This window comes from Castor canadensis, chromosome 5 (assembly GCF_047511655.1).
Source record: "Castor canadensis chromosome 5, mCasCan1.hap1v2, whole genome shotgun sequence".
Lineage (NCBI taxonomy): Eukaryota > Metazoa > Chordata > Mammalia > Rodentia > Castoridae > Castor > Castor canadensis.
In genome coordinates, this window is record NC_133390.1 from 42,512,519 (window position 1) to 42,754,989 (window position 242,471).

General features: G+C 35.2%; 3 protein-coding genes, 2 non-coding genes and 1 pseudogene across 7 annotated transcripts; 2 read left to right on the forward strand and 4 right to left on the reverse strand.

Annotated features, from left to right (window-relative positions):
* Positions 1–24,132: 24,132 nt before the first annotated feature.
* On the reverse strand, positions 24,133–24,322 carry LOC141423511 (U2 spliceosomal RNA). The gene has a single exon (XR_012448374.1). It is a non-coding gene; the product is annotated as a U2 spliceosomal RNA (small nuclear RNA).
* A 61,722-nt stretch (positions 24,323–86,044) lies between these two features.
* On the reverse strand, positions 86,045–166,649 carry Pros1 (protein S). Its single transcript, XM_020183693.2, has 15 exons — positions 166,439–166,649; positions 142,448–142,605; positions 139,779–139,803; positions 127,815–127,901; positions 123,577–123,699; positions 123,347–123,478; positions 120,475–120,600; positions 117,796–117,917; positions 115,354–115,469; positions 112,007–112,196; positions 104,263–104,430; positions 102,828–102,996; positions 92,364–92,512; positions 90,925–91,150; positions 86,045–88,064 (listed from the first exon to the last, which is right to left on the reverse strand). Exons 1-15 carry the CDS (start codon positions 166,512–166,514, stop codon positions 87,904–87,906), a joined length of 2,028 nt encoding a protein of 675 aa, XP_020039282.2. The 5' UTR covers positions 166,515–166,649; the 3' UTR covers positions 86,045–87,903.
* On the forward strand, positions 94,036–94,142 carry LOC141423580 (U6 spliceosomal RNA). Its single transcript, XR_012448425.1, has one exon. It is a non-coding gene; the product is annotated as a U6 spliceosomal RNA (small nuclear RNA).
* On the reverse strand, positions 104,451–109,977 carry LOC141423225 (proline-rich nuclear receptor coactivator 2-like; annotated as a pseudogene).
* A 5,571-nt stretch (positions 166,650–172,220) lies between the features above and the next one.
* Positions 172,221–239,547, forward strand: Arl13b (ARF like GTPase 13B). Of its 3 annotated transcripts, none has more exons than XM_020183691.2 (10): positions 172,223–172,604; positions 186,498–186,568; positions 192,260–192,509; positions 211,738–211,843; positions 213,010–213,212; positions 226,218–226,332; positions 228,123–228,348; positions 230,869–230,982; positions 231,904–231,972; positions 237,440–239,547. In XM_020183691.2, exons 1-10 carry the CDS (start codon positions 172,546–172,548, stop codon positions 237,514–237,516), a joined length of 1,290 nt encoding a protein of 429 aa, XP_020039280.2. In that variant the 5' UTR covers positions 172,223–172,545; the 3' UTR covers positions 237,517–239,547. The 3 variants fall into 3 exon arrangements, with proteins under 3 accessions (XP_073929046.1, XP_020039280.2, XP_073929045.1); XM_074072944.1 differs by having other exon boundaries at positions 186,502–186,568; XM_074072945.1 differs by lacking the exons at positions 186,498–186,568; positions 192,260–192,509 and having other exon boundaries at positions 172,221–172,604.
* Positions 199,915–207,690, reverse strand: Stx19 (syntaxin 19). Its single transcript, XM_020183692.2, has 2 exons — positions 207,421–207,690; positions 199,915–200,988 (listed from the first exon to the last, which is right to left on the reverse strand). Exon 2 carries the CDS (start codon positions 200,973–200,975, stop codon positions 200,091–200,093), a length of 885 nt encoding a protein of 294 aa, XP_020039281.1. The 5' UTR covers positions 200,976–200,988; positions 207,421–207,690; the 3' UTR covers positions 199,915–200,090.
* Positions 239,548–242,471: the final 2,924 nt, after the last annotated feature.

Genomic DNA, 242,471 nt, shown 5'->3' on the forward strand with positions numbered 1-242,471 from the left:
CATCAATAGCTATAGCAAGGTAGCAGGATATAAAATCAACATAGAAAAATCATTAGCATTTCTATACACTAACAATGAGCAAACGGAAAAAGAATGTATGAAAACAATTCCATTTACAATAGCCTCAAAAAAAATCAAATACCTAGGTGTAAACCTAACAAAAGATGTGAAAGACCTCTACAAGGAAAACTATACACTTCTGAAGAAAGAGATTGAGGAAGACTATAGAAAGTGGAGAGATCTCCCATGCTCATGGATTGGTAGAATCAACATAGTAAAAATGTCTATACTCCCAAAAGTAATCTACATGTTTAATGCAATTCCCATCAAAATTCCAATGACATTCATCAAAGAGATTGAAAAATCTACTGTTAAATTTATATGGAAACACAAGAGGCCACGAATAGCCAAGACAATACTCAGTCAAAAGAACAATGCAGGAGGTATCACAATACCTGACTTCAAACTATATTACAAAGCAATAATAATAAAAACAGCATGGTACTGGCACAAAAACAGACATGAAGACCAGTGGAACAGAATAGAGGATCCAGATATAAAGCCACACAACTATAAGCAACTTATCTTTGACAAAGGAGCTAAAAATATACGATGGAGAAATAGCAGCCTCTTCAACAAAAACTGCTGGGAAAACTGGCTAGCAGTCTGCAAAAAACTGAAACTAGATCCATGTATATCACCCTATACCAAGATTAACTCAAAATGGATCAAGGATCTTAATATCAGACCCCAAACTCTTAAGTTGATACAAGAAAGAGTAGGAAATACTCTGGAGTTAGTAGGTATAGGTAAGAACTTTCTCAATGAAACCCCAGCAGCACAGCAACTAAGAGATAGCATAGATAAATGGGACCTCATAAAACTAAAAAGCTTCTGTTCATCAAAAGAAATGGTCTCTAAACTGAAGAGAACACCCACAGAGTGGGAGAAAATATTTGCCAACTATACATCAGACAAAGGACCGATAACCAGAATATACAGGGAACTTAAAAAACTAAATTCTCCCAAAACTAATGAACCAATAAAGAAATGGGCAGGTGAACTAAACAGAACTTTCTCAAAAGAAGAAATTCAAATGGCCAGAAAACACACGAAAAAATGCTCACCATCTCTAGCAATAAAGGAAATGCAAATTAAAACCACGCTAAGATTCCACCTCACCCCTGTTAGAATAGCCATCATCAGCAACACCACCAACAACAGGTGTTGGCGAGGATGCGGGGAAAAAGGAACCCTCTTACACTGTTGGTGGGAATGTAGACTAGTACAACCACTCTGGAAAAAAATTTGGAGGCTACTTAAAAAGCTGGACATCGATCTACCATTTGATCCAGCAATACCACTCTTGGGGATATACCCAAAAGACTGTTACTCCAGAGGCACCTGCACATCCATGTTTATTGTGGCACTATTCACAATAGCCAAGTCATGGAAACAGCCAAGATGCCCCAGCACTGACGAATGGATTAAGAAAATGTGGTATCTATACACAATGGAATTTTATGCAGCCATGAAGAAGAACGAAATGTTATCATTCGCTGGTAAATGGATGGAATTGGAGAACATCATTCTGAGTGAGGTTAGCCTGGCTCAAAAGACCAAAAATCATATGTTCTCCCTCATATGTGGACATTAGATCAAGGGCAAACACAACAAGGGGATTGGACTATGAGCACATGATAAAAGCGAGAGCACACAAGGGAGGGGTGAGGATAGGTAAGACACCTAAAAAACTAGCTAGCATTTGTTGCCCTTAATGCAGAGAAACTAAAGCAGATACCTTAAAGCAACTGAGGCCAATAGGAAAAGGGGACCAGGAACTAGAGAAAAGGTTAGATTAAAAAGAATTAACCTAGAAGGTAACACCCACGCACAGGAAATCAATGTGAGTCAATGCCCTGTATAGCTATCCTTATCTCAACCAGCAAAACCCCTTGTTCCTTCCTATTATTGCTTATACTCTCTCTACAACAAAATTAGAGATAAGGGCAAAATAGTTTCTGCTGGGTATTGAGGGGGGGAGCGGGAGGGGGTGGAGTGGGTGGTAAGGGAGGGGGTGGGGGCAGGGGGGAGAAATAAACCAAGCCTTGTATGCACATATGAATAATAAAAGAAAAATGAAAAAAAAAAAAAAAGAAGAAAAGGAAAAGAAAGGAAGAAAGAGAAGAGAAAAGAAATACATTATTGGAAGAACAGGCCAGATACCACAGGCCAGAGAAGCGACAAGAGCATACAAATGCATTTGTCATGGATAAGCTGAGACACACAGAGCTGGCAGGTGCAAGGGCTGCCTGTGGTAGGGGTGGGAGGTATTGGTTATGCTAATCCAAATATTAAACTAATTGATCAAATAAGGAAATACAGGGATGGGGGTGACACACACACACACAGAAGATAAAACGTAGCTCTCACTGTCAGAGAAGGGATTTACAGACATTGATAGAAGGACAAAAAGAATCCTTAGTGGAATTTAAATAAGAGATATCAGTATGAACTCTTTTTATGCAAATTCTCATACAGATAGAAATATATTTACTTGTATATACATAGATATATGAATATATACATATACATGTATTTTCTAACTCTGTTCTATGAGAGGTACTTGAAGCAATACCATTCCAATAGCAACATACTCCATATGTTCATTGGCTTTGAATAATATCCTCCATCTATAGGAAATAGAACCTCTTAGGCAAATGGGTGATTCAGAGTTGGGATGAGGCAAAACAAGATAAGCCTGGGACAACTTGTTGTTGATTATAGGAAAATGCAAAAGAAGACATTGGAGTCAGCTTAAAGGGCCAAATTCTACATTAATTTGCATCAAAATAAATCAGAGTAATAGATTACAAACCCATTTAATAAAATAGGTGTTCATAGGTACACACTAATACAAACAAGTAAATAATAACTAAGACAGAAAAGCTCTCTCTTACAAAAGGATGACAATTAATACATGAAACCTGAATGACAGAAGTTGAAAATCACCCATTTGACAAGCATTACAGACTGATGGCTGATTCAGATAGAAGGCATCAATGGGTAGTATGGCTGGATGGAGGTTTGAAAAGTAAGAGGAGAGTAGTGAATATCAGAATTACTCCCCATGAAAGCTAATTAACTACAAAAGGGAAAATGGAAACACTTGGTATATACCAACTCCACCCAGTGATCAAAGCCCAGCAGTAGGACTGCACAACATGTGTGCCTCTAATATGATGAACTGAAGAGGTCATAACTTCATCTTGTGCTATTTCTACCAAGAATACAAGCCCTGAGCAGGGTTAAAAGAAAAACATCATTTGAACTCATGTTGTGGACTATATTATCTAGATGATTTAAGACAGGGAAAAACTAAGGAACCCTTGCATAATAGAGAACTAGTAACCTCCTAGACCACAAAGTAAAAGGCAACATTGTTGGTGAAATTTAAAGAGTATCTGAGGTAGTATCTTATTAGCACTAGTTTCCTGATTTAAAAGCTAGAGTGAAGATATACAGGGGAGTTTCCTTGTTTTGAAGAAAACACAAGAATATTTATAGGTGATGGGGCATCACAGTTTGCTTTCAAACAGAGGACAAATGGGTATAAACATAACAAGAAAGACTACTTAAAACACTAAAACGGTAGATTAAGTTCAGTAAAACTTAGAATAAAAGCTAAAACAAGCATACAGGCTGATGGTAACTAACAAAGAGCAAGCCTATATCAACGAATTTGATGTTTATCAAAGTTTGACATATATGTATAAAAATTTGGAAATGAAAATAATTAGTAAATTTCTTTATTTAAGGAAAAAACAAGAAAGGCTAATAGAATCCATATAAAATCTGGTTTTAAAAGATGGGAGAGTTGTTTGTACTATTTTTGCAACTTATCTATAGGTCTGAAATGATTTTGAAATAACATTAAAAAAAACATGAGTTTATATTTGTTGCTCAATTTTATTTTTTTGTTGAGTCATATTTTATTAAATTTCCACAAAATTAATCACAGTAAATTCTATGTTTTCTTTTCTCCAGGGACATGTGTAAGCTGATGAGGGTGGATAAGAAGAATGACATTTTGTCACGGCATAGAGAGGCTTAGCCTACTGTCCTTGAGTCACCTCACCAAGATGTCTGTGCAGAAGAATCTGGCATCTCACCTGGCTCTCTTCTGCTCCCGCGGTGAGAGCTTCTGGATGTTCCTTTTACCTGTCTACATATGCCATTCAGTTCCTGTGTTCCTGTGGTTTCTTTCTTCCCCCCAATCCCCTTCACTGAGCTTTGTGGACAGGAATCTCTTATCTATTTTCAAGCTGTGTTCATTCAAAAATTTAAAAATTAGTTAATTAAAAATTTTATAACATTATGATGTGCCTCAGTGTCTCAGTTAAGTTCTCCAGAGAAGCAGAATCAACGGGAGAAAGTTTAGGGGTAGAGACAGGAGAGGGAGAGAGAGGAAAGAGGAGGAAAATGAGACTGATTTAAGACATGTATTCACATGGTTGTGAGGGATAAATTCAAAATCCTCTGTAGAGTAGGTAGGTGGAAAACTCATGTAAGAAGTAAGAGTTAATGTTGCAATGCTCAGGTTAAAAGTTATAGGACAGGCTAACAGGCTGGAAACTCAGTCAGGATTTCTAGTCTGAGCCTTAAAACAGTAAGCTTTATCCCTGAGAAATCTGTACAAATAATGACTCAGCTAAATTTGAAAAAAATTGAACTGGAATAGTGTAGCTAATTAGAGTTAATTTTGCATACATCATTACAGACAATTGGAGTTTATCCAGAATGACATAGCTTAAAAAAAGGAACAAAAACTTCATTAACATTCACAGAAATAGACTTCATGAAAAACAATCTCAGGGCATGGAACAAAAATAAATTATCCTACATGTAGAAAAATAAGTGGCTTAAACATAACCTGGTATAAATCCAGGTGACTTCCTAAGCTGAACACAAATTCTTTGTATGTAAGGCACATACACACACAAATCTTTTCACCTTGCACAGCTATCTCTTCTCCCCTAGCCCATGCTCTTCTTTGGTTTATCTCCACCAAACTTTAAAAGTGAATGAGGGTAGGAAGAAATTATACAGTGAGCATTCAAAGGAAAATGTGGGAAGGTTCAGATTAATTCACCAACAAGCTCAGAACATCAGTCTACAGCCTTAGCACCTTTTGTTCTTACATACAGAAAAATATCTTTTGTATATTTTCACAAATCAATTGGGTTGGCTTAATCCTGGCATAGCACTTGTTCCTTTTTGTAGGTTCTAGTACTTGAAATTTTAAGCTTATAGAATAATTAAAATTTTTCACTTGTAGAAATGGCTCTTCTACTGGGTTTATATGATTATACTTTACTAGTGCAAATATAAAAATTATGTGATTTGATCTTATTCTTCAGAATTTAAAAGTCAAGAAAATGTTCCTTACAAATTAGTGATCATTCAAAGAAAAATTACAAGGAGAAAAATAAGATATGGAGCATAAATAGAAGTATAACTCAAGATCTACATGATTTGTATCCCTGTTTTGGTGGTTCTAGAAATGAGTATACACTTAATCCAGTCCTGCAAAGATTAAAATAGTGCATAGATAACTGCTTAGTAAATGACTTTTGTATATTGAAAATAATTACGATATCATACTAGATACACTCATCATTTGATTTATAACATCTCATTTACTTTTACCCTATAAAATAGGCTGAACAGATAGGTAACATTAGCCTAATCTTATAAATAAAAAAGAATGATATAACAAAGTCAAACACTTTAACTTAGAAGTGTAGCAAGTATGAAGAGATGAGGTGGCCCCTGACTCTCCTGCCACAGCAATACTGGTTCTCTGACCATCAGCTCTCTGGCTCAGGATCCTTCAACTGTACCACCAGCCTTCCTGAGTCTCTACAGATAACAGAACTTCTCAGATTCCATAACTGCATGAGCCTATACCTTATAAAAACCTTTTTCTGTTTATATAGGTGATATATATTCACATATATATTGGCAAACATATATTCACAGAGATAGATAATAGAGAGATAATAGATATGTTGATCTTTAGGTAAATACTTACTATTGGTTTTCTTTCTCTAGAAAACCTTAACATAGCCACTAAAAGTATTGTATTGCATTGTCTGTATCATATTGTATCACATTGCATTGCTTTGTGTTGTATTTAATCATAACTTCTGTCAGCTAAGTACTACTACATGTTACAAGTAGGAAAATAGGCACAGAGTTGTTAAATAATTTGCCTGCTATACCAGAGCTAGTATTAAAATCAGCTAAATCTGACCTTAAATTTATAGCATTTTTACTATAGCACTTATGCCTAACAAATATATTTAACACATTTGAATATATGTAGATAAAATGCTATCTGGCAATTCCTACACTATACCCAAGTCCCAGTAAGTGCTTGGCCATTGCAGCAAATTTAAGGTAGGTCTTGAGGCTCTTCATTACTTTTTTCCTCATCTGATCCATGACATTAATGCATGGTTTTGCTCAGTGTCTCTTAATAACTCTTATCCAAAAGTTATTTCTTCTCAGTGTTATGATGTATCATCTCATAGGTCTTATGCATATGAATTTGCACTTTCTGTTTTTTAACCTATGACCTCTTTTGGGTCCTGAAATTCCTCCAGCTCTAATAGTAAGTGGAAGCATTTTATAAAGATTACTGGTTAAGCAGGAATAAATAGCCCTCAGCAGTGACCTCTCAACAGCTCATTGGTCATAGTCTGTGTAAAGGTTATGGGTCACCTGGTAGGTAAGATTCTAATAAAGTAGCCTACTATTTCTCACTTAGAATCTCCTCTACCTAGTAGGACACTTTTGCATAATAGTAGTATAATTATATAGCATTCACCTTTGATGCTAGTATCTTTCACTGAACACCTATTCAAGGAACATAAATTGGATGAATGTAAAGTAATCCTAAAATGCCAAAATACTATAACAATACCTATACAAGATTATTGATTCTTCTTGATAAATATATATTGATTCTTCATGTAAAATCCATACTTACCATTAAGCTACTAGGATGCATGTGAGAAATAGGTTTTCAATTATTGCACAAAGCAATTAAAGATCCAAACCTGTGACAAATCAGGCCTAAGACTGACTTAGTATGTAAAACAATAGTATTTCTTGACTGCTAGAGGACAACATCTCCACTGGGAGTCCTCCGTCTTCTCTGTTACACACAGAGAAGTCTTTTATATGGTGCCCATGTATTATGTATCAAGGATGTCATTTTTCACAAGAACTATTCCATTTATAAGCTTGGGCTACATTCAGTTGTTCAACAGAATTTCTCAACAGAAAACTTCAATGTCTACTCTCAACTAAAATTTTAATAGATCACTCCAATGACTAAATAAGATGATGTATTGAATGCAAGAAAAAAAGTAAAACCTATTTTAAGAAAAATGTAGTTCTGTAAGACCTACATGTTTTCCTTTGCTGCATCTTACATCTCCTTCCATTGGCATAAATAATATAATAGTCAACTATAGGGAAATAGATCTCCTAAAATTATTAGTTTCAATCACTTAGTAATGAAAACAATTTTCTAACTCTAATCAACAAGTGGGGAGTTAAGGCAAATCCTCAATCTGTGTTATGGCTTGAATGTGTACCCCTTCCAAAATTCATGTTGATGATTAGTTGCATTAAGAGATAGGACCAAGCCAAGCATGGTGGTATATACCTGTAATCCCAGCAATTGAGAGAAAGAAGTAGGAAAATCTTAAGTTCCAGGTTAGCCTGGCATGCATAGTGAGATTGTGCCTTAAAAAGAGAGAGAGAGAGAAGTAGGACCTTATCAGGAAATGATTAAGTCCTTACTCATCTGCCATCATGAGAGGCTAAAGGAAAGTAGCACAGGCCTCTTTTTGCTCTTCCACTCTTCTACCTTAAGAGGACATAGAACTCATATCCTTTTTGTCCTTTGCCACTTTCTGCTATATAAAGACATATAGATGACATCATCCATGATGAACAGATCTTCACCAGACACTGAACTCACCAGTACTTTGATCTTGGACTTTCAAGCCTCTAGATCTGTGAGAAAATGAAGTTCTGTTCTTTATAAATTATCCAGTCTGTGGTATTTTATTATAGTAGCATAGGCAGACTAAAACAATCTGCTTCTGATCCAGGCCTGAAGCCAGCTTAATGTAAACTAATGCATATGCTAATTCCATATGTAATACAATAATAAGCATGGCTTGCCAAGTTTAAAGACTTGAACTTTTAACTAAAGAAATTACTGTAAGATGATTTCATTTTTTAAACATTTTTTCAGAAAATTGGTCTGTGATGCAGAAAACCACAAAGAGGATAAATGAAAGCATTTAATGAGAATAAAGGGGGAGCTTGGGTTTATAACAGTTTTTTAAAAAGTTCTAAGTTGTTCAGAGGTAGCAATTTTATAGTGGTCAAAAAAATATGAGTAAGAATGAGCCATGCATTTTTAAAAAGTATGAAAATATGTCCATTAGCAACAATTCTTGAGCCCCAATGTCCTTAAAAGCAATTTGCTTATAGAGAAAAAAATTACATTACAGATTGGGTTATCTGAGCTTAAAGGAGATGAGAAGCACAATGAGGAGGTGAAAGGAATAGCAAAAAGATAATGTTTAATGGGTCTACAGTGTGATAAACACCCTGTTTCAGAACAGTGAGCCTCTGCCACCTTCAGAACAACAGAGTTTAAATCAACTGAGCTACTTTCTCCCCTTTTTTTCTATAGATAAAGACCCTTAGCCAAATGGAAAAAAATAAATCTCCAATGTGGCAAAGCACTTTTGTGTTTAATGACTGAATTAAAACTAAAGTCTAGTTTCCCACCATAATGCTTCAGGGGAAATTTGCCTCACATTCTTAGACAAATTGTTGTGAAAATAAGTATTTCAATTTTCTACTGCTAAGTAGCTTTTAATTGCTGGTGTGTTTCCTTTAGCCATTGCATTCAACTGAGCAGCAATAAAGGAAACAGCAAAAAAACCCAAAACACCAGGAAAATGAACATAATGAAAAATGTAACAATTTAACATGTATATAATCCCAGCACTCAGCAGACTGAGGCAGGAAGATCACAAGTTCAAGGCCAACTTGTGCTACATAGTGAGATTGTATCTCAAAACAACCATAACAAAAATTATCTCCTCTAGGCAATGTTTATTAACTGAAAGTAGCATTCTTTACTGTAAAATTGCATCATACTTTTATGGTTAAATTTAGGAAAATAATGAACAAAAGTCTTTTCCAGATATGAAAGATTTTCTCCTGGATAAGACTTTCTTGTGATCTTTTTATTATATATCACCCATTTCCAACAATTTAGAAATAGGGCTTTTGCTATCTCATGTATTTATAAAACCAGATTTTCACTAATATGGTAGCATATGATCTGGGTATTAGTGATTAAGAGCTTTCTGGGGAAATAAGGGAAAGAGGAAGGCAGTATTCCATGGAGAAGAAAAACCCAAACAAAGTACCAAGCTAAGCAAGTAGTACACAGGAATTAGAAAGAAGCATAGAAGAGATGTGAAGGCTCTTTCAGTAGTGCAAGTGAAAGACGTGCAGCAGTGAACAGTAAGAGTCGGGTAGAGTAGATGCTTTCAAGAAAACTGTAGTCAAAGCATTTATCTTACTCAGGAATGAACTGGATGTGGGCAGTGAGAGAAAATAAAGAACAGATGAGCATGACATCAAGTTTGAAGCATAAGAAGCTTCCCACTGATGCCTTTAAAGGAAATTATACAAATACAAGAAAAGAAGTTTAGGGTTGTGGTTTTTTGAAATGGCCCCCAATCACTGTAACTTACATTCTTCTGCAATCCTTTCCTCTTGAAGGTGAGCTAGACCCAGTGATTTGCTCCTGACCAATAATATGTAACAAAAATGATGGGATATCACCCATAATAAGGTGTCTTAGTCTTTTCAGGCTGCTATTACAACTCACTAAACACTGGCTGGCTTATAAACATTTATTTCTCTTGTTTCTTGGAGTTCAAGATCAGGCAACAATAGGTTCAGTGTCTGAATCTGAAGTGTGATCTCTGAGAAGTGTGATCTCTGCTTTCTTAACATGGAAAAGGTAAGGGGTCTCTCAGGCCTCTTTTATAAGGCATAGATCCCATTCATGAGAGCTCTGTGCACCAAACCTAATCACTACCCAAAGGCCCCACATCCTACTACCTGGGAGGTGAATATCCCAACTTATGAATTAGGGGAACAGAAACATTCAAGCCACCACATTGGGTTCAAAATTTGGTGACTTCCTTCTTGCTGGCAGATTCCCTCTCTTTATGGATTTGATGAAGCAAGGTGTCAGATGGAAAAAAATATAAGACAACCTCTAGCCAACAGTCAGAAAGGAAATGATGCTCTCTAAGGACCTTTAAAGTGCAGAATCCCTCCTAGAACAATATGTGCTGTCTTTGAAGTAGATCCTTCCCCGTCAAGCTTTCAAGTGAGATCCTAACCCTAGTCAAAACCTTGATTACAGTCTTAGGAGAGACCAAGCTAAACTCTCTCCAGATTCTTGACCCTCAAAAATTGAGGTAGTAAATAGGTGATAATGTAAGCCATTTTAACTTCTAGCATAATTTGTTACACAACAATAGATAGCTAATAGAATAATGGTTAAAATCAGGACAAAATGAGATTTTAAAAATGTTTATTACCCATACAAATCTTTAAAGGATACCAAGAATATCTTCGGAGATCTTTGGGTTTCTACCATCACTTTCATGAATATTTCTGAGTTCCCAAATCCTCAGCTCTTTTATCTGTCACAGCCCCCCTATCAAAAAAGAAAGCAACTTGATAAATTTCTTACTGAAAATGTATTTGATCATAATGTGCTCATGTGGAGAGAAAGAATTTTTAAATTTGAATAGAGAAAACAAGGAGAAATACTCTAATGCTGATATTTATGTATAAGAAATTTCTCTTACCCACAAATTCTCTTAAGTTACTCTACATGGGTGACTGCCTGTTGTTCCTGACTTTAAAAATGAACTATTTTGGCACAGACAGCAAGATGGTGGTTAGGGTAGGGGATAAGAAATCATAAGTTCCATGACTCCAGAAACCACCTTGAGACATCAGAGCTACACTTGGGTAATTCTGATTGCATCTAGCCAAAATAACAACTCACCAACACATTAGGTACATGCAAAATTCAAGGACTGACCCTTAAAACAGCTTTTAGTTGTACCTAACAGCCAGGAAAATCCCTTGCCGCACAGCCAGCAAGGTACCTCCCACTGTGTGAAAAAAGCCCCCTGGCTGCTTCTTTTATTATCATTTTTTTCTCTCAACAAGCAGAAGATATGGCATCACTCAGAATTAAATTCTGCAACATCCTTGGTCCCTAACCTACGGAAAGCCTCCCTATGCCATTCCATACTGAAAAAGCAGCATTCCATTTATCCCTGCCCGCCAGCTTTAAAGCTGCTTGCATGAATGAATCTACAGAATGAACAGCTGAGCATCATGCATCACATGCAACTCCCCTATCCACCCCTCAGGGACATAATCCAGCACAGAACCTGGGCAGATTGAATATCTTCCCAACAAAACTGAAGAGCATAAACAGTAAATTGTAATCTAACACTGACAGTGGAGGTGGGAACGGAATGCTGAACCTGTCCTGAGAACAGGGGTGGGGCAAGGAGCCGAACTCTCAGTAAATAAACATAGGAAAAGAAAAAAGGCAAGAGCAGGTGTGAGGTAAAAAGCCAACCTCCCAAAATGGGTCAGGTGGTGATACAGGAGCTGGACTCAAGGGACACAGGGCAGTACTAAAAACTGATTTACCCCACCTTGCTGGGGGAGGAGCCGACCAAACTGATTTGCAGCTACAGGGCAACACAGCTGCCACCTAGTGAAATAAACAACAGCTCTGACCACCCTGCATGAACTGGCAGTGAGTTACCTCAGCTTCCAATTGCAGCTTGCCCTGTGGACAGAAGAAACCAAATACTACTCACAAACCATTCACCTGGCAAGACCACATCAGGGCACCCTCTTATACACCAATACCAGGATTGGATGCCAAAGGAATAACTCTAGAACTTTTACCAAACAGACTGTACATTTAGTTTTTGCAGTACCTGGTGATTTTTTTCTGTATTATTAACTTTACCATCACTATTTTTCTTATCCCTGTTTTTACCCCCTTCAATTTCCCTCCTTTTCCTATGCTACAATCCAATAGTCTCCCTCCCAACTATTCTTTCTTTACATTCTCATCCACTCTCTGTCCTGTCTTCACCTCACCCTCCTAACCTTCCCCAACCTGTCACCACACTACCCCTCTCTCCTATACACTCACCACATGCTGACTAGCCTACTGTACCAACTGTACACAATCTTATCCCCCTGCAATCCCTGACACCAGCACCCTCCACTACAAAACAGAAATACACCCAAACACACACAAGGGCCACAAAATCCAGCAGCCCCCATACCATTTTCCCCAACCTTATCATTCCCCCTTTAGTGCCACATTTACCACTTACCAAGTTTTTGTATCTAGCCTAACAACCATTACAATTTAACCTGTGCATTTGTTATTGCTAAATTATAACTTCAGGCCAGGGAGAGAAAGAGCACACAAACCTAGCTAAGAACCAAGTCAGTCACAACACAAAATTAAATCAAGATAAAGAAAACAGGCAATTAAAACCACCTAGTAGCCTATCAAGAACATAGTTGCACAGCACCAACTGTAGTGATGGGAAGAAGAAGAAGGGATGGAAACCACACTCCTCACAAATATAATTCAATAGAGGATTCAGTGGTAAATAAAGAAAATGGATACCCAGTTCCTGACTCCAACAAAACAATGATAAATGTCACAAAGGGTGCCAGTGATACCCACAAAAAAATCCCTGAAAGAGGAAATCTTGGACAAAATCACAGGGAAACTCATGGAGAAAATACTAGTCACGGTTAGCCAGAATGTACAAGATGCACTCAAGAAATTTCAAGACACCAAAACAAAGAACATGAGAAGACATGGAAACAAATAAATCAACTCAGAGAGGACGTCAACAAACACCAAAGTAAAACAAAGGACACTATAAAAAAGAGATGTATGAATTAAAGAAGACAATACAAAAATATAAAAGAGGAGTTGAGCAAAGATATGGAAAACCTCAGAAAAAAGAATCAAACAGAAACCCTGGAAATAAAAAATTCCTTTAGTCAAACAAAAAACACAGTAGAAGGCCACTCCAGCAGACTAAAACAAGTGAAAAACAGACTCTCAGAGCTCAAAGTTAAAATAGAAATTAAAGAAAAGATCAAGAGCTGTGAAAGTAATATGTAAGAATTCAGTGACTGTATCAAAAGACAAACCTGCAAATCATGGGCATTGAAGAAGGAGAAGAGGTGCAAGCCAAAGGAATATGTAATATATTCAATAAAATAATAACAGAAATTTCCCCAATTCTCAAGAAAGTTTTGCTTATTCAGGTACAGGAAGCCTCCAGGACACCAAACAGACTTGACTAAAATAGAACCTTTCCACAGCATATTATCATTAAGACAAGTACAAAGAACAGAGAAAGAATACTGAAAGCTGGAGAAAAAAAAAAAAGATATAAAGGTAAACCCATCAAAATAACGGTAAGTTTTTCAACATAAACCTTAAAAGTAAAAAGAACATGGAATAAGGTATTTCAGGCACTGAATGAAAATAATTTCAAACCTAGGATACTCTATCCAGCAAAACTATCATTCAAAATTAATGGAGCAATAAAAATATTCCACGATAAACTGAAACTAAAACAATATATGACCTTCAAGCCACGACTACAGAAAATTCTATGAGGAATTCAGTACACAGAAGATGAAAGCAAACAAAACCATGAAAGGACAGGCAGTATCAAACCACAGGAGAAGAAAAGACAAGGAATCAGAGAGTAGCAGTAATTTGGCTGCACACAATCAAATTCTTAAACAACAAAAACAACTAAATGGCAGGAATCATTACATATCTATGAATATTAACACTGAATGTCAATAGACTCAACTCCCCAGTCAAAACACAACATTTGGCAAACTGAATTAAAAAGGAAGATCCAGGAGTCTTTGCTCCCATTTCCTGCATGAGGGCAGGAAATGTTTCTCTCTCTTTTTCTACCCACTCCCACCCCTTGTCTATACTTTATCCTGTTATACTAAAATAAAAAAAAAAAGGAAGATCCAACAACCTGTTGTTTACAAGAGACCCAACTTATGGGCAGAAATAAACACTGGCTTAGGGTGAAAGGCTGGAAGAAGATTTAACACAATGGCCCCTGAAAACAGGCGTGAGTAGCAATACTTATATCAGACCAAACAGACTTCAAACTTACATTGATCAAATGAGACAAAGAAGGATACTTCATACTAATAAAAGGTACAATATATCAAAAGGAAATAACAATTATCAACCTACATGCACCCAGTGTCAGTGCAACCAACTCCATTAAACATACACTAAAGGACTTAAAAGCACATATAGACTCCAACACAGTGTTAGTGGGAGACTTTAATACCCCTCTGTCATGAATGGATAGGTCATCCAAACAAAAAATCAACAAAGAAATCCTAGACTAAATGACACCATAGAACAAATGGACCTAACTGATGGCTACAGAATATTTCATCTGGCAACAGCACAATATCCATTATTCTCAGCAGCCCATGGGACTTTCTCCAAAATTGATCATATCTTAGGGAACAAAGCAAGACTTGGGAAATCTAAGAAGATAGAAATAACCCCCTGCACACTATCTGATAACAATGCAATAAAACTAGAACTCAACAACAGAAGCAACAGCAGAAAATATGCAAATAATTGGTGTCTGAATAACATATTACTCAATGATCAGTGGGTCATAAAAGAATTAAGAGTAAATCAAATGGTTCCTGGAAGTTAATGAAAATAAAAACACCACCATCCAGAACCTACAGGACTCAGCAAAAACAGTCTTAACAGGAAAGTTTGTAGTCATGAGTGCATACATTAAAAGGACAGATGATCTCCAATAAATGACCTAATGCTACATCTCAAACTCCTAGAAAAACAAGAACAAGCTAAACCCAAAACAAGCAGAAGGAAAGAAATAATAAAAATAAGGGTCAAACTTAATAAAATAGAGAACAACAACAACAACAAAACATACAAAGAATCAATGAAACAAAAAGCTTATTGTTTGAAAAAATATACAAGATTGACAGACCCCTGACAAATTTGACTAAAATGAGGAAGGAAAACACTCAAATTAGTAAAATCAGAAATGAAAAAGGGGAGATAACAACATACACCAAGGAAATCCAGGGAATCATCAGAGACTACTTTGAGAACCTATATTCCAATAAAAAAAAATCTTGAAAAATCTTGAAATCTTTAGAAAATCTTGAAGAAAAGGACAAATTTCTAGATATCTATGACCATCCAAAACTGAACCAAGGAATATTAACCACCTAAACAGATCTGTAACACATAATAAAATTGAAGCAGCAATAAAGAGTCTCCCAAAAAAGAAAAGTCCAGGACCTGATGGATTCTGTGCTGAATTCTACTAGACCTTTAAAGAAAAGCTAATACCAACACGCCCTAAACTTTTCCAAAAAAATAGAAAGGGAAGGAACATTGCTTAACTCATTCTATGAATCAAGTATTACATTCATTCCAAAACTGGACAAGGGCACATCCAAGAAGGAAAACTACAGGCCAGTCTCCTAAATGAACATCAGTGCAAAAATCCTCAATAAAATAATGACAAACTGAATCCAACAACATAGCAGAAAGATCATTCACCCTGACCAATCAGCTTCATCCCAGGGATGCAGGGATGGTTCAAGGTATGCAAATCAATAAATGTAATACAGCACATTATTAGTAGCAAAGAAAAAAACCACTTGATCATCTCAATAGATGCAGAAAAAGCCCTTGATAAGATCTAACACCACTTCATGATAATAGCTATAAGAAAACTAGGAATAGAAGAAATATACTTCAACATTAGTACTGGAATTCCTAGCCAGAGCAATAAGGCAAGAAGAAGAAATAAAAGGAATACAAATAGGTAAAGAAATAGTCAAAGTATCTCTATTTGCAGATAATATGATCCTGTACCTCAAAGACCCAAAAAAATCACCCAAAAACCCCTAGACACCATAAACAACTTCACCAGTGTAGCAGGATACAAAATCATCTTATTATCTCTTATGTTTTTTCTTCAACAAAATTGGAGAGCAAGAGGGCAGAACAGGTCCTGTCCAGAAGCAGTAGGGTGGTGGGGAGACGTAGTCCAAATAATGTATATACATGTAAGTAAATGTAAAAATGATAAATTAAAATTTTTTTAAATGAACTATCATATGGCCATAGAAACATTTAAATATAATTGTTGTTTGATTCCAGAGTTAATATTATGGTTTAAGATTCCCAAGAGTAAGCAAAGTTTAAATTCATATCAAAACAGAGCTACGAATAAAACACCTGTGTGAAGTATCTTTCACTTCCCCCAATTGATTTGGTAGTTAAATGTTGTCATTGCCCAAATCTCATTAGTAATATCCTGTGACTTTTGCATGCTATTCCAAGGCATAATGGAAAGTAAAAGCTTTAATTTTATACATATGAGGGTAGATTTTCTGTAATTTTTTATTCGTTTGAAAACAAGTCAAATGTACTACAATACTGTTGCTTTGTTTAGAGAAATACAAATCCCACGAAAGGATCTGAATTGAACACGTGAGTGAAGGTATGGTTTCTACCACTAACACTACCAATGAGAAATACCAAGAAATCATGGATGTATGTGATGCATATTTATTGGTTAAATGACTCTGGTGAGAGAAATTAAAAAGAAAATCCAAGTCATCTACAGGTATAAAACTTAACAGATTAATAACTTCTCTACCAACACATTGTTAAGAATTTACTACATTTTTATAAATAAAAATACAATTTCAGCCACGTGTGATGGCACATGCTTATAATCCCAGTGCTCAGGAAGGTTGAGGTAGGAGAATTTTGAGTTCAAGGCCAGCCTGGTCTATCTGAGCAAGACCTTATCTCAAAAAAGCAGAACAAAACAAAACAAAAGACAGGATAAAGCTGTTTATAAGTTATTGATAAAAAAATCACAATATCTAACACATGAGCCTCATATTCTTTATGACCTTCCAAATGTGACTATTGATGAAAGAAAATGCTGTCTTTAGAAATAGCTCTTGCACTTTCAGAAATTTGAATTTCTACCTTCATGACCACAGTCTGTAATTCATAAACTTGGAAGAGGTCTAGACATGTGTGTTCTAGGCTTTTTGTGTGATTTTGTGTACAGCCACTGCTGAGAGCCATAGGTTATCAGGATTTTTGTATACAACCTTTCTACTTCAGCAGCTTAGGTGTCAGTACTGAAGAAAGTAGATACCAGAATTAGGAATATACTTACACAGATTTAAAAAAAAAAAAAAAACTTCCCTATGAACTCAGTCTATGTTAAATCTTCTCAGCAAATCATGGACCAATAAAAGGGTCAGAGTGTACAGAAAGAGATGTCATGATGACCTCTGTTTTAGTCAGACATTTGACACTGTGACAATATACTTGTAATAAAAAATTAAGGTAAGGGATGGTTTATTTTGGCTCAAGGTTCTAGAGATTTCAGTCCTGAGTTTGTTTATGGGGTAGTGATGAGGTAGAATATCATGGTAGCATCAGTATATGGTAGAAGAGGCTACTACCTAATGGCAACCAGGAAGGGGGGGGGGTGCGAAGAAAGAGACAGAGAGAGAGAGAGAGAGAAACAGAGAAAGAGAGAAATGAGAGGAAGGGAAGAAGATTAAATCTTCAAAAGCATGTCCCCAGTCACCTATTCATATAATCAGGCCCTGCCTCCTAATGTTTCCATCACCTCCTAATAAAATCATCAGATTAGAAATACATCAATGAATTAATATATTCATGGAGTCTTAGCTTTCATGATACAATCTCTTCCTCAAAGTCTCACCTCTGAAGACTACTTGCATCAGGGACCAAACCATCAATACATGATCCTTTTCAGGGGGACATTTCCTATTTGAATCATAATACCCTCACTTTCTTTTCCCTTTCTTCCTCCCTTTAATTCTGCAGTAGAAGAAATGGCAGCTAGAAAGTGGACTGGCCAAAAGTGGTGAAACCAAGATGGTATGGTGGCTCAGGGTTTGGTAGAGCTAAGAAGGAAAAACCCAGTATGGCCCCTCCCCACTGCAGGCTTCCATGTCTTAGACTGGTTGATGCGAGGGATGGAGAACAAATTGTAACAGTAAATCAAGTTCATAATTTTTGTTAGTATAGGATCAGACACCTTATTTACCAAACAGACTATTTTTGAGACATAAAGTGAATGGAATTCTCATTAGGAAAGAATGGCATAGAAGTCATGCTACACTCAGCTTCTTGGAAACTAATGAAATGCTGGAAGCATTCAGTTATATAATCTCTATTATCAAGAGAGATAAGAGAGGTTATCAGACCATAACCTCATGAGCACAAAATTTCCCTAGGATTATTCTCTAAAAAATTATCATTATGTATGAGATCTACAGAAAGAGATACCAAATAGAAGTAACATAGCAGTCTAGCTGTTCACCAAATCTCTGGCACCCAAATTTACATAATCCATGTCCTTTCATAGTAAAAATGAAAAGACATGGTGACATATGTATTATTTTCCCATGGTTGCTGTATCAAATCACCATGCTCTTGGTGACCTAAAATAATAGAAATGAAGTCTCACACAGAGAATTCTTTTGGAGGTCAGAAATCCAAAATTAGTAGCACTGATCTGAAGTCATGTCTATCAGAGTTGCATTCCTTCTTACTGACCTAGAAGAGAATCCATCCCTTTCCTCTTCCAGCTCCTGGCGACATCCCCATTCTTTGATTATGATTGTGTAACCCAATCTCTGTGTCCACATTCACATTGCTTTATTCTCTTTTGGCTTGTGTAATGTCTGTGTCTGCCTCCTCTTATAATGATACATGCAATTGCATTTTGGATAATCTAGATAAAATCTCATATCAAGAACTTTAGCTCAATCATATCTGCAAAGACCCTTTTTTCCATTATGAGGTAACACTCACACGTTCCAGTTGCTATCTTTTAAGGGGAAATCATTTTCAGCCTACGACATCTTGTGGCCATTATATATGTTACATAACATGAGAATAAGATTTTTACCAATCCCATATCTGTTAGATAATAAGCTGACATTCTAAATTCATACGTCATGGTGAATGTCAATAATGCCTTCATTAATGTAATAAATTCACACATTGTATTTACAAGTAAGTTATTTAGTTCTCAGTAGTAAGAATATAATATATTTCTGAAAGCCAACAGGTGTAGGTAAAATAGTCTATGTAAAAGATGGGGGTAGATTATTATAAAATTCCATTACCCAAAAATGCCTCTACCAAGAGTACTACATAAAGAAAGTAAATTTATTGTTGTCCCTTCAGGATAGTAAAATCTAAAATAGCTGTGTAGAACCTTAGCTCATCATAGAATTTTAATGTTAAGACAGGAACTCAGTTTTATTTTTGAGTAAGAAAATTGTGGCTCAAATGATTGCTTTTAGGTCCCACATCTCATATTTGCAGAAAGGACCAGAAATAGCACTTGCTCATTCCTGGTCTATGCACTTTCCTTTTATGCAACGTATTTATTTTACTTATTTAGTCATGTAGTGAAATAAAAGCTAGTTTTACTCATTCTCCTGTCAAAGTATCTTCCATACTTAGAATTAAAAGGCATTAATTAAGATTTGTCTTTATTTCTTATTCTTACTAAACCCTGACATATGAAAGTTCAATCTGTAGAAGAGAAAAGTCAAGGAAGATAGCGACCAATGCTCAGCTGTTCTGAGGTTAATTTAAAGGAGCTGGTTCAGTTAAGATTTAATGTGAACACAAGGAACAAAACCTGCAACTGTATTCAGTACAGATATATCTACTAGAAATAGAAAGCAATGCTTAATTTGTAACAGCTGGGAGGTTTCCAGCTACAAATTAAATTAAAGAAACAGAAATTTGCTCTCTTACATCAAAAAAGTTGGTTTGTGACACTGTAAAAACTCACTGGCTATTTCTCTATTTTTTCTCATGAAGAGAAGCATGATAAAAGGGCACAGCGCCAGTCTGTTATTCTGTGTCAGTCATTTACTTTCATGGTATCTACTCAAGTTGAGATAGGAGATAGTTGATTATAACATATGCTACCCCTATATCTTAAACTGAAGCCAGGATTCTGTCTGATGAATCCAACTTTAAAAACCTGAGTGAGTAAGTGATTTTGAAATGATTTGGTTCTTATAGTTGGTCATCACATAAAATATAGGGGACATTACAACATGTTCCAATTTCTCTCAGAGTATTATATATTGTGTTTGAACAGTTAGAAATCCCTGCTATTATTTATGCATTCCAACATAAATTATTCTCTTCAAATGAACACAAGTCACATAAACTCTGGCTTCCAGGAACCAGAGCATGCTCTCTTTTGGAGAGATGTGAATTTCACCTTATTCCTTAGAAACTGAAAAAAATCAAATAGCAAACAGCCCCAGTGTTTGCAATCAATACCTACTTCAGTAACACCTTGAGATTGTTTGACTCCAGTGTAAGTTGCAGTATTGGTAGAATGAAAGACTTAAAATCTTTTTTTTTTTTTTGCTATACCTCCCAAACCAAGATACCTTTATTATGTGAGTCTGAAAGAGATTGGTTTGTTTTATTTATTTTCAAGTCAAAAGCCAATTCAAGGATGATGAATAGTTTCAGTTTGACAGCACCAAAGACTGAAATTCTTGATGGCTTCCAAGGTTTAGCAGGGCAATGACTGCAATTTCTTTTACAGTTTGCCCTGTGAAGTGCCTTAACTCTTACCTGAATAAGTTGGCTCCAAAAATGTGCTATCAGGATCATGATCTACTCTGACAGTTCCTTTTCCCCTGATAGCCCCAATAAGTGTGAGGGTAGATGTAATAAAAGAGATTTTTTACTTTTATTTAAGAGATTTTTCTTTCATTTGGGCCTGAATAAAGCCTTTTGATTGAATTTATTCAGGTCAGCACACTTATTGAAGGATAAAGCTGGTAGGGATTTGGCCCCAACAATGACTGTTCTGTGGTCCCAATCTCAAATGTGGGTCATATTGACCTAAATTTGGCTAGATTGAAGGAAAGTCTTTGGGAAAGCTTATACTTTCATAGCCCAGATTTCTACTTTAACAGAAAATTTGCTCTTTGGTACTACTTGTCATGGGAGAATGAGAAATAGACATCCCTCAGTTGTCACTGAGGGACAACTGTGAATTAAAAGAAAAAGTTGTGGCCAGCTAGATATTACCATCCAGGTTTTAGATAATTTAGACTTCCTGTTGCTAATATCCAATCAGGTTTCAAATAAGAATCATGTCCTCCGAAGTAATTTGTTTTTCATTTATCCTCTCTCATAAATAACAATTTGCAACATTTAAGTATTTTCTTTGAAGGGATATAGAAATTCAACAAAAGGATAGAACACATTATTTCTTTCTTATGCATACTGCTCTTCAACTTTTTAAACATTCTGTGTACTTTTTAAAAGAAGATAATGCAGTCTGAAACTAAGTCTGTATTAATAGTAGTAGAAAAGGTTGAAGAACCAGAACAATAATAAAATTTTGCTAAAATAATGATGTTAATTGAAATTGCAAAGCAACCACAATGTCACAATTGTGTTACTTACACCTTTTGAGCTAACAATGAAAAAAAAAATAACTTGTCTCAAGGTATTTATAATGTAATTGGAAATAGAATTATAACACATTGGCGAAAAAAACAGGTAGCAAGGTGAAACAACACTTGAGTGTTATCACCAAATATTAAATGTTCTTATGAAAATGAATCTCTTTACTTTAATAGGTACCTTTTTGTATGCATATATAAAATTGTTAATGTGACATGGGACTATCAATAGTGATTAAATTTAGAAAAGTAGCAATTAAATGAAATATCAAGTATATATATTTTGAACAGATTTCAGAATAAAAGTCAGTATATTTTTTAATAGCGTTGGAGTACATTGCCTGTGAGAAAAAAATACTATCAAACACATGGTGCCACCACAAATTATGTTGGAAGAGTGAAGCTTTCTCAGTTTTCTAGGAGATGAACCATGCTTTGATGTTGTCTTAATGAGTATTTTTTTCTTTTCATATAAACTTTTAGTAAGTAAAAAGCTGAATGATTGTGCAGGTAAGTTCTACCTTTGTGAAAAAACATAAAGCAAATTACAGCAAACTGAATGGGGGAAAGAAGAGCTAGTTTCTCCTCTGAGAAGACTTAATTTTTATGTTAAGATTCACTGCCCACAGCTTGCTAAGAAATGTTTTAAAATCTTTTTTTGTGATTTAAAGCACCAAAAACATAATGAGAAGTTACATTGAATTCAGACACTTGTTTAGCACACCACAGTTTACAAGTATAATCACATAAGTTATTTATTTTATCCTAGCTGGGAAAGTAGCTGGTTCCAGCTTTGTATCACTTTCAAGCTTTCTAAACTTGATCCTTCCACTTTCTATTCCTTTTGAGGTTTAGTTTTCTGTTATATGAAAACAATACTTTACCTCATAGGGACATTATAAATATTTATTAAAAAGTACCTGACACAAAGTTGGAACTCAAGCACCAGTTCCCTACACAGACTGGGGTGGGCATTGCTACTATTTGAAAGAAGAGGAAACCCAGAAAAAATCATGTAATTTGCCAAAGGTTTCATAAATTGAAGGGCAAGACATGACAGAAGTGTCCAAATTCTACTACCTGGTGATTTTTCTGCTCAAATATAATTTTACTTATGATCATATTGGTAGGTATGAGTCTTTATGAGAATGAATCTACAAATACATTTTATTTATGTTTGACAAAGCCAACATCATTTACGTACCAATGTATCATATGTATAAATGATTCACTACAATAATTCTTAAGCTATGTAGCCATAGAGTATGTGGATTTGTGCTTTTGCCACCCAAAATCATAGATTAAACATGGAACACTTTATAGATGAGCTGTGTCAATATGTTATTTTAAAATAAGTAACTAAATAAAATGACATAGATATTCTATGTATCAATATAAACCAAAAAAAGTTCTTTCAGAAGTTTGTTTTAAATCATAGACTAGTCTACACGACCATGTTTTCAGCTGTGCTTGATACTTTGAAAGGAAGGTTTGATTAAAAATGAAAACGTGCCAAAGATGAAAGTATTTGTATTCACCAGAATTAGAAATCTGCTTCTTTTGTTTATAATATGATTTCTAGATATTCTTTTTAACGTTTTTATTAGCATTATAATATTTGGACAGGGTGTTTCATTGAGATATTTTCATATATGTGTACAATGCACCTGTGTTTGGTTCATCCCCTCCATTTCCCCCCTCTTTCCCATGCCTCTTTGCCTCCATTTTGAGGGAAGGAGTAGTAAATGCAGAATGGGCAAAAAGAAACCTAAGGAGAGAACATAGAAGGAAATAAGTCCAATGCTTTATTACACATATAGTTGTTTAAAAATCCTATTGGGAAAAATTTAAACTCTCGTGTGTGTGTGTGTGTGTGTGGTGTGTGTGTGTGTATGTGTGTGGTGTGTGTGTGTGTGTGATGTGTGTGTGTGTGTGTGTGTGCTGTGTGGTGTGTGGTGTGTGTGTGTGTGTGTGTGTGGTGTGTGTGTGTGTGTGTGTGGTGTGTGTGGTGTGTGTGTGGTGTGTGTGTGTGGTATGTGTGGTGTGTGGTGTGTGGTGTGTGTGTGTGTGGTGTGTATGTGTGTGGTGTGTGTGTGTGTATGTGTGTGTGGTGTGTGGTGTGTGGTGTGTGTGTGTGTGTGTATGTGTGTGGTGTGAGTGTGTATGTGTGTGTGTGGTGTGTGTGTGTGGTGTGTGTGTGTGTGTGTGTGGTGTGTGGTGTGTGGTGTGTGTGTGTGTGTGTATGTGTGTGGTGTGTGTGTGTATGTGTGTGTGTGGTGTGTGGTGTGTGTGGTGTGTGTGGTGTGTGTGTGTGTGTGTACCATTCCTGGAGGTACTGCAATGTCAGCTCAATGCGTGGAGTGGACAGAGCATGTTCCTATTCCATCTCCTGGCTCCAAAAATCCATTTAATTACTGTCGTCAGTTAGAGGACATATCAGATATTAAACTGATAAGAAGAGATACTACACTTGATCGTAGTCAAAAGGCCAAGAAGCAATAAAATTTAAATTCTTAATCATATCAAGTGGTCTATTGTCAGTGACAAGTGTGCTGCAGAGTAAACTTCAAATTCAACCTTCTACACTGTTCTTTGCAATGCTGAGTCTAGAAGTTTGTAAACCACATTGAATGTTTGCTATGCTGGCTCCTTGTTAGACTTTGTTAATAACGGGTGCTGGAAGATCCCGGAAGACTTAGAGGAGGTAAAAGGACTCGCTCGCTGCTCACTGTCAGCTTCCTATTCTTGTCCCAGTGGCTCCAGAAAGACATTTTCATGTCACCAGTGACACTTCTTCAGTGACCACAGTTAATTCCAATTTTCAGGTTTTCCCAACAAATCACTGATTCAGGCATTATTTCTTTCAGGATGATTTACTTACCTCAGTTATTATCACAAGCAATTCTACCAAGAGCTTTTTGCTTTTTTTTTTTTTTTCTCTAACTTGAGTCTGTGAGAAATCTCAAGAGAAGCATACTATCTCATAGCTCTCTCCCAAGAATTCTAAATAGGTTAGATAATCTTTCGTGATTACTGGAAAGAGAGTACCCAAATAATTAAAGTAAAATTTGTCTCAACACTGCAAGCCATGAGACCATGAGATCTTGAGGTATTATCTCAATACCTGTTTAAATGTGTCCATATAAAATATTATTAAATGATGTAATTAATTCAAAGTTGCATTAAGAAAAAGTCTCTTGAGACTTTCTGTGGGATTGGAAATTTTCCTTCACAGATGCAGCATAGAATACAGCAAAAACGTAAACCACTGAACTTGCATCTGCTTCTCCTGCTTTCAATATCAAAATCTTCACTTTTTTCATTCTTTCTTCCTGTTCTCTGTGTAATACTATAGATCTGTGTAAGTGTCCTTGACTAGGGATGATAGTGAGTAAAGGTAATAGCAACTTTACTCTCTTCAGAATGTGTTTTAATTTTTCATACAACTAGTGAAACAAATATTTTCAGCTTGTTATCATTTCATATCATTTCATAGGATATAGATACCCACAAATGTATACACGTGAGTAAATGTAAAAACAATAAAATTAAAAAACTAGATCCAGCAGAAGATATATAGAATGGCTTGAAGACCATGTTGATGAATTATTATAATCATATATTAATAACAGTAAAAATTTATGATAGCAAAAAAGATAAGTATTCAAACATTTTGAAACTTTTATTTTAAATATTTTAATCTTCTTGAAAAGTAGAAAAATTTAATAAATTCTGATAAGTCAATTTGACTGGGCCAAATTATTCTGGATATTTCGGCGAGGGTGTTGCAAGATTTGAAATGTGAATGATTGAGTAAAACAGATCATCCTCCATAATGTTGGTAGACCTCATGAAATTAGTTGAGGTCCTGAACAGAACAAAACACTGTCCTGCCCTAAGCAAGAGTGACTCCTATAGCACACAGACTTCAGATTTTTCTGACTTCAGCTATAACATTGGCCTTTCCCTGGTGCACCAGCCTGCATATTTTGGACTTTCCTGCCTCCATAATCATGAGGAGTCAATTCTATAAGCTCAATCTCTCTTTTTCTTCTTTCTCTCTCTCTGTCTCCCTCTCTTAAATACATAAATATGTACATATACACATCATAATATCAATAACTGGCAATTACTGTATTATTTATTTTACATTTAATAACCTTGAATAAATGTAAATGTTTTTATTCAGCTACTCTCCATAATCCATAAAGTAATATTTTCCTACATAAGAAAACACCATTGTTGCACATCACAATAACTCTTTGTATTATTTTGTACTTACTCCATATTGAAATACTCCAAAAAATGTCATGTTTGAACAAAATGCCAACAAAGAATTGTGTGTTGTGTAAAGATATGATGACACATAACGTTATATAGGTGATGCCACAAACCTTACACTGCATCACAATAAAAAATCCACAAAGTCTGGTGACTGCTCTAGTAGTCATGCTAACATTGAGCTCTTTTAAGAGAGTGGCAGACAGATCCCTCCTTTGTAAAGTTGTATCTCACTATCACCATTGTGATATTTTGGCATCCTGTGACTATCATAGGAATTTTTCATTTCATTATTTTTATCATCTATTAATGATTACTGTGTGAGTCAGGTATTTTATTCACGTACAAAAAGTTAAAGAATAGCCAATGATAATTCATTGTAATATTACAAAAGAGCCCATTCTATTCTCCATTTCTCTCTAATTTTGTTCAATTCTAAACACAGTAGCATGGAATTCAGGGTTGTCGAGGCTAGATAATTAATTATTCTGGAATGGAAGACAAACTCATTTAAGATTTGGCTTGTGTAGGATGAGGAGAGTCTAAAAGATTAGTAAAAGGATTATCAATGTTCTAAAGTCCCGAACCTCATATCATTTTATAGTTATTTTCAAATAATTTAAAAATAATTAGTTATTGGAAATACAATATATGGAATTTTCTGATAAAATGAGGAACCAATAATGAATAGATTTTGCTTTGCAATGCAAACCAAAGAGCTAATGGCTTTTATTTCTGTAAAAAAACCTAACGAATTGACATCAAGTGCATATAACCAGCTAAATTAATACTGTTTTTACTTATTGCCATGCATTTTTGTAAAGTGTTAGAAATCTTAACCTACTTTTCCTTCAATTTATTTCTCACATTCACTTAGAATGGAGGTTCTAAAAGAGTAAGTTTTGCATCATTGACATTAGACTTTTACTATTTTCTTATCACTGCTTATCTTTTGTATATGCAAATTTACTTTCAACTTTACCAAGTCTGTGAAGAAGGAACACCCACTGAGCAAGAGTGGAAGTGATATTCCAGTTCAGGGACATAGGGAACTTAGAAATTAACATCCTGATAGGGACAGAAGATGCTGAAGCAATACTGGACAGAAGCCAGGTCTCAGTCTTTGGTCTGTACTAAGAGAGTGTGGAGATTTAACGAAGATCCCAGTAGACTTTTGAACTCAGAATACTTACTCAAACTCGTGAACCCTTTGAGGTTGACTCATTGCTAATATTTTTCCATTTTAGAGTAAGATTTCCCGCTGACACTCACCGACACAACCTCAATGTGGATAAGAGGAAAAGGAAATTCAAGATCACTGAGCTCTCATAAAATGACTTATTTATTGTTTTTACTAAATTCCTCAGACATGCTTTGTGGGTTTATTATTATTATTGTTATTAGATTTTTAAGTTCTATTTTCCATCTTGTGGCCCAAATCTTCCTAGAAAAATCCTGAACAACAGGGACAGCTGTTAAAAGAATGAGCTCACTAATTAGTTTCATATTGAGAAAATAAATAGTGTAAAAAGTAACTTACCTTACTGTTTATTTCTTAAGGGATGGTGTGGAAAGTGTCCACTCATGACTTAATTGCAATAAAATAAACAAGATTCAATTTATGTGCTTTGGTTGACAAATGTTCTAAGAGAAGAACTGTTCCCAATTAAAATAAGAACCTGTCTTTGTAAGCTTGGTTATTATCTATTTTCCTATCTATTTATTTGTCTTTGTAGTCTGAGAGAAGTTCAGTGGTGAATCAATTAGCCTCTAAAATCCAGGTGGTATGCAACAATCTGCCCCTTCAAATATACCAGGATTTAGTCCACATGTTATTCCTTCATGGGAAACAATATATAACACAGCCTCTACCAAGTAAAGATAATCTCAATAAGCGTCTCATGCACTAATGTTATCACACTTTCTTTCTAATAATGCGGTTTATTCATTTCACTTGTTCTAAAAATGTCATGTTGCCTTCTTTTAAAAATGTACCCATTTTTTTCTTTTGTTTCAGTTTTTTTTCTCACTAAAAACTTACTTGGGACCCATTCACCATCTTCTTTTCTCTGATTTGCCCTTTTGTGAATGGAAATGTCTGTCTTATGCCTATCCCACCATTATATTTTGGAAGCACATAATTTGTCTAGTTTCCCATGTTGATACGTGGAGAAAAAACTTGCCTACAGGTGACTCATACCTTGAATTTATGCTAGAATGATCTAATATCCTAGGAGGCTATTGAGATCCACTGTATATTAATCAGGGTTATCCAGAGAAACAAAACCAATAGGATATATAGAACTCTATTGAAAAGAGATTCATTGTAAGAATTGACTCACGTGATTATCCATGTCAAGCAATCTCCTGATGTGCCAACTACAAGCAGAGAACCAAGAAAGTTGGTAGCATAATCTGTCCAAGTCCAAAGCTCTGACAACCAAGAGAGCAAATGGTATAACTCCCACCATGAAGTTAAGGTCTCAGAGACTAGGGGAGTGCTCAATAAACACCACAGACTGAGGGCCAATCCATTGTTCAGATATCCAAGCACAGAAGATGGATGTCCCATCTCAAGAAGACAGAAAATTCACCTTCTTCCGCATTTTTATTCTGTTTGGGCCCTAAAATAATTGGTTGATACCTACCTATTTTGATGAGGATAGATTTTGGTTTTTGGTGGTACTGGGGTTTGAACTGAGGGCCTCCTACTTACTAGACAGGTACTCAGTCACTTGAGTCATTCTTCCAGCCATTTTTTGCTTTACTCATTTTTCAGGTAAGGTCTGGTGTTTTTGCTCAGGGCAGTCTCAGAGTGGGATCCTCCTACGTACAGTCTCCTGTATAGCTAGGATCACAAGTATGTGCCACCATACCCAACTTACTGATTGAGATGGAGTCTCCCTAACTTTTTGCCTGGGCTGGCTACCTCCCTATTAGCTGGAATTATAGGCATGAGCCACTGTGCCTGGTATGAGAGTGGATCATCTTTATTCATTTTACTACTTCAAATGCTAAATCTCTAGCCAGGTGCTGGGTGGCTCATGCCTGTAATCCTAGCTACTCAGAAAGTAAAGATCACAGGAGGATCACAGCCCCAGGCAAATAGTTCATGAAACCCTATCTTGAAAAAACTCATCACAAAAAAAGGCTGGCAAAATGGTTCAAACAATAAGAGTGCCTGCCTAGCAAGTGTGAGGCCATGGGTTCAAACACTAGTGCTACCAACCAAAAATAATTCCTAATCTCTTTCAAAGTGCCCTCACAGACACACCCAGAAATAATGTTTTACCAGCTATCTATGCATTTCTTAGCCTGGTTAACAAGCTGCCATGTTAGCTCTAAGCAAGCCAAGCACATTTTAGGGGCAAACTCCTGTATTAACATACCTTCAAAGTGTCCTTTCCTTTAATTCCAGCAAAAACTTTATGATGCAAGCTGAGCCTCCTCAGATCATTCCTGTCTGATAGTTATGGGCTCTCTCAATAAAATTCCCATACTTCCTTTGATCAGGAAAGACATTGCTTTGGAAATAATTCCTTTCCTCTCCTTCCCTGCTGCAGATAAATATTTGCCCAATCTTATTTCTTGGCCATACTTGTTTTGGATTTATCCTCCTGAAAATGCTAATCCATTCTGCTCCATTACAGACACACAAAATTAACCATAACAGGGTAGATGCATTGCACTGGAGACAAACATGAATATTAGCAGTTAGAAGGCCGGAATGTCAAGGACTGAATTGTATCACTCTAATATTTGTAAGTTGAAATCCTAAACTCCAAAGTGACTATATTTAGAAATAGAACATGTAAGGAGATATTAGGGTCAGTGAGGTCATAAATGTGGGGGCCTGTGATGGTTAATCTTGATTATCAGTCTGATGAAAATAAAAAGGACATTAGGGAGGCACACTTTTGGGTGTGTCTGTGAGGGTGTTGCCCTAATTGTGGGTAGCACCATCCAATAGGCTAGGGGCTGTAATGGAACAAAATGGGAAAGAAGGAAGAAGCCACCAATGCAGGCACACTATTTCTCTGCTTCCTTGCCACCATGAGGTCAGCAACTTTATACACCAGGCCTTCCTTCCATAATGATGTTCTGCCTCACCAAGGCCCAGAACCAACAGAGCCAGTCAACCATGAGCTGAGACCATGAACCAAATAAACCTTGCCACCTTTAAATTATTTCTCTCAGGTGTTTGTCACAGCGACTAACACAGTCCCTAATTGAACAGGACTGGTGTCCTTTAAGTGAAGGGAAAACACACCAGGCATATGTGCAGAAAGCCCTTGCAAGGGCCCTGGAAGAAGCCGAGGGTTGAGATCCTCAGTTGTAACTATAAATCTGTATGTTCTTCCTTTCAATTCTGCTAGTTTATCTAATGCGCAGTCTACTGACCAAACTGGTTTCTTCTGTTCATCCTAAGTAAATTGTATGTGTGTAAGGAATAACAAACTGGCAGCTTTTTACATGACTGGAACAGTTCATATCTGAAGATGAATGCCATTGTTACAATTTAAACCAAGGTGATTTTATTGCATGACAATCTATAACATTCAGTTGAATTGACCCTGACAAATGAGAACAGTAAGTTTTTAATTCACTTATTCTGTAACTGAAATGTTTCTTGTTTCATAAGCTATTTCCTTTGTTCATTTGGCCCAGGATGATATTCAATCACTTATTTTTATAAAATTCTTAAATTTGTATAGTTGTGTCTTGTCCTAGTATACTTATCAGGAGGGTATGAAATGATCTTTGAAAAGTATGCTAATTTACTTCAATGGCTGAAAGTGTTGTAAAACTAAAACACTATTTCATAAATTCTTGACTAGTGTGCTTTCCTAGGCATTTTCTTCTAAATTTTTATTATATAAAAAAGTTGATGATAATATCTTGAGAGAAAAGAAAGTTGAAATTATAATCAGTGCTAAAATTATAATCAGTGGGAATTAGAGTATAAGGAAATGAAAATGAGATGCTGTTTGGAAAGAAGACAGAATTTGATGACACACGAACCCATTATCTTAACATTTGGAGATTGCTACCAAAGACAATATACAGAAAACAAAAAAAAGGTACATTATCAAATAGTACAATATTAATTTATTTATGTTTATAAGGAGCAATAAATTGTATCCAACTGTGTCAAAAAATTAGATAGATTTGCAAATAAATTCAGGTTTGTGTTTGTAAACATAAGATGTGGATATAAAGAAGGTTCCCTCTATATGATTCATACTCTTACGTGTCCTTATCTCCTCTTCATATCAAAATTGTGATTTTTTTTTAAGATCCTATAGTTTACAGGATAAACAGAATAATCTCTAATCTAAGGTATAGTTTATTTTCCTTCCTTTATTGGAAAAACATAATGATTCCCATGGCTTGCTGAGCCTTATCTATAGTTTCATTATCTTTGTTTATTTCGATATTCAATTGTCAACTTGAGGATGACTGTAAGATACAAGCTAGAAAGAGTTTTTCATTTTGATACCAAGAACTCATTAGGATTAACAAGCTAATGTTTATCACATTATGCTGAACACCCAAGTGTGTAGTTCTGCTTTAATACAAAGGATTATCTGGTAAGCCAAATTTTCAGAAGTGAACAGCATGGTAAACCAAAATTCATCTACTTTTAGGAATTAGGTAATTATATAAAATTAATGGAAAGAAATTATAATTAGTGAATGCATAGTACTTACACAATAATCAGTTAACACTTGAAAAATAATTAACTTTCCTAATGACCATTTTCAACAAAATTAATGTAGTTTGCATGAGTAGGTGGTGACAACTAAAATACTAATAGCTCCTCATTACAGCACTGCCACAGGGGGTAGAAAGAATATGTTGAGAGCAAATCTTCATGCTTTTCATTAGTATACTCCTCATGATTGCTTTGCTGAGGAAGAATAAGTCGCCTCCAAGAAATTTAGCTTGGTCAAATTTAAGTAATAAAAATTATTCATCTATGTATCATATACATGTATATAACATATACATATATAAACACTGCATTTAAATGTTATTCATCTCAAAGAACTAATTTTTAAACTATCTCAGTACAACTGACACTTGCTCTTTCCTTCTTATATCTAGTCACCATTTTGAATATATTTTTCCTTTGACCTATTTCAATCTTTCCATTTCACAAGCTCCCATCACTACATATCTGACTTTTCTAGATATCTTGCTTCCATTATTAATTTCTAAGTTTAATCTTATACAAAGTTAAAAAGCTTTCTTTTTTTGTAACACATGGTTCACAACCAGGTCCAACCCTATTCAAAAAATTTCACTGGGTCACATTACCTATATGTTGAAACCCAAACAATTCAGGACAACCATCTGATCAGAATACAACCCAGCGTCCTTCTCAAATCTCATTTCACTTTTCTGTCCCTGCATTTTAAATCTCCCTTGAATGAATAAGTGGATATTTTATTTTCTTAAATTTAATAATTCAGATATCCAATGATGACCATATTCAAAATATTCAAGTTGTCAGCTATTAATTATAATAATCTTTCGAGCTATCCTAAGCTTTCTCATTAAAAAAGACTTTATATGCTGGATCTTTCTCTAGAAGTCAGATAAATAACTAGTTACTCACTAACATCAGAAGAACAGAGTCCTGGTCAAGGAAGCTATAAGCTAAAACTCTCCCTGTTGTGAGTGAGTCCACCTGCTTCTAAGTGCTCTGCAATTGTTGCCAACTCTTTCTAAGATAGTTGAGTATGTGCAGTGGGAATGTTTCTTCTTTCTTTCATCTTTGACTTCTAGACATTTTTTTCAGGATCTTACCAATTGCATGTCCCTGGACTTAGCTGTTATAGACTCACATAGACTGTTTTTGGCTGAGTATCTATCAGGAGTCTTTTGGTAAAAGAAATGTTGCTAGACTATAAGGGGAAAAACAACATAGGCAAAATAAGCTCATCTAACAGTATTGTCGTAAAGTCTATTGGAAAGCAGCACTGAGAAAAGAGGGAAATCATATTAAGAAGAGATGAATTTCCTGACAAGGTGAAAAGGACAAAGACAAGGAATTCACTTTCATGTAATATTAGATCCAGGGGTCATTTAGTTCAAAAACCTTGTCTTGAAAGGAACTCCAAAAACATAGACCAACTGTCATAATATTCTGCAGTGAGTGCTACAACTGAAAATAATGAATGTTCTTGTTACTGGTTGGCCCACCATTTTTTTCCACTAATCCACACTCTAGATCAGGGATTTCCAAAGTGGAACGCATGCACCCCAGGATGTAAGTAAACCAAATCAACACACCAAGTGTTAACATTTCTAATTATTTGTACTTTCATATTTAAAAAGAGAAAAAGAAATAAGTAATTATGCTTTACTAGATTTTAATATACAAGTTGAGTCTTCATTAGAGCAATGAAAATAGCACATGTTCATATCTGTACAATATTCAGGATGTCTTGAAGAAAGAGCAGGACAAGTACAATTAATAAAAATGCTACAGAAACAACATCAATGAACATCTGTCCACAGCTAGTCACAAAACTCTAACATCCTAAATGTACATTGTGCCTTATAATGCTGGTTAACAATGATGGTGCTTGCATACATTATAAGTGAATTAATGAATTCTGGTTAAAAACAAAAATATTTGGAGAACTCTGATTATATCAAGGAGTTGGATATCAAATAACAAAAGGCAGAAAATACTGGTGACAACTCAACTATCCATAAGCTGGAAGTGGATAAGCAACTTGTTGTCTATGTTTACATATGAATACTGACATAGAATTTTAAATGATGGAATTATGGATAGAATAAACAACATAAATAAATCTCCAAAATGCTGAGAGAAAGAACCTAGATCAAAAAAATAAGTTAAGCAAATTATTTCATTTGCTTGAAATTTAGGCTGAAATTTTATTGCCATTGTTGAGACAAAGTCTTGCTATATAGTCCAGACTGGCCTTGAACTTGTGATCCTCCTGCCTCAGCCTCCTAAGTGCTGGGATTTATAGGTGTGCACCACCAGGCCTACTGTTTAGGTCTAAACTCTAACATGATGGGAATTATGATAATGTTAGTAAAGGCTGAGAAACAATTGAAAAGAGGAGTAAGAAGACTTTTTTAGGATTATGAAAATGTTCTATGTCTTGTTTTGGATATTGGTGACAAAGGTACCTACATTTTTCAAAATTCACTAAATGGTACATTTGACATTTACACATTTCACTGTGCATAAAATTTGCTGCAGTTGAAAATGCTAAAAATACATTTAAATAAATAGCATCAGGTGGAATTTGTTCCACATTTATCTGAAGCTATCTTGTTCCAGCTCCTTTTATATATCATCATTTTCATTCTTATGTCTACCTTTCCTCCTAAGCAGTAAACTTAATGGCAGTAAATATTCTGTCTTATTTATTATTCTTTTATTTTGCCTTATATAGCATATCCATGGGAATGATTCAGGGTAGGTGTTGTTGAATAAATGAAAAAGGTACTAAATTTTTATTTACTTGTTGTTTAATATCCTTTTAATTAGTGAGCAGTTCTCCACAACAGCTCCAGAAGGAAACTTTTCATTGTTCCTAGAATAATAGCAAATAAATTTCTCCAGGTCCCTGAAAACATCTTGGGTTTAAGTCAGTCAATTTTCAATAAGTCCAGATGGATAGGCTTCTTACTTCCTGTGGGATCTTAAGTAAATCACCAAACCTCTCTGGACTCATTTTCTCAGCTATGTAAATGGAGATAATAAGACTCAACACCAAAGTTGTTTAGGATTAAGTGAAGTGAGAAGACAGTGTCACACAGTATGACACATATAATAAGCATGCCATAAATGTTAGCTTTATTTCTCCATCCTATAAAAATGTGCGCCTTGCTCCTCTAGTCATCAAAATAATACAGCCTACTGTTTTTCTCAAACTTTAAACATGTGTACAGATGGCCAAAGAAATTGAATAATTAAGCTCTTATTCTGAATAATTTAAGATTGCCAAGCGACCTCCCCCAGTACTCTGTTTTTAATTTGGTGCCACTGGGTAAGTGGAAGTGTTAAGACCCACACCTTTTGCGGCTTGTGTGTCAAAACTCTCTTTTAAACCCGCTAGGAACTTCCTCCCAGATCATGCCATGACTCTTTCAGGCTGTGACAATTTACTCAGACAGCTCCTTGTAGAATTCAATTTTATGAGACTGCTGAAATTCCTAAGGAGCTTCTCTCCCTCCACTTTACTGCCTGCCTTACCCAAGAATGTAGTGTCAGTTGTTTTCTGCTAAGGCCCTCACGACACATTCCATTAAAAGGCGGGGGGGAGGGGGGGAGGACTTAAACCCGTGGGGTGAAAGCCAGTAGTTTATATTTGTTCTGTTCCCTACAAATATCTTGTTAAACATAAAATAGGCAGTGTTTTTACTTATAAGTAATAAAACTGAATTCTAACTGAGAAAAGTTATTCTAGACACAACCCATGAGCCATCATCTGAAATTAACAAGTCTCTGACAAGTCCTTTCTGATACTTCAGGCATCTCACAGCTAAGCCTACAGATTGCACATATAATGAACCCTGAAATTTTAGCTCTTATCAAGTGATACTACCAACTCCTTAATATATATAATACACACAAACAATGTGTGTGATTTTAAGAAAGGTATGAAATTGGAAATGTCCCTTAACAAGAAAATAGATTTCAGTAATTTAATATAGACCATTTCCCCTGAATCCTTTTGTATCTACTCTGTTTTCTAATTTAAATAAGAAAATAACTAATTTAATTCAATTGACTTCAATAGAAAGATGGTATTTACTTAAGACAAAAGGATATTTTTGCTGGCCACACTGGTAGTAGATCCACACAACCTCACATGAATGCCAAGCTGCAGTGTCTAGTGAAATTAAATGGCCAGAACTGTTCCTCTCCCATATATAATGCTTTCAAATGGGTATTGAATGAAATTAACTTCAATCCTTTAGCCACAATGGATATCTGTAATAATCAGTGCAATAGCCAAGACAAGCATTGGAACAGTATAAAACTGAGGTCAAACACTTGTAGAGGAGTTCAGCTTGAAAATCTACCCAGTAAAGATGCTATTATTGGTCACATATAAGAGGAGGGTAAAAGAAGGAAGTTAAGAAGGTGAATATGGTTGATGTACTTTCTATAGAAGAATGAATACTGAATTTTAAAACCAGTTGAAACCACCATAAGAAAGGGACTAAGGTAGAAAGAAGAAAAATAGAGGAGATGAATCAAATCAGGCTATAATGCACATAAGCTTGGAAGTCCCACAAGGAAAGTCCCTGTGTAGCTATTTTAAACAAGCAAAATGTCATTTTTTTTTTTTGTCTTATAAAATTGGAAAACAGGAAGGTGGAACAGGTCCTGTCCTGGGAGGTTGGTACCAGTGGGATGGAGGAAGAGGTGGGAAAATGGTGAAGGAGGGTAAATATGTTGCAGATACTGTATAGACATGTATATAAATGGAAAAATGAGACCTGTTGAAACTGTTCCAGGAATGGGGGAGGAGGGTGCTGACAAGAATGGTAGAGGGTCTAAATTTAAGTACAAAATTTTTGATATATTGTAAAAATTTTGTAAATACCACAATATACCCTCTACACAGCACAATTTTAAAAAGCAAAAAAAAAAAAAAGAAACTTCTCTTCAATTTAGGCCACAGACCAATCCTAATCATTACTCTGTTCCACCAACAAAAGCAGAAACAAGAAAAATACAAATGTAACCCTAACAAAAATATGAAAAATACAAAATTATAGCCAAATTTCCTAAATAGACTCTTAGAAGACTATAGAGAAGATCTTATCAAGATGAAAGTTGGTACTAATTAAATATATAAGGCTTTTTATCTTAGCATGACTAGTCATAATTTTGCTTTCTCAGCAATGTAAACCCTGATGCAGTTTGCAAGAATGTCTTACACTTTTCCATAATATATGGTATCCCATTCATAATTCAAATCTAATTATATCCAGTCATAAAAAGATTCATGATATTGTAAGTATTACAATATCATGCTATCACTCTATTTCTGTTAAAGGTACGTGATTTCCTATATTTCACTAATATTTGAAACTAAATATATTCTGATTTTTTTAGTATTGATTTTCTGATTTTAGCCTTCATTCTTTTGCAGTAATTTGAAAACAGGGCTGTGTTACACTGTTTCATGCATTGTTTTCATCTTTGTTATAGCTTGGATTTGGAATGTTCACCAAAGACTCATATATTGAAGACTTGGTCCGCAGTGCAGCAATGTTCAGAAGTAGGTCTTTGGGGATGTGATTAGATTATGAACCCATTGATAGGTTCATAATTGGATGTGCTATCAGATGAAAAATTAGGAAATGGGACCTGAAGGGAATGGCCCTTAGGGCACACCCTTTTATACTCTCTCTCTCTCTCTCTGTTTCTCTCTCTCTCTCTCTTTCTCTCTCTCTCTTTCTCAACCACCATGAGATGAGCAACTTTGCTTTACCACGTGCTCCCCACCATGACAGCCCAGAAACATCCATTGGAGTTAGGTGACTATGGACTCTGAAACTGTGAGCCAAATAAGTCATTTCTCCTTTAAGATGTTTATCACAGGCATTTGAGAGAAAAAAATCTGTCAGGGCAGGGGAGGAAATGGAGAGATATAGGTCACAGACTGTAAGTAGCAGAGATGTAAGATAAACAAGTATAGATAACTAATAATCATACTTGGAATGAGTAAGTTTAGCTATGTTTGCCACAAAAATAACAAAAAGGAAGGATATGATGAATATATTAATTAACTTCACTGCAATAACCATTTTACTATCTATATGTATCCCATAACACCTTATTGTATACCTAAAATAAAAATAATAAAATTTATCATTCTTAAAATGGTAAATCTTCTTTATGCTTGATAGTTCTGTCTCCCTTTTATTTTTTGTTCCCTAAACCCTTCCATACATTGACACTGCTCTCCATAAAATTTTAAGTTCTATGGAGGTACAATTTTTCAACACTTTGTGCTATAATTACTATTTGTCTAAGCACAAAAATAATTTTAATTCACCACTTTGGGGCTGGCATCTCATAATAAAATGCAGAATTTCCACCTTGAAGTTCATCTTTCAAAGAATAAATATTTTTATTTGAAGTAAAATTACATTTCTTTTTAAAAATTTTTTTCATGCCTTTATTGTCTGAGCCATAGAATGTAGATATTAGTGTTGAAAACATAGGATAAAATGAGTCTAATCCATACAGAGGCTTAGAGTAATCTCTGGAACATAATAAGCACTCAATATATGAAATAGTGAGAGTTATTAGTAGCCTATAAGGACATTCTCTAGGACAGATGAAGATTGAGGCTCCAGACTGGGAATGTTGGTTACTTCCTAGATACAAATGAAGATACAAGTTGTTTGCAACCAGCCATCAGAGTTCTAAGCCAGACACCAAACACAGTCTACAGCTGTACTACCCTGAATGCACAATCTTGTCTACTCCCAGCACCACACTCAGTTACTTGGTGTCCTTAGGAAGGTTCCTAACCTCTCTGTGAAATTTCCTCACCTGAAGAAAATTCTGAATCGCATAGAATGTGATTTTTTAGTAATCCCATTATTATCATTAATTCCATACCATATTAATATTTTAAAGGAATTATTTATCTTGGGAAAGCATACCATTCAATGAGTTTTTCTGTAGCTGACAAAAAAAATAGGGCAAATTGTATTTGGTAACAGACTTGTTAGTGAAGGCTCCTTTTTTTGGTTTATTTTTGGCAGTACTGGGGTTTGAATTCAGGGTCTCATGCTTGCTAGGTAGGTGCTCTACCACTTGAACCACTCCAACAGCAGCTAAGGCATCTTCTAACTGCTAGACTGCCTTCCTGTGTTTCTTTGCCTTAATGTTGGAGAGTACTTTTCCCCAGAACACATAGTTTTCCCAGTCTCCCTCAATCAAAGCAGTCCCTCAAGGAGATCTTTCCTTTTTCTCACAACCTAGTGTTTATGAGAATAAGTTCATGCAGATCTTTTTATCCTTAGCTTCTCTGTGAGATTTATGGATTTATGCAGTGGTAGAACAGCTGCTTCACAAGCATGAGGCCCTGAGTTCAAACCCTGGTACCATCAAAATAAAATTATATTTCTTAAGAGTGTTCCAAATTATTGTTCCAAAATGTGATAGTAACTCAAAATGCAAGGCAGCCAACAGAAAATACATATTTTTTTCTGAAGGAGTCCTTATCTAAAGAACAAAAGACCACCAGCTTAATAACTTTTATATAACCCTATCCTAAATACTTTAAAAAATATACTCTTATTTTGAAGTGGAATACATAGTTCTCCTTAATAAAGTAAGGAGAACTTTTACATAGTGTCAAGAAAATAATGTATCTAAAATACTGAATGTGTATTTCAACCACCAGGAATAACTCACTAAAGTAGAACTGAGCAAAAAAACAAAAACAAAAACAAAAAACCCACAGAGAGCCAACACAGAATATAGAAAGGCAATAGAACAATAAAATCTAAGATTTATATAAGACTTTTACTTCCATATAGAAGAAAAAAGTGAATACAGACTTCAGGAGCTCCAAATTATGGAACAAAGTAAATTTGACTAGAGCATGAGAGATAGACATACAAAAATTCATGAAAGAAAGAGATGCCAGAAAAATAAATGTATTTTTTTGTATAAGATTCTTATTTTTCTCTTTGATAAATACCTCAACACTCCATTGTGTTTGATTTTGTCATTTCTATCTAGGAGTAAGAAATTTTTAAAAAGAGGAAAAGCATGCACCAAGAAATTTCTCCTTAGCTAAATTTTAAGGAGGAAATTTACAGAATCTGGGAATTGAGGGGAGGAATGTGTTTATGAAGTAGTAGCTGGATTCAAAGAGGTTCAGTCAGCCTGTTTGATCATTTCCAGTAATGAATGACATATCACTCACTGCTAGACCTGCAAAGCCTGCAGCCCTCCTGGGTAACCATCTGAGTATTGAACTCAATGACCCTCCATGATTCTCAAATACTACAGTAGATCAATTGCATTTTAGCATTTGCACAGCTGGTTATTTGGTTAAATGTGGGCAATTCCCCAAGTCCTCATTTGATTTGGAATGTATCTGTTCACTTAAAGCATGCTGCAATGTATTGCTTCAGATAGTGTATTTGTAATAAGGGAATTAGTTCAGCCACCCCGTGCTCCCGCAAATAAGATAGCTCTCCTGGAGGCATGGGTTCTTTGGTCAAATTTTAAGTGCTATCTGAAAATGTTATGTTTAAACAAAGAAGCTATGTAGATTAGTAAGAGAATAATTAATGTTGCCTGAATTTTAGTGCAAGTAAAAATCAACTCCCTGGAAGAACTGGGTCATCAAATAGTAGAAAAATTGCTCATACAATCTACAACGATTAGTAAAACAGATTACGAGACTTGTTACCAATTAAGAGTTGATTTATGGCATTTTAAGTTTATCAAAGACCTTTAAATTCTATTATCTTAAAAAAAAATATATATATATATATATACACACACACACACACACACACACACACACACACACACACATGTTTTAATCCTTTTAGGTGAGGATTATCTCCAACCAATCAAGGAGGAAATCAAAAGCAAACTGTTCTGTTTCCCTTAGAAAGGAAAAGTGATGAGATTATTGAATCTTTTTAATCTCACCAACCCTCCACAGCTGAACCAATCAGTCAGCCACAAGACTTTGATGCTGCTGCTGCAGCAACTTAACAACTTGCTCCCTGACCCCAGTCTATGCTTTTTCAAACAGTGGTAGCAATATCTTCTTTCTCATTTGCTTTAATGTCAGAGCCTTTCTTTGGAGAAAAATTGTTAGATAATTCATTTATTTAATTTTTCTTAGAATGCACTATCTAGATGTTTATCAGCAATCTCTCCAGGCCTCAGTATCTCCCTCTCTAAAAAGGAATGATCTAAAATCTGAGTCCAAACTCTGCAAGAAATAAGACTTACTGCATATAAATACAGGGCACATCACCGGCAGTAAGAACATATTCCAAGGATGTTAGCTTATTATCAATTGTCCTCCTAAAAGACAAAGAGGTAGGCTAAAAATCCCCCAAAGGAACTGTCAGCTTAATAGTTAAAGGCAGGACAAAAGAAGAACAAAAGAGAAGATATAAGAACATCAAAGGCCAATAATACTTTAATTCTTTTTAATTCATGGCAATCTATCTGCTTGGTGCTCTTCCTAGTTTTACTAAAAGAATAAAAGTCAAGTTGATTCTCTTTCCATCCCTTTTATCTTGTAGAGAACTTTCTATGTATTTCAAGCAGAGGTTACAGAAATAGTCCATTTCTGTACATAGTGGGAATTGGCTAATCTTATGATATTTTTATTCTGTTATGTCTTCAGCATCTGAAATAATTAGCAAGGACAAAGGAGTGGGAGGTGGTAGCCAGGAGTGGTCTTCGAGTAATGAAAAGCCTTACATATTTGAAAAGCCTTACAGAATTGACAAAACTATACCTAAAATAACTCTAAAAAATCTGAAGTGCATAAAGATATATGCATGGATGAATCTTTTTGTATTTTTAGATGCTTCAGAATCCATTCTTTAAAAATGAATAAAAATAAACAGGCATATAGTTGCACGACTATGAACTTAAGAAGAATATAAGTTGAAGAAGCTCTCTCTAGAATCATGTAATTGTTTTTGTTTTTCCATTTCTAGAAAAGTCTAGAAATTAGTTTTGTTTCCTTTGCAAAATAAGTGAAAAAGAAACAGACAGCAGAGAAGCTGGAAATCACCTCAAGGAGTTAATGAGGGTGTAAGAGATGGAAGGGAGGCAGGGCTGGGTAACTGCTACAGCTGGGGATCGTTAATAGCAATCAAGGGCCACTATAAACAAATCAGCAGGAAATAGAGAGGCTCTACATTTTCCTGGCTTAGTAGCAGGAGCCATCTGGACAGGGAATTTGGCTTAAAATCCTCATAAGGGAACTTGGTTGTTTTTCTCCTTTTTTTTAACCAACACAGCATAGTAGATCACTGAAGTAAATAAATTAAACCTGCTTATGCTATCACACATCAAACTAATATCACAAAACATAAAAATCCACAATGGATTATAACTAACTTAACAACATTAAATGAAGAATTTTACAGCTAGGGAAAAGAGAGTATAGTTTTAAGAGAAGCCAGAGAAAGTTAAACAAAGAAAAGAGAGGAAAGTTATTGGCTTACAATAAATGTATGTTGTATTCTCCAGAGTTTCAAAAGAAATCATTGGGTGTTTAATAGCATTCGAGTCAGCACAACTGGCCACCATGATCAAATCTATTTGAAAACATCTTGTAGGCAGTAATGGGCGGCGGGGTGGGGGAGGGGGGCTTCTAATGAGGATGGAAGTAAAGGGCAATGTTAGAGAACAGTTATTGAGCAGTTGGAGCCTTTCCCTCCAACAAAAGGAATAGCCAATCATTTTAAAAATACAGCAACCAAATGGTGCCTTTCACCAAAACCCTTAAACCTGCTTCTATAGTCACAGACCTCCATCATCTCTTCTCTACTTCCAAATGCTTTTACACCCAGACCAGAACCCAAGTTTTTTTTTTCTTTTTCTTTTTAAATTTTTAGCTTGGCATTTGCTTTACTTCTCTATGGCTCCCTACATTTTAATTTAAGAGGATGGAACATCTCACTGTCAAGGGGATAAATAAGCTGATCTCCTGAGGCAAAGGGGATTCTCCATCTGTGAATCAAAAGGGTTAATTAGTTGTCTCTCTTGACTGTCTGTTTTCAACTGTGGACTCTGTAATGGTGATTCTTGCAAACTTTGAATCTAATAAAATTTTTACTTCAGTTGAGTAATTTGATCCAAAGGGCTACTTCAAAGATGGGAAAGCCCATGGAATTGAGGTTAAAGAGCCAAAAATGGCAACTTAGATTTTGCATCCAAGTTATGCCCTCCATGGACAGCAATATATTTTATAGTTAAGAGCTAGGCTGAGGCAGGATGAAATCTTGGTCCTACCCATTAGTAGCCAAATAACTAGGCAAGATGTATGACCTCTCTGAGAATTTTATCATCTGAAAAGTGGAGAAAGTAGCATTCATTTCACAATTTTGCTGGAATATGTGAATGTGTGCCAAGTCCTTACCATAGTGCAAGGCATAAAGCACATGCTCAGAAAAGACAGCAGCTCTTATTATTTCTTAGAACTGCTCTTGCAAAACCTTGTGGCTTCCCTTCATTTTAGGCAGACTCTTGTTTGACTAGTATTCAATTGTAAGTTATAAATATTTTGCTGTGATCACTCTTCTCCCACTTTTTCATTTTTTTTTTTTTGTCAAGTGCATTACATGCACACATTTCCCACCAAATAAAGACGGAAATAATTTCTTGGGTTTTTGCTTTACTCTCCTGGGCAGCAATTATAATTTGCTTGGAACATAGTTTATTGGAACTCATCAAATACATTTCCCTATGGTGTCATTTCATACCACCTATCTAAATATTTTTCTGCTGATTCATTTATTTATTCCTCAGGAAAAAAAATAAAGAAATCCATAAGACAAGAAATATCATGACTTATCCAAAGGTCTTTTAAGAAAATACATGTACATCTTTAATACACTAACATTCTATTTATAGTGTTTATTTTAAATGCTATAGATATTTTAAACTAGTTCTATGACTTCCAAAACTCCTTAGCCTAGACTTATACATAAAAGGAGAAATTTACATTTGGCATTGACACTCCCAAAGAAGGAAAACTTCCAAATATCATAGAATCATTGTTTTTTTCAATCATTAAATTAACAAACATGTATAAAATACCTACAAGTGCAAACACACTGCAAGGCACTGCAGACATGATGCTATACAAAATACTTTGTTCTCATCTGGAGCATAAGCTCTGGGGTAGAAGACAGAAAATCAGTTAATAATACAAGTGATGAGTTAGATTGTAATCAGTGCAAATGTGAAAAAGATAAAGTAGTAAGAGAGTATGAGGTATGGAAATAGATAGGTAACATATTAAGTGCTAACTGGGGTGGCTTACTGTGATGGTGAATTTTTATGCACAAAAAACTAACTCTACAGATATATGAAGGGATAGAATTTAAAGGAGAAAGAACAGCAAGTGCAAAGTCCCTGAGTCAGAAGGAAGCTTGAATATTTGAAGACAGGGAGAATTATGGCTGGCATGGAGAGAACAGAGGGAGAAGTAGAAGATGAAAGAGAAATGGGATACAGAGCATGTAAAGCCTTACCATTGTACATTATTTCAATCAGAAATATTGTTTAGGAAATAATAAAAAATTTTTATTTTCCTATAAAATATGGATTCCTTATTAAGATAATATAAGCAGGTTATTTTGAAGAAGAAAATAGTCTTTTAACAAGGCACACCAAAACTCTGCATGTATATTCCCAATAATAAGTTTTCTATATACACTGTTCTTGATTCAACCTAAAGTTGAAGAACTAAAATCTGATCATTGAATTTTCTTACCTTTTAAGATAGATTGCAGGATTCAACATTTGAAATTTTACCTCTAGTTTAAACTTATGATAGATATCAAGTGAATCCATTAAAAAGGATTGGCTTCAAGCTCCACCCCATTAAAAAAACATTTACATTCCATGATTAAGGGGTATAAGTCCAGAATGTTTGCTGAAGAATATTTCTTCAGGAACTACCTAAATTCACTGTAGGTGGAAATCACCATCAGTAGAGCACTGGCAGGTATATGAAGCTATCCAATTCCTTTATAAAACCTTAAGACAAAAAAACGCTCAAGCTAAAGCATGAGAACTTCTAATGAACAAGAAAGTTTAAGTACTGAACCATTCACTGTTAATGAAAGAAGAACTAAGATACAATTCAGCTCACATAAGTCAGGCAAAGTGAAGAGAACTGTGCTAGATACACTCAGAGGAAATGACTTACCATCTAAGGGGAAAAACAGGAATTCTTAACAACAACAATTTTTTAAAAAATAAGTTTCCTAGCCAAAAAGAAAACAAAGGATTTAATGATCACTTTAAAAAGTTTAACTATAAATCTACTGAAATAAAACAGAAATCTTCTGCTAGGGTCTGTGAAAGATAAACAACTTCTGTATTTGAGTGATTCTATCCTTATTTACCATTTAGGAAAAACATGTTATCTTTGAATTTTTTATATTGTTTAGCCAATTCTCTATTTTGTACCCATATCTGATTGTGTTATATATCAAAAATTGGTAGCAGAAGAAATATAATTATTTTATTTTGTGAATAATAATAATACTGACTTCTGAAAAGGAAAAAATGTATTAAAATATGTAAAAAATTTTCTCTTCCTCTATGAAAACAAATCTTTCAAAGATGGAACCAGGGGGCTGAAGGTATAGCTCAAGAGGTAAAGAACTTCCTTTGCAAGTATGAAGCCCTAGTTCAAACCCCAGTCCCACCCCCCTCCTCAAAAAAAAAATGGATATAGGACACAATTTGGCTTTTGTAGTTCTAATCCTTGCATGTCATGTGGATAGAAGGCCTACTCAGTTCATAAAAGATGGCTTGATACCCATCACTTCTAATCACCATTACCACTGCTTCCTTCTTCTTGATCAGTCCCTATTAAGATTAATATCTACCTGAGCTATCCAACATTGATTAGCTTAAGATTTACTGAAAGACAAACTCAATGGAAATTTATCATTTTGTTCAATGTTGGCAAACAAAATCTACAGATAGTCAAGCATTTCTATGCATTCCTTGCCCTATGCTTTACTTCCAGGATCACACAGCAGCAGCCTTCTTCTCTCTTTTCCATCACAATCAGCAGTGTTACTAATGTTTTCTTGTATCTCAATATCCCAGAATTTCTTGCCAGAATTCAGGGATAGATGAGAAGGAGAAAGGAAGAGGATTAACTGGATGGCATCCTTAGTCTTAGAAAAACTCCAATCCAGGGTTCCTCATTGCTGCCAATCTTATCTTCACATGAGGATGAATCATCTATTGCTTTTACTAAGACTCACTTTGCATAGTTATGCTTCTCAAAATCAAGTATAACTTGGTCACAGTTCTATTTGAAAGTCGCTTTTTACTGCCAGCCATTCCCAGGTTAGCTAAAGTTCTCTAATTCTTTTTTTTTTTTTTTTGCTTATTTCCTCCCCTCCACTACACACAATGCAGAGGCAGCCCCAAAAAGTACTGTGGTTAAGATTTGATGTAATGGTAGCTATGAAGCAATCCTTCCCCAAAGTACAAACTTTCCTCCTCATAATGAGCATAGTATTGTTTCCCACCTTTAAAGTTCTTTGTCCAAGTAGGGAAGGCTCTCCTATGTATTCATCCTAGGCAATTTATTTAGAATAAAAATAAAATTCTATTTCACTTGCACTTGCCTATGAACTTCTGAAACTAGCATACAATATCAACTAAATGGAGAAGCCAGGAGTATAGTAGTATCTATTTATCAGTCTTAAAAAGCAGTCACAAATTTATGAACTTGTTAATTTTTAACACTTACATGGTCTTGCCATATAAGTGGCATCTGGTATAAAATAAATTATGATTCAATTATTTCAATTATTTAGTAATGCAATTCTTGAAATATATTTCAAGAAACAAATATACTTCAAAATATAAATACAGATATTTTATAACATCAAATTATGCTACAATTATTATGATATAACTTCTTTTTAGGTATCTTCACTCAATAATTGCAACAAAAAAACAAATAAAGGCCACAAAATTTTTTTTATCTAGGACTGTCTGCACCATGGAATGTGAGTCTCCCTATAGTCAACTCATGTCTAAACTTAATTCAGGTTTTTTTTTTCTCCTCTGAAGTTTAAGAAATGAGTTATCAAAAGAAACTTCCGAATAAATTGACCTTAAAGTGTGATGAATAATTGTCTGTATATATCTCTATTATGTATATGTTATATATACATATACAATATATGTAATCCATTGGCAAATTCTATTATTTCTACATATATGCTCTTTCCCAGTAACTACAATATAAAAAACTTCTCACTACTAACATCACACTTAATCCTCTGTTCATTGCAGCACAACTGACCTCACTCTAACTCAAAATGTCTTCCCAGAATATTTCTGGTTACAACTAAAACATATATCCTCATATGTAACATTTGCATTAATGCTGATATCTTCCTAGTTTTCAATGCCTACTCTCTTTTTTTCTCTCTATTCATAATTTTTCCTCTGGAGCCCACAAATTGACCTCCCTAGTTTTCTTCCTCCTTGAATCTTTCCACAATTAATATAAAAATCTGCATTGTCCCCTCCCCCTAACAGCAACATGAAATCTCCATGTCTTTCCACAGCCCTTGTCTCAGATTATGTACTAACTCCAGCCTTTTGCATATATTATCAACTTTAAGTGCTGGCCCAATTCATCTTTTTACATAGAGCTAAAATTTGCATATTTTACATATATATACATTTATTTAATCATCACAAGCACTCTATGAGGCAGGTACATTATTACTTCCATTTTACAGGAGAGAAAAGTGAGGCACCTAGAAGTTACTTGCCAAAGGTCACACATTAGTGAGTGGGAAATCTGGAAGGCATTGTGATTCCAGAGCTCATGTCTTAAGCAGTACATTTGCCTGCTCCTTTCGTGTTCAATACCATCCTTGTATTTATTATTTGTAAAGTTCATACATCTTCATTGTCTGTGATAGCATACTAAAAACTCTATTGTCATAAGGACAATGCCTGCTTAACTCAAACAGCATTTAAAATTTTAACTTTTGTTAGTCATCAAAAGCTGATACATTCATGGGTCTGACTAATTTGGACAGCACCATACAAAATGCTAATACATGAGAAAAAAGATAAAGAAGAGAAGAGAGAAATATGAAGCTGTATAAATAATATATTTGCTAGAATTTCTTTAGAAAGTTAATCATCTCCTTTCAAAATTGTCTACTGCCTCCAACCATTGCTGAAAGATTAATAGTCAACTTCCTCCAGTAGATGATTTGCTTTTTCAGAGGTAATTCTGGGGTTGGATTTTTTTTTAAATGCAAAAACAGTTCTCCAAATTTAAAATAGTATATTGCTGTTTACACTGTATGTTTACACACCTTATTTCATTGAACTATATCAGCAATGACCTCTTCTTCTTTCCTGACATGAAGTAAAAGTGAAATACATAGGAAAATCAGATTTTTAGGAAAACCTTTATTTTTATCCAGTGAAAGCAGTTCCTTCTGATACAAATATGTCTTCCCTTTCCCAAGAACTGAAAATCTGCCTTAACCTGTAAGGCTAATAAAAGCGTGTAGGAACATCATGTTTATGCTAGTTTCCACAAAATAGCAAGACAGTGTCCATCCCTATGTAATTCTTTTTTTTTTTTTTTGAGACAGGGTCTTCTACTATGAAGCCCAGACAAACTTGAGATCCTTCTGTCTCAGCCTCCTGAGTAGTGGGATTTACAGATGTATGCCACCACACCCAGCCTGTAATTCTATTTTAACCATGATATTACTTCTTACAAAAAGACTTCTGTGCCTAAATTACCCCCAAATTAAGAACTAATCCCCCTTTCTCTATCTCTCTCTTTCTCTGTCCTGACATACATGCACACAGAAAACAAATGCAAAAATATATTTAATTAATTTTTATTCTATGAATTTATTTATAAATTAATAACCAATAAAATATGTAGGTATTGCTCTAGTTGATATTATTTACTCTTATTTCAGAGAAAACACACTAAGTTTAACAAAATGAGTAGAGGAAAATTAATTATAAGAATGAATTTGTCTATATTTCTATTATTTTGGTGGCAATTATATATTTTTTCTGGTTTTTATATTTGCTTCTTTAAAAGCACTCTTCCAGACATAATGATATGTGCTGAAAATTGTTGAATAATGGGGGGGTTGGGAGGGCAGAGGTAAGGGAAAGTAACAGAGCAGGTTATTGACCAAAGTAAAGCGTATTCATAGTAGGGCTACATTGAGAAATCCCTTTAACAGTGACTTTGGAATTAATAATTGAAATATTGGACTTTAAAGTAGATACAGTGGAGGGGGTACTCGTGAAAGGGTGAGAGGGTGAACGGAGGAGATGAAGGTGAAAGAATATGGTTTATGGGCTTCATATACATATAGGAAATAGAATGCTGAAACCTCCTATAATTGTTTTAAGTGGGATGGGGAGGGGGTTGGGGGAGATGGAGAGGGCAATCTAACAAATGTTCAACATAATGCTATTCAGAATTGTCACAAAAAATCCCCCCATACAATGAATATATGCTAATAAAAATGGGGGGTGGGGAGCACTCTTCCACTGAGATTAAAACAAAAGCAATAACTCAGCTTTTCACTGGTCCACAAATAACCAGTAGATGAAGTTAAGAATTTGATTAAGGAAAAGATAGCCAGTGCTATTCTTCATTCTGCAACCAACAACTTTACCATTAGCAGGAAATAGGCCAGCTGTTTCTCCAGTATAGATGTTTTTGAAGGAATTCTTGTGATGTGATTGCCAAGAATGGATTTCTACATCTGCTTAATGTGCATTGAAGAAATGATACATTTCAAATTAAAGCAATTGACTTCTTCAGAAGCTCTTTTACCTTAATCAGAACAAAATAAAACATTTAAGGAAGGATTCTAAAGCACTTAAAGAATGTTTAAAACTATAAGCTACACCTATCACTTATTAAATAAGCACCAAGTGCCATCTCTAAAATGAAGGCAAAGTTCTCTCTGAATTCGAGACTAAATCATTCAAACTTCATGTCTGGAGTTTGCCTTTCACAGGAAGGGAATTAGCAAATTTTTACCACCAAGTAACTCTTAGAGACTGCAATTATGTTAAAGACAAACACCTATTGTGAAAACAAAGACAAACAGATTAATATTTTTTTCCCTTTTTTATCATTGTTGTGCTGGGGGCACACTGTGACATTTACAAAAGTTCCTGCAGTATATCATAGTTGAAATCACCCCCTCCATCATTCTCTTTTATTCCTCTCTACCCCCAATCCTGGAATAGTTTCGACACAGATAGATGTTTGAAGTCCATAAAGAAGTTACTGTAGCTGTTCCTTGATTGTGCCTTTGTTTTATTTTATTTTTGCTTTTCCTTGACACTTTTGATTCAAGCAAGTTAAATTAAAAACCTGTCTGGAAGACATCTGCAAATGATACTGTCACCGTGATCATGGCCAGGCTCCCAAATTTAAATTAAGGGGCTGGGGATGCAGCTCAGTGGTTAAGTGTTTGCTTAGCATGCACGAGGCTCTGGGTTCCATCCTTAGGACTGTGGGGTAAAAAAAAAAAAAAAAAAAACCACCAAATTTAATTTAAATAAAACAGGAAAAATTCCAAACTTAATTAACAATGGTGAACATTAAAAGGATCCAGTGGATATTATATTTTAAAAGTCTTACAATTTAACAGATATATAATGCGAAATGAAATATTTTCCTTCACCATATACACAACATGAGCAAGTGTGCAGCAATTGATTGAAGATCTCTCTAATTCTTTGGGTGTGTTTTTCTCCACACAAATGATTGGTGATAATACACAATTCATTAATGAGGAAGCTAGACCAATACCAGATTAATAACATGACATGAGTAGGGAGATCTTTGGCACAAATCAGAGCCTACTCAATTTCTGTTTCTCTGGGCTTAACACACACACACACACACACACACACACACACACACACACACACACAACTTTTCAGAATTTTCCTAGCTTGAGAAACTTTCCAGGAGTCTATTTTTGTTCAAATGTTTGAGGAATGGTGACTTTTGTCTTTGCCTTTTGGTTAGTAATGTCTTTTAATGCCTGCATAGATCACTGATAGCAAGTTAGGAAGGGTTGCAAATCCCAGTACTTAAATGGTGACCAGCTGTAGCAAAAGCACATAGTCAACAACATCAACTAATGTTTGCAAGGGAGCATCCAAAGAGCACAAGCTCTGTAGCACAGTGCCTGAGTTCAAATCATTCATTCCTGTTTTACCATTGTACTTTTGGCCACATGACGTAATTTTCTATTCCTCAATTGTCTCAGTTGCAAAAGGAGAATCATTATAAGGTAATTAGGAAGATTAGGTGATTTAATACATATATGTAAAACTCTTAAAATATATACTAGCTATCATTATCACATATACATATTATTTATATCTATATCTATAGATAGATAGATAGATTACTATAACTTTGTTCTTAATTCCGAGTAGAAAACATACCTTGTTAATCTGTGGTTCTCAAAACTTGAGTGCATTTTAGCACCAGCTGGGAAAATTTTATGTCTCACAATAGATGTAGGTGACAGCAGAGACATTAGAATCTTTTAAAGCTTCCGTGGTTAATCTAATGTACAGGCAAGTTGAAAAACTATTTGTCTATTATCCTTCTGATCTAGATGGATCAACTCTAGCAAATACAGTCAGCAAGTTGCAGTATTATAGTGTTGAATTCAATGTGAAGAAGAAATAACCTTTGATGTTAGTCATTTTTTCATCACTGTGACAAATACCTGAAAGGAATAATTTAAAAGAGAAAAGACTTATTTTGGCTTGTGATTTCAGAGGTTTACATCCATGGTCTGCTGGCCCCATTGCTTTTAGCAGAAGACAAGGCAGAACAGCATGGTGAGAGGGCATATAGTGTAGCAGAGCTGCTTACCTCATGGCAACTGGGAAGTGGAGAGAGACAGGAAGGTTTCCCCAGGGAACAACTTCTTTTAAATGGCCCCATATTTCAATAATGCCACACTATTATGAATCCATCAGGGGATTAACCGTTGATTAGGTCAGAGCCCTCAGGATCCAATCACTTCACAAAGACCCCATCAGCTGGCAACCAAAAACATTATCCATTTGGGGAGACACTTTATATCCAAACCATAACAACTTTCTTTTCCAAATCTCTTTGTTACTACAATTTACTACTGAAAAAGTTCAGATTAATCAGACATTGGTAGAAACAATATCAAAAATCAAGTAATCAAGAATGATTGAGTTTGATCCTAATCGGTGACAAAGGTGTCAGTGTATTTAGTGACCCAACAGGAGCAGCTGTTTATGGAGAAATACATGCAGGATTCATTCTTGGTACACTTGTGGAGCTGATTCCTCCTCCACTTTCCAGGAGTACTCCCACATAGGGCTTCAGTTCTGTATTAAGCCTTAGATTTTCATATTTTCTTCAGCAAAACGTATCTGCCCTGTGTTCTGATCCCAAAGGTTCCTAATCTCAGCCATACGTCTTCTACAAATCAAATTGCAGCAGTAATTCATCATGAAGTGAAGGGATAATATGTTGGCATTGACTTGATTTTTGTGTGGCTTTTAATAAACCGAACATTGGCCTACATTATTTTTCCAAAAACATGCAAATGGACAGAACAGCTATGCCAGGGCTTCTCCCTAATCCAATTAAGAAACCTTCTGATAAGAACGAAATGTTATCATTCGCTGGTAAATGGATGGAACTGGAGAACATCATTCTGAGTGAGGTTAGCCTGGCCCAAAAGACCAAAAATCGTATGTTCTCCCTCATATGTGGACATTAGATCAAGGGCAAACACAACAAGTGGATTGGACTATGAGCACATGATAAACACGAGAGCACACAAGGGAGGGGTGAGGATAGGTAAGACACCTAAAAAACTAGCTAGCATTTGTTGCCCTTAATGCAGAGAAACTAAAGCAGATACCTTAAAAGCAACTGAGGCCAATAGGAAAAGGGGAACAGGTACTAGAGAAAAGGTTAGATCAAAAAGAATTAACCTAGAAGGTAACACCCACGCACAGGAAATCAATGTGAGTCAATGCCCTGTATAGCTATCCTTATCTCAACCAGCAAAACCCCTTGTTCCTTCCTATTAATGCTTATACTGTCTCTACAACAAAATTAGAGATAAGGGGAAAATAGTTTCTGCTGGGTATTGAGGGCGGGGGAGCGGGAGGGGGTGGAGTGGGTGGTAAGGGAGGGGGTGGGGGCAGGGGGGAGAAATGAACCAAGCCTTGTATGCACATATGAATAATAAAAGAAAAAAAAAATAAAAAAAGAAACCTTCTGATAGCTGGGGAATCAAGTGTGTTTTAACAATCCCTAAGTGGTTTTAATGTGCACCCAAAAGTTGAGAACTACTGCCTTACATTGAGAAGAAACCATAAACTATGAGGTCAGTGAGTTTATGACACAAATGGGCTACACTTTACTATAAAATTAATGAAAACTTTGGAGCATTAGTTTTATAATATATAGTCAAACACTTTACACTTATAGCCAACTGAAGTTAAAAAGAGCCTAATATAGGAGGAAGCTTTGAGAAAAAAATAGGTTGAGCACATTAAACTTATCCTCTTTGCTTTATAATTGTTACTCACTGAAGTAAGAAGGTTTATTTCAGTGGTACTGAGTATGCAATAGACAGTAAGCTCACATTTACCCATGGATTTATTCCATGTTTTGATGTAGTGCGATCAAAATAATATTCCTTCATGGTCCAGATGTAGCTCAGTGGATGTGGAGAAGATCTTAGTCAGGCTAGCAGAAGGTGGGCAATATTAGGAGAAAAATGAATCAAGCATCCGCAGAACAGCACTGAACTCTGTGCATCCTGGCATGTTTTTTTACTTCAAGGGCATCTCTCCTTGGAACCATAAACGCAGATACTAAGGGTCTACTGTACAGGATTCTTAGACATAGTAGTAACTTTTAAACATAAAATAATGCTTAAAATAGTTTTCTCTTCTTCATTTTGGCTTTTTGTCTATTATTCTGAAGATCTTGAACAATAAATGCTTGTAGCCCCTGTGAAGTTTTCTTGGAGCATTTGCTCAAGGGACACTGGGGCTGTGTCCTCAATCAATTGAGGTACAGCTACAATTCTAGACAGGAGCTCAATTAAGTATTTGTTGATTGGATGATGGATAATGAATTGTTTTAACCTAAGTGTTTAGTTTTTATTTCCAAGGTATTTTAAATAACTGTACTTAACACATACATTTAAATAAGTCATATATTTAAACACTATGCTTTTTAAAAAGTAATGTAAATCTTTGGAAACATTTATAGTACAAAAGTTTTTATCGGTCTTTTTTTTTTTTTTAAATGCTGAGGATCAAACCCAGAGCCTCACACATGCTAGGCAAACACTTTACCACTAAACCACATCCCAGTTCATTTTGTCAGTCTTAAAGAAATAATTTTTATAGGTCAAAAAACTAATGCATGCAAAACATGAAAATTTTTAAAAAAGAAATTTTAAAAGAAAAATAAACAGCAGGTGCAGTGGCTCACAGCTGTAATCTAAGCTACTTGGGAATCTGAAATAGAAGGACTGCAGTTCAAGGTTAACCTAGACTAAAAATAAAGTGAGACCTATCTCAACAACCTGGTCATATGGAACATGCCTGTAATCTTGCTATATGAGAGGAAGAGGTTGGAGGATCACAGTCTGAGGCTAGCCCAGGCAAAAGTGTGAGACTCTATCTGAAAAATAACAAAAGCAAATAGGTCTGGGGGCATAGCTCAAGTGGTAGAGTAACTGTCTAGTAAGCATGAAACCCTGAGTTAAAACCCAGGAATGCCAAAAAAAACGAAGGAGAAGAAATATTATAGGACTGTTATCCCCCAAATACTTCAGATTTTAAATTTAAGACACTTTTATGTATCTGGAAAAAAATATAGCAATTACAAATCCTTTTTCAAAGAAGGGAATCTACAAATAAACAAAGTAATGCAAGTTTGAAATTGTAGTTAGACAGTTATGGACATGGTTAGATTATAGAGACAACTACCGTATTACAGTCTGCCATCCCATCAGTTACGATCAATTGATGTTACCTTCGTGTTAAGCACAGCTCTGAACACTGATTACTTGCAGCAAATGAGAAAGTCCATGGTCCTAGTGAATTAAAGTAATTTTAACAAGCTGTGGCCTGAAAGCACTTGGTATGAAGAGTGAGACTAAGTGCTTGGTGGTAGAATCAAAGTCCACATTGGTCCACTTTGCAGAATTTGAAATTATAAGGCATATTTGTACTGTCTCAGAATCAGTCTCTCCATCCAAGCAGATGCAAATAATATTGGAAATATTGAAACCACTTACAAGTATGTATTTGAACATATTTGGTAGATGAAAATTGGAAATCTTATATATTTTTGTATAACTTTAAATGTAAGAAGAGAAGAGACTTTACAAGACCAATATAATCAATAGAATTTGAGAGAAGATATTGTTGTATTTAACCTGTTAATAAGAAGAGAAAATTTTTTTTAATTTGCAAGAATACCAGGCTAGTCTACTATAAATATTATAATCACATTTGCATTATTTGAATACATTTTAAGAGAACAGATCATTATTGTGTTAACGTGTGGCTCTTAAGTGGGCAAAAACAGTGACATGGGTTTTTTTTTTTTTTATGGCACTGGGCTTCATGCTTGCTAGACAGCCACTCTACCATTTGAGTGACACCCCAGCCCTTTTGGTCTGTTTGGTTATTTTCCAGATAGGGTTTTAAAATTTTGCTGGTGTTGGTCTCATTATCCTCCTGCTTATGGCCTGCCATGTAGCTGGAATCACAGGTGACCACAAGTGCTAATGTGACTTTTCTCCAAGACTGCCCTTGGACTTCCATCCCTGACTCCTAAGTAGCTGCCTTTATAGGCATGGGCCACCACTCATTTAACTTTCCATTAATGTTACTTGCCCTTGTGCCATAACTAAACTAATGTGCAACCCAGACTCATAAATAGAAAAATGAGGGTGATATGGTAGACATAACATTAAAATAAATTATCTATAATATTGATAATATTATGCAGAATTAAAATGTAAAATATGAAATGTTAAAATACACAAAATTAAGCATTTTTATGATGATATGTTCATGTTACTTATAGCAAATTTTGAGGTTAATAGTCTATTCTAAACTTGCAATGTAAGTTTTTTCACCTCAAAAATGAGTATACTCCAATGTTGAGTTCATGTAAATCTCTTTAGAAGCAAAATTATATTCTGAATAGAAGACCTGATTTTATTTTGATTTTGTATTTTAGGGCTATGTACTAAAATGCTAATCATAGAACATGTAAATTTATCTGAGCACATAGTAAATAAATGAGTTGAAGATTACTAGTTTTAAATCTCTGCTACTATACCCTCAATCTTAGTAAATATAGATAACAGCTTTCCTTTTAGAAAGTATTACAGAACTCCTCCCTGCTGTTACTTAACAGTCTTTAATAGGCTGCTCATTTTCTGCATAGTACTAGCCTTGTGATCAACAAATTTCTAAAACATCAAACTAAACTGTCTTTGTAAGGATGTGAAACTATAATCAGGAAATCTCCTTGGAACATCAATTTCACTGCAACATTTGAGAGGCACAGAGTGAGAAGAGAAGTTGTTAAACTAGTATGTAACTTTAAAACACTGTTTTTATATTAAAACAAATATTGAAACCATGGAGATAAAATAATTTCCCCAAATTCTTAGGATTAAAGAAGAGACATTAAGCATATTTTAAACAGCTGCATCCAGCTACACTAGTTATTTAGGACACACAGCCACTTTCCTCTGCTTCAAGATCTGCTTCAGAGGAAACATTTGGGAACCTATCATTGGCAATAATCATGGTCTGAGAAATACCATAAAGGAAGAAGCTATCAATCATGCAGCACTGGACAAGAGTGAAGATGAAATAAAAGATTATTTCTAAGATACAAGTCTAGGAAAACAATGCCAAGAAAAGTCAGCAGGGAAATCTCAGGAGGAAAAACATGGGTTTAAGTATGTTGAATTTTCAATCATTTTTGGCATCCAAAAGAAAACAAAGAGTAGTGTTAAAGTTTGAACAACATGAGAATGAGCAGGGCAGATCTCTGCCACCATTTCTGCTACTGGGAAAAGCACAATAGCTACAAGTTTTAATTATTGTGACCACAGTCTCTCTTCTTTCAATATGAAGCACAGAGCAAAAGAAAGTATTACTGTAGATTTCAATGAGATCTCAAGGACTCAACTTTCAGCATCTCCAGGGACTGAAGTTCAACTCAGGGACCTGGAGCTGAGCCTCCTTCTAAGGCTTTGTTATATGGTCACTTTCCCACATTCACCAGCAGTTTTCCTTAGTCTTCCAAGAGTTTTCTAAGTCATGAAAATTAACATTACTCCAGGGATGTCTATCATGTCAAGATGAAAAATTACATTGTCACATTTCTATCCTTGAACTTGCCTGGAAAAATGGCATGGTGCTAGCTGCCCATCAAGAGACAAGCAAAATGACTACAAGTATTTCCTACGTTCAGAAACATGGAGAATGGAAGCAACAACCATGCCGTTGTGATCCAGGTTTCTCTCAGATTTATGGTCAAGAAATGCAATATGATAACTAGAAGTAATTACAAGACATTCAAATCACTTGAAGATGTCCTTTTCAAAATGACAACAGGTTGGAAATACACTTTTAAACACACAGATCACCTTACACATCCATCTCTCCATCCCTGTACTCCTATTCCTCACATGAATGACAGCAGCTCCTAAAATCCTCCTGTCTGATATGCTCATCTACCAACCAAGTGTTCTTCTCAGTCCAACCATCCCAGGAGGGCTTCAGTCTTTCCATCCTTTCTCACATTCCTTCTATCCATGTTTTTTTTTTCTTCAAGATTTTTGTTTTTGTTTTAATTTATTTACTCAAAGCAGAAACTGTTCAGAAGACAAAATTCTTAGGAGGTCTCCAAATCTTTCTCTTTTAGGATCCCTTGAGATTTTGGAATTAGAGAATGGAAATCTCCATAGTTACTTCAAAACACAGAGACTTCAAGAGTAACCTAATCTTGGAGATGCCCAATTCCTCAATGCTTTTCTGGTCCATAAGAGGAAACACGGGGACCCAGGGGCACAGGGACTTGTGCTTTCCTGCATTGCCACTCCCCAAAAGCCACATATGGGATTTCTGTTGCTTCAAGAAGTTGACATTGCCATGCTGCTTCTTTTCTCATGCAGATGTTATTTTTGTCTTATTTTGCTTTAAATTAGTAAAGAGAAGTTTGATTTCATGCTTAATCAAGCTTTTTAAAGTTTTTAAGTGTTTCAGCACTACCAGAAAAGAATAACCCTGTAAAAATTCTGAACACGTTCTCTTTTTTTGAAATACCCAAAGAAGCCTAGATTATCAGTAATTCAACATCTAGTTAACTAGAAACTTTTTTAAATTATTTACTAGTTTTAATTATGTAAAGTATAACAGTGTGTTAAAGTAATTCCAAGGTATCTATTGGCATATATTGACACTTAATGAATATTCATAAGTGAATCATTCAAGAGACTAAAATACTGAAAGTGATTAGAGACAACTTCTGTACTGGGGAGCTAAAACAGTATTTATTTCTGAAAAACAAAGATTTTTTTAAGTGAAACCTCTAAAAAAGAGTACAATTTCACATAGTTTATCTGAATTGTGGTCTCTCTGATAATAGTTGCATTCATTTTAATAAATGAATTATTATAAATGTCTCTGAGAGTGATGTATTCTTCAACTCGACTTACAGAACAAGAAAACACAATTAACTGAGTTCAGAGGAATGGGATTTGTAACTCTGGTAGAATGCATACTTCCTGTTCACCCTGTCCTGCACTATTCCAATTATGTGATGTGTAACTATCCATTATACCTACTCAACTGTTTATTCAGCTGAGTAGAGAGATATCACACTAAGTAACATGAAGTGGCTTGAGATTTTACCTGAGTGCTGGATTGCTTTAAAGACATTATTGAATTATAACTACACAGTAGATAACAATTACATGAAATAAATGACATTCAAAATGAATGAATTCTTATTTAAAGCACACTTATGAGAAATGCTGAATGTTCAACTGGTATGAAAAAAATTGAAATAAGTTTCCTTAGTTCTGGATAGCTGTTCTACAAATGCATATGTTTAATGGCATTATAAATATCACTTCCAATGCACCATTATATTTGCAGACAGCATATTCTTAGGTCACAAAGTTATGATTCATATATATCAAGTCACTTAGCACTGCTGGCAAGTGTTGCCAGCCTGAAATATAAAACAGAGAGGATAATAAAACTTTAACAAGCGGCAATAAAACTAATGAAATATAATCTCAAATATACTGCTCTAATTCATCCAGAGAGGAAATACAATCACCCAATCCTAAGGATGAGGAAATGAGGCTAGCTCCATAAAAACACATATTCATCATAGTAACATGAATCATTTTAGAATTAGAGCTAAAAGAAAATTCAAGCTAGTTACAGAGAGTAATTATCATGGCCAACAGATGAGGATGACAGGATGAAGCAACAGTTCACATATGCTTATTTTGGCTCCATATTTAAAGCAATTGAAATGAAAATATTGATGTTATTTTTAATAGGGATAATCTTTCATGCTGAGGATAGAGACATTCAGAATAGTTAGATTGAGCAGTATTTAAGAAGTTAGTTATGACTTCCAAGATCAATATGTAAGTGGGTCACAAGTTTATTTACATACGGTTTGCATGTGCCTATAATAACCACGCAATCTAGTCCAAAATAACTTCAGATTAATGCTCATTACTGTGTCCCTTGTGGCTGTAATTTGACAATTGTGCATTTCTGTACTTATTTTTGTCATTCTCATTTGTTTTTTGAGAACTTAAAATTCCAAATTTAAAAGAAAGGGTAAAAGGAGAATGGGAGAGAAAGAGAAGGAAGAGTGAGGAGGAGGAGAATATCATTAGTAAAAGAAGTGAAATGAAAAGAACAATTTGTTTTGAGCCCTATCTCTATAGCTTTGATATTCTGTGCAAAAAAGTACTGTAAGGGAGCAAACCAAACAATCTTATCCAAAGACAAAATCAGAATAGACAAGATTTCTTTTTCTTTAGAGAGATGACCTCTGTGATTGTACATATGGTAGAGTTTATGCATCCAAGTAAATTAGTAAAGGGAAATAGAGCAATAATAGTCCATTCTCAGAAGCATTCATAAGACAACTAGAAATTTGCTGGTTAGTTTTTCATTGCTGGAAGATATGTTTTAAAAGATCAGAAGAATCGTCAATGAAGCTTAGGAAACACATAATGTCAAGTGGGGTCAATCAGTGAATAAGTCAGGATATAGACTCTGTTCAGATATTTTTAAGATAAAAGAAAATAATTAGGAAGAAAAATGTATTGCATGCACATGGATTATACAGAAACTTGAAATTTCTGTTATGCAAAGGATACTCTAAATGAACGAACAGAAATATTTTCCCAATTGAATGAACTCACAAGATTACCTACTATAGGCTGAGTAAACGGAAGCATTTTTTAAAAGTGAACTTATAAGATTCTTGAAATATAACAATGGAAAGAAATAAAGCATTATAAATAATATATTAATAACAGGAATGATTAATATATTATTATTATTATAATATATATAAATATAATATAAATTCTTTTTTATATCTCTACATTTTAAGAGTAAATATAATGATATTTGACTCCAATATGAATTATCAAATAGATCTTATTTGCTTTGTTTCCCCATTTATCTTTAAAAATAATTATAGTCCTATATATTGATTTTGTTTCCAGTTTGGCTGATAAAAGTACAAACATAAAATGTAATTCTCCCTATTTTCCACCTGTCCAGAAATAATACTGTATTGCCAACATTTTACATCATTAAGATGATAGTCATTTAGTATGTTAATTTTAAGGGATGTCCTGAGAATTAATCGTATAAAGATGCTTTATTGAAATAATGAGTTTGGGAAGAGTTATATAAAGAGTACATGTGAGTATTTTTCTATTGCATATAAATGCCTGATTATTATTCCACTAAAAATAAAACCAATACAATGTCTTTAATATAACTGCTTTCACTGAATTTTATCAGTCTAAGATGATTAAAAAATCTGAATATAATGAGCATACATTGATAATATTTTTAATATAAAGAATACTCTATGGAATAGGAGAACTGAATTTGGCCACATTCATGTTTTAAGTGGATAATTCTGGTCATTACACAGGCCAAAATATTTTTGTGTGCTTTCAGTTATAGGGCATTCATGTACCGCCACCGTGTGGTAAAGCAAGCATACATCAGCTTATTTGAAATTATTCCAAAAGTCACTGAAAGATGAAATGTGCTATTAGATTTGGTTCTTGCCAGTAACTGTCAAAAAGAGCTAAGTTTAAATAATAATAATAATTATTAATAATATATAAATTTAAAAGACAGACTGGAGGAACCAGGGGGAGAGAGAAAGGAGACAGTGATGATGAAGGAGTGGATATGCTTAAAGTAATTTGTGTGCATAAAGATAGCACAATGAATCATATTTAAAAATATAAGGAAAAGAAAGGACAGAAGGGGTATGAGAGAGGAGTGAATTTGATCAAAGTGTATTATATGCACATATGGAAATAGCACAAGGAAACTGCTTTGTACAATTAATACACTCTAATTTAAAAAAAAAAACTTTATGCCAGGGCAAAATTCTCTTAGACTATCAACATACATTTTAAAAAATGAGGGACAGCAAGGTAAAACAGGTACTTTCCGAGGTGGATAAGAATGAGAAGAGGAGGGCACAAAGAAAGGAGGAAGGAGGGTGAATATGGCAGATGTATTTTATATTCTTGTGTGAAAACAGAATAATGAAACCTGATAAAATTGTTCTAAGAAGGAAGGAGGGAGATGAGGAACAACAATGGAGAGGGTGAATCTACTTAAGATATATTATAAGCATATGTGTAAATATCACATTGTACCTTCATTGTACAATTACATGCTAATTGTTTCTTAAAAGAAAATTTAAATAAGAAAGATTCTAGCAAAAGAGTTAGCTGTAGTAACTTCATGCCATGGATCTCATACTAAGCACTTACCAGCTAGTGGGCTCAGATTGTGTGTTTGAAGTCAAACCCAAGGCAATCTAGCTAATAAAATCACAGGAAGCTAAAAGGTCTATGATACATTCAAAGTTGTGTTCATTATAAAATTATTTTCAAAACCAGAAGCTAAGAGTTAAAATGATATTCTATAATTGTAGAGCCTTTATTATTTAATGAAAAATCTTAATATATGAAAGGACAAGTGTAAGTTCATATTGGGGTGAATCAGAGCAATGTAAATTGGAAGTGTTAAATATATAGCATTGTATTTCTCACCTAGATCATTTGCATCAATTTTCAAGAGTACAAAATCAATCTTAGGCCCAACCCTCTTCTACTTACTTTTTGATATCACCTTAATACTGAGGGAGATATTAGGCAAATCATGATCATACTAAGATTATTTTAATGAGTTTATATCTTATGAGACAAAATCTTTCTTGCAATGTCAAAACATGGAAGCCAAAAACTCAGTTTGAAAAGAGAATTATTCTGAATTTAAATATAGAAATTATTATCTTATAAAACCTTTAATTTTTCTTAGAAATAAAACATTTTGGAAATTTAAACATAGAAAAACAATAGACAAGTGCAATTCTATTACTGATTTCTTTCACCTTAGAAAAAAATTAAATGAGCTGATGAAAATTTTGATCTTAAAGACATAAAGAGAAAATGTGGTCATTTCAACTTTATCTTTACATATTATCTCAAAAAATGCCAAATGCTTTCCAACACATTACTTCTGAATGTACAGTCCATACAAATCAATCAACTTCATATAACAAAATCTTAATTTGCATTCTTCTTTTCCCTTCTCTATCAAACATGATCACAAATTGTTTACTAGATTAAAAAGATATATATCTCATCTTTAAGTTTCTCCTCTTTCATATCACTTTTGGAAGCAATTTTGAAGTAGAAATGTGAATTTATTTTAAAAGATATAAAATTATCAGATATAAAATCAGCATGAGCATAAATATAAATCTAAATTTTTGCTTAAATTGTTGCTAATTCTACAACTTCCACTTGTGATTTTCTTCAACATGTTTGTGAGTATATAACAGTTTTTATAAAAATAACTTTGTTCTGATTGCCTTTAGTAAAAATTAATATGCATGAGAAAAAGAAAAAAAAAGAAAACATAGTCTAGTAATATATACATCCATTAAATGAAGACTGGAAAAAAAATCTATTGAGTAGAGCTGGAGACTGTCTAGTCTAAAAATTAGATAACCGCTATTATTATAGTCATTAGTGTCAACACAACTCAGTAAATAGACAAATCCTAACCAACCTGGGCACTCATACAGGGCTTAATAATCAAGGCAAGTGGGACCACAGTTAAACAAGTCCACAAATTATTTAGCTGTTTAGTAATGACAGAAAATTTTAATTTAGTCACCATGGATTTGGTTCAGAAGTACTGTCAGTGGTAGGGCTACAAAATTAAAATTTCCTGAATCTTCACCATCCTAAAACTGATCATACTTATTCAGAAAATCTGAGTCTGGGGTATTGCCAAGGAAAAAGCACTGGTCAGCTTCATAGATACAAATCTGTTGTCTTAAGAAAGGAAGAATGGAGGCAATCAGCCAACTTTCTTTTGGCTTCAAGTACAAAAAAATCATTTGAGATGCTTTAAGCAAAGAAAAGACATATGTTGTATGGATATAAGTACACTGTGCTACTTACAGAGGGATCAAAAGATGATGATGGGATTACATATCAAACTTGAAATGAAGCATTTAGAAAGTGTCAGCAAAATTAAAGAGAACTTTTTTGTCTGCTATCTCTTTAATGAAAATATGTGGGGTTTTGTATTCATTTCCTATGACCACTATAACAAATTACCACAAATTTGGTAGCTTAGAATAACAGAAATTTATTCTCTCTCTCTTCTGAAAGCCATTCCAGCTATCATCTTTGAAGGAACTCCTAGAGCTAGAGAAATGTCTGTCAGCATAGGCAAAGACCAGGAAGTGCTTAAAAGTTTATAACTGACATGCCTTCCAAGATGGCCACAAGCTAATGACTGACTGGAACATGCTACGGTATGAATGTGTTCCTTCCCCAAATTAATTTGTTGAAACTTAATCATCAGTAAGATATTATTAAGAGAAGGGGCATTTATGATCTGGTTAGATCACGCAAGTGAAACTTCATTAATTGTAAAGAATGTGAGAGAATTGCTTCCCTCCCTTTGGCCATTTTTGCCTGTCCCTTCTGCCAGGAAAGGACACAATGTAAAAGGTGCCATGTTGGTATCAGAAGTTCTGGGTCCTTGCCAAACACTGAACCTGCTGGTGCCTTGATCATGGGCTCACCAGTCCACAGGACTGTGAGAAATAAATTATTAATATACATAAATTATTTAATTTTAAGTATCTTGTTACAGTAGCATAACTCAATTGAGGCACAGTGAGAATGTGGAAGCCCAAATTCTTTCCCTTAAGTCAGGACAAACAGTGAATTATAACTTACATTCCAAAATTCCCTGCTGTGCTGGTGGAGTTTATCAAGTGATAGAGTGCCTGCCTAGCAAGTGTGAGGCCCTGAGTTCAAACCCCAATACTACCAAAAAACAAAAATAGCCAAAATTCTCTGCTGAATCAGGCTGTCACCAGTCTTTCTTGAAATAGCACTCTTGTCTTTTACTTTCCCATGCTTTCTCCCCTCACTTCCTTAGCAATCCAACTAGAAGCACTTTCTTAGTGAATTGCCTATGTGAAAATCTCATTTTGCTTTAAGGAGACTTGCTAAGTCTCCTTATTTTGAAGAAACTGACCAAATGCAGATATCTTGCTTAATGTCCCCTTAGATTGGGGCTATCTACCTAAGACAACGACTAATGCATATATATAAAGCACAATATGAGCATTCTAACCTTATGGAAGAATTATAACCAGATTATTCATCTCTCTTTCTGGGCCTCCAGAGCCTCATGAACTGTTTTCCCTGCTGTTCTCTGCATATCTCTATGCATATCCATCTCTGAGTTACCGTTCATCTTAGTCCATTTATGTGCTATACTACAATATGTAAGACTGAGAATTTATAAGCAGAAGAAATTTATTGCTCACAGTTGTGCAGGCTGAGGAGCCAAGACTGAGGTTCCAGAACTGGTGCCAGATAAGGCTGCTCTCTGCATCCAGAATGGGAGAGTAAGAGAATCTTGTCTTCAGCCTCACACCCTTTTATAGACTGAATGAGGAAGTAACCTGCTCAAGGGCTGTGAATAGCCATTTGAGAAACTGCATGACCACAGGACTAGAGAGCAATAAAGGGGGAGGGGAGAATACAAAATTAGGCTGTTAGTATAGGCTAGCCTTCTGGAAAATAGGGTGCTAAGTTAAGAATCATGATCTTCGTATAAAAGCCACGGAGAGTTTATAACCGTGACACTACAGACAGTAGTGACTAATTCTGGCTACAGAGAGGAGAATGGATGGAGGGGAACAAATGTGTATAAAAAAGCAACCAGATAGAAAACAATTTTAACTGTACAGGTGAAAGGGGTTAGTGGCTTTGGCAAGCATCATGGTGTTGAAGATGTACAGAAATAGACTTTTCAGAAATATGTAGGAGTTACTTATCAACACAAAATACATAAAAGCACAAAAATGCCTGGGCAGAATTGAGACAGAATAATTTATTCTTTCTAGAGTGAAAAGGAAAGACTTTGTAGAAGCCTCATTAAATATAGGCTTAAACACTGGATTGAAGTTTGCTAAGGTGAAAGAGAGGAATTGATATTCTATGCAGAGAAAATGGCCGTAACAGAACAGTGAAGTCTCAAAACTGAAGTTCTTGAGAATGGAAACTTGCCATTTTTCTCTATTCTCAGCACATATCACAATGTTTGGCATACAGTAGCTATTCTGTGGATGAATGTGCTCTGCTATCCAGAGCAGCTGACTTGTAGAATGCACAGATGAAAACTATAGACAAAATGAAAAGGAAACTCATCCAGAAAAAGATGAGTTTGGAATTCTTCCTCTCCTCAGTGATCACCCAAAGACTTTTTTTTTTTCAGTGGTATTGGGATTTGAATTCAGGGTCTCATGCTTGCTAGGTAGGTACCCTACTATCTGACCCATGTCCCACCCCCCCCCAAGACAGTTTTAAGGTACAAGAATAATGACAAATCTTTGTTTTCAAAAAAATACTCAGATGTGGTAGTACACATTTCTAATCCCAACTACAAAAGAGGCATAGGTAGGAAGATGGAGGTCTGAAGCCAGTCCCAGGCAAAAATGATAAACCTTATGTGAAAAAAATAACTAAAGCAAAAAAAGAGGGGGGGGGATAATGGAAAGTCTGCCTAATGAACATGAGGCCCTGAGTTCAAAAAAGCAGTTCTGTCAAAAAGAAATATAACTGGGCCAGTGCCAGTTGCACATGTCTGTAATCCTAGTTACTCAGCAGGCAGAGAACAGGACAATCAAAGTTCAAAGCCATCCCTGAGCAAATAGTTCTCAAGACCATATCTCAAAAAAACCCATCACAAAAAAGGGCTGTTGGAGTGGCTCAAGGTGTAGGACCTGAGTTCAAAACCAGTGCCACAAAAAAAGGAAAAATAACTAAATAATAGCAATAAAGGGGGATAGATGCAAAGAAATTAGAAAGTTGAGGCAGAGAGACAGTTAAGGGACAAGAACAATGCCGCAGGTGGGGCAAAAGGGAACAGCAGGTAGCAGCAATTGCCATGGTCATTCCGAAGACATAAAGAAAATCCTCCAGATAATGAAGTGGTAAAATTGATCAGACTTAGTAGCCAAATACATACTAGGAAGGAAAGGGAGAAGGAAGCATCAGGTTATACATGAATGAAGTTTTTAGAGAAAGTACCCAAGTGAACAAAGATCCTTTCATTTAACACAGAGAACACAACTGGAAAGATAAACTTGCAGGAAATAATTTTAAAAATGAAATTCCAGGTACACATTGAGGATATTCTAGAGATACGGATGAAAAGCTTAACAGAAATCAGGACCTGAGATAAATCTCTGGAATCTGAAATCCTCAAATGGGAGAATACACACAAAATGTGTGGACCTAGCAATGCAGCAAGTTTGGACTAAGTAGCAGTAGATAATGAGAAAGGTAATTAAGATATCTGATCAGGTAGTCTATCTTCAAAGGTTTGGGAGTTGCCGTTGTTTAACTTTCTTGTACTGTGCTCATCTTTCCTGGCCCTACATGTTCTTTTTAAATTAAGCAATAATAGACGTATTGATTAGGACATAAAACCTACCTGAATTTAAAAAAACCTCAGAATTTCAAGGTAATTTTCTGCTTAGAGTGAACAACTTCATGTTCTACTTGAAGATCCCCAAATGACATAGGTTCTCTCTCTGATAGTGTCAGTGCTGCGTCTCAGTTTCCAAAATAACTAAAATAGAAGACAGAAGATTCAGTGAGAGATTATGAACACAGATAATGTGAATAGAAAGCTAAGGATGATGGGGAAATTCACATTTAAAGAATGACTTTCCCAGAGTTGGTTACATTTTTTTTTCACAGTTTGGGAAAGAATCCTGAAAGTTTTAGAATCACATAAGAGGCCATAGTCAACAAGTGTCGATGAGAACTATAACGTAGGCTTCAGTTTGGCAAATAGGAAGTCAATGCTGACTTTTACAGGAAAAATTTTGGTGGAATAGATGAATTAAATGGTAGGTTAGCTTGTAAATAGAATTTTTTTAATGAAACAGACAATGTATATTACTGTCTTGAAAATTTTAGCAGTGAAGAAAAAAAAGAAAAGTGGACACAGAGAGAAAAGAAGAACTGACCAAAGATAATTTTCAGAATGGCAAATTCGTTAGATAAGTTTGTAGACCAGGGAAAATAGGAAGAAGAAAGGACTGAAGGAGAATCAAGGAGGACAGAACATGTGGTACAAGTATCATAGGTGCTACCAAAATGAAGGAAATGGAGTAGAGTGGTCCAGGACAAAGAAATGCATTCAGAAAGAAAACTAGGCACATGGGGACAGACTGTGAAGTCTCCATCTTCGTAAGATGAGAACTGAAGGCACGGGTTCAATGCAGTCATGAAGAATAATATAAGCTGGTTATATTTATAAGAAGCGTGATTGTTAATTTTATGTGTTGATTTGACTAGGTTAAGGGGTACTCAGAGAGTTGGTAATATATTATTTTTCTGTGTCTGTGAGGGTATTTCTGGAGGAGGTCAGCATTTGAATCAGTTGCAGAAATAAAGATGGTCCACCTTTGCCAATTGGGTGATACTATTCAATCCATTCAGGGTTCTAAGAGAACAAGGTGAATTGGCCCTTTCATGTTCACCTGTAACACCCATTTTCTGTTTTTGACGTCAGAGTTCCAGGTTCTCTAGTCTCTAGGACTTACACCAATGATCCTCCAGGTTCTCAGGCCTTTGGCCTCAAACTACAAATTACTCTATCCACTCCTCTGATTCTTAAGCTTTCAGACTGATTTGAATTACCCCCTCAGACTCCTATTTCTTCAATTTGCCAAAAGCACATCATAGAATGTTTTGGCCCCCATCATTGAATAAACTGATGACCATAATAAATCCCTACTTCTGAAGAGAGTGGATGGAGCAACAAGGAATAAAAAATGTAGGTGTGGTATTACAAAGTACTTTAACTATAGAAAACAGTCATATATGGTACAATTCAGAAAGCTAGAAGAAAGGATCTTGAACATTTTCACTATAACAAAGAATATTTAAGGAGATAAATATATTTAAACTTATTTAAATATTACAAATATTATAATGTGTACACATAACAGTAACTTACCCAATTAATATTTACAGTTTAATGTTTTAACATATCAGTAAAAGTAAATTCAATTTAAAAAATAATGAAATTAGTGCTAAAAATGAATAAATGTGCAAATAAATCAATTCTTCACATTTCTATATATTTTATATTAGATTTGCTTCTCTGGAGAACACTAATACATGGGCTCAACCCCATGTATTAAGGTGAATTTTCTCCTCTCCATGGAGAAGAAAATGAATTAGCAAGCATATTATGAATATACTAAATGACCCTGAAAACTTTAACATAACAACAGTTTATGCTGTGTGAATTTGAGTGAAAATGTAAGTCATGAGCAAAAGTGAGAAACTAAAAAGGATACAACCAAGGTTAGGGTGAAACAACAGGAATGAAGAAAAGCAAGAATATTCTGAGACTATGAGCATGTGTTTGGTTATGTTTTGACTTTCCTGGGATGAAACAAAATTACAAATGAAATATGAGTTTTTCTTCAAAAGCAGACAGAGAAAAAACAGTATTGCAGGCAAAAAATTTAAAATGTTCAAAAGACAGAAATAGTTGGATAGGAGGCTTTTTTAAGTCAAAGGGGAAAAAAACTAGGTCTGTTAAGCGTAAATAATTGTGTTTTTTTCCCTTTGTGACCAAGAAGAATTCATTTCAGTTATTCTCAAGAATGCCAAAGTAATGATGAAACACTCCTTTTGTAAGGCTATTTGAAAATAATGACATGTCCAAGCTGATATAAAAGTTGGGGATTTCCTTTGAGATAGTTCTAGCATGATTTGTGGATGTGGGATGGTCTATAGTAATATGAGTCATCTGTTTTGCCTGGGACATGAAATTCCAGAAATGAGAAGAAAAACAGTATGCATCTTTACATGTCAATATCTTTCTTCCGGGGTAATATCTCTTTAGACTGCAATATCTTTTTTCCTAAATCATCTGTGGTCTTAAGTAGGTCTCACAGCCTGCGTGAGCTCATCCTAGAAACCTAACTGGGAGAGACAGGAGATTAAGAAAGGACGAAAGACTGAAGACAGACATGCAGAAAGCTGGGGTCAGGTGGGCTAGGGGCTCTGATGGAGACACAGCAGTCTCATCCACCTCCAGCAAGTTTATTATGTAAGTGGCAAACACGGAAGTAGAGCAGCAGTTCTGAGGGTGGGGGCATAGCATTGTACTATCAGGAAACAGGGACCTGCCATCGCTGCTCTCTGGATGTAAGCATCTTAGGAAAAGCCGCTGTGCTGCATTCTGCGCTCACCCCCTTCTGTGGCTGGGGGCTGTGCCCATCCCAGCCTGCAGATTATTGGGCACAGCTGTGCTTTATGTCAGGTTCTCATAGGCTTCTCATAATCTGCTCTCCACAAGTAGGGATGGCTCATTCTTCCTTCTTTATAGACAGAACACAAACACAGAAGTCTTCAGTGCTGCACTGTATCTACTGCGAATGCTCTGCTAAGGCAGTCCCCAAAAATTTCATCACCAAAACATTCTTTCTTCTAGAAGAAAGGAAAATGCAGCATATTAGAGTCATCTCAGCATGCTTAAAAAGTGCTTACTAAAACTCACATGCCTCATTCTTTTTTACTTTATTCTTTGTTCTTCCTTTGACCTTCACTTGTACCTCAGGATTTTAATAAACCAAAATTTTTCAAGTATCCATGAAGTTACTAGCATTTCAGAAGGCAGAGAGATGTTCCAGAAACAGATATAGGTTCCAAAAGAGTAGTAGGTATTTTTTCCTTTTCTTAAATGTTTACAACCACAAATAATAGAAGTCATTTTTATCCCACGAATATGTGTTGACCACTAAATGCCATGCGTTGGGAGCCAGACAATGCCTATTCTTTCATAAAAATTTTAATCTATGAAGAGATAAAATATAAATAAACAGCATCCATTAAATTACATACAAATGTAGTTAAGTGTTAAAAAGGAGAATGAATAGATTGACTTGGGAAAATCTGAATAATGGTGGAGAAGGCTAACTTGGTAGCAGTATCTTCCATTTGTAATAATTATGGGTTCTTTTATGTACTAAACTGAAAGCATATGTGGCAAGAAGATGGATGTAGTTTAAAATCTAAGTCATCATAGTAGTCAGGATTCTCCAGAGAAATATAAACAATAAGTGATAGATAAATAGATGACAGCGAGAGAGAGAGAGATTCTGATTTATTCTGTGAATGACACATGAGACAGTCCAAGTCCAATGGACTCAGAACCAAGGAAGCCAGTGATCCAACTCTCAGTCTGAGAACAAAAGGTTGAGAACCTTGGGGTGGGGGTGGTCATAAAAGTCCCAGGGAAGGAAGGCCACACAAGTTCCAGTGTCCAAGGACAGGAGAAGTGTGTCCCTGCTATAGAAGAACGGTAGCAAATTTACCTTTCTTCTGTCTTTTAATTCTATCCAGGCTCTCATATGATTGGATGGTACCTGTCCTCATTGGGTTAGGGTGGTTTTCCTTACACAGTCCATTGATTCAAATGCCTGTCTCTTCCGGAAATCCCATCAGGGACATACTCAGCAATGCCTTACCAGCTATCTACATATCCTTTCATTCTTTCAATTTGATGCCTAAGAACAGTCTTTAAGAACAAAAATAGAAACATTTACTTAAATTAGTAAATACATATAAGTATTTTGAGCTTCTATCCTCAGGCTTAAAGAAGATATAATTATATATAGATATATTTTATTATGCAATTGGAAAATCTAGATATGTCTTAACCTTGAAGTATCTCTGAGTAGTCCCTTGAAAACAGAATAACAGAAAATCCTTAGAAAAATTATGAAACACAAATCATTTTCCTGACTTTACTTGGCATGATTATGAAACTATTTTTCTAGGTCTAATGGCCTGACAGCTTACAGTTTCTAGTCAATCCAATTAAATATAACTTAATTTAAATAACTTAAATATAAAGAATGTTAAAGCTGCTTTCAAAAACACCACTTAATTAAAGTTAATTTTTCTTTTAATACTTGAGTCATTTAATATCTACCATTCTTCCCACTGCAAAGAGACCTTACTTTTGTTTTGAAATTTTTTAAAGACAGAATAAAGCATTGCATATAATATCTGATCATAATTGAGTAGATCATGGAGTAGAATTTTTATTTCAATAAATCTAAAAATAAATGCCAAGTTGAATATGAAACTATATAAAAGAAACACAAAGGATCAATATTTTAAAGTAATTCTTTCAGGAAGCAACAAACATATTTTAATGTTCTTAAAGGAAATATACCTAAATGAGTTATGTTAGTTAATTATTCTAGGTTTCTGGTTTCTTACCTTCCTCCTCACATAATTTATAAGCAAGTCAGAATCTATTTCTTTTGTTAAATGACCTATTAAAAAAGCTGGTTAAGCATAGGCACCTTCTGATTTCTCCTTCTGTAGATATCATATGTGTGTGTGTATGCCTATATATATATGCATACACATCATATACTGTGTGTGTATGTATATCATTCCCTCCTCTCTTCCTTAACAGTTCTTACTCAGTTCTTCTGGGTTTTATACTTAAAGGATTTATATGTATTCTTCAAACTACTGTAACCTAAACTGCACAGTTAGAAATAATTATTCATATGTATATATCAAACACTTTAAAGTTTGATTTTTGAGCTCCTGATGAGTGAAAAAGAATCACAGTCTTTCTTTTTTAAAGTGAAGAACATTTTTATTCACAAAAAAGACACTTTTTTTATTGTTGTGCTAGGTGGGGGTACATTGTGTCATTTACAAACGTTCTCACAATATATCAAATATATCATAGCTGAATTCACCCCCTCCACCATTGTTCTTTATCTCCCCTCTCTTCATTCCCAGAATAGTTTCAACAGATCTCATTTTTCCATTTACATACATGTGTACACAGTATTTGCACCACATTCACCCTTCCACACCCTTGCCCCAACTCCTGTCCCTTCCCATAGGTAACAACCCCTCCAGGCAGAACCTGTTCCACTCTCCTGTTCTCTGATTTTGTAAAAGAAAGAAAAAAAATGATATTTTTGCTTGTTTAAGATAGCTACACAGGGAGTTTCCTTATGGCACCCTCATGTTTATATGTATTATAACCCAATTTGGTTCATCTCCTCTATTTTTCTTCTTTCTACATTAGTCCTTTTCTTTTGGTGGTTTCAACAGGTTTAAAAATTTATTCATTCATGATACAGAGTACATCAACCGCATTCACCTTCTTAACTTCTTTCTTTTACCCTCCCCTTTCATATCCGATCTCCCCTTAGCATAACAACATAATATTGCTGTTTTTGTATTAGGTGTACATTCCACATATGAGAGAAAACATGTCACTTTTGGCCTTATGAACCTGGCTAACTTCACTTAAGATGATTTCAGCCACTTACCTGCAAACTACAAAATTTCATTCTGTGTGGCTGAATAAAATCCCATTGTATATAAATACCACACTTTCTTAATCCATTCATCAGTAGTGGGGCATCTTGGTTGTTTCCATTGCTTAGCTATTGTGACTAGGGATGCAATAAACATGGATGTACAGGTGCCTTTGTTGTAATTTGATTTACCTTCCATCAGGTACATTCCTTAGTGTGGCATTGCTCAATCATATGCCAGTTCTATTTGTAGTTTTCTGACGAGTCTCCATTCTGTTTTCCACAGTGGTCATACTAATTTACATTCCCACCAACAGTGTGTGAGGGTTCCTTTTCCCCACATCCTCATCAGTATTTGCTGTTGTTTGTGTTCTTGATGGTAGCCATTCTAACAGTAGTGAGGTGGAATCTTAATGTGGTTTTGATTTGTATTTTCTTTAGGGCCAGGGATGTTGAACATTTCTTCATGTGTTTTTAGCCATTCATACTTCTTTGAAAAAGCTCTATTCAGTTCTTTTGCCTATTTCTTCATTGGGTCATTGATTTTTTGAGAGCTTAGTCTTTTGAGCTCCCAGTACATTCTGTTATCAATCCCTGGTCAGGTGTATAGCTGGCAAAGATTTTCTCCCATTCTGTAGGCAGTCTCTTCAATTTGGAGATGATTTGTTTTGTTGTGCAGCTTTGTAATTCTATGTAGTCCCATTTGTCAATCCTTTCTCTTAGTTGCTGAGCCATTTGAGTACTATTTAAGAAGTCATTGCCTATTAATTCCAGTGTATTTCCTGCTCTTCACTGCACTAGCTTCATAGTTTCAGGTCTTCTATTAAGGTACTTGATCCACTTTGAGTTGGTACTTTTATAGGGTAACAAACATGGATCTAGTTTCAGTTTTCTTCATGCAGCTATCCAGTTTTCCCAGCAACATTTGTTGAAAAGGCTCTCTTTTCTCCAAAAATTAGGTGGGCATAGCTATGTGGACTCATATCTGGGTCTTAATGTTCTGCTGGTTTTCATATATGTTTTTGTGCCAGTTCCATGCTGTTTTTATTGCTATGGCTCTGTAGTATAGTATAAAGTCAGGTACTGTGATACCTCCTCCACCATTGCTCTTTTTGCTCAGTATTGCATTACCTATTCATGGTCTTTTATGCTTCCAAATGAACTTCAGGGTTAATTTTTAAAACTCTGTAATGAATGTCATTGGGATTTTGATAGAAAGTGCATTGAACATGTAGATTGCTTTAGTAATATAGCCACTTTCACTATTTTGACTCTACCAATTCCTGAATATGGGAGATCTTTCTATCTTCTGTAGTCTTCTTCAATTTCTTTCTTCAGTGGTTTATAGTTTTCCCTGTAGAGGTCTTTCATATTGTCTGTTAAGTTTATTCATAGGTATTTTACTTAATGCTCTTTTAAATGGAATTATTTTCCTATATTCTTTCTCAATCTGTTCATTTTTGGAGTATAGAAAGATTACTGATTTTTGTAAATTGATTTTGTATCTTGCTACTTTATTGAAGCCGTTTATGGTGTCTAGGAGTTTTCTGGTCTTTTTTCAGGTCTCTTAGGTCAAGATTAGGTCTCTTAGATTACAAAATCATGTATTCTGCAAATAGGGATAGTCATACTATCCTATCCAGTTATCTTATCCTATCCTATCCTATTCCAGTTAGGATTCTTTTATTTCTTCTTCCTGTCTTATTGCTCTGGCTAGGAATTCAAATACTATGTGGAAAAAGAATGGAGAGTGGACACTTTTGTCCTGTTCCTGACTTTAGAGGAAATGGTTTCAATTTTTCCCCATTAAGTATTAAGTTGCCTATAGGCCTTGTTATACCTAACCTTTAGTATGTTGAGGTACATTCCATCTATACATAGTTTCCTCAGAGCTTTTATCATGAAATTGTGTTGAATCTTATCAAAGGCTTTTTCTGAATCTATTGAGATGATGAAGTGGTTTTTGTCTTTGCTTCTGTTAATGTGCTGTTTACATTTAATGATTTGCCTATGTTAAACCATCTCTAAGTCATGAAGATGACTTGGTCATAGTGTAGGATCTCTTGTGTATATTGTTGGATTTTGTTTGCCATTATTCTATTGAGGATTTTTGCATCAATGTTCATTAAGGAGATTGGTCTACAGTTCTCCTTTATGGATGTGTCCTTATCCAGTTTTGGGATGAGTGTAATACTGTCTTCATAAAATGAGTTAGGCAGTGTTCCCTCCCTTTCTATTTCATGGAAAAGTTTAAGGACTGTTGGTATTAGTTCTTTTTAAAGGTTTGGTAGAATTCAGCAAAGAATCCATTGGGTTCTGGACTTTTCTTCTTTGGGAGACTCTTTATTCCTGCTTCAATTTCATTTTGTGTTATACGTTTGTTTGGGTGATTAATATCCTCTTGGTTCAGTTTTGGATAGTCATAAGTATCTACAAATTTGTCCATTTCTTCTAAATTTTCCAACGTATTTGAATATAAGTTCTCAAAGTAGTCCCTGATGATTATCTGGATTTCCTTGGTAGTTGTTTTTATCTTCCCTTTTTTGTTTTCTGATTTTACTAATTTGGGTCTTTTCCCTCTTCATTTTAGTCAGATTTGCCAGGGGCTTGTCAATCCTGTTTATTTGTTCAAAGAACCAGCTTTTCATTTCATCAGTTCTTGGTATGGTATTTTTGATCTCTATTTCATTGATTTTGGCCTGCATTTTTATTATTTCTCTCCTGCTAGATTTGGGTTTAGCTTGTTCTTGTTTTTCTAGGAGTTTGAGGTGTAGCATTAGGTTGTTTATTGGAGATCTTTCTGTGTTTTAAATTTATGCACTCATGCCTATAAACGTTCCCGCCTTTGCTATGTCCCATAGGTTCTGATAGGTTGTGTTTTCATTTTCATTAAATTCCAGGAACTTTTTGATTTCCTCTCTTATTTCTTCTATGACCTACTGATCGTGGAGCAATGTACTGTTTAGCTTCCAGTTGTTTGAATATTTTCTGTTGCTGCTTTTGTTGTTGAGTTCTAGTTTTATTGCATTGTGATCAGATAGAATGCAGGAGGTTATTTCAATTTTCTTACATTTCTTGAGCCTTGCTTTGTGTCCTATGATATGGTCTATTCCAGTGAAAGTTCCATGGGCTGCTGAGAATAATGGATATTGTGCTGTTGCTGATAAGATATTTTGTAGATATCAGTTAGGTCCATTTATCTATGGTGTCATTTAGTTCTAGGATTTCTTTGTTGAATTTTTGTCTGGATGACCTATCTATTGGTGAGAGAGGGGTATTAATGTCTCCTACTGCCATCATGTTGGAGTTTATATGTGATTTCATGTCCTTTAGTGTATGTTTAATGAAGTTGGTTGCACTGACATTGGGTGCATGTAAGTTGATAGCTGATATTTCCTTTTGTGGTATTGTCTCCTTTATTAGTAGAAGTGACCTTCTTTGTTTCGTTTGGCTAATATAAGTTTAAAGTCTACTTTGTCTGATATAAGTATTACAACTCCTGCCTGTTTTGGGGGACCAGTAGCTTAGTAAATCTTCTTCCAGCCTTTCACCCTAAGCCAGTGTTTATTTCTGTCCATAGGTGGGTCTCTTGTAAACAGCTTACTGTTGGATCTTCCTTTTTAATCCAGTTTGCCAAATGTTGTGTTTTGATTGGGAAGTTGAGTCCATTGACATTCAGTGTTAATACTGATAGGTAGGTGGTGACTTCTGCCATTTAGTTGTTTTTGTTGTTTAAGGATTTGAGTGTGCACAGCCAAATCAATGCTACTCTCTGATTACTTGTCTTTTCTTCTCCTGTGGTTTGATACTTCCCATCCTCTCATGGTTTTGTTTGCTTTGGAATTGTGTGTGTAGAATTCCATGTAGATTCTTCTGAAGTGGTGGCTTGGTGGTCACCAAGTCTCTGTTTATCATGGAGGACTTTTATTCCTCCATCAATTTTGAATGATAGTCTTGCTAGGTAGCCCTTGGGTGCTAAAATTATTTTCTTTCAGTGCTCAAAATACTTCACTGTATGCCCTTCTTGCTTTTAAGGTTTCCATTGAGAAATCTGCTGTTATATTGAAGGGTTTATTTTTATATGTTATTTGTTTTTTCTCTCTTACAGTCTTCAATATTCTTTCTCTACTCTCTGTGCTAGTTGTTTTAATGATAATATGCTGTGGAGAGGTTCTATTTTGGTTAAGTCTGTTTGGTGTACTGGAGGCTTCCTGTACCTGAATGGGCAACATTTTCTTGAGATTTGGGAAATTTTCTGCTATTCTTTTGTTGACTATATATGTATTCATTTGGCTTGTACCTCTTCTTCTTCAGTGCCCATGAGTCTCAGGTTTGATCTTTTAATGGAGTTACTGTGTTCTTTCACATTCCTTTCAAAGCTCTTGAGTTGTTTGACTAAGAGTTCTTCTGTTTTTTTTTTTTCTTTTCTTTAATATCTGTTTTATCTTCAAGCCTTAGACTCTTTCTTGTCTTCCACTGTTCTAGTCTGGTGGAGTGGCCTTCCAATGAAAGATACTTTTTATTTCCAGGATTTCTGTTTGATTCTTTTTTTCTGAGGTTTTCCACATATTTTTCAATTCCTCTTTCATATCTTGTGTTGTCTTCTCTTATTTCATATATCTCTCTTCTCTTTTGTTTCACTTTGGTGTTTTTGTTGAAGTCATCTCTTAGTTCATTTAGTTGTTTCTGTGTCTTTTTAAGTTTTTTATTTGTAGTGTCTTGGTATTTCTTGAGTGCATCTTGTACTTTCTGGTTAACCACATCTTGTAGCTTCTCCATGAGTTTCTCAGTGATCTCATCCATAATGTCCTCTTTAAGAGACTTTTTGTGGGCATCACTGAGCTCATTAGTGACATTTATCATTGTTTTCTTGGGGTCAGAAACTGGGTATTCATTTCTTCATTTCCCACTAAATCCTCTATTAAATTGTTCTTTTGAGATGTGCAGTTTCCTTGTTGTCTTCTTCTCCCAATCCTTTTAATTGGTGCTGTGAAACTATATTCTTGATTCTCTAGTTGGCAGTTTTAATTGCCTGTTTTCTTTTTTTGATTTAATTTTTGTGCTGTGACTACCTTAGTTGTTGGCTAGCTTGATGTGCTATTTCTGTCCCAGGCCTGGAAATGTAAATTAGCAGTAACAAATTCACAGGTTCAATGCCAGACCAGTTGTTTACATGTTATGTAGAAAACCCCTTGGCAATAATATCTATAAACAGTGGGAGCTGGGGGGTGGTAATAGTTGTTTGGCTAGAGATAAAAACGGTAATTGGTAAAGTTGGATCTGAAAGGGAGGGGCAGAGGGGTGGTTGGGAGAAGAGAATGGGGGCTGTTGGGTTTTGTGGCCCTTGTGTGTGTTTGGGTATATTTCTTTTGTAGTGGAGGGTGCTTGTGTCAAGATTGCAAAGGGTGTAGGCTGCATATGGTTGGTACAGTAAGCTAATCAGCAAGTGGCAAATGTGTAGGAGGGAGGGGTAATGTGGTGACAGATTGGGGAAGACAAGGAAGGGGAGACAAAGATAGGGAGAGAGTGGATGAGAAGAAGAAGAAAGAAAAGTTGGTGAGGAGAACAATGGATTGTAGCACAGAAAAGGAGAGAAGTGAAGGGGGAAGAACAGGGATAAGAAAATAGCAATAGTGCAAATGATTTTTTAAAAAGATGGGGGGAAAAACTAAGGAAAGAATCTCAGCTACAAAACAACAACAAAAAGTTCAGTCAGTTTGACAAAAGGTCTGGACTATTTCTTTGGCATCCAATCCTGCTGTTTGCACTTGGTATTCTGGGCTGTGTGGGAGAGTATGCTGCACCTCTTATCAGACAGCTTGGGGGAGAGATGGCTGAAATATTTTTTTCCCCTGCTCTCCTTGGTCTCATGGGCCATCTGTTACAAGTGGGAGCTCTGAGGTCTTTTCAGATGGCTGGTTTGCGAGTAGTATTTGGCTCCTTCTGTCCACAGGAAGGTTGCAGTTGAGACCTGTGGTAGCTCACTACCAGTTGGTGCAAGGTAGAATGATCTTTTTCATTTTTGCTGCGTGGCCTTATAGGTGAAACTCTGGCTGTTCAGATCCTCCCTGAGCAAGGTGGGGCAATTCAGTTTTGAGTAACAGCCTCTGTCCCACAAGACTAGCTTAGTAATCACCCTCACCCCTGCTTTGAGAAGTTGCCCCATCTCCTGCTCTCAGCCTTTGTTTCTCTCCCTACCTACACTTGCTGAGAGTTCGGCTCTTTCGCCATCCTCTTTCTCCAAGGCTGGTTCAGCATTCCACCCCACCCCTACTGTCAGTTATTTATGTTTCTCAGTTTTTTTTTCAGTGGGGGGTTCAATCTGCCCAGGAGCTGCACTAGATTATGTTCCCGGGGTGTGGGTGGGCATGTCACATGAGGTACATGGCCCTCACCTGTTTGGTCTTCAGATTTACACGAGCAGCTTTGAAACCATCTGGCAGGGGAAAATGGCACCTGCTTTTCTCAAGGCACTTACTGGGACTGGATTCAGCCTGATGGGGTGTAGATAGGCTTTCCATGGGTTAGGGGTCCAGTATGTCTCAGGATTTGGTTCTGTTTGATGCTATATCTTCTGCTTTTTGGAAAAAGAAAGAAAAAGAAAAGGGAGAAACAGCCATCGGACTTTTTCCCAGAGTAGGCATGCCCTATTGGCTGTGCTATGCCAGGATTTCCCTGGCTGTTAGATGCAATTAAAAGCCATTTTAAGGGTCATTGCTTGAATTTATGTGCACCTAATGTATTGGTGGTAATTATTTTGTCTAGAAACAGTCAGAATTACCCAAGTGTAGCTCCCACATCTTGAAGTGGTTTCTGAAGTTACAGAGCTCAGGGATTCTGATTCCCTATCCTATCCACCATCTTGGATCTCCTCCTAATTGAACATTCTTCTGTGGTCAGCAACTGGGGATTCATTCCCTTCACTTTCCACCAAATTGTCAGTCTTTTGAGGAATCATATTCCCCTGTCTTCTTTTCTTTCTCTCCCCATGTTTCTATTTTGTGTTTTACTTGTGTGTTGTTGACTAGTTAGTTGGGAATTTAATTACATGTTATCTTTCCCTTGACTTAATTTTTATGCTCTATCTTAGTTATTTTCTAAGTTGTCACATTTTTAACAAAAAATATATTTAATTATACAACTCTATTATAAACTCATGAAACATGACCACCACCGAGGTCATAAATGCATGTCACCTACTAAAGTTTTCTTCTAGTATCTTTATTATTATCATCATTATTATTTTCTGTGTGGGTATGGTAAGAACACTTATCATGAGATCTGCTCTCTTAGCAAATTTCAAGTATACAATGCAGTATTGTTAGCTCTGGTACTATATGCTGTACAGTAGATCTCCAAAAGTTAATATACACTGTTTTAAAAAAACAAAACTGGATAGTTTCTGTGAGAGTGTGTTGGTGCACTCCTGTAATCTCAGCACTTTGGAGTCTGAAGCAGGTGGATTACATGTTGAAGGGCAGCCTGAGCTACATAGGGAGACTACAGCCAGCCTGTCCTACACAGTGAGACCCTGTCTTAAAAAAATAATGGATAAGTTCTGGAGTCATATGTAATAAGTACCATTAACCTTGTACGGGAATTTTTTGTTATGTTTTGAATAAAGTTTTAACAAAACCTTGGCAAAAGAAAGCATACATTTAAATGAATTTTACAAATATAGCTTTTACTGAATGATTTAAATAAGAAGACTCTTTAAAAGCAATGACAAGTTTTATTTCATAGTGGACATTCACAGGTAGTTGCCTGGGCCCCCTCTTTGGAGTTGCTCCCTCTCCCATCCCAATCCCATCTGACGAGCCTCACAGGTGATGTATAGTTCTGTGATACACATTAAAAATTGCTTGCCCACAGATCAGATCAATTAAAATACAATACTGGACTCAGACTGGAGAGGACAGTAGGAAACAAGGGCCAGTCTTCCCAAAGTTCTGCTAGGGATTCACTGTGCTGCTAAGTTTGAAAATCTGCCCTAACATAAGTCTGCCTTGTCTCAATTTTTTTTTTTTTGTTGGTTGCTTCGGTATGGAAAATGTGAAGAAGATGGGACAATCAGACCTCTCTTTTAGAATTCTGGAACTGAAACTGAAGGATAAAAACGATTATTAATCTGTCATGTCTGAGCTGTGTGACATGTAATTCAGAAGTGGTTGTCAGCCATATTTCACCACATAAACTGAACAGTTGAGGAAACCAATATGGACTAGAGGAGTAAAATGTGGCTTGTCTGAGAGAAACAGCAATTAGAAAGTGAGGGGACTTTCTTAACTTATTGGAGCAATAATAGCCTTAGGATTCTTTCATTCCTTGAATACCTTTGCAAAAATTCTCTCTTTAAGATAGCTCAAATTGAGATTCTACTTTTTGCAACCAGTGGAATCCTAATTTATTTACCTCTACTGTCAGGAACAGAGGAGTATTTAGGGTTGGTTTTCTCATAATTCTGGATACTGGAAGTCCAAGACCAAGGTTTTGGCTGCTTTGATGGCTCTTTTCTTGGCTTGTAGACGGCTACTTTCTTGTTGTGTTTTCACATGATCTTTTCTCTGTGTGCAAGTATAGCTGGCATCTATCTTTCTTCTTCTAAAGACACAAATCCTGTTGGTTTTGGGCCCCACTGTTACAACCTCATATAACCTTAATAATCTCCTTAAAAACTCTCTTTCTAGGTACAATCACTTTGGAGCTTAGGGTTTTGACATGTGAATTTGAGTGTGACTCAATTCAGTACATACCACTTGTCTAATCCCATCTTGGCATCTGCTTCTTGAAAATTCCAAGCCAATGCACTGAATAAAGAGAAAATGACATATCTTTGGCAAATAGTGAGCTGTGCATCAGTGAAGGTGGTCACACACAACCTGTGAGATTACTTTTCATTGACATCAGCTGGTCTCACTGGTTAGGCTTCCATTTAAATCCTATACCCCAGATTTTTTTTTAATTGAACATTAATGGAAAAAATTAACCTAGAATCTGACAGATAAATAGGTAACAGATTAAAGGTAAAAGCTTATAAAATGACATCTACTGTTATGGTTTGGAAAGTCCCTCCAAGGCAAGGTGTTGAAGGCTTAGTACATAACCTGTGGCACTAGTGGGAGTTGGTGAAATCTTTAGGTGATAGACCATAGTGGAAGGAAGGTGGGGGGAGTGCCTTCAGAAGGGATATGGAGATTCTTGATCTCAGCTCTCCCTCCCTCCCTTTCTCCTTTTTGTTGCCATGAATTGAGCATCTTTACCACACAATCCCTATTGGGGTACTCTGCCTCAACACAGGCTCAAAAGCAACACAGCCAATCAACTATGTACTGAAACCAGAAGTCAAAGTAAATCCTTCATCCTTATAAGCTACTTACATTTTGTCACAGCAATGGGAAGCCAATGAATACATCTATCAAGACATGAGAAAGGATTTCTTTGCTTCTGGGGTTGGACCTCTAAGGTTCCTTTTGCCTCCATGGTCATTTTGTACATAGCCACATACACATTTGCTCAATTACATTGCCCAGGAGTCCACAACAGGGTAATGTTTACACAGAGTATGTGCTGAATAAATTATCATTGCTTTCCCAATGCCTCCATAGTTCCTGCATGTAGAAGCTACTTAGATTCTATGTGTTAGAAAGAATCAAATTGGAGAATTGTGATTATTAGGAAGCAAGAGATTTGCTAATGATTTAACTTATTTTTCTTCATTGCATGTCCTAAAAGTTCATCATGAAGGACAGAAGGTAATGAGATGTGTTCTCACAAGTCTCCACACAATGGTGTTTGGCACACAGTTCCCAAAGCTACCCCAGGTAGTTCTTCTTAGCTCATCACTTGGAAGAGTTCACATTATTATTATGCCAGTAGATTGCCAGTAATCAGGACAATTAAGGCTCAGTTTTCCTTCTCAGAAAGGAAGAAAGAAAGGCAGGAAGGCAGGATTGCACACCAGGATCCATGCACAGAACTTCTATGAATGAGCGGATGAATGAAGGAAGGGTGGGTGCTTAAAAGCTGGATATCCCTTTTTTTTTTTTTTTGGTTCTTTTGTTTGTTCATTTGCTTGTTTTAAGACAAGGCCTTGCTATGTTGCTTAGGCTGGCCTTGAGTTCATTATATAGCCCAGACTATCCTTGACCTCATGATCTTCTTGTATCAGCCTCCCAAGTGCTGGAATTACAGGCATGTACCACAATGCCCAGCATTCAAGAGAGTATTTTAAACATAATAGGGGAAAGTACATATTCTAGGGGTAGTGTAAGAGGTCAGTTCCAATTGGCTTGGCATGAGAGAAACTTTTTCTTGAAAGCTACTATTTTTAGTTGGATATGTATTTGCTAAAGCTTTTCAAAAAGCACTAAGTTTTGAGCTCCGGAAAGTTTCTGATAATATAAATTGGTGTTTTCAGGAAAAAGAAGAAAGAATATTTAAAGTTTTTGGAATAATTATTATATGAATTTCTTGAACTATATCAAAATTAGAAGGATGTTTGAAATTGAGACAACCCCTTTGAAGGAGGAAATGAACTCACAGATGATACTATGGCATCATCTTAACATTTGATTCTCCCATTTAGACACCAGTGGCTCACACCTGTAATCCTAGCTACTCAGGAGGCAGATATCAGGTGGATCACGGTTTGAAGCCAGTCCAGGCAAACAGTTTGCAAGTTTGCAAGACCCTATCTCAAAAATGCACAATATAGAAAGGGGCTGGCAGAGTGGCTCAAGAGGTAGAGTACCTGCTTAGCAAGTGTGAGGCCTGAGTTCAAACCCCAGTATCAACAAAAACTTTTTTGATTCTCCTGAAGGATACAATCCAAGCAAGTTTCTTTCTTCATGAAATAAGAGAGAAATGGCACCCATTCACACTCACTAGTCTTTATAAGCTAGAAACTTTAGTGTGCTCTTGTATTTTTTTCTGTGCCATCTCTGGTGGTGCATATTTGTATTTATAGACACCATTAGTGTGCCTGCCATAATAGATGATTCTTTGATTTGCTGTATGGAAATAGGATTAGATGTTTCACAGTTCTAATTCTAGCATCAAACTCATGTTCAAGAAAGCCCTTTTTTTGTATGTATTTCCTCTTTGCACTCACTGACAATTTCCTTTGTTATGAACTCCCTTGAGGTCAGGAAGAAGGCAAGAAAATGCCAGAGACCAGTAGTTTCAAGGTCTTTCTCCCATTCTTGGCAGAATGACACAAGGTCATCACTCCTTTCTTCCCATGGAGAGGAATCCTTGATGACCAAGGACTTCAGAGACAGTTTGGGGTGTGTGATCTCTAGTAGTCACTTGACCACCAGCTGCAACTTCAGAGCCCTTAAGATCATCTCCACCACAAGTCTTATGTGTGACCTCTTCACCATGGATAAACTAGCTGCCTCATCTTCATTTCTCTATCTCTTCCCTTCCGATATTACTTCTGTCTCTATTTCTCTTTCTGTATTATCTCTTCTTTCCTGTTTTACTTTTTTTGTTTTTTAATTATTTTCTACAAGTTCTTGTCTTCTCTTTCCAGACTATATCCCCCTTCTATCTTTTATTGTCTGCCTTTTTTCTTATCTGTCCTAAGTAATTCTTTCTTTTTTTACATTTATATTTGTTGTTTATCACTCCCTTTTATATACTTAGCTTACCTTCATTTCCTCTACATAATCTTTTTTCATCTGGTATCTTTTCACTGTCTGTATTTCCATCTCTCTCTGTATCTCTCCCCTTTTCTTCTCTAACATTTTCTTCTTTTATTCTTTTGAGCATTTATTTTAATTTCTATCCCTACTTCAGTATACTGTCTCTCTTAAATCTCTTTTTCTCAGTGGATCTTAATTCATCATTATCTATTCCTATTTGTTTACACAAAGCAGATATTTCATTTCCTTTTCTATTTGTTCTTTAGCCCAGCCTTTTCTTCTCTTCCTTACCCTCACTATGTACTTCATTTCTTACTGAATCTGTTTTCATATATTTCTTGCCTTTTCTCATGCTTTCTCTTTTCTTTGTTGTCTTTTTCTGTCCATCTGGGTTCACATACACATACACACTATTCTTCTCTATCCTTCCTTTTCATATCTCTATTTTTTACTTATGTTTTTGCTTTCTGTCTGTCTTTCCATGTGTTTGTGTGTATGTGCACTCACATACTCACATGTGCACAGGATACAGGAATGGCAAGGAGGAGAGTGCATGGGGTAAAGGAGGTATCCACAGAGAATACATTTGTGGTTTGTAATTCCTGTTTTTTCCATGAGAATTTTCTGATTTACTTGTGGTGGACAGAGCCTGTGATTCTAATAAGCAGCCTGGATTGAGATCTACTGACTTATAGATGAAACTCAAAAGTCAGGATTAACTATTGTACTTCATGAAATAAACAATTTAAAAACAAAGGGGATTCTTTATGAATATAGTGAAATAAGATATCTGTGTGACAGAGATAATCTGAAGGCATCATAGGCGATGGTTGGAAGACCAGGACTTGAATGTGGAGAAACTGATAGAAATTCACATCTGTCTTTTGAACCTAGTTCAAGCAGTAGGAAATTAAACTTCCATTTGGAATTCATTTCTCCTTCTCCAGATTTCCCTGTAAATGTTTATTTGTCTGTTGTAGCTCTTACAAAACTCAGACATAAACTTGAATTACTTGCCCACGTTCCTGCTGTCCCTTAGACTGTGAATATATTGACAGCAAAACCAGGATATTTTCTCCATTGTTTTCTCAAGATAGTATCTAGCCAAGAGCTCTAATTACAGAACTGAGACAGTCTCATTGTATAAAAGATCATCAAAACAGTCTTATTAATAAGGAACAAACTACTCTTATATAAGAGTAAGGAATAGAAGTTTTATTGCTTCAATTTCTTGGGATAAACTGAAAAGAGCTGATTTGTATCTCTAAGTAACAGAATCTTGAGGAGTGTCAGGCACTGATTTAAGTATTATTATTTCCTATTCAGTGGGATTTAGTCTTTCAGACATTCTGCTGTATCTACTTATTTGTTAAAAGTAGATATTTTATTGGAAGATCAAAATCTATGATCAAATCAAAGATTCTTAGCCAAAGGTCTAGACCCTCTCCTTCTCTGGCTATAAATGAATGCATACCAAAATAGACAAAATTTGTAAATGGCTCTCTGGATATTCTATGAAGATCACTGTATCTACTTCTGATGGGAAATGTGAAACAAATCCCTATAGCTTTCCTTGTAAGTAACATTATTAACCGAGAAGTAGAGATGTCATCCCCATAGAAAATTAACTTTCTCATTCTTTTCTTTTTTTCTCATACTTTAGTTTTACTTCTTTCTTGCTTTTTTTCACCAACATAATTAGCAATAGTCATTTTCTGATTTAACAACAGTCATTTGATGTTTTTCATGCACAGTATATAGTGTCAACTCAGAGAAAAATTACAACTAGTAAGACAATCTAGTATAATTTCTATCATGTGTCAGATATTTGTTACCTGCTACTTTTCTTTTTTCTTCCATTTCTGAGCCTCACTATACAACTAATCATAATATTTGTGCTTTATCTGTCTTTCAAATGAAGGAGTACTGTGCTCATGAAGAGTTAGATGTATATTATATAATTTTATGTACTGTTCAAAGAGTTATTAGAATAAATATATTGTGCATACACATCCTAAAAATACAACTTTTTATGTGCAGTAAAACATCTATAGAAAAGAAAAGCTTATTTCATAAATGATAATGAAGCATCTGATGTATGCCTGTCACAAATGGTAAGTTCAGGAGTGAAGAAACTGCCATTTGAAATGCATTACCACCTTATTTCCTTGATCACAAAGACATAGTATTTACTATATCTCTCTTTAGCTATCCTCTTGCTTAAAATATATTCTAGCTTTCACAGTTTCTTTTGTCCATCAATAATCACATTTCAGAAACTTACTATGGTAATGAAAGCTGGATTGTGGGGAAATGATATGTTTCCAAATTTGTTCATTCTCTTTTCTGCCACTGAATATAGCTACTTTTTCTAATTCAGAGCTTATGTGACCTATATAGCCAAATTTAAGGAGATTTCCTGCACCCATTCTAACATAATTGAATGTCTTATTCTCATAAAGTCTAGTTCCCAAGAAGCTAGATTCAAGTGCTGCTCTCATAAAAATTTAGTAAAAGGTTTGAATTTGAAACCAGGTGAAAGAAAGATAAAGCCAAAGCTGGCTCCCCTGAGGAATTATTTGGGAATAAAGCTTTGAGTCCTCCTATTCAATTCATATTCAGTAGGCTACTATCTCCTCTGTCTTCATCAGGAAAAGGTAGCAACAAAAATATAGTATTGGCCTATAACTGGTAGCATTTAATAACATGAGCTTTTGTTTGGGTTTACTGGTTTGCCTTCTGAGAAAAATATTTAAATACTAGTTCAGTAATGAAATCAAAATTACAAACAAAAGCAATGTCATTTGTAGTAAAAAAATTAAAATTAAAAAATGTTATGCATCTCATTTAATTTCTAGACAGCAAGAGAAGTAAGAATTTTTAAATGTTATATCACAACACAATGTTTTCTTGTGAAAGAGCCTTTTAAAAATTCTAAGGTCAAAGTAACCACAAAATAATCAAATACTGAACATCATCAGTAAAACCTGCCAGCTGTAATAGAAATATAACTACAATTACACTCGAGAAACAGATATTATTAGCAGAGAAAATATGCCTTATAAATTCTTTGGGTCTTTCCAAACTGATGGGCATGAGTGGGATCTAATATCATTATGTTTAGAAATGGCCTCATCCAGATCCAGCTGTACACCATTGATATTCACTTCCATGCAGCCATTATAAAAGGCAGTCACTGGTGTGGCATTGAAGGGAACATCTGCAAAAACAGAATATTTCACTATTAGTTCAAGACTTTCAGAAGCATGTTATTGACTTACAGTTAGACGAATTATTTACATTTTACGTTTTCATTTCCAACCAAATTACAATTGCAAAGCAGAATAATAAAATGATTCTATTCAATAAATGTGTATTAAAGGAATGATACATATATATGTATATATAGTCTGGCATGGAAATCAGCATATTGTGAGTTCCTCTGATTTCATAAACATAATCAGTTCCCTCCTAATTGAAGGTAAATAAATACAGTTAAAGAAGAGTAGAAAAGAACATACTCTTACTTGTGATACTTTACATTTATTATAAAAATAATATTTACTTTTTTCTCTTTTGAATTTGAGTAGCAGTTTAAGCATTGTTAAAGTATTTCTTCAACTCCAAATTATTGCTACTTAGAAGTCTTTTTAAAATGCTGTGACAAATATATCTTTTAATTATTTATGAAGTAAAAACAGATTTTTATATTATCTTAGGAAAAAGTTCTTATTGAACGTATAATAGCAGGTTTCACTTTTATGTAATAATGATATTGTTCTAAAAAATGGCAATTTTATTAACGCCTTAGTGAATTAGGTCATATGAGGGCCTTTAGGCCTGGCTACACTTTTGCTCTTTTGATCACAATGAATCTTTACTACTCAAGTAATACCCTGGGTTCCTAAAATTGTGATTCATTTTTAAAACACCCGTCTCTCTACTTGCTTCTTCTTCTTTTGGGGCTTGCCTCTTCATGAATCTTAATTCACAGTGGATATTCATTAACCCTTACTCTTCTTTTCTAAGTAGCTTATTCCAAAAGTAAATACTTCAAATTTTCTACCTCCAATTTGCCAATATATGCTTTTCTCACTGAGTGTTGTAAGAATCCCTTTCATGTCCAACTGAAAATCATTGATTTTGCCTCTATTTTTAAAAAAATCCTCTTCCCCCCAGACTATATATAATAGCTGTGTCAATTTAAAATAGAAAATATATTTTAAAAACCTTTATAATCAACTATTTCACATGAATATTAACTCTTAACATGCAATTGAACATGTCTACTTTGAATATCAATAATCTTCACATCCTATAATTAATACTCCTAAGATCTCAATTTTCAGCTCCCCTAAATTTTTTCTCACTCTTTCAACACATCTTCAGTGAAGACAGTCCATAATATTACTGCAAAGTCCTAGAATCACTGAAATTTTGGCGGTTTTACATCTTTTAAATTCATTGTTTGGTTTTCTAAAATTGCATTCAAATAATTTGTGAGTATGTAAAGGTGAGTCTCAATATACAATTCATTTATTTTAGTTGCAGTTATGCTCCCTCATAATTGCCATGTTAACTACTTTAACCATATCTATCTATCATCTATCTATCTATCTATCTATCTATCTATCTATCTAATCTATTCTCTATCATCTACCACTTTTGTAGCTCAAAAACCCTGATTAAAGTCCTGTATATGGGAAATTACAACCCTGAGCATTTAAAGTAATATAATGTAGATTACTAGAAGTCCAGATATCAAACTCAGAATTCGTCCCATTAGAATAATCTGCAAATAGAACTTAAAATTCCTCCTAAATAACTTTGTGCCTCAATTTTTGCCAAATGTAGTTGCCAATTTCATAATTTCCAATGTTAAGCTAAATATGAACTTGCTTTTCCTCTAGTTTTCTCCATTTTAAAAATGGAATCATTATGCAACTGCTCATGCAAGATACCCAAGAGTTATCCTTCTACCTATCCTTCAGTCATTAAATCCTATTAATTTTATTGCTCACTTCAGTATCTAATTTATTCACTGTGTTATCTCTACTGCTATCACCTTAGTCCAGTAGCTTCCTCATGTATAAAATAGATATGATACTACCTATTTCACTGTTTTCAAAATTAAATTAGTTGACACATTTGAACAGTGTTCAGATTGTTTATTATACACCAGTCAACAGCAATGTATTATTGCTGCTATTATTACTGCTTCTTCACCTGGACTACTCAGTAGCTGCCCAACATAAGTAAATTGCATTCACTTTTGCCTTCCATCTATTCATTCAGAATGAATCTTAAAAACTGTCATAATAATATACCACTTCCTAGACTAAAACTTTTAGATGATGCTTACATCTTTTATAAGACCCTGAACCATGTTTACACGTTCTCTACTTACCTACCCAGTTCACAGTCTTATACTTCACTACCATCTCCCTTGACAATATGCTTCACCCACAGAAATCTTCTGCATATTCAAAGGTGCCCACCCCTTCCCACCGCAGGGACAATTCTACTTACATATCCTCTAATCCCCACTGGTTAAATTCGTTTAACTCTTCACATATAGGATTTATACTTCAATTTCTTATTTAGAGAGCTCATTCCTGGTCCTCACAACCAATTCAAGTCCTCATTTTCAAGCTTGAAAAGCAACCCATACTTTTCCTTCATAGAAGTGACCAGTTTTAACCATTTTGATATTTTCTTAATGAGTGGCTTATTGTCTGTCTCTGCCACAAGACTGTAAAAGCCTTAACAGCAGTGAGTTTTTTTTGTTTATTACTTTATGAATAAGTTGAAGAATATATACTAAACTTACAAGAATATTGTGAGGATAGAATCAAATACTGTATCCTTTCTGGCTTAGATAGCCACGTGAAGCAAGATTAGCCTGATTAGCTTCAGTTGACCATTAAAAACATCAAACAAAATTTACCAATAAAATGTTAGTATCCAATAATGGATACTGGAATTTTTGTCTTGCCTTTTGGCTACAATTCTCTATTTTAAGATATCATCAGTTTAATTTAAAATGTACTTTTAAAACTAAAGAAAAAATAAGCAGATACCTGGAAGGCCACCCAGATAAGTGGCCACTGTTCCTTTCATTGCTTTGTCCAATATGGCAAGTTGCTGTTCAAGATCTTCAGAGTAGATGATGCCTTCTTTAAGTGGAGGGTGTAACTCCAGACCATTTCTGTTGACTCTGAATTTTAGGTGAGATTGTTGACCAGAACACAGATTTATGGCCTCTATTCGGGACACTACCATATTGTCAACAGATATCAGAATATCCTGAAAAGCAGAGCAAAGACTCAGTACAAACAAGTTCTAAGAGTAATTCCACTTAAGAATGAATTTTGAGATGAGAAGTGAAAAGTATACACTTCCAAAATATTGGTTATTTGAGGAAATCTTTTACTGTGCTATAAATGTCCATATACTTAATTCACTAAAAGAGACTGTCAGTTGAGTGAGTTCTCTGGAATGATCAATAGCACATGGAACCCTCTTATGAAATATTGTCCACGGATCTTGAAAATGGAACCTGATGTGCAAAAAGAGCCATGGAGACAAACACAGGATAAGGATTAAATGAATAACAAAGACATATCATGTATTAACCTCTTCCACTATGTGAAACTACTGTTAGAGATAGGAATTGCACTCTGTTTAAGAAGATAAAACCAACCAGCAAAAAACCCTTAAATCTAAATGTGGTAAGTTCTTTGTAGATCACAGATTTAAAAACAAAATCAAGCCCTAAAATGACCTCAACAGGACTTGTTTGATTGCTTACATTTATCCACCAGAAACTCCTCCCAAATCATCCTATAAATTACAAAATGAACCCCCCTTTTTATTACTGGTGCCATTATTCAATTATATGTATCAGTAAAAGCTAATGAAATTATGAAAGTATCTGAGCCAACCTTGGCATGAACATAAACTGCTTGTTGAAACTCGGACTCAACAGTGGGTGACACATGGACAGAACCATTGTCTCTTACGGAAGTGTGAATAACATAGATCTTCTGATAACTTTCATGTTTCCTTGTATTCAAGACTTTCCTGTTCCTCCTCCTAATTTCAAATAAGATTTGCCAGTAAGAAGCCAGGCAGACCTGTTTTAGTTTTCTTTTTTCTTTTCTAATTTACTCATGGGAGAAAAGATTAAAAGTGCGAGAGAGCACAAAACACTATAATTAAACACTGAATATGAGAGTAGATTGTTATCAGACTCACTTCCATTTTGTTAGTACAAACTATTTCCCATGGTGCTACATAGATTCTGAATAAGGGTGAATCTCTAGATACTCTGTGATGTCTCCAAGCAGACTGTGTGTGAGTCTGTCCAACAAAAGAATAGTAATAATGGGCTTTTATTAAGTCCTTAATGATATGCTGGAAATTGTACCAAACACATAAGATTTACCTTCAAGATAGTTCTTCAAGATGTGCATTATTACATTCATGTCAAGGGAAAAAAAAAGAGGTTTAAAGTTACCTGAGTGTTTTCAGAGGCAGAGTCCACCAAGGACAAGGCAAAGGGCACTGTGTTACCAGAAACCAAGGCAAGCATAACACCAGTGCTGGTAGACGGACGAATATTCAAGGTCACATTTACTTGCCAACCCTCAGCACTGGTTATGTTGTCTGTTTAAAACAAAGAAGCAAAGCAGTAACAATGTACTTCTACATGAACTAGGTAAAAAATTATTACAATCTGATTAATATTCTCAGATATTTTGTATAATAGTAAAGATGTTAATTCCCTTTCTCAATGATCTATATAACCCAGGCCAAACAAAGGAAGTTTCTTTTTTTTTTTTTTTTAAGTGCAAGTAAGAAACCCATAAATGGAGCCAAACACACTCTTCTGTTCTTCCAGGAAAGAATTCTGAATTGTAGTATTAAGGATTATTATGAAAGTTCCCTGTTTATCCTTTAACAGCTTTTCTCATCTCTTGCATATTGGCCAATGTTCAAACTTCAGAGTGGTCAAACTTTAAAGTAAACTTTTAGAAGGAAGTTCAGCAGATTTATAATATTTCTGAGGGAAAATCTGGGGATAGCAGCCATCCTCACCCATTATCCCTTGTAATACAGCAATAGGAAGGATAAATACGGTCTACATATGTATCAGGAACCTAGATAGTTTGGTAGGAGAAAAATATTCTGAAGTGGCATCAATTTTGAAATTAGATTGGTGACTCTTGTTCTGTGACCTTTTTGTTTTAATACTTCACATTTTTCTGAATTAGTTACCAGAATAAATTGTAAGCAATAGGAGTCCTGTGACTTTATCATCACTTTGTTTTCCATATTAGCCATTTGATAAGTATTAGGTAAATAGCTGCCAGAGCACAGTCATGTCTCACAAAATGAGGGTTAAGTCAATGATGGAGCCCATCATGATCATGGTTTCATAAGATCATGTCACCTAATGATGGTGTAGTTGGCTTAGCTTGTGTAAATCTATTCTGTGATGTTCACAAATTCCTCAGAATGTATCCCCCTAATGAAGCTCCAGAAATAGCTACCTTAACTAACTTCAAGTACTGAGTTAGAGTCCTAAAAATATTCGTTCACAATCTAAATGAAGTCTTCCTCATTTAATGTGAAGTAAGATGTAACGAAGCCAAATACCACTTGGAGAAGTTGAAGGGTGAAAATGGAGAAAATTTTTCTTTTGACAAATGTTCTTCATTTAACTGCATATAATGTCACTATGTTTTTTCATTATAATCCTAAAATTCTCACCCAGAAGAGAATATATATAATGATTATGAAATAAGTAAATTTGACATCGGTTATTAACAAACTCAAATTGTAAGTAAATTTGACATTGGTTATTAACAAACTCAAACTAAAATGAAGATGTAATAAATATTTGGAAGGTGTAATGCAACAGCAAGTATTTATCATAAAGTAGGTCAGTTTCAAGTTATCCATAAAATAATTATTTATAAAAGTAATTTTTCAGTTACAACATAACTATAATTTTCATTTCCTTTTCAGGAATTCTTTTTCTTTTGAACAAATCAATCAGCCCATTTAAAACATTTAGTAAGCCTTCATATGAAAAACACAGCTAAAGCAAAAGGCATTGTATTATTAATTCATGTTATAAAAATAAAAATTACTGGTTTAAGATTCTTCCTTAAAACAGTAGTAAAGTGCTTGCTTCAGCAGCACATATACTAAAATTGTTATGATACAGAGCAGATTAGAATGGTCCCTGTGCAAAGATGACATACAAATTCATGAAGCATTCCATATTTTTAAAAAAAGTAGTCGAGCCCTTTTAAAGTTACAAACAAGGACATACAAAAGTACAATTTGTTCTTAAAGTAGAGATATCAGATTACCACTAACTTAATTTGTACTGCAAAGCTACAAAATGTTAGTAGCTCAAATAATAAACTCCTAACAAAGAAAAAGATGAAGAACACAGAATGAGACAGTGGGGACCACAAAAAAAAAAAAAAAAGGTATAAAAATCAGATTTTGGGAAGGGGCCCTGAAGGGATTATACCCATTTTTTGTTTTCATAGCAAAGTAAATACAGACATAAGTAAGGACACAGGGCTTACATGTAGCTCCAGAGTTAAAAATATAACAGCTGCCAACACATCATACTCATACAAATGCAAACCAGAGTCAGGCACCTGTATATCTGCCTTATTCTCTATTCAGAACTGACCAACGAGCTACCCACAACTGAGCTCCAACATTGATCAGCCAGCAGGACCCTACACTCTCTACAAATTTGAGCCCCTAATTTGCATGAAAAGATCTGAATGGGAAATGCTGGTAGGAATTCTTCCTATATTAGCTGCTGCCTGACTTGCTCCTAGTTGGAGCTGCGTCTCCCATAGAGGTCAAACAAATGTTTTAATATAAAGGCTTGCCTGTACCCTCTGGGTCTAGACTACTTTCTACTGTTCCTAGACCCAAGAACCTAACTCTGGTAATAAAAAGCAATTACAATGCACAAATAGCTAGGGAAAAAAATATGGAGAAATATGCAACTTAAGCAGAGATTAGGAAAATAGTATTTAAAACTACAAATTTTAATTTTGAACTATTGGATTAGAAATAAATTTCTAAAAGAGCCTTCTTTCTCTGTTTATAGGAGTATTGGTTGATAAGAGATCTTTGGAAGAGAATGTAATCAATCCTGCAATAATTATATATTTATAGGACCTTTTATAAAAATAATATTCTAATATTCTCTCTTACAGACTTAATCACATAAGGGCACAGAGTTGTACACTCAAGGATATTCACAGAATTTGTAGCAGTAAAGTAAAGTAAAAAGTGGGGCCAGGCCAGGCACTGGAGGCTCACACCTGTGATCCTAGCTACTCAGGAGGCAGAGATCAGGAGGATTGCGGTTAGAAGCCAGTCCAGGCAAATAGTTCATGAAACCCTATCTCAAAAATACCTAACACAATAAAAGGGCAAATGGAGTGGATCAAGTAGTAAAGCACCTGCCTAGCAAGCATGAGTCCATAAGTTCAAACCCCATCATTGCCAAAAATAAAAAAATGAGGTCAGTACGGCAAGACTTCCTGCTCCACTTAGACTGTAGGAAACTGGAATGGGCACTACTCCCACCTTTACAACAACAACAAAAGCCAAGTTTTCTGCATAATCAATTTTTTTTCAATTATCAAGTAGGAAAGCAATCAATAAATTGAAACCTAAAGAAAGACGTACTTCTAAGCTGACACAGAATGAGAGCACATTCTTAACCAGGCAGACAACAGATGGCATACAATTTTCTTGGAATAATTAAAAATTACAATTTGCTGAAATTCATGTGGGGGGAGGTATGAGAATGCATAGAAGCCCTGAGCAGAAATGTCAAGTACCTATAACAGCCAACCCATCAGAATACCAGCAGATTTCTCAACAGAAACCTTAAGAGTAAGGAGGGTATGGAATGAGGTATTTCAAGTGCTGAAAGAAAATATCTTAAAACCTAGATTACTCTACCCAGGAAAGCCATCATTCACAGTTAAAAAAATAAATAAAAACCTTCCATGATAAACAGAAACTAAAGTAATTAATGACCACTGAGGGAGCACTCCAGAAGATACTCAAAGGAATTCTAAACAAAGAAGATAAACATAGCCATGAAAATATGAGAAAAAATAAATCTCACCAGAGTAGTAAATAAGCATGTGAAGAGTAGGTAAGACTCAAATACAATAAATTTATAAATAAATAAATAATTAAAAACCCAACAAAATGGAAGGAATTATCGCAAACCTTTCAATATTAACAGTTCATGTTAATGTTCTCAATTCCCAGTCAAAATACAGAGTGGTGAGCTGAATTCAAAAGCAAGACCCAATGATTTGTTGCCTACAAAAAACATATCTCACTAACAAAAACAAATATTGACTTAGGGTAAAAGGAGGGCAAAAGATTTTCCAAGCAAGTGAACCTTAAATACAGACAGGAGCATCTATACTTACATCTTAAAAAGTATACCTCACACCTAAATTATTCAGACAGACAAAGAAGGTCACTCCATAATAATAAAAGGATGGGTTTCTTACCTATCCCCATACCTCCCATGTGTGCTCTCCCCTTATCATGTGACCAAAGTCCAATCACATTGCTGCATTTGCCCTAGATCTACAGTCCGCATATGAAGGAGAACATACGATTTTTGGTCTTCTGAGCCTGGCTAACCTTGCTCAAGATTATGTTCTCCAGTTCCATCCATTTACTTGTGAATGATAAGATTTCATTCTTCTTTAGGGTTGACTAAAATTCCACTGTGTATAGATACCACATTTTCTTGATCCATTTGTCAGTAAGTGGGGCATCTTGGTTGTTTCCATAACTTGGCTATTGTGAATAGTGCTACAATAAACATGGGTGTGCAGGTGCCTCTGGAGTAACCTGAGTTGCATTCCTTTGGGTATATCCCTAGGAGTGGATTGCTGGATCATATGGCAGATCTATGTTTAGATTTTTAAGAAGCCTCCAATTTTTTTTCAGAATGGTTGCACTAGTTTGCACTCCCACCAGCAGTGTACGAGGGTTCCTTTTTCCCTACATCTTTATCAACACCTGTTGTTGGTAGTGTTTCTAATGATAGCTATTCTAACAGGGGTGAGGTGGAATCTTAGTGTGGTTTTGATTTGCATTTCCTTTATGGCTAGAGATGGTGAGCATTTTTTCATGTGTTTTTTGTCCATTTGAATTTCTTCTTTTGAGAAAGTTCTGTTCATTTCAGTTGCCCATTTCTTTATTGGTTCATTGATTTTGGGAGAGTTTAGTTTCTTAAGTTCCCTGTATATTCTGGTTATCAGCCCTTTGTCTGATGAATAGCTGGCAAATATTTTCTCCCACTCTGTGGGTGGTTTCTTCAGTTTAGATGATAGTATTTGATGTTCTTCAATGCAGAGGAACTAATGCAGAAACTTTAAAGCGACAGAGGTTCAATAGGAGAAGGGGATCAGGAACTAGAGAAAAGGTCAGTCTGAGAAGAACCACCTTAGAATGTAACACATTTGTACATGGAAGCAAAGCTAGGACTCTCCCTGTATAGCTATCCTTATCTCAACTAGAAAAAATGCTTTGTCTTTCTCATTATTGTTTATACTCTCTTTTCAACAAAATTAGAGATAAGGGCAGAACAATTTCTGCCTGGAAGTGAGGGGGTAGCAGGGGCGGGGGGAGAGGGAGGGAGTGGGGGGAGGAAAGGAGGGGAAAGAGGGTAGGGGGGAATAATGGCCCAAACATTGTATGCACATATGAATAAATAAAAAAAAGGACCAATCATCAAGAGGAAATAACAATTGTTAATTTATACATGCCCAATGTTGGTGTACCTAAATTCATTAAACAAACAATTTTGGACTAAAAAGCCCAGATAGATCACAATGCAATGATATTGGACATTTCACTACCCACATTATCACCAATAGAAAGGTCATCCAGACAAAAACAAAATCAACAAAGAAACCTCAGAATGAAATGACACCATAGACCAAATCAACTTATCAGATATCTAGAGTATTTCATTCAGCAGCAGGACAGTACAATTTCTGTAAATTCCCTGTATCCTACCATACCACAAAAGGACTAACTAGAACTAGAACTCAATAAGAAAAGAAACTACAGAGAATATTCAAACACATGGAGACTTAATAACATGTTGAATGACCAGAAGGTCAATGAGGAAATAAGCGGAGGAAATCAAAAGTTTCTAGAATGTACTGAAATAATGCTGTAGCATAAGCAGTGTTAAGGGGAATGTTTATAGCTATGAGTACCTGTATTAGAAAAAAAAAAAAAAAACAGGGAGATCTCAAATAAAGCACCGAATATTGCACCTCAAGATCCACTGCAAGGAAAAGCTGAACCCAAAATTAAAAGAAGGAAAGAGGCAATAAAAATTAGGGTTGAAATCAATGAAAGAGACCAAAATGTATTCAAAGAATCAATGGAACAAAAATTTGGATCTTGAAAAAAAATAATATTAATAAACCATTAGCCAATGTGACTGGAAAGAGGAAGGAAGAGACTCAGATGAAAAAGGGGCTATCACAGCAAATACCAATGAAATTCAGAGAATCATGAGGTAATACCTATACTCAAATAAACTAGAAAATCTAAAAGAAATGGATATATTTCTAGACACATTTGACCAAACAAAACTGAACCAAGAGGATCCAAATCACCTAAATAAATCTAAAATAAGCATTGAAATTGAAGCAGTAATAAAGAGTCTGACAACAAAAAAAGGTCAGTATCTAATACTACTGTATTCTACCAGACCTTTAAATGAGAACTAATACCAATACTCTTCAAACTTTTCCATGAAAAAGAAAGGGAAGGAACACTACCTAACTCATTCTCTGAAACCAATACTACACTCATTCCAAACAAGAGAAGGACATGACAATTAAAGAGAATTATAGACGAGTTTCTTTAACAAACAAAGATGTAAAAAATAAAATACTGGAAACCAAATACAATGACACATTAAAAAGATCACACACCATGATCAAGTCGGTTTCATTCCAGGGATACACAAATTGATAAATGTAATACAGTATATAAACAGAAGCAAGGACAAAAATCACGTGATCTTTTTAACAGTTGCAGAAAAGGCCATTGATGAATTCAACATCCTTTAATAATAAAGGCTCTCAAGAAACTAGGAATAGAAGGAACGCACCACAACGTAACAAAGTCTAAGTAGGACAAGCCTATTGTCGACATCATACTAGATAGGAAAAAACTGAAGCCTTTTCCTCTAAAGTCAGGAACAAGACAAGATTGTCCACTTTCCCCACTCCTATTCAACATAATATTGGAACTCCTAGCCAGAGCAATAAGATGGGAGAAAGAATAAAAAGAATTCAAATAGGGAAGGAAGTAGTTAAATTATCTCCATTTGCAGTTGATATGATCTTATGCCAAAAAGCCCTAAAACCTCCACCAAAAAAAACTCTTAGATCTCATAAACACATTCACCAAAGGAATAGAATAAAAAAATAGAATAAGAATAATGATGAAGCAATATAAATCATGTATTCATGTATTGTACGACTTGGCTTATCTGAATGACATATTTAAATTAGCTATAAATTAAAAACTGAGACTATTTCCTCCAAAATCAGGAACAAAACAAGCGTGTCCACTCTGCCCACTCTTATTCAATATAGTTCTTTTTAAATTCCTAGCCAGGGCAATAAGCCAGGAGGAAGAAATAATAAGGATTTACATAAGGAAGGAAGAAGTCAAACTATCCCTGTTTGCAAAGTAGCAGGATGCAAAATCACTATAAAAATCAGTAGCTTTTCTAAACACCAATAATGAACAGACTGAGAAAGAAATCAGGAAAAAATATCCCATTTACAAAAGCCTCAAAAATAATACTGAGGAATCAACTTAACAAAGGAAGTGAAAGACCTCTGCAATGAAACCAAAAGGTCACCAAAGTTCAAGAAGACATGAGAACATAGAAAGGTCTCCCATGCTCATGATTAGGAAAATCAAAATTGTGAAAACGGCTGTACTACCAAAAGCAATCTATGTGGTAGATGCAATCCCCATCAAAATTCCAATGACTTTCTTCAAAGAGATAGAAAAATCAATCCTAAAGCTCATCTGGAACCACAAAAGACCTCTAAAACCAAAGCAATAATGAGAAAAAAGAGCAATGCTGGAGGTATCACAATACCTGACTTCAAATTATACTACAGAGCCGTAGCAATAAAAACAGCAAAAGCAGACATAAAGACCAATGGAACAGAATAGAAAATCCAGGCATAAAACCATGCAGCTACATTCATCTACTTTTTGACAATGAAGCCCAAAACATATGTTGGAGAAAAGACAGTTTCTTCAACAAATGGTGCTGGGAAAACTTGATATGTGCATGTAGAAGACTGAAACTACGTCCCTGGCTTTTACCCTGTACTAATATCAATTAAAGGTGGGCCGAAGATCTTAGTGTAAGACATGAAACTTTGCAGCTACTGCAGGAAAGAACAGTGAAAATACTGGAACATACAAACATTGTCAGTAACTTCCTGAATGGAGCTTCAGTAGCTCAGCAATTAAGAGAAAGGACTGACAAATGGGATTATATCAAACTAAAAAACTCTGCACAGCAAAGGAAATGGTCACCATAGTGAAGAGACAGACTATAGAATAGGAGAAAATCTTTGCCAGTTATCAATCTGACAAGGGATTAATAACCAGAATTTATAGGAGCTCAAAAAAATTGAACTCCCAAAGAATCCACTACTCCCGAAAAAATGGGAAAAGGAACTAAACATTTTTCACACGAAGAAGTACAAATAACCAATAAATATATGAAGAAATGCTCAACATCCCTGGCCATAAAGGAAATGCAAATTAAAGTTATATTAAGATTTCATCTTATTCCAGTCAAAATGGCTATCATCAAGAACACAAACAGCAATAAATATTGATGAGGATTTGGGGAAAAAGGAACTCTTATACACTGCTGGTTAGAATGTACATTAGTATCACTACTATGGAGATTAGCATGGAAGCTCCTCAAAAAACTAAAAATAGAGCTACCCTTTATTCCAGTGATATTCCTGGGCATATACCTGAAGGAACCCAAGTCAGGGTACACTACATACATTTGCACACCCATGTTTATTGCAGCATTACTCACTATTGCTAAATTATGAAAACATCACAGATGACCAGGTTAATGGATTAAGAAAGTGTGGTACACATAAAATGGAATATTACTCAGCCATCAAGAATGAAATTATGTCATTTGCAGGTAAATGAATTCAACTGGAGAGTGTCATGTTAAGCAAAGTAAGCCAGGTTCAGAAAAATGAAAGTCACATGTTTCCTCTCATATGTGGAAGATAGATCTCAAAAATAAATGTATACACAAATACAAACATTTTATACAGGCAGATAGAATATTAAGAACATATTTGCAACAGTAGGACTGTTTGAGGGGACTAGGAGGAGGAAGGGGAGGAAAAGAAAATGATTCAGAGTGACTAATATTTAAATACATTGCATCTGTGTAGGAAAAAAGCATAAGGAAGCATACTGTAAGCTCTTGAATAACAAAGAGTAGAGGGGAAAGGTTAAGGAAGAATAACAGAGAGGGTTAATCTGATTAAAGTTCAATATATTCACATGTGAAATACCATGGTGGAGCCCCTGTGCAGAATGAATATATATTAATGAATGGAGACAGGAATGTAAAATGGGTCCTCTTAGGGGATGGGTACTAGTGTGAGGCAAGAGGGTGAATGGAGGGTGAAGGATCACAGATACAGTCAATGTACTTTCTATACTTGCATGAAAGTAGAACAATTATACGCATTGAAATCATTTAAGTGGGGGAGGGGGATAAGGGAGAATGATGGTAGAGATGAACCAAACCAAGATATATTGTGAGCTTATATGAAATGTACAACTAATATATGCTAATAAAATGTTTAAAAAAGAAATTCTCTAGCAAACAAGGCCCTACCCTAAACAGAAGCTTAAATGTATTAGCACGTTTTCCAATGCTATTTTTAAAAATACCTTAAACTGGAACTGGGTCGCATATTTATAAAATGGTTTATTTGGCTCACAGTTTTAGAGGCTGAAAGATCAAACAACATAAGAACGGCTCAACCAGATAGCATCAATGCTGGAGCAAGTACAGAGAAAATAATCTCACGACAAGAAAGGAATCCAGGGAATGGGGAGAGGCACCCTTTATGAAAGGTCTTGCTCTTTGTAAAAACCCATTTCCCAAGGACCAACTCAATTCCTCACTTGATAGGTCAATACCCCTTCCTAATAAGGACATAGTAAAAGAAGAATGTGCTCGTTTCCAGATACAAATAGCATTCATCTCAATCTCTGTTGCTCCCTGTACCATGCCCACCTATAGACCAAAAACTTCTCTGATACACAAAGACACAAGGAAAAACAAGAGGCAATGAAAAGAAAAAGGAATCCATCTGACAAGACTCGGATATGACGCCAATGTTGGCACTATCAGGGAAATTAGAATAATTATGATGAATATGTTGAAGGCTCAGGTGGATAAACTAGAAAACATGTGTGAACAAATATACAATTTCAGCAGAAAGATAGAAATTTTAAGGAAGAATCAAATGAAAATGACTGAAATGAAGATGAAGCCATTTGAAGCATTAATTTTTAAACACAAAGCAACTGAGAAACCAGTAAATTTTAAAATAGGTCATTTGAATCTGAACAAAGCAAGCATGCCAATAAACTTTAATCATATAAGCATTTTCACCTGCCTTTATATTTTTCCTTAAATACCAGGAATTTTTTTTAAATAAAAAGTACATAATGGCACACATAACACTATGCCTAGCATAGTAGGTACTGAGCAATGTTTACCGTTTCTTGATGAATAAATTTAGTCATTAATGACAAAAGAGAAATAAAATGAGAAGTCACTTACTATAGTCTATGGTAAACTGAGCAACTCCAGAACCAGGATAATAGGATCCCTTCTGCACATGGACAAGACAATGCTTGTTTTGTTTTCCTTGAATAATCTCCTTTGCTCCCAAAGCTCCTTGTTTCATCAAATTCCAGCTTCGTATACAGCCATCAAGACGGGGGTTAATCTAATAGGACACGGAATATATTTTGTACTTATGTCAGACTAATAAGTAACTTAACAATGATCTAGGTGAAGGTTACATTTGGGTGGAAAACCCTTTCTTTGGCAATCTTTGAAATATTTTTAAATGTTTTCAATTTAATCCATTTTTTTTCTTTCTTTTCGAGGTGTCTCAGATGGGTAGTCATCTTCAGTAATAGTGAGTCCATACCATTGCAGGTCTCCCGTGGGACAAGAATGACTTTTACACCTCAAGGTCACCTGCCTCTCCCATGTCATCCAGAGATAGAGGAAAGTCCTCTATCTGCTTCTGTCAGGATCTATCTGAGGGTGTTATCTGGCCTCTAAGGTACTTTCTGTTTTCCTTATGTGCATTTACAACATAGATTCTTCTTGTTAATCCAGACTCTAATCTACTGCAGGAACAAAAATGTTTGCATTATTTAGCCTTCACAAAAGCATCCGGCCAGATTCAAGGTATAAAGTAGCCATTTCATAAACAATTGATTTTTTAAAAAATAATTTATTTTACTTTAAAGGCATCTTAATTTATCACTTTCAAAGAATGGACATTGATTTTGACATGGTTTAACTGATTCAGATTTACTATCATAGAAATCTATTAAAAGTTAAAGTAACTATGAATTGCTGTAAGTGAAAAGTAGATATAAAGTAGCAAATATTTAAATTAAATTAACATGTTTATTTGACAAGTCCATGGTTTCAAAGTTTTAAAACTCTTCAAGGATAGTGATTAATTTCCTTCATGAAACCTACTCTACAGTTATTTGACAAACATCATATTCACAAAATCATCTGTTGTATTGAACATTTTTAAATAGTACATTCCATCTTCTGTGTTACCCATAACTTTCAAATTTGTTCCAAAATAGGCCTAAGAAAGATCTTTGCGTGACTTCTACAGAATAATATGACTTGGGATTCAAATATATGTGTTCATACACTTAATGGTTGAATGTAAATTATGAAAAGGTTAACTCTGAACTGACACTTGAGAATTTGAAAAAGCTACTTCTCCATAAATAATGTTGGGTATTTAAATGGACAGAAAAACATGGCAGTAATTTTCTTATTTCCTCAATATATTTGCAGTGGTCACTAAAGTTCTTTTTTCTTGTTAAATTCAAATTGTCACACTTGGTATGTTTAACAAAATAACTTCTGTTGACTCTCATGGAAAACATGTCTTCAATGATATCACAGAAAAAGGAATTCATCCATGATGAATGATATAAATTTGGATCATTACCGGTCTAATGAGTGTATTTTCCATTTTCCGAGGTAATCCTGCAAAGTATATTTTGGTTTCCAGAAATCCATCTGTAGGTTTAAAAAGATTTCCAAGCTTATTTATATTCATCACAGCTTCGTTAGCTATTTTAATACTGACACTATCTTCTAATTCTTCCACAGATACCTATAATTAGAAACACAAAAATTATCAAAAAAACAAGCATTGATCTATGTCATTTGAAATACTGGACTGGAAAATATTATGATTCTAATAAATGATTTCATAAAGTAATCATTTAAATGCAATTACTAATTTGTTCCAACCTATTTGGGGAGACAAATTGAAATGTGATAAAATGTGTTTAGGGATGAAAATACAAATTCAATGTGCATCTTATTTTAAAGTTTAAAAAATTTAATATTATTAAGTTTAAAAGTTTATTAACACAGGATGTGAATGACATCTACAAGGAAAACTACAAACCTCTGAAGAAAGAGATTGAGGAAGACTACAGAATGTGGAAAGATCTCCCGTACTCATGGGTTGGTAGAATCAACATAGTAAACATGGCTATACTACCAAAAGCAATCTACATGTTTAATGCAATTCCCATCAAAATCCCAATGACAGTCATCACAGAGATTGAAAAATCTACCCTAAAGTTCATTTGGAAACACAAGAGACCATGAATAGCCAAGGCAATACTCATCAAAAAGAGCAATGCTGGAGGTATCACAATACCCGACTTCAAACTATATTACAAAGCTATAGCAATAAAAACAGCATGGTACTGGCACAAAAACAGACATGAAGACCAGTGGGACAGAATAGAGGACCCAGATATGAATCCACACAGCTATCCCCACCTTATTTTTGACAAAGACGCCAAAAATATACAATGGAGAATAGACAGCCTCTTCAACAAATGTTGCTGGGAAAAGTGGTTATCTGCTTGCAGAAAACTGCAACTAGATCCATGCCTATCACCCTGTACTAGTATCTACTCAAAGTGGATTAAAGTTCTTATAATATCAGACCCGAAACTCTGAACTTAGTAAAGGAGAGAGCAGGGAATATTCTGGAAGCAATAGGTATAGGCAAAGAATTCCTCAGTAGAACCCCAGCAGCTCAGCAACTAAGAGAAAGGATGGACAAATGGGACTTCATAAAATTAAAAAGCTTCTGTACAACAAAAGAAATGATCTCTAAACTGAAGAGACCACCCACAGAATGGGAGAATATATTTGCTGGCTATACATAAGACAAAGGACTGATGACCAGAATATACAGGGAGCTCAAAAATCTAAACTCCCCAAAAATCAATGAACCAATAAAGAAATGGGCAAATGAACTGAACTTTTTCAAAGTATGAAATTCAAATGGCCAAAAAAACACATGAAAAAATGCTCACCATCCCTGGCCATAAGGGAAAAGCAAATCAAAACCACAATCAAAAACACCACCAACAACAAATGTTGGCTAGGATGCAAGGGAAAAAGGAATCCTCATATACTGCTGGTGGGAATGTAAACTAGTACAACCACTTTGGAAAACAATATGGAGGCTTCTTAAAAAACTAAACTTAGATCTGCCATATGATCCAGCAATCCCACTCCTAGAGATATACCCAAGGAAATGTGACTCATTATTCCAAAGGCACCTGCACACCCATCATTTATTGCAGCACTATTCAGAATAGCCAAGTTATGGAAACAGCCAAGATGCCCCAGAGATTAGTTCCCAGACCTTTTCCCTCTAACTATGCAAGTATTTTAAATGACAGACTACAGTGGACCTCGCTAAAGCATTTGGAAGAGTTGGAGTGGGGAACATTTTTAGTTGTCACAACAAGTAGGAGCCATGCTAGCATTGAAGATGCTCGACACTCTGAAATATGAACAACAATCATGCAAAATAAGTAATAAACATCCCATATTCTGCAAACCTGAATCTTCTTTTTAGACAATCATGTACAAAATCTTTATGCTTATCTGAGCTTGTGTATAAATAAACACAATATATTTGTTGCACTATATTAGCATTCATTAAGTTTTTCAAGAATGCAGTGGATAAGCTAAGGATACAATGGTAAACCAAGGACAGAGTGATGTCTGTTTTGTTTAGAACTCTGTCCAGGGTTTTTCACCATTTTTTGGGGTGGGATTCTTATTTTTTAATTTTCATGTTTCAAATTCAAATTATGTACATTATTTGTCCTTTAGGATATTCATTATTTGACTTGGATAATATTATTTCATCTGAATTTATTTGGAGAAATACAACTTAGCTGTCTTGTTTATAAACATAAAAAAAAGATGCCAAACAGGATATTAGCTATCAGAAATTTTAAACTGATGCACATTTTTCTGACTTGCTGCTGGATTAACTGTTCAATGTTTACCCCAAATTGGTAAAACATGCTTTGGAGTGTCATGCAAGAAATTACATCTGATGCATAAATGATCCCCCTGGGTTGCACTTAGTCCTGAGCAAAAAAAAAAAAAAGTCACTGGCCTGGCACCAAACATAGTCATAAGGACTGGTGAAAGTCAAAATGATACGGGTTGTGCGAATGATCCTGCACTGCATTTATAGCTCTTTAAAATAGGAAATGTTTTAGCAGCTTAACCTTTTTAGTTTTAATAGAAGCATATTACACTAGTATTTACTTTGAAAGAGTTTACAACCAAATCATTTGTAACATACATACACTGGCACTTTTGCACAAGGGCAAACTTTAAATACAATTAGGGACCTTTAAAACTAGGCCATAGTATAAAAAGTTCATGATCTCACATTCTGCAAATTCATTTACTAAAAATAGTCTATTTTTGTAAGATAAAGGCCAAAAAAAAAACTTTACATATGCTACAAGTTTACTGCATGTATTTACATGGCTCTTTCTTTCTTAGGAACTTAAAACCTTCACATTATACAGCTCCCTACTTAAACAAGCTGTGCAGGGATGAATGAGGCCAGATCACTGTCAGAATAGCTTCTACAGTGCTATAATACAAGAATGTTCTCTGAAAGCCATTGAGCGATCCTCAATACTATTTCTCTGAAGAAAAAAGCTTTGGTGCATCTATTGACAGATGCCTCTCCACTGCATTTAAGAAAACGGGACCACTGGGGTATTTTGTGCCTCATTCTAATAAGCCCCCAGTGCCCATCACACATTCACAACCGTACAACTTAGTAAAATGTGATTATTAAGAAAAATTCACATTTTCTTCTGGCAGTGCATTAAGTTGTTGGCATGTTATTGGTTTGGGTGCTCTTACAACACTGAACTTTAAAATGTCCACCTCCTACTTGTCAATTCTTGTATGTCTTAGCTAGATGATTATAACCTGATTCACTAAAAGTAAATCTACTGACCGACCTCATGAGTCTTAAATTATTCCCCCAATAGACAATAGAAAAAGTTGATTCCTTTTCCATCCCCCAAATCTAAACTTCAGTTGTCTCACTTCAAAGTTATTCAATTGAGTAAACTATCAAGAACAATCATTAGTTTAGTTGCACTGATACTATTACATCACAGTGCACATAGCATATAAAACAAATGATACAATCTGATTGTATTTTTACATTACCAGTTTTACACAGATTAATTCCATACTGAATATTTCAGACTAATGCATCACCATTTGTAAACACAACTAAATTTAAGCATTAGTTACTTGGCTTATACCTGTACTTTAAGTAAGGTTTTAAGTTGAAATGTCATTATTTCCTAATCTAAAGGATTAAAGGAATTGGGAACCCAGTGGCTTGGTGGTTTGGGAAGAACATTTGGTGATAGTGGCTCTCTAAATTTGGCTCTAGCATAATTCTGATTGGCTGGACACTTAAAAAGCAAGCTGGGACTTGATAAGTTAGAGTTCTAATTCAGACTACTTGGAAAATTTTTGATTTTCTCCCCTATTTGCCATGCAGCTGCTGATGAGATAAAACCATATCCTCTTTTTTCTTTTTTTTCTTAACAGTCTTCACCTAGGAATTCTGATCCTTGGTCTTCTGTCTAGTAAGTTGTTGTTGGTTCTTGATCTAACACTTTTAGATCAAGGAGCTGTCATGTTATACCTTTCTCCACCACCCATCTTCAGCTTCTTTGCCACCTTTCAGTCTACTTTTCAGATTTCATGATTTCCACTTCCAATCCTCTCCCTGGCTACCAAGCCCAGGATAACAGGGATTGCTTTCTGACAGATTCCTTCCTTTGTCTCAATTCAGAAGCTTTCATAGGCCAATCTGCTGGATTCAGCCTAGAAGCTAAGGCCAACATCTGAGAGTCAGTATGCACGTTTGAGAGAAGTCCTAGCAACTTGCAGCTAAGACTGTGGCAGGGGCTCCTTTTTCGACATCGAAGCCTCCTCCTTTTCCAGAAAGAGGTAGATGGAGGCATGGATGGAGCAGCAGCGGCAAGCACGACTAGCCAGCTGCTGAACACATTGGCGTCTCAGAACCGACCTCCTCCTTCCTCTACAGACCGGTTTTTCGCCATTTTTGAAAGATTACTATTACTGATAACAACACCATTTATGCATTTATAATATTTGAGCTGCTAATACAACACTCTAGTATAAGTCTTCATTTGTAGCTTTCACATTATTCTATGCATTAGAAGCAAGCTTTGACAAGTATTAAAGTTGTACTTGAGTATTTAAATATTGAAATATAAGTCATTTTCCTATAAGCTACATTCTCTGTATTTGCTTTAGAATAGAGTGTTATACTGCTTTCTATTGGGTACATGTGAAGATAGATGAAGTTTAGAAACATTGATTAACACAAATTTATGGCCTCAAAATGCCTCTTTATGATGTGTACTCAAAATTTTGAATCAAATGCTTAGCCTCTCAAATTCATCCAGCTCTGACCACTTCTTGCCACCTCACCATCAGCATTCCAGCCAAAGCTGCAGTTTTCTCTCCACTGGGTTTCTGCAGTGCTCCCCCAGCCCAATACCCTGTTCCACTATTATTCTCCACTGACTAGTTTCCACAAAGGCACCAGGTTCTGATCTGAATTATCTTTTATGTAAATCAGATTATGTAACTTCTCAAAACTACCTAAGGCCTTTCCATTTAGCATAAAATCCAAGTGCTCACCCCAGTCCCCAAAGGCCCTAGGTAATCAAATTTCAAACCACACTTTTTACTTCATTTTCTAACTACTCTCCTCTCTCTCATTCCACTGCTTCTACATCTTTGTTTTGTTCTTCAAACACACCAAACCCATCTTTCCCCATGAGACATTGTACTTGCTCTTCACATTACACAGACTCATTTTATAATCCCTCACTTATTTTTCATGACTTATGCCCTCAGGCCTCTGCTCATATCTAATCTCATCAGAGATGCCTTTTCTGATTCCATATGCACTCAAGACCTTTGCCTTGGCTTTCTTTTTCCTCACCTCATTAGTAACTAACATATTTGTTTGTTTTTACTTCTCATCACTAGAACACAAGCTTCATATGAGCAATGACTTTATCTACCATCGTATCCTTACCACCTAGCAAAAGATTAGTACTTAACGTGCTCAATAAACATGTTGCTGAATGAATTGTGATACAATTATGGATTTCCCTTCAAAATCAGGATCATACCAAAATATGAAATAAAATCATTTATAAGGAGCAATATTTACTTCCCTGAGACAGAGCCATACTAACTACTTAATAATTATACAGCTTATGTCACTTTTATGAATTACAGAACTATTTTAGGTTATATATTTTAATTTTAATTTATTTTAAAATACTTTTTGAAATTATTTAAAATTATTGAAACAAACACTATAAACTAAATTTTCCAGTTTATAGATCAATTTAAATTAACATTTTTGTCAGTTAAAATGCTTATTTACATTTATATATTTAAAACAATTCATGTGCAAAGTATTTTGAATCAGTGCAATTTATTAATGAGCCATCAAGATTATAACCCAATAAGAATATAGCAACATTATTTTCATATTAACAGATAAAGTGGGAAAATAAATCCTATTTATATCATTGGATGAAAATTCATAAACTATTAAAATATTTAATTAAGAATTTAAAAATAGCCAGCAGCATATTTATTATCAGATTAAGTTGTTATCTGACTTGCTTGTAGCATGTGAAATTGTCTTTACTTTTATTTTTTACATAAAATTATAGAGGATTATTTCAATTAAAACATGAGCATGCCATGAAATAATAGTTTAACAAGGATCATAAGCAATGGAGATAAAACCTGGAAGTGAATAGCTGCAGCCTAGCCAGTTTAGACTCTTGCCATTAAGAGCATCATTCAGGGACAATTATTTAGTAAACACTACCTACAGGTAAAAAATATACCTTCTTCTTTATACATATATGTCATATAAGAACTTATCTAGATTATACTTAAAATAGCTGATCTTTTAATTTGTTCTTGGAGTAAAACTTTAATTTTGCATTCTCACTAAAAAAAACATTTTATTGGTAGTGATTTGGGAGCATTAGGTAGCAAAATGTATTCTTATAGCAGATTCAAAGAATAGCTGCACACATCAAATATTCTAAATATAGATGTAGCAGAAAAGATGCAAAGCTACACTAATGAGAGCATCAGGAGAAGTCAGAGAATCTTATGATTTCTCTGGTCCTGTGAGGACAATTTTCTCAGACAGTTGCATCTTGTTCTGTGCAAAGTTCTTTGAGGTTAGAGCTTTAAAATGTACAACTGGTAAAGATATATAGCTCCCAAAGATGAGCCACATCTGTGACCAATAGAGAACTTTGCCAGTTGTTACCTCTACTGTAATGTTTTTTGTTCATAAAGCAGCTTCAGCTACCAAACTGCAAGGTATTAAATTCAAGAGCAAGGAAAATCTTTTTAGAATTCTAGCACCTTGATATTGGGTACTGAGTATTTAAAAAGTATCCAGGAGAAGCTTTTTGGATAAATGAGTGCTTGAGCGGGTAAAAAAAGGAATGAAATAATTGAGTATGACCTCACATAGGTTCTCAACACAGACCTCTTCCCAGATGTCCTAGGCAAAGAAAGAGTCTTTTGGGTACCACATTCTAAGGTAAACTGGCTCTTATCTCAGCTATACTGTGCTAAAAGTAACTATGATCACTGCAAAAACATCTTCCTCTCACTATTGACAAACAGTAATCTTTTCTCCAGGAAAAGTTACATTTTAATCCAGCTGATTAAAGAGATTATCTCAGCTGTTAAAATAAAGGTAATTTATAAGATTATATTAAGATAATAACTTAAGCATCATACTTGGTTCCCACTAGTGTAAACTATCTCTACAAAACAGATAACTTATCTATATGCTTATATTTAAAATTGCATTAACTTTTTAATTTTGTCACTATATGCATTTTTCTTTAAAAGATATTAATGACAATTGAGGGTAGTTTTCCTTGATCAGTGATGTCTGCATAAACTTCAATGCCTGTTAATGATCTCTGACTTCCAAGAGACACACCATTGTTCACTCAAAGATGGTCACTAAGCAGGGTAAAAAAGATGAAATATAGAGCAGTTCAAACAAACAGTTGAGAAAAACTTTAATTAAGGGAAATCCTAAATATACTAAGTGAGAGTATCATTTTAGGCTGTTTCATAGATTTACAGTGTATACAGTATATTTCATACAGCATTAGACAAGCAAACCCATTTTCGTTTGCTATCACTTTAAAAGTGAATTATGATTTTATGCAAACTACATCCAAGTGGGAGATGTTTATGAAATCTGTAAAACATACCACATTCCATTGGCCATTATTAATAACATTGCCTCCAGTTGTGATTTGGGTTGCATACTCGTTCTTAAATTGAACTTCAATCTTTCCATCACGAAGTGCAATCAAGAGCCAGGTTGAGTGATCAAGAGATTCTGCATATAGTATGATGCCTGCTGAATCATATGTCCGGAAGTCAAATTCTGCTGAAAATCTAAACAATGGACAAAGATAGATCTTTAATAGTGAGGAATGAGGAAGGCTTAATGTTTTATCTTTTATTTTCTTGTACTGCCAAATAGTAATATGCTAAAAAGTCAACTATTCATTTCCTGGAATTAGTAAAAGAGAAGGGCTGAATTAGACTGCTCATGTACTATCTCTAGTGTTTAAAATATGGTTACAATATTTTCTTGCTTATTCTGAGAGTTTTCCCTTGGTGAAATCAGATGCTTTGGTAATTTTTCATCTTTTTTTGGCATATGTTTGAAGGTATCTTTCAATGCTGGAATACACATGTATAAATACAAGGCATACTGTTTCTCTCCTGGAACCTTTTATATTCTATAAAATCTGACCCTAATCTGTGTGTATGTTTGTGTATGTTTTCTGTATCCATAAATGATTACTAAAAGATGTTACAATTTCATGATTGGTTTATCCATCCAAAGGCATATTATGATTTCACATATGTCAGGAATGGATCACTCACAGAGCTCTACAGGATATCATCTGGATGATTAAAAATATAATTAAGCTCTCATGTATAGCAAAGATGGTAAAATAAAAATCTGTGGGCAGCAACCATTGAGCAGAAGCCATGGCTCTGCCCTGCCTGGTGGTGTGGGTCTCAACAGGGCCCACAAGGTAACCAAGAATGAGATCAAGCAGAGGCACAGCAGCTGCCATGGCACCTCACCAAGCACACCAGGTTTTGTGGGGACCATGATTCAGGAGTGGTGTAGCTTTACTCAGTACACAGGGCACACCATATCACTACACAAGGACTCCAAAGACAAAAGGACTATCTCATTTATCAGGAAAAGGGTGGGAACCCATATTCATGCCAAAGGAAAGGAAAAGGAGCTGAGCAGTGTCTTGGCTGCTATGAGGAATGTGGCTGCCAAGAAGGTTTGTGCCCCCTGACCCCTCAGTGAATAATAAATCTTTTACAAAAAAAAAAGAAAATATTTTTAAATATACCTTTTAGCCTGATTTCAAAAGCACTTTAAAAACTGTAACTGCAAAAGTCACTGCGGAAGAAGGCATGAAATGAAAGCTGAACAAATGCAGTGTAGCTGTGTGTTTGTGGGTATCTACACTCTGGCAATACAGATACATACATACAGTACAGCTATCAGAAGGAAGGATAATCTTAGGAACGCTGGACTTAAAATAACATATATTGATTCGGTGTCTTTAGAACACTTTAATGAGAATCAGCATAAAATCTCCACGGGACCAGCTAATAAAAATGACTTTTAAAAAGACAGGGAGAAGGAAAAGCAGTTTTAAAACTGTTAGGTATGTCCATTAAATAAAGGTAATTTAAGTTAAAGAGTCAGGACTTTTATAACTTATAAAATGAAAGAATCTTCCATCTTTGCCCTGACATATAATACCAATGGTAACAGGAGGACTATTTGCAGTGGGGCACAGATCTTCCTCATAGGGAACAAAGAAAATGTGACAGAATAAACTTTTCCATCTTTAGAATTCCAAGAAAATATTTGAAAGAGATAAAATGTGGAGTAAGCTATGCTAGCTGGACAACAATGAAGTAGGAATGAACTGACCTCAGTTTATGTTTAAAAAGAACCATTTGCTTGGAATAAGGACTTCTATCCTCTTTCATAATTATCTGAGCATTTCGCTGATGTGAAGCATGGATTATCTTGCCAAAACCCAAATCTGTGTATGGTCAGGATATCCCAGAAGTTGATCCTATTATGGAGATAATTTTCTTTTCTTTGTAAAATCATGCTAAAATGGTATTTCAAAGAGTCATGTGCTGCATATTTTCTTTCTGGAGTATATCATCAGCATACTGATACATTACACTGGGGAACGATTCATTCTGTTTCAGAAGTATTGTAGAGTTGAAAAATAGTGAATTTGTTGACATTTGGGTAGGAAAGTATTTGATTATCAGAAACAGAAGTGAAGGAATTTGCTTTAAATTTAAAATTTTGCCTTAAAATAAAAAGCACTTAGCTGTTCTTTGTGTTGATTACACAGGTGGCATTTTATAAAACTTCATCAAGCTCTGTATTTAATATATGTATGAATTTCTATGCATATGCTATACTTCTAAAAGTATAAACTAAATAAATAATAAAGAACCCAGTAATTATTTGGCTAATTCTGATCCAGTGTTAAATATCAAAATATTGTGAATTGCCAAAGAGAAATGTATCCTCCTAAAAGTGTCTGAAGATATTCTATAGTTAACATTTTTCTCATTCATTCTTATTATTTTTACAACATGGAAGGGTTACAGCTAGTTTGCCCCACTAGAAGATATTATTTGCTCTGAGATGTTCATGGGTAAAACCAGACCCTGGGGGAAATGGATTGCTGAAAGACCACAATTACTCAAGTGAATCTTAAAGTAATGTTCATATAAAGTTTCTATGAAATTGATTGGATTGTAGTAAATTATAGTTCATAAATCTAATGAATTAATTCTAAACATCATATTTATTTAAGACATTTTAAATTTTAGACTCTATAATCAATCAAATACATTTCCTTCCCATTATTCTAACAAAATTCCGATTTATTTCCTCTAGTTTCAACACTGTATGGCTCTGAGAAAATTTAACAAAGTAGAATCATGACTCAAAAACACAAACAGCAACTTTCTACCTAAAGTCAATCCAACTACCAGAATAGCAGATAAAATATTTAAATAGGCAAATAAAGTAACCGATTCTTTAAAATAACACTTGAGCAAATCTTACTAATTTTCCTTAATAATTTGAATATAATGATATTCTAAAGCAGTACCTTGAGCATTTTCTCATTAATTAGTTTTCACAACATGTATAAAGAACAATGAATTTTCACAAGTACATTAAATCTACTTTCCCTGCTTCTTCATAAATATATATTCCTTAGAAAATGAAGAATGATGGGTAAAGTAAAAGATTCATTGGGAAAGTCAGCCTAGAACAACCAAAAAGGCTCTCATATGGAAAAATGTATGAAGGAGCAAATTAACTGTAGGGTTCCCCAAATCATCTGGTTGATAATATGCCTAAATTATCTGTTTGATAATACAGTTTCATATTTTCAAACCTTTTCGGGTACTTTTCTTCTGTCCTTACCTGCTTAACCTCTAGAAACTACCATTGACATTGCTTTCTCACCTGGTGACATCTGGCAAACGAAATTTTAAGTATAAAACAACCCCTGCAAACTGCTCTGCCATGTAAAGTAATTCATAATTTTTGTCAAGGTTCAGGGAAAGGCATACTGGAACAACCTGGAAAAAACAAACAAACAAAACATCTATGTTACTTCCTGGTTTATGTCAGGTTGCACTTTCTTTCTCTGGTTTCTCATGTACCATCTGTGATGCACTAAATCAAGTTAAAAATACCTTTTGAAATAGTAAAGCAGTGTGTTTTCCATTTCCTTGTATAATCGTTTGTATAACATCCGAGAACACGTGTCTCAAAGTCTTATTCAACAAGTGTCTCTTTAGACATTTGTCTTTAATATTTCCTTCTCAAATCTCGGTGATAAACACAAATTTCTACTTCAAGTGCCAACATGTATCTCTTTTATAAGCTGTCAGATATGATGTCTTCCACAAGTTATATGTAAAAATCATTTTTATTTGGGGTTGGAAATAGGAAGAAAAATTAATGTTCCAATCAACAATACCTCATTCATTAAGTAAATATTTTCTGAGTAAGACTGTGCTATCTAGTTAGTAAAGGGAATATTTAAAGCTCTGAGGGAATAACCTAAATTAAGATATCATCTACCAGGTATGGTGGCTTATGTCTATAATCTCAGCACTTGGGAGTCAGAGGCAGGAGGATCACGAACTGAAAGCCAGCCTGGCCTACATAATGAGACCTTATCTGAAGAAAAAATAAATTAAGAAAGAGCCGATGCTGGTGGCTCACCTCTGTAATCCTAGCTACTCAGGAGGCAGAGATCAGGACGATCATGGTTTGAAGCCAGCCTGGGCAAAGAGTTCATAAGACCCTATCTCGAAAAAAACTCAACACAAAAAAGGACTGGCAGAGTGGCTCAAGGTGTAGGCCCTGAGTTCAAACATCAGTACCACAAAAAAAAAAAAGTCACCTGGTCGCCAAGGAATTTACACGAAAGGAATTAAAAGTCATCATATCTCTTATGAAGTCTTTGTTTTCTAAAATTGAAAACAAACATTAAAATGGAAAGTTATTTAGGGATAAGTTCTTGGAACATATAAGGACATATATTTCTTTTTTTATTATATCATTAGTGTACTGGGGGTACATTGTAATATTTACAAAAATTCTTACACTGTATCATAGTTGAATTCACTGCATCCACCATTCTCCTTTATCCCCTCTTCCCCCATTCCTGGAATAGTTTGAACAGATCTCATTTTTCCATTTTCATACGTGAGAACATAATATTTCCATTACATTCAGCCTCCTTCACCTTCCTTATATCTTCCCCCTTCCCACTGGTGCCAACCCCCAGACAGGGCCTGTTTTCCATTTTGAGGTGAACCATGGACTAGCACTATATTAAAAATAGCCCCAGAAGTAGCATTTTTATTTCCTCTTGGAACTTTAATAAATCTATTCCAAAACCAATAGTGCTATGTAAATACAGCAAATATTGAAATAATAAGGAACTAAGTTACAAAATATGACATTCACACAGGATTGCATCTCAATTCAGTAGCACCAAAATTACTACCTATGCCAACCGACTTAGCTTAATTTTCCTAAGTAGGTTACATGATATTGTAAATTATATTTTTCTGAACATATATAGCTTTGTCCTCATAATATGTGTGTGTGTGTGTACACATAATTAAATCATTGTTTAGGAGTTTTTTAATAATCTACTTCATAATCATATACAATTTCACCTTCATGTGTTTAAAAAAATATGAAAGAATTGGAAGTATTACCAACATGTGATCCTTATTTAGAAAAAAGAGGTTTCAGATGTTGACCTGTTTATTTTGGTGAAGGAAAAACTAAAACCTATCAGTAATTTTCAGTTCCTGGGTGAATTATGCATTACATTGAGTGACGAGAAACACGTTTGAGAGATGCAGGTTAACATCATTGGTCCCAGAACTTGACAGACGCAAATCCACTAAATTCTATTCGAAAAAGTTGTCTCCACGTGAAAGTTTATGAACATGTTTACAAGTGCAAAACATGCCGTAGGCATGATGAAATTTGTCAGAATAGAATACAAGAAAGTCAATACTAAAAAAGGCTTTCGCTAAAGTTTCTATGGAACACATTTTTTTTCACAAAGAAGATTATTGTTTTCTTGGCTTCTTAAGTAAACATACACTTAGTATTTTGTAAATGTACAGACTAAATTGTGATCTTTTAGCCTTTAAAAAAAAATCTTTAGTAACCCAGACACTAATCATCCCCAATGTTTACATAGGGAATAGTGACCAAATAAGTAAATAAATTATGACTGATAACCTGCTTAGAACTACAGAAACTGTTGTAGAACATCTGTATTTTCCTGGCTTACCTGATCAATGTTGAAATAAGTACCTGGATCTCTCATTTTAAAAAAGAGGTAAAAAGTTCTGCATTATAAATGTTTACCTCACAACTTCTCTGGTCTTGCGCAAGTTTGAATCCTTTTTTGCCATCACAATAACAAGAGTAGCCTCCAGGGTAATTGACACAAAGTTGAGCACACATGTGCTCTGAGCACTCATCCACATCTGAGGTAAAAAGAACAGAAATCTTAATATCTCCCGACTGTTCAATCCAATAAGCACAGCAGTATGCTGATTTTAGTATAAAATAACAGATTCGCAATAGATTCTTAAGGGAAATGCCTATAGCATAATATTTAAACACTTAACCTGGAAATTTAAAGAAGTTACAAATGTAATATTTATTTATTTACACTTTTGAAATAACAATTTTAGAATTTTCAGTGATTAATAATAGTGTAACAATTATACTAACTTTATGAATTTTTTTCAGTTTGAAGAAAAAAATTATTTAGGGTCTCAAACATAATTTATGATTATATGAATTTCATTGAGATTATCTCCCAATTATTTGTTTTAAAGCTAACGAATGAAAGTAAAAGAGAAGAAATGAGAAGAGGAATGGGAGTTGAGTGGAAGGAAATGAAAGATGGAGAAGGGAAGAAATAAATGTCTTTTATTAAACTGAAAGTTAATGTAATTGATTCAATGACAATATTGAAAACATCTGATTTCTATAATGCAATAATTAATGGTGACAATGAATTTAAAGACATGTCTATATGAGTTCTTATCTTTTTTTTTTTTTTTTTGGTGGTGGTAGTAGGTTTGAATTCAGGGCTTTGGAATTACTAGGCAGGTGCTCTACCACTTGAGCTACACCCCTAATCCTTTTTGTTCTGGTTATTTTTGAGATACAGTCTTGCTTTTTGTCCAGACTAGCCTGGACCTCTATTCTGCTATTTTAGGCTTCCCACCATCACTGGGGTGATAATCACAGGCTATTATAACACCCAGCTTTTTTTCATTGATATTGGTATCACTGACTTTTTTGCCCAGGCTGGCCTGGAATTACGACCCTCCCCATCTCAGCCTCCCAAATAGCTAGGATTACAGGTGTGAGACACCAGTGCCTGGATTTTTTTTTTTTAAGTATTGTGATTTTACCCTTTATACTGTGAAATCTTCTATCTGGTCTCTATCTCCACTTTATATTTTGAGAAAAATCATTCTTCAAAATTTGTCATAATATGCTTAAGTCAAAGTCCATTTTGAGGCCACATAAAATTCTTGACAGTTTCATTGGATGTACCTTGTGATCTTTAAAAATCCCCCATTTATAAATGCTATTATCTCACATAAGTTCTCAGAAAATACTTTAAAATAGATCCCCAAAGTTAGTGATCTTCCAAATTCCTTAAAATTGTATGATGCATGACTAAACTTAAATATATAGTCATATATAAATCTTTCTTTAAAATCTGTCACTCACTGAATAAACTACAATATAGGTGATGAAGTTAACCAATAATAAATTTGCAAATTCCTAGAATGTACTACAGTAATTACAACAGGACGTGGTAGGAGAATATAAATGGTATTCATATGAGGGTATATTTTTGGTGCATACATGAGAAGGTAAGACATCAAAATTTCAACAGGAGCTGGTATAGTTGGGAAAAAAGCCTACTCTAAAATCATAATCAACTTAGGAAAATTTATAGAGACAGGGCATCACCTCTAAGAAGGTAAGTAATAAGAAGGAGCTTACCACTTAATGATTAGTGTTTGTTTTTGTGGTGATGAAAACATTTTGGAAATGTATGGAAACAGGCAGTTGGGACAGTGTGAATATAATTAATGCTACTGAACGCTATGCTTAAAATTGGTTGCAAGAGTACATTATATGTTATAATATGATTGATTTGATTCATTTTAGCCTGGTATTAAATTCACTTTGAATTTTTAAAACACTTCAAAGAGAGTGTGAGACTGGGTATGGTAGCACACAACTGAAATCCTAACACTTGGGCTGAGGCAGGAAGATGGAGAGTTTAGAGGCCAATTTAGATTACATAATAAGACTTGCTGAAATGAATAAAATAAATAGTGTACAATAATTTGCATAGCATGATTAAAAAAACAAAGCAACTGACATGTTTAGGCTACATGAGACCCACATAGCAGCACCATTACAACCTGAGAGAAGAACACCACTTTCAAGGAGCCAGCTAAACCCACAATGCTGACATTACTAACCAGCATTTCTCAACTTTCTAGAGCTGGGTTATCAGATAGGTTATGATAACAAATTAAATCATTTCCCATTTTAGCATGACTTTTATGTGCACAGAAAAATCACTGAAAATCTTGGAATCAAAACCTAAGGATTTTAATAGAACTTTTTTCACTCCCATGATTTAAACTTGTGTCTTTCTTTTGTATGTATGTGTTTTTCCTTTCAAATACAAATTTGCTTTACCTTTTAATGTTATTTAAGTGCTATGAACATAAGTTCACCTTGCTTTTATAACATAGGGAAGTCTCTAATTTGTATGCACCTTAAAAGGCAAATTGGAATGCATAACATTATATCTAAAGACCACGTGTCTTACTTATTACTTATCTTGGACAGAAGCCAGGAACCACTAAATTGACCATGGTATATCATGGACTAGAAAATCTGATCGTTGGTCTCAAATTAAACTAATTCTTTGAAATATCAACTCAGGGTTCAAACCCACCCTCTCCACCAACAGGAATGATATCAACACCATTCTACCTTTACAAGACTTTGAATTAGGATTATATCTGTAGCCCTCAGGACATTCACACTCAAAGTCTCCCGGGATGTTCTTGCACACAGCTGTGCCACAAACACTTGGCTTCACAGAGCATTCATCCATATCTGAAAATGAAACCAATACATTAAAAAACATTTTTTCCATTATCAGAAGACACTGTCAAAGAATCCTTGATTTGTGTTTCCTGGATCTAATTTAATATGTATTTTGTATAAGTACTATATACACATATATATGAATAGAGTTGCCTTGGAACAATAAAGTATTAAATCTATCATCATGTTTTAGCTCACTAAATATGATTTCTTTATATAAATGCTTAGGGAACTTGACTGATGTTCATCATGTTGCTTTATAGCTATGTAAAAGAAGACAGGGCTTCAGTCATAGTCTCATCTACCAGGTTAAAGTATGAAAAAAGAGAATCAGCCATACTCTTAGTAGTCTTCATGTGCACTTCAAAATACATGTTTCTGAAAATTATCTCAAAAGTAGATTTGTGTCTTATTACCACAAACATTTAAAAAATGAGAAGACTCATCTCTTTCACCTTGCTTCTCTGGAGACAGACAAATATCTACTCTGTTCACTCTTATTGTTACCTAAAGTATTCAACAGTGACTCACATTTAAAATGGAATTGAGTAAATTGAGTCTCAAAGTGTTTATAAAGTTGCAGTTAATCCAATAGAAGCTTACTGCTAAATTAATATTCCAAAGGTTCAAGATGCATTTACTCTGTTACACATGGGGTAGAATGTAAAACATTGATTGCAACTAGTTGTTAAATAAGTATTTAGCAACGAAAACATAGAAATAGTTCAATGGAGATGTAACAAGTGAAATTTTTTCATCTGTACCCACTGGAGAAAGATGAATTCAGAATGGAAAGTATATTTTCTATTGTAAAGAATTGGCAAGGTTTTTTTACAGAGATGAACAGCCACAATTTCAGACATTACTCTATTTAAAATAACTTGCATGAGAATAATGAAATCAATCCTTTGTGCTGGGAAATTTTTCTGTTTCTTTATTATATCAATGCCAATATTCTGAGTATGATATTGTACTATATTCTTGGAAAACGCTAACCACATAAATTGTCAAGTCTCTCTGTTATTCCTTAAAACTTAATGTGAATCTTTAGTTAATTCAAACTGAATTTTTAATCTTAAAAAAAGTCCTTATTCTTAAAAGAAAGTGAAATCATATAAATAAAATTATTTTCTTTGAGGCCTGTTTTCAGGGAAATATATAAATTTAGGTTATTGTACATTGATTTTATGACTCTACACTGACACCTGGTGCCTGAGTGAAAATTTTATTCCTTCATATTTAGACAACTACTGACTACTTGATCTCAAATACAGCCACTTCTTAGCAAAGGTCCCATTGTAATAGTTTTATACATATTTTCCTAAAAATTTTATAACTATTACTTAAGTATCATGTATAAAGGATATATAAATGAATATAATAAATATGTTCTCATCAGAAAATTTCTTTAAGAGGAATTTTTGTAATTATATGTGTGTATGAGTGTACAACTCAATGGATAAGATTAAACATTTTAATATGAAAAAATCATAAATTCTTTAGAAGGACAGGGTATTCAATTGTTTAAATGTAGAAATAGGAATGGGTGCTGTTTATGGCACACAGAAGTATACTGGTTTCCTATAACGATACCATTATTCTAAATAGCCATATGAAGATCTTCAAATAGGCAGATGAGTAAGACATATGGTTACAAATTGGATAGTGGCTTAGAAGTTCGTTTTAGGATAATTTAGCTGCACTTTAAGTAATATTATAGTGCAGGATAACGGTGGTAGCCACTACCATGTGGTGGGGATAGATCACCCCTTTAACATGAATCCAAATCAGAGATTTGCCAAGACAGACATAAAGTTTAAGAAGAAAACTTTATATTTTAAATTATTAACTTCTTTTTTACCTCTTAGCAAAACAAAGAGGGATGAGATGGTAAGGAGGAAAAATTGTATTGAGTGTTTCCAGTTCCTGAAGGCAAAATTTCAGTACAGGCGGGGAAACCTTGCTTTTAGCTATCGATACACTTCACACCAATATTTAAAGACTTGTTACAGCAACCAAAGCAGCCAAACACAGAGAAAATATACAGAGACATAAAGTTTAAATTTGGAAGACAAGGATTCATAAAGAAAAACAAAAAGAACTATGCTAGAAAATGATATATTAATAAGGTAAACTGACAGGGATTATTTAAGACTAAAGAAAAAAAGATTTATGACCAATGCTGGGATTTTAAACATATGAAGAAAAAGAAAGCCAGAACTTCTTTATCTTTCCAAAAACCACAATAGGAAATGAGGTGCAAAATGAAGGATTTATATTAGAAATCAAAAAGATATTTCTCAAAAAGATAAAATACAATGGATGAGATTATTAGGGATCAAAGTATATTTCTTTGTTTAGCTATTCATCTTATGGGAACAAAAATTTTAAGTGACATCTGAAAAAAGAGGATTAACAATGTCTTTGCCAAGTTTATAGCATAGAAAGATCTGCTCTAAAACCTCAGGTCTTAATGAAATTCTTTCTTTATTTTGATTTATAATGAAATACTTTTTTGAAATGTACACACACAGACACACACATACACACAATAGGAAAACAAAATACCCTTGATATCAATATTGTAAACTGAAATGCAGTCCCATCATATTACAAGCCTTCAAGGTAGATAAAAATGTATATTTACTATAAGCACTTATGATGAGAACATTTCCCAAGAATTTCCTAGTGGAAATTCCTCTGAGTTTTGTTCTCACACAGTCAATATATTTTTATTCTACTTCATTGCTCTTACCTTTACAGTCCTTTTTATTAGAAAGCATAGTGAAACCACTTCTACAGGAACAGTGGTAACTTCCAGGTGTATTATCACAAATCTGACTGCAACCTCCATTTAAATTTGTTGGATCTCTGCATTCATTTATATCTAGAAAGTAGAAAATAAACTGTTTTTAAGTAAAGTCACCTTCAGAGAACTTTTCATGCAGTCAATCCAGATGAGTCAGGGGAGTTTATTACACATACCAAACTCACACCTCTCTCCTTTCCAGCCTGGTTTACAAAGGCAAGTGAAGGCAGCTTGGCCATCTTTGCAGCTCATGTACCCATCTTCATTGCATGGCAGGGGATTACACTGGTCTGGAATGGCTGAAGGAAAAAGACATCTATTTAATTTTTGCCTCATGCCATGGTAAAATAAAATCATGTGTTCTTAATAGAAATCCTTTTGAGTGAAGCCTATAATCAATAAAAACATTATTTTCTACATATATTATTTTCTCATTAAAATGTGAATCCATTAAGCAAATTCTTGTAACTACTATTTTAGGACTATACTTTAACATTGAAAGCATAGACAATATTTTATTGTTGCTGCATAGGTAGTTTTTTAAATACATTACCTTATCTGATCCTTACAACAGCTCTATGAGGCAGAACGAACTACTCTTAGTATCAATACAGAAAAGAACTTGGGAATGTCAATTTGGACTAAGATGAAGTAAAATGTACCAGATTTTATCCTCTTGCCTTAAATAAAAAGAACTCTAGTTAAATGTATGAAATAATGTTTTCAAACACTGAGAAAGAAGTAGCAAAGAAACTGTGATACCTATGGAAATAAACAAAGTGAGGCCTATAATTGCACTATATTACTGCGGGGAGACAATTTCCATGCATCAGTGAAGGAAATCAAACAAAGCCCAGTGGTTGAGAAGATAAATAGGGGATAATTGAGAGAGAAAGAGAGAGAGAGAGAGAAAGAGAGAGAGAGAGAGAAAGAGAGAGAGAGAGAGGGAGGGAGAGAGAGAGAGAGAAATAGAAATAGAGAAATAGACTGACTCCAGACATCTATAGAAAGATAGTCTAGGGTCCTAGAGATCACACGAGATGATTTCCAGAGTTCACAGAGGTCTAGGGCTCATTCATTTGGAACTAATCAGTCTAAAATGACCTCATGGTACATAAGGCATCAGCTGGAAACCTCCCAAAGTATTAGCCTTATTACTGGGGCTAAATTAAGTCTTAAGTTAATGGCTACTCTGGACTTCCCTAGTCAAAATTATAAGGAAGCCAAAAAAAGATTCTATTTAAAAGTTATTTCAAAGTAAATCAGCTGAGCACTAGACCAAAATCAAGTAGTTTAGAAGAAGACAACAAAATCCAGAACCCAACAACATGAACTACTTCTTTTCCTTATCCCTTTATCTTAGGTTCTTTGCTACCTCTTGTTCAATGTCTGAAAACTGCTATATTTGTCCAGAGTTCTACTTATCTAGGGAAGAAGGATAGGTATCGTTCTTGCTATTCCATCTTAACCCAAATTGGAAGTCCCCAATTATTTTTCTAGTGATACTAACAATTGTAGTGTATAATTAAAACTACTCAGGTATGCAAAGAAGGAGGAAAACATGACTTACAACTGGAAGAGTAATTCACTGATATAAATATATGCAGAAATGAAAAGGATGATAGAACAAGCAGGAAAGTAAATCAATATAACTAGTATAAATGTTTTTCATATGTTTCAGTAACAAACATAATGAAATGAATTGCAATGAATGACAAAAAAAAGAAGGTATGTTAGACCCAAGTGGGGCTTACAGACATGAAAAATATATAAAATGGGAAAAAGTCAATGAAGAAGACTGAAAGTAAATTATATATCGATATCGATCAACATCATGCAGCCTAAAAAAATATATGTGTTACTGAAGTCTCAGGAAGAGAGACAGAGAAAAGAAATAAAATTTTAGATGATAATGGCCAATAACTTTTATAAACAATATTCCAAATGTGATAAAAAACTATGACTTCACAGATCCAAGAAGCTGAACAAAACTTAACTAGAATAAGCCTAAAAATATTGTTTCAATCTGAATGAAAATTAATGGCAAAAAAAATCTTTTTTTTTATGGCTACACTGGGGTTTGAACTCAGGGCCTCAGGCTTGCTAGACAAGTGCTGTACATCCCCAGCCCTTTTTTTACTTCAATTATTATTTATATAGGATCTTGTGCCTTTTGCCCAGGGCCAGCCTCAGACTGTGATCCTCCTATCTGTCCCTCTAGCAAAACTGGGATTGCAGGTGTATACCACTACACCTGGCTTGGGATAGGATCTTGTTAACTTTTAGTCCAGGCTGGTTTTGAACCTCCACCTTCTCAATCTCCCCCTCCATTGTGGCTGGAATTACAGACATAAGCCACCATATTCAGCAAAAAGAAATCTTAAAAGCAGACAGAGAACAATGCACAGCATAGGAGGGAATGCCAGGAAGGACAGCAGATTTTTTTTAAGTCAGTATTTGAGTAGACAATGGAAAGACATCAGTAATTACTGAAAGAAGACTCCTGTCAACATGGAAGTTTTTAATCCAATAAAACTAAATTACAAAAATAAATGCAACACAGGGTTTGGGGGAGATTTTAAAAATCCAAGAAAATCCATCTTTATCAGATATGCCTTATAAGAAATAGTAAAGAAAGTTCTTTAGATGGAAGGAAAATATTGCCAGATGGAAATTTGGATCTACACACAAGAATGTGGGGTTTCAGAAATGATAAATATTTGCAAAAGTATAAACCAATATTTTCTATTTGTTAATCTATTTAAAAATTCATGTATTGTTCAATTTATATTGTACAATATTAAAATATATGGCAGAAGGCCAGGTGTAGCTGTTTATGTCTGCAATCACAGCCATTTAGGAGATGGAGCTAAGAGGACTGCAGTCCAGCCACTAGCCAGGCAAAAGCTCAAGGCTTTATCTGAAAAAAACAAAAAATTACAAGCAAAAGGACTGGGGTGTGGCTCAAGTGGTTGAGTGCCTGCCTAGTAAGAGTGAGTCTCTGAGTTCACACCCCAGTAATGCCAAAAAAAGTTAGAAGGATTGAATATAAATCATGGAAACATTAATCAAAAGCAAATTTGAGTGACTATATTATCATAAGATAAAGCTTACTTTAGAATAAGAAATAATTTCAGGGTAAAATATTCAAAAGTACAAAGTAAAGCTCAATTACAGTGTCCTGTTTATTGTCTTTGTCAAATGTCACAGCACTTTGTCACACACTTTAAGTGATATTCCAAGCTGTTTCTTTAGTTACTAGGGTCTCTCTCCTCACTAGACACAGTGATGGTCCCCTGGTTGCTGCACATTTGTACACTTGCTCCTCAAGCCTTTCTGGTACCTGCATGGTTCTTCCCATCCTTCCCTGACTTCCCATTAGTGTAAGTCAGCTGGAGGAAATTTCTCTTGTTTGATAAATAACCAACCTAGCTAAAACCTAATTAATTCCAGAACTTTTCAAAAAATATCCTCATGAAATCAAGTTTTTTAAACAAGTAATAATAAATGAGCTATTCGTTAAAATAGTGGAAAACAAGCCAACAGGAAATTGTTGTTAAAGCTATGTGGTAAATAGTCCTTTGGCAAATTTTTTAAAAAATGAAATATAAACTATATATATACATATACATATATATATATATATATGTATATGTATATATATATACATGTATATGTATATATATATATATATGTATATGTATATATATATATATCCAGGCACACTGTTCAATCTGAGTAATTATAACCAGTTTAGAGAAAATAAAGATAAATGAATTTCCAGAGAGCACCAATGCTGAATGTAAAATAGACAATAAGCAACTTCCTACTTTATATCTTGCAGTTTCAATTTTTTCTCTTTGACTCTCACTTTAGAATTCGTACATTAAAAAAATGACCAACCAGAATTGATCGCTAGGCCCTATATGAACATTCAAAGCATGAAGGCTAATTTGATTCACATAATATTTTTCACATCAAAAAACCCAAAATTCTAAGTATTAAGCATGGCTATACTTTGATTTGTTAATCAACTGTAACATTTAATCCTTGGACCTGACTGTGCACACAACCCTTCAAGAGCTATTTATTAATTTTTTAAATTCATTTATTCATATGTGTATACATTGTTTGGGTCATTTCTCCGCCCCCCCAACTCCCTTCACTTCCAGTCAGAATCTGTTCTTCCCTTATCTCTAATTTTGTTGAAGAGAGAGTATAAACAATAATAAGAAGGACAAAGCATGTTTGCTAGTTGAGATAAGGAGAGCTATACAGAGAGATTCCTAGCATTGCTTTCATGTACAAATGTGTTACATTCTAAGATTAGTTTATATTGACATGTGTGTATTTCAATTGCAAGGTTTATGTTTTGTTTTTGGTTTGTTTTTTAATCTATGGCAGAGGTACTTACCATTGATGCAGCTCCTGAGGTCATGGTAAGCATTAGTTGACTGATGTGCATCAGTGAATAATCCAGCTCGGAAAGAGCCAAGACAGCCTATAAATAAAAACAAATGCAATCTTCCTAGAGTAGCCACTCTTACCTGATCTGAAATCATGGTAGAAATTACACCAAAAGTTAGGTCATTTATGCTCTGGGGATTCAGGAAATTAGCATTCAAAATGTTGACCCTTAGTCAACCTTTTCTTTTCTGTCAAAGTTTAATAGAGCATTTTGATTAAACTGAAGAATGCTTATAAGCTGTAAGTAAGTACATTAGCTTTAGCTTTAAGGTTATAAATTTTAAACAAGATAAGCACTAGACAGTACATTTTTATGTTGCATGGCTCACATACACAATATTACCACTTCACTTGAGAAACAGTATCATATGTAAAATACACTTTGATGAATACTGAATAATAAAACATATTATAATACTACATAAGTAGACTGAATAGAAGTGAACACAAATGCAAATTCTCCAATTTCCAATGACCCAAGGATACATGACAGCACCAATAGTATGTGAGAAACATTTGAATGTATTTTATAATCAATTTTTTTTCTTTTTTTTTTTTTGTCTAACGAGAAATCTTAGAAGTAAAAAATGTATTCAGGTTAACACCAAAGGAAATAAATCTAGCATGTTCTTTAGGTCCTGAGGGAATGAATTCATGCAGTTTAAACTGAATCAACAAGGTAGAATTCTGTAGTGTGACTTTTATTATAAAAAATATAGACTGAGAAATTTTAGTTTACTCTTTTTTTGCGGGGTAAAAAACATACATACCACATTAGGCAGGTATGTTTTTTTTTATCAAGGCTACTCATCAAAACACCCTGTGGCATAATTGAGGAATCTGTTTCCATAGTTTCCACAATATCTGACATTTATTTTTTGTTAGTATTAATATCACCAGTTACTCTACCAGCAAGAAGATGCAAACTCATTTTTTCACTGGGGAAACAATCCTTCTAAAAATTTATCTTCGTTATGATGGCTTACTTCAATGAAATCTTGTAATCCAGGATACTGAGCATCTTCTTCTATGCTGCCCCTGCTTTGAGGAATAGTTGAAACACAAGTTTTCTTATGAACATGTTCACCCGGGGTGCTCTGAGGATCAGAATTCTCTAGTGATATAGTCTGTCACAGAAGGCCTATCTCAGCCCAGTTTCAAGACACAGCTTTACAAACCTACAGCCAGCATTATACTTTATGGAGAAAAACTGAAACCATTCCCTCTAAAATCCAGAACCAGACAAGGATGCCCACTATCTCCACTCCTATTCAACACAGAACTGGAATTCCTAGCCAGAGCAATTAGGCAAGAAGAAGGAATAAAAGGAATACAAATAGGTAAAGAAACTGTCAGAATATCCCTATTTGCAGACAACATGATCCTATACCTTAAAGACCCAATAAACTCTACTCAGAAGCTTCTAGACATCATCAATAGCTACAGCAAGGTAGCAGGATATAAAATCAACATAGAAAAATAATTGGCATTTCTATACACTAATAATGAGCAAACGGAAAAAGAATGTATGAAAACAATTCCATTTACAATAGCCTCAAAAAAAATCAAATACCTAGGTGTAAACCTAACAAAAGATGTGAATGACCTCTACAAGGAAAATTATAAACTTCTGAAGAAAGAGACTGAGGAAGACTATAGAAAGTGGAGAGATCTCCCATGCTCATGGATTGGTAGAATCAACATAGTAAAAATGTCGATACTCCCCAAAGTAATCTACATGTTTAATGCAATTCCCATCAAAATTCCAATGACATTCATTAAAGAGATTGAAAAATCTACTGTTAAATTTATATGGAAACACAAGAGGCCACGAATAGCCAAGGCAATACTCAGTCAAAAGAACAATGCAGGAGGTATCACAATACCTGACTTCAAACTATATTACAAAGCAATAACAATAAAAACAGCATGGTACTGGCACAAAAACAGACATGAAGACCAGTGGAATAGAATAGAGGACCCAGATATGAAGCCACACAATTATAATCAACTTGCCATTGACAAAGGAGCTAAAAATATACGATGGAGAAATAGCAGCCTCTTCAACAAAAACTGCTGGGAAAACTGGTTAGCAGTCTGCAAAAAACTGAAACTAGGTCCATGTATATCACCCTATACCAAGATTAACTCAAAATGGATCAAGGATCTTAATATCAGACCACAAACTCTAAAGTTGATACAGGAAAGAGTAGGAAATACTCTGGAGTTAGTAGGTATAGGTAAGAACTTTCTCAATGAAACCCCAGCAGCACAGCAACTAAGAGATAGCATAGATAAATGGGACTTCATAAAACTAAAAAGCTTCTGTTCATCAAAAGAAATGGTCTCTAAACTGAAGAGAACACCTACAGAGTGGGAGAAAATATTTGCCAGCTACACATCAGACAAAGGACTGATAACCAGAATATATAGGGAACTTAAAAAACTAAATTCTCCCAAAACTAATGAACCAATAAAGAAATGGGCATGTGAACTAAACAGAACTTTCTCAAAAGAAGAAATTCAAATGGACAAAAAGCACATGAAAAAATGCTCACCATCTCTAGCAATAAAGGAAATACAAATTAAAATACACTAAGATTCCACCTCACCCCTGTTAGAATAGCCATCATTAGCAACACCACGAACAATAGGTGTTGGCGAGGATGTGGGGAAAAAGGAACCCTCTTACACTGTTGGTGGGAATGTAAACTAGTACAACCACTCTGGAAAAAAATTTGGAGGCTACTTAAAAAGCTAAACATTGATCTACCATTTGATCCAGCAATAGCACTCTTGGGGATATACCCAAAAGACTGTGACACAGGTTACTCCAGAGGCACCTGCACACCCATGTTTATTGCGGCACTATTCACAATAGCCAAGTTATGGAAACAGCCAAGATGCCCTTCCACTGATGAATGGATTAAGAAAATGTGGTATCTATACACAATGGAATTTTATGCAGCCATGAAGAAGAACAAAATGTTACCATTTGCCCGTAAATGGATGGAATTGGAGAACATCATTCTGAGTGAGGTTAGCCTGGCCCAAAAGACCAAAAATCGTATGTTCTCCCTCATATGTGGACATTAGATCAAGGGCAAACACAACAATGATAAAAGTGAGAGCACACAAGGGAGGGGTGAGGATAGGTAAGACACCTAAAAATTAGATAGCATTTATTGCTCTTAACACAGAGAAACTAAAGCAGATACCTTAAAAGCAACTGAGGCCAATAGGAAAAGGGAACCAGGAACTACAGAAAAGGTTAGATCAAAAAGAATTAACCTAGAAGGTAACACACATGCACAGGAAATTAATGTGAGTCAACTCCCTGTATAACTATCCTTATCTCAACCAGCAAAAACACTTGTTCCTTCCTATTATTGCTTACTCTCTCTTTTCAACAAAATTAGAGATAAGGGCAAAATAGTTTCTGCTGGGTATTGAGGGGGTGGGGGAGAGAAGGAGGGGGCGGAGTGGGTGGCAAGGGAGGGGGTGGGGGCAGGGGGGAGAAATGACCCAAGCCTTGTATGCACATATGAATAATAAAACAATAAAAAAAAAAGACACAGCTTTGCTAACACTTAGGCATTCTAAATCTTTGAGAAAGATGTTCAGAGGATGTAGAAAGTGTAGAAAGTCCAGAGGCTGATTTAATTGGACTTCTGACTCTGATAAATTCAGCATCATAAATTAATTTTTCAGCATCCTTTGTAGAGACTTCTGCCTCTGCATGTTCTCCCTGCTTAATTCTCCCTCAATGTCCTTCCAGTGGCATCTGGAGGATTTCTAGCTGCAATTCTGTCATCATTGTAGTGTCTTGGTTTACTTTCTATATCTGAAAGAGGTTTTTTCCCAAAAAAATTTTTGCTTGTATGGTTATCATTTTGCCACAAAGATTCCATATGATTTCTCTGATTGATTTTGTCTTCTATCTTGAAACTAACCATGTCTGCAAATTCATCCACATCTGTACAAGTAGTCTCCTTTACATCTACTTTATATTCACAATCATTTGCAATTATTCAAGCTCTCTGAATCTTTCCTTCATCAGGAATCTTATTTGACCAATTGTTGTGTGAATAAATTGATTGACATCACCTGCAATGTCCAATTCTAGCTCCCTGACTCACTCAACATGGCATGAAATTAATCTCTCAGTTTTTGAATGGATATGTCTGACATAGGCCATGGCATTTGGTCCTTAGAGACCTGACACTTACTTCAAGTGATTAAAAGGCCATTTGAATTTTTAGTAGTAGTTTTATTTGAGTTAAGATACATCTTCATTTCAAGATGTATTGGGAACCCACAATATATTGTAATTTATTTTAATCTTGCTGGGCTGTCTTGATTGAATAAATTTATATTTTTGTGCAAAAATTTCTTTTGCTACTCTTCTACTTTTACAGAATCCAGGTGGGTTTAACTGTGTGTCAAGAAAGTATTAGCCTTGAACTATTTTTCTTTTATAGGAATACTTTCTTTATTAATGAGGAATCCATTGCTCTTTAAAGGTGTTTGCATAAATATATGCATTTGAAATATAAATATATATAAATGAATATGTATATACAGTATACTCAAATATTTCAATACATGATAAATATGTGATCTGACTTGGGTATGAATAATTTGGACATTTTTTAATCTAAAAATACATTGTGGATTAAATTAGAGCTGTGGTGGAATGTAATGTGACTCTGATCTTAAAAAATATTAAGTCAGCTGGGATCAAGCCATCCTGCATCTATGTCTGGCTGATATTTGACAAGTTAGAAATGACTTAAGACAGCAGTGATTCTAAGAAAAAATTAATTATATCCAAGGCAAGATATATAGTGAATTTCTGAATTCAAGTGCTATTTATCTTTTATTCAGGACCACATTTTAAGACTAAAAAAATAATTCTTAGTGCATTTCACTTTTACTCCTTACTCCTGGTATTTAAGAAAAGCAAAAAATGTCTTCGATCTTCACATAATAGAATGTTTTAAGTTCTCTGACACGAACTCAGTCTGACTGTAGAATTGTGTTAGCAACTTCATTTTTTAAATCTGAAATGTACTCATAACACTGGCCTGAGGTCCATCCTATGGTTTGACTTTATATGCAGTTTAGCCTTGAACTATTAATCTACACTTAAAAAAATGAAGGACAAGGAGGTAAGGCAGGTCCTGTCCAGAGATGGGATCAGTGGGAGGGGGTAGGGCATAAGGAGGAAGAGAAGGAAGACGAATATGGGGATATATTTCACATTCGTGTGTGAAAATGGAACAATGAAACCTGTTGGAATTGTTCTAAGAAGCGGAGAGGAGGAATGAGGGAGAACAATGGAGGGGTGAATCTAATTAAGATGTATTGTAAGTACATCTATAAATGTCACAATATATTCCCCTTTACAACTATTATATGTTAATAAAAATATTTAATAAAAAAGGAAGAAAGCATTGGTATTTTGGGGAGTCATTGGTGTTACCTGATAGGTCTTCAGACCATCTTGAGGCTGAAATATAAACTTTACATGAGAGAGAATTCTTCCCTTTGGTTTTTGCAGGATGTATCACAGATAGACTTCCTTCCTTCCTTCCTTCTTTCCTTCCTTCCTTCCTTCCTTCCTCACTCCTCCTCTCCCTCCCCCTCTTCCCCCCCTCTCTATTTCTTTCTATTTTTTAGATCACATCTTGTTATGTAGCCCAGGCTATCCCTGAACTCACGATCCTCCTGCCTCAGCCTCTTCAGTGCTGGGATTAAAGGCCTGTACCACTATTTCTAGTTTAGGGCTAAATCTTCCATGTTTGATAGTTCTCTACTAGAGCCCACTCTGCTTGCTGCACTGGCTTGGGTTTCATTTCTTATGTCTCTTATGTCTCTTTCCTTTACTTAATGCTTTTCTTTCAGACTCATTGTCATTAGTAGTTCATGCAAGTTGCATTTTCATTGTGATAGTCTATCTACCTTTATGAAAAATTAAAAATTTACAACCAAGATTGAAACAAATACCAGAAACATGAAACATGGATTTATGGCCACTTCTTTCTGAAGAAATTTAAACTGGAAGCAGAGAAACCCGCAAACCTGAGGAACACAATCTGATTTAGGATGTATAAATTAAGTCAATAGGAGTTAGTGTTTCTAGTTGCTGCAGTGTTGCATAGAAACTAATACAATAATATTTGTATAATTCCTTAGTATCACAGAGCAGTTTTACTGCATTCTTTTTTTTATAAAAGTAAATACAGCAATCTGGCATATATATTGCTAGTAAAATAAGAAATAACACCTTAATAATACCTGCAAAGTCCCTTTTACAGTATAAGGTACCATTTACAGATATTGAGGATTGGGACATAGATAACTTGTAGGATTCATCATCCACCATACCATGATGGGTTAGAATATTTTGCCATAGAAATAATACTTTACATTATCATGGTCTTTTTGAACCCGCAAGAAACCCAAGCAGCTTTAGACCTTGAGTATTCTTGTATTTGGTTAACTTTTTGCTCCTCTTGAATGGCCCACTCCCAGATTACCAGTTTGTAGATTTCATTAAGATCAAGGTTTTTGAGAAAAACTCATTTTACAACCCTGGGTAAATTTGATAATGAATAATAGCCAAAGTTTCCAAGCGCTGTGGCTAGAGGTTCATATGAAGTGTTTCACATGCTTAGTAGGACCACAGGCCAGACTCACAGTAGGCTTAATCCATAAGGCACCTAATAGGTATATGTTAATTTATGTGATAATATTTTAAATGAAAAGTGCAATTGGGTTTATAGTGTGGACACCAGCTGCATGGCTAGTCCATGAAGTGCAATACAAAACTCTCAACTTCATTGTGTCCTACTGAAATGAAAGAAATTGAGGATAGTCAACAGAAATGAAGGAAATTGAGGATAGTCAGTAGGAAAGTAAGAGTTGGGGAGAGATTGTCTCAGGTTTTGTGGTCTAAATCAGAAGCTCACATAAGAAACCACGTTAGAAAAAGAAATTGGTACCGCCAAGGAGAAAAAGCTAAAAAACAGACACTTTCAGAAGAAGATACAGTGATCAAGACAGAACATCATAAGAACAGGTTTTAGTTCCAGGTTGTCATGAATCCTACATGAAACTTTTGCTTTTTTTAACTATTGATTTTATCAAGGACCAAACTATTTGGTTTCCTTTTGCTATATCCTACAGGCATTACTGTCTAAGCTACTTTGATGCTTTAAGTCTAAAAATGTAGTTCAGCCATTGCTACCTAACCAAAGATGGCATTAGGATTATAGTAGAGCCAAAGTCAGCCAAGTTTCTCTTTTCTACAAATAACTCCTTTGTACCTTTCAGCCTTTAAATTGCAGAACAGATAACCACATAAAACCTCAGTGTTTCCTTGTGTTGATATTAACAAGGCTGAAATATTCATACTCCTCCTTTGATGGTACATTATTATTATCACTGGACTTTGAAAAGTCCATTAGTTGCTTTTGTTAAAAAAAATACATACAAACAAATATGTGGTGTGTGTGTGTGTGTGTGTGTATGCTTGGCATGATGTCATACACCTGAAATTCAAGATTCTTGGGAGGCAGAGGCAGAAGAATCTTGAATTCAAGGCCCTACCCAGCCAAAGTTAGGAGAAACCCTGTCTCAAAACAGAATATAAAACAAAAGGGCTGGGGATGTAGCTCAAGTAGTTGAGCACTTTCCTAGCATGCTTGAGGCCCTGGGTTCCTAGTACCACTATATATATATGACTAGATACCTAGGGGTGGGATTATGGGCTCATAAATAAGGCATGCATTTAATGGCTACACCAACACAGCAAAAAGGTTGGTATTATCTTTCTAATGTTTGCTAAGCTAATAAGTAATTCAGTAAGATCTCATTTTATTTTTCTGATTTCTATTGAGATGGGTCATATCTTCATGCCTTTTTTGTTTTTTACAATTTGGGAGTTTCCACTTCTGAAAATTCCCCATTTTTAATCGTTTCTCTGCTTTCACTATTTTATTGTTCTTGTGGAGTTGCAAAAATTTTACCATCTCTCTCTCTCTCCCCTTCCCTCTCTCTGCCAAGGCACTTGCACATGGTAGGCAAGTATTCTATCACCAAGCCACACCCTCAGCCCCTGCCAACTATCTATTAACCTTACTTTTCATCTCTATTCTGTAAGAGTTTTTAATTTTATTTTAATAACATTTGTTGTACTCAGTTATTTTGTCATTTTGTCTTCATATTTGTGCTTATGAAGGTTTTCTCCATGTTGATGTATCAAAAAGATATTCTCCCATGTTTTTTCTTTAATTTCATAGTTTTACTTTAATATTTTGTGCTTATTTCCCCTATAATCCACCTTTAACTTGGTGGTAATTAGGGACCCAGATTTTGGTGTGTATGCTGGGGAGGGTTCTGGAGTTTGAATTAAGGGCTTTGTGTGTTTGGAATACTTTATGATTATCTTTTTAATCTATGTGGGTTTGGAATACTTCCCCTTTGTACCCTGTACTATGTACTTTGTGTATTAGCATTTCTCCATCATTTCTCCATTCTCTTTTGGTTCCTTCCTTGGTTATTCTTGGCAGAAGTCGGTCAAACTTACAAACTTTTTCAAAGAATGGGACTTTTCTTTTTTAATCCTCTATTCTGTTTTTATTTCACTTATTTCTATCATTGTTTTCATTTCTTTATTTCCTATTACTTGAGGTTGCTTTGTTGTACTTTTTGTTTCCTTGATTTGAAAGCTTAGGTTGTTTTTTAAATCCTCCTGTCTGTCCTCTTTCTGCTGCCTTAGCAGTCAGCACCCCAGATCTGATTCCATACCAGGTTAAACGAGCCTTCAGGCTACTTCTTGTTATTACAAAGTTTTATTTTGTTATTAGTTCCTGGAATCCTATTGTTTCTCTAGAGATGACTTGAAGGGATGAAGTCAGCAGTCTGGATTAATTTACCAACTTGGCAGTACCTAGAAACTAAAATGATTTCTAATGTTGACATTTAGGCTCAGAGTATAGCAGTCCTCCCAGGAAGTTTCTCTTCCATTAGTAGAATCATCCATATTATCCACTCTATCAGGAAATATTTTCAAAGGTGGTAGAATTATTTAACTTGTTTCTTAAGGAAGACACTAGCACAATTCAAAACTCACGAATCACGAGGTACTGCTCAAGTGGTGGAGCACTGGTCTTGCAAGCGCAAGGCCCTGAGTTCAATTCATATATTGAAAGCTTTCAAGATAGTACATGGCTTATGTATATGACGTGCTCTCCACGTGCCTGAGATTTTAAGTCTAAGCATTGTCCAAAAGTATATGCTGAAGTGTCTAAGTGACAAGGTCTCAGTGACCTTGCCTCATTCTAAGAAGATCTCTGCATGAGTTGCCATGACTAGCAACACTACTGCTAGGATTATCAATGACAGAATTATATGGCTAATTTTTTCCTAATTAGGACCACTGAGCCCATAGAATAACACATTAAATGACAGAAAGTTTAACTTTAGTAGAGGATTTTGTTTTCTGTTTTTGACAGTGGAATTTGACACTTACACTGATGTATAAAGACCAGAATATAAAATATGAGTCTAAATACTAATCATAATTAAATACATTTTGTTGTATATGGTGTGTTCATTAAATAATACTTGACATTTGAAGATTGATACGGCAACAAAGATCTGTCTACTTGTATATACTTACTTGATATTCCAAGAGCCTTGAAGGCAGAAAATATATAGTTATAGTGTAACGTGTAAAAGCACAGAACTTGAAAAGTTAAATAACTTGCTTAATCTGACACAGCAAGAAAAATCTTAAGTCTGTAACTAGAGCCCATGTCCTGGTGTGTTAGTTGGTTGGTTTTCTATCATGCTGCCAAATAAGATGGGGAAAGAGAAGAGAAAGTTGGGTGGAGGCAGAAAAAGAGGAAATCGGGAGGGATAAAAGGAAAAAAGAAAAATATTTTATCTAGGGAACTTTCCCAAAACTCATAATGCTGTTATCTTTATTCAAATGCACTCCCTCATAAAGGGAATATATCTTTTGGAGTATTTCTCTGCAGAAACAGAGCCTCATTACATGGCTAAGAAGCAAGGTTAATACAATATTTTTAATGCAAGTTTGTAATTTTAAAAGGCCAAATACTTTGTTTTTATTGCAAAATATTTAAATTCCTATCTAAAACTCAGAACCTGAAGTAGTTTTGGTAGTCTATCTTTTCCCCACTTCAATAATGCAAATCTGTTGGTTTCATTTTAGGAAGTGAGATGACATGTAACTTTAAATAGAAGAGATTTTTTTTAAGGCTATAGACCTTAATCCCATTACCCTTTTGTAATATGGCAGCAAAAGGTTTTAGAAAATCTTGCTCCACTTTTATATCTAGAAACACAAATAACATCACTTCACAATTCATTTTTTATAGTGACTCCTTTCCAAATTTGAAGGAAATTGTTGAAGATTGACATTAATAGCTAGAAGAGGGAAGAAATGGGAAAAGAAGTAAAGAAAATGAAAATAGAAAAGCCAGGGAAGAAAAATGAAGAAGGACTAGCATAAAAAACATTTTACTAAGAGTTTTGAAAATATTATCTCATTTTATTTCTTCCTGCAAAGTGATTAGGTGAATTAGTTCTATCTACTTGACAAATGAAGAAACTATAGCTCATAAAGGTTAAATAATTTATGATCTTGAAGTGCTCTAAAGAGAGCCATCACCAAACTGATTCTTACAGTTATTAACAGGATGAACTGTAATAATTGAGTCTTCCTAGCTCAGCATGTGCTATAAATTTAAGATGCTGACCATCAAGTACACTTAAAAACTGGAAGAGTAATCACTTATGGAGCTATAAAAAAGGACACCTGGTTCTAAAAAAAAGGTCTTGCATCCAGTGGTATTGGGCTCTTAGCCTGGTAATTGTCTTAAAGGATAAATACAAGTTCACAACATCATTTCAACGTAAGGTTCCCTAGAGAAAGGCATAAATATTCCCCACCTCAAGATGGCCCCTGGAATTGCTGTACTGGTACCCAAAACAAAATAAAACAAATAGAAGCAAAGAATAAAGACCTAAACAATCATCAAACACAAATTCAAAGAGAAATTAATTTAACAGAAATTATTTACAAGATTATATTAATAACTGTAAACTAACTGCATAGTTATTAATGGGTATCACAACCCATTCTTCTAATTTTTCAAGGATTTACTTTTTATTTCAAGTTGGCTGGGGTGAGAATGGGGTCAAAGATGCCTATATGAGAAAGATTCTGAATCTGGAGGTGGAGGGAGAGCATGCTTCTGTGTTCTGGAGCCATGAAAAGCATATGAGAAAGATGTTCACAAATTATACCCCACTTTGATTATTTATAAATGCTGACAACTCCTCCAAGTAATAATATAAAATATTTCTATATTTGCTTTACAAAAACTGGAACCTTGTTATCTTTATTTGGTATTTAATTGAAATCATCTAATCTATGATGAGTATGAAATTATTACCCCATCCCTTTAGAGCTCAAAATCATATCCAAATCATACATGGATGAAATACTGTAGGAAGTGATAACATGGTGTCACAGAGAAATTACTACTGATTCTACAAACATCTAGATGATAACTATCTAAACCATAGTATCTACAGAGTATAGAGATCTTACCATTCATTGAAAACTCATATTTATAGAGAATTTCCAGGTGCCTAATATAACTAAGCATCAGCCCAAAGACTTTATGAGGAAGACACAAAAATGAAAAAGCTTAAAAGCTAAAATGCTACCTGATAATTAAAGAACCATTCCAAATTGGTCTGCATGTCCTTAAATAAAATGACAGCAAAGATCTAAGTCCCAAGGGGAATGAAATTATATTGGATGGGCTATATGGGTGAAGATTATACAACTGAGATACTTTGGACTTACCTAAGTATTTTGGATAAAAATAATCCTGAAAAGCAAATAAAGAAAAAATACAAATTAGCAAACCTAAATTTCATTATAGAATTAGAACTTACTTTCATAATATGTTTTTATATTAGAAATACATTGCATATTACATTTTCACATTATAATTTTTCTTTAGTAAAATATACTAAGAATAAATACTACTAAATCAGCAATATGCCTAGGCTTAGAGCACTATTGATTAATCAAATTATGTTTCAAAAACTTGTAATATAAAACCAGATTGTACTTAAGATGGTAAACATAATCATATATATCCCCTTTTAATAAATTTTTTCAATTTTTTCACACTGGTTAGATACACATTTGACACATTTTATGTCATGATGATTATACACATTGGATTCAATGATGAATAGCGGTGACATAATTTGAAGTGAACTAAAGTGAACATTTATATCATCTGATGTCCGTGTAATATCTTAGTTATAAATTGGCTGGGTAAGAAAACTTTGTAATTCATGAATTTGGACTGAGGAATGCATTTTATGAAAGGGAAAAATGTTTTAAAAATTCTGACAGCTCCCTGGCTCATCTACAAAAGCATTCTTAAATAATAATGTATCTAACAGTGGCACTAATAGCAACAAAACACTTCATGCAAAACCAGAATTTTTGCACCAAAATACTCAGTGTTTCAGCTTAGTGAATACAGAACATGCCTTCTTCCAGTGCAAAGTCCTCACTCTTTCCTCCTCTCACATATAAGCATTCACATCACATATCTACTAGCTTGCAAAGAATTACCTAAACTGAGCAATACAGACAACAGTGCTGTTTTCTCCAGGAGAAAAGCCAGGAGCATTACCCACCACAAAAAGGGATCAAAGAATGATGTTATGATGGTAAAAGGAATATATTAGGCTAGTCAGTGAGGAGGTAAGTATAGGGTGAATACTGGGGATATGGACAAAGGGGATTATGATGTGGACAAGAATGGGGGAAGGTAGAGAATGACAAGCAATAACAACTTTTCTTCATTTTTTTGTTGTTTTCTCTGCCATCTCTTTCTCTTCTGTCAATAAAACCAATGTGGGAATTAGTGGTGAGGAAATGCATAAATGAGTTTTTCTTCTCCAGCATGTTTTTTTTCTTTCCCTTGTGGTATTCTACCTCAATTTCTTTGTTACTTAAAGGCTAAAATCTAAGAAAGTACCTAGAATGTTAGAAATATACACTCAAGTATTCATGAGTGATATAATAATATGATATCTCAAGCACACAGGCATGACTTAAAACATTCCAGCAAAACAGAGTGAATGTGATTAAAAAAAATAGGCAAAACACAAATAGCAGATTGCTGATAACTGTTGAAGGAGAGCAACAAAACAGAGAGGAACATTTTTATCCAATCCTGGAGAGATTAAAAACTAAGCTTTGGGACTGGTGGAATAACTCAGGGGGTAGAGTGCCTGCATAGCAAGCATGAGGCCCTGAGTTCATATCCCAGTACTGCCAAATAAATAAAAAATAAAATGATCTTTGGGTACTTTGAGAAAAATCCTCTTTGAATTTAGAATCTGTGGAGGCACAAGGAGCAGCCCCAGAGAACCCAAGTTGCTACAGTTCTGGATTAACTCTAATGACAGACAACTGGTACCTACGCATCAGTTCTAATGGGACTGGGAGCCATGGCAGAGGTACTCTGTGTATGTTTTCTTCCTCTTTTACTCTAGGTTACATAATTCATTTCGGGAAAAGTATCGGTGGTAACCCTGTAGGTTATCTGATTTGAACTCCCAGGTCACATTAATTCTTTGAGACACTATTTATACTCTTCTACCTACAGTACATGCTAGAGAAATCTTCTCTTTAAAAAATTGAAGGGATTAATGATAAGGTCTAGGGGTCCTATATTTCTGTATGATATTTAGAGGTCTTCATAATTATATATTTTCTGAACTCACTTGGAAAGTTGTATGCACAAAAGATTACTGCTGATATAAAGCTAGTTCAACAAGCTTTCCAAGGGTTGAAAGATTAAAAATAAAGTACACTGAGTATGCACAATACTGTAATACATGCTCAGATGAGATGGCCCTGTTTCTAGAGCCTCATTAAAAATAAATAGACAATGAGTGGTGGTGCTACTCTATAATCCCAGCACTCAGGACAAGTCATAGATGCTGAGGCAGGAGGATCTTGAGTGCCAGGTCAGACTGGGCTACACAGAAGTCTGAGATCAGTCTGGGCTACATAGTAAGACAATGTCTCAAAAATGAGAGAGAGAGAGAGAGAGAGAGAGAAGGAGAGTGGAGATAGACTTAAAAGAAGCATAGTGACAAACACATACACATTATACTTGAGATATCTCCTCTACATTCAATATACCATAGAACATATTGTGGTTAGGAAAAATATTTACAACCATTAACTCAACACTATTTACTGATAATGTGGTATAAGTGAATTATATTTTGGTCAGAACATGTTGTCAATGTTAATAATGTCTTCCTAACAAACCTACTTTCCTTTAAAAGTATTTCCTCCTGAAATTGAAGTGTTTGCCTGTAGAATGTAATATAGAAAATCATTAAAATGGAACACAAGTGAACTTAGGTTGGAACAATTTAGTCTATAATTGTATGTCTAGCAGTGTAGACTTGGCAGTTTCCATGTAGTCTTACCGTTTCAGGGTTATTCTCAAAGACCTCCCTGGCTTCTTCTTTATTACACAGTTCTTCAATGCATTCTCTTTCAAGATTACCCTTTTTGGTTTCTTCAAGCAAAGAATTTGCACGACGTTTCCTAACCAAGACTTGTGAAGCATGTTGCCTTGACAAAACTAAAGGAAAAAGTAAGTTTATATAAATAAATCCTCCATTGCCTTCTAATTATTTTAAACAACAAAAGTTAAATTTTTGTCTATAAATTGTATGATTTATATATATATGCTAATCAAATTTGCATGTATGTAAATATTATGCGGCAAATACATAGAAAAGAGTTTAGAAATCAGTAAAATCAGAAATGTAAAAGGGGAGATAACAACAAACACCATGGAAATCCAGGAAATCATCATCTGAGACTACTTTCAGAACCAATATTCTAATAAATTTGGAAAATCTTGAAGAAATTGACAGATTTCTAGATACTTATGACCATTCAAAATTGAACCAAGAGGAAATTAATCACCTGAATAGATCTATAACACAAAATGAAATTGAAACAGCAATAAAGAGTCTCCCAAAAAAGAAACATCCAGGACCTGATGGATTCTCTGCTGAATTCTATCAGACCTTTAAAGAAAAACTAATACCAACTCTCCTTAAACTGTTCCATGAAATAGAAAGGGAAGGAACACTGTCTAACTCATTTTATAAAGCCAGTATTACACTCATCCCAAAACCAGACAAAGACACCTCCAAAAAGGAGAACTATAGGCAAATCTCTTTAATGAACATCAGTAAAATAATGGCAAACCAAATCCAACAACGCATCAGAAAGATCATCCACCATGACCAAGTCGGCTTCATCCTCGGAATGCAGGGGTGGTTCAACATACACAAATCTATAAATGTAATACAGCACATTAATAGAATCAAAGACGAAAACCACTTGATCATCTCAATAGGTGCAGAAAAAGCCTTCAACAAAATCCAACACCACTTCATGATAAAAGCTCTAAGAAAACTAGGAATAGAAGGAAAGTACCTCAACATTGTGAAGGCTATATATGACAAACCTACAGCTAACATCATACTTAATGGTGAAAAACTGAAACCATTTCCTCTAAAATCAGGAACAAGACAAGGGTGCCCACTATCCCCACTCCTATTCAACATAGTCCTGGAATTCCTAGCCAGAGCAATTAGGCAAGAAGAAGAAATAAAAGGAATACAAATAGGTAAAGAAATTGTCAAAATATCCTTATTTGCAGATAATATGATCCTATATCTTAAAGACCCAAAAATCTCTACCCAAAAACTCCCAGACACAGCAAGGTGGCAGCATACAAAATCAACTTACAAAAATCATTACCTTTTCTATACACCAATAATGAACAAACTGAGAAAGAATGTATGGAAACAATTCCATTTACAATAGCCTCAAAAAAAATCAAATACCTAGGAGTAAACTTAACAAAGGACGTGAATGACCTCTATAAGGAGAACTACAAACACCTGAAGAAAGAGATTGAGGAAGACTACAGAAGGTAGAAAGATCTCTCTTGCTCATGGATTGTTAGAATCAGCATAATAAAAATGGCTATACTACCAGAAGCAATCTACATGTTTAATTCAATTCCCATCAAAATCCCAATGACATTCATCATAGAGATTGAAAAATCTACCCTAAAGTTCATTTGGGAACACAAGTGACCGTGAATAGCCAAGGCAATACTCAGCAGAAAAAGCAATGCTGGAGGTATCACAATACCTGACTTCAAACTATATTACAAAGCAATAGCAATAAAAACAGCATGGTACTGGCACAAAAACAGATATGAAGACCAGTGGAACAGAACAGAGGACCTGGATTGAATCCACACAGCTATGCCCACCTTATTTTTCACAGACTCCAAAAATATACAATGGAGAAAAGACAGCCTCTTCAACAAATATTGCTGGGAAAAATGGTTATCTGTCTGTAAAAAACTGAAACTAGATCCATGTTTATCACCCTGTACTAGTATCAACTCAAAATGGATCAAGGACCTAAATATCAGACATGAAATTCAGATGTTAGTACAGGAAAGAGCAGGGAATACTCTGGAAGTAATAGGCATAGGAAAGGTATTCATTAATAGAACCCCAGCAGCTCAGCATCTAAGAGAAAGGATGGACAAATGGGACTTCATAAAATTAAAAAGCTTCTGCACAACAAAAGAAGTGTTCTCTAAACTGAAGAGACCACCCACAGAGTGGGATAAAATATTTGCCAGCTATACATCAGACAAAGGACCAATAACTAGAATATACAGGGAACTTAAAAAACTAAACTCCCTCAAAATCAATGAACCAATAAAGAAATGGGCTGAACTAAACAGAACCTTCTCAAAAGAAGAAAATCAAGTGGACAAAAAATAAATAAAAAAATGCTCACCCCATCTCTAGCTATAAAGGAAATGCAAATCAAAACCACACTAAGAGTCCACCTCACCCCTGTTAGAACAGCCATATCAAAAACACCAACAACAATAGGTGTTGGCCAGGATGTGGGGAAAAAGACCCTCGTACACTGCTGCTGGGAATGCAAGCTAGTGCAACCACTCTGGAGAAAAATATGGAGGCTTCTTAAAACTCTAAACATAGATCTGCCATATGATCCAGCAATCCCACTCCTGGGGATATACCCAAAGGAATGTGACACAGGTACTCCAGAGGCTCCTGCACACCCATGTTTATTGCAGCGCTATTTACCATAGCCAAGTTATGGAAACAGCCAAGATGCCCCACTACTGATGAATGGATTAAGAGAATGTGGTATTTATACACAACGGAATTTTATTTAGCCATGAAGAAGAATGAAATCTTATCATTCGCAAGAAAATGGATGGAACTGGAGAACATCATTCTGAGTGAGGTTAGCCAGGCTCAGAAGAACAAAAATCGTATATTCTCCCTCATATGCTAGCTTTAGATCTAGGGCAAATACAGCAATATTGTAGGACTTGGGTCATATGCTAAGGGGAGAGCACATATGGGAGGTATGAGGATAGGTAGGAAACCCAAAACATGAAAGTGTTTGATGTCCCCACTCCAGAGGAACTAATACAGAAACCTTAAAGTGACAGAGGTCAATATGGGAAGGGGATCAGGAACTAGTGAAAAGGTCAGGTAGAGATGAATCAATTCAAGTTGTAATACACTTGTTCATTTAAGCAATGCTAGGAATCTCTCTGTATAGTTATCCTTATCTCAACTAGCAAAAATGCTTTGTCTTTCTCATTATTGCTTATGTCTTCTCTTCAACAAAATTAGAGATAAGGGCAGAACAAGTTCTACCTGAAGCAAGGGGCGTATGGGGAAAGGGAGAAGGTAGGGGAGGGGGGAGAAATGACCCAAACAATGTATGCACATGTTAATAAATGAATTAAAAAATTTAAAAATAAATAAAATAAAATTATCACAGACTAAAATATTTCAATTTTTCATGAGTATTTCTACCATATAGAATTTCTGTTTGGCAGGTATGGAGAGGTAAATGTTTCAGAAGTGAATGACTGTTATGTACTGCTTTCTGCATACTTGCCTAGCATGTATGTGACCCTGGGTTTAATCCCTAATAGAACAAAAAAACAAACCAAACAACAGCAAAAAATCCAATTCTATAAAGGTAAACTATAGATAAACCCTTCAATAGGACTGAGCAATATATATGCTGATGAAAAATATTTTTAAAGTATCAAAGATCATAAGATAGGTCTAAGTACAGATTTAAATATAGCATGAAAAAGAAAGAAAAACAAGAAATAATCTGAATTACATGTCACATATAAACAGATGAATTTTAAAGCACTTGGATTAGAGGAGTGAAGGCTGGCATTTATTCAGAAGTAGAAAAGGCACTGGTGGCATTAAAACGTTGACCATGGACCCCTATTCTGGAACAGATGAATGAATGAGTAGAGGAACAATGCCTGAACTGTTTAGCAACAACAGATGTGAAATAGACATCTACTTACTCCAGGGCTTAATTATAACTTTTAATTTACAGCCCTACTTTAGGATAAATAATTACTCTGCCAGTGTCTCTGTACAATTAAAGCCTTTGATTTAGCCATAGATGCAAAAGCAGTACATATTAGTTATTCACTCCCAAATGACAAATACTTCCACTCAAAAGACAGAACAGCCAGCTTGTTATCCAGGGGAAAAAATCACACTGGCCATTTCTTTTATTTAGTTTGTTTGTTCTTGGTGAGTAATAAATGAAGATACTTCATTTGAAGGAAATCAGAGTTCAGAATTTGGCAAGGTGTGAAAAAGAAATTTTCTATAATCCTCTTTTCTTCTCTTGACTGCTAGTTTGCAAACTAGTTATACATCATGAGGTTACAACAGGAGGTCTCTTTCATAACTACAGCAAGATTTTTATGCTGTCGGATTCCCTTGTCCTTCCCACTAAGATACCAAAACACCATCTGATTTTACGTCATAGTCCAAGAAGTTAACACACAGGAAATGTTTGGGTTTTTTTCTATTTGACCTATTTTGTTAGGATGGCTCACTGGCCTTTTATGTGTATTTATGTGCAGAAAATCAATGTGCAAACAGTTCTCGGACACTAAAAGCAGCAGGGAAAAGTTGGCTTAATTCTGCAATAGTTCACTTCTTTTAGTCTCCCTCAGATCTCTGAAGCAAGCATATACGAAGTGTGCTTAGAAGTTTAAAGGGACTCTGAGTGTTGAGCTGGGGTTGTAGGTCAGTGGTAGGGTATGTGCTTAGCAAGTGTGAGGTCCTGAATTTAATCCTCGGCATTGCCAATTAAGAGAATTACAGATCTCAGTGGACTCCCTTTTGAGTCTTAGGATATTATTTACTTTTAAAGTGAGATTTTTGTAATATGGGTATATCATTGAGAAGGTATTTATAATTCAACAATTTCTACCAGCCTTTCATAATTTGCCATTGAATCACCAAAAAGCTGTAAGATGTAAATAATAGTGGAAAAAATGATAATTTATATTGGAAAGGATAGAAAATGATTGTGATAAAGAATCAGGGGGGAGGAAAATTATCCAAACATTAAGGAAAGGGGCACTTAACATGTAGAAATCAAGTCCACCTTAAAATAAGAAAAAGAGCAGCCACAGACAATGTGCAGAACCTGCTTACCTCCTCCCATAGCAAGCAAAATGATACAATAACAATTTGTGCTCTATTTGGCAAAGTTTTATGAACTAGAGGTTTATGTTCCCCGAAATGCATATGTTGAAGCCTTAAACCTAGTGTGACTATATTTGGAGATGAGTCTGTTAAAGAAATGATTAAAGTTACATGAGATCATACAGGTGGGGTCATGATCTATGGAATTAGTCCTTTTATAAGAAGAGATACCATGTGATTCTGGTGAGGCCTCTGTCTCTCCACATGCATGCACCAAGGAAGGGAGCTCTCTCCTGAAGCTGAATTGTTCAGAACCTTGATCTTGGACTTCCCATTCTCCAGAACTGTGAGAAAATACATTTATATGACTTAAGTCAAAAGTCTGTGGCATGTTGTGATAGCAACCCACAGAGACTAATACAAATTTTGGTAAGGTTTTATTGTCACAAATACCTAAAAATATGGAACTGGCTTTGGAACTGAGTGATGGTTAGAAGCTGGAAGAGTTTTGAGATGCATGCTGGAAAACAGCAATGAAGGGAATAATGGCACAGAAACTAAGGCAATTCCAGTGAGGGCTAAGAAATAAAAGAAAGCTGGCGAGAAAGCCTTCATCTACTCAGACATTACATAAATAATAATGATCATAATGTTGGTATAAACATTGATTTTTAAGAGCCATTCTGGTGAGATATCAGACAGAAATATGGATCAGAGTATTAGAAACCATAATGAATGGCAACCCTAGCAAAGAACTTGGCTGAATTGTGTTATGTAGTCCTTTGTAGAATTGTGAGTGATGAATTTGGTTATTCAGCAGAGGTGACTTTTAAACAAAGTATTGAAGGAGTATGTTGAGGCTTTCTTACTGCTTAAAGAAAAGCACAGAGAAATGAATTGAAGAAAGAATTGTTAAAAAAAAAAAGAAGAAAGAAACCAGAAGTTGAAGATATGGAAATTTCTTGGTCTATCTATATCCCCCCAAAATGAGGAAATTCCTCTGAAGAGAACTTAAGTGTGTAGCTGAAGAACCATTTGATAATGAGATTAATATGAATGTGAAATACAGATACAATGAACTATCTATACTGAAGAAGACAGAACAGAAATTGGATTGTACTAGCAGAAATACTGCCATCTTGGACTAAAAGAAACAAGACAAATTGAGATGGAATGAAGGATGGCCTTGAATAAGGTTATTTTTCAAGCAAATGGAAAAATGACCCTGAAGACAATTCAGAGATCATCTGGGCTTCCATTCCTATCACAGAACCTAAGCAAGGCTACTTCCTCACATGGTAGGGCTCACTTATAATTTCACAAGCTATTGATTTTATTGAGGGTAGAGCTACATGGAGTCTTGAGGGCACAAACTCAGAACCAGATGCCCCCAGCAGGGTAGTAGGGAAAGTGCCACCATTCCAGTTGGTCCAGAAGGCAGAGCACTCCCTCAAAGGCTCTTGGAGGCAGGACCACTATTCCCCTTGCCCTGGAAGGAAGAGCATAGACCTAAAGAGGATTTTCTCAAGCCTCACATTCTAATGGAATTTACTTTGCTACTTTTTGGACTCCTTTCTTCCCTCCAATATCTCTGGTTTTGGAATTAAGAATGTCTATTCTATTCTTGTCCCACAATTGTACTGTATTTTTTTTAATGATGAACAATTGAAAGTGAACTTTTACTAGCATTTACTAAATGTACAAAGGTATTTCATTGTGATAATTCCATATGTATATAATGTACTTTGATCATCTCACCCCCTCTATTTTCTTTCTTATCCAACTGTTTTTAGAACATGGAACTTCTCTGCTATCACAGGTTCATAAATGGAGAAGAATTTTTTCTCAGAATGAATTTCACCTTGAGTCACATTTATATTTAGTTTCGATGATATTTAGAAGATATAATGTACTTTAGAGTTTGGAGATGATGCTATAATTGACTTGAGGTAGGTAGCCAGAAAGGGAACAATAAAGCAAAAAGAACTGAAGAAAGAGTGCAGTATCATGTCTTAGCACATTGTGCCAAAAATCTTGCTCCACCATTGTCCTGGTATGTTGATTGACTACTATTGTCCTGGTATAATGGTTCACCATGAATAATGATACTTCCTGGTCCATTGCCAACAGTGCCCAAACAGGGACTCTAAAGTATAGCCAAAACCAACATTCAGTACACCTCATTCTTAATGTAATTTCATGCATGCCGTTCACCTCAACACACCATCTTGGTTCTAAGGACACCTCATTAGGTAAACTACTCCTTGTCCCCAGTTCTTGGAAATTCCCTTTTTTATCAGAAATCTCTAAAATTATGTACATATCCTTAGCGTAATTATTAAACCCTATCCATAGCAAAAGTCAAAGACCCAACACTTGATTGGTTGGTTGGGCTGCCCTCCTCTAATCTTTAAGGGTGTACTTTGGCTTTGATTCAGTAAATCTTGCCTTCCCATTTACTTCAAAAAACTCTGCCATGTTAAGACTCCTCTGTGTGTCCACCCCTGAATTCTATTTTCAGCAAGACCAAGAATCTGCCATTTGTTTCTGCTGACATCTCTTTGGTGATACTGGAAGGACATACTTGAAGAGTTACCAGATCTGGTCAAGATGACTGCCCTTCTCAGAAGCTGGTAAGTGCATTTTCAACTGTCCTGCTTTGCCCTCTTGGTGATGAGATTCTCTCTCTCTCTTTTCTCTCTCTCTCTCTTCTCTTCTCTTCCCTCCCCCACCCTCCCCCTCTGCCCCTCTCTCTTTCCCCTGAAATTAAAGCTAAACTGTCTCATATTTTTGACATGAATCTAGCATTTACATTTCATTATGATGCTTGTCCCATGCAGACTCCCATGACAGAATAAGAGGGTCATGGAGCCTGGATAGACTGGCTTTAGGCTTTCTCACTCTGCACAAGTCAACCTCTATGCAACAATGCGGGAACACTGTGAAAATCATCTATACCCAATCTCTGCAGCTTCTCTTGTTAGGTTTCCTGTCAGGTTTTGATCTTGTTTTTTTCCGAACCACCTCAAGTCTTCTGTATGGATCATAGTCCACCTTGTCTTACATCAGACTATTCATCTCATACCTATTTTACTACTGTTTCCATGGTCGTGGGGGAGGAGCTATATAATTACTTTTACTTTTTTTGCCACAGCAGCAAACATTTCCATGTAGGGCAACACTTTATTTGAACTAAACATTTGAATACTTTGTTTCAATCATTTTATTTCCCGTTAAAAGACGCAAGGAATGATCATTTCTTCTCATATGCCTGTCTTACGTATCATCTGATTTCTTGCCACCATGTGCAAAATTGTGGCACCACCTCATTTAGTTTAACTTGGATTTATTATAAATGCCAAGAGGTCCACACTTAACAAGAGACAGGAACAACGTTCCCAAGGGTTGAATTCTTTCTCTAGTGACACTAACATTTCAGCTGCAGAGATGGATTTCCAAGGGGGGTCCTGGGATCTCAGGAGATCATGGATAAGGAAGGATGGTAAGTCTGGGGCACTTCACTCTGGCCTTTCCAGGAGAACCCAGGAGGGATCATCATTCCAGAGTGGCCACCACTGAGTCAGAGTATGGACTCCAGGATCCTGAAATTGGCAGGGTCAGGATCACTCCCCCACAATGACAAGGACAAGCATGCTAGACTTCCTTCATTTTCTTTTGGGATTCCTGCAGGAGGAACATGTCAGTCAAATTTACTACCTTCCTGCCCATTGCTTTGTCTCTTACAGGTGGTCTGGGTTCCCCAATCAATTCTTATTAACTACCTTGTGGATGCATTGCTGGAAGCAACTATTGAAAAAGAATGCATCCCACAAGGTAGTCAATAAAAATTATCCAACCGCTAACTTGGACCATCCTCCCCAAGGATTCTGAGACAGTCCTCACATCATTGGTAATGCTCTAGTAAGAGAACTTAGGGAGCTCAAACAAACAAAGGGAGCCTTATATAATATGTAGATTACCTCCTTTTTTGTAGCCCCTCAAAACAGGTCTACTAAATAAATACTATTGTCAGTACTAAACTTCTTTGCAGCCACAGGATATAAAGTCTCACCTCTGAAAGCTCAAATCACTACGCAGTAAGACTGTTATGTGAATTTCACCTTAACTCTAGGCAAGAGATCCCTCTCTCTTAAACATTCCCACCCCCAAACTAAGGAACAATCAAAAACATTTCTGGGAATGGTGGGATTGTATAGAATCTCAATTCCAAACTTTTGAGCTTTTCCCAAACCTTTTCTTTTAAGTCCTAGAAGTGAGGGAAACAAAGACCCCTAAAACAAATGAAAGGAGCTCTTGAGCTCTGCCTGGGACTGCCAAAAAAAGAAAAGCCTTTCTGTTTATTTATTGAACAAAAACAAGGAATTACCCTGGGAATACATCTTTTGACCCATAGCTTACTTCCTCAAACAACTGAACTTGGTAGCACAGGGATGGCATAGATGCTTGGGGATAGTTGCCATCACTGCCTTAAAGGTAGAGGAGGCTATCAAATTGACTTTGGGGAAAACTTTAGAAATTTTAACTTCACATAAGGTTCAAATTGTATTGGAAGCCATGGGCCATCAATGAATGATTGGTGGTAGACTGAGTAATTATCGGGACACTCTACACATTACTCTATTTTTTTTTTTTTAGTGGAACTGGGGTTAGAACTCAGTGCTTTATACTGCAAAGCAGGCACTGTACCACTTGAGCTATACCTCTTGTCCATTTTGCTCTGATTATTTTTGGAAATGAGGTCTAGTGAACTATTTGCTTGGGCAGGCCTCCAACCTTGATCCTACTGATCTCAGTCTCCCAAGTAACTACAATTACAGGTGTGAGCCACCTGTAATATCTGCCTAGCTCAGATATTATTCTTAATGTGTGTCAAAAACTCAATTCAGCCTCTCTACTGCCCTGTACTCACTCTTACATAGAAACTATAGAACATGTATACTCCAGCAGGCCAGATCTAAAGGACCAACCTTTGCAAATCCAGGCTTAATCTGATTCACTGATGGGAGTAGCTTTATAAAGAAAGGCCAACGACATGCAGGCCACTCAGTGGGCGACGCTAATCAAACTATGGAATCAAGACCTTTACCAGGAAACTTGCCCTTACTCAGGCCCTCAAAATGGTAAAGAACAAGAAGCAAATATGTTTATACTGACTCTAATATGTCTTTGTAGTTTTACAGTCCCATGTGGATATCTGGAAAGAGGGAGGATTTTGAAACTGTAAAAACTCTCCCATTAAATATGGCCCTGAAATTCTGGGCTTACTTCAGGCAGTCCAAGGTCCTCAGGAAGTAGAGATGCCCACTCTCTAGGGCTTCAAAGAGGCAGCTCAGAGATAATACAGGAAAACTTTGCATTTGGCAGGGCTGCCAACACAGTAGCTCTTTCACTTAAACCTGGAAATGAGAAAATAGACCTTTTCCCCTCTAGTTTGGGTTTACCAACAAAGCCTGTATATATTGCTCAAGAATATAATCTAGAAAAAGAAAAGATCCTCTTACTTTCCCAATCCCTCCAAGGAAAGGTTACAAACAGCATACATGATTTCTGCATCTGGGCCAAGTTGCCCTCTCCCAATTAACAGGGGATTCATCTCTGAACAAGAAATACAAGATACCATCAAACAGGTGACCTGCACCTGTGCATTATGTCAGATTGATACTACAGGGAATTCTTCTAAACCTCCTCCCCTGTTACAATCTGTACAGAGGAGAGGAACCTTTCTGAGCGAATACTGGCAATTGAATTTTACTCAGGTTCCTCCTTGTGTAGAATATGAATATCTTTTAGTGTTTATTGACATAGTCATAGGATATGTCAAAGCCTTCCTAATCTGTACTGAAAAGGTCAAATGCTTACTCAAAGAAATTATACTAGATTTCAGCTAATAAGAACTCTATATAGTAACAATCAGTCTGCCTTATACCATGCAGTCACTGGCCCAAGTCACTGAGGATCATGATCTATTACTTACATACTCAGCCTGGAGGCCTCAATCCTCTGGGCAGGTGGCATGAGAAAACCAGACCCTGCAGAAAACATTAGCCAAGGAATGCCATAAAACCACAGAACCACAGCTTAAAATGCTGTCCATCCCTTTCAGAGGGTAAGAATTGTCCCTAGGACTATATACATCTCAGTCCCTTTGCGATGACTTATATAAGACCTTTCCAACTTCCTGGTAGACCCAGGGACACAGACCTTAATTCAACATGACATTAACTTGGTACTGGTACAATAAGCAATACAGCAATCAGGTAACCAACACTTGATCATAATACCCATAAATCTCCAATTCGGCCTTAAGATTTGGTCCCTTTCAAGTTATACAGTGTCAAATAACATTTGGGAGTAAACATCACTTTGAGCACCCCAATGGCTGTTGTAAGATACCTCCATAGTTGTGTTCACTTGTCTCAGGTCAAACAATACTTTCCAGAACTAGATCCTGATGCTTCCTGGATCTGTGAATCAACCAAAGACTTCAAGCTGCTCTTCAAAGAACAGCCATTAACTTCCTTCACAGAGAAGTGAAATGCAAAAAGGGGATAGATGTATTATATTCTTCCTAATCTGCAGTATAATTATGCTTCTTATCTACTGCCTTGTCCATCTATGCTTGCTTTCTGAGGGATTAAATTACTTTTCTTATTCAACTCCTAACAATCAGACTTCATAAACCATGAATGGGCTTCTTGTTCTTTGGTTTATCCTCACCTCTACCTTTTGCTTTCATATATCCTTTGCTCCATCTAGTTTGGCACATTCTTTCCTAAACAGTGTAAGGCCTCCTGTTGGATCTGTGTTGGGTCCTATCCAGATAAAACCTATGTGGCATTCCAGGCCTGGCACAGAGTTGGTCCCTAAATTCTCTCTAAGCTCATTCTGAACTTGTATTTGGCTCCAACCTTTGGCAGGTGATTCTAGGGCCTAATGAATTGCCACAAGAAATTTAGATTAAGATTCCCAAGACCCTAAATCCTCAAATCAAACCATCACCAGGACTATCTATTCTGGAATAAGACTCACCAGCAATTCTTCTTTTCCTTTCTGTCTAAAATCAAATCAAACTCAAGGAAAGGCTTTACAGTTACTGAAAGAAACTAATGAAAACATTACTCTCTGATTAAATAGTACTGGCTCCTCAATTTTTCATTATATATCTGCCTTCTTCAACAATCTAAGGCCTGTTGCACACTTAAATAAGGCCCATCATGACACTCCTGTCTCATATGGGTACTGTGATAGGCAATCGCCAGTAGACTGTTCTTATTTTTTCAGTCAACAATCTTCAGTGATACAAAATTATTATCTGTTTAGCTCAACTGTCTTAGTACTCAATAAAGGAAAATGCATTGGGATCCTCACCTGCTGTATCCTCACCTAGTGAATCTTCACTGTCAGAATGCTCAAATACCACATTTCTTGCACAAACATGACTATCCCTTAACAAGAATGACAAGTGGGCCAACAATCATGCTTTTGTCATAAATTCTTCTGGCAACTGGGATATAATGGCTCTGAGAACTATAATTACTATCAAATTTTCTGTCTTACTCCCCCAAGGCCAAAAAATTTATTCTACTTCAACACTTGGTTAATCTGTTCTTTGGCACATTTTTTCCCTCCTCTTATTTGATCCTGGAAAACATTCCTATCTTCCTTCCTATGACTTCACCGTGCTTCTTAGCATGAATTTCTATAGGAGTGGCAGGAACAGTTTCAGTGTCAGAGGTATAGTTCTATCTCTCAAAGGAGTTCAGCCTCATCATTCAGGAGACTGCTGAGGCACTATCTGCTTTAAAAGACCAGATTAACTACTCAGCAAGAGTTGTCTTTCAGAACCACTGAGCCTTAGACATGCTTACAGCAGCTTGGGGTAGTATTGTCTTCTTCCTCCAGGAAGACTGTTATTTCTATGTTAAAAAATATGGCCTGGTTCAAGATAATATGAAAGATTACTAGATTGAGCAACTCACCTGTGGACTTCTAAAAGATGGACATCTCTGGGATTATTCAGCTTTAGATGTCTCCTCCTGCTCTTGAGACTCCTAAATTTAATACATGTAACATTGATTCTTGGCTTTATTGTTTTAAAGTGCCTAAACTCATTTATATCTTCCAGATTAAAAAGGGCTCTACTTATAGTTAATAATCAAAATTTCCAACCACCTCCTCCATCAATTCCTCTGGCAACTGTTCCAGAGGAACAGGTGTTAGGCTATAGTCCACAGAGCAAGTTATTACTACCTTTTAATCTTTGGCTGGCTCCAACTCACCAAATTAGTTCACAAGGAAAATGCACCTCATAGGTAGAATCTATGACCATTTTCAGCTCAGAGAAGCTACAGAGAAAGGCATCTTCTTCTATTTCTCCCCATATAAGTTTAAAAGTGTCCATATTCCTTGAGGGTTGAATTGAGATGAGGTAGACAGGCAGACAGAAAGGGAACAATAAAGCAGAAAGAACTGATGAGCAGATATAGCACCATATCTGAGCACATTTAGCAAAACATTCTGCTCCACCATTGTCCTGGTATAATGATTGACCATGATTTAGGATACTTTTTGGTACACTGGTCAACAGTCCCCCAACAGGAACTTCCCCAACTCTAAAAGTTAGCCAAAGACCTCACATACTACATCTTGTTATAAATGCATGCATTGCTCCTCAAATTGCCATCTTGGCTCTGAGGTCACTTCATTGGGTAAGTCACTTCCTATCCCCTGATTCTTAGAAATCCCTTCCATTTCTCAGACATCTACACAATGATGTATATCCTTATAATTATTAAACCCTAACCCCAAAAGTATCAAGGATTCAGTAGTTCAGGGAACTACTTGGTTGGGATGCCCTCTCTCAGTCTTTTTTGAGGGCATACTTTTGCTTTGCTTCAATAAAGCTCACCTTTTTATTTGTTTCAATAAATCCTGCCATGTTACATCTCCTCTCTGTGTCTTTCCCTGAATTGTTTCTTCAGCAAGACCAAGAACCTGCCATTCATCTCTGCTGAGAAAATGAGTTAAGACCTTTGATGCTGTTTGAGATGGAATGATGTATTTTTCTTACAGGGACATAAATTTGGGTGGGCCAGGAGCAGAAGTTATTCACTGAATATTTGTGCCCCACAAAAAATTCATATGATGAAGGTCTGATCCTTACTGTGGCTATAATTGGAGATAGGCTCTAGGAAGTAATTAAGGTTATATGGGTAGGGGCTAATTCCACAGATTAGTGCCTTTTATGAGCTACAAGAATGGCTCTCTTACCCTTTCTCTCCTTGTGCACACACCAAGGGAAGGTCATACCATATGTATTCACATACTGTGTTAAGAATACAATGAGAAGGCAGCTATCTGCATGCCAAGAAATAAACCCACATCAAAAATGGAATTGTGCAGAACTTTTGATACTGGACTTTCCAGCCTCCAGAACAACAAGAAAATAAGTTTCTATGGTTTTAGTCTATGGTATTTGGTTATAGCTGTCCAAATAGACTAATATACAAAGCAAGGAAGTTAGTGATTATTTCTAGTTGCTCCTTAAAGATATAACAAGTAATATTTACAACTAACAGGAGAATTTTTACATATTTACAAGAGAATATTTATATATTCTTCCTCTAAGACCATATTAAAAATGATAGTAAGAGAATTTATGAAAAAGAAAAGGAATAACATATAACTGTTGAGATAAGAAGAGCTATTTTTAGCTAAGCAATTTCAATAAGTTCTCCAAACTGGAAAACTGTTGGTGAGGGACTAAAGGTGTAGCTCAAGTGGTAGAGTACCTGCCTAGCAAGCATGAAGCACTGAGTTTAAACCATAGCTCCACCACAAAAAAAAAAAATCATTGGTGAATAAACAAAGGAGAGGCTGACTTGATCCAATATACACACTCAGTATTACAGTGAAAGCCAGGATACTTTGGAGTAATGAAGCCTCAAAAGGACTCTTATAAGAATTAACAGAAGAATGGGAGAAAGGCAACTGGAAGTGAGGGATTGGTTTAAAATTCCATCAATGACACAGCAGCACTGGTTTCCCATTCTGATGTACATGAAACAGCCTACTGAGAGTATGCCCAAAAAAACTTTAATTGTATGAGTGAACCACCTAGTAAATAATACAATAGAACTTCCTAACTAGCATTTGCACGAAAGACTAGTAAGAAACTAGATCAACATATGTAACAGCAGATGAAATCCATATCTGCCACCTAAAACCAACACAGTATGTTGTTTTAATATGAAGAAATAACCAAAAATAATGAAAAATAAGGAGAAGGAATTTAACATCTTCCAAAAACATGAAAAAGAAAGACCAAGAAAACTGATGCATACTTCAGAATAGAGAACTTTTTAAAACTTTTTCGGATGCGGTACTGGGATTTAGAATTCAAGGCCTTGTGCTTGCAAGGCAGTGCTCTACCACTTGAGCCATTCTACCTAGTTCCTTCTGGTGTTGGGTATTTTTAAGACAGGGTCTCGTGAACTATTTGCCTGGGCTGGCTTTGAATTTCAATCCTCCTGATTTCTGCCTGCAGAGTAGCTAGGATTAAAGGCATGAGCCCCTGATGCCTGGCTTTTAAAACTTTTTAAAACATAAATATCTTCAAATGATTTAAGAAAATGCTGCATTCATGAAAGAAGAAAATATTCAAAAAATTTGCAATATGATTGTCAAAATAAGAACTGCTGGAAAAAATATTGAAGAAACTTTCAGGAATCTAGAAAAAAATTCAGAGATAGAAAATATAAGAGTCAGGTAGTTGCCAGTGGCTCATGCCAGTAATCTTAGCTACTCATAAGGCAGAGATCAAAAGGATCAGGGTTTGAAGCCAGCCAGGGCAAACAGTTTACGAGAACCTGTCTTGAAAATATGCAACACAAAAAAAGGCTGGCAGTGTGGCTCAAATGTCTGCCTAGCAATTATGAAGCCCGTAATTCAAACCCCAGTCCCACTGGAAAAAAAATTATATATATACATATATATACATGTATACACACACACACACACACACATATGAGAGTCAAAGTCATGAAGGATCTACCTGGAGAAGTTCTACAAAGAACAGAGTATATGGAGAAAAGAAACTATCATATAAGTTAAAGAAGAACATTTTCCAGAGCTAGTGAGAAATATATTATGCTGTATTTAGAGGACCTACAAAGTGCTGAACCAAAGACATAACATGATACAGTTTTAATCAACTGCTCCTAAGAATATCAAAACCAGCCACAGTGGCATATGCTTCCCAGCTATTCAGGAGGCTGAGACAGGAGAATCATGAGTTTGAGGCTAGCCTGAGCACATGGTAAGACCTACTCCCCAACAAAAAATTGAATAAGCATTAGATTAATGATACAACTTCAAAATAACAAAGCATTTGGAGCCTCACTCTCCCCTCTTCCACTTACTGAAGAAGTCATGAATATACCCTTTAAAATAATACATAGCATCTGTGTAGGAACAATGAAACACACTAAGAACTGTTGAACAATAAGGGAAAGGGGGAAAATGGTAGGGAAAACTAATAGAGGTTGCTAGACTGATTTAAGTACAATATATTTACAGATAAAATATCAAATTAAAACCCTATAGAACAATGAACAGAAGCTTAAACAATAAAGGACAGGAATGTAAATCAGCTCATGCTATGAGGAGGAGCTAGAAGGAGGGGGAGGGTAAATGAAGAGAGTACAAAGGATGGTAAATATGGTTGACGCATTTTCTATATATGCATGAATATGGAATATTGAAACCTGTCAGTCATTTGAAAAAGGGGAGGGAGGATCAGAAAGAATAATGGAGGGCTGAACCAAACCACAGTGCATTGTAGGCATATATGGAAATGTCACAATGGAACCCCTTGTACAACTATTATATATTAATAAAAATGTTTTTTTAATTTGGTCCCAGTCTTTTTTTTTAATCAATTTATTCATATGTACATACATTGTTTGGGCTATTTCTCCCCCCATCCCCTACCCCCCTCGCTTCCAGGCAGAACCTGTTCTGCCCTTTTCTCCAATTTTGTTGAAGAGCAAACATAAGAGATAATAAAAAAGACATAGCATTTTTGCTAGATGAGATAAACATAGTTATACAGAAAGATTCCTAGCTTTGCTTCCATGCACATATGTATTACAACCCGAATTGATTCATATCCATATTACTTTAATGAATTGTCAATCGGTGTAATTTATTTTTATAAAATTGAATACTCATATAACATTTGGAAGAATATATATGAAATTTGGAAATACTGGGGGTTTGAACTCAGAGCACTTGAGCTATGACCCCAGCCTTTTTTATACAGCTATATTTTAAATAGGATCTCATGCTTATGCCCCAACTGGCCTGGGCCACAATACTATTTATGTTTCCTGCATAGCTGTGATGACAGGCATCATATTCTAATTACTGATTGTATAACATACATATATGCCCTTCTTTCCAAAAATACTATTTGAAATATTTCTCTAATACAATGCAAATAACATCTGCATAACAGAAAGAAGCCATTCCTCAATAGGGTCCAGTTAGCACACCCAGAGAGGAAGGCTTGAAACTACAGATTCAAGGCATCTTGGGATGCTTCATCCCAAGAATAATAAGACCCCACTCCTCATGGGCTCAAAGGTACAAAGTATTAATCTTTTATTTAAGGAGAGAGCTCAAGTGTTCTGTTCCCAAAAGGTCACCTAGGAAGTTGTTTCCCCAGTATTAATTTTCCAGTGTTCAGACAACAAGGCACTTGGAGACCACCGCTGCCATGGTCCAAGTGGAGCTGACTACTGCTGCTGCTGGCAACAGAACTTGGTGCCATCTATGTGGTTCTGGTTTTGCAGGCATGTAGAATACAAGAGTTATGGGGTCACGGACTCTTCTATCAAAATTTCAAAAGAAAGCTTGGGAGACCATACAGTATGTGTGTGGCAAGGTCAGAGTCTCTGGCAATGGCCCCTGACGGTGATGTGTGAAGATGTGAGAGTGAAACTGAACTACACTGGAGACACCAGGAAGATAGAGATGTCAGGAGCATGGAACAAGGGAAGCTGTAGGTAGCAAGCAGAGCCACCCGAGAGAGTACCTACATGAGTTGCAGTCAGCAAGACTGCAGGGGTGGCCTTTGGAGTTCACATCATGACATGTGCCCCACATACCCAACATGAGCTAAAAGATGTAACGTTTGCTGCTGCAGCGTTTCAGTGTTACTTTGGTTGGCTTCCTCCTTGCTATTTTTCCTATCCCTCCCTATTGGAAACTTGTTTTTTTCTTTTGTTTTTTTTAGTGAACCCAGGGCCTTGGGCATCCTAAGCAAGAGCATGTACCCCAGAGCTACAATCCTAGCTGCTTATTCCTCCCTTTTGGAATAGGCGTGATTACTCTGTGCCATTGTATATTGGAAGTATGTAGCTTGCTTATTAGATTTTTAAAGGGGTTTTGCTTTGAGAATTGGTCTTGAGTCTCAGAGGAGACATACCTCTCCACCACCCCCGAAGGTGACTTTGGACTTGTACTTTTGAACAGTGCTGGAACGGGTAAGACTTTGGGCACTATTAGAGAGGGACTGAGCATTTTGCATTGTATGATGGACATGAGCCTTTGAGGGTCAGGGGCAGAATGTTATGTTTCAGATCTTAAACGTCCTCCAAAAACTCAGGTGTTACAGACTCAGTTCCTAATGCAGCAGTATTTAGAGTTTGGGCCTTTGGGAGGTAATTGGATCATGAAATCTTTGACTTCACCAATGGATTAATCCATTGATGGATTCGTAGCTTAATGGGTTTGGAAGGAGGTGCTTTGTTACAAAAGTGAGCTGCCTCTCCTTTGCTTCTGGTCTGCCACTGCTATTGTCTTGATGTTCTGTCTCACCACTTGGCCAGAAACAACCGAGTCAAGCAACCCTGGACTGAAGGTACTGAAACTGTGAGCCAAAATAAACCTTTCCTTCTTTGAGATGATTTTCTTTGGTATTTTTTTCACAGTGACAGAATGTTGACTAATACATTCCTTCCTTCCTCTATTTGGCAAGAATTCATTATTATTACTGATAGATAAAGAACACTGATAGATATGTTATTAGGTGTCTCATAATGTTTGAATGTTTAAATATTTAATTATTTAAGCTACAAAAAGGATATTAAACTTGGTGAACAGAAAATGTCTATTATGAAGAGCATTACTGTGTTCTCTAGCAAGGGCCTTGAGCTAAGTAGGAAGGTGCTGTATGACTTGAGTCATGCCCCAGCCCTTTTTGCTTTAGTTATTTTTGGTATAGGGTCTCATGTTTATATCTGGGCTGGCATGGACCACGATCCTATTTACCCTTCCAAATTCCCTCATAGTTGGGACCATAGCCCTTGCCACCATGCCCAGCTTTTTATTGGTTGAGATGACGGTCTCATGAACTGGCCTCAAACCTCCACCCTCCTGACCTCCACCCTCCTGACCTCCACTTTCTGAGTAGCTAGGATTACAGCTGCGAGCCACATCATCTGGCCTATGTAGGGTTTATTATTGTCATTACTATATCAGAAACTGTCTCTTAACTCTTACAGCTCAAACCTCAACTGTAAGTTAACCTTGATAAAATCTCTATCAATATTTTGCCCTTTGAAGTAAAGAAAACTTAAGAACACGAGGGTACATAAATAGCGAATAGGATAGTTAAAGGATAGAAGCGAGAACAAAAAGAGAAGAAAAATATGTATCAGTCACAGGTTACTCCAGAGGCACCTGCACACCCATGTTTATTGCAGCGCTATTCACAATAGCAAAGTTATGGAAACAGCCAAGATGCCCCACCACTGACGAATGGATTAAGAAAATGTGATATTTATACACAATGGAACTTTACTCAGCCATGAAGAAGAATGAAATCTTATCATTTGCAAGTAAATGGATGGAACTGGAGAACATCATTCTGAACGAGGTTAGCCAGACTCAGAAGACCAAAAATTGTATGTTCTTCCTCATATGCCGTCTTTAGATCAAGGGCAAATACAGCAATGTTGTACAACTTGGGTTGCATGACAAGGGGAGAACATATACGGGAGGTACAGGGTTATATAGAAAACCCACAACATGAAAGCATTTGATGTCCCCACTCCAGAGGAATTAATACAGAAAACTTTTTTTTTTATATTACAAATTGTAAAGCAGTTTAATATTTTTTTAAATTTTATTATTCATATGTGCATACAAGGCTTGGGTCATTTCTCCCCCCTGCCCCCACCCCCTCCCTTACCACCCTCTCCCTCTCCCCCCCACCCCCTCAATACCCAGCAGAAACTATTTTGCCCTTATTTCTAATTTTGTTGTAGAGAGAGAATAAGCAATAATAGGAAGGAACAAGGGTTTTTGCTGGTTGAGATAAGGATAGCTATACAGGGCATTGACTCACATTGATTTCCTGTGCGTGTGTGTTACCTTCTAGGTTAATTCTTTTTGATCTAACCTTTTCTCTAGTTCCTGGTCCCCTTTTCCTATTGGCCTCAGTTGCTTTTAAGGTATCTGCTTTAGTTTCTCTGCGTTAAGGGCAACAAATGCTAGCTCGTTTTTTAGGTGTCTTACCTATCCTCACCCCTTCCTTGTGTGCTCTTGCTTTTATCATGTGCTCATAGTCCAATCCCCTTGTTGTGTTTGCCCTTGATCTAATGTCCACATATGAGGGAGAACATACGATATTTGGTCTTTTGGGCCAGGCTAACCTCACTCAGAATGATGTTCTCCAATTCCATCCATTTACCAGCGAATGATAACATTTCGTTCTTCTTCATGGCTGCATAAAATTCCATTGTGTATAGATACCACATTTTCTTGATCCATTCGTCAGTAGTGGGGCATCTTGACTGTTTCCATAACTTGGCTATTGTAAATAGTGCCGCAATAAACATGGGTGTGCAGGTGCCTCTGGAGTAATCTGTGTCACAGTCTTTTGGGTATATCCCCAAGAGTGGTATTGCTGGATCAAATGGTAGATCAATGTTTAGCTTTTTAAGTAGCCTCCAAATTTATTTCCAAAGTGGTTGTACTAGTTTACATTCCCACCAACAGTATAAGAGGGTTCCTTTTTCCCCCACATCCTCGACAACACCTGTTGTTGGTGGTGTTGCTAATGATGGCTATCCTAACAGGTGTGAGGTGGAATCTTAGTGTGGTTTTAATTTGCATTTCCTTTATTGCTAGAGATGGTGAGCATTTTTTCATGTGCTTTTTGACCATTTGAATTTCTTCTTTTGAGAAAGTTCTGTTTAGTTCACTTGCCCATTTCTTTATTGGTTCATTAGTTTTGGGAGAATTTAGTTTTTTAAGTTCCCTATATATTCTGGTTATCAGTCCTTTGTCTGATGTATAGTTGGCAAATATTTTCTCCCACTCTTAATACAGAAAACTTAAAGCGACAGAGGTCAACACAAGAAGGGGATCAGGAACCAGTGTAAAGATCAGTTAGAGATGAATCAACCTGGGTTGTACTACATTTGTACATGACAGCAATGCTAGGAATCTCTCTGTATAACTATCCTTATCTCAATTAGCAAAAATGCTATGTCTTTCTTATTATTGCTTATTTCTACTCTTCAACAGAACTGGAGAAAAGCACAGAACAGGTTCTGCAGGGAGGGGGAGAGAGGGTGGGGGCGGGAGCAGGAGGGAAAAATGACTCAAACAATGTATGCACATGTGAATAAATGAATAATAAAAAAAAGAAATTATGTGTCAGTAATGTGCAAGATAGACCACATCCAACCAAAGGGGAAGTCTGTATAAGGCCAAATTAAGCCTAGCCAAAATAGATATACTCTTATTCCCACTTCCCTTTTGGCACAAGCCCTCTATGAGAAATGATTAAAATATGTAGACAGTATATATTTCAAATATACATGTATATGTTCTCTCTTACACAAATAAATGTACCACCATATCATTTTATATATATATATATATATATGTGTGTGTATATATATATATATATATATATATATATTACCTGGGAAGTTAATATCTCTTGAATAATTGCATTACTTATTAAAATGAAGAAGTTGAGTCACATGATTGCCACAACTTCTCTTAAAAAATCTGTTATTTGTAAACATTTTTCTTTAAATAGCAACAATATTCTATGGGCTACAGAATGAATTATAAATATAGTGTTCAGAATTCTAATTATATCTCAAATTTAAAATCCTACAGAGCTGGGAGACTAGGGCTGTAGTTCAGAAGTAGAGCACTTGCCTAGCATGCATGAAGCTCTGCGTTCAATCGCCAACACCACAATAAAAACCCAAAACAAAAACAAAAGAAGACTTAGAGAGTGAAAGCATCCCATCTGTATCTAAATTTCCTCATCAGTAAACCAAAGATGATTTGTAATCCAATTAAGAAGCCAAAAATTTTTAAATGGCCATTATGGGGCCAACTATTCTTTATGAGAGACACTAGTAGAATTAATTTATCTACTCTATCAGTGTCTACATGTGACAATTGTGATTCTTCACATATTACATATGTATGTATAATATATACATAGATAGCATACACACATAATTTTTACCTCTGCCCAGATTCAGACAAAAAAATGTGTACAAGAAGAAAGGGCCAAGAACATTTTTTGGATAAATGTAGTAAGCCATCTTTTCACTCTTCTCTTCTCCAAAACACCAGTTTCAGAAATATTTGATTGTCCTAATGAATTATATAGATACTGAATTAGCACGTGTAATATAGGCTTGGTTATAGAACAAATCTCTTGGAGATTTGTAATTGTAACTCTTTAATATATAAGTTCAACAAGTAATGTTTTAGACTTTAAATTTTCTACATACATCCTGATCACTAATTAATAAAAACTGTTGGAATTTTAGTAAATTACTACTTAATACTGTCTTTGAAAAGTTTGCTTTGGAGCTCTAAGCAGCCTAAACATTATTTGTAAATTCAGTTATTGCTCGTGTGCCAATTCCTGAAAATAAAATAGCACAAGAAAGCATTCTTAATCATGAACGTATTTAAACATATGAAACTAAACGTAGACTAAACTGACATAGAAACTAAACTGACAACTAAAATGTACCAAAAGCCTTGATACGCCTTATAAATCTTTTCTGAAGAAAACAATATGATGCCTAGATCTGAGTACTGGAACATAAAGAACAGGAACTCCAAAGATAAGGTGCAAAGAATTCATGTCACCACTTCAGATCAGTGGCACGCAGTGTCGAAAATCCTCAGCACAAAATGATCCTCAGTACAAAATAATATTTAACAGTCATTTTTATTTCAAGGTTAGAAAATGACATCTGCCTACTGCTACTCAAAACGTCCGTTATCCTGAAACAGTTTGTCAATGTGAGACAAGCAACCCAAGCTCAAAGTCCAGAAATTGCAAAAGAAATGTTAGTTGCAGGAGGGGGAGCAGGTTGGAGACAGGCTGTGTACAAAGAGAGGACACAGGGGTTGACTCTGCTTCCCTACTCATATACTGGAATGTGTGTATCCTTGTTCTCTGATTGGAATTTCAGTTGCGGGGTTGGAGCACTGCGTAAATGTTCTAATTCCTTCATTGATACTTAGTGTCACTCAAGTTCTTGCATCAGTCCCATAGGCAACACATGACTTCCAAAGCCGGGCAAATATTGATCCTACCCCACCATTTCACTGCCTCCACAGCTGCTCCTGATGGCTGAGTGGCTGTCAGGACTCAAGGGAAACTTTCTAGGAGGCTGCAGCCTTGGAGAAAATCCTATGCCAACCAGGGCACATAGTTCGTTTGGCCGTGCTGGGGAGAGGGTAAGACAAGAAGCTAGGACTACTCACAGTTTGCCTCTGAGACGGGAAGCACCAGGGCGAGGCACGCCAGCAGCGCCCCGCAGCGCACAGCCAGGACCCTCATTGCAAAGCACGCGGAGGCGCGGGCGGGGACGGTGGCGCGGCGCGGCCAGGACCTGAGCGCGCGGCGCTCGCGCAGCTGCGAGTCGGGACTCGGCTCAGCCAGCACTGCGCCGCCGCGGCGCCTGGGAGCCCGAGCGCTGGCCGAGCAGCCGGGGGCGGAGGGGACCGCCCGCTCCCAGCCCCCAGCCGCCGGGGGGAAGTGATAACGAGGACATTTCCAGGAAGCTCCTCGGAGCTGGGGGAAGGGCTCGGAGAGAGAGAGAGGGAGTGTGTCAGAGGCCTAGTAAATGCGGACAGGTCCTTCCTCTCAAATCCCCAAAGTCCTGTCTTTCCTTTCTCCGGAATGTGAAGTTTCCAAAGAGGGAGGGGAGAGGGGAGAGGGCTCAGAAAGACCTCCAGCGAGCTGGGCCGGGGGATTGAGTGGTCAGGAGAACTTTCAGGACTCAGAGGTTAGGATCTCCACAGTTAGAAAGAGTTGAGAGACTGAGTTGGCAAGGAGGATATAACCAAAACCTAGAAGCTAAATGAGGACTTCAGGAAGAATGTAGAGAATAGAAATAATGGGAGAAAATGGGATCCTTTGGATCATCTACATTTTTGGTTAGATATGGTATTTGTGGTAAAAAAACAAAAACAATGTTTTGCAAAACAAAACAAAACAAAACCCATAATGTATCAGAAATGACCCAAACATTGTATGCACATATGAATAAAAGAAATTTTAAAAACTTAAGAAACAAAAGAATGTATCAAATCACATCACCTTCGAACAGCTTGTTCTTTGCACACTACCTTTAGTCTGCCTCTGGCGCTAACCTACCTGAGTTAAGATTGCAATACATACACTTGCCACTTCCTGCCATTCCAAGCCTCAGTAGTATCATCTGCTATGCTCTGCCTAGAATTAAATTGACTTACGATAGACTTACGAGGGACATTTATCATCCTGAACTATTTAAAGGAATAGGAGTTTGAGGCTTTGGGAGAAAGCAGGCAAATTAGGGGAAGGTAGGGGTTAGGAAAGTAAGGTCAAGAAGTGTCTGTCTGAAGTCCTGAGTTCAAACCCCAGTCCCACCAAAAAAATAAATAAAAAGCAAATCTCAAAAACCTGATGCTGGTGGCAATCCTAGCTACTCAGGAAGCAGAGATCAGGAGGCCAGCCCAGGCAAATAGTTTGCAAGACCCTATATTCACAAAAAAGGGCTGGAGGAGTGGCTCAAGGTGTAGGCCATGAGTTCAAACCCCAGTACTGAAGAAAAAAAAAAAGTGTTGCCTTGTTCTGCAGGTGAGAGTATCTAAGGTAATGGAAGTTGTCTCTAGGAGTATCTCTCTTCCTGGGACAGTAGATTCTTTACTAACAGAGACTTCCTTTATAAATGTAAATTTCTATTATACTTTGGATCTGGAGTGTCTCCCAAAGACTCACACTTTAAAGGCTAGGTGGCCAGCCCATGGTGCTGCTGGTGGTGGAACCTTGAGGAAGTAGTTCTAGTGGAAAGTCACTGGGGCCTTGAAGCAGATACTGAAATTCTTGTCTCTTCTCTGAAGTTTTCCTTGGCTTTCCAGCAGCCATGAAATGAGCAGCTTTTTTCCAGCACTCAATGCCTTTCTTCCAGAAAACAATCCCATCACCATGATGTACTTTGCCATAACAGGCCCAAAGTATCAGGGCCAAGTATCCATGGACTGAAACCTCTGAAACATGAACAGAAATAAACTTTTCCTTTTTTTTTTTTAGGCTGATTTTTCTCAGGTATTTTGCCATGGTGAGAAAGCTGGCTAACACAATTTCCTTTAAAAAGAGGAAATTAATACTTTATTTTAGGTAGTTAAGGGGGAAGTAAGGAGATTCCTCTGCTTCTGCTGGTTTTTCATTGCCTTTATCTCAAAATATCCCATATGCCCAAGTGGCATAGTTGGTGTATGGCATATTCTAAACCTTTCAACTTAGAGAAAAAAGAATTTTTCAGTATATCTGTGACCCTTCCCTGTTTGAAATTTTCTTTCTTCTTGGTTCCTCTGATTCTCAGCTCCAAGTGATTCAAATGTAAATATATGTTTAATCTATAAAGAATAGCTTGAATTGTAATAAACAAAATAATTTTTAAGTACTGTATTTAAAATTCAATGTAGGTCCTGAGTCTTCAGATAAAAGCCACTTTGGGGAATCTCCTTATCTTCTGAGGATGATCTGAATGATTATCAACTTTGGTACCTCAAAAATTTTCAAAAAGGGAACATGTCCAAAATTGTGAATTGCAACATTCATAATAAAGCACCTCCAATACAAACATAAAAAAGATAAAGAGAAGGAAGAAGGGAATGTTAAAAGAAACATGAGGTACCCAAAAGAAAAAGAACAAGAAAGAAATCTTGCTCCACCAAAAACTTCAGTTGAAAGTGACTATCGTTTTAGTCTCACAAGTGTGCATCACAGTGTCAATGTCAATGCTAAACTCTGTGTCATATGATGTACTATCAAAATTTGAAAAATCATCTGAGATGCTTAATAATAAAATTCAATAATACACTTTTAGATAAAAGTTTCAAGCTTTTAATTTATGTCAGATTTTCACACTATGATGATATTTGGTTCTAGGTTAATATTAACACTTTGGTCAATCTCATTCCACTGATTTTGGTACAATTCTAAATACACAACCAAAACCTGCCCAAAATTTAACTTTTCATCTAATCCCATCCTAATTCTATTCTTATTCCCTTACCCATTTTACATTTTTCCACATTATCTTCAACTAATAAATTGTCTAATCCACTTATTATGTTTGTTATTCACCTTATCATCCTTCCCCACCAGTAGATTTTAAGATTCATAAGGTCAGGAATTTTTTTATGCTTTTTTTCACAACTATATCTCTAGAGGCTAAAATAGCAACTGGTTCAAAACCATTCAATTTAAATTTAGTAATTTGAGTGTCAAAAATTATTCCAAATTACCAACAGTGATCATGAAATGAGAGTCTTGATGTTTTGTTTCATATTATTTTGTTTATTTGTTTGCAGTGCTGTAAATTGAACCTAGGGCTTTGAATATGCTTAGGTGAATTTTGTATCACTGACCTACATCTCAAACATAAGAATCTTGATTAGAATGGTAGCAGCCAGCCTATTTTCATCATTCATAGTAAATTAGATTGTGCCATGATGAAATAGTCACAAAATTATAATAATTCAGTGGTTGTTCATGGGAAATCTAAGACTACATGATTTTCCAAGCAGGTGTCTTCCATATGTTGGCTCAGCATGCCATACTATTTCTATTTTATAGTATGTCAGAGTCAACATAGGCTCTCACAACTATCATTACAAGGGAAGAAAGAACATGGAGAACTGTGCACCAGCTCTTAAATGTTTTCACCAAAAAGTATACACTACTCACATTTCATTGTACAGAGCAAATCACATGGCATGTCTAATTCCAGAGGGTGGGGAAAGTATCTCATGTGCCTTAAGAAAAGAGAAATAGGCTGGCATTAGTGGCTCATGTCTATAATGCGAGCTACTGAGGAGATGGAGATCAGGAGGATCTCAGTTCCAGGCCAGCCTTGGCAAAAATGAGAGCCCATATCTCAAAGATAACTAAAACACAAAAGGACTGGGTGTGTGGCTCAAGTTGTAGAACACTTGCCTAGCATGTGTGAAACTCTGAGTTTAAATTCCCAGTACTAGAAATGTGGAAAAGCTATTATGCATATAAAACCACTTAGAGTATTGAAATACTAAAAGTCAACTTAATTCAATGAGTGGCTGTTGACACTAGAAATATATCACTATCACAATTGGGGAAGCTATGAATTAGAGCTAATGTTGATTATATATTTTTGGAAAAAATGGTGTTGAGTATGGTTGCATAAATTCTCAAGGAACACCCACATAAGTAGAACCTTCAGTCACAGAAGTAATAATTGAATTCTCCAAAAGAATATGTCTTTAAAGGAGTAGACGGATATAGTCAGATCTTAGAGAATACATATGGGAAGTCAGAGGAAGAAAGGCCAGGAAGATAAGAATAGAACCAGACTAGAGCATAACAGACAAAGGCTAAGGCCAAGGCAGAGTTTTAGAAGAGTTTTATTACATTAAATTTATTAAATGATACAAAAGGTCTGGTAATGAAGAAATCATAAATTATATATAAAGAGTATGTTTTGTTGGGACTGAAGTCCCATCACAGGAAATGGATAAAAGAGTAAATATCAACAATAGAGCTTTTTAAAGCTTGCAAAATACCAGTTGTAGAAACTGGGTAATAAAGTAGAGTTAGCAGAAATATTACTAATATGGCTTATAGGTATGGGAGAATTTTTTACTTATCCCACCATGCCCTCTCATAACTCACCACATGTGAGGTAGGAGGATATAACATGCCATAAATGTTTATTAGTAATTGCTACTGAGCTGTATTTTTCTAATTTATTATCTTACTAACTCTGCAAAGTAGCTTTTTTTTTTGGTGATGGTACTGGTGCTTGAATTCAGGGCCATGTGTTCTACCGCTTGAGTCATACCTCCAGCTCTCAAACTACATAGTTTCATTAAAAATTTTACAGATGGGTGCAGAGATTCAGAGACATTAAGCTCATGAGATAAGTTAGTAAAGTGTGGAGAATAATTTAAAACTTAGATCTAAGTCCCAAACCATGACTTCCCTGAATACCTTGGGATTCACAGTGCTCTTTCCTTTTTACCAGAATTTGAAACTATATATTTAATTGGAAACCTAATGAATGCACACACCTCTACATATCATGCATGCAGTTTTGTTATGTATTTCTCATTTCTCTTTTCCCAGGATATATTAGAAATTCAGATATTGTATACTTCTTTAAAAATAAAATATTGGGCTGGCAGAATGGCTCAAGTGGCAGAATGCCTGCTAGCAAGCATGAGGCCCTGAGTTCAAATCCCAGTACCACCAAAAAAAGTTTAATAAAATAAAATATTAAGAGAGCCAGTATATCACAACCTCAAAATGCAGGAATCAAACAGCAATCAATCTATGTATCTAAAAATCCAGGAAAGAACACACATCAAAATCTTAACACTGGATATCTTTGAGAGGTGAGTGTGAAATATAATTTTCTTCATATTGTTCCTTTTTTCGTGCTCTTTTCACAATTTCTAAAATGAACATATATTTCTTTTGTAATCAAATAAATATAATTACATTTCATATTTTACATAACAAATAGCTATAATCTATATAGAGCCAAATATCACTCTCACTTGAACTATTGTGATAACTTTGTCTTTAATTTATTATTGCCTCAGGGTATTGCTCCTGAATTTTGCTGAGTCTGCCAGAACCCTAGAGGATCCCTATCCCTACTATACAACAAAAACAAAACAAAATCCACCCACGAGACGGGAGATCTCCGGGTCTCAGCTGGAGGTACTAGGGACAGATGGGAAACAATATCCTCGACAGGTAACACATTTTGCATGGGTATAAAAACAGGCTTGCCTGAGCTCTATCCGGATCCCTCATTTTATCGCTGGACGCTCTGGTTGCCTAGTTACAAGAGCCATCTTTCCCTAGCTCCACCTCCTTTTTCTAGACGTCTGCCTTTTCCCTGGCCACAAGAGGCGGGGCCAGGCCCCTTCAGCCACTCAGAGGGGCCCAACGCAGGTCCTCAATCGATGATTGGAGAAGCTCAATATGGGCGGTACTAGGGGGGAGGGTCTTCAGAGCCTCGGAGAAACGTCAGCACGTCGACGCGGGGGTTTTCTTTGGCCGAGTCTGGCTAACGCCTTTGCGGTGAATCTGCCCCTTTGGTCCCACTGTCCCTGTGGGAGGAGGGCAGTGGTGACCAGCCAGCTCGCGGGCCCACGCGGTTGGAGGGGCTTGGTGCTCGGACTGGTCTCCTTCAGCTCCTTCCCACCCCGTCTTCTGGGCCTATTCGCCTTACGGTCGCTTTGGGGCGGGCGGGGGCACTGAGGTCAGCTCCGAAGGCTAGGGGCCCCTCCCCGCCTCAGGCTCGGATGGGAGGTGACGGGTGGAGCGACCTGGGATGTTCAGTCTGATGGCCAATTGCTGCAGCTGGTTCAAGCGGTGGCGGGAGCCTGTCAGGTAGGCTGGAGCGGCTGTCCGGGCGCTGTCGGGGTGGGATAGCTGCGCCCCGGGCCGGGACCCGCACCGCCTTCTCCCTGCGCCTGCCGTAGTCTCCGCCCGGCCTCTGGGGATGCGCTCCCTCCCAGTTTGACTCGTCTTGGGAGGAAGGGACTGGAGACAAGCCTTTTTGTTAGGTGTCTTTAAATTCTCATCAACAGTGCTTATTTATGTTGTAGTTTAACTAGATACGCGTTTCTTTAAATGTGGGGTGGGGGGAGACGGGAAGAGAGAAAAAAGAAGAGAAGATACTGGAAAACTATCAGTTGTGTACGTTTCTTCTAAAACTTGTAATGGAAACAGAGAGGCAAAATATACCCATCATAGTTTTCATAATACGCACAGATCTCATTCTCTCTCTCTTTCTCTCTCTTCTCTCTCTCTCTCTCATACACACACCCACACACACACACACACACACACACACACATAATTGAAATCTTGGCTCTGGCTCCACTACTTAAAAATTATATGATTCAACAACTTTTGGCCTCATCTTCCTTATATATTAAATTGGGTGATAATATCTGCCTCAGAAGTGTTGTATTCAATGAGAATACACGATAAACAGCATTTTCTTAACTATAACTTGGCTTCAGTTTTTATATGGACTCTAGTAAAACCTTCTAATTGAAAGAACTCATTATCTAGTATTTCACTTCGCAGTGTTAGGTGTATTAATGTTCAGTGCCTGTTACTTTGGTGTTCATTCAATAAATATTTGTTACAAAAATAACATGTACCAGGCATTGTGTTAGAAAAAGAGTGAGTGAAAATGGTGCTTTTAAAATAAAGGCACCTTGAGTTTTTTACTCTTTATAAATGTTGACTTTCCATACTAACTCTTCTTTAGAGTTAGGCCAAGGGTAAAATATAGCAAATTAAAAAAAAAGGTCAGTAACTTTTCAAATATAGTATTTGTCACAAGTATGAACTGTTCTTTAATGAATGAATCTGAAGAGTTACTCATTTAAAGGGAAATAAATGTGTTTGGAAATTTGCTTTAAAGAAAACTTTTGAAAATTCATTTTCCCCTATTAACTCTTACCTGGATTTGAATGTTTTAAATATAAGTAATGTGATTGACTTTTAAGAGTCCCAGGTATGTTTTTGGATGTGTAGCCTTTGGGTTATATGTTTTAGTCATATTCTAGTCTTACTTCAGAATCTCATTAACACTTGAAAATTATACATAGTATATGTCCCTTAATATTTTTCTCTGTTTAGTTTTTAAAAAAAATGTATTTCATTTTTATGAGAGTATGATAGCATATGTCCTTTCCAACTAAAAGCAATCAAAAAGCCAACTTATTCTTATTTTTAATTCTCATAGCAGCAATAGTATATTCTCTGGAATATGTTCAAAGAAAAGACAGAGTTCAGAGAAAGGAAAATATTCATTTTCAAGTAAAATAGATAGTTGAATTTTATTAGTAAAGCAGAATTAAAATTCAACCCTGCAACATAGTTTATTTTCTTCCTTAATAAGCAACATCTTGATTTGTGCTGTTCAGTAGGGTAGCAACTAGCTACATATGGCTGTTGAGCATTTGAAATGTGGCTATTCCAAATTGAAGTGTCAAAAGTGTATACTACATAGTAAAGTGTGAAGACATTTGCAAAAAATAGTCTCTTAATATGGGTTAAGTAACCTATTACAATGAATATTTTGTCTTTTTAACTTTTTAAAGAAATTAGTAGCTAGAATTATTTTTTTCAGTACTGGGGCTTGAGCTTAGGGCCTACCCCTTGAGCCACAAACTATTTACCCAGTAATCCTCCTGATCTCTGCCTCCTGAGTAGCTAGGATTGCAGGCATGAGCCACTGGTGCCCAACAAAAACTTAAACTTTTATGAAGGATTGCGTTATCTTTCTATTGAACCTTGCTAATCTAGATCATAGCTTAGTATAAAGGAATGATAGGTAAATATGTCTCAGTGTTGGATAGCATTAGCTGTAAAAATATTTGACAATAAGTTAAATCACTCCTGTCTTTTTAGCACCTTTATCCAATTCTTGGTTCATAATAGTGGCTGAATAAATATTTACTAAATATTTTATGCAATTGATCACCTTTTGCCAATAATCATTCCTAGGCAAATTATATTATTAAGTACTTCTATTTGTTTTAGTGGAATAAATGAGAAGTGAACAAGCGGTGCTCACTTTTTTGTGCTTTTATGAAATTTTGTGCTTTTATGCTGTTTTGTACTTTTTCAGGAAAAATGGCCTCTGAGTATCATATTAATGTTTACTGTTGAATTTTTAAGTTTTGGGTATGCTACTGCATGCCCAATATATATTATTTTCTGAAAATGTGCTCACAAATGTAGAAGATAATGATTATTAATAACAGAGTATATTGAGATTACTTTGCTGATTTATCTAGTATATTCTGCACTTATCTTAACCAAAAGGCTGAGAAGTGATCTGAGATATTCTGTATCTTTTATATTTACCCACCTCTCCTCACTTAGATGCTCTCTCCTTGAATGTATCATTTTAGAAATTGGGCTCAGGGATTAGATTTGTTTGATATGGACAAGGCAGGAGTCGGAGATCAAGTGTTAAGGCACCAGTCTAGTTCAGGCATCAGGATATGCTAGGCCATACAGGAACCCAGCCAGTTTTCAAGCCATTCTTACTGTTATTAACTACAAGTCAGAACCTGAACCTAGACTTTCAAGCTATGTAAATGAATCTTGAACAGACTACAGTACTCTACCCATAGATAAGTGACTTTTTCCAGAGCAGTACAATGCCTGTTTTGTTTAAATTTTTAATTTTGAAACATAGTTCAATATCAAGACTAAAAAACTAATTTCAGTGCAATACTATTAACTAAGTAGCCCGAGTTCACAAGTTATTTTTGATTAACATCCTCTTTTTCTATCCAGGATTCAGTCTAGGATTCCACACTGCATTTGCCATGTCCTTTAGTCTCCCTCAGTCTGTGACAGTTCCTCAGACTTTCCTTTCCCTTTATATTTCTTAACCTTGAAATTTTGAACAGTACTGTAGTTCTTGTTTTTTTTTTTTTTTTTGTAGAATACCCCTCAATCTGTTTATCTTTTGTTTTCTTGTGATTTGACTAAAGTGTTGCATTTTTAGAAAGAATACTAGGAAGGTGATGTGTCCTTTACAGTGCATTTCATCAAAGGGTACATGATACTGGTGTGTCTTACTATTAGTAATATTAACTTTGGTCACAGTAATATCTGCCAAGTTTCTCAATACAGTGTTTGAGTCAAATGGAGTGGGTTCTGAGTTCTAAGAGTTTTAGCACTTTTCCTTCTTTCCAACTGTATTTTTCCCAGTTTCTATCTTGCAGCATTTTGAGAGACAATTTATACAAGTATTTGATGCACAGTGTATAGTAGTCATGGTAGTAGTAAATGGTATCTGTTATCCTCAGAAATAAATATGGATTAATAATTTATTCTCCTCAATTCATATTTATATTTATTACTATATGAAACTTACCCTTCTCTTTTCTTCCTATTTTAGTGAAAGGAGGAGCCATTTTCCTTTCCAAGGTTAATTCTTTTCTTTTTGCCTTGTGGTTCAAAACAACAGACATTTAATTCTGTCACAGTTCTGAAGGCCAGAAGTCTGAAGTCAGCATCAGGAGACTGAAATCAAGGGTCAGCAGGGCTGTACTTGGAGGCTCTAGAGGGGGATCCACTCTCCAAGGCTAATTCTTATGACTCTGTTCTATATCCCATTTCCTCTCTTCAGTTGTTAATCATTCAGCTAGTTTTAAAGTATAAAAAATCAATGTACAGCTGAAGTCATAAATCACAGAGAGAACTTCTGGGTTATAACTTGAACTTTTATCTGAACACTTATATTAATAAATTTTACTGTCAAAAATATGAATCACTTTCTCCTTGGTCTTTAGCACTTTTTATCCTTCTTTAATATGAAAACATGCTCAAGTCTTTCTTACCTAAACAAACAAAACTAAATGTGATAGTTTCCTATTGCTGCAGTAACACATCGCTATAAAGTTAGAGTTTCCTATTGCTGCTGTAACACATCGCTATAAAGTTAGTGTCTTAAAACCATATAAATTTATTATCTTACAGTTCTGAAGTTAGAAGTCTAGAATGGCTGTGCAAGGTTGTGTCCCTTCTGGAAGCTTTAGGGGGAGAATGTACTTTCCATTGGTTTTCTAACTTTAAGAGGCTTACTTGGCATTCTTTGCTTCATGGCTTCTTTCCCCCTCCTTTAAAACCAGCAGCATAACATCTTTTCTGTCTGATCTCTCTCTCTCTCTTTTTTTTATTTTTATTTTTTTGATGAACCTATAGAATTATTTTATAAAATCTGAAACCTTGGATATACTTCTCTTCAATATCCCATGTGACAGAATGCACAGAGCAGTCCTGTTGCATATCCAAATGTGACGTTTCTTTTTATTTTATTTTATTTATTTATTTAATTTTTTTATTATTGTGCTGGGTACATTGCAGCATTTACAAAAGTTTTTATAATATATCAAATGTATCATATTTTAATTCACCCCTTCCACCATCTCTTTTTCCCCTCCTCCCCCCATTCCTGGAATAGTTTCAACAGATACCATTTTTCTGTTTACATACATATCTATACTATATTTTATCACATTCACCCTCCTACTCTTTTCCCCACTTCCTCCCCCTACTACTGGTACCAACCCTGTTCTCTGATTTTGTATAAAAAAAATTGACATTTTTGGTTATTTAGAACTACACAGGGAGTTTCCTTGTGGCATGTATTATAGTCTGATAGACCCTTGTGATTATATTGACCCTTATTGGTATTTCAAGTTAACCTTCTCATCTCAAAATCTTTAATCATTATGTACAAAACTCTCTTTCCTATGCAAGGTAACAAATGCACAGATTCTAGAGATTAGGGTTTGAACATCTTTGGGAGGCCATTTTTCTGTCTAGTAAATAACCCTCTGTTACTGCAGCTACTCCCACCCTTTCTCCTTCCCTTCACACTAGGAGTCCCAGTGTGATTTGCTGTCACTGTCTCAACTTCCCCCTCCCTTATGTATTCCTTAATTCCCTATATTAGAGGACTTCTACCCTGACCCTTCAGTTTAATTGTTCTTGGTACACTAGATACTGCCTGGTTATTAAATTCAATGTATTCTTTTTTAGTCCTTTCCTTATATGACCTGTGGTATCATTTGATGCTTGAGACTATGCTCTTCTTAAAATTCTCTGATTTTTTTTCCTGAATTTTTTTCTTTCCCTATTGCCTGCCTCTTTTCTATCTCTTTTTTTTCTGGTGTACCTTTCTTCATCTGTATGCTAAGCTTTCTCCAGGGTTCTTTTCTTCTATATATCCTCTCTGTGTGATCAGCCTAATATTATGCTAGCATCTCATCTGAACACATTTCCAGTACAAAGACTGATCTACCCCCTCAGAGTTTAAATCCAAAGTTGATCATATGGCCCCTCTCATTTCCATGTCATGTTGTTTCTCCTGTGTTTCATATTAGTGAACTCATCTGGCTTCCTGTTACTCAAATCAGAAACCGTAATTTTGAGCACCTCTTTCTGCTTTGTTTTCCTACATGGCCAGTTCCTTTGGTTCTACTTAACATAGAAGTTCTCAATTATCTGTGAGTGGTACGTTATATGACCTCCAGAGGATGCCTAACACTATGAATACATCCTGTATATACTACACTTTTCCTATGCATATATACCAGTGATAAAGTTTGACTTATAGATTTGGCACAGTAAGACATTAACCACTGTAACTAATAATAAAGCTAACCAACTATAATAATATCCTGTAAGGAAATAGCTATTATAAATATCGTTGTGGTTTGGGGCAGTTATTAAGTAAAATGAGGGTGTCTTGAACACAAGCACTGGGATATGGACAGTCTCATAACTGGAAAGACTGTTATTTGTCCAGTGGGTGGATAGCATATACTCATGGATATGCTGAATACAGGAATGATTCACATGTAAGCAGAACAAAGCAGAAAAGCATGAGATGGCATAGGATTTCATCAGAATGGCACATCATTTAAAACTTGTGATGCTGTCATTTTTTATTTAATATTTTTGAACCACAGTTGGTCCCATGCTATGGTTTGGTTTAATGTCCTTCAAAGGTCATGTGTTAATAGCTTAGTCTCCAGGGTGATGCTTTTGGGAACTTGTAGGAAGTGGGGCCTAGTGGAAGGAAGTTGGGGCACTGTGGGTGTACCCTCAAAGGGGATTGTGGAACCCCAGTCCCTTACTTTCTTGCTTCCTGGCTTAAGATATAAGTGTCTTTGCTCTACTACATTCTCCCACTATGATGCGTTCATTGTCTCATTGTGACAAGGACTTTGAGGCTGCTTCTGCTATAAAAGCACCGACTTTCCACTTGGGCTTGCAGGTATCCCATGGGTAACCAAAAGCAGGATAAAAGCTTAGCATCTCTACCTTGATGTTGCATCTGTCTCCCTTACTGTCTTAACATTTTTAGTCAGATTCCTAATTCAAAAGGACGGGAGACATGAGTTTTGAAGAAAGATGGGGTTTAATTTTACCCAGGTGTGAAGAAATTTGTGCATCCTAAGCTTTCCATAGCATGAAAGGAGCAAATTAAGACTAATTTATTGTTAAACAAATATTTTGCTACAGGAGATTGCATCCAGGCCCTCCTGTGTGCTAGGCAAGCACTCTACCACTTGAGCACACCCCTAGTCCAAGACCAATTTAAATGAAAACATAAAGTAACAATTTTGGGGGGTAGTAGAATTTGAACTCAGGGCCTTGTTCTTGCTAGATAAATACTTGAGTCCCAGCCCTTTTGGCTTTAATTTTTTGATATTTCAGGTAAGATCTTTCACTTTTGGCGAAGGCTGGCCTTAGATTGTGAATCCTCTTTCATCTGCCTCCTATGTAACTAGGATTACAAGCTTTTTTTTTCATATAGGGTCTCACTAACTTTTTTTTGACTGAGCTTGCTTTAACTGCAATCCTGCCATCAACACCTCCCACGTAGCTGGGATTATAGGCATCCACCACACCTGGCCCTACAAAAAATGTTTTATAATTATGTTTTGAAAGAAAAATGTAAGTACCCATATGCCTGACATTCAAGTTTTACAAATATTAGCCTTCAGTATCACATTTCAGTTCTATTTTTAAGAAAATAGGTAACAAATTCTTAAGAGGTCCTACATGCTGTCTGTCTAACACCATCACTCCCAGAGGTTACCAGTATTTGGACCTAATTTCTTAGCCATCTATGTTTTTCAGCATCACAATTCTACCTGTCAAAGCTTTATTTTAATATTGTTAGTAAATTATTGTTGCCCTGACCAAGTCTAAAAGAAGAGACTCATGTCACATAAAGCAATGAAGATTAGTGCTTTCTGTGTACATCACTGTGGCATCTAGTAAAATGTACTCTGCTACAAGTTTTTTTTTTTCCTCATTGGAGGAATAACTCCTCAATACCACCTTTTTGATCTAAATAAATGTAACTAAATCTAGATCATTTATAGAAATTGCTGATTCTGTAATTTCCTAATTAAGATGTATGTATATCCTGATTAGCAAGGATTATCTAATGTGCTGTATGCTGAACTAAAATGCATTATATTTCTTTCTGTTCTCTAGTGCTTGTGCTTAGTAAGAATTGTAGAATTTTAGGATAACAAAGAACCTAGAGACCTTCTTGTTTTGCTCCCGTGTGTGTGTGTGTGTGTGTGTGTGTGTGTGTGTGTGTGTGCTTGCGCACACGCAAACTGAGATTGAACCCAAGGCCTTGTACATGATAAACCTAAATTCTACCACTAAGCTATACTTTCAGGGCTTTCTTATTTTATTTTATTTTTCACCCTGTCATATTTTAGAGGTGAAAAAATTTAACAGTAAAGAGTTGGGCTTTATCAAGTCTTCAAAGTTAGGATATGACCCAAATTTGGTACTCTCATAACTCAGTAAATTTAGATAGTGATTTTGATGCACTGTTATGCTGGGCTCTGCAATTTGAATTAAAATGTCAGGAAATAGTACACTTAAATAACAAAATCATATCATAATTTATTTTGGTATAGTTTTTCGTTCTGTCAGATTTTTTAAAATTCTCTCACAATTATATCATAAAACAGGGTTTCCAAACCTCTTTCCATATGTCTTTACGTTACTTTTAGAATTTGTATGTGTTTATGTTAACACTTAGAGCTTTCTCTATATACAAAGTATTTAAAATTTCATGTGTTATACTTTGCTCTTTGATGTTTTAGTAAAATGTTTTATCTTTTACTTGCATATTATATTTTGAAGTAATTCCTAATTTTCTTAGCTGACAGATGAAGTTTGGACTTGTAAGTGTTAAATATATTACAACAATGTCATTCAAAAATATTCAGAATTTAAGTGTTTTCTATCTTTACTACTCTCAAGTATTATGCTGCTTATATTTCTACTATCTTAATTTGTATATATGTTATATTAAAAGGGATCCTGAGATAAGGGCTAAAATTGAGCCCTTATGTACTCAATTTGGGGCTCTGTTTGCCGCTACATTAACTTCAACAACTTTAAATACTAGCTCCTGGACTGCAGAAGTCTTCACTTGTTAAGGCAAATTGCTACTGTAAAATAACCTTGAGGTCTTTTGATCCTTACCTTTCACTTTTTTCCTGAGAAATATTTCAGTTTTAAAACTCTTTCTGTTAATTATTACCTTGAATCATGAACATGTGTTTTCAGAAAACTTCAGCCAATTTGATATACGAAGGTATATAGCTTTAATTACATTCTCATATTGAACAATTTTGATATGAAGATTTATGTAAATTAAATTCATTAGAGCATTTTCTCAACTTAAAATGATGTATTTTAATTTTACTTAGTATTTACTCAGCACGTTGGGTATCAGAAAATATATGTTGTTTTGATTTAGTAAAGATGCCCACTGTGTGCCTGACACATTTGCTACTGGTGCTATGAAGTTGATTGAACAATTCTGGTAGAAGAGACTGTATGTATGGAAAGTTGCAGGGAATGGTTCTGAAAAGCCAGGGGAATCCTATACATTGCAGATGTGCTGGGAGTGCCTGAAGAGGAAGCTGCTGAGTGTGGACTTGATTTTGTGTTTTTAAGCAAAAAAATTCCATAGCTGGATTTTACAAACATCATAGTTAGGTTTTACTAGCAACATGCTATGTTGCTTATAAGGTATGCTTATGACCTTAGTTAATCTACCTATTACTAAGTAATCATCCTTTTGGACTCAGGAACTAAGCTGTGATTGTGGTGGGACATGGGGGAAAATTCCAAGTTATTTTGTTGAAAATGAGGTATGTGTCTACAAATTTTAGAATAAACAAAATGACTTGAGCTAATCTATAAAATAATAATATCATTATTTTTATAAACCATTTTATTTAAATTTCCCATGGAAACTTCTGTGGACTGACTTCTTAATGCTGAAACCTGGAGTATTTTGTCTTTGCTGTGCTTGCAGGGTCAGTGTGAGGATAAATGATAAAGTGAAACAGCTTGGAATGATTGAGACATGCTATATAAATTCAAACCATTGATTATTGCAGGGTTCAGAGAAGCTTAGAGTGTTTAATTCTGAAATGTTAAAGTTGAGGTAGTTAATACAAAGATATTTATTTATTGATTGATTGATTGATATAAGGTCTTACTGTGTACCCCAGGCTGGTTGATCTCCTGAGTGCATACAGGTATGCACCATATGTGGTGACCAAACAAGATCCATTTACTTTATGAAACTTCACAGTGTTTGATATTGTTCATTTCTTAACCCTCTGGAATTGGTTCTCACTCTTGCCATCTTTTTGGTCCCCTCATTTTCTTCTGATCACAAGAATAGTTTTTTTTAAAGGTTGTTGGAGTTCCCTTCTCTGTTATCCCCTGGCTCTTCTTTGTGTACACTTCCAGGACTATTTCATATGTTCTAATATTTTCACTGCAACCTATATGACTCATAAATGTAGTAATATAGTCCAGGCTTCAACAGTGTGACTAGTACTGCTGCCAGTACATCCATGACTGAGTACATTAATCATCTGTTTCCACCTATCTCTCTAGTATCATCTGTGGATCCCTGTCTTCAGCTTTGTGCCGTAATAAGAATAACTATTGGTTGAGCATATACTGTGTGCCACAGGCATTATACACATCACTCACATTGTTTAATTTTAACACGTTCATTTGGGTATTGTTATCTCATTTTACTGATGACATTTTGAGAAGTTAAGTAATTTGTCTCAGGTCATACAACATGGAAATTCCAAATTTGAGACCTGAGTCCATTTCTCTCCAATATCAAATTTGTGGCTTTATTTCAGAGTTCCCCCTTTTATGCTACTTATTACGGGTGAAAACGTACTGTAAATCTTTCAGTACCATAGAGTGCTTTCCATTTCAGCCTTTCCAGTTTGTTATGCAATCTAAGATTTTATAGTTGTAATAGTAAGAGTGGAGTGTGATCAGTTTCAATTCTGGAAAGTTCATATCACGAACTATTTGATAATACTGATTCCTTAGGTAGAAGCAAGTCATGTTCTCTTTGGACTCAATACATTGCTGTGTTCAGTTGTGATTTTGTTTTCCTTTTGCTCAAGGCTGCTATTCTGAGATGTACTCTTATCCCTCAATTTTTAACTCACAAGACAATATGATATCTGCTTGAAGTGTTCTCAGTCTGGAATTTTTCTTTCTCCTATCTTTGCCTTCCCCTTCCTTGGCAAACTTCTTAGTTAAGAATTTAACTAAATTCTCTTGTTTGAGAAGCTTTCCTGACCTTCCATGTATCTGGGCTGGATGATGTTCCCTTGCTCTGTATTCCTTTATTATCTTTACATTGATAGATGAACATCTTAAGCTTAAATAGTGTTACAATGTTTTGATATTTAAATTTTAGTTGCTGTCACTAGATGAGCACTTAGGGATAGAAATCATGTCTGATGAATTTTTCTGTCCATAATTCCTAATGTGTATTCATTGATTTGTTATATGAACAAATGAATAAATGATTGATTTTATTGCTAGTCTAGACTCTGCAAACCTACTGTGTATCATTGTTTTCAATTTGAAGGGTTAACATAATTTGATCAGTAATCATATGACTAAAAGACAATCTTTCATATGGTCAAACTGTCCCCAGTGATAATTTATCATATTTTAAAAAGCCATTATAACATGTACATTTTAACATGTGTTAAATAGGTTGTACATCTTTACTGTTTAAAAGTTGCATAGGCCAGGCAAGGTGATTCATACCTGTAATCCCTGCACGTGGAAGGCTGAGGCAGGGATCAGGTCAGCCTGGACTGTTTACCAAGTTCAAGACAGCCTGGGCTTCTTAGCAAGACCCTATCTCAAAACAAACAGAACAAAACTGAAAATGTTGCACAAAATTTTGAATTTTATATAATTGTTAACCTTTAAAGCCCATTCTTTTCTGACAGTTTAAATTTAACTCTTTGGTGTAATTCATGCATGATTTTTATTTGTTTTGCTAATATTATATTTATTCACCAAGACTTTAATTACCTCAAATATTTAATTAAAACCTTTTTTTCAAGTATATTTCATTATCTTAAAAATTAACGAGGTACAAAGTAGACTAGGTAAAACTAGAATCCACAGAGACTTATTTTGGTCAGTCTCAGTATTTTTTTTTTTTTCACGTGTATGTGTGGGTAAAACACAGACTACTCTTTTGAGCCTGGCTTTTCTTTCTTTTTTTTTTATTATTTTATTATTCATATGTGCATACAAGGCTTGGTCAGTCTCAGTATGATTATAATTTTTCAAAATGATTTTCATCTTTGTAGGACTTCTTTGGTTTGTTTGAATATAATAGCCTAGAAAAGAAGACAAGCTCTTAGGTAAAACCTAACATCTTTGGTAGCTCTAAAAGCAATGTTCAGTGGTGAAGGTTAGCTCGGTGGTAGACCACTTGGTCACTGTGCATAAGGCCCTGGATTTGAGCTTTAGCACCACAAAAATAAAAGTGATGTTCAAAATGTGGTATAGACATGAAACTTGAAAATTTTAAGACAAAAGTGGAGAAAACATAAGATGCTGCTGATGTAATAGAGAATGAGAGGTGATTTTCTTCAAAAAGGTGTATTAGAGAATATTTTCTGTGGCTCATGCGGATATGTGAAAGAACTCCATGATGTTCTTAGGATCTGCTGACTTGGTCAGTGTTTATTTATAGCATGGTTTTAGGTTTCTGCTCTCCATTTTCATGGCTACTAGTGCCTCCTTTTTATGGCATCCTGTGTTACTGAAATCACCTCTCCAATGCCTGTTTTCTTGCTGAACTGTAAAGTTTCTGAGGGATTATAGATGTTTTGTTTGCTACTGTATAATGGGTATTTAATATTTGTAGAATAAGTGATGCAAACAAGCAGAAAACATGGATTCATTCTCCAAAAGTATTTGTTTACGTTGATGGTAATATTTGACACTGTAGATCTTGAAATACATCAAAAATAATTAAATAATAGTTGAACTGGCTTTAATGTTAATGTTATTTTAGTCTAATCACACAATGAGTAATTTGAATTACCTAAAACATTTATTTAATGTGCTACATTATTTTTTCTGGATAATTACTTGCTATGTTTTTGTACTGAAATCTTGTTCTTTGAGGTTTGACACTTAATTCTTCAACTCATAATTGTGATTCTTCAAATAAAATAATAAAATTGTATTCTAAATATAGTATCTTTAGGCAATAAATTCATGTTTTTTTAAGTGGATAATGCAGGTGAAATTTCAACATGCATAAGGATGCCTAGACCTTACAAGCTCCCTCATCTCCATAAATTCATAATCTGCTGTAGATTTCTTTGGCATACCTACTGTCCTTCACCATCAGCTGTTTGGGGAGGAGTGTAAGAATGCTAGTTATTGTGATTTATCTTATACTTACACTGAGTCAAGTATAGCTATAACTTCTGCTTATTTACTGTAGTGAATCGAAACATTTAGAAAAGACCAAGGCTCTTGGATAACAAGAAATTAACATTCAGAATAAATTCATTTCACTCACTGTAAAAGTCAAAGTGGTAAATGGTTCACCAGGTTAATAGGACCAGTACAATAGGTTAATTCTTTTGTACCTTGCCTTGGTTTAAGGAATTCTTAGGAGTTAAGTCAGTCAGGTTCTGGTTCCCACTTGGTAATTGATTGATTGTGTGACCTTTGACAAGTTTCTTAACTGCACTTGTGTGTGTTCAGTTGAACAACTGAAATAGATGAAAGCTTTGTTTGATTTTTTTGCTCTGTGGAGTTTAGGTATACAATCAGAAACATTTTAAACTTTCTAATTGTAGGAAGCCTCTTTAAATATCTGTAAGCGCCTAAGTTAATAATAACGTTATTAGACTGCATTTTAGATTTTCTTTGGTAAGGTACTACATATAAAAAAAACAGAGTTGAGCCTATGACCTAGCCAGCATTCTTTTCTAATGTACATTTATAAGATAAACAGATTTGTAATAAACCCTGAAATTTGATAAAATAGAAAATTGAGTCTTTAACAAAGATCTCAGGGTTAGACTCTACCTTCCTACCTCTCGTTCTCTTCATTTCTTTTCTATTGCTTAGATTATACATTGCATAATTTTATTTCATTTGTTTAGAGAACAAAAGAATGACAATTTAAAGGCATTTTTTTCATGAATTTCACTTTCAAATTTATTTTTTATTCATCACTATGCCTTCTACCATCTGACAGATTGTCTTGTATATAGTAGATGCTCTTTTAATGTTGCTTAGATGAATGAATTTGTCTTTATTCCCAATCCCAAATCAACAAAGAAAGTGATTTTTAATTTTTATTATTTTAAGAAAGGTGACTCTTGTGATGGTGGGACTTGATAATGCTGGTAAAACGGCCACAGCAAAGGGGATCCAAGGAGGTAAGCTAATATATTTGTATGGTTTTTGAACTCTATTTATTTATTTGAACTCATTTATTTATATTAAATTGCTTTATTACATGTTAATACAGTACAAACAGTGTACACATCATGGTATCAGCTTATTTTCATATTTAAGATTGGAATAGACTGATACACCTTTGCTTTAAGGATACCCATCTCCTAATTTTCTTAGCCAGAATTTAGTCAAGTAGCTACTCCTATAGAAAATGGAAGTAAAAGTATAGTTAGCCAGCATTTCTTGCTGGTTTCTTTCCTATATGATATGTCATTTTTTGGGGGTAGGGGTAGTACTGGGGTTTGAACACAGGACCTTGTGCTTGCTAGGCATATGCTTCAGTACATGAGCTCTGTTGGAAGCACATTTTGCTTTAGTTATTTTTCAGATAGTTATAGGCAGCTGTAACCTTTATTTTATTATGAGATACCCTGAGCATTTTTTGATTTAGAAAAAGAAAATAATGTATAAACAAAGCACAGAAGTGAAAGTACCTACAGAAAGAGGATATTCTAAGTATGGGAATCAAACTAGATGGTCTGATTAGCAGATCATTAGGTGTGTGCTTTCCTGAATGTAAGGTTTTGAAGAATGGAAAAGGGAAGAAGTTTAGATAAGGTGTCATAGCCTACAGTTCAAATCTGCTTTGTTACCTGTTTTTATAAGGTTCACAAGCTAAGAAGATGCGCTGCATTTGTAAATGATTGAAATTTAAAGAATAATATTTCATCACACATGAAATTCAAATTTTAAGGTCCATAAATTGTCTTTAGAACACAACCTTGCTCATTTGTTTGCATATGATAATGGCTGCTTTCACCCTGCACTGTCAGAGTTGTCTGTGGTTAAGAAAGAGACTGAATCCCCCTATGTAATGAATATATCCTAATAAAAAATTTTAAAATAAAAAAAGATTTAAAAATAATAAAAAGAAAGAGACTGTATGGCCCCAAGGCCTAAAATATTCACTATCTCTTTAATAATGACAGTGAGTATTCTGGAAGGGTAAGCATAGAAGATAGCATAAAGGGTAACAAAAAGGATTTGGAAGACTACATGTCTAATTGTTACACCTAATGTTGTATAGAATTTGTGACGAAACAGTGTTTTCCTCCAACAGTAAGTTTTGCAAGATATTAATACATAAAAGCCCTCTGATTATTTAATATGCATACTATCTCATCTCAATCATCAGTGCTCAGGATATCACATAATAAAGTAAAAGTCACAGCTGCCTGTAATTTTGAGCTCTCCTCTTTTTCTTTTTTTTTCAGTTGTGTACTTCCTCTCATATTTATTTTTTAGTCTACTCCATGATGACTGATTGCTTGCCTTGAATTATTTTCAATATTCCAGTTATATAGAACTATTTGAGGTGTCCCACATGAATCTTTCTCATGCCTTTGCCTTTTTGTTTCTATTGTTCCTGGTTTTCTTATTAGATACAATATCTACTTATATTTAAAGACTTATTTTGTCCTATTGTTTTCTCCTTTATAAAAAGTATGCTTCAACCACTTCCATTCTGTTAGGAGAGTTGATTATGGAATTGACTATGTTCTCCTTTTTTCCCCCCTATTCTTAACTGTACCGCTATTTAAATGAATTTACTTGTTTATCTTTCCACTTTTCTAGACTATAAATCCTCTAAGGGCAGTTTTACTCAGTTTGGTTTCCTAGTTGTTTAGATGATGCCTCTCATGTATACTAGGCAGCCTTCTTAAAATATCTTCTACCCTTTCACTTATTTCTGGTTATTCTCTTACCTTTTGGCCTTTTCTTTTTTTCCTTTGAATTTACTAATTTCTTTTGAGATATGTCTATCTTCTATCTCACTATATTGCTATTGCTTAAGTGGAGACCCTCCATGTCTTTCATCTGTCACACCGCAATGGCTTCTTAATCTAAAAGTAGCTTTCCTATCATGAACTTTTCTTTTTCCTATCAACTTCTCTTCATCATGGCTGTCAAAGTGGTTACATTAGTAGTACATAGGTTCAACTGGTATAATAGAGACCTAAAATAATAGTGGTTCAACAAGGTTGAAGTTTATTTCTTTCTGGTAACAGCCCAAGCAAAAGTAGTCTAGGACTAGTATGGCACTCTGTGATGCTAGGAACTCAGTTCTTTATCCTATTTGCTTTAACATCCCTAGTGTCCTTTCTCACCTACATGGTCTAGGATACCTTTCTACAACATGATTTTATTTGGAAGGAAGAGGTAAAGGGTAAGGGGAGACCATGCTCCTTTCCTTTAAGAATGTGGACCAGAAGCTGCCATATATTTTAGGCTGTATGTCTTTGACTACAAGCAGTGATGTTCTGGACCCCATCCTATTTCCTCATATTGGCTCATGTCAAATGGCAACAGTCAGTGATACATATCTCTTCCAACTCTGTGTTCAGGTGCCACCACAGTATCTGATGTTACCATGGAAATTGACAACTACTACATTCTAAGGTTCCCCCCCACCTCCAAGTTGGTAGTTAAATATTTAATAACACACTACTAACTGGAACTACCTCTCATGGCTATTACATGCCATTGAGGTTGGGAATTATAATCTATCCTAAATAGTCATGTGCCTAGATAAAAGAAAAAATTCTGACTGTCCATTATTGTTTCCTAATAGGAAACTATTGTTATTTTAAGTATAAATATTTTTTTCTGTGAATTGGTCTTTTGCTTTGTTGGATAATAGCATATAAGAATCCTTGATTTTTAAATAATGCTTCATCTAAAATAGTTCCTCAATAAATTATTATAAGGATGGATGGTTAAATATATCCAAGGACAAAAGAAGGATGGATGTGTGGATAGCAGTTGCAGCTATCTTAGCAGTGTTGTGATGTAGTATTGAACTTTATGTGCTTTGTGGTGAATGCTAAGGATAAAAAGACATAATCCCACCTGTTGGAAAGGTATAGTCTATTATGAGGGTCATGTAGAAGATTGGATATTATTGTAGTGAATTACTATCATAAAAGGTAATACTATAAGTAGAAAGGAACCATCAGATAAGGATTTATTGGGAAAGTTGTATGTAAACATTTAGTCTTATGTTTTGAAACACAAGTCTTAAGTCTGGATCAGAGGAGAGTTGAGGGTATTCCATTTGTAGTTCTGAAGACCTGGATTCCAGTAGGAAAGGCCTTGAAAGTCTTGAGAACCTGGATTTGAGTCCTGGCTCTAACTATCATATAACCTTGGAAAAATTTTTTTAACCTGAATTGGTTTGCTGGGAGTATTGCACAGTATCTTATCTGTGCTTACATTGTTTGTTCTGCCTAGAATGTTCTTCCTTTTCTGTTTACAATTATGTAGCTTTTAAACTTTATTCGTGCTCCACTTCTTCTCCGAAGACTTTCTGGGCCATAACTCACCACCCCTTCCTTTTTATCCTCTTCTTGAATTCCCCCATGCTATCCTCTCCAGGCTTTTTCACAGAACATGCAAATTTAGTGTTACTCCATTAATATTCTGTTTTTCTCCTTTGCACTACATGTTCTTTGAAGACAGCAACCATATTTTATCTTTGCACCCTCATGCCTAACAAAGTTCTGGTACCAAGTGTGCATTTGGTCATGTTAGTTTCTTCATCCAAGTTCTAATACAGTGGATTTATTTCCACCAGTGATTTCCTGGGAAATCATATCATTTCATAACCAAAATAAACCAGCCTATTTTATTTGTGGAAACCAGTTCTGGCCCTGACTATCTCCACATTTTAAAATATGTAGTGCAACCCTATTCCTGGAAAATCAGACTGCTTGTATTAGGTCTAACTTGCCTTTTTGTAGATAATGAAGGTATGAGCAAAAATGTGATTTTTCATGGCTCTGTTAACTTTCTCGCATGTAGGGTAAACTGCACTAAGGTACTTTTTTAAAGGGAGTGATGCATTACAAGTCTATTTCTCAGTGACACTTAAGCTTAGTAAACGTCTTTCAAATTTATCTTTGAAACAAAAAATGTTTTGCTAGATGTATAAATCAGACCCTCCAAACTAGCATTGTTCAGTAGAGTTTTTGGCAGTTATGGGAATGGTCTATGTTAGCTATCCACCAGGGTGGGCCACTAGCCACATGTGGCTTTGGAGAAATCTAGCTGATACAGCTGAGGAACTGAGTTTTTAATTTTATTTCGTTTTAATTTTTTTAAAAATTTGAAAGCCTCATATAGTTTTTGGCTACTGTTTTAACATTGCATCTCTAAACAAAGTCCTGTGGGGTAATATTTATAGTACTTTCTAGTGATGAAGAGAGAATAGAAATGACAAACATAAAGCCTGGTCATTTTTCTGTAAATATGAGTCAGCTGCTTTTGTTGACCATTTATGAGTTCTTTCTTTTCCATCTCTTTGTTTCTATTTTCATACTTCTGAGATGTGACTGTCACTCATTTTTAGTCAATATAGAGATTTTCAAGAAGATTCTTAACAAAACACCACTTTATTTACCTTAATTGTATCATTGGTCTACCAAATACTTTCAGTGGCTCTTCATTTTCTGTCTTCAGGAAACTTTTCTGTCTAGCTTAGCCATACATTCATAATATTAAGGACTTGTTGGGTGTGGTAATGTGTGTCTGTAATTTTAGTACTTCATAGGCTGAGGCAGGATGATAGTGAGCTTAAGGTCAGCCTGGGCTACATAGGGAGCCCCTGTCCCAAAAATAAAGCAAAACAAGGTAAATGAACAGTATTTAAGACTTATTCCAGTCACAATGTTCCGTTTGTTGCTACTTATTTGACTTTGCTATTTCCCTTACATAGATTACTCTTGTCCTTGTTTAAATCCTACGTAGATTTCCAGACTAAGCCTCACCTCCCATGTGAAGTCTATGATGACCCTCAGGGATCTTTCTTTAATCTTTTATTGTCATTCCTACTCCTTAGACATTGTAATCATGAGCATCCTGTATCTTCTTTGTGTTGTCATATATGGAAACCTCCTCACCTCCAAACTCTCCAATTATAAATTTCTTAGAGTATCAAAAACATGTTCCTGTAGAAATAGCATAATTTATGCATTGTTTCTAATGGCCCTCAAGGTCTTTTTATTCCCATTGTGTCTTTAATTAACATAATTAAAGAGTTGTTTTACTCATCTCTCATTTTTTTTTATTTTGCCAAAGTTCTTTTATTCTTTGAATGTTTATGATTTTCTTTATCACTCCACAGAAGTTGTGATAGTCTACAGGAATGGCTGTGCATAGCAAAAGTAAAGCCCCAGAGTTTAACCCCAGTAACACCAAAACAAAAACAACAAAAAACAAAACAAAACCAAAAATCAAAAAACCTTCACAACTTTTATTGTTATAAGTTAGAGAAAAACTAGCTTCAAAGGGAAGAGCTCATTCATTCATTCATTCAATTCATTCATTCATGGGTACTTAAGTACCTATTATACCTTAGGTGACAGGATTATAGAAGTTAAAAAAAGAAGAAATTTCTGTGTACATGAAGTAAAAGTTCCAGTTGAATATCTTATAGTATCTAGCCTCCCTCCAAACCAGTGTGCTTGAATGGTGTCAATTGCATAAGTGATAAACATTCTACTTAGTAGTAAAGTATAATGAGTAACACTTTTAATGTTATTTAAGTCGTAAAGTTAAATTAATATTATTAAATTAAAATCTAAAGATTGTTTCTTTTGTATCATTTGAAACAGAATACCCTGAAGATGTAGCTCCTACAGTTGGATTTTCTAAAATTGACCTTAGACAAGGGAAGTTTGAAGTCACCATCTTTGATTTGGGAGGTGGAAAAAGAATTCGGGGAATTTGGAAGAATTACTATGCTGAGTCCTATGGGGTAATATTTGTTGTGGATTCCAGTGATGAAGAGAGAATGGAAGAGACAAAAGAGACAATGTCAGAAGTGCTAAGACATCCTAAGATATCAGGAAAGCCTATATTGGTGTAAGTAACATGAGTTTATTGTAAACCTAGGGGCATTAGCCAATAGAGAAATTTATCTGTTACAAATTACTAAGTAAGCTAAAATAGTCATGCATTAGAGTAATAAAATGTATGTAATTAATTACCTATCTCTTGCTAATATACTGAGGCCTTGTTGTAATTCTGTCCATAGTGATAAAGAGTTAAGGCTATGTTATAAACAAGGCTTATAATCAGATCTCTTAGGTATTCAAATATAAACTCTTTGTTTTATTTGATAATTTATTTTGTACTGAAGTTTGCATTTTGAAATAGCCTGTTAACAAGGTTCTACTTGGAAGGCAGAGGTAGGAGAAACACAGCCTGGCAAAAATGTGAGACCCTATCTCATAAAAAAAACTAAAAGCAAAAGAACTGGGGATTTGGCTAATGTTCAATCCCTAGTACCACATAAGGAAATACACACATGCACACAAAACAAGGTTCTACATTTTTTTCTTTCCATTTTTTCCCCCTCTTTTAACAACATATTTTTTTTGCTGTCCTTTTTTGTGGAAAGTTGTCTTTTTTCTTGTTTAAATTATTTAAAAGCTTCAGTATTCCAGTGACACATTGATTTCTCAGTGTTTACTTCTATATTTCTATATTGCACATATGATTTGTATCATTATCACCTTAGGCATATGCCTATATTATTTTGCGCCTGTACCTGAACATTTTAAAAAACTAAGTGACTGAGGACTGGCAGAGTGGCGCAAGTGATAAGAGCACCTGCTTAGCAAGCATGAAGTCTGAGTTTAAATCCCAGTGCTGCCAAAAAAACAAAAACCAAAAAACCTAAGTGACTAAGGACTTTTATACTCATAGCATTTATGCATAGTAAACACCAGATGGTGCTATAACAATGAGACATAGTGAAAATTTCTTCATTAAGTTGCTCTAACTTGAAGCAAACTGAATATTTGCCCTTGCCATTTTTGCTTTTTCCTCATTCTTGTGATTCATTATTAAGGACTTAGAAAAAAAACCATCAAATTGTTGTGGTTAGATGAAAAATTCTTAAAGTTCTCAGTAGTCTTGAGAAACTCTGTAGTAAATTGAGATTTTTAAATGAAGCAGTTTGGAAGCTTTGATTAAAAAAGCTAAAATATTATTTCATAATTTATTAGTAAACCTTATATTTTTAAACTTATAAGTTTAATTGGGGAAGATGGTTTCTATAATCAGTTCTCATCTTTATTGAATCTGAAGTAAAATATTAATATGAAATGTGAACTTTGTTGAATCCTGTGGGCTAAATTGGTCTCTACAAATGTTGAAGCAGATAATCAGTGATTTCTAAAGTAAAACAATATTGACAGGTATCGGTCATTTGTAAAATAATTGTGTGTGCATTTTAACCACATTTTTTGTGCACTTTTCCATCTATGCATATATTAATTCAACAAATGTTTATTGACCATCAGCTGTGTGCTAGGCATTATCCTAGTGAGGGGGATGTGTTTGGAAAAAAAAAAAACAGAGAACTATGCACTACCTCTGGAAATTACATTCTAGGGGGAGAGGTACACAAAAATATATGACTAATTATCTTATACATTAGCTTATAGGTGTATTGGAACAATGAAGCAGGGAGTGGAAGATCAAGAAGCCTATGATGGAGGAGGTGATAAAGATGCATTGCTCTCATGATTAAGATAATCATAGTAGGGCTTGCTAAGATGATATTGGAGGGAGTTAGTCATGCAGCTATCTGTGAAAAAGCCCCAGAGTACAGCAGGCAATTTTTTTTGTTGTTGTTGTTTTTTAATTTTTATTTTATTCATATGTGCATACATTTCTCTCCCCTTCCCCCCCCCCCCCGCCGCCGCCTCCTTCCTTCCCCTCCCTTAACCCCTCTTACCCCTCACTACCAGGCAGAAACTATTCTGCCCTTATTTCTAATTTTGTTGAAGAGAGAGTATAAGCAATAATAGGAAGGACCGAGGGTTTTTGCTAGTTGAGATAAGGATGTTGACTCGCATTGATTTCCTGTTCATGTGTGCTACCTTCTAAGTTAATTCTTCTTGAACTAAACTTTTCTCTAGTTCCTGGTCCCTTCTCTTATTGGCCTCAGTGGAGCAGGCAATTGTCAAGTAAACACAGTGACTACCAAGTAATAAAGTAACTGTCAGCAAACATATCATTTCAATTCTGTCTCCTTTCTTAGCTTATAAATTTTCTGAGTAGGGAAAAAAATATGCAACATGAGTGATGTTTTACCATTATAATTGTGCAGTCAGTGAAGACTTACTAAGATACCACAATTAATTTTGAATATGATAATTTGTTTACAAAATATAAAATGGTTTGCCATTTGTGTATCTTTGCTCTAGGGAGTTTTTTAAATAGATTTTTATTTTAATACTTTATATTAATAAAATAATACATATTTATTTAGACATGTTTATAGGATACAATGTGACATTTCAGTACATGCATATGATGTATAATGATCAGGTCAGGGTAATAGCCCTATCTATCACTTCATAGATTGATCATTTCAAAGTCCTTTCTACTAAATATTTTGAAGTATTCAATTAATTGTTATTAACCATTGTTATCCAACTGTGCTACAGAACATTGACCATTTATTTCTCCTGTTCAGGGTGTACTGAATGCCTATATCCATTAATGGACCTGTCTCCATCCTCCCAGCCCCATTATCTTTCCAGTTTCAGGTACCTGGGATTTAGCTCTGTTCAGTGGGGTCAGGTCTCTGGCAGCTCTGTATATTGTGTCTGCCATTTTCCTTATGTTGCCTAGGGATATGACTGCCATTGTGTACCCCTGTGGCTGTGGTGCACAGTAAGGGAGTCCCTGCCAGTGTCTGAAGGCTGTCTGGGACCAGGGGTACACACATGTATGGGTCCTGACCAGGTACTGTTGGTGTTCAGGTGCTGTGTAGGTGACCTTGTGGGGCCTCCAGTGGGCCCACCTGCTATGAGCAGTCTGCTCAGATGCTTCCCAGGGCTTTAGTTAAATGGGCAGGGTTACAGGGAATCACAGGAAAATGGTCTGAACTTCTGCAAATGGGTTGCTCATGTGTTTTCTTTGTGCTGCAGGAGGATAGGGTAGGATATCTTGTTGTTTCCCAGGGGTTTTGCCTGCTTAGCTACTTCCTGGGGTCATGTGTAGGTAGATGAGTCACCTAGCTGCCTGAGGACCTACCTGGGCAAAGCTGCTCAGGGCTGGCTGCTAGGCTCCTTCCTTAGGATCTGAGGGTGTGTAGGCCCGGCTGCCTATTTGCTTCCAAGGCAGTGGGAAATTGGACAGAGCTACCCGGCTATTTTCTGGGGTCCTCAGGCTGAGCCACTTAGGGTGGACTGCCCAGGTGCTTCCCAGGGCCTGAAAAGGTGGCTAGGTTTTCCTGGCTGGTTCACAGGGCAGAGTTAGCTCAGCTGCTGGCAGCATCTACTTGATCTCTTACCAGGATCTCAGGGAATTAGAATCTCAAGATATCTTTGTGCAAGAGGAGCTTGGTTGGGGAGGACATACTTGGGCTAGGCTCTTTCTCTGGCATTGCAGCTCTGAGGTTACCCAGAAGTTCCCAGTGTGGGCTGAGGGTCTGTGAGGACTTAGGGCTATAGGCTACAGCTATATTTGGTGTGAGTGGGGACTGCTGCGGGTCTTCACCTTACTCTTTCCTGGTGTAACAGAGTACTCCTTGGTTCAGGGTTGCTGTTGAGAGATGGGAGAGTTGATACTGTGTACTTAGTTCTCTGCTTTCTAAGGCTGTTGTGTATCTCCATGCTCTACATCCTCTCTGTACTCCACCACTGTGCCTCAAATGCTCTTGTGAAATAGCCACTACTATCATTTTCATGAATTTTATATGCATATTTTTTAAAAAGTATAGTGTGTGCAGTATATAAAATTTTGTATCCCACTGCTTTTTTTTTGATACTTATAAACATTTCTTGAAAATGTTCAAGCCTCATATTTACAAGTTATCCTATTTGCTTTTTTCTTTCCCACCTACAATTAATTCATCTTAGTGATACTTCTTTCTTAATATCACCTGAGTATCTTCACTATCACCTTCAAGGGAATAGTGAGGCTGTAGCCCCTATCTCTTTCTCTTTTGCTTCCTGGCCTAACTCTGCCACTCTTTCACTATGATATGCTGCCTTACCACAGGTCTACATCCAACTGGGCCAAACTGTCTTTGACTGGAACCTCTGAATTTATAAATCAAAATAGCCTTTTTTTAATCTCATCTTTAACTCACTGCTATTTTACCACTAAGTCCCTGCTGGACTGTCACTTTAATGAAGTAACTCATACCTCCTTGGAGTCTTTATACCGGTTTTTTTTTTCTTTTATTATTCATATGTGCATACAAGGCTTGGTTCATTTCTCCCCCCTGCCCCCACCCCCTCCCTTACCACCCACTCTGCCCCCTCCCTGTCCCCCCCACCCCCTCAATACCCAGCAGAAACTATTTTGCCCTTATTTCTAATTTTGTTGTAGAGAGAATATAAGCGATAATAGGAAGGAACAAGGGTTTTTGCTGGTTGAGATAAAGATAGTTATACAGGGCATTGACTCACATTGATTTCCTGTGTGTGTGTGTTACCTTCTAGGTTAATTCTTTTTGATCTAACCTTTTCTCTAGTTCCTGGTCCCCTTTTCCTGTTGGCCTCAGTTGCTTTTAAGGTATCTGCTTTAGTTTCTCTGCGTTAAGGGCAACAAATGCTAGCTGAATTCTATCAGACCTTTAAAGAAGAACTGATACCAACCCTCCTTAAACTGTTCCACGAAATAGAAAGGGAAGGAAAACTGCCTAACACATTTTATGAAGCAAGTATTATACTTATCCCAAAACCAGGCAAAAACACCTCCAAAAAGGAGAAATATAGGCCAATCTCCTTAATGAATATTGACGCAAAAATCCTCAACAAAATAATGGCAAACCGAATTCAGCAACACATCAAAAAGATTATTCACCACGACCAAGTAGGCTTCATCCCAAGAATGCAGGGGTGGTTCAACATAAGAAAATCAATAAATGTAATAAACCACATTAACAGAAGCAAAGACAAAAACCACTTGATCATCTCAATAGATGCAGAAAAAGCCTTTGATAAGATCCAACACCATTTCATGATAAAAGCTCTAAGAAAACTAGGAATAGAAGGAAAGTACCTCAACATTATAAAAGCTATATATGACAGACCTACAGCCAGCATTATACTTAACAGAGAAAAACTGAAACCATTCCCTCTAAAATCAGAAACCAGACAAGGATGCCCACTATCTCCGCTCCTATTCAACATAGTACTGGAATTCCTAGCCAGAGCAATTAGGCAAGAAGAAGGAATAAAAGGAATACAAATAGGTAAGGAAACTGTCAAAATACCCCTATTTGCAGACGACATGATCCTATACCTTAAAGACCCAAAAAACTCTACTCAGAAGCTTCTAGACATCATCAATAGCTATAGCAAGGTAGCAGGATATAAAATCAACATAGAGAAATCATTAGCATTTCTATACACTAACAATGAGCAAACTGAAAAAGAATGTATGAAAACAATTCCATTTACAATAGCCTCAAAAAAAAGCAAATACCTAGGTGTAAACCTAACAAAAGATGTGAAAGACCTCTACAAGGAAAACTAAACACTTCTGAAGAAAGAGATTGAGGAAGACTATAGAAAGTGGAGAGATCTCCCATGCTCATGGATTGGTAGAATCAACATAGTAAAAATGTCTATACTCCCAAAAGTAATCTACATGTTTAATGCAATTCCCATCAAAATTCCAATGACATTCATCAAAGAGATTGAAAAATCTACTGTTAAATTTATATGGAAACACAAGAGGCCACGAATAGCCAAGGCAATACTCAGTCAAAAGAATAATGCAGGAGGTATCACAATACCTGACTTCAAACTATATTACAAAGCAATAACAGTAAAAACAGCATGGTGGTGGCACAAAAACAGACACGAAGACCAGTGGAACAGAATAGAGGACCCAGATATGAAGCCACACAATTATAATCAACTTGTCTTTGACAAAGGAGCTGAAAATATACGATGGAGAAATAGCAGCCTCTTCAACAAAAACTGCTGGGAAAACTGGTTAGCAGTCTTCAAAAAACTGAAACTAGATCCATGTATATCACCCTATACCAATATTAACTCAAAATGGATCAAGGATCTTAATATCAGACCACAGACTTTATACCGTTTTTTTATGACTGGAGTAAACCCTTCCTTGTCCTGTTCATTCAAACTTTTATTTTATTTTTAAATTTTTTATTCATTTATTCACATGTGCATACTTAAATATTACCTTTCAGAAAGGCCTTCATTGACCACCCACCCTAATTTAGCATTCCTGATAGCTTCTGTCTCATCTGATCACCCCTACAAGTCTCTTCCTAGAACTTAACATCATCTCACACTTGTATTAGTTTGTTTTCTGCTTTCTCCACTAGAATGTGAGTTTCAAAATATATTCCTGTGTGAGTTCAAACCATATACCTAGGCCATAGTTTAGTCCCTGGCATGATCATAAAGTGATGGTAAGCATTCAAGAGTACATTTGCCTTTTACTTCTATTTTAATCTGCCAAACCCCTTGGTCCGTAATTCAGTATCTTGAATGGACCTTAGTTCAAAAAAAAAAAAAAAAAAAAGCCTTAACTCACCTGGTGAGGCCTCAAGCATTATTCAGCTGCCAGGTACCAGTTAGATTCTTCATCAAGTACATGGTCGAGTTTTCCAGGACCTGTTAATCACTAAGTTAACTCACCTATCTCAGGATAAAAGATTTGGTAGACATTCTAGCTTGACTTTGTTTTATTGTAGCATCATTTGAAGTCTTGTTTTATATAATTCTTAACTACCAAGATATTCACAAATGAACCAAATGGATTAAGTAGAACATTCTCCTCTTTCCCCCCATACTGGAACTTGACCTCAGTCCTTACATTTGCTAGGGAAGCCACTCAAGCCACACCTCCAGCCCTTTTTGCTTTAAATTATTTTTAAGATAGGGTCTTGCTTTTTGCCTAGGGCTGGACTCAGACCATGATCCTCCTATCTTTGTCCTCTGAAATAGCAAGGATGACAGGTATGCACCATCAACACCTAGCTTATTTGTTCAGATGGGATCTCACTATCTTGTTGCCAGGCCTTGGCTTGAACCATAATCTTTCCATTCTCTACTTGCCAGTGCTTCCTGGCATTACAGGTGTGAGCCACTGTGTCTGGTCTTGAACACTCGTTAAAGTATTGGACGTTGCAGAAATGCATAATAGAATTTAATAGCTGTCCAGAAACTTAAGATCCTTTATCCCATTTTTAATAGTTAACCTGTCAATTAAAGGTAACCATACTGTTTTTAGTTTAATTAGTTAAAGACTTGTCTTATGTCACAAAGCTTCAAAAGTTTCTGTAATTCTAGTGGGATAAAAGTTAAAGGGAAAATTGAAACTTAGCAATGATGAAATGTATGTGAATAGATCTGAGAACTGAAGAAAAACAATACAGGACACTGAAATGTGGTCATCCTTCACTCTAAAGCTGGAAGAATTTCTAAAATAACTTCTTTATTTTGAGCAACAGCATGGACAGCAGTAACAACATAGTGCCTTAAAAGGATTTCTTCTTTTGTATTTTATAGCTAGTCCAAATTTCTCTTTAGTGTTGTTAACATAATCTTTAGTACTGCTCACAATCATTTCAATATTGTTGATGTTCTCTTCTTGTTCCTCTACCATAAGAGAAATTTCAATGAAAAGATTCCTTAAATCCTTTATTTGGTTCTCCAGATTAACAAGTTCCTTGTGTCTCTGTTCAATTTCTGAGAGTTGTGCTTTAGTGATAATGATTTCTGCAAGTAAGCTTTCATTAAAAACTTCCCATTTTCCTTGATGAAGCATATCATTTACTTCTTCTTCAGGAACTTCTTTTCCAGCAACTTCAAGCTGACGGAAAATAAATGTCTTGCACTTCTCCTGCTTTGCCTCTATTGTGTCATTGTACATAAACATGGTTTGCTGAAAATGGTGAAACATCACAGCATACTGAGATTTAAGTATCCTTGTGATCACTGATGATGGACCATTTTCGACCTCTGACTTTTTAACTTCTTTAACTAAGTCACATAAACCTCTATTAATGTGTTCTGCTTGGGTTTTTATCTCCTTTGCGATGCTAGAGTCTCTCTTAAGTAGGCTAAACCTTCTCATTGAAGCTACCAGACTTTTCTGTTGCTGTCCATATCTTTGAACATCATTTGCCAAATTGTTAATATTCTCTTGTAGCTTTTGGATCTCATTTAGGTGTTTCTCAGCTACAGGCTCTCTTTCATAAACAACAGCTTGCTGCATAAATATCCCTTGATCCTCTGCTTCTGTTGTCAGTATCTGACCATCTCTAGACAGTTCAATTTCTTTTGTTCTTTGCTTTAGTTCTTGAAGTCGGTCTTTCATCTTCCCTTTCCCCCTAAGAAGCAAAAAAATGATTATATTGAATAAAGAGATGTTTGTATTTTTTCCTCAGTAGTAATTGGCTTGAGATAACTATCTGTCTCCCAGCAAAAATCCTGCTAGTTTTCCAAAAAGAAGTTTAAAAAGTTAGGAAAATCAATAGGGCATGGTAGAAATCATTTCAGCACTGAGGAGCCTGAGACAAGGAAAGTTCAAGGGCAGGTTGGGCTACATAGCAAGATCTTCTCTCCAAAAACCATTTTTTTCCCCTTAGGACAAACATAAAGATCATCAAACATAAGGATCATCAAAATGGCCAGGTGAGTGGTTCATTCCTGTAATCCTAGCTATTAGGGAGGCAGAGACCCAGAGGATCTATCTCAGTGCAAGACTAGCCTAGGCAAAAAGTTCATGAGACCCCCATCTCATCCAATGAAACCTGGGTATGGTGGTGCACACCTTATCCCAGGTGTGTAGAGGGATTACACAGGATTGCAGTCCAGGCTGGCTCAAAAGTAAATGTGACATCTTATCCCAAAATAACCAAAATAAAAAGGGATAGGGGCATGGCTCAAGTGATACAGCGTCTGCCTAGTGAGCCAAGGTCCTGAGTTCAGTATCCCCCTCCTCGCAAAATCACTGAAATTGGAAAAGTAATGTAAAATATAATGTGGGGTGGCTGAGTTGAGTACAATATCTGAGAAAATAGTGATGTGGAAACAATTGGCACCAAATAAGTTCTTCAGTGTCATTATACTCTCGGTGACATGTACTTTTTGTGTGTATGTGTATGTGTGTTACTGGGGCTTGAACATCTATGTTCTAAAACTGAGAAATTCTATATATAAGAGGGATTAGAGGGTTGTGGGTGGAAATTACATAAATAGAGGTTTGATTCAGTATAAAGAAGACTTTTTAAGCACCGGAGGCTTCTCTAAGATGAAATGAACTGCTTCCCGAGGTGATAAGCTTGCCATCACAAGAGTTATTCAAGATGTTCTTGAATTATGACCCAGTTAAGAATATTATTGAATTCATGTCTGCATTGAGTAAAAATTTAAACTAATGTCTTGATAAGATTTCATTGGTTTAAAAGGACTAGCATTTCGTCAAATAATTATTGAGGCTGCTGTATGCAAAGTTTTAAATATTGTATATGCTCAACTATTCTAGTCCTGAGGAATTGATAGTCTGCAGGGAAATGAACAATATTGATTTTAAAAAGTGAATATGATACTATTAGGTCTTGATGGGACAATCTGGCATGACATCATTAAAGAGATATTTGAACTGTGAAATGTCAATATTAAGAAGGCAGCTAGAGAACTAGAGAAAAGGTCAGTTCAAGAAGAATCAACTTAGAATGTAACACATTTGTACATGGAAGCAATGCGAGGAATCTCCCTGTATAGCTATCCTTATCTCAACTAGCAAAAACGCTTTGTCCTTCTTATTATTGCTTATACTCTCTCTTAAATAAAATTAGAGATAAGGGCATAACAGTTTCTGCCTGGAAGTGAGGGGGTGGGGAGGAGAGGAAGAGGACAGGGGGTAGGAGGGGAAGAAATGACCCAAACATTTTATGCACATATGAATAAACAAAAAAAACAAAAGGCAGCTAGATAGAGACAAAGAAGATAGTCTTGGTATGGGAGATGGATGCCAAGGCAATGAGTGAGACTGATAGGTTTTAAGAACAAAATGAGTATCTTTTAGAGTAACATCAGAGGAATGAAGTCAGGTAGGTAGGGACTAGATCAAGCCAGTAAGGAGTTTAGATTTTTTTAGAAAAAAGTTAAAGGATAAACGTGGCATTGGTGTGATCTATATTTTTTAAAAGTGTTTTTACTTTCTACGTAAGGAATTTTTTCCCACGATAAAACAAGTAGTTCACAGGAGAGACTTAGGGGATAAAAATAGAGATGGAATAAATGGGATCCATCAGGGTGTATTTTTGGAGGTAGAAGCAATAGGACTTGATTTTAACCTGTGGGTAGCACTTAACATAGTTTTTGAAACTTTCGAGGAAAGTGTTTATCTTGGTTTTCTTTTTACCTTTTTGACTCTCCCTTCATCACTCCCTCCCAACTCCTCCTTCTGATCTCCTGCATCTTATGCTTCCATCATCATTTTCCAGTCCCATGGTAATAAATACCATCTGTTAACTGAGGACTTATATTTGTATCTCTAGTGTAGGCTGCTTTTAAAATGCCTGTCTACTTCACAAGCTCTATTTGGATACCTATGTCTAAAATAAGTTTATGATCTTCCTCAAAACCCGTATACTTCCCCAGTTTAGTAAATGGCAACTCTATTCTTTCAGCAGCTCAGACTAAAACTTTGGAGCCATTCTTTACTATATCCAAACTAATGGCATCTTATTTCCAAACTGGAAATCTTGTCAACCTCTCTTTTAAGTATATTTAGGGCTGGAGGCATGGCTCAAGCAATACAGCAACTGCCTTGCAAATGTGAAGCCCTGAGTTCAAACCCCAGTACCACCAAAATAGATAGATAGATAGATAAAGTATTTTAGGATCCAGTCATCCCTTCCCCTCTGCAGAGTCCCATTTACCATTATTTCTTAGTTGGATTATTGCAGTAGTCCCCTAAGTGCTCTTCATTTTGCCTCTTTTGTAGCATCCCCTCTAATCTTTTTCTTAACACAGAACTCAGATAAAATGTAAGACAGCTCATGTTATTATTGTGCTAAAAAGCCTCTTTTGATGCTATCTCTTAGAGGAGAAGTGAGATCCTACAAGGTTTTACATGATTTCTCTACCCTTCATATTATCTCTTTGATTTCACCTCCTAAAAGTACATTAGTATACTATTACTTATTTCCTCCATTAAAATGAAAACCAAGTGATTTTAATTAGAAAAGATTCAGAAATGACATTCTCATTTTTCATGTTTTCCCATTTGAAAACCATACCCAATAAGTTAATTTATAAATTACATGTAATTGTTATTTAAAATTAATTATAGCTAATTATAATTAATATAATCCTTAATATAAAATTCAAATTTTAGTAAAGATAAATTGAAACTTTTTAAATTTATCAGATAATTTAACTTGTAATTCTGTGTGAGTTTTAAGTACATTTCATTTATGATGCCTAATCCTATTTTAACAGGCAAGGTATATTTGACTATGATACTGTAATAACCAATTCTTGAATCTTAGTGGCTAAAAATTGGAGTTTCTTGCTAACATTTTATGCCATGATGGGTTTTTAGGAGGCTGTGGTCTTCATCTTAGTTACTAGCAGACTTAAGGTCCCCCTTTCTGAATGTGGCTGTCAAGATAAGAGGGAGAAGGAGTGCTGGAAAGACTTTCACAGGCACTGAACTATCCTAAAGCGATGCATGCCATTTGGTTTACAACTTCTCAACCAGCTGAAAGTAGAGGACTATGAAATGTAGTTCTCTCTCATTCACCAAACCAGATCTCTTCCATACCCATCAAATATTTCAATTTGATTTTATAAGAAATCTTCCAAAGTTAGCCAATTTTCTCATTTTTCTTATAGGGACACTTAAGAAGTCATGGTGAGCATGATTAGTGCTCTAGGCACTAGTCTAGTGCACTAGTCTAGTGCTTCCTCCATTATAAGATGTATTATGTAAATTTCCTAGAATTCATATTAAATAAAGCGGGGATCATCCATATGATCTTCTGTTCAGTGTTCTATCCAACATTTGATTATTACACTGGTACAGATATTTAAAGACACCTAAAAATGTTGAAAAGTAGTAGACACTTTTTCTTATGTGGCATCTTTATGAAAACCAAATTACCTCTCATAATTTATTATATACTTCTGGGGCTGGGGACCTGATTCACTGCAGGTCCTGAGTTCAAACCCAGTACCAGAAAAAAAAAAGAGAAAGAAATGTGTATACTTCTGATAAAGACTAATTTTCTTTCCACTGTGGGGGAATTCAATTTGAAGCCAAATAAATTAGTAACCTATTTTGAATAGCTCCTTACTGTTCTTTGCATGGAAAGTATTCAGCACATCTTTGTGCCTGTGCTGTTTCTGGCATTACCATGTTAATACTGAAAATAAATTCCTTCCCAAAGTGTTCAAGATGTCATGTGACATTAGCTTTTGTAAATGTGATTTTTCTTTTTCTCAAATTACACAGACACAGTTTAAGAAATCAAATCACTTGAAACTTGAAAAGATATGCCCCCTCACTCTCCTGCACGCCTCACTTCCAATTCACCTTTCCCCAAAGGCAGTCATTGTCAGTTTTGTAGCTATATTTTGCTTTTAAACTCCCTATTTCTAAATAATTTGTTTACATAGATGTTTCTGCCTTTTCAGTTTTGGATATTTTGTTATGTTCAATTTCCACTATGAAAGAAGTGAATTAAACTTTCTCTTCTACTCTCATTCTTCCCTAAGTTCCCCTTATCAACATGGGGTTGTATTATGATTTTTGGTTAATAAATGTCCTATATTTATATTGTTATAACTACCCAAGTATTACTTATGTTGTAGTTACATAAAGTATTATGATTATAGTTTCTTTCTCAGGTACTTTTTAGCTTTTTCAATGGAAATAAATAAAGAATATATGTCTTTGTTTTAGGAAAACTTTTTATTAGGGTCTTCATATATACAAAAAGGTACCCAAAACATAAATGCATAGTTTGATGGTTTTTCATAAAGTCAATGCCTCCTTTTTAATACAAATCACAAAGCATGCAACTTTTATATTTTTCTTGTAATTAATTACTTAAAATTTCTAGCTGCTTAATTTCTAAAACTGAACTAAACTAAAAATGTCCTCAATATATTTAAATATAGTAGACATTTTAAAATCTTAGTATTTCCTCTTTTGAGGCTTCTTTCCTGGGACCCACTAATGTGACTTCTTATGCTGGAATTTTCCCCTGTCTTTTACATATCTTGTGATTCCTAGTTCATCTTCATTCTTGGTCTATCCTGTTCATTTGAGGATATAGTGTAGTTTCTTTTTAAAACATGAATGTTGTGATAAGTTCCGTTTCTGAAAATGATTTTAGTCTATCCTGATATCTGAATAATACATTTCCTGTGGGTATAGTTCTTTTTTTTTTAAATTTGGTGGAACTGGGTTTGAACTAAAGGCCTCATAGGTAGGCACTCTACCACTTGAGTCACTCTACCAATCCCCATCTGGATATAATTCTTACTTGAAAAATATACTTCCTTAAAATTTTGGAAGCTTTGCTATTTTATCTTCTAGCTTCCCAATATTATACATAAGATCTATTATTAGACTTTTTTCTTTATCCCTGGTGTTCAGAAATTTTATAATAATGTGACTTTGGTTGTGTCTTCTTGAATTTATTTGAAACATTTAGTGAGTCTTTTAAATATGGAAATTCATCTTTTTTTCAGTCTAATTTCTTTAAGAACTTTATCTTCTCTATTTCCTTTGTTTCTTTTATTCTCCCTTTGGACACTAAGAAAATTAAAGTAACAGCAGAACCCAAGATAACCAATATCTAAATAAGAGGATTTTTTGAGGTGTGGTGGTGCTGGGGCTCGAACCCAGAGCCCCTTGCATGCCTGACAAGCACTCTATCACTGCATAGCCCCATTCCCAAAGAAGGGTAATTTTAAAGTGACTTGCCAAAGGCCACACAACTAAAAGGTGGCAGAGCCTACATTTAGATATGTCTACCCGATTCCTTTCATTTTTCTTACCCCTGTTCTATAATAAGTAGGAATAGATTATTCTAGTAAAATATACTATAAATAATGCTAATCAAATATAGTATGTTACTGGCATAAATACTGTATTTTAAGGAAAAATTCTAGCAGGAAGTGATATAGAATATCATATCTAAATAATTCAGTTATTTGCATTTTTATTATAATCTTTAGTATAATCAGACCAAGTTAAGCACTTTATATATGAAAGAAAGAATTAACTCTGATCTAACAGCCTGTCTCACAGAAATTCTGTAAGGATTCTTGAATCCTGTTCTTGGCACTGTGTGAAGATGATGATTCTTAAATTTTCTTCTGCTTCAGGCCATAGTCATAATCTGGGGTAGAATTTTTGTCAAATTTGGGCATAAAATTGTTTCCAGTGTTAAATGTAAAAGTATTCTCTAAGCCAAGCACAACATGATTAATTTATAATCTGTTCAACAAAAGATTTTATTTCTGTTTTTATAGGATCTAATTTTCCAGTGCTTCCAAAATGACAAGTTATTTTGTAAAGAACTTTAAAAAATTATTTCCTCTAATGTTGATTAACTAAGCTCTACCCCTAAATCCTATTCCATTTATTAGCACTATGTATGAACAGATCAGGTACTTATAATTATGTCCAAATCTGAGCAAAACAAGTAAATTTTAATTATCTGTTGAATTATTTTTAACTGTCAGAGTAAGACTAGATTTCAGTCTATGGATGTCTCACATTACAAAGAATTACTTACTTTTCTGTCTTGTTCCTCTTGTTTTTCCACCTGTGGTGTTGGAGTCCTTCCTTTGAGAGAAAATCTTGAGTGCCATCTAATGTAATGTTTGACCAAATTACTTATTTCTCTGTCTTATAGGACATAGGCTAATCTCTGTATGGTGTCAATATAGTTAATCGAAAGCCAAATAATGAAGTCAAATAAGTTGAAGATAAACTTGTACTTTTGCTGTTAATATCACACACGAAGAACAGATTGTTTACTTCACACCTGGAGAATCTGGTTCTTCCTGTTAGACACCTATTCTTTAGATGAAAGGAAAATCATTTTCATTGGAGCTAGTTGGTAACAGGAAGTTTTTGTTAAAACTGCCTACACTGAGTATTTTGTATAGTGTCTGTAAATGCAATACTACGTTATCTATAAAAAATATTACTTCAAAAATGTATTTGTATTTAAACAAAGGTTAACTTTTCTTTATCAAACCTGCTAAAATATATAATTAAATAAAAATAAGAATTGAAAAATGCTCGAAGTCCTCTTATTCAATTTATGATTGAATTCTGCCCTATTTTAGGAAATCCTATAAAAGCATAGCTCATAAAATCATAACATTTAGGAGTAGAACAACCTAAAAAGACCTCATGTCTTTAATCCATCCCACTTTTCTTCTTTCTATACTATTTTTAATTTAGAATTAGCTTCTTCTATAGTTCTCAATATAAAACTAAAATTGTACAGTAATGTTAAGCTATTTGTTTATTATGCCAATATAACAATTCAAAATTTTTATCAGGAAGAAATACTTACAGGAAAAGCTAGAAATGAAAATTTGTTTCATAATATCAAATTTCTAAACTTTTCCTTTTTTCTTCTACCTGAGATGTTGTTTGAGGCCAGGAGAAGGAATATTGCTATAAAAGCTACCAAAAAATCATTTAGACTTATTCTTCGATTTAGAAGGCTCATTTCCTGGAATCTGTTTCTACACTGCATTGCACTACCTTGAGTAGTGCACAGTCCCTGTAAATCTCGTCCTATCTGATCTATAAAACAGCACATGTATAAAAACAAAACAGTGGAAACACAAGTCCTTCACAGTAGGATGGATCATCTACACAGAGGATCATTTTTGAGTTATACAATTTATAAAGATTTCTTTGTTCCACTTCAGAGTAGTTCCAGTTCATTTCAAACTAGAAAATATAGGGCAAAAGAAGTTTATACAGCTTGCTAGCTTAAGAAAGAAAGGGAAGGTTCTTACATACATATACATATTTATCTGTGTATATCATACAGGTACACACCAGTCATATCTGAATATCTGTAGTGCCCAAATTGTGATCTTTAAAATACCATATTTTCAAAAAAGAAGCAATGTGAGGATGAACAAAAACACTAATGAAAATGGTTATATGTAGAAGGAAAGGAAGAGGGAGAGGAGAAAAGACAGAGATACACAGTAGTTCTTTCTGAGTGTAGCTTTTTTTTATAGCTTTGAATGTGCAACCATATAATTGTTTTAAAAATTAAATCTTAAAAAAGAAGCAAATCACCTCTTAAATGCAAAAGCACCTTAGAACAAATAAATTTAGCTACATACCTAGGTGGCGCCATAACCACACAATGTTATTTCAGGTAATTTTAAAACTTAGTGTTTGATGCAGCTATTGTGGAATAAGGAGTCCAAAATAACCTCAAAGAGATTTTAAATTGAATTTTAGTATATCTCATTTTTTATTAATACTGATATTATTAAGTTGAAACTCTATATAAAAAGAATAAAGCAAATAGGTAATGTCAGTGCCATTAGAACCTGTAGTTTTCAACACATGTAAAAAAGAGATACAAAGAAGATCTGAGAAGCTAAGTGAAAACTTGGAAATATTTAATTTGAAGTAAAAAAATATGAACTCATGACTTTTTTTCTATAAAACTATTTCCTAGCTTTGTACCCTGAAAGTACTGAGACACAGTGGTGAGTCAATACTAGTGACTATCCATTATAACCAGATTGAGGTCCTTAAACATAACATTTCTCACTGGAAAGGACAGAAATCTGTAGGCACATAGATAATTCCAGGGCATTGTTCCATACTGAAAAACAGAGAAGCTATCAAAGCCTTTTGGTGTTGTACCTAAAAGAACCCATGATACTACCTGGTGGGAACTCTTTCTGATCAAAACTGCATTACTTTTGGTCTCAAAAGTATAATATATAAATAGTAGTAATAATGAAACAACTTGATCACGTTTAGAGGTGAAAATTAGGAAATACAGGCAAAAGAGCAAACACCTTGATTTTTCTCCATGAATTGTATTTAAGAGTTACCAAGTGACTCAAACTTTTTTTTAAAGTAAAAAGCCTGTTATTAAATGCAGAGGGAATATAGAAGTAGACAAGTCAGTATTTCATAAACTCAAAATAACTGGATTAAGCAGGGTCATCTGCTAAAGTCATTAATTGAAAGATTAATGAAGAACGTTTTTTTGGATGGATCAGACTGACTTCAAATCCACTAGTCAGTTTCAATATCGCTAAAATCTGATGTCATATAAAAGTGCTTTTATATGCCTCCTAAGTACCAGAACCACTTGTGAAATATGCTTGCCAGAAGACTTCAACCTGAAACTCATTTATTCTGTACATCTCACTACCAGATATAAGAAGTACAGAGTAGGTATGTTAAGTGATCTCATGAAGATATTAGCCAAATCCCAAGCATGGGGAATTCTAAAGAAAAATGATTTGTTTCATTCTACAAATAAATATTATGGAAGGAAAAATGGTGGTGATGGTAGGGATGCTTTGGGGAGAGCAGGTAACATATTTAAAAAGACTTAACAATAAATTTTTATGAATATCTGGTTTTGACCTGATTTTGAATATACACTTGTAAAATTATACTTGGAAATTGTAAATGTATTGAATATTAAAGACTTGTTATTAATTTTGTTGTGTCTAATAGTGTTATGATATTTTACAATTTTAAAATTTTGAAATGATATAATCAAGGGAGAAGGATTGAAAAGTATATAGGTATCAAAAAGATATAGTATTAATAATTTTAAACGTAGATATAGAGGCTCATTAGATTTTTTCTATGTATTTATTAAAATATATGTGTATACACACACACACAAATATATATATTTCTCCAAACATGTGTCAAACCCTGACCAAGAGAGTAAAATCGTCTGTTAGTTTCTAAAGGATGTTGCTTTTAGGACCCCCTCTAATGCCAAAATCCACAGATGCTCAGTCCTTTATGTAAAATAGTGTACCATTTGCACACAATCTATACACATTGTACTTTAAATTATTTCCAGGTTACTTATAATACTTAGCACAGTGAAAGTGCTATATAAATAATAATCAGTATTTTTGAGGAAATGATAAGAAAAATGTCTGTACACATTCAGATAGATTTTTTTCCCAAATATTACCCAATCTGAGGTTGATTGAATCCATTAATGTGGAATCCATGAGTTTAGAAGGCCAACTGTGTTTTATTAAACTTTTTGATAATATTTGCCATCTGATAGGCACATAGTGATATTTCATGATAATTCCTAATTTTCTTCAGAACTATTTTTGGTTTTTCATTTTGTACCTCAGTTCTCCATATACAAACATATGCATATATACATGTATATATGTTTGTATGTATGTATGCCAAGCCCAGTAAACTAGAGTGGCACCAAGTCTCTAGTAGATTGCATGTTTACATGGATACATTCACTCATTAGAAATGGAAAGGTTTGTATTTTATGAAGATCAGAACATGATATAAGGGTACATTCATTATGATGCAGAGGCTTTTTTTTGTTTTTTTTTTTTTTTGAGAAGGTAAATTTTGGCAGTGGGCTATTTAAAGTATCCTGCTTATTTTTCTCTTTGTACCTTTTTTTATTGGACTGTTGATTTATTGCTTGTGCTTTTTTTTCTCCTTCCTTTTTCCCTCCTTCTTTCCTTCATTCCTTCCTTCCGTTCCTCCTTACCTCTTCTTTCTTTCTTTCTTCCTTGGGTTTTGAGACAGGACCTTACTATGTAGCTCAGACTGGCCAGAGCACACAGTTCTCCTGCCTTAGCCTTTGAGTGCTGGGTTTACAGGTGTGTACCATCATCCTGGGGCTTGTGCTTTTTTGTTTTATAGGTAAGTGCTTATAAACTTTATTTTAGCAATAGTAAATAAGAAAAATGACAAAATCAGTACTGTACTTTCTAAAATCAGTTTTATAATCAGCAGAGTTAAAACTTTGGAATAGAAGAACATGGAATTTTTTAAGTTGCTATGTGATTTATATTTTCTGTAAAACCATTTGTCTTCCTAGACTGGCAAATAAACAAGACAAGGAAGGGGCTTTAGGAGAAGCTGATGTTATTGAATGTCTGTCTCTGGAAAAATTGGTCAATGAGCACAAGTGCCTATGTCAGATAGTAAGTTGTTTTTTTAATTTTTTTCTGTACTTTTCAATATGTTCAGAATAATTTAGCTTTTATTAAAGTAATAAGACAATCAGAGAATAATCTTAAATGAATTTACCCTCCCAGGAAATTATACTCTCACTCTTCTATTGGTATTAGTTAATAGTTTAATATCTGTTTTTTATTTAGTTGTTACTAACTTCCATAAACTGTCCTTCATAATTGCAAAGATTTTTGCGTTTGTTTTTGGTTTAAGATACTGTTGCTATGGGGCTGGAGGCCCCAAATGGGAGAGTGCCTATCTAGCAAGCACAAAGCCCATCCAAACCCCAGTGCCACACACAAAAAAAGATATTGCTAATAGGACCTGTAAATTATACCAAAATGTCATGTTGCAAATTGTAGAAATCATGAAAGAGAAATTATAAATATGTAATTTATAAGCATGGCCAGGTGTTGGTGGCTCATGCTTGTAATGTTAGCTATTTGGGAGGCTGAGATGAGGATGATCACGGTTTGAGGCTAGCCTGGCAAATAGTCCAGAGGCCCCATCTCCAAAAATAACCAGAGCAAAAATGAATTGGTGGCATTTCTCAAGTGGTAGAAAATATGCTTTACAAGCGAAAAGCCCTGAGTTCAAACCCAGTCTCACAGAAAAAAGAAAGAAGAAAGACTTTTATAAGAATAAGACATTTACAATGAATTTTGAAAAATCATATCAGGAGAGTTTTTATACAATTTTAAGGCAGATAAGCAGGGGATTTATTCTTGTGTCATAAAATGATCATTAGGTTTTAAATCTTAGGGATGTTTATTGCTGTGAATTCCTTAGTGAAAATTAAAAATTCCTGACATTTTTAATAAGTAAGCTATTTTTCTTGTGTCAGTTCAATTTTATCTTCCAATAAACTTAAAATTATACTTAGTCCTAGCAACTTCTTACCATTGTGTCTCTTGTATCCTACAGATGTTATCTATAAAATCTTTCAAATTCTGTGTAATACTAAATTTAGTTATCATAGCAAAGGTGTGTTTTAAGTTAAATAAGTAGATGCTTCATATCATTAACTTAAATCCTTTGATTTTGGTTTACCAGTAATTATACTTAGTGGTTTTGAATATATTTGTGTGGAAAACTTTTAGTTGTAATCTTTGAGCCAAATAAATTTCTGTTTTAGGAACCTTGTTCAGCAGTCTTGGGATATGGAAAGAAAATTGACAAGTCCATTAAAAAAGGCCTTTATTGGCTACTACATATCATCGCAAAAGACTTTGATGCTTTAAATGAACGCATCCAAAAAGACACAACAGAGCAACGTGCTCTTGAGGAACAAGAGAAGCGAGAAAGAGCTGAACGAGTACGAAAATTACGAGAAGAAAGGTAAATAGACTAATTTTACACTCTATTCTATTTGAGGAGCAAAGAAACATAACATTTTTATGAATAAGCTGCTAGTTTTGTCTATTCCATTTTAATTTTTCTTGCATGAAGGAAGGCAAGTCAGTTGCCTGTTTTATAAAGGATTTTATTTTACACTGAGTATATATCACCTTGTCTCCATAACTTCTTCTCTCCTCCTCTTCTATTATAGGTGTGCCCCACTATGAACAGGGATGCTGTTAAACATTCTATAATGCACAAAATAAGGCTTCCATAACAAAGAATCATTGGGTTCAATATGTCAAAAGTGTGGAGATTAAGAAACCTGTCTTTAGTTTTAATTAAAATAGGAGATATGTGCTGGGTGTGGTGTTGCACACCCAGCACTTGAGAGGCAGAGGCACTCATAGAATCTGAGTTCCAGGCCAGTCTGGATTACAAATACCCTATCTTAAAGGAAAGAAGGCAAGAAGGAAGGAAGGAAGGAAGAAAAGAAGAGAGGGAGGGAGGAAGGGAGGGAGGGAGGAAGAGGGAGGGGAAGAAAAAGAGAAGGAGAGATAGAGGGAAGGAAGAAGGAAGAAAGTTAAGTAATTGTTAGAAGGTTAAACAAAAGTCTGATCTACATCACTCATTTTGTCAGAAAGTGAACTATGTTGTATTATCTTAGCTTTTTAAAATATATTTTAAAATAATTTAAAAATATGCTGCCCTAAGGGAAGTATTTAAACTAAATTCAACAAATTGTGTGTTTTAAATGAAAGTTTCCTTCAATTCTACTTCAAAGTCTTTTTTTTTAATGCTTTAAGGAAATACTAAGATTTGAACCATACACTGGTGGCTCACACTTGTAACCCTAGTTATTCACGAGGCAGAGATAAGGAGGACCGTGGTTTGAAGCCAGCTGCTGGCAAAGTTTGTGAGACCATATCTTGAAAATACTCAACACAAAAAGGACTTTCAAGTGGCTTAAGCAGTAGAGTGCCTGCCTAACAAGCATGGAAGCCCTGTGTTCAAACCCCAGTACTACCAAAAAAAAATAAATAAAAAAGAAAGTACTAAGATTTGATGAGAAGTTAAATTTAATGCTTAATCTTAAATTACTCTTTCTTTTCACTGGTTTGTTATATGGTGGAGGAAGGCAGAAAAGAAAAAAAAATGAAAGGATTTTTAAGTGAGCTTCTGTAAGATTTATAGTTGCCTTCCATCCATGTACCTAAGTAATATTGGTCATCTCTATGGTTTAATATAGTTCATCCCAGTAGGCAAGAACCTTGTACTCATGGACCTTTGTTAGGTACTCCTTTTCACTGTGAAGGAAATCCTCTGATGGTGTCTTTTATTTATTTCAGAGATAGGAGTTAAAGGAAAGAAATATTTGTAGAAATAGCTCTCTATCGCCAAATGCTCCATGGTATGAGTTCGTCATTCTATTCTCTCTTGATATCAAAGAATAGAATGAGTGGTCTTGGCAGCTCCTGATAGGAGATTTCAGTTACTATGAGAATCTTTGGTTCTCTATTCTAGTATATACTTTCATGAAATAAAGTTCATTACCAACCATAATTTATGTAAAATACCATTATGTATATATTTATACAAGTCAATATATGGCCATGCTTTTCCGAAAACTCTTTTGTCTTTTTTCCACCACAAACACAAAAATACAATTTGTAGATGAAACAGTAAACAGAAAGGAGAGGCCTAGCTGAAAAAGACTATATTTTCTATTATGCTATGAGTAGAAGCACTGTAATGTCATTGTTCATTCCATTGCATTCATTCCATTGCGTTCAGTCTTGTGTCTTTCTTTTCGAAATTAAATATCATTCTGAAGTGGTAAAAAAAAAAAAAAGAAAAACAAGAATACAGGGTAGAGGGTTTAGCTAACTTGTGGGTAGAATGCATGGGTATCATGTGTGAAACTCTGGATTCAATCCCAAAGAGAAAAAGGAAGAAAAAGAAGAAAGGCAACAGTAAAAGATTGAGTTGAATGTAAGAAATCTAACACTAGTCATTTTTAAAAAGTTTTTACCTCTTCCATAATTCTGTTCTAGATCATGTTATGGCAGGCATTCTAATACTCATTCCCTTTTCCTTTTTCTCCTTAGCCATGCCAGCTGAGGTGTGAGAACGCTTCTGTTGAGACTCCATGATTAAAAATAAACTGGGATTTAGGGAGGAGTGATTAAAAACAATGTTATGTTGTTAAATCCAATCTAATTGGTCCAGATAGTCGTTTCTAATGTTTTTGTAAGAAACAGGAAAAACATGGTATTTTGATATGAAAATTATATTGTTAACTAATAAATGAGAGACGTAAATAACAACGACTGTCCTATAGGTATGTTCATTTAAAAACAGATTATTTTCACATATATTACTTTACCTGGTCTTTGAAGCAGCATTATGATATGCCTTTTTTAATTCACATTTATGGGAAAGCTGAGGTTCAAGATCCTGGATGTGGTACATTGACAATCTCCAAATCTCAGCTTCCTAGGTTCAGAATGAAAGGATATTTTCCATTATAGAACATAGTTAACAAATGTCTCAGTAAATAACATTCACATTGCTATACTAAGTATACTGTATCTTGTGGTTAAAAATGCATAATACTTCTGGGGTTTTTTTTTTTTTTTTTTTTTTTGCAGCAGCAACTGCTTGCTTGTTTTTTTTTACTGGGGTTTGAACTCAGGCCTTACACCTCAAGCCACTCCACCACCCCTTATTTGGAGGATGGGATTTTTTAAGAAAATAGGGTCTCGAGAACTATTTGCCCAGGCATGAGCCACCAGCACCCAGCTGCTTTTTTAAAAAATTTTTTATTTTTTAAATTTTTTCAGGTTGTGGGAGTGACAAACCTCAAAATGACTGATTTTCTTTTGGGGGAAGGAGAAATTCCCTGAGTCCATTCTCCCCCTCTCTGATAAGAACTTTAATTAAAAACTCTCTCATTTTTTTTGCTTTTGGTTGTTTTAGTAATTTGTTATTCTTCCTGTATTGGGCTATATTAACTATAAATCACAGATAGTAAATGTTCAGTGGTAACTGATAAGGAAATACTTATATTTTTTGGAGATACTGGGATTTGAACTCAGGACTTCATGCTTGCTAGGCAAGTATTCTGCCACTCGAGCCACACCCCCAGTACTTTTTGCTTTAGCTTGTTTTCAGATAGGGTTTTGTGCTATTTTTCTGGGCCAGTCTCAGACTATGATCCTCCTATCTCCACTTCCTGAGTAGCTGGGCTATAGGCATATGCCATCAAGCCTGGCTTATTTGTTGAGATAGAGTCTCCATAACTTTTTGCCTGGGCTGGTGTTCTACTACAGTCCTCCAATCTCCATCTCCAGAATAGGTGGGATTACAGATGTATACTACCACATTCAGCTCTGATACGGAAATATTTAATCTGAATGATACAGGAGAACTTTTTTTTTTTTTGCAATGTTGGGGCTTGAACTCAGGACCTTCACCTTGAGCCACTCTCTCAACCCTTTTGGTGATAGTTATTTCTGAGATAGGGTCTTGTGAACTATTTGCCTAGGCTGGCTTTGAACCACGATGCTCCTGATCTCTGCTTCCTAAGTAGCTAGTATTACAGGCGTGAGCCCCCGGCGCCCAGCAAATTACATTTTTATTTTTTTATTTATTTTTGGGCAGTACTGGGGCTTGAACTCAGGGCCTTGTGCTTGCTAGGCAAGCACTGTATCATATGAGCCATGCCCACAGCCCTGAAGAACTTATTTTTATAGCCTCTCAAACTACTAGACACAGCAATAGTTGTTATCTAGTAATTCAAATGTGACATACAACTTGACAACATATATCATTTTACATTGCTACTTTGTCATATAGTATCAATCTCTAGATATCCTGCTCTGTTGTTTGTCTTATAAATAAGAAACATATTTCCACATAAATAAAAACACAGGTTGAGTTAAAGGAATGTTATCCCAGTTATATGTATCCCAAGGGAAGATATAGCCCTTAAGAATGGGGCATATTTTTTAGGTCCAGTTAAAAAAAAAGATAGTGCTGATTTTAGAGTATAATTAATAATTGACAAGTACACACCTTTGGCACAAAAACAGAATTAATTTGTACTATTAACAATAAAAAGTCAAAGGAAATATAATTTTGTCAGTATTTTTTATTATAATAATGTGAATTATACAAATTAATGATTTTCACTGTGAAAATTCCATGTATGCATGTAACATGCTTTGATTATATTCATTCTTCCTACTGACCTCTGTTACCCTGCCTTGGTTCCATCTTCTTTCCCTAAAATTCACTCTTATTATTACAAGAATTTTTTATTTTCCACATGAATGAAAAATATGTGACACTTGTTTTTCTGTGTCATACATTTCACTTACCATGATGACTTCTGATTCCGTCATTTTTCCTGAAAATGGAATGAATCCATTCTTCATGACTGAATACTCCACATTTTCTTTATCCACTCATCTGCTGATCAGCACCTAAGTTGATTATATAACTTGGCTATTGTGAATAGTGATTTAATAAGCATGGGTATGTAGTTATCACTTTAATATACTGGTTTCATTTCCTTTGGAAGTAGCATAGTTGGGTCACATGGTAGTTGTAGTTTTATGTCTTTGAGGAGTTGCTATATGATTTTCCATAGTGGCTATACAAATTATATTCCCATTCCTACCAATAGTATATAACTTTCCTTTTTCATTTTTTCTCCCCCTCTCGGATAAGAATTTTATTTTTTAATTATCGTATCATTGTTATACTGGGGGTGCATTGTGACATTTAGAAAAGTACTTAAAATATATCTTAGTTAAATTCACCCCCCATAATTCTCCTTTATCCCCACCTCTCATTCTTAGAATCGTTTCAGTAGTTCTCATTTTTCCATTTTCATGCATCAGTACATGATATTTCCACCATATTCACCTCCTACAACTTTTCCTTATATCCTTCCTGCTCATACTGGTACCAACCCCCAGGTAGGAACTGATTTGTACATTTGTGTCTTGTTTTTTGAGAAAAAAATAACATTTTTGTTTGTTTAAGATAGCCCTACAAGAGAGTTTCATTATAATGTTTCCATGTTATATATATTATATCCCAAATTGGAATTGATTTATCTCCTCTATTTTTCTCCTTTCTACCTTAGTCCTTTTATGGTGAATTCAACAGGTTTAAAAATTCTTTATTCATTCTTGTATAGAATGTACATCACCCATATTAACCTTCTTACTTCCTTCTTTACCCTCCCCCTCCTGTTAGTAACTTCCCCTTTAGTGGGACCTGCCTTTCATTCTTGATCTTTTTGTTTAAGTGTCTATTTATTGGTCAGTGGGGTTTTTGCCTTGGTATTATACCTGTACATACATTGTGCTTAAGTTGATGTAACTCCCTTCCACAGCACTTCCTCACCCCCTTTACCTCCATCCTGTGTTGTTTAAGAGTTTTCAGCGTCTTTCCTTGTGTCTTGTTCGTATGTTAATTTCCTTCTGTCCACAAACTTGCAAGCATTTATTACTTTTGTCTTGCTTTTTTTTAATCTCACATCTGCTGATGTGAGGTGATATGTCAATGTAGTTTTGATGAGCCTGATTGCTAAAGATGCTGAGCATTTCCTTATATACTTACTGCCATTACTTTAGAAGTGTCTATTCAGATTAGTTGCCAATTTTTGTTGTTAATTTTCTTTATTCTGAATATTAATCCTCTGTTAAACAAATAGCTGGCAGAGATTTTCTTCCATTGTATAGGTTGTCTTTTTGCTCTGCTGATAGTTCCTTTGTGTAGAAACTTGCTAATTTGATGTGGTTCCATTTGTAAATTTTTGCTTTTATTTACTATACTATTGAACTCCTGTTCAGAAAATCATTGCCTGTGCCAATATCTTGAAGTGTTACCCCTGTTTTTCACTAGTAGTTTAAAAGTTTCAAGTTTTGCATGAAAGTCTTGAGTCCATTTTGAGTTGGTTTTGTACAGGATGAGAAATAGGAGTCTAGCTGTAATCTTCTGCATGCGGATATCCAGTTCGTCAAGGATTCTGGTTTATAGTTTTTTTCTTTATTTGCTGTGTCCTTATCAGGTTTTGGTATCAGTCCAATACTGGCTTTGTTGAATGAGGTTGGAAAAGTTACTTCCCTTTGTATTTGATGGCATAATTTTAGGTACGTTGGTGGTAGTAATATTCAGCAGTGAACTTGTCTGATCCTGGGCTTTTCTTTGTTAGGAGAATATTTTCTTAGTGCTACAATCTTATGTTTGTCATTGATTTATTTAGGATTTTTATATCCTTTTGGTTCAATTTTGGTAGGTCATGTATGTCCAGAAATTTGTCCATTAGTTTTTCCAGTTTTGTGGAATGTATTTTCGAATAATACCCCATGATCTTATGGATCTCAGTGGTATCTATTGTCATACCTCCTTTTCACCTCTAATTTTATTTATATGTGTCTTCTCTTTCTTTTTGTTAGTTTGGCTAATAGTTTGTAAATTTTGTTAGTCTTCAAATACTAACTCTGTTTCATTGATCCGTTATTTGTAGTTAATGCAATAGTAAAGACTATTAGAAAAGAAATTTAGTATAATCTGGTAAAAGTGGGGAGAATGGGAAAAAAAGGGAGAAACATTTCCTGTTCCTTGTGTAGGAAATGGGAGTAAAACTTGACAAAGATCCTTTGTGTTTTTCCTTTAGTCTTGATTTTTATTTATTGCTGCTCTGTCCTTTATTTCTTTTTTCTACTGATTTTGGTATTGATTTGTTCTTGTTTTTCCAATACCTTGAACAGCATCATTAGGTTATTTAATTTTTCATGTAGATACTCATATCTATAAAATTTCCTCTTAGTGCTGCTTTCCTTGTAAGCCACAAGTTTGTTATAGTCATGTTTCCATTTTCATTTGTTTCCAGACATTTTAAAATTCCCCTCTAATGTCTTCAATAATCCACAATCACTCAAAATTGTATTTTTCCATCTCTGTGTTTTTGTGTAACTCCTATAGTTTCTTTTCCTGTCATTTCTAGTTTCATTCCACTATGACCTGATAAGATGCAAGAATTTTTTTATATTTGCTAATACCTTCTATATGACCTAAAATATGATGTGTTTTGGAAAATAGCCCATGTTTTGATAAGAAAAAGCTTTATTCTGATACTGTTAAGTGGACTATTCTGTGGATGTCTATTAAATCAATTTGATCTGTATGTATTTTAATTCCAAAGTTTCTGGGTTATTTATTCTAATTGTTGCTGTACTGGGGATACATTGTGACATTTACAGAAGTTCTTACAATATATCATTGTTGATTTCATCTTCTCCCTTATTCTCCCTTATTCCCCCTTCCACTCTGGAATAGTTTCAAGAGGTCTCATTTTTCCATTTACATACATGTGTATATAGTATTTCCACAATATTCATCCTTCTACACTCTTTCCTGTATCCTTCTCCTCCCACTGGTACTAACTCCCCATACAGGATTGCTTTGCCTTCCTATTCTCTATTTTTTGTAAAAAAAAAAAACAAAAAAAAACCGAACAAGTGACATTTTTGTTTGTTTAAGATACTATGCAGGCTGATTTTATTTTAGTTTTTGTTTTATTTTGGTCTGGCTGATCTATATCTTGCTGAGAGTGGGATAATGAAGTTACCCACTACCATTATATAAATTATATCAGGGACCAATCTTCTCATTTGTGTCTAGTAGTGTTTGTATTGTAAAATTGTGTGTCTGAAGTTTAATGCATATATATTCATAATAGATCTTCTTAATGGATTGTTCCTTTTTTAAAATGTGTAGTGCCATTATTGTCTCTTCTAACCAATTTTGTCTTGAACTCTGTTTTGTCAGATATAAAAATAGCTATTCAGGTTTGCTTTAAATCTCATTTGCCTGGAAATATAATTTTCCTCCTTTTAATCTATCAATGTCTTTGTTGATACAGTGAATTTCTAATAGGTAGTACATTTGTTGAGTTTTGGTCTTTAATCAGCCAGTCTGAACCTTTTCATTGGAGAATTAAGACCATTTACACTCAAAAGTTGTTATTGAAAAGCATATATTAATTCTTATAATTTTGTTGGTTTTCTGGCCAGTTATTGAAAATAATCTCCTTTTCTCATTCTCCCTTATTCATTGTAAAGGTTTTATGGTTTACTGAATTAACCATGTCTGAGTCTTAATTCTCATTTATTTGTTAACTCTTCTAATATAATTTATTCTTTTCTAGGCTCTCTTGATTGTGTTTATTTTGCTTTGTTTTCTGGGCATGGTATTCCTTTAAGTATCTTCTATAAAGGTGACTTACTTGTCATGAAGTGTTTTAGTTTATGCTTATCTTTGAAGGTCTTTATTTCCCCTTTGATTCTGAAGGACAACTTTGCCATGTATAGTAATCCAGGATGGCAGTTTCTTTTAGGGCTTAAAATACATAATTCCATCTCCTCCTGCTCAGAAATCTGTTGTTATTCTGATGGGATTGCCTTTAAAGTGGTTTGGCACATCTCTCTTTCAAATATTCTCTCATTGTTCTGTACCTTTGACAGTCTATATTTTGTGGAGAAGATCATTTTTGGTTCTGATTATATGGATGTAGATGTCTTTCCTAAGATTTGGCAAAATTCTGCCATTTTACTGAATAAGTTTTGTATGCTTTTAGTCTGTATATATGTTCCTTCTATTCTGACTATACATTTTTTGATCTTTTAATGATGTCTCATAGATCTTGTATGTTCTGTTCATTCATTCTTTTTTTTTTTTCTTTACCTGAATGTAATCAGTCATCAGTCTTGTCTTCAACCCCTGACAGTTATTTTAGTCTAGCCTCTGGCGAGGCTTTCAACTGAGTTTTTTTTTTTTTTAAACTTATTGAGCTTTTCATGTGTAAGTTTGAGTCTAATCTAGAATTTCTATTTGTTTATTGAGTTGCTCTTTCATATTTCGCAATGTCTTCCTTAATTTATTCACCTGCTTATTTGTATCCTCCTTGAATTCAATGAGCATTTGAAAACTCATGCTTTTGAATTCTTTGTCCAGATTCCATCTGTTTCACTATTTTTGGAATCAGTTATGAGAGTGATATGAACTTTTATAGGGATCATGTGGCTTTTTTTCATATTTTTTCTGGTTGTATGTTGAAATTTCCACATCTGTTATCATGGATAGCTCTTCCATTTTTATGTTAGGGTCTTCTTAGTGGGCATGCTCTTGATGAAGTGCCCTTGGATATTGATTTTGTTTTGTATTGTTGAGCTTAATTCCAAATGGACTTCATAAGGTAGTTTCTCTGTGGCTTCTTTGGCTGTGATTAGTGGGTTTTGACACTATGTATACTGTATCAGAGTTTGAGGGAACCACTTTGTAGGTCTCACAAGAGTGGGGTCCCTCTTGCAGTACAGAAAAGTATGTTGTACATAGCAGAATATGTGGGGTGCACTCTCTGTGGTTAGTCTTCCTCTTGTCAGAAATAAGCAGTTTGGAAGGATAAATTATAATGAGGTTCCTCATAGGTGTAGTGTCTGCCATGTTGTGTGATAACTCTCTACTGCTGCTAAGGAGGTGAATGTCCAGAAGCAGGACTTCAGGCCCCACAGAGATGCCTATTTGGGGCCATATTGTCAGATGGAAGGGTGTGCTTTATTTATTAAGTTGAATTATCAGCCAAGATTCAAGTGGTCCTAAGTCATGACTGGAGTAATAAGCAATTTCTCTCAACTGGGCTGGGGATGTAGCTTACTGCAAAACACCCACTCAACATGCTTGAGGTGTGAGACTCAAATCCCAGCATTGCTCAGTGAGAAGAAAAGAAACCCCAGTAATATAAAACCAAACCAGATTTAGAAAAACAATAACAGCCAATTAAAAAGAACAACTGCAATACCAAGAACAATAGCAAAGGTAAAAAATAATATGGAATAGACTGAAAAGTTAAAAATTTAAAAAGCAAAATGAATAAAGATAGCAGGAAGAAATTTTAAAAGGAGGAAAATGAGAAAAGACAAAAATTAGAGGATGAAGAAAGAGAAATCCAGTTGAAGAATAAAAAACTAATAAATAAAATTAGGTAAAAATAGGAAAAAAATGAGAAAAATGACAACAACAATAACAAATGTAAAAAGCTCCTCCTAGTCATGGTATTTGGATTAGAAACACTTCTTTCTGAGTCCTCCATTATTGGAATCCTCTAAGAATGGGGGGACTGGTGGGTCACAGTGGAAGCCAGTTGTAACTTGTCTTTGCTGTCACTTAACAGTTTAGGGCAGCAGGCAGGCTGGTGCCTGCATGTGTTTCCCCACCAGGCCTGAGGTAATATTATCCATAGCAGGCCTGTATTTACCCTGGAGGTGTCTTTGTATGTGTACCTGAAGATGGGGGGAAAGTCAGAGTCCTCCATGAGTCCTTGTTAACAACCTTATCTCAAGCTGAGCTTGAGATATGGAATATCCAGGCAAGTACACACTCACTCCAAAGCCTTCAGTACATATATGAGGTTTGTGGAAAATGGCCAAGCTGTGTTGTATCTCCAGAATGCCTCTTGACAGTAGTGGAAGCAATCAAACCACCGAGTTCTATGCTAGAAGGGACCTGCAGGAACTGAATGAAGTGCAGCTTCCTTGTCCTGTTGTTTTATTTATTCTCACAGAGGTTGGGACAGAGACAGATTAGAGGTACCACTCCCTTTCACCCTCTCCTGGGCATTAGTGCAGGAGTTAAGCATTGTTAAGTACTGTTAAATTAGTATTAATGTTAATGATAAGTATTGTAATTACCATTCAATGTTCATTTTTCCTTTAAATAAGGTAAAATTTTCAGGGCTGGGGCAATTTGACTTCCTAATTGACAGCTGTTAGATCCTTTCCTGGTGACTTAATTGCCTTGAGCAAAGGACTATAAGCTGCTTTGAACACTTCATGGATGCCTTGAAGAAGCTGCATGGCATTTACAGCTATTTGTTGTCAAAACACAACTATGGTCTTCAGGAGGCCATCCCAGCAACAACTGGTTCAAACAGCTTTCTCAGACTTTCTGGTAATACAACACTTGGTGAACTCTAGATGACTCTGAGGTTATATCCACTCAGACCAGAGGTAAATACTTCTCTTTGTGGCAAGGTAGAAAGCATGTGACTAGTGCAAACACCATTATTCACTTGCATGAGGCACTGCTTTGATTGGTGCAAGTGTGGTTTCTCCTGCAAATGAGAGACTCTGCTATTACTGGTGCAGACACCCTTGCTATACCCATTCTCTGTCTGTATAAATAGGCATTTGGTTCACTCTGTGTCAACCAGAAGACACCCTTCTGTGCTGCTCCATGGTGTTGCAAAATTAGTGCCAATAAAAGGTTTCTCTTAAGTGGTATTTTCTTTTTATTGGGACTTGGGGGAGGTGCTCTGAATTGAACCTAGGGCCTCACTTATGTTAAACAAGTGTTCCACCACTTGAACCATGCCCCCAAACTTTTTGTTTATATTTTTGATTTACAGTCTCCCTAATGTTCCCTGGGCTGGCCTTGAACTCTTGATCCTCCTGTCTCCACCTCCTGTGTATCTGGAATTACAGGCATTTGCCACAATGCCTGCTGTAACCTACTTTTGATTTTCATCATTAGTAGAATGTATTAAGCTGATAATATGAAGAGAGGAGAAAACAGCAGTGGAAGTAAGAAGAGAGTGATAGCAACATGAAGGAAGTAGCAGTAACAACTGAGGTGGTGACACTACGGCAATAGCAACATGAGGCAGCTGAAGAGTTCCAGAGAGTGGCCAGGGCAAAAACAGTGGGAAATAGAGGCAAAGACAAGGAGGGAAAGAAGTCTGGAGAAGGAAAGAGAGGTTAGAGAGCTGAGGCAAAAGAAAGAAACTATAAAGAACCAGAAAAGAGAAATTTTGGACTCTGGTCACTGGAAGAGTTTCAGATAACTGTCAAGCCTTTAAGGGCAAGTTCTTAGACATCCTAGGCCTAAGAGCTGTAACACACTTAGGGTAAAGAATACCAGCACCAGAGTCCTTTATGAGAGCTGTAACCCTAGAACCACCGAGTCTTGCTATTTGCTGTTTGCTGCCTGCTATTGCTGGAAGCTACGGATTACAATAGCTGCCAAGTGCTGGGCTGCTGATGGTTACATCCCTGAGTGACAGCCTCTAACCTGAGTGCCTTCAGCCATAATTCTTCATCTTCTAATGCGTGGAGGAATAGACTCCTATCTCATGGCTTGGAGCTGTAAGCTTCTGGGTCTACCAGTCCAGTTCCGAGGTCATGGGTACTCAAAGGCCCATTGCCAGCACTGGAAAACCTTCTCCAAGCCTACCCATGATTCCTGCCTAGGCAGAGCAAAAGGACCCCAGTCAGATGATTCATAACAGGACCATTGACTCCTGTACCCTCCACTCCCCTCCTGTCACAGCCTATGCTTCCTAGTGCTTGAACCACTCAGTGGAGTTTTCACAGACATTTCCCCATCCAGGACTATCTTGTACGGAGGTCTCCAACCCCAACACTGCTGCTGGGTATCCCCAAGGGCTCTGAATTGTGATTGCTCTGTTTTCTGATGCACAGTGTAGTTTGGTAACTTAATAATAGGAACTTCCTCAAATGGTTCTTGGTTATAACACTCTTGAGAGTTTGTGGAGCGATATAATGGAATTCAGTGCTAGCTTGTCTTGCAGGAGAAGTCACTTTTAGAGCAAATCCTCATACTGGATATAGAAACTATAAGATCCACTGGTTTCTCCTGTAATCAGGATTTTGGGTTGCTGTTATAGGGGTTGTTGGCACTTTCAGGCTTACCTTATACTAGCGATACAGGGTTCTCCTTCCCAAGTAGGGGAACTGGGGTTGAACTAAGGAGTTGCTTTGTATTTTTCTCTGAGTTGTCTTTCCGTAGTGTTAGATTTCATTTCGTTTTTGGGAATAATTTAAACAGCCTTAAGCTTATTGTGAATAGATTTCCTAAGTATGGTTCAGCAATTTTTCAAAAGGATTTTCATTTTTTTCCCCCAAACAATAGAGAACAAAAAGAACGAGAGCAAGCTGAACTTGATGAAACCAGTGGTCTGGCTGAGTTGGACACAGGACCAGTTACAGTTAACCCTTTTCAGCCAATAGCATCTGTAATCATTGAGGTATGAGTTGTGGCAACTATATGTGTTTTTTTTAAATCTGAAATGATAAACTTGGAATTTGGTAAAGAAAGTGAGGAGTTAGGACAAGAGGCAGCAAGATAGAAGAATTTCTCCAGAGAGATATTTCTAATAAAATTAAAAGTAAAAGATGGGTTGAAGATTTACTGCTTTTTTCCTTCCAATTCAAATTTACCTTTTGGGGCTCAATGGTAGAGCCTTTGCCAAACATACGTTCCCTCAAAAATTTTGATAATAGTATAAAAAGGGAAATATGACCAAAATATATGGAGATAAAAGGGTGAATATCAGAATTATTACTGTTTTGATAAATCTATTTTTGTTAGTTTTTCACATAGTAATAATATATTTAGTCTTATTTACATGTCTCTGTTCCAGAATTTCTGTTACTATTCCTTTACAGTAATTAAATGTTTATACTATATTAGAGTACATAAACAATTTTCTATTTTCCCAGAACACTTAAAAATACTTAATTAGCAATAAATTTTTCTGTATCTGAGTACCATTTAATTTTAATCTCCATAAGCCTTACTAATATTAATTTGTAAATTTTAATTATGAAGAAGGGGTTGTGTGTGTGTCTTTGTTTTCATCTTCTGCTGGTGTCCAGAGTTTGCATTGACTCTACTTGAATTGCTCTCAGCCATGCCTCCTCCTAGGCAGTGCTTCCTGAACCTCCGCCATTCTCTTCAGATCTTATAATGGAGGCAGGCTTTTGATTCAGTTTTTCTGAACAGAAGTTTGCGATTATATGTTACATTTGAAAATGTCCTAACTGACCCAACCATCTTACTGTTAGGAATTGAGATAAACAATCTCATACGATGGGGCTAGAGATGTGGCTCAAGTGATAAAGCATTTGCCTATCAAATACGTGGCCCTGAGTTCAAACCCAGTAGTGCCAAGAAAAGAAAAAAAATCTAATAAGACAGTTTGCTTTTTATAATAGTAAAAAATTAGGATTAACCTCTTTTTCCATTGAAAAGAAATTAGTAATTGGCAGAGGCCACTATGGGAAGGGGAGCAGGAAGTAGTGAAGAGGTCTGTACACAAGTGTATGGAAGTAATGCTATGAATCTCTCTGTATAGCTATATTTATCCAAACTAGCAAAAATGATATGTCTTTCTTATTATCTCTTATGTTTTCTCTTCAACAAAATCAGAGAAATGGGTGGAACAGGTTCTGCCTGGAAGCAGGGGTAAGGGTGTGTGTGGAGGGGCGGTAGCAGAAACAGTGTATACACATGTAAATAAATGTACAAAGGATAAAAGAAAGGCAGAAAAAAATTAGTAAAATGACTTACAACCATTAAAAATGTCAAAATAATCGATGAAAACAATGGTAGCTAACACATAGCACTCATATGATGTACTAAGTTCTTTATAAATTCATTAAGAAAACGAAATATGTACACTGAAATGAGAACTTCAGTTTTTTGTTTAAGCAACAAATAAATATGTGTTTATAAAAAGAGATAGTCATTTATATTTGTTTGTTGGTGGTGTGTGTACGTGCGTGTGAACAGGCCAACAAAAGTGCCTCTTAGTGATTATATACTAAATAGTGATCATCTCTAGATTGTGAAATTAGTGATAATTTCTTTTATACCTTCTGGGTTAACATGTCTTACTGATATACTCAACAAATCATTTTAATGAAACTATCACAATGCCATTGAAGTTACAGAATATTCTTAGATTGACATTTTCCTTAAAATGATCTTAGGTATAATCTTTATAATTAAGATGATATATTTCATTTTTGTTAGAATGAAAAAAAGCTTGAAAAAGAGAAAAAGAAGCAGATGATGGAGAAAGACAGTGATGACTGCCCCCTGAAACATACAATGGAACATGAGCAAATAGAGACACAAAGCCATACTAGTGACAGCAGTCACAAAACCAATGAATTGGAAACAGTAGAAAATTACAAGGAGGCAGTAACACAGCAGTTGGAGAATGAAGATGAGACAGATCAGCGATCATTGGAATCAGGTCATAAATCTCATTATTTTAAGTAATTTTCATGGACATAAATAAACCATATTTCATTGCATTTATGTTACATTTTTTTAAAAACTGTAATTTTTTATCTCCAAAGGCAATACTCACCATGATTTTCTCAAGGTCTTTAGTTACTCATTAGCCATTTTTCTCCTAATGTTTTTTTTGTGATGACTTAAATGTCATCCTTTGTAACTTAAAAGAATTTCAGAGGAAAATTCAATTTGCAAATATTTGGAGGACAGCATAATGCCCCAGGAACCCTTAGAATTTATTAACATCTTGAAGGATTTTGTTGCTGTTGTTGTACACCTGTTTTTTTTTTTTTAATTCTTATAATTTAACAATCAGAATCATTTCCTTTAAAGTCAATTCAGGGGTTAAAGGTGTATCATATGCAAGGCCTCTCTTAAAAAAAGAAAAGAGCAAAGTAAAAGTCACCTTTCCTTTATTTTAATATATTGCAAAATCTTCAACCCATATTGTTTTCTTTTAAGTTCACGTCTGTTGATGTCATAGAGATATGTATTTGTTTTTATTTTGTTTTGTTTTCAGGGATATTGGGTGTTGAACTTAGGACATTGTCCTTGTCCACCAGTGAGAGCCTACATTTGGAATTAGACAATCTGGGGTCAAATCCTAACTTTCCCATTTTCTAGATCTATTAGGTTATATAACATAAATTGCATATTCTTTATATGAGGTATATATTCTTTGTTTTCTTTATCTCTAAAATAGAGATAAACATCATCTTCATTCACAGGACTTTTAGACTTATAACTATAATGTTCCTATCAAAATGACTGCCAAATGTGAGATGACTACTGTATGCAGCAGTTTTCTTTAAAAAGTATCATAGGTTCTTTTTTTTTTTTTCTTTTTTTAATTTTCAATACTTGAGGATTAGCAGATTAGTTAATGTGGATATTTTGCTAGGTGAAAAAATGTTAGATCTGAATATGTACTCTTTGTCAGTTAGGAACTGAGTGCAGCCATATTCATACATGTGTCACTATCAGCAGAGCTAAAAAGGAGGCAGACTTAGTACAATAGTCTCTTAGTTTTTTAAAAGGAATGTCATATTATACATTGTTAAAAAGTAAAGTGGTCTTGGCAAATGACTTTAAAATATAGCATCAGGAGATCCAAGATAGTAAATAGTAAATCATATAGCCATAATAATAACATATTTTGTACTTTAAAGCATGCCTCCGGGTTCATTACGTTTATTTAACACAATATTGTGTTATATAACAGAGCAGTCATGGAGTATATTATTAGCATTGTATAAATGGGAAACCAGGGACTTGGAGAGATTGAGAACTAAAGATCTTATGTCCTTGGCTGAGACTCCAGTCCAAATCCTGTGTTCCACATTGTATGCTATTCCATCATACTGACTTTACTGCCCATCGTAAAGGGTTGGTATGGTTTTTATATTCCAGGAATTGGGGGGAGGGGGTAAAGAATAATAGAGGGGGTGAACCCAACTATGACATATTGTAAGAACTTATATAAATACTACAATGTATCTCTTGTACAACAATAATAAAGAAAATAAAGTACAAGTCTGTATTTTTCAAAAATAAAAAAAAATTTTAAAAAAGGACCATAGGTTTCAAAATACTCCTTGCTCCTTCCATTCTTCCAACTGTAAAGCCTACAGCTTTAATTGCAAAGGGATTACATAGTTTCTCTCTGCAGTTAAATTCCTCAAATGACACTAATTTAGAAAAATAATTTGTTCCTAAGTATGTTTGTGTTTCTTACTCTTTGTAGATTTTCACAGATGTTATCTATTTCTTCTGGTACAGATACTTCTCATTTTAGAAATTGTATTATTTTAATGTATTACATACATATTTATATGTTATAAATTTAGGAGTTTACACATTAACATACGTATCCTTATTATACATATAAGTGAGAATCTATAGTTTTGATTTTTTTTTCTTTTTATAATTAGCACATTAAATTCTGCTCGGTCTTGTAATGTGATTTTTTTGGTTGTATATGTTTATATTGGGTGTATCTTTTGTTGGGATTATTTTAGTGAGTAGTATGTTTCAACTTGATTTGAGTCTTTTTTGTTCACATCAAAAGGTTAGTTTTGGACTATTTATACCTAAAATCATTCTACATATCCCACTGAGAAAAGTCAGCACCCTCTTCTTTTGTTAAGTCGCTCTGAGTCTATGAAAAGGCCTTATAATTAGATAATCATGTTTGGTTTATGTGACATTTTGAAGAACTATTTGTTGCCTTGAGAAATAAAACTTCTTAGAACTTTTAACTGTATCATATTGACAAATCATATATTTATTCAATAAGCCATCATTTAATTATTCTTAGTAAATACAAGTTCACATTTAGCTATTGTTAATAATTTCCAAAGTTAAGCAGAAGAGGTTTCTATGGTAATAATATCCGTATTCTTATTTTGTTCTTTGTTTTCTATTATAGAAGTTCATTTTTCCCATTAGAGTAAAGCTCCATGTTTATATCTTATAGATACCAGTAAAAAGAAAACTAAAAAACTAAGAATGAAAAGAAGTCATCGCGTAGAACCAGTTAATGCAGATGACTCTGCTCCTAAGAGTCCAACACCACCCCCACCCCCTCCTAGTGAGTAAATTGACACTGATACTGAATGTAGAAATACTGCTTTAAATAGTATAGAAAAAAGGAAATTGTGTGTTTTTTATTTAGTATTTTCATTAATTTGTGAATTTCTGAGAAAGAATTCTTTACTGTCTACTTTGTGCAAAATTTGTCAACATAATGTTGGTTTTTATGGAAAGTAAAAAAAAAAAAAAGAAAAAAACTATTAAGAAAATCTTACTGACAGTTCCTAGAATGTGATCAAGTTCTATGTGAAATATCAATATCTATATTGTTGGAATTTAAATTTAATGTATAGATGGTTAATGTGAGCTTTTAAAACATTGGACCTTTCATCCTGAAAGTTACCTAAATATATGAATTTTCCAGCATAAATCCAAGATATCTGCGGACTTCCTCAGCTGTCACAGGATTAAATGGAGTGATGTGTAAAGCACTGTGACATAACTGCACAATAATTGAGACTAACTTTTCAGCACGATGTGTAGTATCTGATCTGTGATGGTGCTTAATAAATAGCTCATAACTAAATAAATGTTTGCATTGTCCTTGTAGTCCAGCTACAAGACTTTACATGGAAATGTTTTCCTTTTTAAAGACTCATTTCTAGTATACTATTTAATAAGAAAACATTTCTTTTAGCCTTTTCTATGGGTTAGAGTGTTAGCCAAAAACTTATTTAAGATTATGGTGAAAGGAGCATATATATATTTTTAATTAAAAGTGGATAAGAAGTTAAGTTAAGGCAAATGTTAGCAGCCTATAGTTACATTTTTAAGGAGAAGCCATTTAAAATGTGTTCTTCAGTACATTTGAACTTATGTTGAATGTTATATATACTTCCTGTCAAGGAGGGAGCCTCTCAACAGATTTAAAAGAGACATTTGTTTAACAGTGCTTCTAAATGTTTTTCTTTTTCTTTAGTTGGCTGGGGAACCCCCAAAGTCACTAGACTTCCAAAACTTGAGCCTCTTGGTGAAACACGTCATGATGGTAATGCAAAGGATCGGTTTTCAAGTGTCATCTGTGTATATTGCATCCACTTTTCCTTTCCTCATAACTTCAACAAGCTTACTATTTTATTTTTGGAAGCCTTTCCAATCCACTGCCATCTTTTTTCATTGTACTTTTAAAAATTTTTAAATTTATTTTTAAATGCACTTTGCATCTATATAATTTGATTTTTATTTACTTTTGAATACAGAGATAAAAAGAATCACACTCATGTTTATCCATGATATCCATATGAAAATAATTATGAAAAGGAAAATATATGAAAACAGTTTAAATATGAGATAGCACAAATATACTTAGTATTAGAAAGCTGTCATGTCCTGTATGTGTTCAGTATACTCTTTGATAATGACATATAATTTTTCTGTATGCCTCTAATAAGACACCCTAGCTGCTGAATATTAAACTGAAGTAAAATCCAACATTATCTGTATAATTATATGTCAGATCAGTAAACAAAAAGAAGTTGAGCTAAACAGAAAGTTCCTAAAGGCTTTATCGAATCAAGAGAACAGTTTTCTTCAAATGAAATTAACATAACTATCTATCTATCTATATCTATATCTATCTATATATATATATACACATATATGTAGTATATACATAATACACATAACACATAAATATAGTAATTATATACATATAATACATATACATACATATGTGTGTCTATATAGGAAGAGAAAGAGGAGAGAATTATTAACATATCTATATATTAGAATTCCAGGAAGCAAAAGCTAGGGAAAGGACAGTTAAGAGTCGTCAACAACAACAGGCAGAACTGTGATTACTAACCATCAAAGTAGATTTTTTTCATTACTTCTAAAATGCAGAAGAATAATTATGTATAATTGTGGCTCAGTAAACTTGTTCATTAAGAGCATCCAATTCCTTTTTTGATGGCCCTGTATTAATTACTTTAGAACTTTGTTTCCTAAGGAGATCACTTATTAGAAAAAGAAAGTTTGGGAGTTTAGGTACATCACCTGTCTAGCAAATATGAAGTCCTGAGTTCAAGCCCACCAAAATAATAAACAATAAAAAAGAACAAGGAAATAATAATAATAAATAATAATAAAGAACAAGGAAAAAAGAAAAAAGAAGTTTAGTCTTTAGAAAAGCATTACCATATAATTTAACACTATACCAAATTTTATGAAATATTTTTTCAAAAAATATGTAAGTGTGCTATTTGCTTTCTTTTTCAGAATACTATACGTTGATAAAGAAATATTTCTTTATAATCATTTGTGAAAATTAGATTTATTTTTACATTTCAAAAAATAGGAAAGTTTTTTTCTCTAAGAACAAACTATATGAGAACTACTGACGTATTATTTCCAGAAGAATCACATATCTTATTTACTGATTTACATTATGTTTTAATTCACTATTAATTTTTTATCATATAACTTTGAATTCATATCCCTTAGAATATATTATCAATTTAAATATTCACATTAGAAAATTTGAGCATTAGTGTGTATATATCTGCATGTACCTGCATATTTACATAGAAAACAATTTCTCATAGGACAAATATTTTTCTCATACTGAATCCCATCATTAAATAAGTACCTACTCTGTATTTAACACAAGCTAAAAACTTCCAATAAGTTTTTAGAATAAGACATTCTACCTTTGTGGAGTTCCTTATCTAATAGACAAGACGATGCTTTAGGTTACAATAGTGTATATGACAATTCTACGGTGCAGAAATTGGAGTACTATGCATATATAGTTGCAAGGGCACTTAGGAAATGTGACATTAGAACTAAGTCTTCAAAGAATGAAAGGTCAGTAAACAAAAGAAACAGATTATTCAAAGGTGTGCATGCCTGGAATCCCAGCCATTAGGAGGCAGAGGCAGGAGAATCTCAATTTCCAGACCAGCCTGGTATACATAATGAGATCCAATGTTAAAAACAATAACAAACCCCCCCCCCCAAAAAAAAAAGCCATAAAAAACAAAAGCCAGTAGAGAGGTGGGAAGGAACACTGTTTATCTGGAAAATAGAATAAAGTTACATGTGACTGTAGAGTGTAGGTCATATGTAGAATTTGGAAGAAAGTGAAAATTTTAAATTATAGAAAATTTTGAAAATGGAGGGGGACAAGTGGTTTGGACTTGCTATAATTTTCAAAGAGATAATATTCATTTTAATCAAAGAAATAGTGTTACTAGATTTGATGCTTGGGAATATAATTTTTCTCACAATGAGAAAAGGCTTACTGACTTAATGACTGACTTCCCAGTTAGGAAGCTGTTGTATTCAAAGTAAAAAATAAGGATTGGAAATTGGGATGAATAAAAAAATGTATGTAAAGAATATTTTAGCAATTTTAATAAGTAATATTAGGTGAATGGAGGTGTGGGTTGAGAGCAAGAGAAAATTAAGAGTATAGAGAGCTCAAGGGGCTAGAAGGTTGGTGCTGTCTCTAAGATTGAAAATATATAGATAGGGTTTGCAGAGTGGCTGTAGTGGTAAAGCACCTGCCTAGCAAGCAGAAGGCCTTGAGTTCAATTCCCAGTACTGCCAAGAAAAAAAAAAAAGAAAAGAAAGCAGCTATATAAGTAGGAAGGAAATCTGTTTTGGAGAGACATACAGAAGTGTGTATGGGTTTATCATTTTGGAAATGTCTGAAAACCGGTACAGTTAACACTGTGGCATTTAGAAGAAAAGAAGGGACCCAGAGAGGTGAGTGGGAGAGGATAGGTAGGGTAGATTTTTCTTCCCTGTAGAGTACTTTGCACCAAACAAATGCTCTGTAATTGTTTATGCATGAATACAGGTGTGGAATGATAAGTTTGATATTTGTGAGGGAAAGAATGTCCAATGAGATGCAAAAAAATCAATGGGAACATTACAATGACGGATAACTGGGGAAAAAAAGCTGAAAATGGGCTGAGAAGGCTTCCCACTCTGCACCCCTCCACACTTTCCTGTGTTTGTTTTTAAATTAGAACTCCTTGAAAATAATTATCTTAGGTAAGCTTAAGCCACTATGTTCTAGTATTTTAGTTAGTTTTAGTTTTATCAAATTTTAGCTTCCTGGAGCGGAGAAAACACTATACCTTTACATTTTAAAATACCTTTATTTTTTCCAAAAATTTTAAGTACTAGCCTGGATTTAAAAATAAACTCTTCTGTTATTAATTGGGGGAAGTAAATGAGTACAATAAATTTTACATTTTAATATGAAGAATTTATATTAAATAATTCTTTGGGCTTATGGGATGTTGATCTGAGATTCTGCTAGGTCCAACTGCATAATTACATCATCTTTTTTTTAACTTTGGACACATTTCTTTGCCTTTGTATCTATTAGCATATTAACAAATGTTTGATGGCAAGTAGACAACAGATACTTGGTAAACTACAGCAAATAATTAAAAATAGATTGTGGTTGGCTTGGCAGTTAAAATTTACTAAGTCAAACAAAATTTTGCTGTCATCAGATTGGGATATAGACCCAATACAAATATTATGAAAAACAGGTCATACTAAGGGGGGGTGACATACAAGAGAGGGAGCATAAAAGAAGGAAGTTAAGAAGGTGAATATGGTTGATGTACTTCCTATACAAGAATGGCTTTAGAGTTTTTAAACTTGTTGAAATCACCATAAGAAGGGGACTAAAGTAGAAAAGAGAAAAATAGAGGGGATGAGCCACTTTGGGTTATAATACATACATACATACATACATATATATATATATATGTATGTATGTATGTATGTATGTATGGAAATGTCACAATGAAACACCCTGTACAGCTATCTTAAACAAACAAAAATGCCTTTTTTTGTTTTTAAACAAAAAACAGAACAGGAAGGCAAAACAAGTCCTGTCTGCGGGTAGCCACCTGTGGGAGGGGGGAGGATATAAGGAATGGGGGTCAGAGGGTGAATATGGTAGAAATAGTCTGTATACATGTATGTAAATGGAAAAATGAGACCTGTTGAAACTATTTCATGAATGGGGAATGGGGGATAAAGGAGAATGATGGAGAGAGTGAATTCAACTGTGATAAATTATAAGAAATTTTGTAAATGTCACAATGTACCCCCAGTAAAATAATAATTAAAAAAATGAAAAAAAATCTTTACAAAAGACAGATTCTTACTTATATTTTGATTGTAGACATTTACCTTGGTAACAGTTTGACTACTTTTCTAATAGTTTTTATTGCCTACAAAGATTGCTCAGTGTAACAGGTAAGACAGATGCATTCAGAGAAGAGACTTGTTCACTTTGTGAACAATCTGTACTTTATCAATATTATATATTGTGTATTACATAGTTTGAGAAATGAATAAAAGATTCTGATAGTCAAAAATACCAAATATGCAAACTAAAGAATACCTTCAAATCTTAACATTATGTAGGAAGATAAAAATTTTGTATATAGTTTTATTGCTCTTTATTTTTCATGTTAAAAAGTTTGAAGTTCTTTATTAAAATATGTATTGGCAAGTAAGTTGTTACTTTCATTTGGGCACTAAGAGCAACTTATATCGTCTAATGATTAAGAGAATAAGGAATGTCTTTTGCATAGAATAATTCAATTTTTTTGACAAAGAGACAGTATAGAATCAACTACAGAAATAAATTCTGGGGGAAGGAAAGACATTTCTTACATATGCGTTTATCTCTTTCCAAAATATTTTTAAATTCCTCAAAGTAATTGAGTACTCCAATATCATTTTAATTCTAATAATAACTGCATAACTTAATTATAATAACTGCATGTAAAATGTACCTACCATTGTGCTTAGCAGTTTTAATTCTTCCAAATAATCTTATAATGTGGGCAACAATATCCCCCTTTTGTGCACGAGTAACCTAAACTTCAAAGTCAACATTGCTAATAACTGGTAGAATCAAGATTTGAACTTAGGTTTGTCCAGCTTTGAAACCTATGCCTTAACTCATTATACCATTGCATTAGGATTTATTTGGGCATTATTGCAGCTTACTAGTTGCTTATGAACACTTATGCTTCTAGAATAATTTTATGGTAATTAACTAGAAAGTATTTACTGATAACTTACATAAAGTTTATAAGGCAATTATGATAATTAATGAAATTTATAATGAAGGGCAAGCCTATTTTGTATAAAATACTCCCCAAATCACTAACTGTATAGAAGCACTATTACAAGAGTTCAGGGTAACACCTACTGATAAGACTTATCAAGATCTTAGCAGCAGGTTCTACAGATTTTGATTATTTTATACTTGTTTTGTTTTAATGTATGTGCAAATACAAACAAAATAATAATAGAGCCATTTGGTACAGCTTTTTACTACACTGAGTAGACTTTACCTTAGTTGTCATGTTTTGAGTTTATTTACATTTTCTTGAATTCTTGTTGGAAAATAGCTATGTCAAAACTTTTGATGACCATAACTGTTCTGTTTTTGGTTCCCCTTGTTTGTGCAGATTTCTTTGGGAAGCCGCTGCCTCCCCTGGTTGTGCGACAGAGACCTAACAGTGATGCTCATGATGTGATCTCATAGCCAAGTCATATGGATTAGCTCTCTTAACAACAGCAGGGCGAACTGTAACCTCTTTTCTCAACAGAAGAAAAACCCTAAGCATTGATGACTTGGCCAAGATAACCATAATGATTCCAACAAGGATATAATAGCCAAGAACCTGACCTGATAATTTGTTTCTCTGTGTCTTTCATGGTTAAATCAGAAAGGAGCCAAAATGACCAGTAGATGGGATGAGCATTTAAACCAAGCTAGCAAGATTTAATGTTGACTCTCTGGTTTACACATCCCCACTTCATGGGCATATTTCTGAAGGAAAACCTCTTCAGAAATAGAGCCAACAGACTTTGCATACTTTCTTTGCCATGTAATGATCTGTATTTCTATATATTAAACAGCTTTTGTAAGATACTTGTGCATGAAAGGGGAATTCCTGGGAATTTATAAACTAAACTTTTAACTATTTTTATATTTTTCTATAACATTTATGTTAATTACTATTTTATTCATTGTACATTTTTTATAGATGCTTTGTTTAAACTGTGTCTGGAATATAGTTGATTTACTTGACAGAAATGAACTATACAAACAGGATATATTTATATGGCTCGAGATATGTTTTGTGATAGCATTATTCTTGAAATGTACCTACTATTTTTACCTAATTTTAAAATAATACCTTTTAAAAAACAATTCTCTCTTAGCAAATTATGCAATTTGAAGATAGTATCCAAGAAGATAGTTCAATTTTGTGGTTATTTGTGTGGTTTGTCTTCTTTGGTGATGATCTCAGTGAATGAGTCTTGAAATGCCCCTTTTACCTATTTTTTAAATTAGTAAAAAATATGTTCTGTCTGTGAGATATTACTGGAAGTTCCAATACACCCTTGTTTTCAAGACCAGACACTTTGGGAAGTCAAGGTGCTCCCTGCCACTCCTTTGTCCTGTCAGAAACTGCAGTGACTCAGGTTTTTCTAGTTCTTTTATGGCTTGAGATTAAAGGCAAGAAGATAAAAAAACCTACTGTAGGTTCAGAGCTTTATATTTTACAACAAACAGCTTGGGCACGTCAATAAGAAAAAAATGTCTCAAATACTTTTATAAAGAAGAAATAATTTCTCAATTTAAAGTGATAGCAATTCTCTTATACTTGAGAATGTTATCCATAGGACTGTCTATTCATCTGTTCTTTAGACAAACTTTTAGATATGTATTTTGAATAATGGATTCATAATGTTACATATGATTGAAAATTTGACTTCACATCAAGGTGAAAAAAATAGGAACACAACAATTTCCTTATCAGCTTACTAAGATAAGTACATTTGGTATCTATACTGACAATAGACATGCACTGGTTTCTGATAAGTCTATCTAAGGCAGCTTAGTATGATTCTTTACAGGTTTTACTTAGGACATCACATTTTATTCACATTTTTAACTCACTGGACTTTTATTAATCAGGTCATTTATTACTGTAGTCAGCATAGTACAGGTTTTTTTGGAGTTTATACATAGGTCCTCCTTGTACACTGAATAAACAGCATTCTATTTCATATATAAAATTCCTAACAAACTAAATTTCATAGGTAGCAAAAAAGTGAAGTGAGGAAAAGCATTGTAGGAGGGTAGGATGTAAATTCTGAACCAGATTTTAGGAGAAAAATTCCTCATCTTTTTTGTTCCTTTTATAACATCATATTCATTTTTAAAACTAAATTCATACTTTTGCTATCTTTTTAACATTCAGCTGGGTTAAGAGTAAAGACATTTTTAAAATTCTTGTTTTCTACCAGTGCTTTCTGCAGAGTACAGTAATTACTGACTTCACTTCATAAAAATAGTTTTGATATTAAATATATAAAATGGAATCAATGTTTTATATAGATCTCTCAAAAATCAATGTTTCCTTAAAGCATTCTAAAAATACTTTAAAAGATGTTTTGTAAATCCAGGTAGGTTTTAACAATTAAATGCCTATTTTGTTATATGCTACATTTTTATTCTTAATTGTTATGAATTATGACATTTTCACACAATAAAAACAATTTATACCAGTGTGCTGTTTCCCTTTTCTTTTGGTTGTTTTAAATGATTTTCTTTAAATAACAATTATTTTTAAATACTGCATTTTTCTTTTTTTTTTAATTTTACTTGAGAGATTTTTTCTTGTAAGTTTTTATGTATATGAGAAAGAATGTTGTGAGGTTTTTTTTTTTTTCTCTGTCATGCTGAGACTTGAACCCAAGGCCTCATGAATGGTGGGCAAGTGCCCTGTCACTAAGACACAGATGTCACTTATCAAACTGTCTAGAAGTCACATTACAAAGAAATGTTGCAAAGTGCTAATCGTGAATTTCTTAAGAGTTTTTGGTTGTATGTTTTCCTCAGGTTATTTAGCTGACTTTGTAATTTGGTTTATTATTTATAATGGGGGAAGCAAATTTATAATTTTGTATAATTTTTTTAAGTGGGCCTAGTGATAAATGTCTGTAATTCCATCTACTAAGGAGGCAGAGATTGGGGGATCATGGTTTGAGGCCAACACCAGCAAAAGTTAGTGAGACCCCCATCTCAACCAGTAAGCCAGGTGTGGAGGTATGCAATGTAATCCCACCTACTCCAGGAGCATAATTAGGTATTCTTAGCCAAGGCTGCCCCACGGCACAAACATAACACCCTATCCAAAATAGAACTAAAGCAAAAAAGAACTGAACATGTGTCTCAAAGAGTAGACTTTTAAGTGCAAGGCAAGGCCTTGAGTTCAAATTCCAGTACTGTTCCAAAAATGATACTCAATTTCTCCCATTCCATCTAATAAAATTCATGTTTCCAGGTAAAAGCTTTTCAAAAGTTGAAACTGCTAATATCAGTAAAGCTGTAGCTTATAAATTTTATCGTCCTTGGCTCTTAATGTCTAAATTTATCTCTAAGTAGAGTGTATACTTTGAAATTGAGATTCTGTTAATATTGATTATCTAAAGAAATATATCCATCTAGTTCAAAGAACAAATTATCTCAAAACTTACATTAAAGTATATAAGGCTATCAAAACAGATGTATCCCTTTATTTTTATAGAAACAATAGCAGAAGGCTATTTTTTTACAGAAAAAAAATCCTTTAATAAAGGGGACCCAGTTTATAATTAAAGAGGAACTAGGGGGAAAAAATCATTTGCTTCTCTAAGACCTGAGTGGTAAATTCCTTTTTGGCACTGATGATTAAACATCATTTATGATCCAGGCATGTCAATCTGTGGTCTCTAAACTTTTATATGTCCTATCTGTAGATAATTTGATATTCCTGTATATATGTTATTATTAGTTGGCTAAGACTGCCATAACTAAGCACCACAGACTTGGTGTCATAAACAACATAAATTTATTTTGTCACAGTTCTGGAGGCCACAGGCCAAAATGAAGGAGCCAGCAGGTTTGCTTTTTCTAAGACCTCACTTTAGTTGGTTCAGACATACTGGGGATTAAAGTTTCAACATGTTAACTGGGAGAGGGGAGAGACAAATTCCATCCTTAATAGTAATACGTGTTCTATTGCACCATACACATTTTAAATGTACCAGCCTTAAAAAGAAACTTTCAAAGATTCAATAAAAATAAGTCATTGTATTTAGTCCTCAGTTGAACTGGATGTCTGCTGGGTTTGTACACACCACTTGCAGCCCTAAACTAATAAAGTAAGAGCTTCACTTACAGCAAAAGTTCAAGATTGCCTACAAGTACGCTCCATCCTGTAGCACTGACTACAGGTTTTTGTTTTCCTGCCATACATTTTAAGGAGCTAAGGGCTCTTTTGATGTCAGATTGTTTTACTACATCCTGTGCCCTTACCTTTTGGGCAACATAAACATGAAGAGTTTTGGATGTTTTGTGTATAAATGAAAATTCATAAAAACAGCTAGTGTAGGAAATAGTTCATAATGTGCACTTATTTGGAAACTCATTAGATCAACTGACTTAATGATAAAATACCTAGAGCAGCTGAGCATGATGACGCATGTCTATAATTGCAGCTACTCAGGAGACATAGTAGGATCACCAGTTCCAGACTAAGCCATTTCTCAAACAAAATCAGATAACCAAAGGATGGTTCAAATGGTAGGAAGCTTGCTTAGCAAGTGTGAGGTTTGGGGTTCAATTCCCAGTACTGGGGGAAAAAATTAAAAAAGATAGTTTTGTGGGTTTTTTCTTTCCTAGAGGTAGGTCCTTACTAATAATAATGATTGGTTGTTTAATCCTAATAATATGGATTTTTTTTTTAAAACACTAATTTTCTGGTATTTATGTCTGCTCAATTTCTTATCCCTTAAGTCTGTTTTTAAGTTTGTATTCCTAAAATTCCATGTGGAACTTTTCAATAGTTGTTTAGGGTGAGAGATAAATGCATTAACAGTTTCATAATACACAAATATTGGTATTCTAGGCAGATTAAGGTCTTGACTGTAAAAGATCAAACTATAAAAAGGAGAATGAAACAGAATTAGCTTCCTTGTGGGAAGAAATTTATATGCCTGAGAGCAATGGAATCAATAAAATAATTGATACATAAAAATTTAAAGTGGCTTCACACTTAAATAGTTTCAAGAAAAATTGGAACGTAGTTAGAATTGTGACATAGTTAACATGTCTAATGTTAAGTATGGCACCTACACATAAATGGACAGAAGCAGGTAATTTACCCCAAATAACTACATACTTAAAAATTTTAAGGAGGTCATCAGAAATGCAATTTATGAGCAAAAATGCGTATTTTAAATCACAAAATCAAATTTGCACTAACGAATGGTAACAAGTAGCGACTTCTAAGTGTAACACAGTAATCCCCTAATAAAAATACAGTATGAGTCTTACTACTTTATGTTTTATATGTACATTGCAAGTATAATACTAACGTATTAATTCATTAGTGGTGACATCCTGTAATAAACAAAAAATAGGCAAAGTCCGAAAACATAAAG

Bases quoted from the DNA above. Each gene is read 5' to 3' on its own strand.
- Pros1 (XM_020183693.2), bottom strand. From the start codon at position 166,514: ATGAGGGTCCTGGCTGTGCGCTGCGGGGCGCTGCTGGCGTGCCTCGCC. The intron at 120,601-123,346 runs GTAAGAGCAATG...TTTCATTTTCAG, and splicing joins TAATAAAAAGGACTGTAAAG to ATATGGATGAATGCTCTGTG. The intron at 88,065-90,924 runs GTATCTGCTTAT...CTGTTTTTGCAG, and splicing joins TTATCTGGGTGGCCTTCCAG to ATGTTCCCTTCAATGCCACA.
- Arl13b (XM_020183691.2), top strand. From the start codon at position 172,546: ATGTTCAGTCTGATGGCCAATTGCTGCAGCTGGTTCAAGCGGTGGCGG. The intron at 186,569-192,259 runs GTAAGCTAATAT...CATTTGAAACAG, and splicing joins AGCAAAGGGGATCCAAGGAG to AATACCCTGAAGATGTAGCT. The intron at 211,844-213,009 runs GTAAGTTGTTTT...TTTCTGTTTTAG, and splicing joins ACAAGTGCCTATGTCAGATA to GAACCTTGTTCAGCAGTCTT.
- Stx19 (XM_020183692.2), bottom strand. From the start codon at position 200,975: ATGAAAGACCGACTTCAAGAACTAAAGCAAAGAACAAAAGAAATTGAA.